General features: G+C 37.2%; 7 protein-coding genes across 10 annotated transcripts in view; 4 read left to right on the forward strand and 3 right to left on the reverse strand.

The window, feature by feature from the left end:
• Positions 1–63,400, reverse strand: part of RhoGAP19D (Rho GTPase activating protein at 19D) — a 636,771-nt gene extending 573,371 nt beyond the window's left edge. The window contains exons 1-2 of the mRNA XM_071589802.1: positions 63,242–63,400; positions 44,324–44,518 (exon numbers count right to left, since the gene is read on the reverse strand). Of these exons, the coding sequence (XP_071445903.1) occupies positions 44,324–44,404 (81 nt within the window). The 5' untranslated portion in view covers positions 44,405–44,518; positions 63,242–63,400. The remainder of the gene's footprint in view (positions 1–44,323; positions 44,519–63,241) is intronic.
• Positions 63,401–64,345: 945 nt separating this feature from the next.
• On the forward strand, positions 64,346–74,942 carry LOC139691962 (tRNA (cytosine(72)-C(5))-methyltransferase NSUN6). The gene is made up of 7 exons (XM_071589935.1): positions 64,346–64,584; positions 64,701–64,835; positions 64,907–65,111; positions 65,184–65,340; positions 67,603–67,822; positions 70,761–71,069; positions 74,539–74,942. Exons 1-7 carry the CDS (start codon positions 64,528–64,530, stop codon positions 74,839–74,841), a joined length of 1,386 nt encoding a protein of 461 aa, XP_071446036.1. The 5' UTR covers positions 64,346–64,527; the 3' UTR covers positions 74,842–74,942.
• Positions 74,943–100,257: 25,315 nt separating this feature from the next.
• On the forward strand, positions 100,258–104,756 carry LOC139692188 (nuclear pore complex protein Nup205-like). The gene is made up of 8 exons (XM_071590251.1): positions 100,258–100,440; positions 100,665–100,837; positions 101,007–101,160; positions 102,222–102,485; positions 103,411–103,591; positions 104,086–104,219; positions 104,559–104,668; positions 104,709–104,756. The coding sequence occupies exons 1-8, from the start codon at positions 100,431–100,433 to the stop codon at positions 104,754–104,756; spliced, it is 1,074 nt and encodes a 357-aa protein (XP_071446352.1). The 5' UTR covers positions 100,258–100,430.
• On the forward strand, positions 104,668–139,583 carry LOC139691912 (nuclear pore complex protein Nup205-like). Its single transcript, XM_071589851.1, has 27 exons — positions 104,668–104,768; positions 105,226–105,329; positions 106,397–106,519; positions 108,288–108,488; positions 109,946–110,223; positions 113,052–113,209; positions 114,619–114,887; positions 115,969–116,214; positions 116,482–116,694; positions 117,257–117,522; positions 117,677–117,959; positions 119,247–119,436; positions 119,791–120,141; positions 121,197–121,502; positions 121,975–122,099; positions 122,936–123,109; positions 125,121–125,303; positions 127,785–128,085; positions 130,126–130,311; positions 131,476–131,603; positions 132,075–132,215; positions 132,872–133,089; positions 134,416–134,644; positions 136,145–136,514; positions 137,370–137,572; positions 138,960–139,191; positions 139,308–139,583. The coding sequence occupies exons 1-27, from the start codon at positions 104,756–104,758 to the stop codon at positions 139,490–139,492; spliced, it is 5,676 nt and encodes a 1,891-aa protein (XP_071445952.1). The 5' UTR covers positions 104,668–104,755; the 3' UTR covers positions 139,493–139,583.
• A 7,498-nt stretch (positions 139,584–147,081) lies between these two features.
• Positions 147,082–149,079, reverse strand: PIG-C (phosphatidylinositol glycan anchor biosynthesis class C). The gene is made up of 2 exons (XM_071590020.1): positions 148,572–149,079; positions 147,082–148,501 (listed from the first exon to the last, which is right to left on the reverse strand). Exons 1-2 carry the CDS (start codon positions 148,904–148,906, stop codon positions 147,622–147,624), a joined length of 1,215 nt encoding a protein of 404 aa, XP_071446121.1. The 5' UTR covers positions 148,907–149,079; the 3' UTR covers positions 147,082–147,621.
• A 63-nt stretch (positions 149,080–149,142) lies between these two features.
• beg (malonyl-CoA-acyl carrier protein transacylase beg) lies at positions 149,143–153,033 on the forward strand. 2 transcript variants are annotated; one of them, XM_071589927.1, is made up of 4 exons: positions 149,143–150,020; positions 150,164–150,381; positions 152,124–152,542; positions 152,677–153,033. In XM_071589927.1, the coding sequence occupies exons 1-3, from the start codon at positions 149,366–149,368 to the stop codon at positions 152,514–152,516; spliced, it is 1,266 nt and encodes a 421-aa protein (XP_071446028.1). In that variant the 5' UTR covers positions 149,143–149,365; the 3' UTR covers positions 152,517–152,542; positions 152,677–153,033. The 2 variants fall into 2 exon arrangements, with proteins under 2 accessions (XP_071446028.1, XP_071446027.1); XM_071589926.1 differs by lacking the exon at positions 152,677–153,033 and having other exon boundaries at positions 152,124–152,657.
• Positions 153,034–153,294: 261 nt separating this feature from the next.
• On the reverse strand, positions 153,295–242,864 carry LOC139691956 (sodium- and chloride-dependent neutral and basic amino acid transporter B(0+)-like). 3 transcript variants are annotated; one of them, XM_071589925.1, is made up of 14 exons: positions 242,728–242,864; positions 172,224–172,341; positions 166,627–166,758; positions 166,398–166,540; positions 166,250–166,296; positions 165,229–165,321; positions 159,902–160,067; positions 157,950–158,053; positions 157,622–157,856; positions 156,905–157,030; positions 156,105–156,204; positions 155,480–155,577; positions 153,904–154,074; positions 153,295–153,820 (listed from the first exon to the last, which is right to left on the reverse strand). In XM_071589925.1, exons 1-14 carry the CDS (start codon positions 242,773–242,775, stop codon positions 153,437–153,439), a joined length of 1,965 nt encoding a protein of 654 aa, XP_071446026.1. In that variant the 5' UTR covers positions 242,776–242,864; the 3' UTR covers positions 153,295–153,436. The 3 variants fall into 3 exon arrangements, with proteins under 3 accessions (XP_071446026.1, XP_071446024.1, XP_071446025.1); XM_071589923.1 differs by having other exon boundaries at positions 166,250–166,311; XM_071589924.1 differs by lacking the exon at positions 242,728–242,864 and adding an exon at positions 172,719–172,973 and having other exon boundaries at positions 166,250–166,311.
• Between the last annotated feature and the right edge of the window lie 28,310 nt (positions 242,865–271,174).

A 271,174-nucleotide genomic window follows, 5' to 3' on the forward strand; every position in this document is an offset into this window, starting at 1 on the left:
AACAATCATGCAATTAAGGCGCGTAATTGAGCTTATAACAACTACTTTCAAGGCTAATGTAGATTAAACCGAGCACACAATGAATGTGTTAGGATAGATAGAATAATTAGGTGAATGAAAATAGAAAAAAAGTCCAGTTAAGTACTAATGTTAAAAATGATTAATTTTAAAAATTAATTTCAACTGAAAAATCCAATGTTTTTCATGAGATCAGAACATTATTTTCCAATGCCGCACTTTTGATCGAGGCATGCATTCGATCTTCCGAGATAATAAGTTTACTTATGACGTCACAAATTTGGCAGGGTAAAAAATTTATTCGCTCTGCGTGCGCAGATCAACTTTGATCTAGCAACAAAAACATTGGCCATCGCAATAAAAAATTACCGAAGACGTTTACAGTTTACGATGTGGGCGAATTTTACGCCAACTTTAATGCTTCTAGTCATCATCTCACAGTCTTGAAGATCCGATGCGCAATTTTCTGACTAAAATAACGAAAAGGGTTGGGAAGAGAGCAAAAAATAGCCCGTTCGACAGTCACGGACTGAGACCGACAACGACGACGACAGTTAGAGAAAGTTTTCAAAGAAATCCGAACGTTCGCGGGTTGAAATCGAGTAGGGAGCAAAGAAGTGGTCTGGGTTGAGTAGGAGGAGGAAGGGGAGAGAGAGAATGGGAGTTTCGCGGGAGAGAGAAGAGACGAGCCGGCCTTTTCTTGATGGAGAAGAATCACGTGCGGGTGGGGTAGAGGATGAGGGCGGGAGGAGTGGAAGCCTGGAGGAAGGGAAGCGGAAAGGAGAGAGAGTTTGCGGCAGAGAGAAGCGGCTGCCAGGGGGACGGGAGGAAAGACTTCAGCGGGGAACTTCGAGATGCAACCGACAGGAGTCAGAAGGAATGAAAATGCGTGTGTTGCGATATTTTCACCAGCTATGCAGTTTCTCCTACCGTCTATCCGAGCGACGAATGGATCACGTAGAGCGTTGTCAAGAGAAGAACCTAGAAGTGATATAATTTACAATACATTTGGAACCCGTTAACAAAAAATGTAGGGGACTATGTAATAGTATACCTCATGCGTTCTTGTTAAACAAATTTTATGACAGCATTTTCCTCGCAATATCAGTTCATCATCACCAGCATTACAATCCTAGGATTGGTTTTTTACTGCAGCCCTCCATTCTACTCTATTTAATGTCAATTCCCTCAATCCTTGATACCTTCTCTGTTTTACGCCCTTCTTAATTTGTCCTAGGTAGATGTCTCTTGGTCTTCCTAGTGGAATCTTCCCTTCTATTTTTACTTCAATTATATCCCTAATCAATCCATTGTGCTTCAATGTGTGTCCAATCCATCTATTTCTTCTTTTCCGTAGAGTTCTCCATATGGTACTATCCTCTTCTGCTCTTCTATATACTTCCTCGTTCCCCAATATCAGTTATACCAGGAATAATCTCGTGCCTAGACAAGTATTTGTGAAATTAAAATATAATTTATCAACCAGGAGGACTCACATAATTCATCCAGCATGGGATCGACAGTTTAAACAATGTCATGAAAAGTATGTCCACACTGACGTGCTGATAAAAACTCTTGACGGGTTTTTTGACGTAGGTTTCAAAATAAACTTGGCGATAGGTAACCAGTTAATCGGTATTGCTAACAAACTATTTCATCAGGTGTTTTCCTGAAAAATTGCTGGGGTCTCAACATTTTTAAATAAAAAAACGCTTTCCTATTACTCCTTGTTCCGCGTAAACCATTTCGCGCAAAACAAATAAAGATGCAACGAAAGACCTATTATCCGGAATAGAGTGTGGCTGAATTATGTACCAATGTTTGACGTGTTACGTTTCTCCTGCATTACGATTCTATTATTTAGATGAAGCAATTAATACGGGAAATAAATAGGCAGTTACGAAAATCAAAGTTTTCCAGAAAAGTGTTGCCCAAAAGAGGTTGATTTTTAGTTTTGGGAAAATTTAGCTGTTTTCTACGCAATTTTATTACTAAGCGAGAGTTCAAGTAACCCCGTTCTAACGCCATTTTCATATGAAAATACTGAATAGAAGAATTGGTTACGAGCGTTCACAATAAATCCACGTTGGAATCTACTATGATTTATGAAGTGCTTCCATTTTTATCTCTCAAAAATACGAAAGGGATCAGAGAAATAGAGATGAGCAAGGAATCAATTATACAGGGTTAAGAGAGAGACTAAGTAAAATCGAACCATTGGAGAGATTGGTCACGAAAGCTATAAACTAAAATAACTAAGAGAAATTAAGAGGAAATCACCAGTTAAATGTGGGTATTATCTTAGCAATAATCAACTCGCAAGGTTGAATTGTAGAACATTGTCTGACTTAATTACAAAGTATATCCTTCAAAAGAGGTAGTTAAACTATAATAGTTATTTTTGATACTTTGAAACGCAGCATTTAAATGGCATATATCCCGAAAATATCCGCTCATTCCCTATGCCTGAGGCGAATTCAGAAATTGCTCCGATACACGATACAAGAAAGGCCTCGCCAATTCAGGTCTTATCTATCGTTATTGCTAAGAAAATATAAATCATAAAAACGAAATTAATGTATTATTTTAATGATAGGTAGCACTCTCAACTACGACATTAATTCGTTGACTCTGAAAGAACATGGGTGATTAATTTTTTAATCTATGGCTATTCCACAGAGACAAAATAAGGTCTCGATTAAAAGGGACGGATTTAAACGATGGTCCCCTAAAAGCTTGCTTTGTTTTTAATCAATGAGTATTTTTTTCTTAGAAGGCATTATGCACTAAAAATAATCCATGATATATTTCGTTTTTCGGCCAACGTTATTCAAAATAATATTCAACAACCTACAACAGTAAATTCTAAAAAGAATATTATTTTCCCAATAATGCACTGACCTAAACAAAAGTAATAAAAAGAGAAAAGATAATTTTTGGTATTCTCAACAAAATCATGAAGGTGAATATTAAAACAAGTACGTCCATACAAACATTGCAGTGTACGAAGAGGTAATAGAAAAAAATTCGGGATTGGAAGGTTTTCTTAGTTTTGTTAAAAGAAACTACTGACTAAGATTAGCGCCAAGTAAAACATTGAACATAAAAATGATATAATAAGAAATCAAATTGCCAGCTGAAATCTAAGAAATGTACAGGATTGACATCAACATATAAATGGAATACGTAAAGCCCTAGATAGGATGAATATTGTTAACTAGAGAGGCACTCGTCCAGTAAAACGAAAATAATAACGAGGGATGATAACATGGATGGATGAAGGACGTCAAGGCCTGATGATTAGAAATTACAAGTAAAACCAGATTCAATGAGTACATGAGACGAGTGTTTGAGTACGAGGGAAAATACGAGTAGAAGGAAAAAGGGAGGAGCCCACCACAGCGGTCGGGTGTAGAAACGGGTAGGTAATAGTCGGGCATTAATGCCGAGAATAACAGAACGGAGGAGAGGAGAAGCAGGAGAGGTAGGATGGGAGACAGATAGATAGATTACGTGGGAGAGGAGTGGAAAAATGAACTTTAAAAAAACGAGAGTGAAAGAGAGAGCTACTGGTCGATAGTAATACTTCCCAAGCTTCGAGGCACGCAACCAACTTGCCTTCCCATCTCAGTCCTGTCTAGTTTCCCCCCCCTCTTATTTTCAATTCCCTCCTCACCCCACTTAATCATACGAGGGGAGACGAAATCCTTGGCGGATGAAAGAGGAGGGGAAGAGGTGGAGAAATCGCCAAGCCGTCATTTAAGTGAGGGGGACCACTGCCCGAGGCCTTTCGTCGACGCCGAAAGCTACCAAGCCGGCATAAAAAAGAATTGTGAAAATTCAAGCGACCAGCTCGGCAAAAAAACTAAAGAAATAGGTAAGAACGCCACGGAAACTAAAACGATGAGCAGCAATTATAATTGTACGAATTTCAATGCAATTCATATTCTACTTGGAATAAAATGTTGAGGAGAGGACTGTGATGTTGTTCGTTTTGTGTTTTTGCATGTGTGTGTGATGTGTGTATATGTGTGTACACATATATATATATATATATATATATATATATATATATATACACACACACACACATACATACATATACATAATTAATATCTCAAAAGTACCACCGAGAGGGCTCGGGTTCAAATACTGGAGACAAATATTTTTCGGTGGTATCCCGTACGACGTCCGTCGGATGGGACGTTAATCTGCGGACCCCTTGGCGCCTTTCGTAAAGAGTAGGCTAATGCCGACGCCGGGTTTCTTCCAACCGCCTTTTCCCACCCATCCCTAATGGTGCAAATGACCTTAGGTCGCATCCCCTAAAACTACTACTACTCAAAAGCAGAAATAGCTAAGTAGAGAGAAAAACGGAAATACAGAATCTATTCACTGTGTGAGGTTTGTCCGGTTTTCTGGCTGCACGGTATTATTTTATTGACATATAATTCGTTTAAAAAATTACCACAACCTTGAATTACCACAATCCGAATCTCGATTTGAAAGTTGAGAGTTCGCCTTGACGCGGGTGAAATATACTCATTCAGGTTGGGTTAATTGATATATATATATATCCCTGTGCCACCTGCGGCTTTCTAGCTCCTGTGCCCAGAAATTTATTTATTTTGGCTATGGGTAGTTAGCCACCCAGATTTTCACTCGTTAACCTACGGTTAGTTCCCGATAGCTTAAGTCAAGCAGGTTATCAAGCTATAATAATTCGAAAGATAGGGTTTATTTTGTGCCACGTCATATTAGCAACGTTCTCATACTGGAATGTGCACAAATTTCCTCTGTGGCGGAAATGTATTCTGATACAAAAATGAAACACTCAGTATGATTTGAGAGTCAATTACCTCCGTCAATGCATCATCATGTACCAAAGAATTTCAGAGCAGCATGAACACCTGGTTATGTGGATTCGCCGGGAAACTCGCCTCGGGCGCCAACGGCGTATTGACGCGTAGTACATTGTGCTGCACAGCTTACGGTGCGATATAGCGTCAACCATTGAGGGACCTTAAAAACTCAATTGCTACTACAAAACACATAAATCTGACTGTAAATAACCTAGAATAGATAGAGAAAATTAAATCGGTCTAAGGAAATACACGCATCTTTTTTCATTGCGTAAATCCAAAGAAAATCACCAAATAAACCAAGTCATCCAAAAAACGTTTACGTTCGTCTTTATTCAATTTAAATCTTTGTTTAAATATAACACTCCAATAATGAATACACCACACGATTCCACATGTGAACAATCACTCTTCGGATGTGATCTAATAAATTTCCTCACCTCGTATAACAACATTCCAATAAAGGACAAAATAAAGTCGCGGAGTCGTATTGACTATTATGATGAGTGCTTTGTTATCAGTGCCTTTTATTCATATTTTCTTACGGTACACCTGAATATGAGTTATAAAAGCTTAAAATCGCATTATGGGGCCATAAAACCGTGTTTGAATGCCCAAATACTACTGCCCACCAAATTTTGAATGCAGAATTAAATGTCACAGCAATCCTTTATGTAAATAGACAAGAGAGTACAACTGAAATCGAAACACTTACTCGTAGAAAGTAACACATTTTATCTTCTTCCGTGAAAATCATAACTGTTTCAGAAAGGTGAATTGGTTGAAGACCTCATTCACACTACGTTTTTTGGGACGGATTAGGCGTGGAAGAATACACTTTCCTCAATCGTTATTTCGAAGAACATGTTGAGGAGGAGAATTCATAAAATGCTGAGTATTGGACGAGGACGATACAGAGACGCAGGTCTTTGCTAGGTGATTATTAATGTTTTGAGAGGGAGTCTCCCTCAGGCAGAGCAGGGTGAGGCCATAAAATGTTTGGATGAAGAGAGAAGAAAAGAACGAGGTGGTGAGGATTGAGGAAGTGGGGAAGGAGGGAATTGAACTTTGATATTTTCACGGTCAATGTTCTATTTTAAAGTTTTATGTTAAATTAAATAATCACCGGTTTATAATACCAGGTAATTGTTCATAGCTGAGTCCAGACGCATATATTTTTCAGGTTACTAAGCACATACAGCAACATATTCAGAACATTTCGCCTGTTTTTGCAAAGTCTTTATGTGATAGTGTGTTAAGTGCATTTTTTCGGCCCATGGTGCAAAATTATGAGCAACTGCCTCCCATTTTTTTAACGCACCCGACAAGTTACAAAATGAACGATCAGTCAAAAACGTCGATTTTAAAGTGATTTTACTTGGTGATATTTAATACAAAGATTTTTTTTTCGCTCTGTTCGGTTTACATTACATATTGGATTGTTATGAAATGTGTTGTCCGCTTTTTCAAGTATTTCGCTGAAAGTCATGCTTTACTTAGTGTGTAAGGGACGATATTTTTCTTGCCAGGAATGTCGTTTGGTGACATTGCGGGCAAATTTTCACCTGATTTCGGGTTTACCTGCGGCTAGTAACTTTTGTTTAACACCGAAGAGAATTATTTTGTCTAATTTCATAAGTAAATTTGAGTTTATTTCTTCCAGTCTCTAGTGGAAACGCCAACGTTTATGAGAGCGCAAAAACTTCAGTATAAGAAAACAGCAACTTCATTTAGTTTCTTTCCTCTGTTTTTCCAGCACGTCGATAGTAAACAACTGCCGAAGGTCCTTAGATAAACGAAAGACTACAAAGCACGCGGGATCAAGAGTTCCAAGAGTAAACCAAACAAAATAATAGGGTCACCATTTCCCGCACTAGCTTCCCCTTTGATCTATGAAGCAAAGGTATGACTGCGAACATGCTTCACCGATATATTTACCAGCGACACCGAGTAAGTATTCGCCTTGATCCAAGATTGATGAAATGATGCCAATGACTAACCGTGATTACCTTTGAAAGGTACAATCCATGTGAGGGTGTACTTACACCATCCCTCTCAAGAAAGGTCAAGATTTCCGGAGAGCATGCATGAAGTAGAAACCCACACCAAGGATGAAAATTATCCAATAGAAAAACGACAGGAGTACCAATTCTTCGAACATGCCTCACGAGAAAAGGGGAATCGGGTTGGTGCGGGGGCTAGCGTACTGCCTTCCCACGCTGAGGGCCCGGGTCCAAATCCTGGAGACGGCAGATCTTTTCCAGTGGTAGCCCGATCACTACTGTACGCCGTCCGTCGGATGGGACGCTAAGCTGTGGACCCCATGGCGCCTTTCGTTATTAGTAGGCAAATTTCAACGCCGGGTTACTCTCCGCCCTTCATCCTTTCCCATCCGTCCCTAATGGCGCAAATGACCTCAGCTGTCGGTCGCCCCCCTAAATCTACCACCTCACCCGAGAAAAACCCACATATGTGATTCTGTCCGACCTTAAATTTTCCCCTCATAAGAGTGGTCCTCATAAATACCAGTGGGGTCCACTATTGAGGAGTGGAAATCACATACGTGTTTTCACTGCTATTGGAAGGAATGGTTCGTATTAGGTCCTCGATTACTGCTGGCCCGCAAAAGGCCATCGATGAAAAGTGAAAAAGTTTAAAAAACGATAAAGTTACAAACAATTTCGTTAGTCTAACGTCTCATAATATACTAGTAGTTGAGTTGGATAATTTTCGACTTTCTCAAAAGAGGAGAAACAGATTTTAAATGCTATTTTATTTTATTGATTTACATAGAATAAAGGTCTTCGTATTTTTCTCGGAAGTTATGTTAAACTCCTGATCTCGCCCTTGTCGAAACATTTTTCCGAACAGTGGCTTTTATGGTGGTTACCAATGTAGTTATTAATCCCATATGAGGAAAACTTTTATTTTTCAGGCATTCATGCCGGGGAATCTGATTCACTTGTTCCGTATAATCGAAAATGCTACCTCATCGCAAACAAATATTCTCCCATGAAGCCAATTTATATTACTGAGGAGCACAAAACATTCGTCATATTACTGCGCAAAATGAGATGTTTCTGTCATAATGGGATGACATAATTCCCATTTAGGGAATTACAAAAAAATTCAAAATTAAAGACATTCCATTTAGGTAATCTTCAGAATAAAAAAAACACATTAAATTATTATGTGAATCCTTAATGCATTCCTCCTTTTTCCATAAGTCTCTTACTCATTTACGAAACAAAGAAGTCAAACTGGCGCTTCCTAAATATTACGGTAATAGGTACAGTGGCTTTCTATACAAGTGCTAAAGAATAAACGCAAAACTAAGGAAATAATTTCAGCGTATATTCAAACATAAATCGACCAAGAATTATTTTGATATGAACACATGCCGAAATCTAAAAAGCCTAGTTTGACATTTATACAAATTGTTCAACAATTTAACATAAATTAACTAAACTGAGGATTATGTTAACATTGCTTTCAAAGGATCCTTGCCTGGAACAATAGAAACCACGCTTCAATTTTTTGAATATCAATGCAATCAAAGATAACCAACTCGGAGACGGCTACATGAAAAATACTAAATTCGGTCAACTTTACCGCATTTTCAAGCAGCTACTCACGCAATCTGTTTCACCATTTATTTAGAATTACTCAGTTCGAATAACGTTCTTCAATTTCATTAAATTTAAAAATAACTCTTCATTTCCCCAACCAGTTAAGAAATATAAACAGGTCCATTTCCCGCGCAGATTTGATGGTAAGCTAGCGACAACATTCCCAAGCCTTACGGCGGGACGGTGGCTACCACCAGTACCAAGATAACCATTTCGTTTGATCCTTCATAACGCTCAATCATTAAGGCCAGTTTCCAGCCTTTGAAATTCTCTTGAGATTCCGATTACACCGATTATGAAGTATTAAAACCCGAGAACTCAAAGAAACCATTATAAAATATTAAAACCTTCCTTTCTTTTAATCAATACAACTTATTTTTAAACGTATCTTCATCATCAGTAGCTTTTAATTCGCAGTGGTCTAACGCAGCTACCCGCTTAAATTCTGTCGGAGAGCTTCCCCAAAACTTTGTCGTTATTTGCCTACACGCCTGCAAATATATTTAAGGATTTACGGAATTATAGGGCTTCAGTAGTGCAAAATATGAATTTTCAGAACCGTAGCAGTGCTCGCACAAGTTCCATAAGTATTAGAACTAACTGAATAGTTTCGCCCTTAGAGGAATCACATTTCATATTTTGAAAATACTCGTATTATTTGGAAATTCGAATAATTCCCATTGATATACTCTACGTCTTTACATCTGCATCTCGTAATATCAATTTTGTTCCAAATTTCGCAGTCTGAAAGTTCATACATTCTATTTACCCACCCAAAACATTATAATCCGCTTCTTTTCCATTTGATTCCTTCAACTTCAAACTTTCTATTTACGTTTTAATATTTTATTTACGTGCTCACGACAATGAGTAAGTTAATTTTCACCGCTTCTCATTATTTTCTTCCCCCTAACTAGTTAACAATAAGTCTATTTAATTTAACAATAGCACCCATCTCTCACAATTTGCAAATGGTTTTGCACCACCATTCACCACTTGAACATTGGCCAAATTCTTTGACCTATCTTCTCCATCTTTTGAAGCAAGTATACTGCATTACCCCTACACGCAATGGCTTTCAGGAATTAATGCGGTATGTTTTGATGCACTCCAAACAAAAATAAAAATTTGAAGGCTAGGTTAATTTCATTAAAAATATTATAAAAAGCTACTTTTTTCAGTAGTAAGCAGTTTTAATAATTAGACATAAGGCATTAAGCTATGAACTTTTGATTCTGAAAGTTGTTTTAAAACTCACATTACCACGTCACAGGGACGGTATTTTGAATTGCAAAAAACATACTCTCGATCCACTTTCTCTAATAGATATCACTTTACATTCTAACTTATCATATCAGGTATTTGCTACCCCACCCCAGTCCAGATGTTCAATAAAAAGGTTAATGAGAACTAAAATCCTCCCACGAAGAGGCAACTAACGCTCTCACTTCACTTCTAGCGTACACAGAATAACAGGACTGACTGGAACAACTCAAAAGCGTTGCACTGATAGACTAGAATTTATTAAAATATGCAATTTTTCAACATTGCTAATCATGTACTGTAAGAAAAGCAAACGGGCTTCGACCCAAGACCAGCCAGACGACCCCGTTCGGATCTGCCTCTCACAGAATCAAAATAACTAAGGATGCTTAAGAGCGCTGCCGCACACACTTCCCCTACTCAAACACTATCTCCTACGCGGATTCATCATCAATCATGAGCCACTCTCATACCCATTACACCCAGCGGTCATCTCACAAAAGGAGATTGGAGACGGGAGAAGCCGTCATACGACGCCCACGTCAAAAGCGTTGAGACGGCTCGAAACAATCGCCTACAGTCATTCCAGGGGCGGTATTCGCGTTTAAAACTCGTGATCAATACCACGGACCAAACTTCCGCTGCTCTATCGTCACCCATGAAACTCAATCGCAATTTATAAACCTAATGATTACAATTGTATACCTTTATATTTTTTATAATTTCTTAACGAAACATTTACAAAAGAGATATTAAGTCAAATGACAATGCGGATGCTCCGAATGAAGTAACACTTTTGAAAAATATATTTACTCGCTATAATAACTTCGTACGTCAGATACGTTATTGCAAGAATTCCTTTTGAACTAATAATTCGGAAATTAATTACGAGATATTATCAGGGATTTTGATCCCACAATTTTGTTTTACTTTTTTGGAAAATAATTGTTTACTTAGATTCTTAATTCGATGGATAAAATTTTACTTGCCCACATGTGCACTCAAAGTTGACCTCATGACACCCAACTCCAATATAACAATCATATTCATGAAACCACTAGAATTATAAAAGGCATGATTAAAAGGTAGTTTCGAACTATTTAATTCACCCAATTATTTTCCCGCTGGGCGTTTAAAGATAAGACCACACAAATATGTATTATGTTGAACTGACGAGAAATTCTTCACTCCTGACGTATTTCGAGAGTCACATAAGTTCTTCCGACAATGTACCGCAACAAATCAGGCATAAAACGTCAATGGTAACACACTCGTTTAAGCCGCTCATTAGGTTCCTTTGTGGTTTATTCGCAGGCTGGATACTTCTAGCCTACAGGTCGCGGATTTTATGCCCAATTATGACATGGATTTTGTGTCACCACATGCACTAAGACTTATAGAATACCTGTTGACACACGGGAGGCTTTTGGGGAAAAAACGGGGAACCCGGATTAAGGGTGGCAGAACTAAAAAAAAGATACCGCATCAAATTATGGAGGTGAAAACGGAGATAAATTTGAAAAACTGATGGAAAATTGCAAATAACGAGATAACAGAATAAAAGGGGACGAAAAACGCCATGTATAAATACCTCAATCCAAGATCATAGCAACAAGAAAGATAGACTGCAAAGAAATATACAAGGAAAAGAGCAGGATTTCTTTCTTTCTATTCCAATGAATAACCTATTCCGTATCCATTTCACAGTTATGCTTCGAAATACCATAATGAGAATGAAATTTTTAACGAGGGAAGAAAAAGTCTCACTCGTGGGCAGGCGCTGCCAGACGAGATGCATACGCCTGTGTAATGCAGGGTGAATGAGAAGATCGTGATGCCATTGAGTGAAGAGGATGGACAGAGCAGTGATGCTGCCTATATACAGCAACCAAATTGTTTGAAGATGGAGGTGAAGATTATAAGAACATTAAACTGGAGATTTATTTGTTAAGAGAGAAAAGAGCGACAGATACTAAAACATACCAGATAATTCTCTGGACATTTGTGTTTAAATCGAAGATTGTTATGAAAGGATCACAGAACAGTAACGTGCTTCCAACTTATACGAATGAATATTCGAATTTTGAACGGGTGATATAAAAGTTCCTCCATTTAAATTGCAACAAATACAATATGAAGAAACTTAAACACACCGAGGGTCAGCCAGTTCTTTCAGTGCTCTCGCGAGAGGGAAATATCGATAAGGATTCTTCTAATCCAATCAAGGAGATAAGGTAATACGTACATTTCAAAAACCCCAAAAATAGCTCATCAGCCATATTATAATTAAATATCCAATTCCTTAAGTGGCTATTAAAGCGCTCATACCATTATTTTATGAAGCAAAATGGTCCAAGATCTTTCCAATATATCTACATTTCATCTACATCATATCCCTAGACGATGATTGGTGTTCAGCGACTCTACGCAATTCTTCACAACCCTCAATTCGGCATTACATCTTACATTTAGCACACTTACCCACAAGAAATTTTCGTAGTAGTAGTAGTTTTGAGGGGAGGCGACCGACAGCTAAGGTCATTTGCGCCATAGGGGAAGGACAGGAAAGGATGAAGGGTGGAGAGAAACCCGGCGTCGGCATTAGCCTACTCTTTACGAAAGGCGCCAAGGGGTCCGCGGCTTAACGTCCCATCCGACGGACGGCGTACTAACTCAAAGTGCCCTCCACAAAGCACCTCAAGTAGGGATCGAGATACCTCTGAAAAATATTCAACACCGCCGGGATTTGAACCCGCGCCCTCAGGGTGGGAAGCCAATACGTTAGCCCCCGCACCATCTCGATCCCCAGAAATTTTCGTATTCGGAAAAAATCGAATTATATCCAGAAACAGGCATCCGATATTATCTTTATATATAATCTTTGATTTATTAGGTTAAGCGTTAGGAAGGAAGAACGACGCGTTGCGGTGACAAACTCGTGAAAATGTGTAGATGTGATACATGAATTCAATGCGTAACCGTGGTTATTAAAAAAAGCTTAAACTTGAGTGACCTAGTTAGCACTGTAAAAGTATTATCCAGTTAAATAGCACAGGAAATATCACTGCGTAGTAAATACGACAGTCCATCAGAACACGATTACAACTCGTGCCTTATATAAACATCTCCTAAAATTAGACGAATGAAAATAGCAATTACGCCCCTGTTTCTTGAAATTATGAGAATTCTTAGGCACCAAAAGCCTCGCATAGTCCCTTTTAAAATGAAACACAACAACTTCCACAAATATTCTGCACAATTCAATGCGAGGAATCTTGGGACGACAAGTGGGACGAAACAATATAATTCGAAATCGCGGCGTGGTTATTTCAGCACTCTAGAAATTTGTTGACAGCTTCATCTAGCACAATTTCATTATGCGCTGTAACAGATCTCCCAAACGCATTAAAACTGAGCTCCTCTTTTTAGCGTAGCGTCATAAACAGATGCCAGGGAGCCGACTGCAGACCAGTTCGCGATTCCAAGCATGACCTCCGCGACCTAAAAAGAAGAGGTCACCGTCCTTGCGTAGGGAATCTCAGCCGAGCGCTATAATGATCCACGAAATCTACGTGCCTTTAAAACAATGAAATGCAGCGCGATACGAAAGAACCGAGAGGCGGTATGATAATGAGGGAGGTGAAGGGAGTAGCACATTTTGGGGAGGTTTTTTGAGGGGAGGAATGAGAGAGGAAGGGAGGAGGAGGAGGAGACTGATTGTGAGCAAGAGAGAGCTTAGCCTCTCTCCCTGGAAGACGTCAGGGCATAAATGCCGGGAGGGGAGCGAGGTTTTTAACGACCTCTTTCTATTTTTTACGCGGCCTTTTCAGACCTACCCGAGAGCCGTTGCAGCCGAGGATGCAAGAGAGAGAGGGGGGATGTGATAGAGGGAGAGGCCCTGCTGTCATGAAAGCGGTGGTCCAGAAGAAGACGGGAGATGATTTCTACGAGGCTGCCTTCTTTTTTTCCCTCCCTCCCCTTGCTCACGCTTCCTTAGCCCCCGAGCCCGGAGGGAGGGGGGGAGGTGGAGTTGGGAAAGAGTTGCGGGTGGGGACGAAGCTATTCATCCCCGACTCCACCCCCCCCCTCGCCCTCCTCCATCCATCGACCTCCCTCCCTCCTTTTATGTGTGTGTCCAATGAGGAATCCCGCCACCTTTCAGCGGTGCACAATCAACGTACATCGCCGTGATTAGGGAAGCATCTTCGCCTCGTCCTGCATTCACGATTTTATTTATCATTTTTAAGTAATAACTAACATATATGCACGTTAGAATGACATTACTTCAATGTATTTAGAGACCAATAATGTAAATTATGAGAATATAATTACACTTAGCGTGAACATCAACTTATTACGATTAATCATCAATGTTACCAAAGAGGTATTCGAGTGGGCCCGTCACGCATTTGGTTTTTTTATATGCAAAACTCGAATGCCATAGATAATGTATTGAAATTGAATAACCACTAATAAGACAGAGAAAAACATTTTTTCGCGCAATATATCAAATAAATTAAATTATTCAACAATTTAAAAAATCGATAAAAATAGTCTAAAATAATAATATATAATTATTTTTATAAAAAATTAATTTCAAAAAAGCTATAAATTATACCAAAGTCAAAGATGGTACAATCATTTCAGGAAATACAAAGAAATTCTCTTCAAGAGGAGAGACTAAAGTTTCAATCAAATCGGTGTCTTAATTTATAAATAAGATTAGTCAGACCGAGAGATACATAATCCTTATTACGGATTTTTATTTAAAAAACACAAAAATATGAATTACCGAAGCAGACAATTCACTTAACGCAATATTTAGAAGAAATGGTTACAAATTTCTCAAGTTTGACCTAGCACACAACCTTCTTCCTTGCTTCTTCCGTAGGCGAAACACTTCGTCTGAGTCGCCGACCAAGTTTCCCAATGTGCGTGGCCTTACCATAAACGCAGCCTAGCGTGAATACGAAATGTCACTCCGGTTGGTTACCATTGCCGCTTCGAATTGACTTGCAGAGCCGCATGAGATAAAAACTTTGAGACCATTATTCGAGGACGGAAAATTAGACGAATTTACACTTTAAGTACAACAAGTTAGAATAATATACTACTTTGCACCACATAACCGTTCCAAGTAGTATGGTTCATGTATATGAATGCCTAAACTCGCCGAGGGGTTAAGAGAGAGATTCCGAGGTATGTAGGCCCAAGATATGCTAGATGCCATAAAAAGAAGATGCATCACCACTATTCCAAACGTATTAATACTGCAACCGGATGAATAGGGACGCGCACATGAACTAGGGCAAGAGAATTTGATGCTGCTAGAGAGATATAGAAGATATAATTGAAAATGTTGTAACATGCTTTTTCGCATGGATTTCTTTAGGCGTGGGCAAAGTTGCCAACGGATTCTCTACAAACCTAGTCAACACAACAATGGCCGAAAGGAAGAGGAATACTCTCGCAACCTGAATCCCGCTAGGAGAAAATTCTCACAAGACGGTTTTTCTTCTTAACAAAAGTTACAAAGGAATAGAGTCATGCCAGACAGTTTTCAATTGAAGACTTTGATGGCTGAAAATCGCATAACCCGGCATTCAAGGTTTGTATAAAAAGTATGGGTAACATTTATTTTCCTGACGTGTGCGTGAAGTGCTGAATTCAGACCTTCGGTTAAATGTGCGCATGATCACAGATCGCATTGGCATTAATAAGATTACAGTGCACACCATTATCTCTGGAAATTTGGCAACACGAAAGATCTGCGCTAAACCCGTCCCGAAGGTCTTGCAGGACGACCCAAAGTAGAGTCGAGTGTCTGCTTACGAAGACCTTCTGCAACGACATCGCGACGATACCCCAACCCCCTTACAGTCCCAACTTGGCAACAGTAGACTATTTCCTATTCCCAAAAGTGAAATCCTCCTTCAAAGGACACCATCATGAGACCTAGGTACTGTCAAAGAAGCTTCCACGCGTACCCTTAAAGACCCGGTACTCGCCTACCAGGGAGCCTTCGAGTCGAGGAAAAGCCGCCGGCAAAAGTATGTCAATGCTCAAGGGATGTAAATTGACGAATTTTGAGGCATCGTAACAATATCTTAAATAAATCTACTTTTCCAAAACTTTTCCCCATACTTTTTATACAAATAATGTAAGCAGTGAGGCTGTTTCATTCGTATATGTGAAAGTGTCAATGCCGTTTTAATAGAGAAATTTGTTAATTTCAAATAAATCATTTAAGAACCACAACAAGGTTTCCTTAGCAACGTAGTTTCCATCCCGCCATGCCACCTCTCCACAGTACCTAAGGAAAACTCATACATACTAGATTTTCAAATATTCCATCTGATACAACGGAGTGTTTCATGATAGTTAAACAATTTATCCATATCGGTTAATAAAGAAGGAAAATAATTAAAACATTTTCACTGATCTTCCATAGGTAATGGGTCATTTTTCGTATGAAATTCAGTAATTTATTATTAAAAATGTTCACATACAGTTCAAGGACAAACAATATTGGAAAAAAAAGAATTTCAGACAACCTTCCGCACCTGACTTAGCTGTATAACAGGATTTCCTCATTAAAGGTGTCCAGTGAAGGGCACAAAATTTTATGCACATTTTTCTACGGTACTGAACTTAAGAAACTTCAAACCTACTGTAGATCTAAGGCCTGGGTCACCTACGGTGAGAAGCCACAACCCTTTGATTAAAACGTTTCGCCCTTCTGGTTAAAAATCATCGCCTTAAAAGGAAAGCTTCCCCTTATATAATACGTACCAACGGAACGGTCAGCCTAGAGGAAACACCGAATTGGAATATCTGGGGAGTTGAATTAATTTTACCGTAATCCTAATTTCTAAAGCAGATTTCTGAATACGAATCACTTTGGTCGATAACAGAAGCTACCAATGAGATTAATCCTAATATTGCCGCGGCGTCTATCTTATGGATGTTCCATGCTGCTTCCAGGAATTAACGTCGCGTAGGTTGTAGCACTTCGGGCCAGCTAGCGTCTCCTATATATGGCGGCCAAATTGCAACGAAGATCACTTCGACCTGAAGACGCCTCCAAGACTGGGGGCGAAACTGTTGCCCAACAAGCCAACCTACGCGACGGTAATTCCTGAAAGCATCATGGAACATCCAACTACCACCTGGCTTTGACTAATAATGAGGTAGAAAGGTCAGCGAACCCTGCCATATTTTGCGTTTAACACTTACCCCGGATAAGGCATCAAGGTCCGTGCGCAGATTAGGGCTTCAAAATAAACCGAAAAAGTGCGTGGCAGTAAAAATTTGAAGATAGAAATGGGAAGATTGACAAAAAAATTAGACTTCGATATAAATTTAATTAAGGCAAACAGTAATTATAAAACTCCATTATCTTGTACCTTCCATGGGGTGCGTCTAAAAAATTATCTGGGTCAAACCGTAAGATTCAGGATTAATAAAAAGTTAAGAAGGTAAATACAATGAAAAAGTGAAAGAGGAGAACAATTTTGTATTTGCGAAACCATTTACGCCCCCAAATACTTACAGAACATTCTTAATGTGGCTCATTATTTTTTTCAAATAGTAAATAAAAGAATTATATAAAACTCGTTTTGAGTTTTATTAGTTGATCCATCAGATTTGTGAAAATAATTGCCCAAAAACGAAGAAATATAAAGTTGCCATAAAATATCATACAGGAAGGCCCATTAATTAAGAAACGGGATAAACAGACCTAGTGACCATAGGCCAACCAGAAGCTCCCAAGACTTTTTGCAAAGATGACATTCAATTTTCCTTCTGATATCCAATTATTAACTCTATACACTCGATCGGGAGATTAACTCATACGGATAAAATGATAGAAATGTGCTGCCAACTATACTAATTCAATTACTCGACTACCCTAACTCAATCCATGAACCCAACGAAAAACCAAGTTCAACATGCCAATATTGTGTTACCTAAGCCTAGTTAATTTTGTCTTTTTCCTTTATTATGATCGATACACTCAACTCTCAAGTATTTTATTATTACATATTTTATGGCTAGAGCACTAATGCCAACTCCAGTGACTCTTATTTATCGTTCTATTATTTCTTCCTTCCTAAATCAATGCCACCCACGCATCACAGAAGCACTGGGGCTTTCCCATTCCCTTTCCAGCCGAGGGGTAAGATTGCATACTTGTCCGTCGTTTGCGCATTACATCCTCCCCTCTTTCTTCTCCGACAAGAAATGAAAATGTAATCAGGGCATTAATAAAACTCCATGACAACTCGCTAATTGAAATGAGACAGTGTCGGCTGAAGGAAGATAGGGAAGACGACCAAAGGAGGACGCGAGGGAAGTGGATGGATGAATGACGCCTCGTACACCCCCTTTTTCGTTCCAATGTTGCCATCCCACGAAAGTATCATCTAGGAATCAGAAATCACCCACTGGAAAGAGATTATTACCATGCCGAGGACCCAGGAGTAACAAATGTGGGATTTCTACTCCGATGAATATGTACAAATAATGACAGTGTAGAAGAACCTGACTTTCACTAGCCCACCCTTAAGGTCGCGAATGAATAGAAAACAATGAGATCGTCAATCACTCTTTGAATTAAAAAGCAATCCTAGATAACTGAAGGCAATAATTAAAATACGTGTATGAACTAGAAAAAATTTTGCAAAGTAAAACTCGAAATTTCAAACCTTCTGAGTCGACCTTATCGTACGTGACCTATACTCAAATTCCCAGTTAAGGATACAAAAACAGCAAAATTCGTGACTAAAAATGTAAATCCGTTCCCGATCGGTAGGATAAAATTAATATTACCATGTCGTGGTTTTTTCCGGCTGACATACCTTATGAAATTTTAAATTGAAACTTATGTTACCGTACTTGGACTTAAACAATAGAAAACAAACCAGCATATCCGAAACGCTCATAATATGACACAACTAATGAAAATCAAAACATCCAGACTTTCCCATCCAGTCCTAATTTAAGTACGAAATAAGGAACCTTGTAAAAAAACTCAGCTCACCTTTTTATCTGAGATTCTGTCTTAACATACTTTGAATGGGCAATTTTTGTCTAAATTGTATAAAAACACTAATATGGACTTTTTTTAAAAGCAGTTTAGCAGGAATTATTCTTAGAATTTTAATATCGAGTGAAATTCTAACTAGGCGAACGGTTTCCCTGTTGTCTCCTGGATGAGGGCAACAGTACGTCTTCATTACTTCAAGATCTGTGAAATATTGTCATTCCAACATTGTCTCAAACTCGATATCGCATACGCATATTTTCAATAGACGATTAGCATACACAAATGACATAATGAAGAAAGGACGTCTTAAAAAAACTTTTCTCCCACCATTAAGCAAAGAATCAAATAGAACGTGAGAAAATACACTCTAATAATTATGTTACTGCATTTGTACAAGGAATTTGACACACAAAAATTCTTGAGTGCACCATAAAGTCACTGATACATTTACGACCGTGAAAACGAATAGGTCTCTCCGTCGAAAATGTAACAGAAAACACTACTTAAAAGACGTGCTTCCCTTAAGAAAATTGCTGGAAGAAATGAAATTGCTGGTGCTTCTATGCGAGAATTGTGCGTTAAGAGAAAAGGAGCAAGGCACAGCGCAAGTGGGTTATGGAAGCAATTGCAGCTCGCATAAATTACGCTAACTTCCTTTTACGGCTTTGGGGATGCAATTATCAATCCACTCCTCTTTCCTGCATCCCTCAGACAAGTCTTTCCTTAAAAGATCAGAAGAGATGAAAATTCCAGCTCAAGAACAGCTGAAACCAACCAAGTGCCGCACTTAATCGGAGTTAATTCAAATTTCATAATCACAAAGAGAGAGAGAAAAGAAAGACGAGGAGACATTTTAAATTCTCGCTTGCCACTCATCCTCATTTTCCGTCGCGGGAATGCAAAAGACTGACTCACCCCGCTTCAGTGACCCGAATTAAATTACCCGGAATCCAGTAGTCTCTGCCACCCTGTTCAAATCCCCTCTCATCTTCCACCAAGCAGCAACATCAGGGAAAATGCCGCTCGGCGATCGAGCAAGGACGCAATACAGAGTGGAACGGCGAACTAGGGCATCCTTGAATTGGAAAAAAAGACACTTGGAGGACCCTAAATCCTCCCTTACCTCTAAATCATTGAACACACACGAATGGCAGAGCGAAATAAGAAATTCCGCTCGGAAAGAGCAAGGAGAACATAAAAAAGGAGCAGCTGACAGTTCAAAGGGTGTGAGTAGGAGAAGATTAAGGTCGATCTCAAATAAAAATCGTGCTAGCTTGGCGGTAAAAACATCGATCAACCCTACGGTCACAGAACACTTAATTACTAGCGTGAGGAACTTATTTTCACAGAACCGTGAAAAACACGGATCCTAACATTAGCAAGACTCTCGCAAGCGAAATGTTTAGGAAGTAGATCCTAACATTAGCAAGACTCTCGCAAGCGAAATGTTTAGGAAGTACTTTCTAAGGATCACAGGTTACTATGGGCTACGGGCGCGAGCAGTTAAAGCACTGTTGAGATGCTAGATCAGCACTGACAGCAAAAACCAAAATTAAGAATTAGCTACCCTGGGTGGCGAAAAAGTAATTTCCCCAGAACACGAAAATGTCTCACAAAACCCAACACGAGCGATATTCAGGTTGTTTGACCCACCAAACAACCAGAGTACCCAAATTTTTCAGCAACTCCTGAAACCTCGAGGGAATGGAGTAAAATGATCGACGGTACTTGGGTTTTGACACCTCCAGCTTAATTCGGTATCCCAGGGACAAGCAAAACTCGTGTAGCGCCCGTGGGACTTTTTGAAAAATAGACGTTAATTTATCGGGTAGAAAGAAAGAAACAAGAAAGAAGAGTAGAGAGAAGTGTGAAGGCGGGAGCGGTGAGGAATATGAAGAGGGCAAATACAATAGCCGTGGTGTGATAGAGCTCTCATTATTTTTTTCCCCTTTTACTCACTCCCCCGTGTGTAGGTAGGTATGTCTGTGTGACTGAAGTGGCCGAGTTTTGAGGACGAGACGGAGCAGAGGGAAAGAGAGAGTAGGGGGAATACAAATCCCCCTCTTCCACCGATGCACGCCCCCTCCCACCTGTTGGCTCCCAGACAGGGCCGAGTACCGAACGAGGTGGAAAGAAGAAAGGAGGAGAGCGATAGGAGAGTGATGAAGGGAGGAAAAGGCGGGAGGAGGGAGGAGCAGCTGAGCTCAATCGACCCAGAGACTCCGTCGTCGCCGTCGCTTCCCCTCAACCCGTTCATTTGCCCCCAGGGTGCATCCCCCCTCCTCCTCCGACCCCTTTCCGTCTCCCCCGCTCCTGGCAATGTCCCTATTTCCTCTTTGACTTCCTCCCTTACCCTCAACCTTTTTTCCTAGCGTCGTTCTTCTCTGCCTCTATCGCTCATCAAAACGTTAATTTCATATAATTCCAGCTAAATGAATAGTTGAACCTTTTGAGTTTTAGGTGCTCCGTCATTTGAGACTAAATTAATACATCTAACTAAAGTAACGAGTCCTGAGACGCGAACGAATTTCGCGCCCCCAGAAGGAATTTCAAGCTGCTGGTTGCCGGGACGTCACGTAAACAAAGTGATTACCGCGGTCGCACCCTAAATAAATCCAGTGCACCGCGAAGATATTCGTCGTGAAAATATAAACGGACTTGACCAGGATTCGAAATCTGGGTCTTGCAATTTCCGGTCAGGTGTGTTCATCAGTTAAACCATGAAAGTCATCGTAACTCAAGATAATTGGCATCTTTCCATTTTCAGCCAGAGTGCTACATGCCTACAACCTAAGTTCCCCAAAAACGTAGTAATTAACCTGAAGAGACTTCACTTTCCCCATTCCCCTGCAAATGGCAACCAGTTTACACAGCTCATAAATTCTTATAATCGACATAATGCGAAAGGTCACGTAGAGAGGTGGAAGAAAGTAAGCGCGGGAGATTCAAAACGTCAGATAAAAAGTACTGAGAATACATCGAGAAATACTATAACGTTATTGCTGATGTAGGTTTGTAATACTTACAAGTCTACTGTACAAAAACTTTTGCACAAGTTTTCAGAAGAAGTAAAACACCAACTTTTACAACACATTTTCTGAAGAATTCAGCTCTAGCACGAGGTGTTAATCACATTTCGCAATCATATATATTTGTGTATGTGTACGCATAAGAATTTTTTCTACACCCATACGTTCAAACATAACAACACACCACACGCCGAAACGATTCCTATACGACAAAAGGCAAGAATAGTGACGCAAAAAAGGCACATAAAAACAAAAACATGTGTGTGCCGTTAACTTTTTATTAGTTGTAATTTCTTAACCCTTCCCCTTCCATAAAATCCTAAACCAGTGAAGAAACACATCACTACTCCTCGAAAAACGCTAGACAGGGGTGACGCGAAAGGACTGAATAGAAAAATTGATTTAAATATACGATCATAGGACGTACTCATTTATCCTCTGACTCATTAAGGAAAATTATTATAAGTTATAGCACTGCAAGCAAGGGCATGCACGAAGCACGCGAATCCGCAATTCCATTCGGACAACGCTGGAGCGCACAGCTAGTGATTTTATGTAAGAGAAATCATTTCCAGTTCTCAAGGATGCAGCTACCATGTGAAATTACAAGTAGTAACGAAAACAAATGTTTCGTTACAATTGAACAAACATGCATTCTGCCCACGCCGTGAATTTCTTTTCTCCAGAACCTAGGAAAAGAAAGCATTCTACGAGGTGAAAAATCTAACAACCATTAATACAACTCTGAAAGTAAGGACATAGCCCATTGAAACATCAATATGGACCAGGCCTTTCTGTCCTAGTGAGACATAGGGGAACTGTCAGAAGTAGAACAGAATGAAAGAATGAATGAATAACAACAAAGTTGAAGATCGCACACAGTCTGTCCTAAAAATAAAAATAACTCATAGTCTTGTTCGACTCAAAAGGCGTCATCCGCAAAGAGTTCGTGCCACGGGGATAGACAGGGAACAGTAGGTTTTATGTGGAAATCCTCGAAAGGTGCGGAGAAGAGAAAAAGGCGTCAAGAAGCAGATATTTGCCAACCGCAATCTGAACCATAACAACGCGTCGCCCCGCACCGCTATCCTCATGACCGAGTGCCAGGCCAAGCACATGGTGGCAACGTCGTCCCACAGTCCCAATGTGGCACTGCTAGTGCAGGCTCCTCTTTGTTCCCAAGAATAAACAAGAACTTGAAAGGCTCCATTTTTGAACGCTGGATCACGTCAAAAGGGCCATAACGAGGTTCCAGAGAATCTCTTCCAGGAAGCGTACCGCGACTGGCAGAGGCCCTGGCATCGGTGTGTCGATGTACAAGGGTGCTATTTGGAAGAATTATACGAGTAGTAATTTGTACTTTGATCTGCAATAATTTTGTTCTCGGATTTATTCTACTTATTTTTTGGGGCAGACCATTCATTAACAGACGGGAGTTCTACCAAGGTAAGGATAAGGAGGAGCTATAAAGAAAACTGACAAAAGAGGACAATTATGTCCAACACATATGGTACACAAAGAGATGATGAAGGTTGTTGACGGAAACGCGAACGTAAAGAAATATATAGCAAGACCCCGGATAATAGGCATAAAAAACCTTGACAGAGATTAAGATGAACTGTTCAGGTCTACGTGCACTTGTATATGTAGACCTGAACAGTTAAGTCGGTAGTAGAATCGAGTGTAGAGCTAAGTCAAATCAATCTTAGGGGTGATGGACACTGTTGATAATGACGATGAAGAATTAATGAATTACCAGGCAAAAATTTTTAACTCTTATATATTTGAAAAATATACACTGCGATAGGTTAGTAGGTGTAACATTGAAAATGAAGAGTTAATCACTGATTTAAAAAAAATAGCCTTAGAAGAGCACTCACTCATCACCAATCCATTCTGCAAAGCACGAAGAGAACGAGCATTTCAAATTCCTCAAAACACCTTGGTTTTTCTAAAAAATCTCTGTGAATAGACGAAGCAAAATTTGAAGCTTGTCCGCAAAATCCTCGATCCCTATTTGCCGGTAGGAGCTCGCAACCTCATGTTCGCTCCTGTGTTTTGGGACTTGAGAAAGGAATCGCCATTCCTCAGAGCAACGACCCAGCGTTCCCAGTCGGTCGGCGTGAATTAGCAATGGGGAGGAGATGACCCCACATCCCCCTCTACTCCCCTAATCCTCGAGATAAGACGGCGAAGGTGGCCCTAGGAAGGAAGAACGACGTGAACAAGCCGCTTGGAGGGAAAGAGAGGGGGGAGTGAATCCGCCCTGTGAGAGAGCCCCGCGGGCGCGGCGGCCCGAAGTGCCATTTCGTAGTCAACCAGCCGCGCCTCGTGCCACTCCCTCCCCCATCCCCTCTTTGCCACCTCCTGAAGCATCACATCCACTTCCTTTGTCGTCTCGCTTGTTGTTGGGAGTCATACAAAGCCTCTCACTAGAAGGCGTGACCACTCTCCATCAAAGTCTGAACGATTTTCGAAGAATCTTATGGGGGAATTTCCCAGCGTATTCTATTCGTACTACAATATATCTGGTCCGCCGACCCGATGAAACTGAAATCGGTCAAAACGCAAGTCCCAGTAATACGCAAGCCCGGATAAATTCAAGTGAAAAACAGCCTTTTTCCACGGATACTGGCCGTGAAGAGTTCCAACACAAATCTCCCAAGCATGTGAAATTCCCGAAACCATAATCTCAAAAATTCCAATGTATTTCACTTAAGGTCGACATGATCATGAACTGACTTTCATCCCCCCAATCGTTTCCTGGAGGACTGCGTCCCAGCAAAATTCGTCTTCCCATTCATTTGAGTTAAAATCTTTCTGGGGTATCATTTTTTTGCTTGAGTGAATACCGAAATATTACATTAAAGAGAATTTTCCGAAGCCTACTTCAGTGAAGTTATCGGAGTAGAACATGACGAATAGTGCGAGTAGTACTGGTAATTGGGAGACATACACGTACAAGATATCGAGAAGAATTACCTACACAAGATATCGAGAAGAATTTGAGTGCTTAACTCATTTCCGCTCGGTACGCCATGACCATTGGCGGATCGAACTAACATAAGACCGCTATTACTTATAAACTATTCCGTAGTTTCTCATGCAATATTAGAATTGACAGATATTTATCGAAACAAACGACGCACATGCCTACCTGATGGTAAGGTACGGATTCCCCCTCCATCATTACTCCGACTCATATCCTCGACTAAATATTTACTACTTCGGTCATAATGATTACTATTGGCCGGCTATTTTGAAATAAAAATTAAACGAACACAAAACAATAACTTTTGGCGGGATGACTTCTGGTAATTATGTCTGGAAAGCCGATTTAGACTCGGATAAGTCGTTTAATGGAAAATGTACCGGAGCACTGCCTGCTAAGCCATGTCTGAAGTTTTGGACCGCTTATTGGAAGCTGATGTCGTCTGAAGCCTAAGAACTTTTTCCTATACGTGTTTTCAGAATGATACACTAGCTTTTCAGCCACGTTACAGCTTCCGAACTCAAAATTCACTAATTTCGGCCATCTGTGATGTGTGGGGAACTGAGAGAATATTGAATCACGAGGAACCCAGTTTATTTAGTTAAGTAATGGTGGAAATGGAATTTTTTGGCACACCAGCATCTAACCCAGCTTAAACAGGTTCGTGAAAATAGCAACTAACCTCCCAGTGCAGCAAAACGTCTTCTCTAAAAGAGACGTACTTAATGGAGTTTCTACCACAATGATAAAATGAACACATCTCGTATTTGAAGTATCATTTACAATATCTGAAGCGTAATATAATACATCTTTGGAAAAGGCTTCCAGGTTCTATATTCACCTGCGCCAAGCGAGACGTGCTAAACGGCCGTACTAGATAAAATATAACACATGATTTTACGATGAATGCTTAAAAAAAGCTTAAATATGACGTCAAATCGAATAAATCTATACACGTATCTCACATGACAAAGGAGTTGGTCAATGTTTATTCAATGCTTACAGAGTCCGTATTCCATTATACGTGAATATTCAATTCCATTTTGGAAATTTTCCACTATGTGTGTGTATGCACGTGAGTGTGTTGTGTTTTTATACATACATACATACATATATATATATATATATATACATATATATATATATATACATACACATACACACACATATATGTATGTATGTATATAATATACATATCTGCATATACATTTCTTTATAAGAAAGATCCATGAGGAACATAAACACGGAAATGAAATACAGAGGCAAGGCATGGCACGTTAGTGCTCCCTGTAAAAGACTTCCTCTTCCGCACGGCAGAAGAGCGGGGCTCACCATATCCGGCACTGAAACGGCTCACTTCCTAGAATGGTGAATAAATTGACAAAGGGCTCTCTTTCCCTCGACCAACACCTGTCCCCACCTGGACGGATTAAAGTATTAAAATTTAATCAGCGATGCGGACTTCACGCAAACAGCATTAGAAGACACGCGAGTAAAGTACAGAGGGGATCTTGGTAGGAAAATCCTCACCAAGGGAATACTGGATTTTGGAATGGCCTACTCATTAATTACTTAAGAATTTTTAGCTGCTAAATTGAGTCTTGAGGGAGCTGCTCAATATTTTTGCGTGGAATGAAATTATTAAAAGATATTTATTTCTGACGGGAATTATCATAATCCATAAAGCTCGAACACACTGAACTAGTATTGCATGTTGCGTAACTCGCCAGCTCTTACAAATAAATGACATTGTTTCGACAGCGGTTAATCGGGAAGAAAAATAGCAAATATATGACAAGGCTTATGGAACTAAACCCTCCAAGCACGGAGATGGCAGTAAAGACAAAGGCGTATGGTTTCTAATGGGCATCCAGTAACCGCTGAATGGCCCCCTCTGAAAATTACATTAGCCAAGCAATAACAATCTAGACATATTCCAACTGTTAGAAATAACTGCATACCCAAAATATTATAATTTAGAATTTTTTTATAATTTTACCCCAATTATTTGTGCCTAAAACCATATCCATTTTAAAATGCTACGGAATAGTATTTTTTTAATTAACTCGATGGCTGATTTCAATAGTGCTGTGTTCTCATTCACTGCCTTTCGAATGAATACTTCTTTAACCTTGAAATGGAGACCCAATGGTGAAATCATAATGATTGACCCTGTTTTGGATTCGTCAAGTTATAGAAATGGAAACTAGTCAGCCCAATAAATTTCGCATTTTGCAAGTGTTTAGAAGCATACCCAATTTGTATTAATGACCCCTGAGAAAAGGTAGAAATGGACGTAAGCGGGTTCGTAGGCAACTTTGAGCAAAACAAAAAAATAAAATGAAAAACTCAACCACCTGGGCATGGGGAGTTGTTAAAGATGCAAATGCCACCACTACCACCGCCACCATCCGTTTGTGTGCTGGTGCTTGAGGTCAGCCGCGGTCACCGGAAATGGGCGAGAAGGGTGTAAGGAAAGGTGGCGATGGGACGGTATGGGAGGGGAAGAGAGGGGTTGGAGGGGGAGGAATAAGTAAGGTGTTCGAGGGAGGGAGAGCTGGAGATTGGCGGCAAGGAAGACGGGAGAGTAGGGAGAGGAGTGAGAGGAGGAAGATGGTTGTGCTGGGGATGGCGTATTTAATTGAAGGGAATGAGCATGAAGGAGAGAGGAGCAGAGGCCGGGTAGTTGGACGCGAGGGCGAGCGCGCCCGCCTGGGTCGGATTCCATCTCACACACGGGGAGGAATCGCTGCGGATGGCGATGTTGGCACTGTGCGAAATTTTAACGAATTGTCGTCGGTGCGAAATGCTCATTCGGTATCGCTCTGCGATGTAGATCCGTCAAGAAATGCAATTCGTGGCAGCGCGATTAAACTTGAACGGGCGATTTACCAAGTTTTTCCTCGCCACCACACTGATCAAGCCGTAGGCTGTGATAGATGAGGGTAGAAAGAATCCCGAATTCAACCTAAAATATCTATGAAAGTCACACAATAAAATTAGGAATACCAGTTCCTTTACCTATTTTTTGCAGTTTCCCACGATGTTATAGTAGTGTATTTTAAAGGGTTTTTTCAAAGGAATCAGCTGGCATTTGAGCAAGAGATCATCCGATTAGCGAGAAATTGGGCTACCACACCTACCTCCATTTATTTCAAAATAAATGTTTTAAAAAATCAAGTTTAAAAAGATGGACTCTCGATATAAACAGATGAGGGTGTGGTAGCCCAGTGGCTGCAGTGTTCGGGAAAGAAATCGCAGGGGATTATGGTTCGCAACCGTGAATTGGAACATAAATGAAAAACAATTTTTGAACAGGAGCTTATATCTGCATCAAGCTTCACAAGCCTCATTCTTCCACTATCGCAAGTTATGAATGTTAACTATATGTGCAATTTCGAGGGAAAGATATTTTCCGATCTAGGCAACCGAACGGACTCTGGTTACTTAATATTCGAGCTTCATTAGGCACCCAAGTCCGAGGAACTTTTTTCTAACTTTACCTCACATATAAACATTTTACATGGGAAAATTGAATTCAAGATCCGGTGAAATAGACGAAGGGAGAGTATACAGGGCGAATCAAAAAGAACGAAAGACGTGAAAAAGGAAAGCTTTCATAGGGTAAGGTAATCAACATTAAATAGAGAAGAATGGAGGGATGCATTAAACCAATCCTTAAACCGATTGAATTGCTGATGATGATGGCTTCAGGCTATATTCAATTACATTTTGAGGAAAGAAATAAGAAATAAAGTTAGATCTTTAATTGCCTGAATGGGCTTCCTTCTTTCCCGGTATCATTTTGCGCGTATTATCATCTCTCATACTATCCGAAAAATATGCAATAACTATTACTGATCGATAATCATACCAACTTTCATGATCCTATTACTTGAAAATTTGATTTTAAAGGGAGAGCGATATAATTTATAATTGCTCTTCCCATGACATTTTATTTTTATTAAAAGCATAAACATTTTTAAAACTCTAATGCATTAATACCTACAGATATGGAGTGACTATGTCCACCTTGTACCTTCTTTTCTAACCCCACCACTCATTCATATAACACCGACAAAAATGTCGTCATATTTGTCCCCTTTCCTCCACTACCAGTTTCTAAGCTTTAAAATGACATCGTTGACTTGTCTATTGATTAAGGTAACACCATTGAGTACCAAAACAACTAGTTTGTGGTGACCGTCGTGTTCATCGCGAAAAAAACTATTCGATTTACAATTGACGCAACAACTATCATTTCCTCACCCACGTAACGATGGGCCACTCCAGCCTAGTTTTTTAGGTGCATAGTACTAAATACAAAGAGTCTCTATTCAGATAGCAACGCTACGCTAGTTACCGAATATTTTCAACGTTCGTGCATGAAATGACATCCCGGAAATCGTCATAGAAAACGTGACTAACATACCCCCTTTCATGCGCTGTTATTTAGTCCAATATTGCCGTTTTTCTTTGGAAAATGAACCAATTTCTCTCTTCACCTCCGAGCCTCCCCTCCCGAAGGTACCATATCACACCAAGTACAGAGTGGATGCAGGAACAATGAAATATTAATGGATCTAAAGAAGCTCGAGCTAGGCTGAATTAATTGCGCCTTTATTTGATTAGTATACCCTTCTTCAGTATTCGTAAATGAAAGTGCGGATCGCAAGACGAACAGCGCTGTGTCTCAAGATTGGCATCTGTTTCCGCTCTTTGTGATGTGATCAACGATTGACTACCCATGAGCCCCTAAATGACACTGGGTAATATGATGCAAGAGAAACGAGGGTTGCATAAGGTGACTACGTGAGATTAATTAATAGTTTTGAAAAAGTGGGTCATTAGGGGCACGTCCAACTCATCTAGCGTACATTAGCCCAACTCAACGTAGCGTCAAAAATACACAGCGATAAGAAATTTCTTTCTTGTGGTCTGCATGCGATGAGTGATAGTCATATTGCGTGAGGAAGCTTGAATAGATTAATTAAAAACATGTGATTTAATTTGCGAGCCTCGGATTACCGCGCATAAAGGCATGGCGACAGCGAAATTCTCCCTCCAATTTGCATAGAGGAACGACGCGTGAGTTAAAAACCCATAAAAATGCGTGAAACCCAAAACAGAAAAACCCCAATGAAATGAGACCGTTCATCACCGGGGGCTACAACACATTTTACACTTTTAGATGGTTGTCTTTACTCGATAAAGACTGGTGTTCAACTACCATACTTTCAAATTTCTAAATACATTCTTATATTACCTTGGCATATTAAGATGTGACGTTGAATTAACGGGTTCCTTTCACCTTGAGAGACTTGATTACATGGATAATCGTAGCACTCATAAGCTCCAAAAGTAATCATAGCCATTGCTGTATTTCTACGGTTCTGGATGAACGCATTAGTGATACTATTACCAGCTCAAACAAAAACTGGCTCCCTCAAAGTATTTTCTGGGGGAATTCTTTGCGAGGAAATTAAAGGAGGGGCCATTCCGACGCATAGCATCCAAGGAACGCCCTTATAATGAACAGAGTTTAACCTCAGAAACAGTAAAATTAAGATGGGACCGTAAAAATTTAATTCTAGTGCTTCATTATTTTCACTTGAGATAGGCCAAAATAAGTTAAATCGTAACAATCAATGTCAAAACAATCGATTTAGTTAGTTCACACTTTGATCCTCAAGCGATAAAAAATAACCAAGCAAGCCAAATTTTCATTTAAGCATTTCTTGCAAGGGAATATTTCAGGCACCCATAGGTTCGAAGCCTACGTTATGGAGAGTAAAAATAATTTCTAAGCAAAAATTAAAACATTCAAATTTGAACTTTTACATACACATCATTTTTGTGCGCACTATAAAGCCACGCGCCAAAACATTTTAAGAATAAGGTATTTCAACTTATTAACATCTCAAGAAACTGATAAGCACTTTGAAATCTTACTGATAACAGACACGAGTGAGTGCAGGCAGAGATGAAGCAGGTATCTAGACACACTGACTATACCACCCATCATCAGATAGCCATTAGCTTATGATGCCATCAAAGTAACAACGAAAATGTAAGCAAAAAATCATTTAATCAAGTTAAAAGCTTTTCCAAATATTAAATATACCTTAAAAATCACATCAACCGGTCCACTTCAATAATCGCGAACAGCTACTGGGGAAGGAACTCCAGGAAAACTTTCACGGAGGAGTTAAACTACAAATATCTCTTACTGGTTATTAATATTAATATGGCACATTTGAAATAATTTCCCGTAACCTTTAAATATATCAGAAATAAAAACTAATGTCACAATTCGATGGTTCAATGCTAATTGAACTAGGCGAATTGCTCGGACGCTATACGAGGCTATATCTTACACGGCTGTAATTATTTAGCATAAAACTGGTCTTCAAATAGCACCAAAGTCGATCATTTTGTTAATGACCATGGAATTAGCGAGAGAACTAACCATTGGGCCCACTAAAAATCCCGACAACCCCATGGCATAGCCAAAAGCAAAAAACCAAAGATCTCACCCTGACGCATTAAAATAACGATGAATTCCGTTTATATTAAATGCATAACTTTTTCCCCCACAGTGTAATAGCTCATAATATGAGACGAATAATACTACAGAATTTAAAAATTCATACAACAATGTAATGTGCCCAGTGATTTTCCTGGCCATAGCAAATAAAGACTAATTTTTACACCACCAGGAAAGAAATTGTTTTGCACCAAGAACAAAAATAGCTCTTTGTATATTGAGATGTCACAATTGTTTTTTAGCTTAATGGCAACAAAATATGACAAAGAGAAGACTAAAATCTACTCTGAGATACCTCTTGGGTTAACTCATTGTGAGAGAAGGCCTAAACAGGCTTGTGGGCGGAAATTCCCCACGACTGAAAAGTTGAATATTTTCGTGCATAATATTAAGTAAAAAATAAAAAGAATCTTAGGTAACAAGAGAGTTCCAAACTGAAAAGTTCAGACCTAAAAAATACCATTTCAGGCATTTTCAATTCTCAGTTTCGCAATGGCGTATGAATATTTCACTTCCGGCACCTCATTCAACTCTGGTAAAAGCTCACAAAGAACTTACTCTCTGAGTTAATTAAAAAGCGACGCGAGCACGAGGAGAAAGGATCAAAAAAGTTTCGGTTAGAAAAACATATGGAAACGGTTTTCCAAGATGAGGCGGAAGCAATGTTAATACGGAAATTAATTATCAAATGAGAACCAAGACCTTTTTACAAGTGAATATCTTGTAGTCAAGGAATACATTTAAGAAAATCTTCACGGTAATAATAAAGGGCCCATTCAAATCCCAAAGCAGTTTAAGTAAAAGAGGGCCAACGGACATTTTTGTCCTCTTAATGCTCCCAGCACTGTGAAGGCACGGTTTTAAAGAAAAATTAATCTTACCTGCTATTTCTTTCGTCATCCCATGAATGAATGGAACTCATTAGACAGTAGTGACGACTCGGCGCGTTTATAAGAAGATTTTACTCTCATAGTACGAGATCTATTGCTTGCTACGCTGCAATAAAAACTTTGCCCTTTTTGTTTCCAACGCTAATAGAAAGTTAATCTACAATTTCCATGTCCAATAATACCTTCTAATGATAATAGTACGGCCGTCTGTTCCACTTAATCGTTTACTTTACAAAGAGTACGATTCCTTTTCTAAAAATTATAATTTCTTTCGCGTGCATGTTGCCTCGTGATACCGTCGTAGTTCGAATAGGTGAGACGTCAAGGGATATTTAAATGGCAGTTGACCCTGAAATTGACGGATCAACTAGGTACCCTTCGAGCGACCAGGGATGTGGGAGTGGAGTGACGACAGGGTTGGAGGCAAAGAGGGAGGGGGAGAAGAAGCGGAGGCGAATTGGAGGGTCCCACCCCTTTCGACGCATGTCCTCCCGAGGGCGGATGCTGGACAATCGATGGGGCGAGGCGGCCTTTAAGCCCAATCGCCTCACTGGATTGGCAATCAAGAAGGGGGAGAGAACGGATCAGTTGGCCGGCTACGCCTAACTACTTAGATGGGCTTCGGGGCTTACAAACATGCGTTCACGGCTCTAACCGACCCATCCTGAGAATTATCACCATAATAAATTAAATACATCAAGGTATATAATAACGTTTTTACAGAAAGCCGTAAATTTACCGCATGTATGTACGTGACTTGAGTGCCATCGTTACACGATAAGAATGTGAGAAAAACGAAAAAGAAATATCAAATCCCTCTCGAAGTTGAAGAGCGACCGATAAAAAACGACGTCCAACCAGATTCGGCAGTTTTCTTACCGCTACAAGCATTGAGTAATCTTTTCCGATAGATTTACGAAATCTTTTGACTAAGATTTTTATTCCCATTTTAAGCGAGGGACCAATTAATTTGATTGCATGCAGCATACATGCTCGCCCAGGCGTAAAACGTGCGATTGGACCCATCCAAATGAAAATAATCAGATAATACCGTCGTAAAAGATTTAAAATTTAGCTTTTCCAACATGCTAGTGGACGCGAATTCGGACCAAAGTATTACGGTTAAATCAGGATCCAATGATGGCGCGTCTGCTGGAGATAGGACGAGAGCGATTGGCAAACGTGGAGGGTGGAGAAATCCGGCAGGGTCACGGAAGCTATTCCACGTGATCTTATGATCCAATAACGGCAGATGACAGGAAGGGAATTACCTAAGGGAAGTCAGTGTCCCCTCTCGCTTGTGAGACAGGATATAGTGAAATATTTTTTTTATAAGTGCCTGGGATGAGTGCATTAAGAATGCGTACTGAGATACAAAAGGAGACTGGATTAGGAGGAGGGAGAGGAAAGTTCAGAAGTCAGGGATGGTAAAATATGGGCATGTCAATTAAGGTGTGGGTGGAGAAACTGCTTTTTCGGTAATAGGCTGCTGAGGTATATTAGTCTAGAACTCCAAACGGCTTGTCCCCAGAAGATTTACTGCTGGTTTTCGTGGATGCGTGGAACTTCATACAGGCATCTTTTTCGGCTCCCCCTCCCAAAAAAGCTTTGTTTTATTTTTTTTCACTCTAGTCTAATATTATACCATTTGAATGCTAGAAGATTTGAAGGCAAAAACAAAACTGGAGAACGCACTTTTAAAAAATAGGCTTCACAGGACGTTAGCTGTCACACCAAAAGGGAATGAAAGAGCGGGATTCCTCAGTCCATCAAGCCAACATTTTCATTAATTTTGTAAATAAATAAATGCCGATGGTTAAAATGTGCCAATAAGCAAACGAATAAGAGAAACGCTAATTGTAATAGGCTTATTAGAATATTGGGAAACATTAAAAATTATGGATTAAACTCAAAATTAAACAAAAATTCGCCATATTTTTATTAGCACGACACGTTGGAGTACCCGTATTTCAATGTTTAAACGTCACTATCATATGAGTGAAAATGTCAAATAAATGTATTGTGAAATTTTACTAAGTTGTAATATCTAATTCACCATATCAAGACTTATGCAGGCAGCTATATATTCAACTTAGTGTAAATGTGTTATCTGTGCCAGAGTACTAGCTACATCAAAAGAAAAGCTCAAACTAGGCAATGCATCTATAGTGACCGCTACACTCCAACGAAGTATTTTGGTCGCATAATTCGAGACCACAGCACAAGGAGAAGGATATACCTGAAAAATAAAACATATTTCCCATTCAAATACATCTTTTTCCTCTTTTTTTAAATAAAATTCATCTCAACATCCACTTCGCTAAAACCTTTAACAGTTTATGAAAACTGTATAGATCTAGACGACATAGGATCAATCATATTTCCGATCAGTCTACCGCTTCAGCGATTCGAAATCATGGATGACGTGTTAAATTTTAGAATAAATAGTGCGAACCAAAATAGATTACTCTGAGCATATGCCCGAACATAATAAAACTCGGAGCGACAGAGCTGGATGACATCAGAAAATTCACCTACACCAAACTGGTACATTAAGCGCCAAATGCACATATTATTTAATAGATATGACCAACGGCTAAAAACTAGTGACTATTACATATTTTCTGAATGGAGAAAATTAGATTTTGGAACCAGGCTCCTAGTAACAAAACCTTACTTCTCCAAGAGGTAAAATGTGCACATTAATTTGGAGGTGTAAGAAGACCGTAAATATATTTACCCGCAACACTAAAATTAAAACGATTATCAAAGAATCACCAGCTTGAATATGCAAGTGTTGCCTTTCAATACATAATTATAATACAGTCGTACACGAAATTCTGTACTCGTGCCTTATGCCTGATAAAATAATTGTTTTAACCATAATGTTAACTTTGAAAAGAAAAGAACCGAGGGCTGCAATAAACCAATATTAGGAAGAAACAGTGAAAATGATCACATTAACATCGTGATGGGTGAGAAGGCACCAAAAAGGAAGAGTTAAAATATGCTACGAAATGGGTTATTACAAGGAGAGAGCGTGTTGCATGTTCACAATTCACAAATGAACGCCCAAAATTAAATGATTCAACTATCGCACGAAGATCACTTCCAACTATACTACGCACTGGAGAAAATTTTAAACAACATATGAATAAGATAGCATGGCGTTTAAATAGGGACTTCCATCGATTTTAGATCTGATCGATTAGATCTCAAATTCCCTCGATCTATAAAAAAATAATCAAACGAACTCATTTTTCATCGGTCGCAAACAGTAATAACGACAGACAGCATTTGCTATTGCCACATAATTATATAACGCCTCCCAGCATGGGTTGCTTTCGACGAGTTGTGCGTTATAAGGCCGTCAGAGAACGCAACTTCACCCATTGCTTTCTTTCCCCCTCCCTTCAATGCTTTTATTCGCTCCCTCTGCTCCGGCGTTTCCCACGAAGGATTGCTGCTCGCGAGGAGAAAAGTTGGCGAGACGATGAAAAGTTTTTTTCTTTCATGAGAGGAGGGAAAGATACGTTCGTGAGAGAGAGAGAGCGCAAGGGAGAGAGTGGGCGGTTTGAGGCGAGTGTCCTCACCCACACGCTCTGGACTCAACACCCCCGCAATCGGATCGCGTCCGTCCGCATATCCATCGCCGAGGAGGGCACACAAGAGGGGGTGAGGGAAGCGGCGAGAGAGGGTGATGGGCGTGTTCTCGTGCGTTGGCAAGAGAGAGGCTCGGGTGGGCTGGAGAACGAAGTAAGGGGTGAAGCAGGAGAATGAATGGGAAGAGGAGGTAGAGCGGGCAATTTGCGTGCTATACTTGTTAGCGAGATCCTCTCTCCCTCCGTCTCCACCCCATCCCCTTCTTCTCTCCTCCACCCTCCCTTTCCACCTCAGGGAAAGGACTGTTGATTCGATTAGTGCGAGGCCCCCACGGCGACGCTGCTTTTTAGAGGGTGAGGAAGGAGGGCTGGAGTGAGGCGGGAATCGATTTAAAGGGAAAGGATACCCACCTAAAGAAGATGGGAGTAAATGAAGACGGGTTGGCAAAGAGCCAATCTTCCGATATCGGTACATTTTCTTTTCCCCAACTTCCAACTCAAATCGGCATGGGGCTTAGATACATGCATTTCGGTTGTTTTGAAATTTTTTCACCTCCAATGTGTCATGCATCGTAGAGAGCGGAAACATTTGAACTCGGCTCCCGATGGTCGAGCATTTTCAAATACCGATCGATATTATGCGTTTGTCCTAAGAAATGTTTTTCCTTCGAATAAATTACCAGATAATTGTCGAGAATGATGCGCAGAATAACTGTAGGCGTTATAAATAATAATAACTGACCAATGCTACGTTTTTTCACGTGCAATTTAATGAATGGATGAATGAATTCATTTTTTCTCTTACGGTGCACTCAGTAAAACCTGAGTGGGTCCTTTCAATTTGTTTCATAACTATTCTTACAACAGAATGGAACTAGGGACACTAAACTTATTCAGCAGATTCCCCAACGCAAGCTATTGCACGATCGGCAAATTCATTTGACTGCTTCGAAAATAACGGTGAGTAACATTAGTATTAAATGAGGTACCCAAACGCATGACGACACCGTATATTCCCGTCAGTTATGGATGCCAAGGAAGAAATTCAAAATATCGACCATATATTGCGAAACTAATACTGTAACAGTAAAGTATTTGAGAACCATCAAAACAATTAAACAGTGAACAATGGTGCTGAATCCAATTGATAAACGCCGTGAAAAGGAGAAAATGGTTAAGCTCCGTGAAAGAAATCATCGTAAGACAAGCTGCCACCTCCGTAAGAGGTACCGTTAATCCCTCACCAATTTCAATCAATTCTTCTAAGATGTCTGGCACAATTCTTCCGTCTTTACCATGCCTTGACTTCGTTTCAAAATTATAGGGGGACCAGACAAAACATTGGCCATACCGTGGAGGAGGGTGAAAGTAATAGATGGACATATGTGAAAGACAAAAAGAACGAAGGAAAAAAATTACAGTTAACCGGAGGTCAGAATTAAGTCACGAATAACAATTATAACAGTTTAATGATGGAAGAAATTGGTGGCATAGTTACAGGCGTATAGCAAAGGCGTGCTCGGGATGATGTAAGCGGTGGGCGGACGGTGACGCAGGACGCGGAGAAAGGGTGTATCCTCCAGAGAGAATTTCGGCACAATTCCTAATTAATATTTTTCCACTTGTTACAAGCACGACAATCCCGGACACTAGAACATCGTATTATGATCATCCATCTAGGAGAATTCCACCCATGGCGAGGCAATGCGTACGTCAATAACAAATAATAATGACAGCAAAACCAAAATTTGGGAGAAGATGGTAATTCCTTATAGTTCGTAGAGGGCGAAAAAACTGAAGAACAACTGAAGAACTCTAATTTAAAAATACGTACAACAAAACTTCATTAGTGTTCAGACGATTTACACAAATATGGACTTAATCACATTCATTAATCAAAATTTAACCTAAATATAAGGCAGTGAGGCTACATTACCTCACATGGAAAGTGTCATCTTAAGCGTAATCTGATGTACTCCAGAATTCCTCTTTATGGCTTAAATAAACACGAACTAAAAATGCAACTCTTACCAAACAAACCTTCTGGTCCCAGGTAGCTACAACGAACGTCTACGGTACATAAGTTATGCATCAAGACATATCAATTTCATCTCTTGAGAGCAGGGAGAGCAGCCTTAACTTGACTTTCATTTGCATGAAAAATGCGAGGACTGCTCTTCTTACTTGAGAGATTTACAAGCGGACCCGTGGGAATATAACGGCAAATAACGGGTTTAGTTTTACTCCATCTTCATTCAAGAGATCTGAAAACAGACTACGAGAACAATGTTTCTTGAGTAACTGAGGCGGGAAACTGGTTTCAGGAGATAAGAAGACTAGTGGTTCTCGAAATTCGAGGCGATTTTTTTCAACAAGCAGCCCAAGGCTCCAAGCCTGGACTGTGCACGTGTGTGACAGACGAGCTTTAATCATCGAAGTTGCATGAATAAGGTATTCTTTCCGAAAAACATTTTCAATTCCCATCATTCCCGGTGATGAACTAAAAAATTCCGAAATGTTAATAAATAACCGAATCACTAGAAAGAATAGATACTGAGGAAATGCATTAACATATTAGCATTTCAGATTGCAGTCAGTACTATGCATATTTAAATACAGAAAAAAACTCAATAATAATACTAAATGTGAAAGAATTTAACACCACTTACAGTTTTGAAGATTCTTCAATACTCTATGATTTATCATTAGCCATTGATCGTTAGAACGAAACCAACATCGTAAATCGCTGGCGAAATGCTATATTCACTCGGGTTTGATGCATTATATATCAATCCCGTCAGCCGATTTCAAAATGAGTCACATCGTCTGTTGATTTGTTCGGTTTAACACATTGTTTTTAAAAATTATTTTTCTCGCGCATTTAAAAATTACCGAATAGGGATGAGAATTTCTGAGTAACATGTTTTAAGAGTCTCTCTTCGCGTTCCACAATTTCTTGCTTTGTGCTGCTGAACTTCTCCCAATGAATCTAAAATGTAGGAATTTTTTTTGCTAACCTTATACTTTATTGCTGTAAAAATCTTAAATGAGTTTCGTTAAATAAATAAATTTTTATGTTTTAAACGCTATTTGCGAAGCTACTGTTAAACTTAGTATATATATTTTCTAAGGTTCTATATGACGCACAATGACTGTCTCGGTAGTCTCGCGGCATCAAACTTCGAGGTCGTTAAAAGCCACGTATTTATTTGCTGAAAAACTGAAAATAATCATTTAAATTCTTCATCCACAGTTGTTATGTGATGGATTGTTATTTTTATTAAACTCTTCATCAAATATAATAGAATATAGAATATTCCACAGATAAAAAGCCCTTTCCATTAAAGTGACTTTTATTCATATTAAATTCAAGTCCAATATACAAAAAGTACTTAAATAACATTTTCTACATTAGCATAAATAACTTCTCTTCGTTTTAATAAGCGATTTAACTTATTTACGCCTAATTCAATTGCAAAACAAAAGAGACAACCACCCGAAAAAACCGGGAATTTTGCTTCGAGTTAAAAGTGAAAGATATCATTTTTAAAATGTTTCGTTAAAATGTAACCATGAGGTCTCTAATTAAATATGGCACGATCCATAGAAATGGTAACTATTAACTCCTAATACTAACTTGCCGGATAATATGGTTGAAACACTCAAGTCTTTCGTCACGGAGGTGGTGTAAAGGTCTCCAATCTCAGACCATCAGAGACGAACAGAATGCTCAATGAGGTCAAAGGTTAATACAGATATGTTACGTAGAGTACGATGAAATGGCTTTCGAGGCGGAATCTATATGCCTCCATCAATCACTCATAAACACATTCCAGATTACAAAAAACCTAACAGTTGATTTCACAAAAAATGTTTTCTCAGACAAATTTTACGGAAAAGTTTATCTTTTCTCAGCTTTTATTCAAATACACTTCTCGTAAAAAGTTCAGCATTACTTCGAGAAACATATTCGCTCATTCGACCACAAATGCATTTGCTACTAATTCTATTATTATCGGCATTTTCAAATGCTTAATCAAAAATTAACTCAAGACTTTATACAAAATGGTTTCAAATGGAACTATATTAAATCCAACCAAGCCAAATGGTTCGCGGAATTCTTTTTCCTCCCGGAATAGAGATAAAAATTCGCGAGGCGCGCGGTACGAAAATAAGGCAGACTGAGGATTTGGGCGAGGTGCTGTGGATGAGGGAGGGAGGGACAAGTTGAAAACAGCGGTCAAAATCCCGTCATATGCAAATCGCGAAGAATCCCTCCGCCGCCCTTCCCAAGACACGGAGGTGAAGAGCCCAGGCATAGAAGGGGAGCGACGACGCATCCACCACCACAGCGGTTTCCTCTGGTAACGGGAAACCTCGAACCCATCCTCTTCTTTTACTCCTTTACTGCCTCTCTCCGCCATTTATGTCTCTCCGTCTGTCTCTTTCCCTCCTCCCTCAGCGAACACGAGTGGGGGAAGGGGTAGAGGAAAAAATTCACCCCACTCCTATAAACCCACTCCTTCATCCCCCCCACCCCACGCCCTCCCGAGAGATTCCATTCTCTTTTTCGGAACCGCACTCGGGGCAGACGTCCCATAAATGGAAAAATGGAGGGAATCGCAGGGAAGTGGGAGGGGTAGTAGAAGAGATGGGGAGAACCGTTCGCGGTGCAAAGTTACACGCTCGCAATGTGCATTCTCGCCTCTCCCACACAGCCAAAAGCCTGGGGCTTGTCTGAACCGGGCCCAAGCACCGGAGGTTTTGAGATCATGGCGCGCCGTTTCGCCGAGAGCGAAGAAGGTCTGGGGATCGGCATTGCATGTACACACAGGGAACCATATTTTAAAAGATTGAAGAGGTTCTTGTGAAATTCAAGAGAATATCTGGGGCCGCCATCTAAATCTAGCATCAAAACACTATACCACACCTTCACAATTCGTTTCATCTGGCTGTTCTGGAATTAACCTTGGGTTCCTCCGGGCCCACTGGTCCATCTTACTACATCCAGTCGGGGCTATCAGCAAAAAAATCAAAACAGCATAAAATAACGATGGCGAATTTATATGTTATATTCTCCGTCCTATGCATTTGACGCTTTTGATGGGGTCTCGAGCAAATCCATAGCAACGAACGAATCATTCAATTTCCACTTGAAGTACGTTAAGAGTTTCACGCGATGACTTTTTCCGGTTAGGGAAACAAAAACGTCAAACGTGGCAATAGTGTGATTTTTCACTAGCGGCATTTATATTTCTCCCAACTACGGAGAAACTTTTCCTTCGAATTTTTCATAGTTCTGACCACCGACCGACATCATGTATCCGACCACCATCTGGAATTATTTCTTATGGTGATTTCCAGGTTTTGAATTGATATAGAGAGATTCAGATGAAGCACATATCACATTACACTTGAAAAAAAGACTAAAATAATCATACATAGAACGTTCCTCTTTCCGCGTTTGCACTTCATACCAATATGACTTTTGTAACTGCCAAAAGTTTCCATGTGAGAGGAGTGATTTTCAATCGCTCGGCAGTGGCAGATATTTTATTATTACTCGTATGACCAGCAAATGCATCAATATATATTTGAAAGAGCGCGTACACGTGAAACAGGATACAATGAAATGAATTATAGCCCGTAAGCAGATACATTTACATTAATGTGAAGAAATGATATTCGTAGCGGGCGTCATAATACCCCGAAAATCGACAGGAGAGGTCATTACGACATTAATTTAAAATAAAGAAGAAGAGAAAGAATCCATAGCTAAAAGTAATACATGAAAAATATAGATCCAAATAAAATTTCATTCGACAAGCAAATCATTATTTTACTAAAAAAAGCCCAACTATCAAATACTTTATACCTACATATACTCGTATGTGCATGTGTACCTCATTACAATTTCTACATAAAGCGGCAAATTCCTTGTATTCCATCTACAACCTAAACCTAACGAGCCCATCAACGCCATTTAAAGTAGTTTAGGCACTACTAAGTAAGCTGATCAATAATAAGACCAATACGTAAGCCCCAACTATTATCCTCTTCTGCTACAAAGTGCCCCGAAAAACGTTAAAACTCTGGGTGAGGTGCGTCAACTTCCTCAGAATTCATTAGTCAGTTATTGTTTCCCTTCAACTTGCAACAGTGCTCACGAAGGAAAACTTAATGCTAGAAGAGAAAAAACACGTATTGCTCACTACTTTTCCAACAGCGACAAAGAAGGTAGCGTTCGATACTAGCCATGAGGAGTAAACTAAATTTCTCGGAAATGGCGAAGCGAAGGTATATTTATTTCTCTTCCATTTTTTCCTTTTTCAGGAAAGGGGTTCGCCGCGCGAATCCTCTAAGATGGACCTAAGATGGCTTTGTGGCAATGAGAACGTCTCCATTTGCTGGGAAATTTCTCGCGGAAGAGGAGTCTTCCACGGAAGCAATTTCCTTCTCGCCGCATGGAATACCTCTTTCACCGACGCGTTACAAAATATGAGATTAAAGCTTGGCAGAGAGAAAAAATGGAGAGACTTAGCTTTGTTTCAACTCGCATAAGCATTGACCAGATATTCCGAGAACTATTAACGGACTCTACAAAACCAGAGATAGTAACTAGCACCATAGTAAGAGAATGGCGGGAGAACCACAAGGCAGGAGGTTGAAGGTGAGATCAGAAATTGAAGTGTTTCGGAAGCTAGTATGACGCAATGATAGCTCAGAAGTTTCGGAAATGTTTGGGAGATAATATTCTACACCCATGAGCGACAGAGGGCAATATTCTTCATCTAAAGAATATTTTTGTAATTATTTCATTAACTATCCTGGATAATTCACCGTAAAAAGCAAATTATTTTAGATAAGGACTTGGATGTTTGAAATAACGATAGAAAACATGGAAAAAGTTTTCGCAAAATAAATTAAATCACATTTATAGCTACCTCTAAATAAATCATTCAACTGAGTACAGGGAATGTGCATCGAAGAAAATATAGGAAAATATGCCTACATTTGTGAATGTAAATTGAGTTGTAATAAAACTTCTGATGCATATCTTTCTCGAATAAAGTCCACTTATTTATTTAACTGGTTACGAGAAGACACGAGTGGATAATACAAAATAGTTAACTCCGACATAATTAAGAATGGTCCTCCGGACATCACATTATGATTCGCGTTTCAAATACTGTAAAAAATCTGATAAATTAAATACTCTAAAGTGAAAAAATAGCAAATATTTATAAAAACATGGTCGCAATAGTAATTTATGAGCAGATATTTATATTATTTCATAAAGTACGATCACGTTGATTATCCATAGGTATTCCGAACTGGTCTAACGCGGTTTCTGGACTGTGTCTATCCCGGAATCCAAGATTCCCTTTTTCCAGCTGTTGGCATTCACATCGACGGCCATCCGCTCACTCCTGCCAAAGCAATCACGTACTCTGCTAAGAAATGAGCCAGATATGCAAAAACTCGGTTTGCGTATATTCATTACGTGAATGTATGTCACATCCTACTCTTCGGTCTAAGAAGGGTGAGGATTGTTGGAAGTAGAGTATGTAAAAGAAATAGGTACGACCGACTGGTTACCTTTGCCTACTATTATAATTAAAATGGCCTACGGCCAATGGAGCTGCTCCGTTAGGTCTAGGACATCGACAGCGGCAGGTGACTTTAATGCTATGTAATATAAAAGCATTGAAAAAAACCACATACGATGGTGAAAGCAACGAAGACATCCATCGAAGCAACGCTGGGGAAGCAAATGTGTATCTTTATGCACTTTCAAGTATCTTTACTGATATTCTACGCCAGGAAAAACTCCCGACCATTCAGACACTTTGACTTGATATATTTCCCGAACGACTTCGATGCTTCCGGTACGCCACCATTAAGAGCATCAAAAATCGTTCTGTTCGTAACTGAACTTTACTTAAATTCCCTGTCCAAAATAAATCACGGAATAATCCACTTTTCAGAAAAATGGGAATGCAGAAGAATAGCTAGCAATAGCTGACAAGAACCCTAATCAAAACATGTTTTTAAGGATATGAATACACGGATGAAAACATAACTAATCGGAAGGAGTATAACTAAGGAAAGAGTCAGTCGCAAAACTGGAAAGAGATCGTGTTAATACAGAGAATGAACGCCGAGAGTATTCATATCTATCAAGTGGAAACTGAGGGAACCATCTCCTATTCCTTCACACAAAGTATGAGGACAAAAAAGCGACTAAACAAAGAATAGATCGTACAGCGAAATATAATTTAAATGAGAGATTAGCTTAAATCCAGAAAAAAAACATTAGGTAGAACGGGAAGAGAGCACGGATTGTTTTTTCTTGGCTGCCATGGCAGCGGAGAGGCGAGAAGATATCTGGGCAGTATTTTTTGTGCGATCAATAATCTGATAAAGTGATTCTTGACTGACCTTTGACCGCGCTCCCGCGTCGTCCCGCTGCCCTTGCCTCGGCTGCGAAGGGATTTCTCCGTGCCTCCCTCGGTCCCCCATCTTCCTTTTTTTTCTCCCTCCTCCGCCCTTGAAGCCTCTCACCCCTTCCAGGCACCCCACTCGCGGCAACAGGTCATGCTGCTGTTACTCACGAGCTACAGCACGTAAGATATCCTGCAAAATAAAAACACACAATCGATATCGATCAGCGGAAAGCGTAAAAAAAAGGGTAGGGTATCGGCATTAACAGCCTAAGTGATATAAATCGATCGTTCCGGAAAGGAAGACATTGATCACGTGAGGATTACCCGCATATCACCTACAATTTTGATTAGCTAAAAATATGCCAAGGGATGAGAGTAATGAGAGTCACGGGTACATTGAAGGAGTTCAATTGGGAGCTCCTTGATTTTCAAAGAAATCAGGCCAAACTCATACTCGTAGAAACGTGCAGGACACCTGAGTTTTCTTGGGACACCCAAGGAAATACTATGGCACGAAATTATATTCGTAGATTCGGCTACCGAGATAAAATAAGAGAGACAAAGTCACCGACAGATTTAAGTACTGTTTCTTTCCTCGTACAATACATAACATAACAGTGCAACCACTCCTACTTTCTAAATTGAAAAAGAAAAATTTTTAACATGACAGGAACACACCTCCTCGTGCTAATAAATAATCTGAGATTTCCCGCCCGTAATTTCCAGACACGGTTGACTTAACGTTAACCATGAGCTAATGTTCGTATTCACTATGCCATAATTATCACAGCTATTGAAAATCGATAAGCATTATTGTTAAGACACAGATTCCTATGCTTAAAGCTAAAAGAAAAACCTATCCCATAAGTCAAATAAAGGTATGGGACTATAAAGAAACTAAATGTGAAATAATGAAATTCAGCAGTCGCACTACACACGAATTTTTTCTTCTAAGATCCGTCAAGGCCTTTCGATAAAAAAAGAGGACACGCATGGAAGTGGCCCGCGCCGTCAACGAATTCGACGAACAAACCTTGATTCGCGAATTCTGCTAGCCTTTCATTTATCAGAATTCCTATCCGTAATATGCTCGACTGACGAAAATGCGATATAGAACGTGTCGTGTTTTTCTTCGAAGAAACGCTGCGATTGCAAGGCCGTATTTACAAACAAAAGAATGAGCCTGGAAACGAGTAACGGAGAGTTAGACTGGGACGACTCACCCTTAGCTCAGCATGAATTGCCCTGATTAATTCACCGTTGTCATGGAATTAAACGACAGTTTTATCCCCTTTTTCTGGTCAACACAACGCGTTTCGGGGGATTGGAATCAAAAACAGATGATGAAGCTCATAGGGCTGATGCGGTGTGATAACGTTAGCACTGGTAAGATAGTCGGCATTAAATTCATTTGCGATCATTCTTACACATAATGAAAAGGAAGCATTTGAGCATGTAAATCTTTTAAAAGCTGTTCATCGTCAAACTCATAAATTAATTTGCTACGCGCATCCAATAAAAATAGGCCTTTAAAGAGTGGCGACATAAGACAATGCTACTGTTTCAAAACTTCATTCTTCAATAGTTTCCCTTTGCCGTAGGCGTTTGATTTTGAAGTTTTATTTTCTAAATGTACACTCCTTTAAAATCATCTAAACAGCATCCTTCTGAATGTTATCCAGCCATTAGAACAGTTAGAAATTCCATTTCCAATATCGACCCACCATACATGGAACAAATACTGATGCCGGCAATATTTATGGGATATAATTTCAATTAAACTTTATGAAATCACATTTTAAGAAACTGACTGATTACTGGAATAAAAGGAGCATCTGACTGCCTTGGTATGATCGCTGTACGCTGGCCCTATTATATATTTGGTTATGTTTAAAGATATTTATTTCAATAAGAATCCCAACCGGGCCACGCAATAATTTAACTATTTTCTCTGAACAAATAGCAAATAAATATGTAAAAAACACTATTATATGAGATGCCTTAAACAACGAGATCAACAAAGCAATGCTTAATTTTTTTCAAAATGTTCAAATTTATCATGGGCTCGCAGTGGGATTAAATTGCATTGGAATTAAATCTCAGCATTTTGATTGTAAAATATTTGTAATTAAAATTAGATTTAACAAGAGATCCGCATTAAAGTCATATTTTTCCTGACATTTCTTTTTTGAGATTACGGCTCTCTCGTCAAGTTGAAACATTTCATTATAAAAATAAATCAGATTTCTTACTTAAAATGGATTATTTGGCGTAATTTAATTGATTCCTTGATTTAATTCCATTCTATCACCTTTTGAAATATAATTCAGAGGAATTTAAATTATTTAGATGATTTTGAGGATTGCTTACAAAGTTCACATAGCATCATAATTAAATATAATATTGTTTGAAAGATGTGTGGCACGAAAAACTACTTTGCTAAGAATCTAACGGTTTAATTGTATTTAAATTACGTTATCATGCGGGTCAAACCCTGGCAAATGCGAAAATATCCCAACTGCAACCTGGGCACAGAATAGATGGGTGATTCCACTGTTTTTAAAAAGCTCCACGTAGATGGTGTAAGTATGTGGTATTACAAAGTCAATAATTTCATTTTATTATGTCATGTAGGTATATGAAAAACCCTTTTAATCCGATAGTTTCAGAACTAGTTAGATTAGCTAACGATTAATTCTTTTCTGTAATGCCTACCTCCTGCACGTGAAAATTCTGTGATACTTTTCATTCGCCTACCCATTGCTTAAGCCAGATGATACTCAGACATTTCAGAGGGCCCCCCAACCATGGAGGAGCTGGTTATAACTGTAGGAATAGTTTCAATAATGAATTTTTAAACACCAATCAAATGAGATTTTTCAGTTTAATTAAAATTTTGCCCTGTGGTGGAATTTTTTACATTGATTGATATTTAAATCCCTTAAGAGAGCTCCAAAAACAAGACCAATCAATTTGGGTGAACTTCATTAAGTGAAAGAATGAAAGTGGAAACGATGAATTCAGACTCTTACACTATTCATTCAAGAGTAGGGTTTCTCATCAGAAAGGTTTTTGAATGCCTTACAAATTTATCTCCTTGAAGCTGAAAATATTTGAACAAAAAACGTCAGTCAATTCACAAATGAAATGCACACAGATTCAATAATGAGCTAACAACAATATTGACCTTTTAATCAGAATTTCAAGAAATCCACAAAAGGTGCCGATTCCAAAGCGAAACCATTTCAATTACAATCTGCGGCACAAAACTTTGGCCAGCGTTACCCAATATTGTCAATATTTGAGCTCAACATTTCTCTTTGGATTGCATAAAAGATAATTCACCACAAGATACATCGACTTTCATTTGATTTCATTCAAATTGGATATTTGAAAAAATCTTCCCCCCGAATATTTAAAATGTGGAAAAATTGGTTGAAGAAATACTCCTAATTTAAAACATGCTATTACAGTGGGTGAGGTCTTTAGCTAAGAACTCATTCCATTAAGAGCATCCTAAAAACTGTTAACGATGGCATTGAATCCTTTGCACGCTAAACCCCTTGTATTATTAGTTTTCACGCAAAAATACAATGATAAAGACTCGTAATACAACCGGAATTAGTAGTCGAAATTTATAATAATAACCCTCATTCAAACGGAAACAGAAATAATATAATCATTAAAAAACTTGACTCGATATTAAAAACCAGAAAATGTTTCATGAAATTTCATGACTCGAAAACGTCATGTACAGAGGTCGACTGAAGTACACGTGGTGTGAGACCAAAAAGTTGCCTAGTTTGAAAAAGAGAGACTTTCATTTCTACAAATGCATAAAATTAAGAAAAATTCACAGATCGCAGTCAGATAACATCAACTCCCTTCTTGTTTCATGATGTGAGTGACCCGATTATAAATGACAAATTCAGCCAAGGCGAAAAACACTTCTATCATTCTTATACTTCTTTGAAGTTACCGTTACTCTCAAAACATAACGTTTTCATCAAAACGTGACGATTATAATGCCATGGGATTGCAAATGTTGTTAATTACTGCAAATTAATCATCCCGGGCTCTAAAGGTTTATTAAGATTGAATACTAATCAATTACACTCGGAAAGGAAATTTTGACATCTTAGCAACTTCATTCAAGGAGAAAAAATACTTTTACTACCAACAGAATGGAGTGGAGTCGCTTCAAAGCTCCAAGTAACCGACTAGAACAAATTGAATAGTTGCAGGCGTGATGTGGTGGGAATATGAGCAGAAAAAAGAAAAGATAGTAACAATTTTCCGCAATATAAGTTTAATGGTACGACTGGGTTTCGATGTATTACATCATCTTCACGACTTGAGGATGATGTAATACATCGAAACCCGGTCGCATTAAACTTATCTAGTGGAAAATTGTTACAATCTTTTCTTTTTTCTGCTCATATTCCCACCACATCCATTTTAACCAAATTTCAATTCATCATCACAGAATAGGGGATGCATGCGGTAGTCCAGGGGTAGAGCGTTGTACAACTAACCGAAGAACCCGGGTTCAATTCCCGGGCATGCCTCTGAGTAACCTCAGCCTTGCCCAAGCTGTGTGATTTTTCGAGTACCAGATCTTACTGGGAAATCATAGTCGGCACAGGGAAAGGTACTGGCCCCCTACCCTGATACGTGAATTTTACACGCCGTATAGGGCTTAGTACTGGGTGAACTCTACCGTCACCTACCAAACCGACCTTCGGGTTGATTAATATGTTTATGATTTTGTTATTAGAAAATGAATGGCATATTTTAGGACTTTGAATTGCTTATCATTTCAATAAATTTCCGAAACTTTCCAGAAAACATTCTGTAATTAATTTTCTCATTTCTCGCACCCTTCCACAGCTTCTAGGCTAATAAACATAACATGAACGCTCTGATTACCTTCAGTGCTTTCGTGTTCGTCGGGATATGGCGTTAAATATATCAATTGCAGTTTATTCATCAAAATGACACCGCTTTGAATTAATAAAGAACATGTACCAATATTTTTTATGATTAATTTCCAGCCAATTAAGATTTTAATCAGTTACGATGATATCCTGCCGATCGAATTATTCTCGCGGGAGCTGCCATTGTTGCTGCAATTGTAATCAAAACGCTGTGAAATCATTTTCTAAAATAATAAGAGCGATAAAAATATACTGAAAGAGTTGTGGGATTCGTGAAGAGCGTGGGAATGCCAATTGAGTTAGCAATACGAGGCGAGTAGAGAAATGGGGAGAGGAGGAGGAAACGCGACCGCGCGGTGGGTAGAGAATTGGAAGGGATTCCCGCCGGGAAGTGTTAGGGGGATAGGAAAAGGGGAATATGTATTTGGGATGGGGATGGGGACTTTGAGAAGGGGGCGTGGGTAAGCGGGAGACTAATCAAGTCGAGCAAGCCTGCGTTCGGGGAGAGAGTGACACCCGTTGCGGCAACTGCACGCCCATTGGCCGCATGAACATTGCAAAACATTAGCGTGCTTCCAGCATTTCCCCTATCTCTTTTCCACCCCCCTTCCTCCCTTGGTATACAGCTCCTTTCCTCTCACGACGCCATACCCTGCATCCAATCAGACTTCTTCCTTCTCCGTAAGGGCAAGGGCGATGAGGAAGGGAAGGTTCGGAAGGGAATGGGACGATAATAACATAGCTCGCGTCCAAGCTACTTTCTTTCCTCGCTCGTCCAGTTCCAAGGGCTCTCTCCCTTTCCCTCTCTCGCTTCACATTAACGGTCACGAAATGAAATGGCAGGAGGCACCTTAATCGCCTTCTTTTACTTGGATAATGAGTATCTTCTACGGACACATCATTTTTTGCTATTGTAGAAATTAAAAATTGGTTCACCCCTTTCTCTTTGTGAGACGAAATAGGAGAACAACAGGCTTTCTTCTTAGCTGCATCGTGGCGATTGAAACCGGAACGCGGAATTCTGCGAGGCTTCCATGACTTCCGAAGGGTTTTTGCGTTCCTTGCCGCAGTGCCTGTAATTCCAATTAATTTTTTATACTCCTAAGAACATTTCTGCCTATCGCCGACGACATTATCATACGGACTAGTTGGAGCCAAGAGAAAGGAATGGAAACCAAGAACAAATAAAAAATTCAAATCCTTTTACCATTGAGAATCTTTTTAGGCACAGCTATTCTTCGCTTTGTTTTTCATTAACGCACGGGTATTCATTCCATGGCTATTCATTGGCTGAATTGTTAAGAATCCCTTCCCTTATGAGCTAATAAAATAGCTTCCCTTTGAAAATGCTCATGTATCCACTATTTTCGTACTCTCTCGACATCATGTTCCGGCAATTACAGATTTCGGATTTTGAAACTGAAAGAGCAGATTAATTAATCAGTACATTAATCGGCGGGTCTTCTCCGTGCTTCAAATTGAGTCGTTCACTTTCACTACTTCCACTATACTTGGCTTTGGCCAATGGAGAGCGAAATACGTGGGCGAGCAGAGATCATTGTTCTCCTTGCAGTTGGTTTCTTCCATTATGCAACTTGACCGGTGAAATGCGCTCGGGAAACAATGAGTATCAGCGTGACTGATAACATCATACAATAAAACCGTCACAATCGACACTAACTGATATTTTCCCGAGAAAAGTATGATGACAGAGCCTTGAATGAAAGTGACGCTGAATTACGAATGAAAAACGATATCGAATGTAGGACTTCACTTACGAACAGAAGACACGTCACTAATAATGCGAGATGGACTGAAATTAACCAGGTGGAATATCCAATACTTCTCACACTATTCAAGCTCTTTAGATAATTAACAAAACTAAGGGCACTTCAAAATACTATTAATAGCCATTCCTCCACAATTAATTTGACAAAAACACATACTGAAATATTAATTTCATGTTTATTAATCCGATCTCATCCAGAATTAGATCCTTCCACAGAAAATGTCCAACGGTCGCCAAATCAATGGCGTTCACCGAAAGTAACAAAATTGTCTTGCTTGTACCGTACCTAGCACGTTTCTTAGGGTTTTGAAGAAAATGAACTTACTTAGCTTTTAAAAAACACACAAAACTGAAAATTTTGCATGAAGCCACTATAAGTTGAATCCGTGAGAGTAAATTAGCTGTCTTCGTGGCTGGCACCACTGATGATTTTATACAGGATGACGCATGTTGGAAAGAAAAAAGAATACTAGAAAAAATACAAAATGATTTGGACGAATGCGTGGAAGCATGACGCATGCATCGGAAGAATAGTTTGAACGAAATGAAATTTAGCACCATTGCAATGCAACGTGTAATGACTCCTTTCCTGAGTACTACAGACGACTACTGACCACTGGACGAATAATTTCAATAATTTAAGGCCGATTCGTGTTTGCAAGGCTCAAGGTCACAATGCAATTTCTCTTGTCACTCAATCACCCACCGACCCATCGCCAGATTTTTCACAATAACCCAAACCCCTTGAACCTGTAGGTGTAAACAGCCTCATCTACGCGCACCTCGGTCCTCCTTTCCCTGAACTCCATGACCTCGCACCCCAGGAAGCGCGAGGAAACACAGAATGAATCACGCACTGAAGCTCTTTGTCCTAAGAAAAGAACTGCACTCATCGTTGCCAAGGGCACTTAAGGAGAGAGATTGAAAGGGGGAAGAACGTGAATTGGCGGGCACTCAGATTTTCATTCGTGTGGTCCACGGCCGACTCCTCACCTACCATCTCTTTCTCCTTCATCTAATCCCCTCCACTCAGCCACATTCTCTTGGCAAGTCTTTCGTGCGGTTGCGTGACAATGGGCGCGGATTGCCCAACGTCAATCCATATCCTTCCCGTATGCCCCGAAGTGCCCAGCACATGCCTGCGTACATACTTGCAACCTTTAAAAGGATGAAGAGGTGGAAGTTCCGCCGAAGGAGAGTGAAAGGAGAGAATGGAGGATATAAGCGGCCGGGAGAGTGGCTGCAGCCGTGATGAATACAAAAGAGAAGACATTGTTCTCGGAGGCACGTGATGTAAGGTCCAATAAACTTAGCATAGGTATTAGACAGAGAACAATAGGCAAATGACCTTATTAGAGCATCCGACCCTTTATGAAGAAAGTGAGTCCCCATTCCGACTCATTCCCAGTGAGTATTAAGACATCGAGTAAAATAAATTATGCTGGATAAAACATGCTGGACAAAATTGAAAACGTATAGATATCTCAAAAACCTAGCAGCTAATCGCAAAATCCGATCCACTAGAACCGTTTTCCTCAAACTCTGTAAACCCTCGCTGAAAGATGAAGGTTTATTCGCCGTGATTTAATTCTAATGGTGACAAAATTGCCTCCTTGTTTCTTTCTTGAATGACCGGAAACATGTGAGAAAATCGATTGCGTTGACGGTATCTTTCATTTTCTTCACATTTCAAATTATGACAGTATGATGGTAAAATAATAAAAGTGCCAATGAGATAACCTTTAGTTTGTGAGAGATAGAATTGGCATTGAATAAGAACTTACAAGGGATCTTAGAAAATGAGACATGAAACAAAGCTACTGTACAACCATACTCGGCATTTGTAGATTAAATAAAAAGCACTCCGTAAGGTTCTTAAAAAAACATGACCACAGACCTGGACGTGGTAAGCACGGTTATGACATTCACGCAAGACCATTCTATTGAGACAGTCGTTAAAATCTCCAAACTATGCTATCTTCGAAACTTGAAAGGCAAGAAACGATGTTTCACGGAAAACCCTCTTTCTTGGAACATAGAGAATAGGAATTGTGCCTCCGTAACATTAATCATTCAATTTCAGAAATGAAAATCAGTACCAAAGAACCTTATATACGAGATAAAATATCCACCATCTAATTAGACGCCACTTGGAACTCAGCAACGAAGAATTTGAAAATCAACTACCTATTGTGTAATTCCAAGATATATTAGTCATCATTGGCTACTGACAATGATATCGGGCAATTCTAATCATAGCGTGTAACAGTAACTCTTCTGATTATTATGTATTGACGACACCCACATAACCGGTGAACCAACTTCACAGGACCAACAGACGTGGTTTTCTCAAGCTCGCTCTCAAACGCAGATTAATTTACATAAATTTATGGAACTTGGAACCAATAAATCAATTCTCGAAATAAATTGTCAAAATAAAGAGACTCAAAGAGCGTGATTTGTCTGAGCCAAAAAAACTAAGGGCAGCGTCGATGGAATAATTGTAATTAAACCCAGACTTGGCTGAAGAGAAAAATTAGCTTGGGATTCAGCAGTTTGAAGTAACGTGAAAATATTTCACTGCACATTTTGCAAGCGAGTATTGTTAGCTGTTTCGGCATACGCTGTCACCTTCGATTTTGCTAAAATCCCATATGCAACATGTCAAATTTAAATTTAAAATCTGAGAGAATAACGCGACATAGAAAATGCACCATACTATTAAATGTCAACATTTGCCACCGAATTCAAAAAAATACGCAGTAAGTAACAGCTAAGGGTTCCAAAATAGTGTTAGTTCACCAATGAATTTCAAACGAAAACCTCTGTTAACTCGCACTCTAGGATCATGCTGTTGTTTCCTTGATTGTTTTTATTATATTTATGGCTGTACAACTGAAGAAAACAGGTAATTAACGACAGGATAACACTATCGCCACTGCAAACTAAACGAAGACTCTTCCATCAATGAATACGTATTCCAGTGAGTGCGAAAATAACACGCACTGACATTAAAGTTCCAAAATGACTGTGTCAATACGGATGCAACCTCGAAAATATGAAGCTGCAGAAAAAAAGAAGAGGACTACACATCGAGAGATATAAGACACGTCCGAGGAGCGAACGAAATGATACGTTGAGAAGAGAGAGCGAGACAGGCAGACAGGGGTGTTGAAACCGCACGGCCTCGTCAATTGTTCCTTTCCGAATACCAGTCCAAGAGGAAAACAAATCCGCGTAGCACGAACGAATACACCACTCGGGTGCCATGACACACAGGCCTAAGTCCACGAAGGTGTTGAGACATAGCTTTCGTTTCGCAAAGGAGGCGGCCAACAACGTGAGGCATAATTATCACACGAACGGAAGCATACGTCACCCAATTGACCCCACTCATCAACGCATTATGCAGTATGTTACCACCAGGGGAGAACACTACCTTTAATAAACGTGTCCATTTAATACCGTTAAATAAATCAAAATAATTCAATACACATCCACAGCCGTCATGTATTCCTTCGAGGAATAATATCGTTGCGAAATACGCCGCATCAATGAACTTAAACGCAGAAACAAACATTTGATTGCCTTACGCCCTACATGCATGCCCTACGACACACCATATTGGGTACGACAGGGGTGGTAAGCACCAATGGAAAGAGATAGTTATAAGGACTAAGTGATTATATTGAAGAACTGCTAAATGAATTTAAGTATTGTCATCAATTACCTATTTACTGTTCGTGATACAGAGGACACATACCCATACACATATAAAAAACCACTTTAATAAACCAAAGCAAAGTTTGCTTTGATTTTCAGAGTAGAGCTCATGTACTAATAAAACCAAGGGTGAGTGAAATTCAAATATTTGGCTAGGTAGGCAAATTAATTACATTCCCCGAGCCGCCAGTGGGTTTCTTAGTAAGACCTGGTAGCCGAAAGATCACATATCTTGGATAATGCTGAGGTTGCCCAGAGGCGACACCCGAAATCGAACCCGGGCACTTCGGTCAATAGGCCAGGCCTCTACCTGCTAGATACCAACGCTACTGATAAAAGAATGAAATCACTTAAATTACACTCGACCCTGGGACATTTGTTTGTTCTGATTACCTGGAAATGAGTCAAATATTAATCACGGATGAAATCACAAAAAATAAAACAATTTTTCCGGACAAAAGTTGAATAAATGACACCGTTGAGCCCAATTTTCTTCCACTCTCAATATCAACGATTACACTATTGCATTATTGCCTCGAAAAAAGTAAATTTAAAATACGAACAAGTGTAGAGCATACCAACACATCTGTAATACAAAACGCATGGTTATAGAGATAGAAATAAACGAAAAAAATATTTAAACTCCCCCAATTGATAAAAAATAAAGTTTCCATTTAAAATAGAAAATAAGCGCCAGGTTATAGGATAATACGAGTACGATGAGATACCATAGAAACACGCACATGAATTCGACGAAATCATCAAACGAATTACACAGCACAATCTTGTATGAAGCCAAGATGACAAGCGGAGAGCTATATCGCCCTCCCCACCGGAAAGGGAAAGAGACATACTCCATTGACCCTGAAAAGGAGATGGAGACGGATGCTTTGGCACGATCGCCTGATGCACGAGGCGCGTGAGAGGCGTGATCCTTAACACATCACGGGTGCACATTCTAGTTGCGCAAGTGCTGCATGCGAAAGCGGGGAAGACGTCGAGGGGACTTCAGCAGGCAGAAATGTCACAAAGGGAAACGTTTGAAAATGCATAACAGAAAGAATACGTGATGAGTCAGACGAAATTCAGTCCCCTCCCCTCCCCCTCCAAAGGACAATTAGTCTTTCTTGTCCTTTCAAACTCTCAACCATTATCACCTCTCGTCCCCACTAATCTTCCTCCCGCCCTCAATGCATTGACCACATTCTAACAAAATTACCACACATCCGCGAAATTCACGACTCTTCCTCTTGCTTTCCATACTCTGAATCACTCACACACAAACACCACACTCTCACGAAAGTCAATGCCTTCAATACTGGCATCTACCCAATTTTATCTAGCGAAAGGGAACTGGCTGATGGAAAGACGCTCATCATCATCACAGATTTAATTCAAAATTAAACACAGATTGGTTTGACCTAACACTCCAGCCAAGTCTTTCATCGCCTAACCTCTTCATGACAAGGGGATCTTATTGAGTCGCAATTGATTATTTCCTCGGCAGGATTTTCGAGTGTACACACACAGGTGAATCAATCGCGAATCGCAATTATTCGAGTCGACGTGCATATTAATGGCCTATATTAGCGAGTGGATATAAAGTCTATGAAAGAAAAACCAAAGAAAACATCTAGATAACAAAATCATCAATAAATAAACAAAAATGCTGAAGAGAATTCTTGTCCAGCTAGTCGGGAATATATATACGGGTAATATATCATATCGCCATGTTCACCGCAGACGCCACAGGCGCAAACAAGAGGGGGTACTCGGTACTCGTTAAAAGGAATTTGATGATTTAACTATTCAATTATGCTAAAAGCAATCAGTAGTTCGCTAAACGATTAGTTTTAATAGTTATATTGTTTCTCTTCTTACAAATGCATATGAACTTTTAACAAGAGTACATTTTCAAATTACGTACTGAATTTGCCACTATATATAGGGAATTCCAACATTTTCGCTAAATGCATTTCATTTTTTTAATTAACATCGCAACAATCCGGTCTGGGGTAAATTGTATCGCGACATATTCTGATACAAAGTTTTGCCTGTTATAACAGTTTTTCCTTCCCATCACACCCACCGCTGGTAAGTGTTTTAGCATTCATTTTGTTGAAGTTATCAAAATAATACGAAATCATGTTCCATAAGATAAAGCTTGAAACAGTTCCCCCGTTAAACTAACACCACTACGCATGCCATTTAATTATTATGGACTGCCTTAAAAGATTCAAACAAAAACAATTAGCTCTGAAATTAATACAAACACAATACCTTGACTGTGATTGCGCAAGTGAATGACTACATGTTCAACTACATACCTGTATTTTACACCTATAGACGCATACATTTCAGAGATCACTTCGACATCGACATAAATACCCCGCGATCCACCAAGGTGTACGGCAGGGGGTGCAAACGCCAGGCGGGAAAGGTGAGTGATAAGAGAGGATACGAGAGAGGAAGGGAAAAGGGAAAAACATTCATCAACAAACTATCAAATAACGTGCAAATTTGTACGTACGATGGATGAAGACTTATTTCAAAACAAGGATTAATTCACCTACAAAATAAGTATTGCTTCACGAAAACAGGGAATGAAAATGAACCAAAACCATTTATACGACAGGCCTCCACCAAAACAATACAGGTCATGCAGAACTGAAAAGCAAGAAGGGGTAATTCAACCATCACATGGACATGCAACTCAGGGTCTCCGCCCCCGAAGACACAGGTAGGCAATCTCATACCTTACAGCACTTAGCGTACGCTTACATACGATCCCACAAAATTACTCCTCCGGAGAGATAATGTGGAATAACTTGCAAGGATTCACCTCTCCACTCTTCGGTCTAATGCGGAAAAAAATGAGTGTCGCATTCAAGAGTCAGCAGGCGTACTGAATTAACCAAGCATTTGAGTGAATGACATTACTATCATCACAATTATGCTATCTTCATCTACAAATTGCTCCGCAAACAAGACGCCGCAAGGGTGTGTGGCGGGTGCTGTTAGGTCACCAACCATGCACGCACAATCCCACATATGTCACCTCTGCACACAAATTAGTTTGATCATGCTATGCTTCTACGTAGAAGAATATGAAATGGCCCAGCTAAGACTAATAGTATAGAACAAAGAATTCTCTACGGCGCTTAAAAACCAAAACTCATCAAATAAATTTAGTGTTGCCCCACCTACTGAGGATCCAACTCCAGCACCTTACTGATATACAGTCAGCTGATCCTAAAAATACTGATCAAAGTCTCCGTCAATTGTTTAGCGCCGAATGGTTATCCAATCTACTCCAGCTTTACCCAACCATTTCCTTCGTAAATTGTCGATAACGACCACTTTCTGTAACGTATCGGCATATGTGAAATGCGATAGCTTGCTGAAGAAGATTGTTTGAAGGAAATGTTACGTGAATAACTACAGCGGAGTCCAGATGAGCTATGTAGAAACATAATTTCGTAAGAGTGATATAATATCAAAAGGGTAGCCAATAGATTTGTGAAGATAAAGGCATCGAACCAATTCTAGGAAGATTTTTCACGGAGGTCATTTCATTTTGACACAATCACATAATTAAAGAAACGACTTTTCCGGGTTTTTCTCCCAAAATGTGAAAATTCCATGCATATCAATGAACTTCCCAGGAAATTTTCAGGTTCAAAAAAACTTTTTTCCAGTTTTGCAAAGACCCTGCTTTGACGAACGAGTTTCGTGACAAGCACAGAAGAAAAAACAAAGAGGTGAACTTATGAAGGAGATAGGCTCCCTTCAATTCCTAAATATCCTTATATAAATGGGCATAGTCATAATTTGGGCGCTCCGCCACGTTTAACGAACATTTAAGCTTTGTTTACTGCTAAGCGAGGGAAATAGTAGGGAAGAGGAAGCAGCACGAGTTCCAGCGGAGCATACGTGCAATGCAGCGATTTAATAGTGTAAAAGGATTAACCAACTTTTCGGAACAGACGGTGAGAAAAGGAAAAACAACTCGGCAAGGTTTAAACGAGCATCTGTCATCCAAATAACACGGACACCAGAAGATATTCAAAATCAACCTCGTCAACTCCCCCACGAAACAAAATATTTTAGCACTCGAAGAAACCATACAAGTACATCAATGCATTATACAAGGAGAGATATAAAAGACATTACTTTCCCACTTTGCCCTATCTTTTCGTCACATTCATGTAGGAAGGAGCAAAGACGATTCGAGCTGCAGACATTCCATTCCCAATTAGTTAGCTGAGGAAGAAGGTTTTTAAAAGTCTACAAATTTAATATCTTCTATAGAGTGCATAAAATTAACTGGGAATACAAAGAAACAAACTCAAAGAAAACGTACTCAGCAAATATTTAATTAGTTTGAAATATTACTAGACAAGTAAATGTGCCGGAAACGGGGCGTCATAACATACAATTAAGCTAGCTAATAGACATAATAAAAATGGAAATGTGTTGCCAAAATTAATTAAATTCACAAGTACCTAAAATATTTATTAAATGAAGAATACAATGTATATTTCCACTGCTCTTTATTTTGGTGCTACTAGTTTAAACGCTTAGGCGTCATCATGAGATACGTGAAGGATCTGATGATGACACGATTAAGCGTTGAAACTAGTAGTACCAAAATAAAGACCAGTGAAAAATACATTGTGTTCTTCATTTAATGAACATGCACTTACACAAAGTTGAGCCAGAAACCATGGAATACTTAAAGTATTAAAATACTATCTTCTAACCCGTCTAGTTCGTACTCCTCGTCTCTGGGAAAAACTCATGAACATGTTCCAGGTTCTTTCTCTTTACCTCCAGTGAGCGTCAGGGTTTGGAGGAACTCTTGCGTTTTCCCATCCACGAACACATCTCATTTACTATATACATTTCGTCATTACCAAGCTTACAAAAGATTGTCTCACACAGATGTCTCTCGATTAAAACATGTTTTGTGTCTCTACAGGAAAGAAATTCTCCCGGCTACATATTAAATTTTCATTGCGCGAATACTGCAATGTAAATAGAACTAACACGTAATTAGAACAAGCTTTTACGTCGTCATTGCTTCCGCAGAGCGAGGCATTGAACGGGTTCACTGGTAGAAATGGCTAAGGGGGTATATCCCTATTACTCCCATACCAAAATCTACGGCACGCATATGTAGGTATTTTTTGTGACCTTAGGTCATATCGCAGGCGACAAGTATTGCTGACATGAAACATATATGGAAACGCGGAATATGATGACTAGCTTTACGGAACGCCGATCTGCTGCGGTCGAGAGGAGATCGAGAACCGGCCTGCAAAAACAGCGGCTTTAGCATTCACCGAAAAATTTACTTTGCGGACCAGTATTCGCGGGGGAGATTATAGAGCACCTCTAATTTTGTCTACACTCGGCAAATTTCCAACTCGCTCATTCTCAAATAACCTTCCTAACTAAGGCACTTTAAACGAATTCAACGCAAAAATGAGAAGTTATGATTCAATAATTTGGGATGGCTTTCAAATTAACAGCGGAGATGATGATTTTAGGAAGAAATATACACAGATAAATCATTTCATGCTAACGTTTCTAATACAAATCGATCCAAATTTAGTTCATTAAAAAATTATATAAATTTACTCTTGAATAGAAGGGGCCATCACTTTATTAACCATGGACAAGGTGAGCCCAGACCATTTCACTCTGAAAACCTCCAAGAAACAAAAAGATTTAACCTATCGACGGGACGAGCACAGAGATTTCCCTGAACATGCTCATAATTTACGTATGATTTTCTTTGAAAGTAAAACTGAGTAGGCATACAAATCTTCCATTGCACCAATGGATGACTAGCCTCTTGATGGAATTGAAAAAATGGATATGCCAATCCAATTTGCCACACACGCAGCACAAAACTTTATTATATGCAAAAATCCATCCTAGTCCACACTATCGTTGCTAGAGGCGCTCCTTCTACTTACTCGTATTTACAAGCCTCGTCCCATCCCCATTTCACTTTGATTTTTTAAAAATTACTTTTGTAATATTTGATGCAACTAAGAAAAAATAATCAAATGGTTGGAAATTATGGTAGATTAAAAAAAATAACTATTTAAAACCCGGAATTATTTCCAGAAACTAAGTAAGCTCAAGTACCTAAACTAAGTAACAACTGGGCCAATTACTTTCATGTGCATGACCAGGTATATTCTATATGAAACCATAAACACAGTAATCTACCCGAAGGTCGGTTTGGTGGATGTCGGTGGAGTTCAACCAATATCAGGGTAGGCGGGAATTAGTATTTTAGGGGACGAATTAAAAGTTAACATCAGATCCTTTCCATATGCCGCCTATAGTTTCCCAGAAAGTTCCGGTAACCAAATATTCACACAGCTTGGGTGAATCTGAGGGTGACCGGAGGTGTACACGGGAATCGAACCCGACCCTCCGGTCAGTAGTCCAACGCTCTACCCCAAGACTACAACGTCGCCATATTCCATTCAGAATGATTAAAAAAACTATTAAATATCGACTAGAAAAACCATTTTTTGCTAAGTACATATAGTTAGGTACTTCAGAACTCAGACAGACACAAAGATGCACACAAAAATAGAATAAAGGGAAAAAGAATAGCCTATAATGGTGTCCCGAACGTGAATTCATTCCATTTCCATGTAAACGCCCAAGGAAGTATCTCCCGCTTTAGAACATGTTCTGAAACAAATATGTCAACAGATAATGGAAAAAGTATCTTTTCTATGATATATTTTTAACGCTTCCAAAATAGGAAAAGTATCTCAATGTTTTTAACGCTTCCATATGGATACCATAGTTAGTAAGTATGGCCCAAAGGATATCTACACAGACCTCAAAATTCGATGTCAAAATCCTGCCCTGAATTCGAATTAATCGAAATTAAATGACTTCATCTAAATAAAAAATATTTTCACGATAGCCGAAAAATGTTTTCCTGCCCGCGGCATCTCTAAAATGGTAATATGCTCTTGGCCGCCTGATATCCATATCCTTAACAATTAAATGATTAATATACTCCTGAAAAAACTATCTGGCTATATCATTTTATTTGTATTATTCAAGTACATTATTTAAGATATTTAACGGCTCATCATACAAAAAATCCGTTAGCAAAAATACTTCGCCGCATCATTCTCATTGTCAGATGCGCTCGTTGTCCCTAGGGCTTAGGACTACAGATTTCCAATTTACTTCAATGCTATTGCATTCCCTATGGATGGCTGTAATAATTAGTTGCACTGAAGAACCTGAAGCGAAAGATAAGTCATGTGTTGCCCCCTTACAAAATTACTAGCCGGAGTTCCTACAAATACGCTATAAGTTTAGTTGCGAATGTAGCACATTGATAACGTTTCATTGTGACACGATACAAATAATTTCAGTGGTGATCATGACTGACTCCAGTACAAGACAGAAATATCAATCTGGCACGTCCTTTCCCTTCCGTGATCAAGCGCCTTCATTCCGTTGCAAGGATCCCCACCTGTCCAAAACAACCGAACACGGACAGCGAGGAGGAGCCGTTGCAATACTAGCGAAGTGATCCGCGTAATGTGATTATTAGGTAGGAAGCACAGGCACCACCACATTTATTACACAATAAATTTGTGAAACGACAGGAGTGAATACATACAAATGCCTCCGTTGAATACGCTCCGGTAAATCTCACTAAAACAAAACTTAGTGACGCCGATCATTCAAATGCACGAACAATCATATTCACGCTTCTAACCCGATGGTCAAAATTTGGAACAGAGAAGACGACAACTCGCAGGTTCAAATCCTGATTAAGATACAATTTTTTTATCCGTAACAACTGCCTCGCAAAAAAAGGCCTGGGCCCCAAATGATTTTAAAACTGCTATTAACAATTTTAGGTTGAGAAATCACATGTCATAATAACATGAATTAATCACTAAGAAAATGTTCTATTATTCGAATAATCTATTTAGCTATATTTCAATCCATGTTCGGAAGAAGGGAATAGGTGTCGATCGCAACAGGTTGAGAGTAACAAATATATGCCGTAAATTTTCGAAGTACAGTCGTTCAAACACCGACAAGTAAAGTAAAAATAAAAAATAAACTGTAGAGGAAGTTTAAATACATTTCCAACAGTTTTACCACTTTTAGCGCCACCTAAAACGGGTGGAAACATTTTCGGGCAGCCAGTTTTTATGCAATAAAAAAATAAAAGTTAATGCGTTCAAAAAGTAAAAGAGAAAAGTAACGGTAAGTTTGGAAAAGTATAAAAAAATCTCTGCAATTATTCCCCATAATTGACTGTTGAAAATGTTACCAATGAGAATACGTCATTTATATTGTAGCAGTTACCATAATATTTAGCATTAATGGATGTAGATAATACATGTCAAAAATTAACACCTATAATACGGGACAGCATCCACCTGCGGTGACTCACCTGTAGCCAGCAAATCAAAGCAACCTGTCAGCTGCTACTATCCACTTTCCGATCAATTATCCAACTTATCACTTCATTATGATAACTCACTCTTCCAATACACTTTGTCATTTCACAACCTCATGATAAAACCGCAGTTTACTGCGACCCGTCTTCCCCACTCACAACTAAAACTCGTAATGCCCAGCGGAACATGGCGTAATGACAAAAACGAGCTAGATGGCGAACTCACGGGGAAGCGCCACCTTGCGATAGTTAATTGAACTACTTCGAATTTGAAAAGTTATTTCGAAGTTCTCAAAGAACGTAGTTCACTTGTATCACAGGAGGAGCGCTTTTCACCATTGCAATTCGCCTTGGCGGGAGCAACACTTGAAACCCTCGAAAGAATTACAAGGAAACTTGACTCCTCAACCACAATTTCAATGCAAACAATAGGTGGTAACGCTTAATTTTATATAAACGCAACAACTCATCTCATAATAAACAAATAACTTTTAAATATAATATTACGATGTTTTTGCTCACTTTTACAGCCATCGAACCTTAAAGGTCAACTGAAGGGTAAATTACATTGTTTGCAATCAATGAAAAATATAATCACGATCATACGTCTCCCGTTATCCACTGCATATTCTGTCTTCTTTAAGTCAACTTATATTAGCATGATTCGCATTAACCTTCGAAAAAGAGATCTAAATGCCGTGGGCTACAACCAATGATTATTATTTTGAAAACACTGTTTTTCTGATTGACGATGGGATATTGAAGAGAGCGATAGAGGGTAGAATGTTAGGTAAACAAGGAAAGGCTAGCATTTATATGTTGGGCGGAATGTAGGGATGAAGTATTCGGAATAGAAGTGGGACTTATGATTACGCTGGATGGCGGGTCGTGCTTTATAAGAGAGGGAATGGAATTGTCGCTGTAAAATTTGCTAGCTTTATTCCATCCAAAAACCTACCTTAGCGTTATATTACCATTAATTTTAATAATATGAAACCTCATCACCCAAAATTTTACTTTAAACCTAATGGCGCGCGTTGTGCAGCTAACAATTGACGTCGATATATTCCAAATCCCACAGGTTCTTTGAGACTAGAGACCCCCATACGGTTAATGTTTACTTTTTATTATCTTTTAATGCCCTAATATGCGAATTTCCCTGAGTGTCAAAAAATATAGAATGCCCGTATTTTATCCATAGAAGGCTTTAGAAGTGTCGGTGGCAATAATGCTCTATTTTCATCAATTTTCTACCAAATTATCACCTTTTCTGCGAAATCATGGAATCAACATCAATGCCTTTGTTTCACTTCCAGGAAGTTTTAGAATACCTAAAGGTAATACGTTTGCACTAACGTCATCTTTGACATGTTCACACACGTTCTACTTTCAAATTCGGACATTTCATCAGATATAGCTGAAAAAAAATGTTTTTATTTATGGAATATCTCAGAGCAGTATCAGCAACGAAGTTTTGCAGGAATATCTATATTGGTTGTACCAGGCGCCAAAATATACGACATATCGCGTCAATAGTAAAATAGTTTCTGCGATCGATGCGATAAGTCAACTCCAAAACATACTAGAGGTAGGCCTTAATAATATAATTAAAATATAAACTACGAGTTTTTCTTATTATACTTTCATTAAATTTTATAGGATGCTGCGGGTAAGGATTCGATCTCGCTGCCGGATATATTTATTCACCCTTCACTACCAGATCTAATAGTACTGGGCCCTGTAAAACATTCAGCCGAACATTCTATTAACAGCGAAAAAAATGTTATAGTGGACTCAGCCTGTGGCGCAGCCGTGCTACGAGGTGCACATGTGTACGCCCCAGGAGTTTTGGGAATGCCTGCAGGTATGTAGGAGAATATTGATTTATGAATATAACGAATTTCAAGGATAGTTATAACTCTGTTTTCTATTCCAGGAGTCAAAAAAGGTGACGAAATAAACATATTAGCTGATCTTCAAGCAGGTTGCAGGAAGGGACTTAAAAAGGACTACAAAGGAAAGATAGTGTTCATTGGCAAAGGAATCGCTTTGATGACTCGAGGAGATCTATTTATGCAGAATGGGACTGTCACGTAAACTAATAATTATTTTTTATCGTAGTATCATGATCATGTTTACAATATTCGAAGAACGTTTCACACCACCAATAATCTAATTGGCATCCATCATTTACATAAAAGCTGCCATAGGGATATTCACAGAAAACAACCCTTCAGAAAGAATCGGTGAAAAAATGAGCATAAGTTTAATACAGCAGTATTTTTCAGAATTGGATCCACAGTTGAATCAGGAGACTTCAATTAATCCAGCACACTCTGAATACGGCATTTAATAAGTAGGAATAGGGTCCATTAATAATTATTGTTTGTGTGAATTTTTGTTTGATTTTCTAGTTTCGTTGAAGTATATAAGCCATAAAATGGGACAAACCGTAAGTTCTTTTGCACTTTTTTTTTCAGAGCTAGTAGACTTCTGTACTGCCTTCTCTGTTTTTTCCAATCTTGCCTAACATACCAGTACTGTCATGAATTTCACACTTGTGAGAATTTTTATCAAATCTATTATTTTTTTGAAGTCTTATCCTTCATTTTTATCTGCATAGCTTATTCATTAGCTTTTTATGATGCTTACGAATTCCCGGGATTCGAACCCTGATTCCTCGATGTCCGGCCAAGTGCTTCAGAGAATTCCTTGGTAGTTTAACTAGCTAAGTACTTGACCAGACATCGAAAAATCCAGGTTCAAATCCCGGTCAAGGTGAATAATTTTTACTCTGAAATTGTTGCATTGTAATGAATATTAGGCAGATGATTCCTTTAATAGCTATTGTCGTGGCATATCCCACTGTTTCATGGAATTTTGATAGAAATACATGAGAAATCAAATAGGTGTCTACAGTTTTTTGGGTGGATATTCTAGCTGTTCACTCATTGCGAAACTTTATAATCAATGGCCAAAGAAGCGCTTAAGGTAATGACATTGCAATGCTACACATTTCTATAACTATTGGATAACCAAGCAGAGCATTTGTGAAAATACGGTTTTTTACTTCAGATGACTTTATGTCATTTATTCAGCACCTAATTCTTCCTTATCCCTTGTACGAAGAATTCAGAGAATTACGATCACTTAAATTAAGAGACCCCTAAGTAATAACATTTTTGCAATTAATTTTCTACGTGGAAAGCACCCAAGTGTTGTACCATGTTACCTCTGAAAAAATGATTTCCCTCCCACCTTTGTTTTAATTGTATAACAGCAAAGGAAAATGTACGTACTTACTATGCCCATGCATGCTATTTTCATGTACAAATACCCACTTCTATCTATGAGGAAGGAATCTGGCCGGAAGACTTTGTGAGATCAGTTTTAGTTCCTATTCCGAAAAAGGTAAAGGCTACATCTTGTGAGGACTACAGGACAATAAGCTTGATATCCCACGCAGCTAAAGTTGTTCTCATGATGCCATTGCAGTAATGAGATTATTAATCGAGAGGAATATAGAATACAACCCGGAGGTATTTACCTGTTTCGTAGATTTCGAAAAAGCGTTTGATAGAGTGAATTGGGAAAAACTAATGAGTATATTGAAGAAAATAGGAATAGATTGGAGGGACAGGAGACTAATCCGCAACCTTTACATGTCCCAGACTGCTCAGGTGCAAGTGGGAAATGGGGAGTTCGGTTGGGCCGTTGCCCAAGGGTCAAAGTAGTCGGGACATAATGAGAAGAATTGCACTAGGGAAAGAGGCTTTTACAAGGATGAGGGAGTTGATGACAGGGACGTTGAGTAAGGATGTTAAGAAAAGACTCGTAAAAACTTTGATATGGAGCATAGCTAGGTATGGCACGGAAACGTGGTCATTGAAGCAGGAGGATAGATGTAGACTGGAGGCTTTTGAAATGTGGGTGTGGAGAAGAATGGAAAAGGTGAAATGGACAGAGAAGAAAACAAATGAGGAAGTACTTGGTATGGTGGGCGAAGAGAGGGGTTTGTTGGGAGAAATCCTATGGAGGCAGGAAAAATGGATGAGGGGCATATTGACCGGCAGTGGGATGTTGTAGACGGTAATTGAGCGGAGAATGTTGGGCAAACGAGGAAAGGGAAGGAACAGGATAGGGATGTTGGACGGGATGAAGGGAGGAAGAAAGTACTCGGAGATGAAGAGGGATCTGATGTAGAGTAGGATACTGGATTGTGAATTTTGTTAGCAGTCACAAAATGTTTACTTGGTAGCTGTATCCATCCAAAGACCTACCTTAACCGGCAGATTACCTAGTAATAATACCCACTTCATGCAGATTATAATTAATATGTAGTTTTGTATTTACAGGGGTGTTGCTATTGAGGTAAAGTCAACCACCTCTGGATGTGCCCGCTTACCTGCAAATAATCCATCTGCAAATAGCCTATCTTCTCTTTTGCTTCTCCAGAATTTACCATCTGTTGTTTGTGGGTGGGTTCTGAATCCTCAGCCTGGTCAGATTGTGCTTGATGCATGTGCAGCCCCAGGCAATAAAACCACCCACCTTTCTTCTTTAATGGATAACGAGGTAAGATTTAATTTAATATTTTCAGAAAAGTTTCAACAACAAAGCAAATGCATTGTAATCATACATACATGTGTTAGTCCAGTGGGTAGAGCACTAGGCTACTGACTGGAGGGCCCAGGTTTGATTCTGGGTGATGCCTCTGAATACCCTCAGCGTCACCCTAGATGTTTTATTAATTTGTGCTGTTAAAAATCAAACCAATCTTCAGGTTTATAACACTTTTTTTTAAGTTGTATATTTAACCTTAAGATGATATTACCCTCTGTTATCACCTGTATGGAATAAATTAAATGATTTCTTGTATAAATAAAATTTGTATTTCCTACTAATGTAAAATCACATTCTAAGTACTAATGAAATATTTTCAATTTTCAAAAAAAAGTTAATATCTTTCTTTATATAAATGAAAGAAGCATTCTTGGTAAATGTAAATTTGATGAATAATTTTTTAATATTGCCTCTTTGGAAATATATTATCACCTTTTCATATTTTGGTAATATTACCTTTTAAAAATCTTTTTTTTTTAAGTTATCATTGTAAAGTTGGTGTGACAATGTTCTCATTGAACATATTGTAATCAAGGCAATAGGTATGCTTAACTTTTATCATATCTTTCAAAATATTTTAAGAATTAAAAGGAATTGACTTATTTCAGTTACTTTCTTGAAAACTCTTAGTTCTTCAGTATTAAATATTAAGTTTGTACATTGAAATGTGCTATTTGGACCTGAAAACCAATTTCTAAAACTGGTAAAAACTCTCTGGTTATAAACTGTGATGACCCTCAGAATATGCTCAGCCATATTTTTAAATCTTTTTCAGTCCATCTGCAAACCTATTACACATCCTGTAGAGGGTATGCTCCTAATCAGGATTAACTATTTCATCTTTTTTATACAAGGGATGTCCAAAAGTAAGAGTACTGAATTTTTCTATTTTATATAAAAAAATTACAAGATATTGAATGTATTATTTATTTTTCCACGTTGTTGCCTTCCCGTTCTAAGCAGGTTTTAAGCCGCGGCACAAGTTTTTTGATCCCCTCCTCATAGAACTCTCATTTCATATCCTTCCTCCACTTACAGACCTCTTGTTTCACCTTGTCATTGTTTGAAAATGTTTTTCCACCCATGTGAGCCTTCAGAAAAGATCAAAATCTGAAGGCACCAAGTCTGGGTAGTATGCAGGGTTGTTAAAAATGTTCCCACCAAACGAATTCAAAAGCACCTTAGTGGAGTTGGTGTTGTGTGGGTGGGCGTTGTCATGCAACAAACACACTCCCTTAGTCAATATTCCTCTCCATTGGTTTTGAATCCATCTTTTGAGGTTTATTAGGGTCTCCCAGTATTGTGCTGCATTAATCGCCTCCCCCTGAGTGAGGCAAAATTTTTATCAAAATGATCCTTTTTCAGTCTCAAAACATGGATGCCATGAGGGCCCTCCATTTGGGGATGCCCCAAATTGAGGTTCTGAATTTTTTGGCTGATGGGGAACCGTTGCGCCTCCACTCTTAGGACTGTCTCTTTGTGTCAGGGGTGTAATAAGCCACCCATGTTTCATCACCAGTCATAATGGAGCTCAGAAAATCATCACCCCTTCCAATTCAAATCGCTCAAGGAACTTGCTAGCACTAGCGAATCTTCAATTTGCACTGCTCTGTCAGGTGTTTTGGGACCCATCTTGCACACAATTTTTGGAATCCCAGCGTTTCTGTATTTTCTCCTGTAAGAGAGATCTGGAGATTCATGGAAACATCGCAGAGATCTCATCCACTGTCAATCGCCGGTCTTCACGAACAGTTTCATTGATTTTTTGCACCAATCCATCGGTCAATATTGAAGGTCTTCTTCTCCTTTGTTCAGCATGAATATTCATTCTTCCTTCATTAAACTCATGAAACCACTTAAACACATTCATTAGGTTCATAATGCCTTCGCCATTATCAGTTTTGGTCAGTGCAAAAATTTCAGTCGGCATTTTTCCATCCGCAACAAGGAACCTTATGACAGTGTACACCTCACACTTGGCAGGATTTCTTTTTGACATATTTCACAGAAATGGCCATTACAAGGCAAGTTTCGGTACTAACGAAGATCGCCGGTGCCCATTGTGTTCAGAGACTATTCCCACTACCAGTCAGTATTGCGAACTCTTGAATAACAATTCCAACAGCACAAGAGCTCAACAGTACTCTTTCTTTCTGGATATGCCTGGAGTTTATCTAAGGAATTTTGTCAAAGAAACTCACTCAAAGAGACATCATTTTGAAATAGTTACTCATCTAGATCTTGGAGTGAGCCATGCAGACACATTTTTACTAGCAGTTATTGAGTTCCGTAAAACTGGAAACCTCAGATTCTGTAGAGATATTTTTCTTAAACCTGAAAGGGTTATGAAAATATTTCTACAGAAGGTCACATATCCCTTTAAACGTACCAAAGGCTGCTTGAAAAAAACAAGATTAGGCTTATCACTCAATGATGTATCCATTCCTTAATGATATGAAATAATGAATACTTACAGCAGCCATTATCCTATTGACAGACACATTTTGCCCATCCATAACACAATCGCCTCATATCCCTCTCAGTGGTGCTAAATGAGTGAAACATTTTTCATAATGGTTGAGGACTCCAGAATAAAGTCAGATGGGATTGCTGAAATGAAAAAAAACACAAAGTTTAAAGATAAGCACTCAAGAGTAGAGGCAGAATAGTAGTCCTGTCTCTAACTTGGGTGATGTTTCATAGTCAGTATGTTTACCATGCAGGACACTGGCTATGCTGATTGTTCAAGAGAAAAATGTTTTTATTTTCATTTATTACAAGACAGCATGAAGAAGTGTTTTCCTTAAAAATGAACAAGGAAAATGCTTGGTGTGAAAGGTTGCATGAAAAAAATCATGTAACTATTTATCGTGAAATTTATGTCTTCCAGGGTGTCATTGTGGCTCTGGACAAAACGTCATCCAAAGTAAACTCACTAAAACAGAACTGCGAAAAAATGGGAGCTACAAATGTCCGGGCTTTTACCTTTGATTCTACCAAAGCAGTTATCGATAGTAATGACTCTGAGAGTCCCAAAAATCCCCTGATAGACCCTCCTCCATATGCTCCAAACACCTTTGATAAAGTACTGCTGGATGCACCTTGCAGTGCCCTTGGTCAGCGTCCTCAGTTGGCAAATTGGACTAGTGTATCGCAGTTGAAATCTTATCCAGCACTCCAAAGGAATCTTTTTAAATCTGTGAGTATATTTTCATATTACATGTATGTATTTATTAATTTAAAGTCCACACAACATGAAAATTACAGGGCAGGCATTTCAAATAACCAATACCCAAGGCCTAGGTGAAGGGAAGTTCACCCAGGAGGGAATTGAACCCACAACCCCTGGAATAGCAGGTGAGGGAGTTACCCCACTGCCACAATTAAACACCACTCAGTGTTTTTAATTGGATGTTTCACCAGTGACCGTGTAGTCTTAGGCAAATGTCTAGGCTCAGTTCTTGAGACCAGGAAAAAAGGGCTGTTACACAAAATAGATACAAAGCAATTTTTCTAAACTGCAGGTTAATTTATATTTTTAAAATTAAGATTCTAATCTAAAACATTCTGAATTACATACAAGGGCTGTCAAGAAAGTAACAAATGTTTTGGTCTAGCGAGGCAGTGGGGAGGGCTGGAGCCACCCTGGTGTCTAAATATCCCTACACTCAGTATGCATCCTGCTGTGGTAGCATACAGACTGTGGTTCTTCTACTTTGCTCACTGTGAACTGTTATAATGTGCACTGCAATAGAAAATTCCACAAGTTGTCAGTGAGGGCTGTCGAGAAAGTGACTTATGTTTTAAAATAAAATATGAACCTAGTGACAAGACAAAGTTTTATTATATACATTTGAAAGGCCCATTCTTAAACTATTTTTCTAGATAGTCGCCATTCAAATTGAGGCATTTATCATAGCAATGCACTAGCTTTTCAATTCAAACTCTGAAGAAATTTTCCACCTTACATTTGAACCACTTGTTTACACCATCATGCAATTTGGCGTAACTGTCAAAGCGCTGTGTGGCAAGCCACGTCCTAGATCAAGAGATTGGTAATCATAAATCGGCTATTTTCATGAATTTTTTTGTTGCTTTTCACCATCAGTTCATCTGCCACAAGGCTAGGCCGACCACTGTGGTCCTGGTCGTGAACACTGGTGTGGCTATTTTTAAACTGAATGCACCATTGCCTCACTCCCCCTTTTCTCATTATTCTGTCTCCATACACATCTCAAAGTTGCCTATGAATTTCAAATGGCTAGTGGTTTTTTACGAATAAAAACCTCATCAGTCAGCACTTCATATCTCGGGGAATTTTCTATTGTAGTGCAAATTTTAACAGTTTGCAGTGAGCAAAGAAGAAGAACCATAGTCTGCACACTACCACAGCAGGATGCATACTGGGTGTAGAGACGTTTAGACACCAAGATGGCGGCTCTAGCCCTACCCACAGCCGTGCTTAACTGAAACAAAAGTTACTTTCTGGTCAGCCCTCATATAATGTAGATAAAATAAAGTTTTAGGATATACGCAGTGTCATTTGGATGATCTGTTAGAGGAAACTGCTAAGATTTTAGATTTCTGTACTTTTTAGAGATTGAGTCAACTTATCAAAATTGATTGCGAAATATGGCTGGAAACATATTTACTGCTGGTATTGAAATTAATGCTTTATCAGGGATGGTATTTTTCAAAAGTTCATTATGGTAGTCGGAAATCACTTTGGTGTGGTAGCTTCTCATCTGAATGGATTGGGTTCTGATCCTGGCAGTGATCGAATTTACAGTGGTATCCAAATCCCTACTTGGACTACTCTTCAAGTAGAGTACACTGTCTGTTGGATGGAATGTTAAATTGTAGGCCAGTTAAGGAGAATTGGCTAAAGCTGGTTCCAGGTTTCTCTCCATCCTTCCTCTTCTCTGTAACTATCCTCCCTCTGCCAAATTACCCACTTATTCCAAATGGTACAAATGAACCCAGCCACCTCCCTCAGTCACTTGTACTTATTGAAATTGACATTCACTGTTGCATTTAAACATTATATATTACATGGACAGATAGATTTATTTTTGGTTTTGAAGTGGTGTTTAGCTATTAGAGAATTTGGAAAATAAAAAGTGATTTATATTCTTTTAAATAAAAGATTTAAATCTATTTCCAAGTTAAAATTATTAATTATTATGAAATACATATTAAAAATGTTCTCTCTCTGCATAATAAAGTAAAGGCAAAAACGCTAACTTTTATAATGATAACAGCTGATGAGATTCCATGTTGGTCTGTTGGCAAATTTTTTTGGCATCACTAACAGCTTACTACAAGATTCAGTGATGAGGTTGCAATGATGGATGCACCCTTCACCTCTAAAGTTTTTTGTGGAGTAGAAAGAGCAGGGCCTCTCCAAATAATCATGGAGCCATACGTCTCTGTAATTAAGGAAACATCTTAAGTCGATTGGCATCATCTCTAATAGTTATAGATGTTGAAAATACATCAGTTGACATCCAATGTTGCAGTATTAAGAGGCCATCTACCCTGATAATTGTAATTCTTATTAGCAGTACCTAAATTACATTTTGATATGATGTATATTGTAATTTGGCTCTGAATATTTTATCACAAACTTCTTTCAGGGTTTAACTTAAAGAAGCAACATAGCAAAAGCATTTCTTACGATTATTCTTTAGATTTAATGGAGGAGAAGTAGCCAAACTCAAGAAAAACTGATTAATAAAAGATAAAGCTAAAATATTATGTACACATAATGGCCTACATTGTAAAATTTAAAGTAAAAAAATGGTAAAAGGCCAACTTCAGGATTTTATATTTTCATCATGATACTTAAAATTCTTAAGAGGCAATCAGAAACAAAAAATTAACAAATTGTCATTGGTTTATTTGTGAAAATGAAAAAAAGGTCTTTTCAGAAGTGAAGTGGTAAATTATATAAATGGCAAATATAATACAATTTGGCATAAATGTCTAATGACATGTACCTATTTCTAATGAAAATTGAAAAATGGTCTTTATAACCCCTCTAGAAAAACCTATTTATTTTCAAACCTCATCTTGATGAGCATAAAAATCTAATCATTCTAGGGGTCATATTTTTTCCATCAGTCACTCATTAATTTTTAAAAGTGGTTCTGACAAATAACATCCTGTCTAGATTTATCAAAAAGTGTCTTCATTTTCAAATAATATGGTATAAGTTCTACAAAAGGTAATAATAATCTTATTCTTTATGAAGTTTGTTGCCATTTAAGTACCTTATAATTTTTCCAATTATTCCTAGAACAGGTTTTTGTGCAGCAATAGATCATTCTGGCATCTTAAAACTAAGTGTGGGATGGATATAAAACAAACTAGAAAATCTGAAAGATTTTGAGTTGAATAGTTTGGTTGTTGTTTGTTGTGGTGCTTTTATATTTAGTGAAGTCTGCTGAACCATCCTGATTGAATTTTCATTTAAGTCATTATTTGAGTATGTCAATAATAATACTGTGTGAGAAATTTGCCTGGTGGAAGAAGTTAATGAGGGTGGAGTTACTACACTCCTCAGAAGGGCATATAGAAATATCACCAATGTTATACTGTAATGGAATTTAACCTATTGTATGTCAAAATGTTATGGAATTTATATGGCTTTGTTAATATTTTTGCAGGCTGTTTCTCTAGTAAAAGAGGGTGGACAGCTACTATACTGCACCTGTACCATAACCCTTGAAGAAAATGAAGAAATGGTAGCTTGGGCCCTTCAGTCATTTCCTAATTTGTCTCTAGAAGAAGTGACACCAAGAATTGGAGGCTGTGGAGGCAAAGGTTGGCCAGTCAGAGGATTGACCCCAGAACATCAAGCCAAAGTGCTTCGATTCGGGCCACCAGTCAAAGAAATCACTGATGGATGTGCTCCATGTGATATGGACACTATTGGCTTTTTCCTTGCCTTATTTCAAAAAGGAACTTAAATGCTTGTATTTAAAAAGTAATTAATAATGATGAATTATTTTTTCTTCAAAGTTGATTGTAAATACCTGCACAAAAATGGAAATGAATATTTTAAATAATTCTTAAGACAAATGTTTATCCCCAAATAAATCTCTATGGTACGATGGTTGTTTGCAGAGCAGCCAGATTTTGCTCTTACTTTGCATTTTGGAAATAATACTTGCCACTTTTTACAAACCTTTTCCAAGCCCTTCTCACAAGTTATAATTTAACATTTCATACCTCAGGAAATATGCAAGCCCTGTATTATATCTTAAGCAGAAAAATACAGTAAAACAACAGGATCTGGTCATAATGTTTTGGAATTACATGAAAGATGTATTAATCCAAAAAAATTGAAAATATTTATTTTAGCATTATATAATATTTGAATGAAAGCCAATTGAAATTATTTGATATTATTTTATAGACTGAAGGTTCCCATATAAAATGCAGTTTAGTATGTGACATTCACAATCAGTGTTTAAAATGAAGTTAGAATCCCTTGCTGATAGGCTGTGGACACCCAATATCCATTCATCACAAATTAAACAAAATAACTTTGGAATCATAGTTTCTTTCCTTAAGGAATTCTCTTTTCAAAAATTAAAGTAGAAGCCCACTGATCTTTAACACGTCTACATGCTCGTAGATACAGATCTTCACATGTGTATTCTTTTCTTGATAACTAACTATACCAATAATAGCAAATTTCCACCATATTCAATCACAGATGTTTAATACATATATACTAGCTGCCATTACAACTAGTGGTGAAAACACACTTTCATATACAATGCATTATCACTCACAACAGTGCATCAAAAAGAAGTTTCATGAGAATAATTTTAATTTAAAATGTATTGCACACTCAAAGCATTTTACATGACCAATTACAAGTGAACAATACCCAACATTAGTAGTTTCTACCATTGAAATAATACCATCTTCAAGAGTCAGTGTCTCATCACAGAGCTTTCTTAGCATGCTATTGCTACCTAGTATGTGATTTTTCTCAGTAGCTAAATTAGCAATCGTGACTCAGCTCCAGTACATTGTGATATCACCAGTTCTAGTATCTTATGTTCTGTAGCCATAATTTGATCTATTATCACAGCCTGAGCTTTACAGTATCCTAGACTTGTTACTACATGAGGAATAAATGTATTGCAGTATTTGTAATTCCAAGGTATTTGCTTACTTGTCAGTCATAATACCTTTAAAAATTCAATTTAGTACTTAGTAGGTTTGCATTTTAAAATTACAGAAAGTTTCCAAGATTTCAAAAAGATAAAGTATTCATCATGCTGTGGAGAATCTTTTCTTTCATACTACTTCAGGTAAATGACTCAAAAATTTATTTTCCTTGGCATCATAAAAGCTTTATTGTTGTAGTAGGTAGTATTGGTACAAACACAAATTTATCATATTCCTATCATTTTGCAAACACTTTTTTTGGAAAAAATGTCATTCCTTAGATGCTCAAAAAATACATGAAGGTAAATTTATTGCCAAGATTTTGTACCAATAATATGGCATAAATATATGTATTATAGTGTAAGAATTAATTTGCTTGGTGTCATAGTATAATAATTCGAGACATCTATAACTACATTGTTGAAATCATAATTGTTGAATTTCAGCATTGCACTCAATGCCTCGTTTTTTACACTTGGAGGAATTTAATTTAATATTTTCAGGTTTTACAACATAGGAGAGGTTAGGAAATTTAACATTGTAATACTTGTATGGCTTTGCTTTTTTCACATTAAGCCATTCTATGGTTTTAGAATGTCTTTCAGTGACATCAGATAGGAATTTAAAGTACTTACGAGCAATTTTATGTTTATTTTGAATCATGTGTATCAAACATTCACCATAGACCTATAAGAAAATTCAAATATTATTTACTGGTATGGTTAATAATTAAAGATACTTATCCATCATATATATCAACAAAATCATACCTGTTGAATACTAGGAAGGATTCACTATTTTTTACAAAAAGTGCATCATAATGGCTGACTATTACCTCTTAATGGTTAACGCAAAAATATTAAAGTCATCTAAGTTACCTAAACTTCACATCATTTGTTGAAGCAAAACAGCTAGGTAAACATAATATCAAAAAGGCTGGATGAAAGGCAAATGTCATGTCCTTGTCTTTATACCTTTTCCCATGCATGCATCCTTTTTTAATTTAAATGATATACTTCTAATTTTTTGAAAATTTATTTTTGAATAAGAACTAAACAAATATTCATGGTGAAACATTATAAACTGTTGAACAGCAATTGCTAATATTGCTCTAAAAATTTTGCTGCTCTTTTCCTTTTAATTTGATACAGGTACTTTTCTATGATTTTGTGTATTATATTATTCAGTTCCATCTATTCATGATAACCTTGCTATCATTCAATGGTCAAATGTGTGCAGGTAGGTCTAGTCACTCTCAGATAATAAGGGAGTTAATACTAACTTGACTGGGAGACATTTTCAAACAATTTGGAGAGGAGAGAGCAAGGGAAGCCACTTACATCCACCTGAGGTGGCAAGCTTGTTTATGTACCTGAGAAATTGACTTCCCATAATGGGTGTGAGATTTCTAAACTCATTTATATATATCAACCGGGATGACCCTGAACCAAAATCAGTCACTCTGCACAACATCAAGCTTATATGTACTCTGCAAATTAACCCTCTCCCAAGCACTTACATGCACTCATAGTTCCCCTTTTGTGTGTCATTATCAGCCTTTATCAAGTTATCACAAATTGACCATTTGTTGTATGCTATTCATCTGATAATAGATGAAAAAGGGGAACATGAAAGTCATTCTATGTATTTATAAAGACATTTATATATTTTTATGATTGCCTATGCTCAGATTATTATTTTCTTCTACTTTTGATCATAAAACTATTTCTGGAAGAAAACTCAATGAATAGGCACTAGACATTAAATAAAAAACTGCAGCTTCACATTATATTAATATAAGAAATAAAAAGAATCATTTTAAACCATACTGTATAAGGATTGGTGACCAAACGGTGTGCCAACATCTCTTCATGTGTTAATAGTATACAATTCCATGGAGACCAATCTGTTGAGTTATCGAATCGGCACAGTCGAAGATCTTTCAAGTCTCTCTTATTGCTCAATGCTGAGTGGGCATGCCAAATGGAATTAATGAGGTAAGAAATGTCCTCCACCTGAAACAATGAAGGCCATTAAAAATGAGAAGCTTCACTTTAGGCTTTGACATAGTTATCTATTACATTATCCATTAGCAGAATATAATAGATATTCATTCCTAATTATGTAATTGTACAAGTAATGTATTCATAAGCTCCCTTGCTGAGACTTTGGTGTGAGCTCCCTTCTGTTGTGCTCTGTTTTTCATCAACAACAGCAGTCAAATTGCTAACCTCTTTGGAGCCAAAGAAAAACCTTTGCTTCAACAGGTATTAAGAGAAATGATGTTACAAAGCACACTAGCATACAATTTCAAGCTCTTAGCCCTTATAAACAATATGTTCCATACATTTATCCTTTGATGTTCCACACATTTATCCTGAATTTGATCATTGCTTCTGTGTATCGCTCCCCTAATGGTGTTTTTGAACACTTCTGCAATCAACTGGAACTAGTACTATCCCTATTCTTGACTCTGAAAGCCAATATCATAATTTGTGGAGATCTCAACATTGACATAACACTAAAAACTAGTGATTGTCAGGTTCTTGAAAATCTTTTGCTTTCTTATAATTTATATTGGGCAAACAAACAGCCTACTCGACTTTCTGCCTGCCTAGATAATGTAATTACCAATTATGGTCCTGAACTGTACAGTATAAGTGTTATTGACTATCTCCTATCTGACCATCAAGGTATAAGCTTCACTTTTAATACTCAAATAACTCAAAAGATATATCCAAATAGAGGTAAAACCATAATTGTGAGGCCCATAACAATAGAAGGTTTAGAGAGTTTCCAACTGCTTCTATCTTGTATTGATTGGCATGGTTTTTGCACAGACTCTGTTGAACAAACATGTTTTTCAAGTTTTTTAGGTAATTTCCTAGGCATTTTTGAGCAATGCTTTCCTAAAAAAATTCTAAACTCTATCCCCACTAAAAATAAAAAAAATCTCTGGTATACTGGGGAGTTATTAGCTCTTAGAAATGATTTACTTAGTTACTACCACTCTTACAAAACCAGTGGAAGCCGGCATGACAAAGAGGCCTACTTGAAATACAAAAGAGATTATTATAATTTAGTTAGGTGTGCAAAAAATAATGCTTACAAGGATTTTATATTGAATGCAAAAAATAAACAAAAGGCAGCATGGAGTGTAATCAATCAAGAAGTTGGTCATGGTAATGTAAAAGAAAATCTTCCTTTCACCCCAGATGCTGTAAATAATTTTTTCTTAAAAGCTGTTGAAGACAATTTGTTCTCTCGAAAAGTTGATGCTGCCAATATTGGTAATATGCTGCAAAATCTTCCTCCGAAAAATTTAAATTTTAAATGGAATTTTGTTACTCCACTTGATATTATATCGACTGTTAAAAAATTTAAAAAATCCAACAGTAAGGATATTTATGGTCTTTCTAACTCCCTAATAAAGGACATTATTGTGCTCATTGCGGAACCATTAGCAATGTTAGTCAATTTATGTTTTGAGACAGGAGATTTTCCAACAGCTCTAAAATATTCCAAAACAGTACCTGTCTATAAGAAAGGTGATAAAGATGATTTAGCTAACTACCGCCCCATTTCCATAGTCCCCGTTTTTGGTAAAATTTTTGAAGCTATTATGAAAGATCAAATATGTAATTTTTTTGAGTTAAATAATCTCTTTTCCAAATCCCAGTACGGCTTTCAATCTGGGAAATCTACAATTTTGGCAGTAGAGTCCATAGTTAATTATGTCATTAATGCATTTGAAGAAAAGGAATCAGTCTCAGTGACACTATGTGATCTTAGTAAGGCCTTCGACTGTGTTAATCATTCAATATTACTAACAAAGCTAGAATATTATGGTATTAAGGGTGTTGCACTGAAACTAATGAAGTCATATTTGGATGATCGCCACCAATTGGTTGAACTTGATGGCTGTCGGTCTGCAGCTCTTAAAGTAAAATGTGGTGTACCACAGGGCTCTGTGCTTGGCCCAGTACTTTTCATTATCATGATTAATGATTTGCCCTGTAATATGAAACCTAGATCTGTTTTATATGCTGATGACACTACTTTTGTGCAAAAGTGTCAACATCCAGAAGATGCAAAGTTACGATCTAGCGCTACCCAAAAACAGGCTAAGGAATGGTTTGATGTTAATCATTTACAATTAAATACTAACAAAACTCAGCATATTGTGTGCAGTCTTAAATCAAAAACAACTGATATTGAAACTGCTAAAATACTAGGAATTTATATTGATACAAAACTTAATTGGGAGACTCACATCAGTCAGACCTGTAATAAACTTAGTAAAGCTGTTTATATGTTAAGAAAGCTCAACTTTATCATTTCAAATGAGTATCGTTTAACACTTTACCATGCCTTCTTTCAATGTCATTTGAATTATGGTGTTGAGTTATGGGGTCATTCCCCTCATGTTAAACAAATTTTGCTACTGCAAAAGAGAGCTATTCGCTCTCTTGCTAATATACCACCACGTGATTCCTGCAAACCTTTTTTTATTAGGTATAGAATCATGACTGTATTTTGTTTGTATATCTTTAAGGCTCTGATTCATGTGAAAGTTAATCTAGAAACTTACCAATTAAGATCCAACCTCCATAACTATTCCACAAGAGGTAAATCGAATCTAAATACTACTTATTGTAGATTGTCATCAACTTACAACACATTTCACAATATGAACATACGACTGTATAACTATCTGCCTACTCAGTTGAAATCAGATGGTATCCAGAGTTTCAAGAATAGGGTATATACCTGGTTACTTGCTCACCCACTATACTCATTGGATGAATTCTTTTGTGACAATTTTCATCACATTTAAGAAAGTATGTTTATATGTTAAATAATACTTATATTGACGACATTTAATATGCTTGTACCATTTTTAAAATGAATAAAGTATTATTATTATTATTATTTGTACAGTAAAACCCACTTCAGATATTCTGACCGACAGATAACTACACTCTTAAGCATGCGAGCACTTTTTGGGAATATATGACACACATGAGTGCCTGAAAAAATTTGGTCTCCTTCTAGAAGATCCAAGAAGCTAAAATTTATCATCAGTATAGGTTTTATGTCAAGCTTAAAGACAAATTCCAACACCCAGTGAATTAATATCTTATACAGGTGCACATTCAGCTATTAGTTGCGAGCAATTTCAATTTTAGATACATATTTTTCATCAACATTTTTAAGGTTACTTATTTTTATCATTTTAGATCGCATTTAGCTTTTTTAAATCTTCCTGGCAGAGAAGCATATATGGCTTGCCGAATTTCTTTAAAATCTCTATATCAAATCCCCTGCAGAATGCAAGGCAGTTTCACATAAGTAGTAACAAATGGGAGAAATTCTGAATTTTTTAATATTTGGAAGATGGATTCCTACTGTAAAAAAATAAAGGGCTGAATATCAACTAAAGCAAAATAAGAATATCCACATTCTCAAGGATTTGAAAACTTAACTGTATAGGATTATATATTTTTATAGGGCATAAAATGAACCTATTTTAGGATCCATATATATATATATATTTTTTTTTGAGATTATTTAGCAAGATATTCAGTCTTTTATCAGCAGAAAGAATTGTTTTGCAAATAAAGTAGGTGTATTCATTGCAAAATGAAAGACCATTAATAATCTGCACTCATAATAGAGAGAAACAGAAAGGAGTTATCTAGATTTGATTGTGGAACATAGTTGCATGGATGATTTAAAGAATTAATTAGAGAGGATAAATGTTGATTGGAGACTTTTGATGTGGGCATGGAAAAGGGTGGATAAAATAAGATAAAAGAATTAAACAGAGAGGAAAAAAATGTCTGAAAGAGTGGGGAAGAAAATTGGTGAGGCAAATTAAAAAAATGCTGGGCAAGAGTGGAAAAGACAACATATATGACTCGGATCTTCCACAGAAATTCGCTGGGAAAGCACAAGATCATACTGGATAAGAAATTATGAGATATTTTGAAGAAAGTATACACATTTGGTTTAGTTTCTTGGTAGAAAGAGAATGTCAAAATATAATAATTTGGACAGCATAAGAGACAGATAGCTTATGACAAGCTGAATAAGGTCAATTTTATTTAACAGATAAAAGGAGTTTTATTAATTCTGAAGCATCTATATCATTTTGTTTTTGGAAACCATAAAACCCAAATAAAAATGATGTAGGTAATAATACTGTAATATAATTACTATTTATAGCAATCCAAATTTTATTGCTACTGTAAAGAGGATATTTATCTATGATATAAATAAATAATGTCATATAATGTTTTATTGTCATATATGTTAATGCGTACTTAGATCATATCTCCTCTAAATACTAGTAGATTTTAAAAGTCATTAAGATAATAATGCATTTCAATTTCTTTTATAATGCAGATTGAATTCAGGTATTTACTGATTTTGAATTTGCCTAAAGACAACATAGGAGCTTGAAACTGGTAATCTCCATTGCTGAATGCTCTACCCTCCAAGCTACCATACCACTGCTAATATTATGAGACATAAACTGATTGTTCAAAACATGGGAAAAGGGGTCACCTGTATGATAAATGTCACTGGAGATGAACAACGAAGACGTGATTCTTCCTTTCTCAGAGATGTCAGAATATGCCTAAAAATGGCATAATCTTTACGTTTGCTGCTCATGTTCTCCAGCCACATACATGACTTACATTTGTTCAGCTCTATTGTTGTAGCACTGCAATCAAAGCTATTTTCTGGCTTAACTTTTTTGCATTCATGGCAGACATGTAGTCTGTTCTTGAATCTTGAAAGTTTGAATTCCTGCAGCTGATTTCCATTTGTAACAATAAAGTTTTTATTAGATTCATCATGAAGACTACCTTTTAATTGTTTTGAATGATATTCAGGTACTTACTGTTGGACGATTTTTTAAGGCATAAGATTCAAGATGATTAAATAAATGATGCTCTAGGATGCTCTGGAAAGGTTTCAGTTTTTTCATATCAACTCCAATTGCCAATAAAACCAATTCCTGCACAATCATGGCTTTAATATGTTGAACATCTCCATCATCATGAAAGTTTAACTGTAATTAGAAGCTTGTTAAGTGCTATTACACTTATTGTTTGCCATAGATTTTGCAATTGAAAGCAATTTTGAATTTTCAACTGAAGACAGAAATGAAAGTATTTAAGTCGTAAAACATATTTTGACTTGGATAATGGACAAAAATACTGTCATTTGATAAAACACTCTTCTATTTTATTCATCTTTTTTTGTATCTCACTCGAATTTCAGAAAATACCATAAAACAAATTTTTGATGACTTTCATTCAATTTCTTGAGATTGCTCTCTATCGATATCCATATCATCCACAGTGAATCAGCCTACAATTTCATTTAAATGGTGTTCTTTGAGTGGCTTAAAGTGATTGTTATTGTGGATTTTAAACTCTTCACAAGGTTTGTCATAATGTTCTAAGGGCATAGAAGGCCATTTCTAAAATCCAAGGTCTAGATCATTTCAGTGTCATAAGGCAAAACTGAAAGGTATATTGAGGTTTTCATTAGGGTGTTCCAACACCATTCCCACCCTTCTTTTGAGTATTGTACTTCTGGATGGAAAATGGAGCAAAGTAAACATGTTTGAGAGAAATAAATGTATTTTTTCACGTGCAAATAATATCTAAAATATGACTGCTTAAGTCATGGATGAAGAGGACAATGAGAATAAGATAAAGAAGTGTGGAAGGGAAGGTTGAAATTACAAAATGCAACCTGATATATAAAATGAAATTGATATGAAATAGAAAGAAATAAATAGAAATGTACATGTTTATAGGTAGCAAAATCAGTATAAAGAAATGTTTCAGAAGATGGAAAAGAGAAGGCAATTGGGAATTGAGTAACATAATAATAAAATTGAATAACAGAATAAAATGATAAATCGATTGGGAACTTGAATTAGATTTAAATATTAATAGTAATAATAGTTTATTAATTTTGAAAAATGGCACTACCATATTAAATGTCATCAATATAAATATTACTCAATATATAAACATCAGTTCTTAAATGTGATGAAGATTGTCACAAAAGAATTCATCAAGTGAGTAAAGTGGGTGAGCAAGTAACTAGGTATATACCCTATTCTTTAAACTCTGGATACAGTCAAATTTCAACAGAGTAGGCAGATAGTTATACAGTCGCATGTTCGCATTATGAAATGTGTAGCAAGTTGATGACAATCTACAATATGAGTTTCACATGAACCAGAGCCTTAAACATATATAAACTTAATGCATTCATGATTCCATACCTAATAAAAAAAGGTTTTGCAGAAATCACGAGGTGGTATATTAGCAAGAGAGCAAATAGCTCTCTTTTGTAGTAGCAAAATTTGTTTAATGTGTGAACCAATTCCAACAGCTGGGAGGATAATTGAAAACCCTTGGCATTATAATATTAAATTTTTGCATCTGCTCAATTACTTAGTCTAGGATACAATTGCCTCTTCATCATCTATTTTTACCTGCTCTAAATGGCAGTACCATATTTTTCCTTCTCTCGTAGAGATGGAATTTAATAAGGAAGGTTCTTTTCAGGCATTTCAAGGCTTAATAGCATGCAAATTTTATATTTTTAACCTAATTTTCTCACTTCCTTTATTGTACCCTACCCAAACACTTTACTGCCTTACCATTCTGTATGCATTACTCAGCAATTCTTTCTGCTGGACAGGAGACAGTCTAGCCATTGCCATATTGTTATAAATTTCCTTCCATTGAGCAAACTCTCTTTCAAGATTTGTTTCCATTGAAATTGGCTTTCCATCTCTTCTGCTAATCCATACTTGTGGACTTGAAAGCTAAAGGAGCACATAGTAGCAAAAAATAATTTATTTTGCATACAACTTAATTGCATAAATACTGAAATTATTTCAAAATTTGGAAAAGGGATGTACAAACACTTGTAATTTTGAATAAAACTTACAGCGTCGGGCTTCACTTCGTGGAACTTAAGTGTGTGCAATTTTGTGGAAAATTATGTCCTCTCTTTCATTTGATGGACTTGTAATTTTCACTAAAATTTTACAGGTGCGACGTGAGTTTCAAATCCTCGAGTCATCTTCAGGTTAAATTACAACTCATTGGCATGACACAGAGGATTTCATCGGGTGTGATTGATGGGAAATGGGACCAATGAGAGTGGTGGGTTGGTGGGATAGGAGAGGTTTGGGGGGAAGGAAGGATTAATTGGAAGGAGTGACTCCAACCCTGGCAAGGGCAGGACAGGGGATGGAATAAAGTAATGTTTTCACGAATTGTCCTTGGGTGTTGGTGAGTCAATGTTGGTGGGTCCCAGTGATAGGATGGTGGAAGGATCGAAAAAAGTGGGAATGTAAGGGAGGCACCTGCTCATTAACTAGGGTTGTTTTCCATTCTGTGTTGCACAATTTCGAGGTTCTCAAGTGCATCCAGTTTTCCACCTTCCTCTTCCACATGTAGAATGATTGGAGTGTAATTTCCTTTATGGTGATTCTCTAGCAGATGCTTTGTGAACCCAGAATGCTTTTTCCCTGCCTTGTAACATTCATTGCTTCGGATGGTGAAGTTTATTCCATCTTTGCCCATGCCATGTATTTTGCTGATCAGTCATCACATTAAAGTAAATATACACTGCTTTTCTGTAGCCTTGGAATCTTTCCCTAAGTGTTTATTTGTTTCCTTAAGGTGATTGGGGCATAGAATGCAATCCTGTGGTTATCTTTAGGACTGTCCTTCATGAACTTAATTCTGCACCACTTTCTTAGGTTATCTTCTGGATTTAGAGATGACATTTATGGTGAGACTTTCATAGCTTAAGTTAGAAGATAAACTTAGAAATTGGTGCAGAATCTACTTTGTAAGGGAAATAAATCACCAACCATCAAACAAAATTCCTAAAAATTAATAACTTTTAGCACGTATTACAACTTTTTTATTTATTCATTTTCCTAAGATGGAAAGTTTACAAAAAGTGAAGCCTGCAACTGTATGATGAATTACTTTAAATTTGTTCATCATTAATTACAGGTATTTTTTTATCAAAGAAATTGCCTATGTTTGTGCATAATTTCCTTTCCTTACCAAAATTCTTACTTCAGTTTTAGTTGATGAGCAAAATTTGTATTTATTACATTTACTGTCATATTTATTTAGAATACAAATGGATGTCAGGCAAGTGAAATAGGTTAGTAAGAGAGAAAGGTGTAAGTTGCAACATGAAATGAAGGAATAGCTTAAAATAGTTACCTCATTTAGGAGAGAATACTGTTGCTTCATCTTTTTTCCTTCTCTTAATAGCCTTTTCCTGTTATCAATCTTTTGCAATATTTTTATCTCCTGTAGTAATATATACAGATAGGCTAAATTCAGTAAGTGCCCAGTGTATGAAGATTGTGCGGCTTTGATCAACTGTTTTCTTTCACACTCAAGGACATAATAAGCATGTTCAAAATCTTCCCGAGTGATGAGGGAATCAAGTGACAGTTGCAACTTGGCTTTAAGCTTCTGCTGTTCCTCCTTTCCTTTATCCAATTCTTCTTTCCATATTTCAGCTTGTCTTTTTACCCCTTCTAAATAGTTAAGTATCCTTTTTCTTCTAAGCCAATTCCTCCACCATCTTTGTATTGCAATGACCTAGTAAAGGTAGTTTTATCACATAGGTGATTACACATTTTTGTTCTATTATTTGTAAATAAAATCACCAGGAGGAATTCATAATGCATTCACCATAAAGTATATACTTATATCATTTAATGCCTATGAGCATTCTTTTTATATAGCTAGTCAATAATAATCAGCTTTTAGTAACTACTCCATGTGCTATGAAATTTTGAATATCAGGCTCATGAATGAAGTAAGTAGAACAAGCTTTTACATAATAATAGTAGTGGATTTTACAATTTGGATATGAGTTGAGGATCAGCTTATTACATAGAAACTGAAAGGCAAATATCTTTCACCACTGGTGATACTTTACTTACAAGGTTTGAAATTTACGTTGCCCTCAACTGGGCAGAAGGAATACTTTGAGGCTTAAAAATTAAAATGAGGTGATGAATCATGGATTAAGGATGAAAAAGGGGAAGGGATAATATTTGGCAACAGCCTGTGTGCATCAAACAGTAGTGGCATGGTGTCTTTTGGCTTATATATATATATATATATATATATATATATATATATATATATATATATATATATATATATATATATATATATATATATATATATATATATATATATATACACACACACACGAGGGTCATCCGGAAAGTAGTACCCGTTCGTGAAATAAAGACACAAAAGTAAATATTAACAAACATAAAAAATTTTATTTGAAAGAGGATACTTTAAACTACTTCTCAACATAATCTCCAAGCAAATTAAGGCATTTGTCATAACGTGTGACAAGTTTCTGTATTCCTGCTGCATAGTCCTTCGCCGCCAGCTCATTGAGATACGCGAGGGACCCATCTTGCACAAATTTTTGCATAATGCAGATGGTGTTTAACAATTTCATGAACAATTGTTCGAGAAACATTGGGAAAATGCTCACAGATGTCATCAATTGTGACGCGCCGATCGTTCCTCACGAATTCGTCAACTGAGCTCACCAGTTGGTCTGTAATGACAGACGGTCTCCCCGAACGCTCATCGTCGTGTGTGTTCCCCCTCCCCATGTTGAAGTTGCGACACCACCGCCGAACAGACGACTCGTCCATTACATTGTCTCCATACACCTCCTTTAATTGGCGATGAATATCACATGGGCGAACGTTTCTTGCATTGAGGAATTTAATCACTGCCCTCACTTCACAACTGGCGGCGTTCTCAATTTTTTTAAACATTGTAAACAATCACAGAAACAACACAGGCAATGCTAGCGTCACGCAACTTGGCTCAGAGAAGGCAGACAAGCCACTGAAGCTATCTGACCTCGTCCAGCGGCTACTCGCGTCGTCAGCACTTCATGTGGCACGAACGGGTACTACTTTCCGGATGACCCTCGTATGTATGTATGTATGTATGTATATATATATATATATATATATATATATATATATATACATATACATATACATATATATATATACATATATATATACATATATATATATATATATATATACACACACATATACACACACACACACATATATATATATACATATATATATATATATATATATATATATATATATACATATATATACATATATATATACATATATATATATATATATATATATATATATATATATATATATATATATATATATATACACACATACATATATATATATATAATTTTTATCATTATTATTTTTATGATTATATCATTTTATATAAAGGGGGCTTGTGGCCTAAGACTTCTCACTCATTTGATCATCAACCTAGTGTAGGTCACTATCTAGGTCAATGCTGGAGATAATGGTTGATAAGAGAGAGGAAGGGGTACATGTAAATGGATCACCATCACAATTTCATTATTTTCTGAGACTTGGAATGGTTTAGAAAAAACATCGAATATAATGCCAGTTCTAACTTAGTGTGGGACAAAATATTTTATTCATGAACATAAATAATCAGTTTTATAGTCATAGATTATCAATTCAAGCTTGTAGCAGCTCTCCAAAAAATCTTGGCACATAATAGATGGATTCAGGCTTTATTTAGTGGAATTGTTCCATATGTTAGAAAAATATACTTCTTAGTAATTTTCCATACTTTTTACCATAGTACTACTGGTTTTGACAGTTGACCATCATCAAGGTATCTTGATGACCACAGTCTCTAACCCATGGAAAAGTATACTCCATATATGCATTTTACGGTATTGCTTTTGAACAACTATGTTTTAATTATAACACTATTTGCTGTTAACAGCTGTTTCTTCTGATAGAGAACCTTCTTCACAATTTCTATTCTGCTTTCTATATATCTCTTGCATCTGACACTGCTAGTGATCTTGCTGCCTCTGAGTAGTAGCAAAATTCTTTCACTTGTTCATGTGTCTCTCTCTAGTCTTACCTGGAGGTTATCTTTCCTACTTTAAATGCAGGTCATTACCTTAGCTAAAATCTTTTTTATCTTGAGGATGCAATCTTTGCCCCTTTCTCTATAGCGATTTGCATCCTTGTCAGTTCTTCTCTGCTGGAGTAATTATGTGATCTGCAAATCATAGCAATATCATTCTTTTTCTGTTTATTAGTATGCCACCCCTTATCTTTTCCTTGATTTCCCTCATCACTTTCTCAATGCACGCATTAAATATTAATGGCAATGAGCAACCATGTCTTACCCTTTTCTGTATTTTAGCTTCTCTTCATTCACTACATCTAATCACTGCTGTTTACGCTATATATAGAGCATGAATCAACCTCCTGTCATTGTAGTTCATTTCAATTTCTTTTAGGGTACAAAACATAATATTTCAGTCTGAATTGTCAAAAGCTGTCTCGGGATCAACAAATGCTATATGGCTTTCTGATCTTCCTGCATGTTCTCTACAGTGAGTCTGAGAGCAAGAATAGCATCTCTTGTTCCTTTACTTCTCCTAAATCCAACTTAGTTTTCATTTAAACACTCTGCTACATTTTTTTGGTTGATTATTGTTGCCGCAATCTCCATGCATAAGTCAACAGAACAACTTTTCCAAAGTTTTTTACACTTCTTTTTTGGTGAAATGATGCTTACATTCATGTTACATTCCACCAGTATTTCTTTTCCCATATTCATATAACATATTAGGTTGAATAGTTGCGAAAGAATCATATTCCCTGAAGTTTTTATTATTTCCAAGCGTATAATATTGATCCCTAATATCCTGTTCTCCATAAGTCTTTCTGGGTGACATTGAAAATTTCATTATCTTTTTAACATTGTCACCCTGAATGGCATTAATATTTGTTGGGCATCCATAGAAGTGATGTCCCTTAGCTCTTTAAGCTGCTTCAATTTTTCCCTGGACAGTTTCTTTTCACTCCACTTCACACAGAATCTTCATCCATTCTTCTTATCTTTTCACACTTTTTGGCTGATTTCCTTTTGTGACACATCTGTCCTATCTCAGTCCTTTAGTTTGTATACTTCCTTCTCTCTTCTGTTAGATCAAACACCTAATTTGTGATCAATGGCATCCTTTACACATGCTTCCTCCGGCCTATATTTTTGTTCACGGGTGTAGTTTAATAGTGTAGAAATAATACATTTCCATGCAGTGGGGGGATGTGATTCAGCATTCTAGCCAGTGATGTAAAGAGCAGAGGCATCCTAAATTGACATCTAAAAATACCATTTTGCTTTAAATTGTGAAACATTGTTTTTCTTTAATTCTAAGGGAGGAACCAAACTTTCTGTACATTTTTCAAGTATAAAGTCAAAGTGAGAAGAATGACAAGTTCATTTTGGGATGGAGATGGTAAAGCAGTACCTTTTTGGCATGGTGAATGGGATTTAACATGATTATTCAATCCCAGCATATACAAATACAGTGCTCTATTAGTATCAACAGCAGGAAAATTAATGTATGCTGATTTTATCAACAATTAAACAAAATGCTCTGGAATACAATATCTTTGGGCTGATAGTGTAATATCATCATTGGGCAAATAAAATGTATTATTATTTACTTACACATAGGTATCATATAAGATATCACACACCTTATCATCAATTGGCTGGATTTCAGTTAATTTTCCAGGTGTAATATATTTATGAAGAGGTTCTATAAGATGCAATCCTCTTACAGGTGTCTGAGTGGCAACAGCTATTGTCATATCAAGCAATTTTGAGTCTTCACCCCATGGTGTTTGCGTTGATCTCTCCAGTTTTCTGTCTCGCATAACTGAAGTCAATGCAAAATGACAAAAACTTAATTCTGTGTGCTATCAATGGGGAAACAGAGAGAGACAAAGAGTGGTATGTGGGAAAAGCAGGGGTCAAAGAAGAGTCATAACTCACTGGGCCTGCTTGGTTTTTGGCTGGTTATGAGTTGGCACAATATAGGTTATAGGACCTGAGTAAAATATCGAGTTGATTACTATACCTTGAATCACAGGTCAAATCTATACATATTAAATTTAGTCTCTATGACCACATTAGCATTATACCTTTAAGGAAATATCAAGACCTCTTCTAGTTGATTACAGACAATACCAAAGTCGCCTTTAGGTAAGAAATAAATCAAGACAGCAATTAAGTCATAACACTTTAAGGACTTTTGAAGTGCAGATCAACAGAGAAGCACTCCACCCATAAAATCTTACATTCTCAACATGTTTGTCATAACTATGCACCACCATTTTGGAGAGATTTTGATGGTATATAAAGCTAGAATTAATGCTGGAAGGTGACAGAAGTCCACTTTCTATTCATAAAGTCAGTGCTCCACTAGACAAAGGATATCACACTTCCTAAGTTTCTTATAATACTCACATGCATCATGTATTCTTATGGTAATCCATAGTGGTGTATTAGCATAAATAAAATACAATCTACTCATATACAACTACATACTTTGGCTTTGCGGCAGAAAATTTGTATTAGCTGATGCATTGTGGTATTCAGCTCCAGAAGGATGAACTATGTAACCACCAAGAAATGGCTTCCTTATTTTATCATCAACAATTCTTGTTTTCTTTGGCAATATTAAATCCATTTCACTGCCTGAAGAAAATTTGCTCATTGTCATTAATCCAATTTCCATCTATTAAATAAGAAATGTGTCCTATGCACTAACATACAGAATTGTAAATAAGTCAAAGTTTTTAAAAATTGTTGTCCACCATACACTGTGAATTGCACTTAAATTTATTGATCAATAATGAAGGATAAAACTGTTTACAAAATAAAAAGCTGCAAATAGCCACACATGTCAGTAATAAGAGCATGAAGCCCTTAAAATAATATGAGAAAGCATCTTAGTTTATTATGGGTGTCTAAATAGGTAACTCCACAAGGACTGACCATGATACATATAGGTGACTAATGCTGATGATATTCCTTATTTGTTTAGTTATTTTACCTAACTTTTTTAATAGAATAAATGTTTTAAATTAAAATCTTAAGACTTTGTCCAGATGTATTCTTTATGGCACTTTTGAAACTACATGTAATATACATGAATTGCTTCACTTGGCCATACAGGGTGGGGCAGAATGGACATACTAGTTTTAAAAAATCACTGAGGGCATGCAGATAAATTATTGAAATGGAAGTAATAGCGTTCGCTAGGGAAAACGATGCATTTTTGGCAGTCACCATGCAGAGGTCTGGTTAGTATCAAAGCTTTGTCGTAGAAACGTTCTTTAAGAACAATAATAGTGTGGTGGTGACACAGAGGGTGCTCTGGTCTAGCAATTAAGTGCATTTTCACCTCTCCAGCTTAGTGAATAGGCAAAAGTTTCATTATTATGCAACTGCCAACCCTCTCAAACTTCACCGAAGACCTCTTCATAGCCCCAAAGTGACAGTTTGTTGTGCTGTTTGTTTCCTATATAGGCCTTACTTCCTGAATCTCGAGGTTCAACTGTTACTGTGAACTCTGTGCGCTATTGTGAGATGCTGGAGGACTTTTAACCCCCAAAAATGGAAGAGTATGGTGAGGAATATGGCACAGAAGCCTTTTGGTTTCAACAGGATGGTGCCACGGCTCATACCACCCATCATTCATGCCAAATCCTGCAAGATCAATTTCCCAGCCGCCTGATCACCTTACCAGGGGATGTTCCCAGCGCCTAGATAATTTTTTTCTTTGGGGATATCTCAAAATTGAGGATTAAAAAGTTTGACCTAGGACTTAGGAAGCTCTTAAGGAGGCAATTACAGATGTCATCGCTGGAATAATGCAAGATATGCTGAGAACAGTTTTTGAAAACTTTTTTTGAATGACTGCACATGTGCATCGCTCACCATGGTCATCACCTGAATGCATTAATTTTGAAAGCCCAATGAAAAAAAATAGCATTGGGTTTAGTTTTCATAAATACAAATCTTTTCCAATTATCTTACTTGATTTTTTTACATTTAACCACTTAAATCAGGAAGTCCATTCTGACTCACTCTGTACTAGTTAATAATAAAAGTTAGGGGATGCTGAGGTCCTCTTATGAGTTTGTTCTAGTTTGCTCTTTGAATGGGACATTATGGAGGGCTGTAAAGCCTGCTAGGAACATTGGAAGGTGAGAAGCATAGAGCTTAAATACATGGGTTGTAAAAAAAGTATCTGGAAAAATTTATTTCAGATATTACTAAATGCCTCAAAATTCTTCCAAGTACATCCCTTGAGCATCAAAAGACTTTTGCTAGCGGCTTTCCCACGACTTGAAGGCTCACCGGTAGGTAGATTCTAGAAGGTCCTTAAGGGTATGCGTGCAAGCTTCTTTGATGGCACTTGGGGTACCATGGTGGTGTCCTTTGAGGGAGGATTTCACTTTTGGGAACAGGAAATAGTCTGTTGGTACCAAGTTGGGACTGTAAGGGGGTCGGGGAATCATCCCAATGCCATTGCAGAAGCTCTTAGCATGCAGAAACTTGGACTCAGCTCTTGGTTATCCATCAAGACTTTCAGGATAAGTTTAGTGCAGATCTTTTGCATAGCCAAATTTTCAGTAATACTGGAGTGCACTGTCATCTTATCAATGCCAATACTACTGGTGATCATGTGCACACTTAACCGATGGTCTGAATTCAGCCCTACACACACACGTCATGTAAAAATTGTTACCGATACTTTTTGTAATAATCTTGTAGCTTGCTTCAAGATATGCTACATTTATTGGCAGATTAGAGATTTCACAGCATAAGTCAAGGGCCCTTAGTACACAAACAAACATGAAGTATCCATACAAAAAGGCTTCTGGATATCTACTTTTAAAGAACATCCAAGCAGAATTTGTATTTCCCTGGAGAGTTACATACAATTCTACAAAGTTGGACTCTCTCATTTAAGGTAGCTCCAACATTATGACATGAATACATTTTTGAAATATTCTCCTAATTGACAACACCTTTCATGAGAGTTTTTGTTATCCAACACTCAAAGAATTGAATTGAGGAAAAGGAAACATGTGTGAAAATGTTCAACCAGAAAAGATGACAGAAACCAAAAAAGATAATGAAACTACTGGATAATAAACATTAGCAGTGTATTTCAATTTGAGGAAAATAAAGTTAGAACACATTAGACAAATGGAGAGAATCATGAACTTATGGGCTGCATATCAAAAAGACATGAGACATGTGCTTCCTTTGGGGTATAAAATTGACCAGTAGTTTCCTTTTTTTAGTACCCAGTTTAAAAAGTTGGAGCAAATACTCTAAATCCAGCCCATAATTACAACAATGATCTCAGGAGACAGTGGAGAATTCAAAGACTTCAACAAAAATAATACATTATACGATAGTCATCTCACCTAAGCAATATGAACTTACCTTCAGTACTCTCTCTGTCCTTATCAGTCATTGAAGATATTATTCCTATGTTTGTCGAATATAAGGAGTACTTATTTCTCCAAGCTCTTTATCTAGCAATATAAAAGATATGAAATGAGTTGAATAAATGAACTATTGGAAATTAAACTACAGAAAGAAAGAATTTATTATATGCCACTAATTTGGCACGGTCATACAGTCTATTCATTTAAAAAAGTTTCTTTTTCTTTTTTTTTCTCAAACAAATTAATTTTTCATAAATTCTGAAAGTTTTAAAATGGGACCGTATTTATTACTTATTTATATATTTACTCTATTTAAAACAATACAGACATGAATATAATGCATTTTTATACCTTTTCAATGCACAACAGAGTAGTTATTTAAATCTGACCTTATTTTAGGATGAAGAATTAATCAAAGATACTTAACTAACAATTATATGTGATAATACATCTGAAGCATGTTACTGTTTGAATTGTCAATGGACATATATTTTGAAAGATTGGTTAGAAGAATATTTTGAAGTATAGTTCTGAGAATGTAACATCCAAAAAGTGGTTTCTTATTAAACAAAATATTTGAATTATGGGCAAGGTAAACTTGATAAGTGAATAATGGAGCTTGACTATGAGGATGAAAGTAAGTTCTTTGATTTTCGGTTCATATGTAAATAAATTGAGAACACAACCATGCACAAAAATTCATCGTGAAAAGAAGTCACCAAAACTAATGATTTTAGTGTAGTCTAGTTCATGGCTTGTCATCATCACTTCACATTGAATCACCATGCAATGCCATTTCTGCCTCTATTGAAGATACTGAGGAGGAATATGCTAAGTGGACACTTGACCCTTATGTGGAGGAAGGAGTGCTGTTTTCAGGTGCCTTCAATATTCTTGGCAGTTAGCTTCTGCTTCTTCAAATTTATTTACCAATTTTGTGCTGCTGGATTGTGCTGTAAACAGAGTTTGCAGAACTGATGTTGGCTCTGATCCACTCATAAAATCTGGATTTCATGATTTGCTCATTTTAAACAAGGCAAAGAATTTCCTCTCTACATGATATTATCAATCCTATTGAATTAAAGTTTTTCATGGGAGGGCGAAAAAAAATACTGCTGTATGTTGTCTGACATCAGTCTTCCTCATTCAAACAAAGGTTCAAAATAGGTAGTCTGTTCTGGTACTTTGCTTCACAGTCACAGGAGGTGTATCATAAATTTGACTTTAAGTTCCACCTGGTGAAGTCCATGAGTGTTCATTGGAAAAAATAATAGCGACATTATCATGAATAAGACAATCAGAAGAGGATCGAGATGGTGTGAGGGCTAACATACTGGCTTCCCACCCAGAGGGCGCGGGTTCAAATCCTGGCAGTGTTGAATATTTTTCAGAGGTATCTCGATCCCTACTTGAAGTGCTTGGTGGAGGGCACTTTGAGTGAGCACGCCATCCGTCGGATGAGACATTAAACTGTGGACCCCTTGTCGCCTTTCGTAAAGAGTAGGCTAATGCCAATGCCAGGTTTCTCTCCACCCTTCATCCTTTCCTGTCCATCCTCTATGGCGCAAATGACCTCAGTTGTCGGTCGCCTCCCCTAAAAACTACTACAACTAGACAATCAGAAATGACAACTAAACTAGTTTACTTCAACTCACCAAATATTCCACACCTGAGCTTATCTTTCAAAATATTTTGTTCATGGGCAACTTGAAGAATCACTTAGTAGCATGCTTCAGATGGATTCTTAGGAACTCATAGTTCTTGTCTACTGGGTTAGGGGAGGTTTTTGATAGACCCTGGTATAACACACTACAGTATTCTTAAGCCCTAAATAATACAACATAAATTATCCTAATACCTCATACAAGAGCTCATTCTTTAGCTCTGAATACTTTTTCCTTCTTAAATGATACTTATAGTGTCATAAATACTTCCTTACCTAATGCAATTCATCTTTTTATCTCTCTGATACTCTTCTCATCCTCCTCCAAATCACTACCCATTTAGGTGAACTGCTCTGCTTATTCTAGTTTATGTTCCACATATGTAATGTTAAACTTAGCCTTCCCACTGATTCCACTATGTGCCAAGTAATTATTGCAATCTTTTGGCTGACTAGCTAACTAAAGCTTGATAATTCACAAATCAAACTGATTTGAAGAGTTCCCATCTTACTTTCAAAATTCCATTTTGGGATGATTACCAATATTGAAATGCTAACAGTCTTCCCATCAAAATCCTACTTCTAAATTTCCATTTTCAGCACATAAAAGCACTTCCTTCCTTGTTTTCCTAAACTCTCATCTAATGCTGCAGGGATTTTCTCTATTGCCACAAACTTCTTCCATTTAATTTCCTTTAATATCTTCCCTATTTTGCAGTCAAGTATTCCTGATCCTAAGCTTCATTCATGACATTAACTTCCTTTTCTATAGGCCAACTCCCTGACTTATTATTTTTACCATACAGTTCATTTAAATATTCTTTCCACCTTGCCAGGACCTCTTCCTCTATGATTGATAATTTACCTGCTGCAGAACGTTAAGTGTAAATGTAACTTCCTTTCTTATATCCCAACAGGACCTTCACCCTTTTTTGTAGTGTGCCCGCTTAACCATCTCTCTCACTGCTCTTTTCAATATTTTTCCTCTACTCTATTTGTTTCTCTCCTTAGTTTATTGCTCAGTTCTTTGTACTTTATCGCCCTCTACTTCTGTATTTACATTCTCTATTTCCTTCTTTATTCCACCCTCCATTTCTTCTATCATCCATATCTTTCCGACTTATTTATATTACTGATTTTATTGTTTCAGTTGTCACTTTCTCTTTCCTTCTTTGAGTTATTCCCATCTTTCTTTCGTGGTACCTATACTGTTGTCATAGCTCAATATTTTATTAACTGCCTCCTGGCACTTCTTCCTTTTTACCCCAATCAATTCTTTTACCATATATTTTCTTATACTTCTTCCATTCCACTATCTCTTAAAGTTAACATAATACTTAAAGAGCACTAAATTGCAAACCTAATTCACAGCTACTCCTGGGAAAGTATGTGAGTAAAGCAGACTATCAATAAATTTATGCCCAACCAAAATATCAATGGTATCTCCCCTCATTTCATGTGCCTATGTCTACTGTGATATTCACATCAAGTTATGGTTATTTACTTTTTCATTAGATTCTTCTGTCCGTCAGTCATTTCACATAGATACAGTAATAAGATATACAGACAATAGAATTAGAACAATAAACCAAAATTCACACTTCATGGAAATATAGCAGTTGAACTCATCTAAAAGTTTGAAAAATACATCGAAAGAGTACATACACACCGTTACATGCAACACAGCTGGCACTCAATTATTGAACCATTTTCCTAAGAAAATTCATAGTTGTCAGGTGGATTACCATACAATTAAATAGGCACATTAAATTATTATGTATTTTACCAAAATCAGAATGACCAGTCTATAAATTGCTGCATTTATTTATAACACAAATTTTAAAATATCATTAAAGTGTCAAAATATGTACATAGTATAATAACTAGAGAACAATAAAAAATTCCCAAATAAATTATAAATGACCTCACCATTCTATGCAAGCAAAACTCATGCTTCATCTATAATATTGTACCTATTCACCATCCTCCCCGAATGAAGGAAGTCATGTTTGGAATCTCAAAATATTTTCTATCGCTGGAGTAAGAACGCGATGAAAAGTAGAGTGTTGAGAGAGTCAGTTGCTATTTCTCTCTAGGGCAAGTGCCAATTTTGCACACGAAAAATAAGTTCTATTCGAAGAGAACAGGTTTACCAGTAAAAACATCAGCAGGGATATTTACCTTGGAATGACTGTATTCAAACTTACAGCAAAGATACCAGCAAAAGATTAATGAAAGGGATGATAACTGCCAACCACGAGGGTCGCTGGACACCAGATTTAAGGGACGAAGCGGCAGTTGCTAACAAAAGAATATCGAAGATTACGAATAATAAACAAAGGCACCAAGGAGTGCTAGAAGGAAGCTCCAATAAATATGTATCAGGTCGGAGTCAGAGGTGGGCCCATTTCTCCGTCTTATTCCTGGCCATTTTAGATAGGGTTTCCCAACTAAAGAAGCTCACAGACGTCCACCCTTCTAAATGAGGAGCTGGCGGGGGGAGGTAGCGTCTTCTTGGGAAAGGAACCAATATCGCTTCAAGCCGACCCTCGCTAGCTTCGAAATAAGTTGAGTTTGTTGAGATATTTTCCAGCTGAATATTCCATAAATCAGGGGGTTATTCCCTAACGATGGCGCCCTATGCTTTTTGCTTAATGATGCCTTTATGGCATAGCCTACGTGAAATGGCATCAGAAGTTATTCCGTAAACGACACCTATGTCATTTCTCGGCGCTATAAGAGTGTTGGGCAGCCGAGCCCATGTAAGAACGTCAACAAATGCTTTGATTAGTGGTAGTCATTTGTCAAAATCGTCATACAAAACACAATGTAAACATGAAATTTAAAGATAAGTCAGGGATTTAATGTGACTGATTTTTATTCATTTGCTACAGACTGCGAAAATATGAGTCTCAATAATGCTTAAGAGAAGGCAACGGGATCAATCAATCTATTTCGTCTTGTGCGACGAAAATTTTATCATTCGTTTTTGAGTTATCTATGAATATTGAAGACCGATAAAGGGGAGAACGAGGAAAGCGAAAGAAAAAGATAGGGATGTTGGAAGAAATGAAAGAAGTAAGCGTTACTGAAGAGGGGTTTATTGTAGTGTCGGATGTCAGGTTGCTTAGGTAGAAGAGGCAAGTAAATGCATCTCTGTACCATTATCGCGGCTGTATCCATCCAAAATCGTATCATTAGCGCTGGATAATCATTATCAATAACGATCATAACACTGTATACCTATATATCAATGTCGGCAACTTGACGCATACGTTAGATTTCTCCGATCCGCATCTTTAAACTGGTAAATGCGCCTAATAAAGTAAGTCCATAGAGTTGTTGGACAGACGTTCCGTGCCAGGAAGCTAGCTGTTAACTAAAAGTATGCAGATCCAAGCCAAATCCAGTCAGTTATTTATATACAATTAGACTAATCACACTTAATACGACGTCCATTTCGAGTATATACCCTTATTTAGCTGGTTTAATTTTACATTATATGCCATCCAACGACGTAATTGTGGCATAAATATAAGGCAATGACAGTGACTATGTAGCATGTAGCGAACGAACACGGTCGAGTTGCACAGCCTTCACCAGCGGAATAACCCATTTTGTTGTTATGAAAGTTACGCAGGCAGATTTGAAACGTGTTGAATGCTTCAAAGTAAGGTGAATTGTTGTCAAATACATGTCTGTAAAGGAGTTTTTAGAGGTAAAACATCAAATGTTACCATTTTTCTGTGGGTCAAAGCAATAACTGGGCACAGACAAAACCAGTAATACAAGTGCTTCATGACAAATTAAAAAGAAAAATTTAACCTTGTTCTAATTGCAAAAGAACTATCAAGACCATTGCATTTTAGCTTAAAATAGGTAGCGTAAATTAAACTACAGCTTTAGTATTCATACGATTCATACAATACCGCCTGTTTCGTTCCAACCGTATAAAGTCGATTTCAAGACAGTTCGATTCATATTGAAAACCGCAATTTCATTCGATCAGCATGGCGATTTCAAAGCGTACGAAATCATGCCGGTTGGTGTGAACTGGTGTTCAATGTGCAATTCTACTTGCTGTAATTCTGAACTGAGGAATACGTCAAGTTCAACAGGTGTACAATATACTAACATTGTTATTTAGACGTATCATATTCCTTTGTCAATGCTGAGTGGCTGAGATTGTAAATACTTGGCGGGAAACGTTCAGCTTTCAGGACATCACAATGAATGAATGTAAGTATTAAGTTGCTGTGCGAATTAAATAATTATGATTTTAATATGAAATTTAAATATTAACCGATTTTTGATTTAATGGAAGGCATTAAAATAACGCTAGTACACTAATGCTCCACCTTAGGTATGCCGTGACAATGTTTTATTTATTTTGGTGAACTCACCGTCTGGATTATAAAACGTGCGAGAAAGTACTTATAAGCCTACGATCTTGTCTCTTCCAGCTGCAACAGCATTCCCAGTAAAGGGAGAGGATGATATGTGGACTCCTTTCAAGGAATTGCAGGGAATTGTCGAGGAGTGTATTTCCAATCCAGGTCAAACAAATTCACTGAAAAGATTGGAAGGAGCGTTACGGAAGCACAAGCAAAATTTCATCACCATCTTAAAAAATCCAGTAGGTTGCAACATCGAGTGTTGTCAGTGGTGATATATGTTTAATGTGAATTCCCAATTGTCAGCCAAACCTCTTGGATCCCATGATCATATTTTCTGATATTTTCTGCCCTGCGTTGCACGTTTGCCAAAATGCAGATTAGTAATAGGTGTGATTTTGCTTTCCACAGCCAAAAAATTCTAAATGTAGGGAAGAACTAAAACATGATGGTGGTTCGTCCTTCACCGGAGCCCCTCTTGCCCATGATATTGTGGAGGAAGCCTGTGTGCTATCTGATATGTACGATCTTAATGAGTTTATGGCTCTGCAGTTGCTGATGACTGGTGAGTGTGATCCAAAAGTGTTACTATTGTGCGTATTATGCTTATAATGTTCTTCACTGATTCTTGTGCACACCTTGACACCTTTGCAATGTTGGTTGATTGTGAACTGCACTACGGTGTATGTACCTATAGTATTAAGATTCAGATTACTGGGTAAATCTCTAGATTTAATTATATTATCATGGATTTAGTGTTCTTCAAGTTTTTACTTTTAATTTGTGTTTAAACTCCTGAGGAAAACAATATTTTAAATCCTTGGAATCTATCTGAGTTATACCCATAGCCTGCTTTGGGATATCTTTAATGGTTTATAAGACATCCCAAACATAATAATTCTCTAGCTGCTCTCTGCTATTTTGAGTAGATTAAGTGTTTTATTATTGACACATTAGAAATTTATTTTACTCAAAATACTGCTAATGCTACACATTCATTAATGTTGTTAGTTCTGGATGTACTTCGTTCACTATATACATAATAAGATATTTATTACCAACAATTGTTGCCCATAAAATCGTAATTTAAATCTTGTTGCAGTGAAATTGAACTAAAGGACTACAATGGTAAATGTATTGAGGCTCATGCAGCATAGATGGTAGTATTTCATACCCGGGGCTGCTTGAATATTAAAATGATACCATTAGAATTAGATATTGTTACATGTATCTTTTCATAGCCGGTGGAAGATGAGTGAAGCAGGAGTGTAACTTAAATGAGGAAAATTTTTGCTCAAAGCGTAAGATACTTACAGAGTAAGAGTTATAATGAGCTGAACGAATAGTTACCAAATAGCAAATGAATAAGTTTTAATAATATTTTACAATAAAGTTGGCGGCCATGTAATATGAGTTTCCCCGGCTGGAAAACATAATGCTCATATCAACAAGAACATGGGGCTAATGGTTTAAAAAATATGTATTCTATAACATAATTTGTGAGGAATGGTAAATTCTGAGAGTGGAATACATGATAAAGAGTTAATTTTCCACATGCGATTCATATTTTATATCAGGTAAACCTGAAGTATTACTCATTTTCAAATCTTTATTTTGTGGTTAAAGCTGAGAGGCAAATGCCGTGTCACCCTGGTCTCCCCAGAGGCCTAGTTGCTGTCCTCCTTTACTATGATGGCCGTGCTGCTCTGGCAGGAGCTCTCTGTACACTAGTAAGAGCTCGTCGTGGAGTGACCTGGGACTTGCATCCTGACACATCGTCTAGTAATGCTATGGAGGATGGGCAAGATGGACAGAAGATTCTCCTCACTGACTATGTGACTCGTTACACTGAGGAATTGGCTGAAAGTGGTCTTTTAGAGCATCTGATTGGTATGCTAATGGTGTTGATTAATCATAAGGCATAAAATAATGAAATTGTGTTGTTATTCCCATTACATCTATAGTGTTAAATTACTAAAAACTATCAGTTTTATCCATATAACTTTAGTCAACACATTTATGTGAAATAGGACTTGTACAATATTAGAGCTAAGATTAGAATTAACCAAAAATAGAACTCTGAAAGTATTTGTGTAAATGTAACCGCTTCTTAAGCTATTAATTAGACGATGGCACTCCTCATGTAAACTTCTTTTGGGTAAGTTTAAATTATTCAATAATATTTATTAGAGGTTGAAAAAAGGTGAGGATCTTGATGGTGCAGTGGCTAACGTACTGGATTCCCTCCCTAAGGGCCCGGGTTTGAATCCCAGAGGATGCAGATATTTTTCAGTGGTATAAAGATCCCTACTCAAGGTGCCTTTTGGAGGGCACTTTGAGTGAGCACATCATCCATCAAATGGGGCGAGCTGTGGACCCCTCGGTGCTTTCATTTAGAGTATGATAATGCTGACTTCTGGTTCGCCTCCCATAAAACTACTACTACCTGGGAAAAAACCCTAGAAACCAGATAGACTATTATGAGTTTGTTTTCATTGGTTGGTTGTAACAATCAAAAGCTAATGACCACAAAACTTCTATTCAAGAAAAGGCAAACAGGTGCATTATGCTGTTGGTCTGTTTCATTTATTGGAACTTGGTGACCTTGCAAACCATCTTTTGCTTAGTCTTAATATGTAATTCCCTCAGTGCCGGAAGTAAATTAAAATGAATAGTATCTATCTTACCAATAGCCCTAGTCTGTCTTGATCTCTTTTTTTAAATTGATCTTTTCCAGGCTTAATAATGGTAATTTGGACATTAAAGAATTAATATACTGATCATAGATGAGGTAAATGCCTTTCTGTCCTTTCAGACTTGGTGGAGTGTTTAGATCTTGGTCATGAAATAGAGCGTCTTCATGGTGGCCGTGCATTGGGTGGCCCTCGGCATCGACGTGAGGTTACTCATCTTTTCCAATTACTGAAGCAAACCATTTCAGATACAATCTTTTTTTGGGCTGCCCAGACTGGCCTTTCTCAGAGGCCGTTAATAAGGTATGAATGGTGTATACAGTTTTAGTAAATACAGAAACTAAGCAGTCATTGAAATAGTTTGAAATTATGAAATTTTGGTGGTAAAAATCATCATTGTCATGAGTGGTCATCAATCCTAAGATTTGTGTGATGCACTGCTAGATTCGATTTGGTTATCATCCACCTTTTTTATCATGAAATATTCAAAAAGAGCCTCTGGTGTTATGAATCTATAATTCTTATGAGCTGAATGGTTTTACATGTTGTATTTATTATTCTAATTTATCACACACTTTTTTAGTTCAACTGTGTGACTCCTCTGCAATTATTAGTTTTATTAATATAGCAATAAGGAGTCTATATGTTCAGTAATTTTACTATAATGACTTAACTCTTGCTGAGCTCATCTTTGAAAGACTTCCAACTGCTATGTTTGTAATTTGAGGATAAAGATAATTTTTTATGCCTTTTTTATCATCTATTATATTTGTTTTTGCTTGGAAATTTTATTACAGGCTGATTGCATATATGAAGAAAGTTAAGGAAGATGTTGATAATGGAATCTTAAGCAATGTAAATTTAACATTGACAATGGCAATGCTCTATGCTATTGATTTAGGTATTCTTCATCGAAAAGATGATAGAGATGGTAAGTAGGATACCATATGAAAATGGTTTGTATTTGGTTGCCCTTTATATATTTTATCAAAATCACAGCTTTTTTTAAGCATATAGCTGAGGATTATTGACTTTGGTTAAACTATGATGATTTGAAGTATTTGAAACATTCTTTCCTCCTTACCTTGGCATTATGTCATTATTAAAGCAAACACATTCATCATATACTTATCATAACAAATTTCACAGTATGTACCTTAATAAGCAAAATGTTTAGCAGTTTTAATGCACTTTCTAGTAATCAAAATACTTGATAAATAATTGAGTGCATATTCTCTTTTTAAGTGACATAAATTCATGTATTTTGCAGTGCTTGCCAAAAAACTTCCATTGTTATCAGATAAGGGTGTTGGGCAGGAATTATTGCGGTGCATCTGCCCATCATCTGAAGAGGATGGTACATCTCTTGAAGAAAATTGGGCATGTCCAGCTCTTTTGGGCTTGTTCCAATTGTCAACAGGTCTGGCTGTGTCAACACTCCGTTCAGCAGGCACATCAGCAGAATTGATGCTTCCTGATGGTATGGCCATTTTCCCTCTATGACTAGAAAACTTGAACAAAAATGAGTGGCTTTATTCAAAAGTTAGAGAAATGTTACCTAAACATTATGTGAAGTACTGACTATTTTCCTTTATGGAGCATGTTTGAATATTTTACCTTAATGGTGAAAAATGATCAGAGACATTGTAGCACCAAAATAATACTTATATTTCTATTTTAGTGGCCCAGTAAATATTGCCTTAGTGCGGAGAATAATTAAATGCTCCTGTAATTTATTGAACTTTTGTTATGTCATATCTAGTTTTCAATACATTATTAAGATTTAAAACATTTTCTCTTACTTTTGCTATTACTTGCATGTGATCATTATATCTGCATGCTGTGTAACTTAATAAAATTATGTATGCAAATACTAGATATCAGCATGAATCTGTATTTTATACTTTATTATATATCTTATTAATTATCTTTTGCAGCTATGATGGATGATGAAGATAATCTGATGGATTCATCAGTTCGGCTCTGTGTTTTTGAATTCCTGAATCGTACTATACTTGGCAATGCAAGTATATACAAGGAGGTATGTTTTTGGTTATTTATTTTTCATTAATTAGGCACAGGTGTTGTATTAATTTATCTTTAAATAATTCTAGCACTCCTAGGAAAATATTTATTTATATTTCTCGGTGTTTATTTGTAAAAAAATTCCTGTAAAAAATAAATTTTGCTGTTTCTGAATCGATGCAATACACTTAAAAACTAATGACATAATCATAAACAAGCAATTATTAGTGAAAATTTTATAAAATATATGAATGGTGTTGAGGCAAGAGGATAAATGCAATGTTAACTCTTTTGCGATTTGAGTGTGGAGAAGAATGGAAAAAATCGATGGACTGAAATAAAAACAAACTAAAAAATCTGCGTATGGTAGGGGAAGAGAAACCTTTGTCGGAAGCAATTCAAAAGAAGCCGGAAAAATGGATATATGGCATTTTGAAAGGAATGGAATGTTGAAGACTGGGGTAGAACTGAAAATTTAGATAAGAAAAGCAGGGGGATGAAATGATTAAGATGGAATGTATGGAGGCAGAAAATATTGTATTAAAAACTGGTTTTTGGAAATTAGGATTTTATGGCATTTATTGTCATGATAGTTGAAACTTAGGAGTTTATTGGTGGTGTTAATATTTGTGGCCATTAAGAAACGGCCATAGAGAATAGACTAGCGTTATTAAGTAATGAATGGTGAACTTTGGCATAATTGGTAGGCTATCTAGTCAATCAAAATTTCCAAAATATTAGTTTTCGAAATTTGCTGCAATGGTTTTCATGTGTAAAGCTTAATCTACCATGGATGTGATTGGTGTCACAAGTGGAAGCTACATGCTCAATATGTCTGTTTGGAGAGGATTTACAAAAGTCGCATCTGATTTATCCATTCTTCAGTTCAGTTGTGGGCTTAACATGTTTCAATCGCGAAATTGAGACTTGGAAAAACTACACATATTCATGATTGCAAAGCTGTGATGTCTCATAATTCCCATTTTGCTTCTCTTATCCTACAGTGAAAAATTATTAAAGCTGTCTTGTTTTGTTTACCTGATGCTAGATTCACTTCTTATTGTTAATGTAATTTTGTTACAGGAATTTTTTCTTCGAAGGCTACATGGATTGCTTGCTGATTTTATTATTTTACATCCAACAAAAGTGCGAGAACTTCGTCGTGCAGCAGATGAAGCCGCCCGAACTATTCAAGCATACACGCAGGTATGACAGTCTTGGCTTAGTAACAATACTTTCACTTATTGCGAGTGGCTTGTTTGTATAAGAAATTAGACTGATTCTTGGAAAATCCCTGCTTTTGCTGTAGATGTGCAGTTGCTCAACAGTTGAAGTTTAATAGCTGAAACCAGCATTATTGAATGTTTTCCTAGTTCCAGATTGAATTGTTGGCATAGCTTGCGGCATGTATGTTATGTGATTATAAACAGGCACCCATCCATTTTTTGGTTTGCATAAAAAAAGAGCATTGAATTCACTGAACGTTCCAGATATTTAAGATGAATATTGTGGATAGTAGCTATCAATATCTGAGGGTTTTCACTGTTGCCTTAGAGGGAGTATGTCCCTGATTATCCCACAAATATACCAATGGTAATTTGGTTTGGCAAAATTACTGGGTAAATTTATGTATCATGGTGTGGAGTATGAAGGTGAGCCAAATGCATTTGGTTTTGACAATGAATGCAGGGAAGTTGAGACAAGAAAAATCAAGTTGGATGGATGATTTTGAAAACTGGAAAAGCTGGTTTGGTACAAAAAGTAACCTATCACTTAACACTGTTTGAAGCATGCAATGTTGCAAACTTTAATTTTAAGATTAAGTAAATTGTAAAATTGTAAGTATACCTGGCAGAATGAAAAGACAATATTTCTGTATAAAGAAAAGGAGAGTAAAATGGAATGTAAGTTTACAGCACTGCCAGTCTCTTGGGCGTGCAGAGGAAAGTGTTGTCTCGTTTTGGTGGAAAAGCGCTGAAGGTAATATTTTCTAGTTCAATTTTACCAATCACAGGAATATTTGTACCTTTTGAGATGGGCAAAAACTTTGGAAGAAAGGGATTTTAATTTGTATGACGCATGGTAAAAATGAGTTTTTCCCCTTAATTCAGCATTCTCTTGAGCTCATGGGTATGGTATTTGTTAGAGGTAAATGTATTTAGATTGACTAGGGGATAAATCAAGAGTTCATAGACATAATTACTCAAAGAAGTCAGAAATTTGACTGGTAAACTGGGTGTGGGTAATTTTAATTTGGTACAACAACTGGAAAAACTAAGGGATTAAATAAATATTGCTCAAAAGTACTTGGTTACGTAGTTACAGATTATAATTCTCACCTATAAGTCATATTACACATTTTGTCTGAATTAATAAAAGCCAGCTGAGCCATTTATTCATAAACTTCTTGTCTCTTTTATTCTCCTGAAAATTGACTTGCTTGTCAATTCGAATCAATAACCAGCACTTTGAAAAAATACTGATGATAGCTATATATTTATTAATCTCAATAAATCTGCAGGTAATAGTTCAATGGTAACTTCAGTGATAGTGATTTAGCAAATAAAATAATGCAGTAATATTAAGAGCATGAATAATTTTTTTATACTTCAAGGAAAATAACTTTACATGTGACTGCATCATCATTGTGATAGTTTTGTGGTTAGTGTTCAGCTATTGACCAGAGGGTCATCAACTCAAATTCAGGTGATGCTTCCCATGTAAAAACTTGATTTTTTATCTTTCAGTGCTTAAGCGCCAGTCTCATGTATATAAAATCCTTAGTATGTAGTATTGTATTTAGAATTAATTGAAATGCTACCTGTTAAATTTTGGCAAACGTATATGTAGACTTGTTTGTTGGTCAAGAAAATGAAGTAATGTCTGGGATATTAAGCTCTATATGAAGTGTCAGCCTTGAACACTCTTTATTTCTGGAATAATGTATTTAATAATTACTTATTTTAATTCACAGGAGGGCTTGGAGCCTCCATCAAATCTGCAGTATCACTTTGAAAGCTTTTTGCGTTCCATCGGGAGGTTGCATGAACGAGATCCTCTTGGTCTACAGCTAGCTCTAGATTACTGGCCACGATCTGCTCTGCCGGATGTAAGACATGGCACTGCTGCCCACATCCTATCGTCTGCTCACCTTTTGGGGTCATCTGATGGCAGGGTGAGTACTTGGATGTCACATTTTTCTCCTCTCTCACCCACCACTTGGTCTTTCCCAAGCATACACTGCATCCTACTTCTCATGTGCAGAAGAAAACCTTCCCTTTAAACTAACAATGCCTCAAGGTCAGTCTGAAGAATCAATATTCATTCAGTGTTACATTTCACTGTGCACAAATTCAAGTGTTTGAAAAAGTTAGCTCTAATTGATTAAGGGTAGTTTTAAAAAAATACAGAAAAAATTCGTTTTTTCAGTTTCATATCAAAATTGGTATTTTTGGAATGTAGTAAAAAATAAAATTTATGCGGCATATGTTTTGTGAAATGGATAAGTGGGATTGAAATGTTGAGATTTAATTCTATGAATTATTTGGTTAATATTAAAATAATACATGTCTAAGCTAATTGCATTAAAATATAAGACATTTATGGTTTAAAATTACTATAAAAATATGTACTATTATGGTTTGAAAAAACTATGTTCTAACATGTATAAGGTGCACCCAACTATTTTAGAAAATTTTCCTAAATAAATGTGTACTATGAGTGGCATATTATGGCTCTAGAGCATCATGGTTAACTACAATCTGCACTGGGAAAGAAACTATTCGCTAGACTAAATGTGTGAATTTCACATATTGTTGGACTTGTGGAACATCACTTGTATAATAGGTCTGTCCTCATCTATGTAACCTGCAGGATGAAGGCTGTAATTGATTGGTTCGGTTGACTGTTATAATATTTAAAAAATGGTTAAATCAAGTATGGACAATTTTAGATGGCAAAATGTTGGAAGTTGTTGAAAAGTTTGGAATTGGTTAAAAAATTAACATTTGAAAGGAAGTAGGTACTTTGATGTGGTCCATATTGTCCTATACGTTTATAGCATTTGTGAATATTGCTAATAATAGCATATGTGAGTTTTCTTGTTAGTGAAGAGCTAAGGAACATTAGATTTAAATTTTACTGTACACACTTCAGTACAAGATGGCTTCAAGGCTAATGCATCACATGTTATTAATTATTATTCATGTGAAAATTTATTTTTTATATAAGGTAGGCCAACTAAAAATTGTAAAAAAATAAAAACCCAAACTATTTTGTTTGTGTGGAGCATTTTTTAATGCTGTAAAAAATTATAGTGATTAAAAATTTTGTTGTTCTAATTATCATTACTATTGATAATTCTTGTAAAACAAATCTGGAATTTTGAGTTGGAAATATCATAATCAACTCCAAAACCACTTCCCGGATCAACTATTGTACTGATTATATATGCATGCATAAACAACTTTAAGTAGTCTCTAATGTTTAATTTTTGTGTATGTAATTCATATCACTGAATAGATAATTGTTATAAATAGCTATTTAATTTGATAATTCTGAAGTATAAAATTGATTAATATCTTTCTTTTTATCCAATTCATTGATGTTGATTTAATTACTTCACGACATAAGGGAGCCTTGTGGAGATTTGTGCGTCAGTGTGGATGGGGTGACTCACCTCACCCTCTACCTCCTGCCCTGTTTGTTCCATACCTCCAAATGCTCCGTGGGCTCTCAAGCACACCCCGCGCTGCTGCACAGTGCTTTGCTTTCCTGCGTCAACAATCTTTGCAGCCCTCTCCAGTTCTAATTCCGGAAAGTAGCAGAGGAGATACAAGTACCATTGGTGGAATGGGTCCAGTACCATCCTCTCCAATATCCTGGGATCATTTTTTCAGATCATTACATAGGTAAGTTATTGAGATGAGGTAGTTTCTACGGTTTTTTTTTGGCCTTAGGTGTTTGGAAATCATTCCTAGGTGAATTGTAACCAAAGCTTTGTAGTGTGATAATTCTTTTGTAGAATATTTTAATAGCATTAAACACTATTCAGGAGAAGATAAAATGTGAATGAGTTCATTCATTTTTTTTAGTTAATGTTATTACGTGATCCTCGTCAGAATATTTAATTGTATTCATGTATTTGCAACCTGAACCTTTTCTTTTGAAGTAAAGTTTTGTGGAAAAAGTGCATATCCTATGTTATTAGATGTATGTTGTCATTACAGCATTAAATAAGGAAGTATTCCTTCTATGTTTGGTTACATACCAGATGTGGTCGAATATATATACACCTTTTTTCATTAAATGTTAAGTCCTCTTTAGTCATATATTTTTTTTATTTAGGCATATATATTTTTTATTTAGGCATATATTTTTGGTTTGACTTGAATCCAGATTCATGTATGCATCATTTAAGAATGTTTTAAATCCATTAGTATCTTCCTCAAAGGTAAATTTGCATTTTAAGTTATTAAATTATTTAAGTGATATGGTTTCAGTTAAAAAAGTTAAATCTCAAATACAAAATACTAGTGTCCATCTTTTTGTTCTTGACTATATTTTAAGTGATATGTATGTATGATGCATGATTGTTAAGTACTCTGAAATACAATAGTCTGCTCTAGTTTTCCTAAGTTTAATCCTCTAATTCATTGAGTGCTATGCATTGCTTGAATGTTTTCTTTGAGCTCAGTGATTGCCTCTTTGTAGTAAATACCTTCTTAGCTTCAACTGATCTCTGCTTAGTGTCTGTTGATCTTCTTCCATCCCATATTCAAAGATGGTCCTACGTTCAAACTTGGTGAAAGACCATTTTTTATAATTTCTTTCCGTTAAACCAATTTTTGCTTGCTGCTTCCCTATTCTTTATGGTGATTTCTATTTTATCTTTGGAAGCACTTGACCCATGGCATTCAAGGTCATTCATAGGTCTTCTCAATGCTCTGATATATTATGTTAATTCTGTCCTAATTTGCCTTCATTCCTTTCATAGCCATTTCTGTCATTGCCCCTGTCTATCAGAGACAATTTTAATATTGCTGGCTCAGTTCAGTGGCTTCTTGATGGGTATTTTTTTGTGAGTATGTGGAGTGTTTTCTCTCATTTCTCTCTTCTTCCTTAATCGATGTTGGTTTTCTTACAGGCTGTATTCAATTTTTCCCTCTCTCATTCAGCTGGTTATTCATGTAAGTATTTTGGTTACATGTGATACCAGGCTCAAGGACCCTTACATTCCTTTGACATGAATTTGCTATTGTGATTATTATTTTGTTTTTTAAAGTCTATTGGCCATGTGCTTTTTGTAGTTTTGCTTGATTTTTCCAGAAAAATGTCATTAACTTTACCTTAGAATGCCTTAATAATTTCATCTTTCTTCCTCCATCTTTTATGGAATGTATTATTTTTTCTGTGACTAGTTGCAAAGAAAGGGGCATGGGGTGTTAAGTGCTGTATCATGAAAAATGGTGAATTAATCATCTTTTATGATGGAAAAGTTAGGCATCTAGATGTAGTTGATTGTTTTGGGCAATGCTTGCCCCATAACTGAGTGTTGAAATATAAAGGAACCAGTAAGAATGTAGATTTATTATTCATTCACCGATAACTAATTCACATATCTGCGGGAATTAAAAGGATCTCGTGACAATTGTTATGGAAAGATAAACTGAATAACGATGAATTGTTATGGTAGAATTTAAGTAAGAGTTGTATTTTGAACTCTGTGTGAGCTTCATTTGATACTGTATTTCCTGGCCCATAAGGCACCTTTTTTAACTCCAAATGTTCTCTGAAACAAGCCTTCCATCAAGCCTTCCATCTTAAGTGGTGGAGGTTTATGGACATAACTTAATTGCATAAGTTACTAGCTGATTCACTGGGAAAAATACTTTCTACTAAGCATTTTATCACTTATCAGGCATAGAAAGTTTTCATCACAAACTTTGATAATGACTCTGTTTTCAGCCAGAATTGAGAATGCGAAAGAAAGGTAATAGAATTCCACCATGAAAATAACTGCATATAAGATTTGAACAGCAGGGATGGCATACTTCTGGGATTCTATGATGAATACAAGTTTAAATAGTTGTCCATATTAAAAGAGTTAGCAATTTTCCACAGACTTAATTTCACGGTACAATGCGTTTACATGCCTGACTTGCTTGCTTTGGATTTGTTGACTTGCTTGCTTACTTCAGCATCATTGTACATCATGATGCCACAAGTCAGTGAAACACATTATACTGTGAAATAAAGTCTGTGGAAAATTACCAACTCTTAATATGGACATCAAACTATTCCACAAAATGAAGCCTAACACTGTAAAGTATGTATGTTTATATAGTTGCTAAAATTTTTATGTTCCAATTTTGATTTATTCCTATAAAGTTAAAACTTAAAACTACTTTTCGGTCTCATCCAAGAACTTTTCTTAAATTCTAACTTGTCATATACTGCATCTTTTGTTCTATGTGCACACTCCATGTATCTATGCACCTGTCTTATGGGCTGGTAAATTTGGTATGTTAAAATGTTACCTGCTTTGGCATTTTGGCCTTGGTTGAACTTAAAACCTTCTAACCTTTTTTTAAACCTGTTTTTAGCATTTTAGGGATCTCATTGTAGTTGAAATGTAACAAATGATGACAAAGCATATGTTTTAAAGAAAAAGGGTGCTATTTTGTCTAATGAAGTACCAGTACAATCATTTCTTGATGAAGTATTACATTTTTCACAGGTACTTGTGCAATCTCAGAGTAGAGCTTCCGCCAACAGACACTGTTTATAGTCAACGCAGCACTGGTGGAGCTGGTGTGCCTCTCATATCAAGGGGAATAACTCCATTGGAATTGGAGGGACTTCATTGTGTATTATCCCTTCTGACTACCATTGCAGGTTGGCTAATTTTTTCACTTTTTGAAAGATATATCTTATAAAATAAATGGGAATGATGATGAAGTTTGATATCAGGTATTTTCTACCATTTCGTAGTATGATGAGAGCACTACACCAATAACATGGTTTAATTAGGAGGTCACAAAATGGCTCAAAACAGCTATGATATACCTAGTTAAGCCAAAGTTAGTATGCCTTTTGGAAAATGTTTTTTTCTGTCTACATAGAACCCTATAAGCTACTGTTATGGCATGTGGCAGGGGGCGAATAAACGCCATGAATCATACTTCAAAAATTTGTTTTTCTTGGTTTTTAGTGAAATTGCACATGTAAAATAAAGAAGATAATGTAGATCACTGATAACTCCGGGTATATATGTACACTGTGGTACATAAATGAGGTGTACATCTCTATGCATATGAGAGGAGCTGTAAATAGTGTGGACAATAACAATAATAATGATAAATTTTTAGCATAAAAATAATTATTCATAATTAGTAATCAGTAATTTTAAATGTGCCTTAATTGCTCCTCCTGTATCATTTTCAAAGAGCCATTTTCAGGGATTACATCAATGTAAGCATCCATTATGAATGATAAATCAATTTAGCCCCTCCAAAATTGTTTCATGGTGTCAGGAGTGGACCTTCCAGTGGTTGGTAATGGCTGTACATTCCTGTTGCTACCCAGAAGTTGTGCTAAAAACTCAAATAAAAGAAGATTTAATGATCTAATTATACATATTGGGCCCAAAAAACCATAAACACAGCTATTGACATGAAGGTTGGTTTGATATATGATGATAGAGTTCATTCAATACTAAGCCCAATGGTGTATTAAATTCACACAGCAGTGTAGGGGGGTCAGATCCTTTCCTTGTGCCTCTTGTGGTTTCCCAGGAATATCTGGCTCCTGAAAAATCACACTGCTTGGGTTAAGTTGAGGGTGCCGAGAGGTATGCCCAGAAATCCCTGGGCCCTCAGATCAGTAGTCCCACATTTTTTCCCTGGTCTAATTCATCTCATTCTTCGGTCATATTCTTGAAATTTTCAATGATTCTTTTCGTGAATTATTTTAAAAGCACCATTAATTAAATTTTACTAGTTCGATTTATTGTTTACTTTCACAAACTCCTGTTTGATAGTAAGTTTACTGGTAATGTGTATAACATCTCAATATTTTGCTGTGAGTTTTAGTGATGTTGCCCTAGTTAAAACATTACTGGTAAGCAAAATTTGATGTAATTTCTCTGAGCGATATATCATTATTTTTTGCAGTTACCCAGATCACATTCAAGGGGAACAAGTTGGCAGATTTATTATATTATGTAATGCAAAATAGTATGCATGGGAAATAGAATTTGAAATTTTTCCTAACCTATCATCTGGATTTTCTTTTTTATTTGGCAGAACAAGATGAAGCTTCCCGCCTTGCTCTAGCTGAGAATCCAACATGGGGTGCTATACCCTCTCTGCTAGGACTGGTCACTTGCCCTGTCCCAATTCCCCTCAAAGCTCGCCTTGTTCATGCCTTAGCAGCATTAGCAACACCCTCTTTGTCTGCATCAGAGCGCTCAGTGGAGTCTTCGGTTACAACTCTGGTTTGGCACCACTTGGAAGCTTCCCAAATTTTGCTGACTGTTCCAACAACAAGCTGTTACCAGCCCCGTGGTGTTCAAGTTAGTATTTGACAATTTTTATTTACTTTCCCTGTTTCTTAGAAACTTTTTAAAAATATTGTACACTATGTAGCACTATGTACCATAAGATTTTAAATTGTGGAGTTGAGTTCCAAGATTGCATTCACAAATTCATGGTCAATGCCATCGATGCTGGAAGTTCATCGCCTATTCAATTGGTGTTACATACCTTTCAGCTATGGCTAATGACATCACAGTGGTGATTTTCTCACCATGGGTACTCTTGCCTATTAACGGCAACTTCTGGTAAGTTAAGCAGAGATGTAACCAGAAAAATTAGTGAATGGCGAGCATGGCATGTTGCTGGAACAAATAAAAATGATGAATTAATATTTCTTAATTGTGGCTGATATCATTTCTAATGAAATAAGAGAGTAATATTGGCCTTGGTATTAAATCTTCAGGCCTTTTAGTTTTGCAAAAAATATTCAATCACTTTAAATTAGAACTTTCATGTTATGGTTTCCTTGTTTGATATATAAAATGGCAAATGAGAGTTTGTGTACTCTTATGACTTTGGTGTGGATATATGTCAAGTGATAGATAAAAACAAATTAATGCAGTTACTAACAAATATATAGTTTTCTGATCAGAAATGGGGAAACCTGTGCATTTACAAACAGTGACAAAAACCTATTTCTTTTTATGAAAAAATAATTCAGATGCCTCTTATCATTATTTCATTTGTTTTGATACAGATTCCTTATAAGCAGTGAAAGTGTAAATATTTTCTATTCATTCATCACTCATCGTCAAAATAGCCATTACCAATTTCCCACGCATAGGAATTGGCACTCTACTGGTGAAAATACCAAAATATTTGGCTGCTGATATAGTGGCAACCATAAGAGCTGTTTTGCAAGTCGATTTTAGGCAGTACTGTGCATTTTGGAATGTACCCTAGAACAATGGTGCTATGTGTAACCTTCCTGATTCTTGAAGAAACATATTTTGGAAAAGAAAATAATAGAATTTTGCACAGTTTAACCATTGTCATATTATTTTAATTAATGTCTCCTTCAAAAGATGCCAGTTATTCATTATGTTTCTCCTATTGCAGACTGAACTTGAAGAAGTGGAATCACGCAATGAGGAATACCCTTTAACAAGAGCAATGATGCATCTTTTGGATGCCCTCACTGGCCCTGTTGGTCCATTATCTTCATCTTCTACAAAAGTTTCAACAGTACCACCTTTGCTTGGTATGGGCACAAGGGTTCCTGGACTTGATCCATATTTGAATTATGTGATCCACTCGGTTTTCCTTCCATATAGTTCGCGGTCATATCGAAGCATGGAAGAAAAGGTTAGAAGATTATCCTATGAAATTTTTTTTGAATAAAAACTATGTTTTAATGTTTAAACTTAATTTACATTTAACATTTAATCTCTTTTGATCAGTACTGGTACTGTATGCCTACAAATAATTTAAATTTTAGTTATGCATGTCATTGTTTTCTTCCAATAAATGTTCCCAATTTTTGAGTCTTTGTTTTCATCATTTTGTAAGTTCAAGTTGACCAATTTTTTATTAGTTAAGGTAGTTTTAATTTTCTATTTGAATTATTTCCAGTGGTTGGTGTGCCGCCTTTGTCTTAGACTATTCTTGAAGTTCTTACGCCAATATGAACCATCCAGCGAAGATTTCACTACTCGTGTTGTTGAGGTTCGTGAAGGAAACAGTAATGTGACAGGCAGCACAATTGTTACTACCACTACCGTTGCTCCTCCTCCTGGATTTCACCTAATGATCCAGCTGCATTCAAAATCAGAACTTTTGAGAATTGTAAGTTGAATAAATGATTGAATAATTTAATTTTATATTATCACATATTTCGATGCCATTGAGGGTTCTGCTCACAATTAGTAACTTGTTATTAAATGGAATGAGATAAGCACTTGTAGGTAAGAATTGTGATGGCTTGTCCATCAAGAGAGCAGAATGGAAAGAATTAGAAGTAGTGATTTGCATTAAAAAATAATTTTATTCAGCAATAATCTGAAAGCAGCCGTATTTGTTAGCTTTTGCATTAGATTTTTAACAAGAACATGACATTCAAGACAGTCACAAGTATTCAAGATGGAAGAAAATCCACCTAGGCTGGAATTGAACCCAGTACCACTCGGTTGGCAGGCAAGGATTTAACCCCACCACTATAGGGACTGGCCAAAGTTAACTGAACCAATCCATTTATGATAGCTTAACTTTGTTATTGTAAGGCATTTTATTGTTTATTAATGCAACAATTGCTAGTGTTCATAAGGTTGACTTAATTTTAATGTTAGCTCGCATTGCTGGAGATAATAGTTTGCTTTTGACATTCAATTTTACTATATTGTCTTTGTAGATTCTCAACATAATTGATGAAGTGGCAGGCTGTTTAGAGGAATCTGGTCCTGGAACACCTGATGGCAAAAGGGAGAGGAGGTTGATGGAGGGTTGTGCCTTGGGCTGCCTACGTGTACTCAGGCGAGCTCTTATGCTCCAGGGTCGATTCACTGCTTTACTCTCTGCTTCATCTGAAGACCCCCTTCTTCTCACTGGTCTTGACCGCCTGCTACTTGCCGCTAACCCTCGGTCTGGAAAACATGATCATTTGCTCAACATTGCCAGGTAATTTGTAATGGAATGCTTGCTTTCCTTGTCTGTTTCATTGTTAAAAGGTTGTGATGAAAAGTTTTAAGAAAAATAGATTTATTTCACTGAGTGTATTGAAAATTGATGTTTATATCTTTCCCTTACTAAGCTTCAGTTTCTCCTATTTTAGGTATGTTAGCCATGCAGGGTGGCTCCCAAAGCACGCTCCCGCTGCATTGGGAATTTTGGCTCTGGCAACAGCTTGTCCTCGATCACCATCATCTGCTGCCCAAGTTCACCTCTTGTCCCTCCTCACTTCCTCACCACAAGCAACTGCTCAAGTACGCCATGCTTTTGTGGAATGCATGGAAGCAGAAGAAGATGAAAATGCGGAATTTGAAGAAGATAAAGACATAGGTCCCGATGAAGGTGATGAAGAAGATGGCACAGTCTTTGGAGATTCTTTACTTGAGGTATTAAAGGCTGCATGTCTAAATGTAGTGGACTCTTACTAGTATGTTTTGATGGGACTTGGAATTCTGAATGTAACAACCAGTGAAACGTGCAAAGCAGGGTTGACTTTCTATGGCAAGTTGCAATAGTATTTTAGATAACAAAATTTAAGGGTAAGTAATGTATGGTGTAATGACTTCATTCCATGGTTCATTGGTTATAGCATATAGCAAAATCTTTCATTTTGGCAGTGCTATGAAATACCGTACTTTCCCATCAATAACGCACACCTTATGATTAATGCGCATCCAGAACTTTGTAGTTATCATGCATTTGTATGGATACCGTGCACCCAGGGCTTCATAGTTATCTTGAGCGTGTATAGATGCCGTGCATCTGTATATTCATATATATGTGTGTGCGTAAATATTATATATAGTGTGTGCAAAAATAGGTCTATGTTTGGATTTTTTCAATTTTCATTGCATAACGCACATCGTCCTTATTTCGATCATCTGAACTTTTTGTATCGATAATGTGCACATTATTGATGGGAAAATACGGTATACTCAATATGTGGAAATACTTCCTCCTTATTGAAATGAAATGAAATTATTGACTTTGTAATTCCACACACTTTATTTAAAAACATGACCCAGGTTTCAACGTTGAACATCTTCAGGTCATTATTTCACCTGATTATGGCGTTAAATGTCGAAACCTTGGTGATGTATTTAAATAAAGTGTGTGAAATTACAAAGTTAATAATTTCATTTCAATACAACATGTTATGCAAATTCCATAAAGTTATGCCATAGATGACAAACTTCCTCATTAGTTACATATTTGATATTTTATAAAGCAATATTTTAACAACTTGGCGACATGATCTGTGTCAATATGAATTCCATTTGTTTTCTAAATCTTGTACTATATTTAACTGTCAATGAGTCACGTTTTTGCTTACTCTACATTTGTTATGACAGAAATATTAATCTTAAACTAGTCCTTGACATGTATGCTACAACCTAAACTTAATTCTTGGAAGTTTGGTGGCCCATGAACATTTTAATTATATATGTAGAAATTAAATTGCTTGAGAAAATAAAATAATTACTGGCCAATATTTTACTATTTAACTGTTATGTATTATAGTTGTATCTTTATGCTTAGAACTGATTTCTGTTTGTGACATATGCATTTAAATTCAATTCATTCTATGTTATGACATTTGACCTTGGGTTTTTAATACTGCGTGTTTGCTAAAAGATAAAATGAAAATGTGAATGTCTTTTTTCCCTTTGTAGATATCAGAAGGGTCCTCTCCAAACTCAAGCGAACCTTTTAAAGGACTGAGTATTAGAGGAAGAGCGAAGGAAATGGTGCTTAGGCTCCTTTTGCAATGGCTTCCCCAGACACCAGCTCCCAACTTGGCTCATTTTTTCCTTGGGTTCCATCTTTCTAAAGATTTAAGAAAAACTGTCTTTCAACAACCAGGTGAGAATTGTTTCTTGTATGCTGGTCTAATATGCTGATTAGTAGCTCCCAGTTGGTTTAATTTAAATGGCAGTTTTAACTAGTTTATTTTTACTGTGACAATTCAGCAATATCATGTTAAGTGTTCTGCAAATACGTCATAGCCATGTTTGGGCTCAGAATTGGTTGTATTAGGAAGAGGAATCAGACAATTGTCCAGTATCACCTGTGCTATTCAATGTATTGTTGTTAAGGAGGTGATTAAAATGCCTACTAGTTCTTTGATTGAATTTAGTCTGTTTTTGAATGTTTCTCAAAGTTGATATTATTTATTCCATAAGTGTCCATCTCTGATACTTTGTTTCTCTATTTAAGGAATCTTGGGATTTCCTAGGACTTGCTTGCATGCACTTTTGGCCCTTTTGGACCGTGGGTTGGCCAACAATCCCCAGGCCACTTCTCCTAGTGTTACTCAGTCAGCAGTATTGGATATCACCGCACTTAGACCTCGTGCTCCACATTCTGCCCTCTTGGACCTTGGATACAGACTGCTCTATGCCCTCTGTGCTGATCCTCGCACCTCAGAACCTGTTCTTCGTTTCTTACGGTCATCATCTTCAGCAGGTGGTGTTGCTGGTGGTCACTATCTCACCAGGCACCTGCTTTCCATTCCTATTATCACTGTCCGGGAAGTCAGTGGAGGAGCTCTGCAAAAAAGATGTGAAGGTATTTGCTTAAATTGGTTTTCTGTTTAGCAAGTTGACTGCTACTTCACTATTCAATTCATAGGTTGATCTGATTCATCAATGCAATCATATGCGTAGTCATAATTTTCAAAAGAACTTCTTCTATAATTTCCTATTTAAATATAAAATTCATATATTTCTCTTTTACATATATTTCAGTGGTATATCAATTCTTGAAGGTACAAAATGGGAAAATCATGTTATAAGTTTGAAATTTGCCAGTAAAATCTTAAATTTTGGAAAACAAATGTTATTTTACCCAGGAATTGAAAGAAGTAGTCTAAGGAAAAATTAATTATATATTTCATTCATTTGAATTGATATGAATGACTAATCTGGTAATTTTTTCAACCAGCAGTTTTCAATGTGTTATGCATTCTGTGATAAGGTAAAGAATTTTGCATCACATCTGTGTACTTAGAAGTAATTTGTGGTACCTCAGTTTCGTCCTATGAAACAATTGCCTACCTAATGGTGTGCCAGAACTGAGGTTTAATCATTTGGTGTTAATAGAGGTAGAATGCCAAGGTAGATAAATACTTGATAACCGGGGTGAATTTTTTCAACACTAGGTGGCTACTTCCTATATTTTTGTATTTTCAAGTAAATATAGAATATTTTCTAATTATTAAGTAGTATTTCAAACTGTTGTGTCATTCTATTTTCAACAATTACTTTTTAAGGAAACATCAATTCCTGGCAAGGTCATGATGACTTCCTAGTCAATGACAATACATTAATAGTTATTTAATTAGTATTTGTATTTCCTAAATTTTAATAATAAAAAATGCACATCAATGTCGAGGCATGGCTAAGATTAATTTAGATGCTTAAAGAAGTCAAGCTTCAGTTGAAGACTTCAAAACTACCTACACAATAATCTCTCTACAGAGCTATCAAATTATTAAAACAATTTTTAACTTACATCAGTAATGACAATTTTTGGGCACTAATTTTTGGCTTTAAAATGGTTGATTTAATTACTTGTAGTTGTTTATTTGAGCTTTAACAAGCATGATTTGTTTAAATCCCTAGTCAATGCACTTGGTCAAACGTCATGGCTGTTGAGAACAGTTGCTGTCGAGTTGAAAGCATTGGCTGCAAACCGCCATCATCTTCAGCTAACCACACTCCTGCGAACACTGCTCTCCACACCCACTGTTCCTCGAGCCCAAGCTTTGGGGAACACAATGAGAACTGTGGGGCCTGGATGGCCAAGTAGAGCAGCTGACGTTTCAGAACTCTCTGTTGATGGGAATCGTTTAGGAGGGGAAGAAGAAGGCAAGGATGAAGAGACTACGCTCCAACTCAGCAGGTCACATTTGTTGCCAGTTGGTTCATGTAAGCATCAAAGATCCTTAGTTTTAATTTAAGTTTTTCTGAGCATCGCAATAATCCTCTGTGACCTCAATCTTTTGGTCCACATCATCCAGCTAGTATTGCATCAATAGTCAGATTGTAAGACCCTCTTGTCTCATATACTTCGTATAAATTACATGGATGTTACTTCTTCAAATTTCCTTTGTCGAACCATTGTAACCTTATTACATGTATAAAAATTGAAGATGATTAGTAATCAACTTGTGTCTGAAAGATTTGACTAGATATCTTTAATATACTGCCATTAAAAATTCATTATCAACTAAAAGAAATTTTAATAAATGATAGCACAATTTTTATGGAATAAACTAATGGTTGGTTTTCTTATTCAGATTACCCATTTTTGTGATAATATTTCCAGCCTGATAAATAGGCTACAATTAAGGTGCACTATTGGGCATAAAAATGGATTAACTTTTTTTCATTTCTTCAGTACCACCAAGTGGTGCACGGCCCCATGATCGTCTTCTCATCCGTGTCCTCGAGGCTCTCAACTTTTCTCCAGAACAAACTCCATCCCCTAATTGGGAATTTTTCGAACCTTCTCAAATACAGCAGGTCAGTATTCTTATTCCAAAGCATTCTTTTTCATTATATCTCTCTAGCTGATATGTTCATTCAAACTCAGTAGGGGATGTTATAGTGAATATGACTTGTGGTTTTATCTAGAAAATTTAAATTTGTGAACAGTTTTTTGTAAACCGTTTGCTTTTATATTGGTACTTTTTTTTTTCATCATCAAATATCAAGTGAGAATCAAGTCCATCAAATATCAAGTCCAATAATGTATTCATTCATTTCACATTATCTTATGTGTTGTAGATGCATTGGATTTTAGTATTTATATATGTATCTTCCCTCTATATCTCCAGGTCGCATTAATGGACTCTAGTTTAATATCTAATATCAGCCATTCTTTTCCATTGGTAACCTTTTCATGGCTTTTTCACGATAATAAAATTTACTTTTAATATGTACATGTCAATGAAATTTCTATGTATACACCTCTTCAACATTATTTCCAAGGGCACCAAGGGTCTTGCCTTAGTCTAATATTTATTTCTTTAATGATCCTCTTTCCCTTCTGCCCCTCCTAAATTACATCTGTTCTTTCATCCTTGGATTCATTATCTATCAATGTTTATACCTTTATCATTTACTAAGTACTTGTTGTTTTATTTGATTGTGAAACCTGGAAATGTCTTAGCCAAAAATCTTCCATTTTATGTAATCTTCTGCCCAATCTTGAGATAATCCCCTATAATTTTGTAAATATTATTTGTTGAATTTTTTTTAAAAGGTTTTTGGGAGAAATGTTGTTAGTAGGTGATATTCTATTAGGTGATATCTGGTCAATATTTATATTTTAAAATAAAACTTTAAATTCCATGCAGGTTCTTCGTCAATGTGAGGTTTCAGTTGCTCCTGGAGGTGACAGTTGGCCTCATGTTGCCCCATCATGCCCTGCCCTTCGTCTTGTTAACCTTGATTCCTTACGCCGCACACTTATGGATGAGCTTCAGTCTATACAGGTCTCACAGAGACAAGCAATTGTAACAGAAATGAAGGTATGGCTCTTGATATTTACTAGTAATTTATGTATGTATGCTATTAAAATGCTGTAGAAATCTCTGTGTGAGTGCCGTTTGTGACCCCATACTTCTCTGCCTTCTGTGCCAAGGAGCACCCCAAGAGGCCATAATGAAATTTTCCTCCTCAGCATTTTTGCTCCAGATCAAGACTATCAAGTAGTAACCAATTTTGTGGCACTTCTGGAGCAATTCATTAGGTTTCCTTACTTTCTGACTCATGGTGTCTTTCGAGAGAGTATTGTATCTTAATTCTGTGATTTGAGTACTTTCATGTTGTGGGAGTTTGGTGTTTTAACAATTTTTTTATGGTGTACTCTTGGAAACCAATCTAGTTCTTAAACTAAATTAGTATTACCTGTGTCAAAGATTAAAGGCCAATAATATTTACAAAAATATGAATTGATGATCTGCATTTACCTGAATGTTTTATCTCTAAATTGCAATTAATTTTTAAATGAGTAGAACTGGGTAATTTTACCATCCCGTGGCCCTTTTGGATAAAATTATAATATTGATATTCAATGATTTCTCTAAAAATTGTTATGTATTGCTTATTTTCAAATAAATGCATTTTATTCCATCAAAAGGTATTATTGTCAAGGCGGGAGAGTATTTTAGAAGTTGTCACTTTCTTTGGTACATGCTAAAAAATGGGTGTACATATTACATGAGTATGCATGGTGCATGACTTTACTTATAATATAAATCATATTTTAAATAAATTTAATCATAAGTTTAAATAAATTGTATAATAAATCACAAAAGTAAACTTATAAAATTGCATTATTCATTCATGTTTTTATTGTGCCCATCAATCATCCCGTGCATGGGCCTAGTTCCATACTGAATTGCCCAAGGATCTTAGGGCTCATAAGGTCCAGTGAACCTCTTGGGACCTAATTTATTAAGTACCCTAAAAAGTAATGTTCATCTCAGTTCTGGGAATAAAGATAAATGAAATGGAGATTACTCAAAATAAAACAGAATTTGAAGTTTAAAAATCAGATGAAAAATCTACATAGAAATCTTAATGTCATAGAGTGTTTTACGACTGATTTCCCATATGAACAAATCAATTTTATAGACCAGGAAGTGAGGTTAGAAAATGGAATGCAGCAGAACTAATTTCTCTTGCAGATTCCAGCTGTAGCAAAATCTTGATACTCCATTAAAACAGATCAGACTTCTGTCTGGGGGAAGAAGGGATGACAAAGTTGTGAATAATGCCTTCCAGCAATTGTTTTCTTCTATTTTCTCTGTATTCTTATATGTCTTTTATTTTCCAATATATTCACATAATTAATGCTTACCTTGCAAGTTTGCAGTATGCTATTAGTACATGATAACTTCAAATAATTAAGTAGGTTTTGTACCCTCTCGACTATTTCAATATCAATTTCCATTATGGTGATACTGGAAAATTAGTTGCTTCAATTTAGAGCAGCAAGTCTCTGAAAACGAGTCTGAAGTCATACATCTTCAAAATGCTGGTACTTCTTCATCAGTACTGGTGTTAGCCAAAGCTATGAATTACCTCCTAATTGAACACCCTATTGCAGCCCATTACACAATAAGCTTATGATGGCAAAGAGAAAAGTACATGTTTACTTATGTGATGTCATGGAAATTTAATTCTTCAGTCTATTGCATTACCCATTTATTTTATTGTAGAAAGTGGGGAAATGAAAGGGTTCATAAGCTAATTATTGCAACTAGGCCACTTGAAGATGATGGGAATGCATATTTATAAGATGTTTACATAGCAGTTTCTTGGCAGGACTCAGTCGTTAATATTTTTTAAAGGTACAATATCCTTAATTCCAATTGATCAAAGAGAATGTATTGTAATTTTTCCTGGTGTCAAAATTTTATAACTGGGCTCCATTAATAGCAATTTTGCCATAAACGACCTGATGAATGTCAATTAATGGAATGTATCAGAAAATTTCATAGTGGCCAATTTTGCAATAATGATATCATTTCCCAGGAGGTATTGAAATACTCGAAGCAGCACAACCACCGAAAGGCGAGGGCATGGGGAGTGGTACGCTGTATGGAAGGATGGTGTCAAGTGACAGAGGTCCTGTTTGCTACTACTCCATCAGAGGCTCTAGCGCCTTCTCTTCATCTTCAGCTACTATTAGATGTCCTTCAAGTTGTATTAAAGAAGGTATGTATGTGTATCTTGTTTGTGTATCTGATATGCGATGAAAATAGAATTCACTTAAATAGAATGAGTAGTTAATATATGGACCCACATTTTTAAGTAATGATAATTACAGGGAAACTACTAAAACTTACTTTTAAGAGTAATGGAAAAATGTAGAAAGTTAGTGCCAGTAGAAAGGAATGAGATTTGTGCCTTTTCCAGAATAAAGGTTGCCACGTGGTAAACAATGTATAAGTTAGGCCTTGTTTGGATCAGTATGATACTATTATGTGTAGGATCTTGTATCACATATTTTTACATTGTGGCTTGCCAATCTTGAAATCTGGGATTGAGGAAAATATAATATGCCTTAAAAAACCTGAATTTTTTGAGAATTAATGTTATTTTAATGGAAACTAGATAATAGGCAGTAGGAGGAGAAAAACTTAACTTTAATGTGAATGAGGTATCAGCAATTTTTTGAAAATTAGCTTTCAATGTGTTATTCATTCTGTGAGAAGGTAAAGAATTGTGCATTACATTTGTGTATATTGAAGGAAAATTTGTATAGTTAATCTGGAGGAGTTTTCTGCTACGTAAAAACTGCCTTCCTGCCCATGCACCACTGCTGAGTAATATTCTATTGGTCCTTATTTCTTTGAGTGAGAATACCAGGGTAGAAAGTACTCCATATTAGAAATGATTTTTTTACTAACACTAAGTGCCTATGACTCCTGTATAATCATTTTTTAACACACATGTATTTCCTGAATGTCAGCAATAAAAATTGCCGAGCATCTTATGGCAACATCAAATTTATCTAAATGCTTTTAAAAAGCTAAATACTTCAACACAGGCTCTAAAACTACAAGCAAGGTAATAACTTAATCATAAATGGATTTTTATTTAGGTGAGCCATCAAATTTGTGAAACTATATTTGTTTGTTCATTATCTACCCATGAATGCCTATGCTACAATGGAAAATGCTGCAATATTTGGACACATAACTTGATCCATGTCAGTTGTATTACTGTAGGGATACTAAGTAGTAGCAGTGGTGCTTCAAAAAATTGAAAACCTTGAAAAACAAATGTTTATCCTTAAAAATCTTGAGTTGGAAAATAAATCATTGCAGGTCATCCTGTTTTAGTAGCATAGGAACCTTGGATGCAAGTGGTACGTGCATAAGAAAAGAATTTGAAAAACTTGTAATGAATGAAAAACTTTTCTAAAAACCTGGACGGGGAAATTTTTTAATATTTCTTCATGACCATAGAAATTTCATATGGCTTGAGTACCATAAAAAATCTGTTGCTGGCTAACGTAGCCAATCAACTCTTAATCTTATCTAGAGAAGGAAGAGAAGTCAAGAAAAAGAAGCAACACTAAGTTAGACCTGTACCCACTAGCAAGGGCAGCAGTAATTATGATCTCTCAGACATGCAGAAGTGGGGAAAGTGTGTTTTGTAGTATTTTTATTTACGCAATAAAGTAATATGTTACACGATAGTATATGTGTAACCTGACTAACCTGCGGTGACAATATCTTGTATACAAGGTCGGTTTAAAAAATTATTGAGGCTTTTTTTTTTTCAAAAATTATTTATTCATGAATATCTATTTTGTCCCCTTCAAAGTAATCCCCATTAGATAGCATACACTTGTGCCAATGTTTTTTTCCAATCCTTGAAGCGCTTCAAAAAATAATTTTTTGTGATCTTGTTCAGCTCCTCCTTCAATGCAGTCTTTATTTCGGTCAAATTATTTGCTTGCATAGCACATAAGAATGAAATTGCTCTATGATGATTTTTATAAATTCCTCTAGTATGTTACAACCCAAGGACGTGCCTTCATATGCTGCGTTAATGGAAATTTGAGCAATCTTCTAATTTTCCTTCAGAATGATTGAAGGAAAGCAGTTTATCTAATGTGGAAATAATAATCATCTGGAAAGTGCTGTTAGTATGCTCATTGTGCAATCACTATGGAGTGAGTGAAGACTTGCAATTAGATAGAATGTTTTGCTCTGTGGAATGTGAGTGGATTAAGTGATGATGGAATTCCTTGACTTAAAAGGTCACCATAAAATGGACCATCCATCACTGATATTTAGGCCAGAGGATCTGCTCTCTGCTGCTGTGTTTTCCTCTGATAATCTGGTTTTGGGAGGGAGGAAGCAGTTCATGGCATATAACATAGCATGCATAAGTAATGATGATACATACCATATATATGATTGCAGCTCATGACAAAACTGAAACTAGTTCTTTGCGTTTCAGTTAATTTTGACCGTTAGTACATTTTTTACTGAGGTTTTATCTTGATATTTTTCCATTAAATCATTTTAATATTTTTTATCTAATGCCATCCTATCTAATAATTTTCCTATTCATATGAATCTCTTCAAATTTTGTTTAACTCTGCATTGGAATATTGCTGATAGTATATTCTCCCAATTTTACTCTAAAAGAAAGCTTATACCAGCAATATTGACTTTTCAGACCCTTGCCACAGATGTTACTTCTGATCTGGCTACATTATGTTCTGGTGTGATACTCCTTCTTTTGGTGAATCTTCGGAATTTGCATCTCGTGGCAGTACGTGAGGCAAGGCTGAGATGCCTTCCTCAGAAGGTAGGGGCTGGCCAAACACCTATGCCTGGATCCCAAGCTGATACGCCTGTAACCACCCATATTCCGGGGAGAAATGCTGCCTCTCATGGTGCAGAGGCTACACTTCAAGCAAATTCTGCTGCTCTCAAGGTCATTCTCTCGGGTATTTTGCAGTGGATTGTCAGCTCAGGCAAGTTATCTCAAAATATGAGTATACATAAAAGTTAACATCTGCTCTCTGATTATTTTTGTGCAGAGTATTTCATGCTTGTGGAATGGATTGTGACCCATTGATGTTGCCCTTCTGTAAGTTAATTCACAATTTATTTGAAGCAAACCCTGTCAGTCACATAAATTAAGAAAATGACAAGCAGCACATAGTTACAGCATAGATATGTAAATATTGCTAAGTATTTGGGATAGTTAAAGTTAGTTGGGAATGGAATATTTTATTTCAACCTGATAATTTCAGAAGGGTATAGAGTAAATGTAAATTTATTCAAGCTCTTGTAAAGCTTGATAAACAGAATGCTTTTTATCATGCAGTCACCAATAAGCAAATTGTATTCTAAAGGAATGGTATGTGAGATAATCTCAATGTAGTCAATAATACTCCAGGTATAGTTTATTGCCCCATGATATAAATGTAAAATAAACCTGTAATAGTGAGGCATGTACCCCAGTGTGTTATACATAATTGATCTATTTGGTATTGATATTAGGCGAACAAGTTTGGACATTGAAAGAGAATATGATGTAGATGAAAATAGCTTAGGTCCAGGCATACTTGATGGTGAGAGAGAAGGGGCAAAAAGGAAATTGAAATCAAATAAGGCCATGGGAATAGGTAATATTCCCGTAGAACTGCTTAGGGTTCTAAGTAGGTGTGGCAGGAAGAGTTTGGGTTTATTAATATCATTTATAGAGGAGGAATGTATTTGTGTCCAAATGAAAGCATTGAATAACATTGGCAACTTTTGATTTTGTAAAATTAAAACTCTTTTACGGAAGTGTAGTTATTTCAAACTTGTCTTTTTTAAAAATATAAAAATTTGAAAGCATTTAAGTATCTTTATGATTGTAATTTTATTAAAATTTCAAGGTTTTGGGAAGAAAGTGGAATGGGTAATCCACAAATACATAATCTACCCATAGATAATCAAGAGTTTACCGTGTGATTATTAAATCGATATCAGTAATGATGAGAACTCAATATAGTGAGAAATTTTGCAGGGACTGTGAGCTCTCATTACCTTGAGCTTCCACTGTGTGTATAAGCACTAATATTCACCTTTGATTTACAACACATGCCTAATGGTCATGGTTAGAAATGGTCCTTTCATTCAATAGTACTTTCATTAAAAATCTGAGCATGCATGATGTAGTGCATAGCATCAATCACCCGAAATTGCCCAGCATCATCTAAAAATAGGATTAATTCATTTGGGTCAAGTAATTTTAAACTAGGAGCTTTCAATGCTAATATAATTCACACGTTTTATGAGCCTCCCTATCCACTTGGAAAAACTTATGATTGATTTTTTTCGGTTAACTTATTTTGGAGGGCCTGGCATTTCTCAACAATAATATTTTTTTTGCTTCCTTCTTATTTTTAAAAATATGGATACAAGTGCTACCCTTCCCTGGCAGGACTCATCACGTTACCCATTTCAGTGAAACGTCATCACTGACTTTTACATTTAGATATGGTTCTTCATCACATCTGTCAATCTATACAATCAATCCAATGATCTAATTACGCTTGGATACATGCCTTATTTATTTCGTAAAATTAGCTCCCTTTGCCTCTTTGATAAAGATATCAAAATTACTTTAGTTCCTAAGCCCCTTTAAATATAAAATCTCCTCATGGTCAGTGATATAGGTGATATTTTCCCAAAATATGTTGTTCATATATTCTAGTAACTGTTGATTTTTTGTTGTAAAAACCAGCAGTGGTAGTATTATTCATGGTTTCTGAATGAATAAAATTTATTGTTTCTGCCTTGAGGAAAATTGTGTTATTTTATGATTTGAAACCAAATTAGTGCATATTTGAGTCCAATGCGTGATGTGAAAATTGGATAATTTTGGCCTCATGCCCATAGTTCTATGTACTACTGACTATAGTTCTATATACTTTCTTACTGTATGCTAAATTAGGTGAAGCTGAATGTTACCAGTAGAAGGCTGATAGTGATGTTTGGTTGTTTTCTTTTTCTCCTAATAGCCCCTCCTTCTCAGAAACTACGCATCAATTTATATGGAGCACTGTTGAATTTCCTTCATGTTACGTGCACAGAAGGAGATGAATGGAATATTGGTATTCCATCAGGAGTTAATTTCTCAAATGTCTCCCTCTCAGATTCTTTAAGAAATACGTTTCTGTCTCCAGGATATAGTTCTGCAAATAGAGGTAAATGAGTGAAAATTGTTTTAATATTATTTTTATCAAGTGATCCTTAAACCACAGCACTATTTTTTATTAATTAAAAAGAAGAGCATGTTAATTTTATTTTGATAATTATTGTTTATGTTTGTCTATCAAGATCTCAGGTTTTATTAATATTTGGTTTGTTAATTATAAATTTTTACTATTAATTCAATCATATTCCAATGTCCAAGTGTTCGAATTCTGATAATGGAGAAATAGCATAGCAGTTGTCTAAGGATTTAACGAATCTGGGAACTGTGACTAAACTGAAAAGGAACAGAAAGTTATTTGTTGCAATGTCTATAGTTTATTATATGAGGGGTGATTGAAAAGTTATGACAAAACTGCTTTTGAAAGACCAGAGTATTTGTGGCATAATTATTTACATTAGAGAACCAATCCCCAGCATAGGCTATGCAGATGAGGAATTGCAGTGCTATTAAAAGGGAGGATGATGTAAAGCAATGACATACAAAATCTTAATCATGCAAGGGTAATATAAGATATTTTGAAGGAGCATTGCAGCTGCCAGAATGAAAAGCATTCACTATACTTCTTAGACATGAGGTCCTCTGCTTTTGAATTACCACAATTTCTCAAAATACTGTGTCAAAAATGCAATGTATGAGTTATTTTATTTTGCACATTCATCCTTGAAATTCTTGCACAGAAAATTTTAAAAAATAAGTTTTATCCAAAATATGTTGGTGATTTTCGGGGGTTTGTTGGCTTAAATCCAGAGTTGGCTTTTATCTTGGCAGTTACGGTACATGGGAACAAAGACAAGGGATACTCTTTTTTGCTCTCTTCAATTTTCCACAATTTGTATTATTTTTAGTCATGTTTTTAAAAACATTCCATGTTATTTGGTTGTAGATCATTAATTAATTTCAACATTTCACAAAATCTATGTAAGAACCCCTAAATAAGCAGTTTGACTGTAATGCTAAAATCATACAGCTTTGGGATACTGATTGTTTCCTGTCAAAAATTGACCTCCTCCATGGTAGTGATGCCCTCACAATGTATGAGTTTTTCACCTTATATGCGTAATTCATAATGGACAGTTACAGTTACATTTGAAATATTTAGGTTAAAAGATACATTTAAAATAGTAACGGTAAAATTCCTCATTCAATTGTTAAGTGAAAAGTCAGCCCACTGAAGAAGAACGAAGCCAAAGACAAGCTTGTCTTGAGGTGATGGTGGGATTTGGTGAAGGATTGGTGGATGTCCTCTGCCATGACTCCACAAGTGGGCATGATGTTTGTAAGGTAATCAACATTTTTTAAATTGTATTATAATATTTTGCAAATTATTATATTTTATTTATTCTGTAATGCTGGAATGAAAAGCATAGAAAATTGAAATGGTGTGATGCTACCCTATAATTTATGAAGATCTATTAAAAATTCAAAAACTGTGTGCTTGTTGGAGGGTGAATTAAATTGTGAATAAAAATTAAGTTAAATATGAAAACATTCACAAGTTTTTGTTTTGTATAGTTATTTAATGGATGTAAAGCTGCATAATTCTAAATTAATTTCAATAGAAGTGCAAACTTCTCTACAATGATTTTTTACTGTAGTTGCTACTCTTTCCTATCTTACCTTGTCTGCTTCTCCTGTGTTGGCTCCAAAGGAGATTTTGGAAATTATTTTTGAGAATTGTAATGTTAATTGTGCATGCTTTTTGAGGAAACTTTGGAGAAGATGGTATAAAAGTATTTGTTTAATTTTCTTCAGATGCTGGCACTCTCCTGTTTAGAGACACTAGTTGTATTGGATACATCCACTGGTCCAGCCACAACCTTGTCACTTTTGTGTTCAAGAGGATTCCTCTGCCACCTTGTGGATTCCCTGCTTGCATCAGATCGGACTCTACAGGTTTGAATTTCAAAAAGAATTCCATTTATGTGATATTTCTAGGAGTAGGTTTCCTAGGAGTGGCCTGATATATACAAGCTAATCAGCTTGTATTAGCTGATTCTGTTGATAGTTCGTGGTATGTCTGATCCAGTATTATCAGGAAAATTGGCCATCTAGTTAGGCTGTCTGGGTTCAAGGATGAAGTGAAGGGTTTGCTGGTTTGTGTATCCTGAGCATCCAATTTTCAAATTACCTTGAATAGAATGATTCCTCATAATATTGAATTAATGAGAATGTTTCTCAGGAGTGGAAAGAACTGCAATGAGGGGGGAGAATGCATAGAATGATGGAAATTGGTCTCAAGGGTAAATGGTCTCCAGGGAAAATGGTCCCATTTTCCATCAAAAGCATGTTGGTGGGTTGCTTTATCATACGGAGTACCAAAGTTTTGTCATTAGTCCCTTATGATATATTTTAATGAGCTTTAACACAGTTAGTGGTAATGTGTTTCACACTCAGAATTAATGCTGGGTAGAAAATTTTTTATTCTTATGCAACATAAGATTAATAATGCATTTCAGAGTTGCGGATGCAATATAAGATAGACTTAAGTACCTTTGAAGTTTTTGTATTGCCTGTGGTGCATTTTGAAAGTGGTGTTATTTTGTTTACAGGGTGTTTTGGAAGAAGATGAAGGCTATGCAGGAGGTGGTGAATATAGTTCAGGGGGAACAGACTTGCGCCCGCTGTATGTGTATGAGTCAAAGATGGCTGCATTATGTCGAATAGCACGTTCATCACGTAATGGGGCTGAGGCTCTTCTTGAGAGGAAAGTAATGGGATGCCTTTCTGCGATGAAGGTGTTTGATGCCCGACCTGATGGTCCATTCTGGTTAGTTCTACATTCTTGGTTCATCTTGTCATTTTCAATGAATTTTTTTCTGATTGAATCTTAAGTCTTTTATTGTTGCCTGGCTTCCTATAAATAGTAACATTAACATTGTTAAGGAGATCACCAAATGAGCTACATTGCCAAATGCAATTACCAATAACATTCTCATGAGCAGCATTTTGATATTATTTCTTTGGTTGTGTGGCAGTCAATCAATATTTGCTTGAATGAAAGATTATTTATCCACATTAATAATTAGTGGCATCTTTAAATGCATGCTGTATTTATTTAATTATTTTAAAATAATAGTTTAGCCTGTTCACACAAAAAATTTCTGTGATTGAATATTTAAAAATTGGTTATATTTAGCTGTCTCACATAAATATTCTTGTATTTTACAAAGTATTTCATGTGGATAAAATCACTAAAATATTGCTGGATGTACTTCTTCTTCTGTGAAGTCCACTGAATTTAGTGAAGCTAAATTGTTCAGGTATAATATGGATCATTGTGTTCACTCTTAGAAGAAGCTTCATTATGAAGTTGATGTAATTATAAAATTTTCAGTTTGTAAAAATGGATATTATAGAAGTATGCTCAAAAATTAAAATGTTTGGACTTGATATTAGGGTCAAGTGTAGAATTGTTGTAAGTTTATGGCAAGGAAAGAATTCTCCAGAAATTCAGGTGCACATATTTGTTAGGTATTTTGTGTAAACAGTAGGGCTTCATGAAGAATGAGCATGAGCTAGAATTTATCAGCTTATATTTATCATTTATATCATTATATTTAAGTATCCTCTTTAATTCTGTCTTGTTTTGCGAAGAAACATAGTGGTAGGATTTTGGATATCCATAATTAAGAAAGTAGCTTAGTTTCTAAATTTATATTTGAGGTATGTGGCACAATATTTGTCACTACATTGTAACATATTCATGTGCAATACATGTGGAAATTACTGTTTATGTAGCCTGTGGGAGAAGGTAGATGTGGAGAAAAGAAAATTTCTCTACCCCCTTTCCCCTCCCTCCTCTCTTTGGCTATGCAAATGACAATTTCTACCATAGATATTAAATATTAATATGCTACAATTTAGTGAAACACATAGTGCCATGCACCTCCAATAGAAGTGTGGAAACTTACTGACTAAAAAAAATATTGAATGAAATAGTAATTTGATTATTAATGAAGGTCAAGGGTTAGTTAAAACCTGTCAAATTGTTAATATTTAGCACGAAGTAAATAATGTCTTCAGTTGCATAAAGCAGGCTTTTAATGAATCTAATACGTCTCTGTAATTTCTTTTTTTTTTTTAATTTACTTAGGACACATGCTGATGGCACATTAAATGGCGAGTTTGTTCCTCCAGTAGCAGGACGCTATTTGCAGATTTGGTTACCTGCTCTTCATCTATGTGATGCCCTTTTGATATCTTTAGGATCAAGAAATGAATCTTGTGCGAGTCAAGTGGCCCACTTTTTAGTCAGTCACTCTGAAGCTGTGGGAGCTGCCCTCAGGGGGGCTGGAGCTCCAAGGTCAGGAAGTACTTCACAGGTATGTAAAAATTGTCAGTTTTTGCATGGTTGGGAAATAAGAAAACAAGACATGCCAGGGAAAAGATTAGCTCTATAAAATTCAAAAAACAATGACATTTTTCAAAATTCTGGAATATTGGGGGAAAATGGAAAGGATTAATATCATGCATAAAAGTAGGCTTATTTTTAATAGAATAATGTAATGTTGTTTTTTAATTGTAACAGATTATGCCATTTCAAATTTTATATGTTGCAGCATATTTGAATGACTAAGTTGGCAATTTAATGAACTTAAGTAGTGATTGGAGGACCAAATTTCTCCTCTTTTAGATTGACCTTACTGAAATTTTTGCCTGGAAAATTTTGAATATTGATCTGGAAAACTTGGTTAAGTAGAGGAAATTTATAAATTCCAAACTGTGGTATCTTTTTTGTGATTTGCTGAATGTAACAATTGATGTTGATGATTTACCTATGCTAGTTTCGTAAAAAAGGTAATGCAGTTATTTGATTGGATGGTTATTGGTAGCTAACCCAAAGTTTTGAGTTCAAGCAGGCATGTATCTCAAAATTAGGAAAACCTCTGATTTTTCTATGTCCTTGAAAAATCTGGTGATTCTCCTTGATCCACGGAAGTAGTAGAAATTTTCCTTGAAATATCACCAATTCCTATTTCAATCAAAAATCTGATGCCAAGATGTTTTGTCTGGTTCATACCTGATTCTTTGATCTACTGGTTAGGGTGACCTCACTAGGATTATCATTGCTCTGTCAAAATATTATAGGAATCAATTAAGCATTCTATTCCTTCCTCAATGTCCATGTTGATGAATTTAAGGACTAATAAGTATATAAGGACTTATAAGAGGCAAATTGTACATTTGAAAGACTGTTGATAACAAAAAATACTGAAAAATCTCAATTATTTGTCATTAACATTGGAGTATTGGAATCGGATTTTGGAGTGAATCTGGCTGAAATCTTACAATCTATGGACAAATGAGCAAATACAAAAATGATTCGGAATGAGATAATTTTCAAAAATATTAACAGGTAGACAGCAGATAGAAATTCTCCATTATGCTTTGAAATTCTCTTAGGGGTGTAGGTTGTAGTTCAGGTCATTACTGTAATTTCTTTGGCCTTAATTGAGCATAAAAATGATGAAAGACTTATTTAGGTCCCTTACTTCTCCATGTCACGTCTCCCGCCAGGGTTGTCTTGACCAAATAATTTTCTTCTGCTGCCATTGGTAGCATCTAAATTAGCCTAAAATACTCCTTTGTCTAAAGAATGGATATATTTTCCTGTAAATGCTTACTTTTAATAAATAAAAAATTGGGTATATCAACTAAAAAAATTGATAAAGTTTTTGATTAGCTAGAGGTGTTAGCAAGGAACAAAATTGAGTTGTGGGGATTAAATTTTTATGAACAATGGATTGTGTTATTTTTCTCATTTAAATGATGTTCATATGGTTTTAACCTACTGCATATGATCAGCGATGTGATATTTTTAGGGTCACCTTCAAGAAATTGCCAGCCTAACAGGGGTTGTGGCACTGGCAGCTCGTCATCCAGGCATAATTGGACCAGATGAAGGAGCAGTCCCTGCTGACCCCCTTTGGAGAGTTAGGAAACTAATGTTCTCCCTGCTACCACGATTTCTGTTACCAGAAGATGTTCCAGGAGCCAAGACTGTTAGTATTCAGGCTGATGAAGAAACTGGTTTATGTTCTCTCCAAGTGGCGGCACACCTGCTGCTATATGTCCGCCGCCTTTCAGTTCCTGATGGTGCTGTTGGTGAGACAGGTGGTGCAGCAGATCCACGAGAATGCCGAATTGTTTTTTCACCATCCTTATCAGGGGCAGAACTTGTGCCATCAGGAGGTGGGTATTTTCAAGTGGTGGATCCCAATTTAATTAGTACGACTTAGAACAAGTATCACAAAATAGCAAATAATGCAAAGCAGAGTGTCTAGCTGCTGGAAAAATTAGGAATATGCTGGGAATATAATACAAGCTTGGAAGACCAGGGGATTTTTCATGAATTAGCCAACTAACTTGGAATTTGGGAAAACAAGTGGGCATTTATTGTGAGCAAATTAATATCTTAGGCAAAGGTTGTTAAAATCATCTTTCAGCCTCCCAAAATGCCCTACCAATATACAGTTCATTGTTGCATGGTTTATATCTGACATTGCTAATAGTGAGGCCTCTGAAGTGGTAATTCATGATTACATGTGTAAACATGTTAATTGGTTCCATATTAATGGAAAAAGCAACATTCTCTGGTCTACCATCTCCACTTGTCCATGCATTATTTCCAGATGCATCTGCTTTTCAATGTATTCACCAGATTTTTCACTTTGTTATGCAGTCTCCCTAACTCCTCCACCTTTGATGTGATTATTTTTCTTTATATCTATCTGCAAAGCCCTCCTTGAGTCCCCCTCAAGTGTTATGGTGAAGACTCTTAAGATGTTGCATATCATCCATTTACTTTCCCTTGCTGCCATCCCTTTTTTAAATGTGTGTCCTTTATTCCTACCTTGCATTACATTACTATTTTCATACATGCACCCCAATTATTTTGCAACACTGCCTTTTTTGTCTCCCTAATTCCAGTGACCTCCCCAATAGGTGAATTGATACTACCATATGTTCTCTTGCTGAAAAATATGAAGTGGAATATTGTTAAGTGATTTCATTTAATGAAACTTACCTTTTTAATAATTTTTTCAGATCCCAGAGGGACTAGGACGTCTGCTGGTCGAAATATACCAGTAAGGACTGGTGGTATTGGTACTTCAGGACCACCTCTTGGTTTATTGGTAGCTCGACTTGTTTCGGCTGTAGGTTTAGATGCTTCCCTAGCAGCTGCAGAGAGTCAGCTTTATGGCCAATTGGCATCCGTCCCTGACATGAACAGTCAAGAGCTAAGAGAGGTAAAATCATCTTCATATACTACCCTCACTAAATGAAATATTTGCCACACTGGCTCTAAAGACTTATTCTTTTGAGCAGTATATTTAATAAACTTCATAAAAATGCTTGTTTTCAATGGAGATTAAATACTAAATCAAAGCATATGGAGGCAGAAGCTAGTTTAAGTATTAATTAAGGAATAGAAAACACTGTAGAACATATCTCTTGATGCCTTTTGTTTAATTCTAGTTTGTGCTTCCATAATGTTGGATAATTATTTTTGATTATGAATTATACACTTGACAGTTGGCCTTGTGACTTCCCTTACATTTTCATGGTATTATTTAAAGCATCTTTTGCAATGCTTAAAAATCGTCATTATGTTTCAATTACACTTGTTTTTATTTCAAACAGGTTTGCTTTTTAATTTGTTCCATACATCCACAGTATTTTAACTGAAAGGTTTGTTTTGCAGGGAGGTTAGAGCTTACTCCTAATTAAACTTTAGGCATATGGAATGCACCCATTCAATATCTCTCCCTGTACAATTCAGTTTCCTATGTTTCTAGTTTCTAAAATAAATGCAATGTTTGGTGTTTTTAGACAGTTAGAAAAGTAGTTAATTGGGAAAGTGACAAACAGCAGAGATCATTCGCACCAGAGGGGATAGGTGGATAATTTGGTAGGGGTGAAATATTCGGGGAATAGAGGACGGGTGGACAGAAACCAGTTGTCAGCATTAGCCTACTTGTAATGAATGGTGCCAAGGGATCCACAATTTAATGTCCCATCTAATAAACGGCATACTAACTTAATGTGCTCTCCACTTAGCACCCCAAGTATGGATCGGGATACCAATGAAAAGTCCGGGCACCACTGGGATTCGAACCTGGACCTTCAGGGTGGGAAGCCAGTTCTTCAGCTACTTTGTCAACTTTTTATTCAAAGCCTAAATGATCTTGCATCAATATTCATTAACATGCATTTTCTGAATCCTAAAAATGCATGAAGGTGTCATGGCATGGTGACCATTTATCCTGATGCTTAAAAATATCAAATAATTGCTTGTAGGACACCAGAACTACAAGTGAGATAATCTCTCTGCCACGAGTGGTGCCTTGATTTAGATGAGATATCTAACTTTCTTAAACTATTTTTATTCATTCACTTCATACCCATGAATGTACATGCTACAAGGAGAAATTTTGAAATATTTGTGGTTGAAATTTTAGCAGTGTCTGTTGGATTACATTGTTAATATGAGGTAGTAAAAATAGTTATGCAAAACCTTGAAAAACAAACATTTATCCTTAAAAACTTGGAATCAAACCCGAAATAAATACTGGCCTTTCTGTAGTATGTCCACATTCCATTTATTTGCCTTAAATTGAATTTTTCTTTCTCAAGTTTTTACCTCAAGGTGCATTAATGACAGCAGCATCAATGGAGGCAGCAAGAGCTCAGGCTGCAAGGTATTTGGGTCGGCGTTTACAGCAAACAATTAGGCGAAGAGAACTCCTGTGGTTTCTTGCGGATCATTGTCTGCTGCTCCTTTGGGTCCATTTAGACCATTTTCTATTGAGGTCATTCATTCCTGGTGACAGAGGAAGACCTATGAGCATGAATTCTACTTCAAGAGGTTAACATTTTTATTTAGAATCAAATTATTTTCCATAATTTTGCAATGAATAATTTTGCAGTGGTTTAATGTGGTAATTTATTTTTGTTAATGCTTGACTTTTTTTTACGAACCAGATCATGCCAGTTGGAGCGTTGATGTTGAAGAAATTAGCAGACTTAAATCAGGCTTAGTGTCTGTTTTCAATGATGGTTTTTGTAAAAGACTGATTGATACCAGACAAGAAGTGAAGGATCGTGGATTTGTCGAAGCTCTTGTAAGAAGAATCAAAAGACTCATTCAGTTTGTGCCCATCAGTTAACAGACTGCAAGTTATTAGTGTTCGCATGTTGAAATTATTACAAAAGTGTAAAACCATGTTGTGCTTTGGTATGTATTTTACATTATTTTAAACTATGTAAATTTAAAAAAATGTCAATTCTTTCAATTTAAAACTACGATTTATTCAATTTTTTTATTTTTTCTGTTCAGAAATTTATTAAATATACATTTGTATAATCAATGTAGTTTATTTTCTCCAGCTGAATCCATCATAAATAGAAATTATTTTTCTTTTTGAAACTATTAGCTTTGCTAAACATGTCAAAAAGAATATTTGAAATTTATATATATTATATTATGTAATAATTAACTATGTATTACAAATAAGGGGATCACAGTAGTCCAGGGGTAGAGCGTTGGACTGCTAACTGGAGGGCCCGTGTTTGATTCCCGGGCACCCTTAGTTCCACCCAAGGTTTGTGATTTTCAGGTACCAGGTCTTCCTGGGAAACCATAGGGAAAGGAACTGGCCCTACTACCCTTATGTGTGAATTTCACATGCCGTTGGGCTTAGTCCTGGGTGAACTCTACCATCACCTACCAAACCGACCTCTGGGTTGATTACTTAGTTTATGGTTTATATATATATATATATATATATATATATGTATATATATATGTATATATATAGTACAATACACAGTAACACATAATATAGAAACACAAAAAAAGAGAACACTCACACGTATTTTCTTGATATTTCGACGGAAACAATCCGTCTTCCTCTGAAGATATAGAAGTAATGACTGCTGGAATTGTTGAGGTGAGGGGTGTGAGAGAAAGGGAAGGGGGCCAGGGGAAGGGGAGAATGGGAGGTGAAGGAGGGGTGAAAGGAATGGTTGGGGAGAGGGAAGGGGTGGAAGTAACAATTTTAGGCCACTCCCATCAGTGAACGACATTGAGGCCCGGATGCTGATAGGCCATACAGATGTAAATGAATGCCAATTCAAGGGTTTTTAATTCTATAGGGTTATCGGATGTGGGAAGGGACGCTAGGACGGAAACATTGTAACACTGGTTGAAGGGGGTATTATGATGGGAAGCATGTTTAGGGATGGGGAGACCCGCGGACGGGGAGGAGGGATTGCACGAGGCGCGGTGGTTATTAATCCTAATGTTAAGTGGTGTGGAACATTGGCCTATGTAAAAGGACGGGCAGAGTTTACAGGTAAGAAGATAAACAACATTCTTGGAAGTGCAAGAGGAATAGGGGAAGGGCGGGAGAGAGTTGAATGGTGGGGTGGAGTGGTGAAAATAGGGCAGGTTTTGCATCTTGCTCGATGACATGGAGTGGGTATGGCTCTGGGGGTGTGAGGGGATTTTGAGAGTGGCCTGGTGGATTTGAGGATATCTGCTAGGTTGACGGGATGTTTGAAAGTGACAGAGGGGCAATTGGGGAGAAGGTTGGAGGAAGTGTTGTATGTATGTGTATATATATATATATATATATATATATATATATATATATATATATATATACATACATATATATATAATATATATATATATACATATATATATAAAATATATATATATATATATAATATATATATATATATATATATATATATATATATATATATATATATATATATATATACTGAGGAAGGCAACGGGAAACCACCTCAATTATCATTCCCTAGAAAAATATGATGGACAATAGAGATATTTTGAGTCCTGGCAACCACGGGGCTCGGCCCAATCGGCCGTGTGTCGTGCCCGGCAGCGGGGGAGGTAAGGCTTTCGCGGTCGTCATCCCACGAAACCCTTGCAAGGGAAAACCAGCAGCAGCAGGACAGAAGACGCAGGAGAAGAAGACCAAATTAGTTAGAATAGGAACGTGGAATGTTAGGACAATGATGAGGACGGGGAAATTGGAGAATGTTAAGCGAGAGATGGAAAGGGGAAATATAGATATTTTAGGTCTATGCGAGGTGAGATGGAAAGATAGCGGGGATTACTGGAGTGATAAGTATAGAATAATATACAGCGGTGGGGACGAGAGCCAACGAGGGGTTGCCATAGTATTAATTGAAGAGGTAGGAAGAAGCGTAGTCAACATAGAGCAGGTAACGGATAGAATACTACTAGTGGAGATAAAAGCAGAACCGACGAACTTAGTTATTATCCAGGTATACATGCCACCGAGCAACCATAAGGAAGAAGAGGTCGATAGGATATACGATCAGTTAGAGGACATGATTGCATGTGTTCCTGCAGGGAAACATTTGATAGTGATGGGGGATTGGAATGCGACAGTAGGCGAAGGAAGAGATGGTGATGAGGTGGGGGACTACGGTTTAGGCACGAGGAATGACCGCGGGGAGAAAGCAGTTGAGTTCTGCAGGAGACAGGGCTTAGTTATCACCAACACTTGGTTCAGACACCACAAAAGACGCAGGTATACATGGAAAATGCCAGGTGACTCGGGAAGATATCAGCTAGATTATATCCTGGTTAGACACAGGTTTAGGAACAGTGTGATAAATTCCCACAGCTTCCCGGGAGCGGATGCGGACTCAGACCACAATTTAGTTGTTATGAAATGTAGCGTACGTTTTAAAAAGATAAGGCAGGGGCGGCGAGTTAGAAAATGGAATGTAGAAGCATTAAATGGGTTGAAAAGAAAGGAATACAAACAGGCGGTAGAGAAAATCATGGAGGACGGTAAAGAGCTAAGTACTATTGAAGAAAAATGGGAATGTATCAAAAAAGGGTTGTCTAAAGCGGCAAAAGACACTATTGGAACCGTTAACGCTAAAAGGACTCGTAAACCATGGATCACGGATGAGATGATTGCAAAAATGGATGAGCGGCCAAATTGGAAGAATATAAATACAGAATTAGGCAAAATGAAGTACAAAGAATTGAACAATAAATTGAGGCGGGCAACAAATAAAGCAAAGGAAGCATGGTGGAAGACGCAGTGCGAGAATATGGAAAGTGTGCAGAGGAAGGGGGAAATCGGTGCGCTTTACAGCATAGTTAAATCTTTATCGGGAAGTAAGAAAGGGAGATCAACGATAGCAGTTAGAGATAAGGCCGGTAAGGTAATAGTTGACGTAGGAAAGATCCAAGAGAGATGGAAGGAATATGTAGAAGAACTGTATAGTAAAGAGCTTAGACCAACAAAGTTAGACATTGAAAAGGAACATGACGTAGAGGAAGATAGCTTAGGTCCAGGCATACTAGACAATGAGATAGAAAGGGCATTAAGGGAGATGAAACTAAATAAGGCCGTGGGGGTAGATAACATTCCCGTGGAACTTTTGAAATGCTTGGGAAAATATGGGAGGAACAGGCTATATGGGCTGATCCGTAGTATTTATGAGGAGGGAATCTGGCCGGAAGACTTTGTGAGAGCAGTTTTAGTTCCGATTCCGAAAAAGGTAAAGGCCACGTCATGTGAGGACTATAGGACAATTAGTTTGATATCCCACGCAGCTAAAGTTGTTCTCAGGATCATAAACAAACGGATAGAGAGTAGGGCAAATGATTACTTAGGGGATGATCAGTTTGGGTTTAGAAAGGGGAGAGGTACGCGTGATGCCATTGCAGTAATGAGATTATTAATCGAGAGGAATATAGAACACAACCAGGAGGTATTTGCCTGTTTCGTAGATTTCGAAAAAGCGTTTGATAGAGTAAATTGGGAAAAACTAATGAGTATATTGCAGAAAATAGGAATAGATTGGAGGGAAAGGAGGCTAATCCGCAACCTGTACATGTCTCAGACTGCTCAGGTGCGGGTGGGAAACGGGGAGTCAGGATGGGCAGTGTTAGGAAGGGGTGTAAGGCAGGGTTGCCCATTATCACCGTTGCTGTTCAACCTGTATGCAGAGGAAATGATCAAAGAGGCATGGGAAGAACTAGAGGTAGGAATGAAAGTGGGCGGGGAATTCGTAAAATCAGTTAGGTTTGCTGATGACCAAGCTTTAGTTTGTCAGTCAGCCAAGGGGCTGCAAGCATTGCTTAGTGAATTGGAAATTCAGTGCGACAGGTATGGGATGAGAATCAATATTAATAAAACAAAGGTTATGCGATTTTCTAGAAAGAAAAAGGCCAAGCTTAACATTAAAATAGGAGGGCAAAAGCTAGAGCAGGTAGAACAGTTTACGTATCTCGGTAGTGTTTTGGACCAACACGGTCAAAGTAGTAGGGACGTAAGAAGAAGAATTGCGCTAGGCAAAGAGGCTTTCACAAGGAGGAGGGAGTTGATGACGGGGACTTTGAGTAAGGATGTTAAGAAAAGACTCGTAAAAACTTTGATATGGAGCGTAGCTATGTACGGAGTGGAAACGTGGTCATTGAAGCAGGAGGATAGACGTAGATTGGAGGCTTTTGAAATGTGGGTGTGGAGAAGAATGGAGAAGGTGAAATGGACAGAGAAGAAAACAAATGAGGAGGTACTTGTTATGGTGGGCGAAGAGAGGGGTTTTTTGGGAGCAATCCTATGGAGGCAGGAAAAGTGGATGAAGGGGGTGTTGGCCGGCAGTGGGATGTTGAAGACTGTGATAGAGGGTAGAATGTTGGGCAAAAGAGGAAAGGGAAGGAACAGGATAGGGTTGTTGGACGGGATGAAGGGAGGAAGAAAGTACTCAGAGATGAAGAGGGACCTGATATAGAGTAGGATGATTGATTTTGTGTTTTGTTAGGAGTAATAAAATATTTGTTTGGTAGTTGTGTCCGTCCAAAAACCTACCTTAACTGGTAGATTACTTTAAAAAATATATATATATACATATATATATATGTATATTATATATATCTTGATTATACGGAAACAGTACAGGGTCGCACCCAAAAGTGGTAGGACTGATTTTTTTACAAGAATTTTATTGACGATATACTTACATCGACTTAATAATTTTCAAAGTATGCTCCTTGAGCTGCTACACACTTATTATAACGTTGCTCCCATTCCCCGTACGCCCGCTGGAAATTTTCTTTGGGGATGCCGTTGATGACCCTCGGCGAAGCATCTTGAACGGCCTTTATCGAGTCAAAACGTCGTCCCTTGAGCTGTCTTTTCATCAGGCGGAAGAAGAAGAAGCCCGGTGGTGCCAGATCAGGAGAATAGGGCGGGTGCGGCAACGTGGCAACGCCGTATTTGGCCAGGAGCTGCCTGACGACGAGCGTGCCATGGCAGAATTTTTGGCACCATCTTGGCGCACACCTTGCGCATGGCCAAATCCTGTGAAATAATGCGTTGGATGCAGACAGACCCAACTGGTCTGCAATTTCTTCACTGGTTAAGCATCGGTCTGTGTGCAGCAGTGTCCTCACTCTGTCCACATTCGTGTCGGTTCTTGCCATCGACGGCCGTCCGGAGCGATGGTCGTCTTCAACGAGCTCCCTACCCTCTTTAAACAACTTTTGCCCCTCAAATATTGTGGAACGGCTTAAGGCAGTGTCCCCATAAGCCTGCTTGATCATATCGAGGGTCTCAGTTGCCGTCTTCCCAAGTTTCGCACAAAACGTCATGGAATAACGTTGCTCTAAATTCAGATTCATTTTGTTTTTCAATGCAGACAAAAAACTTGCTTCACTAAAAACGGTGTCCTCACTCAACGACAGCCCGCAGGTGACTGAGGTTGGTGTTGGTCTGTTGCTAAGAGCCCCCTCCACCTTACCCTGCCAGGTAGACCTCCCTCCACCGCTCCGTTCGCATCAGAGAAAATCAGCTCTACCACTTTTGGGTGCAACCCTGTATAACATAGCAGTAGCATTATATAGCAGCAACAGTATAATGTAGCAGCAGTATAATATTTGGACGGCACAATAGAACACAAATAAAATAGTAATACTTAAAAGGACACTCACATGGTTAATTGTTTAAGCTTATATGGAGCCTAGTTAGGTACGGCACGGAAACGTGGTCACTGAAGCAGGATGATAGAAGTAGATTGGAGGCTTTTGAGATGTGGGTGTGGAGAAGAATGGAGGTGAAATGGACCGAAAGGAAAACAAATAAGGGAGTACTAGGTATGGTGGGCAAGGAGAGTTTTATTGGGAGAAATCCTAGGGAGGCAGGAAAAATGGATGAAGGTTGTATTGATCGGCAGTGGGATGATAAAGACTGTAATAGAGGGAAGAATGTTAGGCAAACTAAGGAAAGGCAGGAAAGGATATAGATGTTGGATGGGATGAAGGGAGAAAGGAAGTACACAGAAATAAAGAGGGGCTTGTTGCAGAGTAGGATATTGGGTTGTGTTTTGTCAGGAGACACAAAATATTTATTTGGTAGTTGTGTCCATCCGAAACCTATCTTACCCAGTAGATTGCCTAATAATAATAATGTGTATTAATGAGCTGTTAGGAAGGCTGAATTCCACAGGTTATTCTTAGCACTTTCACCGTATGCTCAGAAGGTGAAAGATCATTCATTACTTTAGTAGATTTTTTCCGTTTAATAATAAAATATCTCAGTGGATTATAGGAGGATATTGCAAGTCATGGCAATGTTAAGTCTTTCACAAATTGATGATAGAATATGACAGACACTGAATTACCCATGTTAGGTGGCCTGTACATATTAGTTCCAGGCCTTGAATGGTTCCAATGGTTATCTTTAACATATCTAATTGTATTAAATGAAGTGCTAACAGGAAAGAAGAATAAAAAGAAGTGTTTGGGAAACGTGCAGCTCCACTTCTCTTGATGTTGGAAAAATTTATCTTCCTTTTCAATTATATTTCAGTGAATAGTGTATTTATCACAAAAGGCTGCATTTGAAAGCAATTGACCTGACCACTGCCACATGATAATTCAAGGCCTCACAGCGCAAGAGTTGTTGCTGAATATTTCACGAAGTTCACGACCAAGTGTGTTCCTCATACTCGTTATAGTTCAGATAAGCCCCATGTGGCTATTATGTTTTCCCCAATTACAGGAATCACTTTCTTGAGAAGCATCCTTCATCATTAGAAGCATAAGTAGGTGAACTAAATGTTTGGAGTCAAATCAACAAAAGCACTTATTAGGGGAGGCAACAGACAGCTGAGATGATTTGTGCCATTAGGTGAGTACTGATGGCTAATTTGGTAGAGTTGAGATATTTCTGGGAATAGGGGAAGAGTGGAGAGTTACCATTGGTATTAACCTATGTTTTCATGGATCTGTTTCTGGAGATGCACGAAAACATAACTTTCTGGTCATTTGTTCATTTCCCATTACAACAGAGAGCACGGGCCATCACAGTCTTCTCTTTCCGTTCGACAATGCTGCAGGCATGACAGAAGGGTGCTGTGATGAAGATCTGGTTGCATGAAAGGTTGTTTAGCTTGCTCTTAAACTAAAGTTTCAACAGTTTAATGTCCCATCCAAAGGATGACATACTCCTTTTGAAATATTCCAAAAAACTCCAAAGTAGAGTTTAGGATACCACTGAAGAATTCAGCCACCAGATTTGAACCCTGGCTGGGCAGACAGCAAACTAGGCACCGCACCCACCCAATTCCCCCCAAAACTGGTCTCGTGTATACATTACACATAAGCTGACATTATAACAAACCAATATTTTTCCACAATAAATAAAAGCAAATGAAAGATATTATGATCACTCTTTATTGGACAGCTCTCATATGTGCTTACTTTAGTGTGTTGTAATTACATACATATTTCAATTTCAAACCTATTTAAATATTGAAAGAAAGTTTTTCCAATGATTAGTGTTTGAACCAGTAGCACTTAATATTTACAATTCATAATTCTGTGCAGTAATAATTGGGGAGTTGTTTCACAATGGAGTTTTAACTGTTGCTAGCAGCCTCATGAATTTTTTCCAGCATTTAACCCTGGAAAATTATTTTACTGAATTTCATACATACATTCTCTAAGGAACCATGGAAATACTGTGTATGCCATTAACGTAACTTAATGTATTAGTAGTAAAAACCACTGGGCCTTCTTCAGCCTGATACAGTAATTTAGTGTGCTTGATTCTATGCAAATAATCCACAATATCACTGCAGGAGCAATAGAAGGGTGATAGGCATTTGCTGGAAATACACCTGTCATGCTATACATCACATTCTTACAAAACTGGAAAAATCGTTTACATGGCTAATATTTAATCAGGTTCATTGCAACATAATGCCTAATCAATCATTAGGTGTTCCCAAGTGCATCTTCATGCATTGAGCGGGGAAGCAATGGTACAGCTTCATCCCATGGCCCATATATGTTATCCTTGTAGGTCTGCCACCACACAAACATAACTGGGCAGAGCACGTTAAGAAATAACACTACGATCAGAAAAACAGCTAATGGGATGAGATCTACAATCCAATCGCTTTGCGAACTTATGCCTCCACAACATAGAAAAAGAGAGTACGATGTGATAATAACGAAAACTATGGGAGTCAAAACACGGGCAGGTGGCGATCCATGCAAGAGTTTCAGGTATGGGGGGGATAAGGCAAAAGCAAGTCCAGCAGTGGACAGTAGAGCGAATGCATGAGACGGCGAAGCTAATCTCGATGCCAAGCAGGTAGCACCAAATATAGCTGCATTCAAGGATAGAGCAGAAGAGACCCTAGAAGAGCTATAAAGATACATAGCATTGGCTATGCCATCCTTGCCTACACTTCTTCTGGCAGAGGAACCGTAAAATACTGGATGGTTATCACTATCTTTTTCGTCTATATCAACATCCTTTGATGTATTCTTTTTCACATGTGATGAAGACTTGGATGACCAATGTGATGGGGCATTAATGCGAGATTTTATAGGTGATGGACTGGTTTTGCTTGCATATGGAATACCAGGCTCACTACCAACTCCATAATCATACGAGGCAATATGAACAAGAAATGCTGTTGCAGACGCTGCTTGTATTGTGTCAGTGCAAATGGTCTCAGTCAAAGTTTTTAAAACTGGAGAGAGAATATGTCCCAAGGCTAGACACTTCACCACAGTCACTAGGTCGTTTAAAACTAGTTCTCCTGTATATTTCATTTTTGCGGAGTCTGAGCACAATGGTTGCAGCCTGTAAACAAACGAAGATTAAGAATATTTACAACTAAAATACATTTCGCAACCCATAAAAAATTTGTTACCTTGGCAAAAGATAAATGTGTGAAATATAACCCACAAGCGTTGCGAACCCACATATGTAAAGAACTGTGTTCGGTTTCGTCCAACCATAATCCATTACGGTGAAAACCAAAGAAAACAAAACAACTATACAGAATTGCTGGGTTACAAGCCCTGCTCCTATAAATGCAGTGCTATATGGCACCTCTTTTATATTAATGTTTCTTTTCAGTTCCTCAAGGAAAGAAGCATCGGTATAGTTGTCTTTATATCCCTTATTATCGTACACATTTTTTCGCCACGGTTTTAACTTGTTTTTACCGCGTCCTGCTGCCGGTAGCACTCTATCACTTTCCATATTCTCAAGAAACGTTTCCCGCAATTCCGACTGTTTTCACATTAACTAAGTTTGCAAATATGACAATAAGACTTTTAAAATATAATCATGTTGAAAAAAAATCTTCTACGTAAATAAAACCATGCAAGAAGAAACAACACAGTAAATGTTTACGCCTATTCCCCTTACACAACTCGCTCGCTCCCATTGTTCTTCGTTTATTCTGAATGAAGCGCGTTAAGCGAATGAGAGGAAGGTTAGGAATCATGGTTCAACTGGATGTAATTCAACGACGTAGAGCTATATCCACTAAGAATGGTGTGAACTGTATTACATAGTTTCTTGATCTCTGTTTACTATCCTGAATCAAATTTCATTGATTGGCGAAAAGGATTAAATTAATTTCAGTGAATGTGCCATCAATAACGGTGTGTTTGGAGGCTGTCTGGCTAGTCTTCGTGAAGAAAATAGTGAACACTTATGCTTGCTGAAAGCGTTTTCATTATGATGGGTGCTTTCCGGTTTAACTGTACGAAATGGTTGCCATTGAATCAATCGAAACTTTTACCTAGTCGTTTACTTTGTAGTAAAGTTCTCACAGAGGAAAGCCCACGAACTTCAAATGAAAGTGAATCTCAATCTAATACTAAGACAGCATCGGCCAAGGATTTGTTGGAAGAATCAGTAGTTGGTATTGAGCCGAAATCGCGATCGGCTGAGGATGTTTGGGTATCCCGCGCTTATCCTAAATCTGAGAGAAGGCTCCAGTCTCGGCACTTATTGACTCCGAAAGTGGATCCTCGAGAGACATCTATTATACTTTTCCCTGGGCAAGGAACTCAAAAAGTTGGCATGGGAAAAGAATTATTAAAATTTCCAATCGTGAATGATCTTTTTGATACTGCAAGTGAAATTCTTGGTTACAACCTGTTAGATTTATGTTTAAAAGGCCCAAAAGAAGAGCTCGATAAAACTGTGTATTGCCAACCTGCTGTTTTGGTATGTTCAATTGCTGCGTTGGAAAGACTTAAGGATGAAAAGCCGTCAGCAGTCGAAAACTGCGTTGCTACGGCGGGATTTAGTGTAGGTGAAATAACTGCCCTAGTGTTTTCCGGAGCAATTACATTCGAAAACGGTAAGTCCCAAGAAAATACGCTTGATTAATGTAGTAGTGTAATTTTTACGCACCACTGAATGCTAATACTCACTGGCTATAAAAATAATTGTTATTTCGTCTGCAGGGTGGTTTTGCCAGTTGTTTTCTATTTTTCTTTACAGCCGTAAAGCTGGTTAAAGTTCGTGCAGAAGCGATGCAATTAGCTTCGGATATGACTCCTGGAGGAATGATTACTGTAATGTATGGTCCAGAGTCCAATTTAGGGTATGCTTGTCTAAAAGCCAGGCAGTGGTGCGAAGAAAATGGATTGGAAAGAGCTGAATGTAGGATTGCTAATTATCTCTATCCACATTGCAAAGTCGTTGCTGGAAGTATTCAGGTACTTTACTTCTATATTATCAAAATAATAACGTTAAGAATGTTATAGTACATATATATCGGCATTTGTTTTCCACTGTAAGTTATTCATCAAAAATGTAAACTGAATAATTGATTATCTAATAAGTTAAAGATTTTCATACTTGTTGGGAGGAAATTTTCTTCAACTGCTGAAATGAATGTTTTAAGGGCCTCATTAATTTTTACCCTTTTACTGGAATTGAAATAACATGAAATGTACTTGAATTTACATGTAAAGTTGTCATACTGATAATTACACGCAATCTGAGAATTACAGATCCCTTTATACACTTTCCTTGCCTTCTTCATATTTATCCTAAGCTTTTTCTCTTATCCCAAACCATATGTAGTATATCTTTGTTTGTTTTCTTTGCTGGCCATTTTATGGTTTTCCATTTTTCCTCAGCCACGCTTCATAAACCTCAAATCTATGTGTACGAGTATATTCTAATCTTACTAAGTTTCATAGCCATATATTTCTATGGTTTATATCAAAGTCTCCACTATGTTTAAAATTTATTTTTTGCTATAGATACTTATTTCAAACTCATTACAAATAATAAATGCATTAAAGAAAATATAATCATTATCTCATTGATTTATTATTAAGCTTGATCATCCATAAATCTGACGTAAATCTGCTTCCATTTGATATTATTTACTACCTTCAGCCTAACTCATGTCTCTTGTACCATTTATCTGTATGCTTACACTTGGAAATCATGAAAGATAATGAACAACCCCACCTTACTCCTTCGCCTATCACTGCCATCCAGAATTCATGCCTATGAAATGTGATTCATCCACAAGTAAATAACCTGGCTACATATCACAAAAAGTGATGCATATTAACAAGCCATAGCTGGCGGACGCATGAAACCTAGCCACATATTGTCTCCCATTTATCAATGAACTCATTACTGCTGTTTCAGTAAATAATCCTTTCCCTGATCTAAGCCTTAAGTTTCCCCTGAGTTTTGATTTTTGCCACATACTTTTTCCTGTTAGTATTTAGTACATTCAAAGTTAAACTAATTGTCCTTTATTTTGTACAGTGGTCCTTTTTACATTTTTAGGATGAGAAATAACACATCTAAGTTTTTGAGCCAAATCTGTCTATCATAAAATCTGAGAAATATCCCATTAGGCCTTTCCATCCAATGCTTCTTATGTCATTTAGTAATGTTGAAGGAATGTTATCTATGCCTTCTGCGATTGTTGATATCATTTCCTATGTTTTTTTTCTTTTAATGTGTGCAAAATAATAGCTTAAAATGGAGCAAAATATTTCTTTCCTGCATGATGAGGCAATTAAAATATGGTGAAGATGTGAATAAAATTTATGATGAAGTCCTATGTATTAATAGTAAAGTTGAAATTGGGACAAATTAATATGCAGGGGTTCTTACTTGGAACTTCTATAAAATGTCATATACACTTTGCTCAGTTTTACAAAATACATCGAGCTAAATGGAAAATGAGGAGAAAATCATTAAAGGAGAGAGAATGGCCCAAACATATTCTTGAACAAAATTGGTGAATTTGGTGCATTACTTTCAATTCTTCTTTCATGATTTTTTGTAAGCTTCTGGAGAAATTGAGCCACCATATTCGAATTTGTTTGCTAATCTTGTGAATAGTGGTGGAAGTAGGGCTGCTATTCTTCACTGGGCATTTTTATCAATGAATTCAAGTTTGAATGCATGTATTTATATATTTCAGGCCCTTGAATTTCTGGAGAAAAATGCACATATATACAAGTTGAAACGTGTTAAAAGGCTTCCTGTTTCTGGTGCTTTTCATACGGAACTCATGAGGCCAGCTGCAGATCCTTTTCTTGCTGCTCTAAAGAAGGCAAATGTTAATTGCCCCATCATTTCAGTTCACTCTAATGTTGATGGGAGGAGGTATAAAAATGCAAGACATGTAATCACTCAGTTACCAAAACAAATTTTCAAACCTGTTAAATGGGAACAAACCCTTCACGTTTTATATGAAAGATCAGAAGGTGAATACTTTCCTAAAACCTATGAATGTGGTCCAGGTAGCTCTCTAAAAACAATGTTGAAGATGGTGAATGCCAAGGCATGGAATACCTGTACTTCTATCAACTGAGCTGTATCAACTCGAGTAACCACCTGGTGTGTTTTAGTTCTCCTTTTAATTGTATTTCAGTTGTCTGTATACCTTTAAGGTTAACTGTTACAATTACAATATTGAAATATAAATGAAAGGAATATTTTTACCATTGCACAATGTTTTTGATTAATTTTAGGTCTCCATGTACCTTAGTATGATAGGGTGTGTATGGATTGCTGGAAAATCCCTTGAGTTCAAATATTAACTGGTGGGCAAGAAAAAAGAAACTTTTCTGTTCTACAGAATAAAACTTCATTTGCAACTGTTTTCTATAGTGTGTCATCTTCTTGTGTCTTCTCTATCTTGAACATAATTGCAAATACATAGATTATTTTCCTAATAAAATATCTTCCAGCATTTCTCCGTAACTTTTTGTAAATAAAGTTACTTTTTTCATGCCTTGCCATGGAAGAGTTCCACATTGTGGTGCCTATTACCATTCAATGTTCATAAGTATACTTGCAATGTAGATATCTTTGTGTCACTCTGAGCATGGTGTAATGAATGGTATGGCTTCATTTAAAATTCCTGGACCTCAAATGTTAAGAATTAAATTACATTTTGAAAGAGATTTTAATTTTCCACGGGCATAAGTCTGTGGAAAATTACAAATTCTATTAATATGGACATCAAATAATTCCACGAAGTGAAGCCTGAAAGTGTAAAGTATAAATTAAATTACACTTGAAATAGATATTTTTGAGTCTTTCAAAATAATTTAAGCCAAATAAAATTTGAATAGTTTAATAACTAAGTATAAATACAAGTATATTTTGATTACATTTATAATGTGCCACATTTACATGAGTAATTCAAGAAATTATGACTAACTTCTTTATGATGAGATCATTATATATTTCAGTTCTGAATGTGGGAATTAAAAATCCCTAAAAACATCAATGTATAGCCCTCCAATATCTTCCTTTGGGCATTTGCCTTCCTCCGATAACACCATTGGCTTGTAGTGTGAAAGGGCCTCTTGAGCTGCTGTTAATCAAGTCATTTTGGACATTTATGGTGAATGGCTCATTGGAATTTTGGTCTGTGTCATGTTCACTAGAGGAAGTAGGCTGTGATGTATCAACCATATTCTGGGTGATGACTACAGGGGAGGAGTTGGCTCGCACTGAATGTGTGTAGTCTCTTGTTCCTCGACGACTTAGAGTAAAATCTCTTCTTCCTGTCAAGCTGTATTGATCACCCCATTGTTTCCATCTGTGGCGACATATTGGATCCACAGGTCCCCAATCAATTGATGGCTTCAGTGAGCTGAGGAATTTCTGATGGATGAAATAGGTAAATTAGTTAAATAGCTCAAACATTTCATTGATCAAGTAAAAAGTAATAATGTCAAATAACATACATCAGTGAAGTTGTAGTCAACTTGAGCATTGATTTGTCTTATTCCTACAATTATGACAATAAACCATGTTGTTAAGTATATTGACCATCCAATGGCATAAGTCCACTCATGGTCCTGCTTATATCCAATTCCATCTAGTGGTAATTTCACTAGTGACAGGAGCTCCATGGCCTGAAAGTAGGAGAAGTGAGGTTTTATGAAAAAATCCCACACAGTGAAACTTGAAACTCATCTGTTTGAAAGGATCAGCAAATATTCATGTAAAATTGAGCCTGGGGAAATATTGTTTTTTTATAAAATACATCTCACAGAATTATAACAAAATAAAGATGTTAAGGGCCAACAATTTATTTTATGCAATCAGATGCAATAAGTGTAAACAAAAGAAGTGTAGCACAAAATTTTGAAGTATGACTTTTCATGGAGGATCCATAGTAAACCCCAAAGGCTGGTTTGATGGGTGGGGGTAGAGGTATCCGAATACCAGCCAAATTTCTGTCATTCCTATTTCAAATAACACAAATGAACATCATGAATAAAAATCAAATACATATCATGTAACTAAGCTCAGTCAACAGTTGCAGTAATATTTTTGGTGATTTAAAATGGTTCTCAAAAAAAAACAATAATATTGGTCTGCTGTTGGATATACTTTGCCAGCAGATAAATAGTCCAAAGTAACCAAATTATTGCAAAAACTAATTTCATTGAATAAATATAGATAATGTAAAAGCTTCACAGTTATGAACCAAACCTGGAGAAAATTATGAAAAGATGATATCTTACATTAATACTTTATTTAGGAACATTAATGTGTGCTTTGGATTGCATTAATTTATATGGTTACCAGCCTGAATCATAAATTATAACATACATTTAAATTTGTGTAAATTCAAGTGTGTCAAATAATAATTTTGAAGTTTTCCGTTGCCATTTGTTTTGCAATGCATTTCAATTTTTGCCACTCAAATGGTCATGGAGTAATGCTGATCCAATGGCGGATTGCCATTAAAGAGGTTGAAGTGTATAAATATTGAAGGCTTTTCCTTCGCCAAACAATAGTGTTAAATTTCCTATTGTCTATATTGATCATGACACTTACAGATGTGTCTTCAGTAGGTTTCTTCGGCTTTTCTTTAGATATGCAAGCATATTTTTGTCTACTGCATGATAGGTAGTGGTATTCAATTTTGGTATATACATATAAAATGGGTAGTCAAAGCCTTGAGACAGGAGCTTTCAATTTTTATAGATGCTACATCGTCCCGTGTTCCCAATACAGAAAAACGAAGAATGGCTTTTAAAAGTATAGTTAAGTCAGTATGTGAATAATTGAGTAGTTTATATTTATTTACCTTCAATGTGCCTAAATGAAATTAGTTTTTGCTTTGATTGCCACAGACATTTAAAACATAAATGTGCATGTGTGGCTCAAAGTTTCACACTTTTTTTATCTTATGTACCCCAATACTCATGAATGTTTCTGAGTTTATGTCACATCTACTGCACAAATGAGCTATTTCTGTCTTTAAAATTTTAGAAGATTGATATTATTTGGAAATAACAATGCACTTACCATTAAAAAAACTGGAGTTATGACCCAAACATACTTCCATATCAAATTTAGTTTTTGGCCTAAGACAAACTCAAAATCCTTGTATAAGGTTTCGCCACCTGAAATGAAATCAAATAGCATCTATGGAAAGTGGTATAAAGGCACATCTACATATTTATTATTAGGGATCATCCCCATATATTATGGTGTTATTTAGTACTAGGCTGATTTCAAAATTTGACTGATACCAGATCTGATTTTTCAATTTTTATCCCCTTTTACTACTCAAGTAATGCTACTTATTTCAGGATAAATCTCTTGATCCTAATCCAATAAGAATACTACTTGGGAATTATAACTCTAGGAAGAAACCTTATCAAGTAATAAATGTCACATTGTAAGTTCAACATATTTTCTCAAATCTCCACCTATAACACACCAAAATGAGTGGTTTGGCTTGTTAGACATATGAACTTGTATGGGGAAATTAATTTAAATTATCTAATAAAGGCATGTCATATGTGGGACCCCTACCCTTATGTCTCCTTTCAAGTAAATGGATTTTATAATTTGTCTCGTTGCATTTTAATTTGATTAATTTTTTGAAATCACTATTATATTATATAATCATTATATGCATGCATACCATAGATCCAGCTGAATCCAATGAGTTCCAGAACTGTTGATGCTATCACCATCCTTCCAATAACATAATGGTCCAGCATATGGAGAATTTCAATGTCAGGCTGCACAGTTGATAATTGAAATATTAATGGGATTATTAATCCATGTTAATAACATTTTTGTAGATATCTCTGAGTTGCAATACTCATTAGATTGTATTAAAATATGTAGATTTTATAAATACATAGCATTATTTATAATTAAACTTCTCGTTCTCATTCTTTATAGAATTCTTACCAAAAAGTAATATTTTGACGAGAATCTTTCATGTGGATAAACCATCAGTTACAATAAAAATTGTTGCTGTAAATAAGCTCATTGTGCATAAATTTTTCTGCTATTATCATCATGACTAAAAGCAACAGAAATATGAGTTGAATTGATTCTATGTAAAAACAATATGCATTGCTTGAGGGCTTTGTAAATGGGGTATGTTTTTGTAAATATGAATTTATGTACATATACAAATACACGTGTGTGTGTATGTGTGTGTATATATATATATATATGTGTGTGTGTGTGTGTGTGTGTGTGTATGTGTATATATATATATATATATATACACACATATATATATATATACATACACACACACACACACATATATATATACACACATATATATATATATACATACACACACACACACACATATATATATATATATATATATATATATATATATATATATATATATATATAATCTGATTTTGTATGCAGAATTTAGGAGCATATAAATTAATAAGGCCTCCGGGAACTTACCTGCAAAATTAATAGAACACCTAAAGAGAATCCTACTCCACATATTGCCATTACAATGTGCCACCATTTGATTTTTCTCTCAGATTCTTGGACTAGGGCCAGTATAGAGGAATAGAGTAGAGCCACCTTAAGAAAAAAAATAATTTTTTAAACTATGATAATCAAGTATATATACATAATTGAATTCATGTTGTATGAGAATATGAAGTCTATAATATTTATTGAATCAGCTACCATGACATGAAAGAGTACCCCAGTATTTGTTGAGAATGTTACAGGTATTCATTTGTACCAGTTGCGCAAATCAAGTTGTTTCTTTATAGTTGAGCTACATGTTTCTAAGTATTTTTGGTTGCTACTTTCAAAGATGTGCAAATCGATCCATGATTTAATTTCTGATATGTAGAGAACACATTATTGAAATCTCTGCAATTGTTAGGTTTTAGTCGCAATATTGTCCAAATGCTAATGTACTTTTATGGTGTTTATGTTGAATATAGTAAATGATTTTTCCACATCTAACTGCAGCTCCTAAACTGTATTGTAAATATGTCCCATATTTTCCAATTTAAGTTGAAGCATTATTGGCAATTAAAAAAAAAAATTCACTTCCATCTGCGTTAAAGACTTGAGTAATGGTGCTTGGATATTGAGAGTAAGATGATCTTGGAAAAAATAGGGATAATATTTCTATTCTGTTTGCAAGGACTGACTCACCATGCTGATGAACCCTGCCAAGAGTAACACTAAAAAAGACAAAGATGCCCAGAGTCTATTTAGATCAATGTACTTTACTGAAGTATCATATATGAGATTGAGCACAAATATTTCTGGAATAGCAGGAGTCAATACAACAGAACTGCTTTCATAAGTTGTTCCAATCCATAAGAACACAGTTATCACAAAAATTATGCCCGTAGTTAAATTGATGATTATGTAGGAGACAGCTATCCTGTAAGATCAATTATTAATATTAATGATCAATTTCATTTAACATTATTTAATAAATATGTAGATGTTAATTTTCAATTTTTGTAGTACTTACATAAATGCATTTGTTTTTGAATACATCTTTCCTGCACAAGTTACTATATTGCCTAATCCTGCGTGTGTGGAAAAGAACATTTGTGTTGTGGCAAAATACCAGACCTGTAAGAAAACACTGGTATGAATTAATATTATCATTAACAAATTTTCACTTTAGTTCTATCATTGAGTTCATCAATTGAGGTATGGCCCAAATTATGAATTTCATATAGACTTTATTATCTCAAAGTACATTTAACTATTTTTAATTAAGAATAATATGAATTGCATTAGCACATTCCCAAAACTGGATGCATTAATCTTTTATCATAGATGGTGTTATCTAGTTGCTGGTTAATAATGCCAAAGAGTGCTTTTTTTGATATGGTGGATTTACCAGACTGATACACAACCAAACTCCCATTGCTACCCAAATACTTAACTTGAAATAAATGTAAAACTTTGTGATCTGTTAGTGATCAGGTAGCTCATCATAGAGTATGCCTTATAATGTCACTTATTTGTGATTAACCTTATTTATGTATTTTGCAACTAATTATGGGAAATTTAAGTCTTTGGTATGACCACTTAAAAAGGGACAAGAATAAAACATCGCACCTGTTCTTCATGTCCAATTTCTAGCCCTACTTGTATTCATATGAGACTAGTTTTTTCTAAATGCTATTACATTTTTGTGTGTTTGTTTCATTTATTAGTACTTAAATATACTGATCTCCCAGTGTGAATGAAGCCTCTTAGTGTGCCAAAACACAATTTTATGTGTCCATAGTTTTATTACTTCAAGATAGTGACAGCTTTATCCTTTAGGCTGTGATAAGCTGAATTTCTTGCATTGTTATATATCCAAATGAATTATGTTTTATAAGCTGTGTTGGTTAATTTTGATGCACTTTAGAAATACATATTTGAAAATGTATGTGGCATTGAAACGTGAAGCTCTATATAATGAAGTGCAGCATGGGTTTGATATAACAAGACTAATATGTGCAGGTTGTGCTTTCCGTAAGGCTCTCCTTAAATACCTTTCATCAAATCTCTTCTTACTGCTCTTTCTTTTGAATACAATGTACTATTAATTTCTTATCATTCAAGAGATGTATAGTCTGTTTCATGATCATGATAGGGCATAAAAATTGCCTGTGAAATGTATTCATAGGAGTAATTAGAATGTTTAGGACCATTTAATGAAACACAAACTATGTGGATTGAATAGGAGCAAACTCTTATTTGCATTATTCTAGGAAGGAAATAATGCCAGCTCTTGATATTGTTTTAATAACTTGGTACTTAAAGGTGACCTTTTAGGCCTTCAGATATTTCTTGGAATTGAGCAAACCTGTCTGAATTTTTTACTGTCTGTTAAAGTGATTGTGAATGTACTGGAAGGAGTTGTTGAAATGAAATGATATAAGAAACAACCTTCAGCTGAGAATAGCTATATGGAATTGAATAATTTGAATATGTATGAAATGGAAATTATTAATAACATTTCCAAGTTACACATTGCTAAAAGAATCATCTTATACATGAAACAGTTGCATAGTATGAATGCATATGATTGGTGGAACTAATCGTCGGCAAGTATGGAAATGCATTTTTTTTACCATCAATACAACTTGTTGATTTAAATTTTTACTGTAGGCTAACAAATGTTCACAGTAGTTTTAATTTTTTTACATCCTCAAGCGTAATTCTCAAGCATTCATCTTGCAACTAAAGAGTACCTTTTTTCTCACATGACCATATACATACATATGTGCAAAAATATCTAATCAGCCTATTATAAAATGTATATACATGGACTTAAAGAAAATGTTTCAGCAACTGAATGTCTTGTGATATTCCTCATACTTTTATGAGAGATATTGTATGGAATTTTTAATTATAGTTGTTTTTTACAGTATAACATTATAATGACATCTACCTCCAATATCTCCATATTTTACTTACCTCAGCATTTAGTAGCTGGTTCCAGTCAATTGTTGTCAGCATTTCTATTCCCTTTTCTGAATTATATCTGCCTGTTGCATTTACCAAAACTGCAATTAAACACGCTAGTGTTGGCAGTGTCAGAATATAAATTGATAGACGATAAGATGAGATGCTCTTAAAGAGGCTGAAATAATGAAACAATACAATTAGTTCTTATTGTATTCAATTTTTGCACAGTTGGATTAACTCATGATGTTGGAAATTAAAGTAGTAAAACACTGCCCTCATCAGAAAAAATAATGAAATTTTACACATGGTGGTGATGGAAGCAGAAAAGTTTACCATAAAAAATATAAACTTATGCACCTTGATAAATTATTTTTTTGTTCCCAACTTCTGAGATTCTGTTTCTCAATGGTAAAAATCAATTTACAAGTTATCATAATTTGCACATACAGCCTGCTGATGGCAATAAATAGTGCTGCCCTTTTCACTTGCTTAGTATGTGAACAAGAGCTTTTTCTAATACATTTAAGACTATATTTGGAAAACTAAATTGACTGGTAGTTTTGAGAAATGAGAACTGGTAGACATGGTTAATATTTTCCTATTTATACCCATTTTCCCCAGAGGAAAATTATCCGTTTAAATTGCATGGTGTATTTGATGTTGCAAAATCATTAAATCAGACATTTAATGGAATACCCAAAAGAATTATGTGAGAGTAATTATCCCCTTTCACCATAGATGAATTGAAGAACAAAGTTTTAATGATTGGTTTCATTCAGATGAAGAATGTGCATTTCCTTCCACTGACGGTTAAGAAAGCCAAACTGTTGGAAATCTTCTAATTACTGATAAGCAATGGTTTGCAGAGGTGAGCTGTGTTTGTCTAGATAGCATAGAATTATTGTTAACCATTATATATCTATTTTCTTTGATGTGTGAATTTCACTCACCATCAGGCTTAGTACTGGGTGAACTCTACCATCACCTACCAATCCGACCTTCAGGTTGATTACTGTGTTTATATATATATATATATATATGCATGTATACACACACACACACACATATATGTGTATGTATATAAGTATGTATATATATATATATATATATATATATACATATATATATATATATATATACACACACACACATACATACATACATACATATATATATATATATATATATATATATATATATATATATATATATATAAGAAAATGAATTTAATTCGTATGATCAAATTTAGCATTTTATCTTACTTGAGTTAGATTAAATTCAATCTAAATTAATTTTTTTAACTTTCTGATAATTTTTAAACAATGGTGCCTTTTTTATCTTAAAGGAAATTTTATCTATATATCTATCTATATATATATATATATTATATAAATATATATATATATATATTTTTTTTTTTAAGGTAATCTACCGGTTAAGGTAGGTTTTTCGATGGACACAACTACCAAACAAATATTTTGTGACTACTAACAAAACACAACCCTAAATTCTACTCTACACCAGGTCCCTCTTCATCTCTGAGTACTTTCTTCCGCCCTTCATCCCGTCCAACATCCCTATCCTGTTCCTTCCCTTTCCTCTTTTGCCCAACATTCTACCCTCTATCACAGTCTTCAACATCCCACTGCCGGTCAACACCCCCTTCATCCACTTTTCCTGCCTCCATAGGATTGCTCCCAACAAACCCCTCTCTTCGCCCACCATACCAAGTACTTCCTCATTTGTTTTCTTCTCTGTCCATTTCACCTTCTCCATTCTTCTCCACACCCACATTTCAAAAGCCTCCAGTCTACGTCTATCCTCCTGCTTCAATGACCACGTTTCCGCGCCGTACATAGCTACGCTCCATATCAAAGTTTTTACGAGTCTTTTCTTAACATCCTTACTCAAAGTCCCCGTCATCAACTCCCTCCTCCTCGTGAAAGCCTCTTTGCCTAGCGCAATTCTTCTCCTTACGTCCCTACTACTTTGACCGTGTTGGTCCAAAACACTACCGAGATACGTAAACTGTTCTACCTGCTCTAGTTTTTGCCCTCCTATTTTAATGTTAAGCTTGCCCTTTTTCTTTCTAGAAAATCGCATAACCTTTGTTTTATTAATGTTGATTCTCATCCCATACCTGTCGCACTGAATTTCCAGTTCACTCAGCAATGCTTGCAGCCCCTTGGCTGACTGACAAACTAAAGCTTGGTCATCAGCAAACCTAACTGATTTTACGAATTCCCCGCCCACTTTCATTCCTACCTCTAGTTCTTCCCATGCCTCTTTGATCATTTCCTCTGCATACAGGTTGAACAGCAACGGTGATAATGGGCAACCCTGCCTTACACCCCTTCCTAACACTGCCCATCCTGACTCCCCGTTTCCCACCCGCACCTGAGCAGTCTGAGACATGTACAGGTTGCGGATTAGCCTCCTTTCCCTCCAATCTATTCCTATTTTCTGCAATATACTCATTAGTTTTTCCCAATTTACTCTATCAAACGCTTTTTCGAAATCTACGAAACAGGCAAATACCTCCTGGTTGTGTTCTATATTCCTCTCGATTAATAATCTCATTACTGCAATGGCATCACGCGTACCTCTCCCCTTTCTAAACCCAAACTGATCATCCCCTAAGTAATCATTTGCCCTACTCTCTATCCGTTTGTTTATGATCCTGAGAACAACTTTAGCTGCGTGGGATATCAAACTAATTGTCCTATAGTCCTCACATGACGTGGCCTTTACCTTTTTCGGAATCGGAACTAAAACTGCTCTCACAAAGTCTTCCGGCCAGATTCCCTCCTCATAAATGCTACGGATCAGCCCATATAGCCTCTTCCTCCCACATTTTCCTAAGCATTTTAAAAGTTCCACGGGAATGTTATCTACCCCCACGGCCTTATTTAGTTTCATCTCCCTTAATGCCCTTTTTATCTCATTGTCTAGTATGCCTCGACCTAAGCTGTCTTCCTCTACGTCATTTTCTTTTTCAATGTCTAACTGTGTTGGTCTGAGTTCTTTACTATACAGTTCTTCTATATACTCCTTCCATCTCTCTTGGATCTTTCCTGCGTCAACTATTACCTCCCCGCCTTATCTCTAACTATTAGCATAGCTCTTCCTTTCTTACTTCCCGATAACGATTTAACTTTGCTGTACAGCGCACCGATTTCACCCTTCCTCTGGAGACTTTCCATATCCTCGCACTGCGTCTTCCACCATGCGTCTTTTGCCTTATTTGTTGCCCGCCTCAATTTATTGTTCAATTCTTTGTACTTCATTTTGCCTAATTCTGTATTTATATTCTTCCATTTTCGCCGCTCATCCATCTTTGTAATCATCTCATCCGTGATCCATGGTTTCCTAGTCCTTTTAGCGTTAACGGTTCCAATAGTGTCTTTTGCGGCTTTAGACAACCCTTTTTTGATCATTTCCCATTTTTCTTCGATAGTAATAAGCCCTTTACCATCCTCCATTATTTTCTCTACCGCCTGTTTGTATTCCTTCCTTTTCAACCCATTTAATGCTTCTACATTCCATTTTCTAACTCGCCGCCCCTGCCTTATCTTTTTGAAACGTACGCTACATTTCATAACAACTAAATTGTGGTCTGAGTCCGCATCCGCTCCCGGAATGCTGTGGGAATTTATCACACTATTCCTAAACCTGTGTCTAACCAGGATATAATCTAGCTGATATCTTCCTGAGTCACCTGGCATTTTCCATGTATACCTGCGTCTTTTGTGGTGTCTAAACCAGGTGTTGGTGATGACTAACCCCTGTCTCCTGCAGAACTCAACTGCTTTCTCCCCGCGGTCATTCCTCGTGCCTAAACCGTAGTCACCCACCTCATCACCATCTCTTCCTTCGCCTACCGTCGCATTCATATCCCCCATCACTATCAAATGTTTCCCTGCTGGAACACACGCGATCATGTCCTCTAACTGATCGTATATCCTATCGACCTCTTCTTCCTTATGGTTGCTCGGTGGCATGTATACCTGGATAATAACTAAGTTCGTCGGTTCTGCTTTTATCTCCACTAGTAGTATTCTATCCGTTACCTGCTCTATGTTGACTACGCTTCTTCCTACCTCTTCAATTAATACTATGGCAACCCCTCGTTGGCTCTCGTCCCCACCGCTGTATATTATTCTACACTTATCACTCCAGTAATCCCCGCTATCTTTCCATCTCACCTCGCATAGACCTAAAATATCTATATTTCCCCTTTCCATCTCTCGCTTAACATTCTCCAATTTCCCTGTCCTCATCATTGTCCTAACATTCCACGTTCCTATTCTAACTAATTTGGTTTTCTTCTCCTGCGTCTTCTGTCCTGCTGCTGCTGGTTTTCCCTTGCAAGGGTTTCGTGGGATGACGACCGCGGAAGCCTTGCCTCCCCCGCTGCCGGGCACGACACACGGCCGATTGGGCCGAGCCCCGTGGTTGCCAGGACTCAAAATATCTCTATTGTCCATCATATTTTTCTAGGGAATGATAATTGAGGTGGTTTCCCGTTGCCTTCCTCAATAGTGTTTTTAACGTGACACCATCACTTACTGGCCGCCCCACTGGGGTCAGACGCCATTGCAGCCGCCTCACTGAGGAACAGACGCTGCGTGGACTACCTTTCGTCTGGCTCCTAACCTTCGACCTATCTGGCATGGGTGACCCTACCAGGAGCAATTTTTATTACTCCCGCCAGCACAGCTCTCGGGGTCATCGGAACGCACAAGCCCTTCCACCACGTCAAGGTTGTAGTCCGGGGAGGGATATATATATATAATTATCCTATATATATATATATATATATATATATATATATATATATATATATATATATATATATATATATATATAATTATGTGTGTGTGTACAATATATACATGTATATATACATAACACATATAATAGGATATTGCATTTGTAGGAGGAAATTATCTCATCAACTCAATCACTGGTTGTTCATTAGGTAAACAGAATGCATTAATTTTTAAGGAGGCTTTTATGCACTGGCAGTATTGAATGAATGAGCAAAAATGAATGAGCAAAAATATTAAGTGGTTTCAGATAATGTTTTGTGTCATTACATGTATATCATGATTAAAATACTTATTTTTACTGACCTGTGCTATTGCTGCCCCTGTATATCTCCTAGGTTCATAAGATTAATTGAGCAAACTTTATTTACCCTCATGTTAAACGCAATTCAGTAGCATCATAGAATTGCAAGAATAAAACTAAAATGAATTCATATTTACATATTTTCTATATAGCGTAAAATGTTTCAAGCATAGATAGCGTTTTCATAAGCTAGTTTTACGTACCAAAGGCAGAAAATGCACCATATAAAAAAAATGAAAGCGATGTATACAGCAAACCATGGTCCATCAGTTTGATTAGGAGTTAGGATAGTATTTCTGAAAAAGATATGTTTGCAATTAGATAATATTTGTGCACTATACATTTTAGATATTTTGCTATATTACGAATACATATAATCAACTTCTTTCACACTCCAAATATCCAATCATTCTTTGATCTTGCATGAGAGTCATGTGATTAAAACTCCATATTATTTTACTTTTAAATCTTTGGTGTTATAATCCACAAATTACAATGAGCTGAGCTGCATAGTTGCTTACAAGTGTGCCTATAAATGTTTATTAGTCACACACTACACATTCATATGCAGATGCCATGGAATCAGCATTTTTAATTAAATCTTAAAATCTGAGAGTGTCAATTTTTAGTGTGAATGTATAACTCCCTATGTGATTGGCACCAAAGAAAACATATTTTGTAAAATTTTGAATTGCATAATTTATTTGCACAACCAGTCTTGCCCTTTACTGTATCATCAGGTACAAAATAATTATTCCTTTGCTTTGCTACTTTGTTAACAAAAGCAATGTGCCTGATAAAGCCATAAATGGTGAAACTGGTTTTAAAAATAAGTAAGAATTGTGGACTTTTACAAAGTGTTTTGATTGTTATAACTTAAAGATTCCATCAAGTAATGCAATGCATTGTCAAATTAGCCATTGTGAATTCCAGCAATTGTGATATATACTTGCAAAATGTATTATGATATTGAATATTCCTTTGATTGTTTCAACCTCATATGCATGTGTTCATGTACATTATGGGCGATATTCATTTCATTGGCACTAAGATATGATGATAAGCCTCTTCTGGTTTGGAAAAGAACATTAGTGCCTTTGAAGGCCAGGATTAAAGAATTTAGATATCACTAGGCAAATTGCATGATCATCTTTCGTTATTAGGGATGCCTCAGTCATGAGGTAACCACATTACAAATTAGGGATAGTTGGGATTTATTTTTACCTAAGGCACTCCTCTCCTTGACCTGCAGCAGTCATTAAAGTTGTAACCTGAAAAATTAAACTCTTTGAAGTGAATATAGATAGTAAGGAGTGCATGCTTATGTAATTAGCTATAAATTTATGCTACATATTTATTAAAAAATGCTAACCAATTCATTGTCATCTTTGGGGCAGTCATCAAATGGTATAGGTCCCCTGATTGACCAGATGAGGTAGAAGAGTGCAATAGTCATCAACATTGGGTAATAAATTGACATGAGGAATGATGTTACCAGCTTCACAAATCCAACCCCTGTAAAACCAAACAAAATACAAGTAAGTTTTATATTCCAAGGATACAGCATCAACTTTTCCTAATCAGATCAATGTAATATGTACCTTTAAACAATGGCACTGCATGCCACAACTTGGTTGTTCCTTGTTGGCAAAATTGACCCAGACCAATTTCCAGAAACACCAATGGAATTCCAAACAGTAGAGTAATACATATGTAGACTATCATAAACAGGCCTATTGAAAAATCATAAGAAATTAGTTACAAAATATCAATTTAAAATATTTAGCTCATACCTTTGTTTCAAACCTATTGATCCTTTCTTTGGTGCAGTGTAGTTGATTTTTAATGGGTCTTGAATACGTATTATGTCTTTACTTGAATAATTTTTCATGTGTTGGTAAGGGTGGCATGATAGTTTAGGGGTTAGAGCCCTGGGTACTGAGCAGATGGTTGAATTCCTGGGGATATATCCCTCACCTTTATCTGGGCTGTGTGATTTTTGGGTACCAGGTCTTCCTAGGACTCCACAGGTGGCATCAGAGCTGTCCCCTCATCATGACGTGTGAATTTTACATACCATTGGGCTTAGTATTAGTTGAGCTCTACCCTCACCCATCAAACCAATTGTTGGGTTGATTATTGTGGTGGTATATGCTGGTATAAAATGCTGGTTGGAAATGGATATTAGCAATAGAGGATGATGCATTGTGGCAAGGTTGCCAGCAATACTTTGAACCTTGTAATTCATCACAAATTACAAATTTCATGAGAAGTTGAGTATGTCAGCAATTTTACTACATTTGATTAAATTTGAGGTTTTGTTGAATGTAATGTTCAAATGAAAATGGACTGAAAATGAAAATACTCATATCAAAATGTGTGTGCAAAACAAATGAGGAATGAGAGATATGACTTATTTGAGAAATTAGGTTTTTCATGTCCATACCAATATCATTTTTTAAATACTACATATTAAATTTCATTTATGAGGAAGCATTGGTGTACTATGACCTTGTTTCCCTTGCTTTAGACTTCTACCATTATCATTCTCAATGTTTCACCTCCATTTGTGCAACTAATTTTTAATACATCACAAGAGTAAATTGAAGACAAAATTGTGGTTAGGGACCTCTCTTGGAGTCTGGAAACAACCAGGAGACTAGGAAATTATCAGCTCAAAGGTAAAAAAAGAATTAGACCTGGATATTTTTGACAGTGAGTATCAGAGAGATGAGATGGAAAAGTGTGGATGAAAAACTTAAGAAAACTCCATAATGAGAAGGAAATAAGAATTTGTTTTTGTATTCACTGCAATGGCCACGGGCGACAATGACAAGCTGTAACTTTTGAGAAACATATTATGGCAAATTTATCCCTGAGTACCTTCTATGTTGAGGTTAAAAGATAACAGAAACTTTAAACTTTCACACACTTTTAATGTCCTTCCATGATGCCGAACTTTCAGAATGCCCTTCGACCTCAAAAAGTGAAGAAAATCTTGCATGAGTGAAGGCTTTGTTGGACAGGGATCGCAGATTAAGTGTTTGTATGATTTCTGATGAACTTGGCATCCCTAGAAGTGATGTGTATCAACGTGTGACCTAAGACATGGGCTTGAGAAAGGTGTGTGCGAAGTTAGTGCTGGGAGTGCTCTCTGAGTAACGGACTACCTGGTCCAACACAAAGTGACAACCCTGCCTCAGTCACCTCACAGCCCTGACGTTGCCCCATCAGACTTCTTCCTCTTCCTCTGCCTCAAATCCTAGGTGAAAGGACCTCTTCATGGCTCTCGGTGGAAGCATTACAACAAACCATGAGGAGAGAGCGTAGCAGCATTCAGGGTGGCACCTTCCAGAAGGCATACGAGGTGTGGAAAACCCACTGGCAGCGATGTGTGGCACAAAAGGGTGCTACTTCACAGACTTTTGAGTGAATTATCAATTTTGGCATTAAATTTATTTTAATCAATTCAGTCCAACTACTTTCTTATTGATTACTGTAGTTACTGAGGAGTTGCAGCCTCCTAGGAATGAGTGAAACTCATAATGCACATATACTGCTTTATTTGCTTAATATTTCCAGGGTTTCATATGAATATGGAGATTTTGGTTGAGTGAAAAGTCAGTTTCCAGAGTTTTATCTTCTAAATGATCAATAATTTGTATAGTTTATATGAATATAGAATCTTTTATGCCCTTTTTATGTCTCAAGAATCACTAAGTTATCAGAAATATTGGAGAGAAATAGGGGTGTATATTAGATATTAGAGTGAGGGAGAAGAAATGAGGAAAGAATTCACCAATGGAATTGCAAATACCATCCTCCTTCCACTTGCCGTGACTGCCTGATTGATTTTTCTCCTAAGATGACATCCTTCAATGATACCCATCTATTTACTCAGATCTTCACTATATAATTTCATTTTTTCATTCAAAATGTTGCAATTATGATTTGTGTATGAAAACAGAAATATGTAACTTCTTACAGATTGGGGAAACATATTTTGGATAGCACCAATGCAGTTCTTGGACTAAGAAAATTATTTCCAAAATTTAACCCATATGTCTAATCAATACTGATATGATTTCAAAGTTCCATATTTTCCAGCGAACTTTATCATATCAGAGCCTGATTAATATTCATATTTTTTTAGCACAAAGGCTCTTCCTAAACTGTAGTTCAATAAGGAGACCATTTGTCTGCTCAAATGAATATTTAAAATGTTTATTTGAAATGAGTAAATGAAATGATACATAAAAGATGTGATGATTTCCTTCCATGCGATTCATTACAATCAAAATTACTGGTGATGATAAGCACTCAGGAATTTGGTCATCCATTACATTTTTCCTTTCGTAGTAGTAGTAGTTTTGAGGGGAGGCGACCGACAGCTGAGGTCATTTGCGCCATAGGGGATGGATAGGAAAGGATGAAGGGTGGAGAGAAACCCGGCGTCGGCATTAGCCTACTCTTTACGAAAAGCGCCAAGGGGTCCGCAGTTTAACGTCCCATCCGACGGACGGCGTACTCACTCAAAGTGCCCTCCACAAAGCACCTCAAGTAGGGATCGAGATACCTCTGAAAAATATTCAACACCGCCGGGATTTGAACCCGCGCCCTCAGGGTGGGAAGCCAGTACGTTAGCCGCCGCACCATCTCGATCCCCCTTTTCCTTTCGTATGTGATAAACGATGGATTTTGAGTGATTTGATAGTCAGGTATTAGGTACCGACAAATTGCATCATCTTCAAAATAGCCCTATTAAGGTATGATTCTTATACAGCTCATTTGCATTTAAACCCTTGCAAAATGTTACAGTTACAATATATATCACACAGCTTGGATAAAGCGGAGGTAGTAAAGAGGCATCGCCTGGAATCAAACATGAAACCTTGAGTCAGTAGCCCATTGCTCTATCCTCATCCAAATATGCCAATACAGCCGGTCTATAAGTAAGAACATGCAATATACCACTGCTGAAATAATAGCTTGGTGATAATGGTTTTTACTTTTTATTTTTTCAATGAAATAGCAATCATAATTATTTTAAGGAATTCTAGGAATTTAGCGACAGGATCAGTTCTCCATGTAGTATGTTTTTGAGCTGTTATTATAAAAAAGTTTTATTTAGAGCATTTTAAAATTATTATCATAAGTCTCAAAGATTGCAAGCAAACATGGGAAAAATTTTGCTCTTATTCATTCATGAATTTAAATGGAATCACTGAAGAGCATAAAAAATTTGTTAATATCTTTCCCCAGTCCATTAAAAAATGTATTATCCTACTTGGTGGAGATTGTATCTACCCTGCTGGGTAGACTACTATTATGGCAGTCTACTATTAAAATTCTTTCGAAATGATTGACTTTTATGAAATTGGGTCATTGGTTTATGCTTTACACTTTCTTATACTATGCATGAATGATCAATATGAAATGTGTCACAATAAATCATTCTTATACGTCCTCTTTCATCATTAGCGGATCAGACTAGCTCAGATAGCCTGATTACCCCCATGAATACTTATGTACAAAATAATTTGGTAGTTACACGGCAAACATGTATGTATATCGGAACCAGGGTGAACTATTATAACTCATTAAAAACTTATTATAACGTATTGTCCTTTTATGACTGCAAACAACTGGGATGGAGGAATGAGAGTGAACTTAAGAGAAGTAGATAGTGTAGAATACAATCGGGCTTTATGTGCAGGATATTCCATAGTAGAACACAAAAATAGTCATGCATTATATCTTTACCTTCAAAAACCCTCCACCTGAAGAATTCGGCTCCATTAAACAAAATATTATGTAAACTCGAAATACAACACCGCCGACAAAGAAAGTTTAAAAAAAATTGTAATCAGTTCCTCATTTTGGAATATCACATTGAAAGTATCGGTAAGTGATTGGAGAAATAACAACTTTGCGATTGAAAAACTGCTGGGTCAGTATATCGGTATATTTGCTGAAAAACTAGCCATTTTTGAGGGGATTTCGAAATGCGTCCTAATTATACATATCACCACAGAATAAACGGCCTCGGGCAATACACATTGGATTTTGTTTTGGGATATCGGAAATCTACGATAAAAATGACCAGGACGGAAATCTCAGAAACAATATTAAAATAAAAACCGGCAGGAAAGTGGCCATATGAAGGCCAGTACTTGACTACAAACCGGGACTCCTAGGTCAGGTGGTGGTCCTCCTAGGGCAGAGGCAACCGCGTGTTGCTTCTGCACTTACTGCCCCAGTTGAACCCAAGCTGGGTTAGTTTTCCACTGAGCAGGAAGCAAATTTATCTGTAAAATCATAAGCGTCAAAGGGAAAGAAACCGGCGCCGCAAACCTGAATGCGTAATTTTCATTTATCGTATGGCTTCTTACGAGGTGAGAGCTATCCTTAACTATAAAATCTCCGCTCAGGTTAAGCACCAGTGCTCCATTTACAATATTATTACCGTTGGTTGGGAATAGAAAGTGAAACCTTTACCGCATATCCGCAACGTTATTGCATATCCTTTTCGGGATAAGCGTTGAGCATGATAGGAATTCGCTCATGACATTATTCATATGGCACAAAGAACCAAACGAAAGCCCCTAAACAACCCTGAATTTTCCAGTTTTAAATTAAGTTTTCCATAATCGATCTTCCTTGTAAATTCAGGATTTCTAATTTCTGAATGATATATGTTACGCAACAGAAAAATTGTTAGTAAAATTGATTTTACGCAGGAACAATTTTCTATCTCATTTCGCAAATCTTGAAAATTGATAGAACTTTTCCGTATGCACATTTTTCAGAGCATAGCTTCCGAACCTCCGGGATATGCTTGGAGAATCAGAAAAAACGCAAAGTAAGACGAAATATTGTATCCGAGTTTAGTTTATGATAAGATAGCATCTCAGTCCTAGCATCCTATGCATAGAATATTACTACTAATTGAAATAAAACGGTCATTTCAGTGGTTCTCTCGTTGCAACTACATATTTGAATCATAATCATTAGATCAGAGGTCCTTTTCCAATTACTAAGATTTTCAATTAACTATTTACATTTTTGAGATAACAACGACGATCGTATCACATGGAAACACGAGTGAAAATAATGGTGGGGTAGAACTACAACTGCTAGTTGCAATAAAAAAATTATTTTATTCTAAAGGAAACTATAGATAGTGATAATACAGTACCTCCTCCATTGAGCGCCACAATTCGGGGAAGACGAAGTAGATTTCCAAGTCCAAATGCCAGGGATATGGCCACAAGGTAAGCGTCTGTGTTTTGTGTCCACGAGAAGTAGAACTGAAACTGAGAACAAGATCCGAAATGAATATATTGCTCAACATTTTCATGCAGACAGCAATTATTTTACACGTTTACAACCTATATTGCATCAGGGATAAAATAATCCATGGCCCAAAATGCGCTTCTGTCATTTTTTGACAACGACATGGTATTAGATTGCCCATTTTCTGTTATTGTTTAATTTTGATTCCATAGCCAACAAAGAGTAGACCGTAATTGAAAGTTCTAATATTTTTTGAAAATTAAGCGTCATAGTTACGATTAGGAATGGGAGCATTTGATACTTCATGTAGAATACAAAATTTGAGTCCGTGAATCAACCATTTTCCAAAATTTTTACCGTCGAACAAAAAATGTATTTCAGGGGTAGAAAGATTTACCCATTCCGTTTTCTTGATTCTGTAGAAAAGAAGCATTTCTCTCTCTCTCTCTGTTATACCAGCCACGCGGTGATTATCTCGGGATTTCTCACCGCACTCAATCGGTATCTATTATTTGCTTCAGGCAAAACCGGTCACATACTCAAAACGGAGCAGAATCGATACATCTCCAGCGTGAACGCCACTTACTTCCGACAGAATGGAAGGCAGCAAAATCGCACTTAAGAGAATGTCCTCTCGTGAGCTCTGAAGAGAATGACTGTATCTCATGAAGTGGCTGGCACACTATGCATTTCAGGGCGTCGAAATCTGTTTAACGTAATTCGCCTCCTCATTGGCTTCCATCCGTAAAAAATGTCCATATATTCTTTTTTATCCCCATTTTCTACTCCCTCTTCCTTATTTTTACGCGTGGGTTGAGGGGAAGATTATACCTTAAATACCGTGACTTTTAGGGTTTCCAGTGTTCAATTACTTCTCTCTTGCACTCTCCCATTGAATGGAGAATATTGTCCGGTTTGAATGTCACTCTGTTGTTTTATAACTGAATTTATCAAAAAAGACCTTTCGGTTGATAAGTGAGTGCAGCGCAGCGTAGATTCAAAGGTCCTAACTTCAAAGGAATGAACCCTAAACGAAACCCTTATATGGTTTCCTGGGCACAACAGCTCCCTTTCCCTTGGCAAAAGTTAATTATATACTGATGAATTTATACAAATAGCTAGTAAAGTTTTGGAGCTTACACGTGGTATGTAGGAACTACTGAATGTTCAATGAGAGGGAAGCGGAAACATTGATGGAGTTGAGAGTTGCTGCCAACCAATCTTCGGATTGATCACTTAAAAATAAAAATACTATAAAAACATGATTTCTTAAGTCACAGATTCTTCAGGGTACCAAGATTCGTAGAGATGCATCGATGGAAAAGAGGAGATTAGCCTTTCTTAATGCTGGCTTAGAAGACAGACCGCCATGAAAACAAGGCCTTTCTTGCTGAGATCTCGTATTCTTAAATACACCGTGGGTTGATGCAGCTGTGTGGCGTTGGAATGAACTCAACATTCGATGGGAACGAGAAAATCTAAATATCTACAAGGTGTGATAGAAAAAAGACTGGACTGATTTTATTCTGCGCAAACCGTTCAACGGATCGAAACGAGACAGTGCGCCATCTAGCGACACATGTGACGACTAAAACGAGAGGTGTTGCGTTTGTTTACGTCAAGTCGTTACGCAGCAGCAGCGGTACGTGTCTTAACCTGTTCGTCGCTGCGTGCAACGGCAGCAATGAAGGAGCGATAACGCGCCAGCTCACGTGATTGTGACAGAGTTTTTCGCCAGACCCGGGACTTCCGTGATCCCGCAGCCACCCTACTCTCCAGACGTGGCTCCATCAGACTTTGTTTCGTTTCCAAAGTTAAAATCAACCTTGTAAGGGCGCCGATTCGACACTATTGCGGACATAAAAACTAATTGTACGGCGGACCTGAAGAGGATCCCTAAGGCGGCTTACCAGGCAGGGTTCGAGAGCTGGAAGAAACGTTGGCAAAGGTGTGTGGTCAGCCAAGGCAAGTACTTTGTGGGCGACAAGTTCGATTAAGCTGTATCCGTCGAAATAAACAAGTTATGAAATCACTCCTGTCTTTTTTTGATCACACCTTGTACATCAAACTCAGAAGTTTTTGTCATCATGGTTCCTTTATTTCATAGTTAGAATTACTCAATATGTTTTTCAGATTAAATTGATAGCCCCGAAATGACATTATGAATGCGTTTTCGGCTTAAATAAGAGTTCCGGTTAAACTATTTTGGGGTCCGGTCCTGATTTTGGCGGATAAACTAACTGTCTTCTGATATGGGATGGTGGTTTAACCGTATTCTGAGTGCTTTCAGAAACAAATACCGAGTCGGATGGCGGCGAGACCTATGGCTCGAGTGGGATGGGAAAGAGGGTAAATTATCCCCAGATGGGCACAAGCCGGAGTCAATTGCCGCAAAATCTAGCGACGTATCCGTGTAAATATTGGTATATGTCGAAGCTAATTACTCAAACCGATCAGAATACAAGTCTATATTGTTATTATTTCGAACATCGTACTGTTATGCGTCTTAGTATATCTCCCACGGAAATGTTCTCATGGACTCCTTCCGATCCAGTTCAATTCAGTTCAGAAGACCTTTCCTTTTTATTTACTCTTGTCGCCCAAACAACAACAATAAAATCCCACCAAGGTTAGTTACACTACACCAGACGTTGAATGAGAATTTCACTGGGGCGTCTGATATCGGTTTCAGAGCGCAGGTACGCCTTCCGGGTGCCCCCGAGATGTTTCTGAACAGTATCATGTCACTGGACTCTCACGGGTGATATTTCCAAGCGTAAATTTCTCTCGATTTAAGGCATAGTATGTGGCGAGGTGAACCCTCAATCTTTCCATACAACCTCCAGGTTGATCATATTGACTTTATTTTGATTGAATAAATGTGTGAATTGTTTAAGAAGTGAAACCATTGCAGTAATCGGACTCTCGACATAACACGTTTAGGAATTATTTATCTTAGAGTCTTACTGAATAAATATATAAAATGCTATCATATTAGTGAACAACTTTATAAAGAACACTCTGGTGGTATTGGATTATATGTGTATTATTTTTTTACGCTATGAAACCATTTGAGACGACAAAATGAAGACAAATAGTAAAGAAAACAGAATGATTGTTGAATTACCTCTTTCCTTATGACATCTAACGGAATATTTTTTACTTTTTAAAGGCATCATTAAAATATCTTCGGTTTTATGGAGCCCCCCTCTATCAGCATTCATGATCATCAGCTTCTATGATGCGGAAGTTAAAGCATCACAATTTTTGTATCGTGGTATAGATTCTGACATAATTTTGTACTAGTTTTCAAGTGTTTGATTGGCGGCATGTGAAAATCATTTATTGTAAATTATTGATCACCAGTGCTTGCCTCACTAACTATTCGTCAGTCCTATAATTTGAGTGAATTTTTTCTTCTCTAAAGTGTGGCAAAAGGCTGATCGGATTTTCCCATAGCCATAACTTGGATTGAGATTTGAATCCCAAAGGTTCAAATTCTAAATACATTTTGCCTCATAATAGAAATGACCTCTCGGTTAAATATGACTGACATGTTGTCTTAATCATGCTCTTTATAGATTCAACAATATTTCGATCTTTGACGAAAATATAGGATACAACTGATTAGAGCAGTGCATGGTTTATGGCGTATTGCAGTTATATTCTTGTCCTCCGAAAGACTTCTGTGACACTTCTCTTGTCCGACATTTCCAAAGCCAGCAGCGGCTTTATAGTACGATAAGATGTTGGTAATCGTATTTTTTTACATTTTTCTTAAATAAGTTAATGATCATAAATGTCACTGAGAATTTATAAAACTTTTCATCGGTGATGAGGCTGAAAATTGGAGGAATGACATATAGTCTCTGACTTCTATTACACTCAATTCATTTCCCCTGCTACTCCATTGGAGAAACTGATATCGAAAGTTTGCGCTCGAAAGATGTGGAGCATGGGTCGGTAACCTACAGCTCATTAAGGGATTACTTAGCATTCAGGGGTATGCATTCGATAGAAACGTCCTACCGTCCCCACGCTGCAGTTGTGCTCAATATCAGGCTTCACTTCGAAGTGAACGAACGCTGACGTCTCGCCCGAGTTTCACTGAAGCCTCCCAAAATCTTTTCTATTAACAGAAGATTTAAACTTGGGGTAATCTAATCGTAGGAAGGTGTCCCTAATCCTTGGAGCGTCTTATGTCTCAGTGGCACCACGATACACGGACAAGTACTCGCCTGGCAAAAAAAGTCGAAACTCCAAAATTTGAAGAACAAGCGATTAGATGCACAGTTCAGACAATATTTAGAAAGCATGGAAGGAATTTTTGTGAATAAAATAACAAAATTGTACTGATATTACGCTATTAGAATAATTAATTATTCTAGATTAATTGGAAGGCAAGTAATGAACTTAGGGGAAGTTTGGGTTTAGAAAAGGTACGTGTGCCATGGCTGTAATGGGGTCACTGCTAGAGAGAAATATTACTGAGATGTGTTTGTCTTCTTCGTGGATTTAGAGGAGTTTGAAAGAGTTCATTACTTTCAATTAATGAGGTTATTGTAGAGGATAGGAGTAAACTGGAGGGTTAGGCGACTTGCCCGTAACCTCTACGTGTCTCAGTTGGTACAAGTGTGAATGGAGGATGAAGAGTCAGGACGGGCAGTGTTCGGAAGGGGTTTTCCAGTACAACCCGTGATTTTCAATGCTAACAAAGAGAAAATTGTAAGAGCGCATAGGAAAGACTGAATGTCGGAAAGAAAGTTGGCCAGGATCTCATCAGAGGAGTCAGAAGATTACAATCATTGTTGGCTTTATCACAGACCAACGACAATCAATGATAAGAAAACGAAGTTGAAAATATTCTCAAGAAGTAAGAAGACGAAGCTAAACATTAAAATAGAAGGACCTAAAATTTAACAGGTAGAATTCGCCTGTCAAGAAAGTTTTTAAGACTAAGATGGGCAAAGTAGTGAATGCATTAAAAGAACTGCGTTGGGCAAAGAAGCTTTACAGTATTGTTAATAAATTAATTTTGCCTTTAGGATACCCACATTGACGAATGCACCATGGTTAAAGAATAATCCAACCATTAAAAAAAAGTTAATGCGAATTATGCCCATGGAATGGCTCAACTCGAATGAATTGATTCCTAACGCTAGAAGTTTGACTTGAATAGGTGAAAAATGAGATTTTGTATTAATTTGAAAGGCTGGTATAATTAATTTCTTCGTATGGACACAGTTATTTGATCTTAAATCATTCGACTGAAACTTAAATACTTTTACATAGAAAAGTTTATAACAATGCTGCTCCTTTCCAAGCAGGGAATCGAGATGGTGCGGCGGCTAACGTACTGGCTTCCCACCTAGAGGGTCCGGGTTCAATTCCCGGCGGTGTTGAATATTTTTCAGAGGCATCTCGATCCCTACTTGAGGTGCTTTGTGGAGGGCACTTTGAGTGAGTACTCCGTCCGTCGGATGGGACGTTAAACTGCGGACCCTTTGGCGCCTTTCGTAGAGAGTGAGACTAATGCCGACGCCGGGTTTCTCTCCACCCTTCATCCTTTCCTGTCCATCCCCTATGGCGCAAATGACCTCAGCTGTCGGTTGCCTCCCCTAAAAACTACTACTACTCCGTTACAAGCGATCGAGAGAAAATCTATAAATTCGAGTTCTGAATCTAAATTCAAAATTTTCAGTCTCATTTAATGATTTAAATAAGCTAAGATAATGGCGAAAAGGGGACGTTTCCAACAAAAACCAATACATCTGGTAATCATTATTTATTGACTGCGGATTTAATTCTTACTTCGACATACTTGTGATTTCATGCTAGCCATTTTTTGATAATGAGGATTTAGATCAGAAATTAAAAGTGCTGTAAGACTTAGAAGAAGGTTAAGGTAGGTAGAAAAGAAAAACAAATACCAAGAAAAATAGCTGGGCTTGTATTAAAAAGACTTAATAATATCACAAGGAGAACTATTTGTGTGGGGTAAATTTTTCTTTAGCGAGGAGGAGTTGTTTTAATCTGCCAGTTTCTTTGTTGTTCTCACTATTGTATGATTAATCTTAAAATCATAGCTATATCTATTAAGTTGCACATTTTCGGGAACATCCAACACTGTATAACAATATTTGGCGTTTCACTCCTCTTACTGAAAGCGTCATTAGGAGGATGGAAACAATGAAAGAGGAATTTAAGATGGCTGATTTACATTTTACCAGTATGTGAAGCCCAACCATCCTTCTGGCTAAGATATACATATAGCTGACGCTTTCGTCATAGGGTGTTTTGGTAAAAACAAATTAAACTGCTACAACCACCGTAATAGCATTTATGAGGCTGTACAATGAGGTTCACCAGTGTGATCGAAGAAGATGGCGCTATTCCTTTCCAGGGTGTTTTAGTCTAGAGTTTAGCAAACAGAAACTTAGGGCATTCGATATATGGATAGAAAATACCTACATTGTAAAAATAAAAAGGATGGGTGTCTGTAATTGTTATAATTCTCCTTATGACGAAATTTGTACATAATAGCTTATGCTCAAAAATTGCTTGAAGATCTTAGTATTTTATTGGGAAGAGGATCACATAAAAAATGAAAATGCCTCCATTTACTTCGCCACGATTCAAACGAATGTTGAATGTCTATCTTTTGCAAACAATTATTACGAATACAAATAATTTCCAAAAAATTTGAAAGAATTTCATAGAAGAGATGGTGATCTAGTAAAGGTGGACCTCTATCTCACATCATATGTACTCTAGTATATAGAGTAGTTAAAATGGAAAAATACACCAGAATATGCTGTTTTTTCGTTAAGGACAGTCTTTAAAAAGTGAAAAATTACCAATAAATTGGGAAGATTTTTTATTTAAGTTTTAATAATGGTAGTATTTTAATCCTTTCACCGAAATTAAAACTACGGAAAGAATTTTGTATTGCATGTCCTCCTTCATTACCGAAAAATTTCAGGCGTTTCCTAGCATAAAAATCGTATCACCTAACCTTTTATATTGTGCTCAGTTATCACGCTTTCCACTGTAATTTCAAACTCGTTGACAGGTTTTTATAGCGAACACTTACTCTTCAGTTATGGTAGTTGAGTTCATGTATTTTTCATTAGTATTGTCCGTAGGCTGCTCTATATCCTGAATCCTATTCTTTGCCCTGGTCTTTTCCTATTAGGCCATCGATAATTTATGTCACGTATTTACTCAGCTATGGAATATTACCTGCAACAACTGAAATTGCGTGTCACCATCTTTGATACGAGAATCGTTCTGCTGCACGTACATGATGCGATGAGAGTGAATTTTTGAACAAATGAGTGCTAATGTCATCAGTGCTAGGCTTATCGGGAACTTCACAACAGCTCAAAATTCTAGCATGTGGCTTTATTTTAACCTTTGTACATTGATTTGGTTTAATGTTTATTAATTCTAGCGAAAATTGAGTTTTTCCATACGTACCACTTTAACTAAAATTTTTCTGTTGAGAATTTGAGCCATTCATTTCTGTTGGCAATCAATTCCATCCAAATAAGAGGAAATGGAGGTTTTATTTCATTTTAGCACACAGAAAGGAGCCACGACGTTTTTGAATTAACCTCTTTCGAAGTAAAACTATTTGTTGTTGTTTATCAGCTCTTCTCTTTCAATTCAACCCGTGCTCAGTCTTAATTAACCTCCAGGGAAGCCGGTCATCGTCAGTCATTGTGGTTTCAACTATTTGAAGAGCGGTCGACGCGCAATTTCGCGTTCATTAATGCGGCTTGCAAGTGCACTAGTTGTTGGGTTTTCCGCCAGTTCCCGAGGAAGTTTACCTGGAGGGCGACGGTTGACTTCTTCTCTGGGATCTTCCCCTCGCTGTCATGGACCACTTCTTTTCTAGATTCCATTCCGCTCAAAGAGATTCTATCACGAGATCGAAAGAGATCAGCTCGTTTCATAAAAGCAAGGCAAAAAATCCGCGTGTGTCGAATACGTCACGGCCTTGCGGATCTTGAGGTCTTCTTTGCCCAATGAACCGCCTTGGCGAGTCATTTCTCGCCCCAGTCATTTCGATACAGGATCGGGTTTAACCCGTCCTTAACTCTCTTTACCGCTAAATCATCGAAGTCCCCTCTTTCCTCCATAAAAACTTGCCCCAAACCACTTTCTCACTCCATTTTCGGCGCCGGAAGTTCTGAATTCACCTTGTTTTATTCAGGACGTTCATTTTCCAACCGTGGTGAATATTGTTTTCATGACCCTGATGATGTATGGAATAGTTTTCTACGCTAAGATTGGAAGTTGGAAGTGTAGTAGTCTCTAGACATTTGAAAATGTTTGATAAAGACATCGAGCAAACAAATCCAGACTTGTGACCATGGTGCTGTCAATCAGAGCTACAAATCAGCCAATAAAATATGCATATAAATACATAAAAGATAATGAGGAACAGCTGCAGTACTTACATCCTATTTCATTCAGAGAATGATCGCCAATAAATATCTTATGGGTTGTGAACTGATAAGAATTTTTTGCTAGAATCTCAAATTTTCGTAACCGTCATTTGAAAGTATTATTTCCGAAATGTCAACAGTTTTTAATAGCCCAGCTACTTCCGTATGTTTTTACCATTCTTCACCTATCCCAACTTTTGTGAACCATGGATTTTTGTCGAGAGAAATCGGCATCCGTGATGGAAAGATAAATTCATTTTCTCTGTGTTACCACAGAATTACTCATTGATCAATACTCATACTCAATTAATCATAGATTTAATCTACGAATCATTTGAATGAATAGTACTGAGTAGGTATAAACATTTTCCTAAGATATCTGGTGGATCGTTTTAAAAATATTTGTTCCATTTTTATAAATTCTGGTATATTGGAAAAATATTGTTGGAATATGTGTAAGTCTTTGATTGACTTAAGTTCGATCCGTAATAAGAGTAAAAATATTATGTTAATTCCTTGTATTTTTCAAGATGAAGTTTGAATATAAGTAGCTAATTGACACACTTATGAAGTTAAAAAAAATTAAAAGTGACTTTTGAAACCTACGTTCCCGAGTTGCCATTAAATTACTATGGACACCTAAGTTATTCTACACAGCTTATGTATCGATTAAAACAATACTCCCACTCAGTCGTGAGGTTTCAAAAATAACAGAAGGTTTTCAAGTAATCCACGGTCTAAGGAATACTATGGGGCTCTAGAAATGCTATTTTAAAATTCAAGAATCATTTCAAATGTAAGGTGTGTTTTAATGGATATATTACTCTGATGAAAATTTGCGATTTAGCTTTACGTTATTAAAAACTTTCAAATGAAGTCAGTTCAAGATCAGAGAGATAGAAATAATCGAATTGCAACAAAAAATAAGAAAATGCCTATCAAATTATTTCAGAGGGATCTGGTTCGAGTTTCAAATATTTTCTAATGCAGGGCACATAACTTGACGTGTTTAGGTGGAATGCCGCATTCGCGATTAAATTTTAACGAGGGGAAGCCTGGATACGGAGCCAAGTTAAAATGATCGTGTTTTTTTTTTAATGCGTCCTGATTACTGCTCTTGAGGCACGGCATATAGAATTGGATGGACGGTGAAAGCAGGTTTGACTGGTGATCATCAATCCCTTTGCGACGTCCAGCATCTCCTCTGGCGCATCTCCGTCGTATTACACTTTCACTGAATGCTTTCACTAAGTAAGTGCTCAGGGGGTGAGGAAGAAACCTAAAGATACCCGAGTCGTTTTTGCTGAGTAAATAAGCCCGTTTAAAATGCCTCAAAGGCTGACTCACTCATGCAATTGCGGTGTCATCGAAAGAGGATTTTTAGAAGTGCAATGTAAACGAAAAATTCTGTCAGTGATCATCCTGTTGAACCTCAGTGAATCATCAATGGCAGTCATCGTCATTTTACAACCATTTTATTTCCATGAAGGCGAGTGAATCTCAAGAAAGTTATAACTTATCCCACTGAATTCTTAGGGAATGAATTAATCTTGTCGCAAAAAATCTTTAAAGATTTTGTTACGTGTAATTCTAATTCGCGCAATGAGCAAAAGAAGACTTTATTTTTTGACTAATCCAATCTTTTGGCTCCCAGTTTTATGGAAAAAGTTGTTCATTCCAACAAAATAGTTGTGTATCTTACATTTTTCGTTTCGTTTAAAGTTCAATTTTTCGCATCTACTCTCAGTGCAATTGGTAACTAATCCTTAATCCTGTAAACTGTTCTACCTACTCTATTTTGTGCCCTCCTATTTTAATGTTTAGTTTAGCCTTTTTACTTCGGGAAAATCGCATTACCTTTGTTTTATTTATATTAATTTTCATCTCATATCTAAATGCTTGCAATCCCTTGGCTGACTGACAAACTAAAGCTTGGTCATCCGCAAACCTACCTGATTTTACGGATTCCCACCGACTTTGACCCTATCTCCAGTTCTTCCCATGCCTCTTTGATCATTTCCTCCACATATACGTTAAATCACACCTGTGAGAATGGACGACCATACCTTCAACTTCTTCCTAACAATGCCCATTCGGACATGGGAGCACATCCTCTTTCACCTCGAGGCGCCAAGACTAGCAGCTTTAGGATTTCATGTGATTTATAGTATGTACAATGGTTGGGTCTTTTTTGCCCTTAATATACTGTCTACATCTACATCAATACCCTGGGATCCACCAAAAAGGTGTGTGGCAGGGGGTGCAGCGCCAGGAGGAAAGGGTAAGGGATGAGACGGTTAGGGTTTTTCAAATGGATGGGGAAAGGTGGGGTGATAAAGGTGGGGTGATAAAGGTGGGGTGGGGGAACTTGCTAAAAAAAAATAAAATGATCGTTTAACCATGCGCAGTCCCTACCTTGTAGGTTAATACTTATTGTGTCGAGCTGACTCCTGGGGGATTTCTATTACAAGCATTCTGATCTCTTATTGTTCTTGGAAAAAATGACCATTTAAACCTGTCAGTCTTGCAGTCTATCTCTCTAATCTTATATTCGTGATCCCTCCGCCCGCAATACGTTGGATTTCGTATTATGTTCTTGATGTCATCGGAAAAGGACCCATCTTTTGATGTTTTTAATAAGTTTATTCTATATTGTAAACGCCGCTGTGTAAGGAAATTCCAGCCTAAATTTTCTAGCAAAGTAGTTACGCTACTGCGTTGGTCATATCAATTTTTGACAAATTTAGCCTCTCTCCGCTGAATTCGATCTAAATCCGAAATCAAATTTATCTCTTGAGGATCCCATATACTGTCCTTTTGATCCAAGTGACATTTTGGAAATGTTTATAGGTAATGCCTCTTTTCTTCAACCGATAATTGGCAACACACACGAAAGTAGTGTAAAATTAATCGTCCACTGGGCTCGAGTAAGATCAAGTTCATTCACACTTCTATGTTGCTAGGAGACCTTTTGACCTTTGACCGCTTCCATTTCTTCATTACGGTCCACTATTCTATTTCTTGAGTATCAAACGTAAGCGCTCATTGTTTAAATGGTCACGCCCGGTTTCTCAACTCACAGGATCCATCTAAGTGCACCAAAAGTAAATAATGACCACCTAATTTGCTAAGCGGACCAGAACATTCAACTCTCTCTGTTGTAAATTAGCCAGACGTACAATAAAAATTGGCTACCTTCCATTGAGGATTCAGAAATGCTAACGGAAGGCATTTGTAATTTTGAACTGAGCCAGGGGATGGCCTGAGTAACTAATGTTTTTTCCCGTGAGTTGCGTGTTTGGTTAAAAGCGTTCTACGTGCCATGGGAAGACTGAACTGGTCGTTGAATTTCACCTTAGCAAGTCTTATTCAGTTGTTCCAAATCAGCGGTGGTCTTAGGCTTTTCAAATGACATCTCGATTGGGTATTTTTAATTTACATATTATAGTGAGATTTTCTAAGTAATAAAAGTGTACTCGTAAAATTATTGATAAATTACTTAAATATTGAAGCAGGCTGGCCTTCATGGTTACGATCATGCCATGAACCTGAGAGATGGGTGTGCGCGTTTATTAGAGAGAGAGTGTGTGTGTGTGTGTATATATATATATATATATATATATATATATATATATATATATATATATATATATATATATATATATATATATATATATATATACGCACACACACATATACACACACCAAACCCACCAAATGGCAAACATATTCATTTACATTGATAAGGTTATAAAGAAAAGGGGTAGGAATACACATAAAAGACAAAATATAAGATTGGTTGGGTTGAAGATTGAACGAAGCAGATCACAAGCGCAAAAACGTTTCCTTGACCAGCCCCGGTCAATTTTTAATTGGCTCTATGCATTGAGAATGCTTAGAGGGAAAAGGGCATAGACGAGGGAGGGAACTTGGCTGGAAGACATTGTTAGGTCAATATAGTATATTGCTATCTGACCCATAGAGGGAAAAAGCAAGAGAATGTGAGGACTATAGAATTATGTTTGATTTTATCCGTGGAAAACTTAGGTTTTGGGTTCATCAACAAGATGATGAAAAAGAGAGTGAGTACTTAGGAATATAATAAATTTGGATTTAGAAAGGGGATAGGCACGCGTGATGCAAAAGCAAACAATGAATCAATAGTCGAAAGGAACATAAAGTATACTCTAGATGCATTTATATGTTTCCTGGATTTTGAGAAGGCGTTCGACGGAGTACGGAGTCAACTGGGAACATGGTAACGATAGTAGCAAGAGGTGATAACATGTAAAGGAAACATGCGATAGTTAAAGATGTGATCACAAAGATTAGGGAAATATGTACGTAAAAAAAATACTATTGAAAACTTTAATATGGAGCGTAGTTGTATATAGCTCAGAAACTTGGCCGTTTGGGCAGGAGGATATACAGAATTGCCTGTATGTACATGGATTTGGAGGCCTTTGGAATGTGGATGTGAAGTAGAATAGAAAAAATGAAATTAGTGGATAGGAAAACCCACGATGAAGTTTTAGGCATAGTAGGGGAAGGAAGAAGAATGCTGGGAGAAATTCGAAGGCAGATCAAGCGGATGCAGGAGATACTAAGAAAATACGCATGGAATGCTGAAGGCAGTAATAGAGGGGAGAATGCTAGAAAAGTGAGGTAGAGGAAAATAAAAAGCGTTTTGGATGAAATTTAGAGAGGCAGAAAGTATGCATAGCTAAACAATAAGTTATTTAAAACATTTAGTTTGATAAGATAGTCTCCGTACATACAAATATGAGCATATGCTCAAATGCACATCTATATACGATTCCCCGACTTATTTCCTCAATTTATGGGATGTAACGTTATGCGTTCTTATAACTAATGATTCCGCTTAAGGTTGCAGAGTTACCATACGATTTTCCTCACTTTACGGGTGTAAACTTGAGTAAGCGGAAATAAAGTGACTTTGTAATTATTTCTGCCAAACTTGAAATAAATTCAATTTCCATTGTTATGCAATCCTCGATTTACCTTAACCTTGGAAACACAATTAACTCAAACAAAGAAGAGGGTTTAATGGCGCTACTGATCTTGATGAGAACAAGAAGGTATCCTCATAATGGCTAGACCTTGATTGTGAAACTATATTTCCGGCACAGATGGATTAAGAGCGGATGAAGGCGTTGAATCGCTGAAGCTGTTCACATTGAATCAACTGCTTGTGTCGAAGGAATGTCAAATCCAATGCACACAAGTCGGTTCAACATGAATAAACGGTGATCATTTGTAGCCAAGTTCCATTTGAAAGTAAGCTATAATTTACTGCGAAACATCTAAGATATAAATTAAAATCGAGATAATCCATTAAAATAAATTATTGCTATTAAAATGCCATTAATCAAGTTAAATCAGAATTGCAGAGTTAGAACAAAAGTTTAGGGACGGCCTTCAGCACAAGCGTAGAAATATGGAGGTATTGCATTGTAACATACATCACCATACTTCTCAGTGATAGCGAAGCATGGATTATGCAATAGGAAGGAAGATGAGATGCAATGGAAATGTGTTACACCAAAATGAATACCAAATAATGACGGGCAGATCGAGTGACAAACAAAGAGGCTATGTGAAGAGTAGGAGAAGGAAAATTTTATGAAAATGTTAAAATGAGATGGTGTAACCTTTTGGAACACATTTTGAGACACGATGGCCTCAAGAAGGAAGTAATTGAGTGGTAAGAACTTATGAGGTAGAACCAGGATTGGACGAATTAAAAATATAACGAGAGGCCTGAAATTGAAAAATATGTAGACCAAAGAAAATTATCCGACGAGGAAACTGAATTAAAAATTGAAAAAAACAAATCCTAGAAGCAGAGGCAAATGCCGATGACGTCCCTGGGCACCCTAGAGCTGCGTGACTTTCCGGTAAAATTCTGATTCTGCAGGTTACACAGGGAAATGAGCTGTCTCACCTGCCGTGGTTACGTGAACTTCACTCGCCTAAAGGTAGGTAAAAATTGAGTCGTTATCTTTATTCATCAAATCACTGTTCACAATTATCCATTGACTTAATTCAGTCAAAGATCCCATTCAAGTTCAAAGAATATTTGATTCGGAGAATAGTCCCGTTCGGCTGTACGAGGGAGGGTCTGTCGTCTTTCGCTTCGCAGTGAACACATCTTGGCGAATTTTTTCTCCCACTACTTGGTTTGCCGCTTCCATTATTTACGGCTCATTTAAGAATAAGAGTGAAGGAAAACGGGGAATTTCAAGCACTCTAGCTCCATCGCGGTCTCATGCGCCCGCTACTCGTGTTTTACTTCTGACTTGAGGTGAAATGACTCGTTCCACATGTAACCTCTTGATTTCGGAGGATTTATTCAACCGTGAACTCGGTTGGCACGCTCAAAGAGCCAACCATCGTTAATGTCACAATATTATGAGGCTGTAACCGAAACATAACGTGGCCATGTGTTTCCAAAGATAGAGCAATTTCCGTTGTATCGCGAAGCAAAAGTAGGAAATTTTTCATTTCCATTTATTTCAGTCTAATATGCTGTAATAGTCCTTTCTTAATTGATTATCTGTGACTACTTACATATCTGCATCGAGTGCAATGAACGATGCTTTGGAATCTCTCAAAATTTGAACTAGAAACTAACCTATAGCATTAGACGAACTTCCCATGCATGGCCTTCATCTCAATAATACGTAAATGTGCCTTGCCCGACTCTGCGTCTTGTTGTTCAAATGTTATTTCATTAGTTTTTAACCATTAGGGATGTCTTATTAATGCAAATATATTTTTACTGAACGGTCATTGATCTTTCATGTTTAAAACTGATCGTTTAGCTCTACCGATTCGTAGTGGCTTCTTGTTTTTTTTACTAATAATATTCTCCTAAAATTAGCTTTTCTCAAAAATCAGGAATTTATTTTCATTTTCACCTATGCCTGCATTTCTGCGCGCCGATATTTTCTCTCAATGTGTGGTGTCTGGTCTGTATTTAAAGATTTGGCATTCGCGTTTAAATTTTTTACCTTATGAGCCAATTCCTGGAAGGGTTACAAAAACAACGAAGAATAACTTGCCACAAAATATAAGCGAAAAGAATAGGTAATTTCAATGCACGATACAGTTTTTATCAATAACATGAAATTTATTTTCAAGTCGAATATATTGCCCTTAAATGAGCTCTACTAGTGATTTCCTCGGGGGATGGATCGACTCGGAAAGCTCTTCACAAAACCGCAAAATGAGACATAAGTGTGGCAGTTATATGGTCGCGATCAATAGTCCTCAACGGTTGTTCAGAATTTGCCGAACAACCTCAGGAAAGTTGAATAAAAAGATTCCTGCAGACTCTTATAACTGGATTGTGCTTTTTCACATCAGATGTAGCATTCCTGACCCTCTTCTCGAGAGTTATCCGCGGCGACTTCGTAGCTGCACGCACTAGCTTCGCATGCGCCATGACAATATGCAGTTATGCCATACTGTATTTATTCGGAGTTGTGATACATTTATAGGGAACACCAGCAACCTGAACAATTGAACATAAAGTTAGCACGACACCTACGAAACTAATAGTAATACTTACGGTTCACTACCTTATGACCGTAACAAATATCTTCAGGATGAAAAAAGTTTGGATTTTATCGCAAAAATTGTCCACGTAAAGGTATGCAACTTAATTTTTGCTGAGAAGCATTAACCAGAGCATTTAAAAATATGTAATAATATTTATTGGGCCTTGTGAGTAGATATTCCCCTCCAACTAACTAGCAACTATTTTGCTCATGTTTTGCACTATTTTTTTGTCTTAATCCAGTGGCATGCTAAAAAGCCATTAAGCCCCATATTCTTGGGTCTAGACTCGCATGTGTTGAGATACAAATCAGGTAGACGTTTTACCGAAGGTCTAAATGTATACTCTTGAACCTGTAGGTCTTAGAAACTGATTACAGGTGATGACGCGAAAAAAAACAAATTCACACTAAATAACTAAAAACTTATGGTAAATATTTTCGTTTATATTTCTCTGGCTGTGAATAATAAATACTGTACTCTTACATGTTAAAGAGGTTGCTTAGAAATTATTTTTACCGTAGGATTCATAGCATTAATGCATTTTAATTTTAGGCAGTTAAATGCGTTTTGCACTCATTACTCACTTCTTCATCAACTTACTATGTGTAGGTTTTGTTATCTTTAGAATTCTTTTAAAATGCTGTTCAGCAGTTTGTTGCATTGTTCTTCTTAAACTGCCTGCATTTTCACATCTCGTTATCGTCACTCCCTCCACCACTTTGCTGCCACAGCAAATAAGGGGAGATAACTTACCTCTGAGAATTACTTTATAGTAATTGCGTGAAAACTTCCTCAGCGTCATAAGCGGCGAACGAAGTTGCGATACACAAATGTGTCCTGTCTGGCGCACGTTATCTCATTGTCAGCAAATAGATGCTTGACTAACGACCTACTCCTTGAATTTACATTGAACGAGTTTCCTTGCTACATGGAATTTTCCTGAAATCATTATTATATTTCTGTATACATGTTCGAATCTCCTCTCTTATTGGCCTACTAGTTATGTTTATTTTTTGTAGATTAGGCTGCTAGATAAACTTAAATGTCATTTTTAGTTGGTAGCCTCGAAACTGTTCCATATACAGTTAGAATGCCGTATTTTTTGATGGAGTGTGATGTAAATGGCTGAATTCTCTTTATTCTATGCACTTGTACTTGTTTCCCTAATTGGATTAGTTTATTCACGTGTTTTCCTGTCTTGCGATGGAAAATCTTCCACCGACTGGTAGTATTTTCCAGCGAAGCAGAAAATAATGGAAACCGGAATCAAGGAAATTTTTTGGACGAGCTGACTTTCAATTAAACGTAGCAACGTGTTGCCTTAACGCACTCTATAACACGTTTCTCCAGTAGTTTTTGAATCTATCCTATTCTATCCTCCTCGAAGAGGAGAAAAGAGGAACAGGACGGTTGCCCCACTTCCTTAGCCGAGCCAAAGCGAAATTCTCTGCTCTCCGGAATTACAGTGTTTCATTTATGTAATATTTTAAAGTAGTCATGCCCTTACTTTTATTTTTAGTGAAATAAGTATGCTTGAGTTTAACACACTTTCTTCCTTCAATAAAAGTTGCCGTAAAGATGAAAGATGCCAATGAAGCTGTACTTCCAAAACTGAAGTTAAACGTTTTACTTTTTTCCCCTTGGATAATATGTAACTAAAACAGCACATACTCGCTCACTTCCTGTTTTCTTATCCATTTGAGATACAGAAACCCTTATATTAAGTTACGTCCAGTTAAAGTGACTTTATAAATGAATATTTGGACATTGAAGGCCTTAGTTTTTCATTGCTAAGATTAAAGACCTAGTTATTCATCTTCAGAACTTCGGCTTCATCCTTCGAAATACATGGTCCGCCCCAAAAGTGGTAGGACTGAGTCGATTAAAAGACATTTGTTGCCAGAATTGATACATTCACTCAAAAGTCTTCGAATTAGTACCTTTGTGCGTCTACACATCACTGATAGTGGGTTTTCAACGCCTCGTACGCCTTCTGGAAGGCGCCGCCAAGAATACTGCTGAGCTCCCTCGTCACGGCATATGGTAACGCTTCCATCGAGAGTCGTGGAGACGTCCTTTCACCACGGATTGGAGGCGGGGGAAGAGGAAGAAGTCTGGTGGGGCAACCTCAGGGCTGTAGGGTGACTGAGGTAGGGTTGCCGCGTTGTGCCGGGCAAGGTAGTCCATTACTCAGAGAGCACTCGCGGCACCAACTTCGCACACACCTTTCTCATCCCATGTTTTATGTCATAAGTTGATGCACATCACTTCTAGGGATGCCAAGTTCATCAGAAAACATGCGAGCACTTAATCTGAGATCTCTGTCCAACGACGCCTTCAAGCTCTTGCAAGATTTTCTACACTTTTTGAGGTCGAAGGGCATTCTGGAAGTTCGGCGTCTTCAACATCTTCTATACCCTCCCAAAACAACTTGTGCCACTTGAAAACACGCGATCTACCGATGGCGTTATCACCATAAGCTGTCTTGAGCAAAATTAGAGTCTCTTTTCTGGTTTTTTTCTAGTTTCTTCAAATAATCAGTTAATGACAGAGCGTAGCGAAGCCACGAGGTTTCACAAACGAACGATCCGCACTCCGGAAAGGCTGGGAGCCAACGGCCAGCGGCCTCCAGCCTTTCCCCAGACTCCCCTCTCTCGAATCCAGCCAGAGAAACGGCCACCCGCCCGTCTATCCGGAAAAAAATAAGTCATACTACTTTTGGGACAGACCTCGTACGCCCAATATAGTATTTGCGTAACGAGAATGCTGAGCATCTATGGAATTTCAAACAAAAAATCAGAATAAATAATCAATTATCACCCCTTGGTTTGATACACCAAGTCATGCGGGGGGTGGAATTTACGCGTCACAGAAGAAGAGCCAGCTCCTTCACCGTACTGCCAGCCATTACCAAATTATGAAGACCAATTTTGAAATTAGGTTGAAAAGGATCAAATAAACATATTTCAAGTAAATAAAGTAGGATGAGTAATGGATTCGTAATGGATACGTACATACCATTTACGTAGCAGTATTAACATATGGAAAATTCTTTTTTTAGAAATTTTATTTAGAAAATTCTTGGACGCTTTTCCTACGGAGCAACTTTCAGAGAAATCTCGGCAAATCAGCCGTGTAGACTCAATTGCCAATAGGAATCAGGTTCATGTTAAGTAGTTCTTTCAATGCACATAACACATCTAGGGCAATAAAAGTTGTCAAATGACAGCCTAACGTGATTTGATGATGCCTAGTGGCGAGCTAATTTCACATAGAGTTAACTTGGTATCTTTCATCTACCTTTTGCATAGCAGTAAAAGGTAATCATTCTTTATTTACCACCCAACCGGTCTATAATTACGATTCGTTCTATTTAAATTTGGAAATATTGGCCGACTTGAAAAGAATGGTTTTATTTGAATGGAATGTATTTTTGGAATTAGGTTCATTGCTTTTTCCTGAGGTTTTTCTCTATAAATTTTGAATAATAACGTCGTAATGTAAAATTAATTATACTAGATTTTTATGCTGACTTCAAGGTATTGTATTAAAATCAGACTGAAGATAATTTTCAGATCTGTTTGCAGAATGAAGTAATTATTTTCTTGAAAAACAACGCCTTTCGTCTAAGACCCTGAACACGTAAGATCATTCCTGAGTCAATATTTTTATTGTTCCTGACTGAATCTCCAATTTGGTAAGTAATTGCTGAAAATAAGGGCTATCTGTCTGTTTTTATGTAGAAAATATTGAGATGCGACTTAATTTGCCCTGCTTTAAAGTATTCTCAAAGAAAATACATACTTATAAGTATGTATGTGTTTGTTAGATCATATATTAGGTGCCCGAAGTATGAGATGTCAATTTGTGAAAACCTTAGGGTATTACTTCAAGATATAGCTATCGACAACGCATGGCTTTCTCTTAAGCTCTTCAGACAATTTACGCTAATTACCCACCCTGACTAAAAGCCCCAAATTACGTCAGTAACTACGTGACTCTCACTCCTACTGCTCGATTCAATGTGCGCACCTCTTCACGCGGAAAGACGTAATACAAGAATTTTTTATTCCACCAAAGGTAATCAACTCAAGTTAGCAACTGATTAAAATGCGATCATTGCGCATGATAACAATAAAGCATTGATAATAATGTCATGGCAGCATTGGGTGAAAGACCAATTCCAAATTCACTTGATCATTGGCTGGAGTGTGATATAAAGCTAGCGAAAAGTATCCAAGGATGTTACTTAGACTGAAATGTTCAGATGAGTTATATAAATAAACTTTTTAACGATGTCAGCATTCGCAGTAATATTGCAATAATAGATTCGAATGAGATTGGCATCCGATTATCCGAGACGAAAATCTTGACCACTTGGCGTTCAGGCTTAGTCATCAGTGTCAGAGAAGTCTAAAAATGTGTTTATTAAGTATTGGACGAAGACTAGACCATGAGCAATGGTGTGCTCATGATTTGCTACGGAGAAGCAATGAATTCGGTCAACTTGTTCACACTGAAAAAATCGCTTTCATTTCAGAAAATCATATCGGTATTCTTGGAATTCGAGCAATTATTTCAATGTTCACGAAAGGGCTGGGGATCGAGATGGTGCGGGGGCTAACGTACTGGCTTCCCACCATGAGGGCGCGGGTTCAAATCCCGGCGGTGTTGAATATTTTTCAGAGGTATCTCGATCCCTACTTGAGGTGCTTTGTGGAGGGCACTTTGAGTGAGTACGCCGTCCGTCGGATGGGACGTTAAACTGCGGACCCCTTGGCGCCTTTCGTAAAGAGTAGGCTAATGCCGATGCCGGGTTTCTCTCCACCATTCATCCATTCCTGTCCACCCCCTATGGCGCAAATAACCTCAGCTGTCGGCCGCCTCCCATAAATACTACTGCTACGAAAGGGCTGCCCAGAACATGCGTTTCTTTCTTGTGATTATATGCTGCCCGGAAGGTTCCGGGTTCAAATCGGGGTGACTTCTTTGGTAGCCCATGCCTGAACTATTTTAATGTTCACATATGCTTCACCGAATCGCTCTAAGAACCCGAAGAGGACACGTAAAGACGCTGGCTCCCTTTTCTTAATGCGCTAATATCATATTACACTCTGAGACTTAGTGACAGGTGAAATCTACCATAACCTGTCAAACCTGATCTTTGGGTTGAATACTGTGGCTTGATGCACCCTATACAGCAGCCAGTGTAGAGGCTTGACATTTGCAGTTTTTAATGTGAAAAAATTGTTTTTAAGGAACGAGAAAAAATCGATTTTCAAAAATAAAACGAATCTTGATGCTCTGTCGAGATCTTAATCTTTAATGACGAGGGTATGCAGAAGTAGCACCATTTATGATGGCCGTTCATTATTCTCATCAAAAAGTCTCGCGTGAGATAAATCAACATTCACGTCAACATAGGATCCAAGTCTAAATTATCCCGATTACCCGGCGAGAAAGGAACGCATACAGTAATAATCACAGTTGACTCATTTTTACCTTAGCATAAATTCAATTTGATCCATTCGACGAGCTTAAAAATCATCTTTCTGCTTATGGCTACTTTAAATTTAGCACGAACTGAACTAATTTAAAAAATAGCAATTTCAATCGTTGCCAGTGAAGTAATTCGTCCAATGGTCTTCATATTTCGAAGCAACGAGTAGAAAAATCATGCAATCTTTAGAAAATATTCATGAAACCAACGCACTTACTGAAAAAAATGAATGATATGTGCCCCACTAAGGTTTTATACACATTAGATTCACGCTAATGTGTATTTAGCGCGTTTAATTGCATTTAATGCAGTGTACAACTCAAGATATCTTACTGTTCAACGTCGATTATAATGCATGATACCTCTCCGGATTCAGGAAACTCGAAATTAAAATTTTATTTTCATATCTCGAGAGAGAGATGTTTGATCACCAGCAATTTACAGTATCGTCATCTTTTGCCATATCGTTTGTAGCCATCCTGGTTAATGAGGCGATTCTCCAAGTGAATACCAGTGCGGAAATGAACGCACAAAATGAATCTCTTTCTGTCTGACTGAGAGGAGTCTAAATCCGTCTTATTTTCCCATTTAAGGTACGCGATGCGCGATGGACTTCTGTGTTACCGGAGAGACAAAGCGTGACCGATGGCCTTGAGGTGGCGAGAAAAACACCGTTAAGGCTTCATGGGACACTTCGCAGTGGAGCTCGAGAACGAGTCGGAGCATCTTCCGCTTCACAAGGTGACATCGCTAGGTAGTGGAGAATGCATGCATCCACTCTCATGTACAGTAAAACCTGTCAAAGATGGAATCGAATGGAATCACGTGGCATTTCCGGGATAATCAGGCTTTCTGTCTTCGAAAGATTAAAATGATAGGCGTGAATACGTTTCGCTAAAAAAATAACAAAACGCATAAGCACGATAAAATTTAACTTAATGAAATCATTTTCCTTTCAAAACAGTCCAGAAAAAGAAGTAGGTGATTTCAAAGAAAGGTGTTTTGTGGCCTGCAGGGGATGCTTAAACGGTAGGTGACTGGAAGTCCGTACAAGATTGTTTAATGATTTAATTTTGTGTGAACATTTTCTTCCGCCTTTCACAGATTCAAATGCAACACTTTCATGCAAGAAATGCACCGTCGACTACTTTCCGAACGTATCTCGCAGGTTCCATGTTTTAGAAGAACTTTAATGAGAATAACGTGACTGATATATTATTATCCATCACGTTATCATATCGTACGATATTTTAAGTTTTGAGATGTCCTTCTTTCACGGTGTCTACTGAATTGCGTCCACTTTAAGTTAACACTGAAATATTTTCTTCACTCTTATCGTTCACGAAATGTATGCATTGAGATTTGTCTTCTCCATTTCTATCATATCGGTATTTGCTTCAATGGATGCGGATTCAACCACGCTTTTCAAGTGCCATCGATGCTTCAACACTTTAAAAGTTTCAGTTTTCATACACAGTGTGTTCACACGTACAGACAGACAGTAGAAAGTTGTACGTACCTGTATTTGTCGAAAAGTATTAATTTTAAGGCTGCCCGTTATCCTTATCTAAGAAAAATATATACATTTTGACTGCCTACCTTGTTTGTGAAATCCTATTGAGGCATCCTTCAAAATCCTGTTCGTATTAAGAATTTCATAGTGTAATATTTGATTCAGATTATGTTAGGCTGGAACAACGAGCTTTTTGGAAGCTATACTGGAAGACCCTTCGTGCTTTACCGGCCTTATCGATCTTAGGCACAATTTTCTTATTGTGCTCCCACCTGAGGGCTCGCTTATGTTAAATGTTATCATCTCCTCCCAGTTTGACGTCCTCAGCGCATCTTGGATGGCACCGCCCGCTTTCATCGTTAAGTTGGCACCATGAGCAGTTGACTCTGCCCTGGTTTTAACTTTGAATTGGGCGGTCTCTGTAATATTCATAATGGGCAAACTCATCACTTTAATTCTCTCGCTCTATTTATTAAAATGATGTGGATACTACATTGATCAAAAGTTCCGGAATAACCCACCGTGTGGCGCTCCCATCGTTCCGATTTGAGTTCTGTTTTTTTTGTTAAATTGGTACATCTGTTGTTGATATTCCCTTTAAATCTTAGTGTCATAACTTGACATTTGCAAAAGTTACGTAGCCAAGAGTACATCTATCTCTGTGTGTGTTGGCGATTTTTTACAATTGCAGAAATGGATTTAAATTTGCAACAACGAACTTGTATTAAATTTTGCGTAAAAAACGATTTAGTGGCGCACGGACGTTGGAAATGTTGGAAAAGTGTTTCGGCAACGATTCTCTAAAAAAAACGGTCGTTTACCAGTGGCACGAGCGGTTCAGAAGTGGTCGTGAGTCAATCGAAGATGATGAACGCAGTGGCAGACCATCGACATCGAAAGTCGGTGAAAAAATTGATAAAGTAAAAGAAATGTTGGTCAATAACCGCAAATTAACCATCAGAGAAATAGCGGAGGACTTGAACATTGCCTATGGATCCGCCCAAGACATTGTGGTTAATGATTTGGGTTTCCGTCGTGTAGCAGCAAAGTTGTGCCAAAAGACCTCAAGTTCATGCAAAAAAGAGACCGTGTTGACGTCGCAAAAGACATGATTTGCGAGGCTGAATCCGATCCCACATTCATCAAAAGGATCATTACTGGAGACGAGACGTGGGTTTATGAGTACGACACGCAATCCAGACATCAGGCAAGTGAATGGCGTTCACCAAATGAGCCGAGACCAAAAAAACCACGTCGTTTTCAGTCAAAAAAGAAGCAATGCTGACGGTTTTCATGGATTACAACGGTGTAGTGCATCATGAATTTTTGCCAGAAGGCCAGACAGTAAACAAAGAGTATTATTTGGGCGTTATGAGACGTTTGCGTGAAGCAATTTCGCCGAAAGAGACCAGAAATGTGGGCAGAAAAACTCGTGGATTTTGCACCATGATAACGCACCGTCGCACAGTGCTATCATTATTCGTAATTTTTTTGACGAAAAATGCAACAATACCATCCAACAGCCACCGAATTCACCTGATTTGGCTCCCTGTGACTTCTTTCTGTTCAATCGAGTTAAAAAACCATTACGGGGAACGCGTTTTAGCAGCCGAGAGGAAGTAATGGAAAATCGCAGGAAGCACTGATGGACATACCGAAAACCGAATATAAAAAATGTTTCGAGGATTGGATCAAGCGCTGGCATCAGTGTGTTGCAGTCGATGGGGATTACTTTGAAGGGGACAATATAGATTTAGATGAATAACTTGTATTTTTAATTTTCTGAATAAATTCCGGGAAATTTTTGATCAAGGTAGTATATCGATAATGACATGATCCCATCTCGCAGTCTGCGTTTTTCGAAAGATTCCCATTGAGTATCTTATAAACCGGCGATATAAGATATAGAAGATTTATAATATTTTATAAAACCATTTTCTGATATACTATTAATGCTGGAAATTAGACCCTTATTCATTCCACTTCCAATATCAAAAAGGGTGTCCCTGCACTTCATGTAATCATTCATTAATGTCATCTTTTTCTGTTTACTAATGCATCTCTTTGCTTCGATTACGATTTGTTTCTTTTTTAAATAGAAATATTTATTCCTGATGCATATTGGTTTTCACAGTGAGTGATAGTGAGGGTGGTAACATATTGGTTTGATATATTCCGAGAAGGCCGAGCAGATCTCTCTGGTTTAGTAAGTAATATGTGTGTGTTTTGCTACGGCTCTCCCAAAATTCACAATGTGAAACTTATTGAACCAAACCAAATTACCATAATTTGCTGGACTGTAGAATTTCAAGTAAATTTCGTGCAGGGATTTTTTGATCAGTTACTTTTTTCTTGTAAATAACGATTGGTGTGAAAATATCTTTTTGATAATAACATTGTAGATTAACAATAGTAATGTCCGTTGTGCGTTTGCTCTTGAAACATAAATTGCCATATCTTTTACTCACATTACACATAATAATATAATTGAGTTTTATTGTTAACGTTCGATCTCGAGTTTCCAATTCAAGTTGGATAGATTAAGAATTCATTTTAGCCCAAGAATCTTTTTAGGGAGAAATTATTCATTCTGTTAGTTATGATTCGAGATTGCCCATTAAGATTTGCGGGGAGTGTTACTTACATTTTAATTAAAAAGTCAAAGAGTATGACAGTCGTTTGTCAGCCCTATTATTTGATAGTATATTGACAGTCGTGTCTCAGCCCCAGCCATTATGTGTTGGGAATGTAAGGATGGGACGACTTACAAGATTATTGAACCGAATATGTCGCTCAACTTTCACTCTTTTGTTTTGACGACGTACTGAATATTAGCGTTCCGCTTAGCGTCCGCTTCCGGCTGTAAATCCCCTCTGAAGGGCATATCAACTTGTTCCTTTCTCCAGCAGTTGCCCCACCCCCCTCCGTCCTCATCCCACCACCTTCCTTTCTCCCTCGATCGAGACAGGTCCATAAGACATTCTCTGGGAAGGGACGTTACTGCCAGGTGGATTTTTCGTGGCCCGTTCATGTGTGAAGGACCATCGATGATTCTTCGGATTCGTCAGTGCCAGTCCTGAACCTCTCTTCCCCTCCATTTATTTCCGACTCCTCGCTGTTCTTTTCCCCCGGTTTTTTTCTCGATTCTCCAAAGACACACAACTGACAGTATCTGATTAATATTTTTTTGACGAAATAAATGCCAAAAATTGTCAAGCAACAGAAAAATCACCTGAAAGTCTTCGCTGACTACGTGGTAAGTTGGTCTTTGATGCATTTTTCGGAGCTTGTTAGGACTAATGGGGTGTTTAATATCCACTTTTGTAGATTACGGAACAAGCATACACATTCACTGCTATCGCAAAACAATTTGGTATCTGAAACGCAAGTGAAAACAATAAAATTTATCACATTTTTTACTTAAAATTTAGGTGAATCCAATCTAAAATCAAAATCTAAATGTTGAGCAAGATTAACTTAAAAACTTATAGCTCTCTCACTTAGTTCATGCGCATTTTTGATTGTCTGCAATTTCAATCTGCGGTCCCAATTTTATTGCATTTCTCCCAAGATATCTGGTCTCTAAAAGATTTACCTTTCATCGTAAGCTAACTTCGAGATCGGCGACACGGGACACATCATGACGCGGAGAAAATATGAATTTTTTTCACCAAGAGCAGTGTCATTAACTTACTTTTCATGGATTACCACTCATTCACGTAGCACGATTGCTTCCACTCGAGGTTAAATAGGATTTCTCGAGGAGAACTGATACGGGAAAGGAAATAGTTACGAGTGTTGAGGTATCATGTTTTCTGCTCCTCTACGTTAGGTGTTTACTGAAAGACCTGACGTTGAGCTCTTAAATACAGACTAGCATATGGATAATTTACAAATATTTCACTACTTAATTCATACTTACCTACCTGTTGGACCTCGCTTGTTTCGAAAGAATATTGACCCCGAATTCATTAAGCATTCGATAAATTACAGGAAGTTTTTGAAGTTGTACATTTCAAGTTTGAGAAAGGCAGCAGAAAGAGGGGTCAATTTGCATACCACAACAGTTGATTAATGCGTGACGAGAAAAATATCCAGTGAATAAAAAGCCTCTGTTAATGAGTGAATTGGAATATTTCGATTGAATAATATTTATGCAAGTATAATGTGTTTCCTTGCCATCGTACTCTTTAGATAATTCAGAATCTCTGAAGATAGTTGCTCAAGTGAATTTTATGGACGATCTCAACGGAAGATTTCTAGACCGATCATCGAGTGTTATTTGCATTCGCGAGAGAGTAACCGGCACCTGAGGCCATTATTGCCATTGCAAATAGGTTAGTAAATAGATTCAGGCATATTTTAAGGGCGAGAGAAAATCAGGCATTAGAATATACCACTGGGTTTGAGGTACTCTTCACACTTTACCCTGGAAAATTCGGATATCCCTGAAAAGTATTTTTGACCCAAGCCTTCGACATGGACAGAACGCCATCGGTATTGTCCGCTGCCGTTTCGAACCAACTCCCTCAAATCTTGATCTAATAGCGGTCGGTGCCAATTCGATCAGAGGGCATTGACCCGATTCCGAGATTCTGGGATGGTTCTTCTTTGTTTCAATGCGTTGTTGACTTTTCGAGGCATCATTGATTGGATTGGGGCCGCTTCTAATATCGACTCAACTAGCACACCGGTAAGGGAAAATGAGCAGGAAATCAAATGTCAAGCCGAAAATTCTTCGCAGCACTGGTTCCCAAAGTCAGGTCGCGACCCAAATTAGGAATCTCGGAAGAGAGCTTTCTCTCAGTGCTTTGTGATGAATGTAATTTTTTCCGAAAAAACCAGTAATTTTCGCACTATTCGCGTTCTGGGCCTCTCCCTTTCTATTGTTTGTTAGATAGGCGAGATATCAACCCGAGACGTTTTCGAATCCAATGCCCCTCTCTCGCTCACGCGTTCCGAATGTTGCAGGGACATGTCGCCTAGGTTTAATCCGAACAAATGTAGTGAGCCAATTATACGTACAGAATATCGCCGAAGATGTTCCAAGACTATTTCCGAGAGTTGAATATTTTTCGTTGTTTACAAGTATGTCGGAGAGAAATAAGAAACTGTTTTGTAATGAAAAAACTCATCAGTTAAGCAATTTAGTTGGCATTAAGATTTTAGCGCAACTTATGGGATTAAACAGGGTGAATAAGGTAAATGGATGCGGAAATTGGTTCAGGCGAAGGCTTATCTCTTAAAAAAGTTCTGTAACCTGAAAAATACGTCAGTTATTCGTCTTTATCTCAATTTCGTGTTTCTTATTTTTGCTCGACTTCGCTTTTTTCCGTAAGCGTTACGCCATCTACGCCTTCTTTGAAAGAACAGCGAAAACTAAAACATTTCATTCAAGCACGACAGCCACGTTGGAGTATTTTAGTTAAAGAACATAAGGAAAAAATGCTTCGAGAGCAATTTTCGCAGATTTTTTCTTTTTATTTTATTATTTATATATTACTTCCTTCTATATAACTTTTATTTCATAATATTAACGTGAAATTTTATTGATACCTATAACTGTAGTGTCGGCTGTAGATAATATGAGCTTTATAATGTACAATCTTGTACTTAAGTCTCACGGATGTGAATAATAATTAATTTCCTTTCATTTTCCATTCACTTTTTCATTCCAGTCCTTTTCTATATATTTGTTGGCCAACGTCATTTCGCTCCATCGTTTGGATTATATATATATATACAGAGAAAGGAACTGGCCCCCCCACCCTGATGTGTGAATTTCACACGCCGTCGGGCTTAGTACTGGGTGAACTCTACCATCACCTACTAAACCGACCTTCGGGTGGATTACTGTGTTTATATATATATATATATATATATATATATACATATACACGAGGGTCATCCGGAAAGTAGTACCCGTTCGTGCCGCATGAAGTGCTGACGACGCGAGTAGCCGCTGGACGAGGTCAGATAGCTTCAGTGGCTTGTCTGCCTTCTCTGAGCCAAGTTGCGTGACGCTAGCATTGCCTGTGTTGTTTCTGTGATTGTTTACAATGTTTAAAAAAATTGAGAACGCCGCCAGTTGTGAAGTGAGGGCAGTGATTAAAATCCTCAATGCAAGAAACGTTCGCCCATGTGATATTCATCGCCAATTAAAGGAGGTGTATGGAGACAATGTAATGGACGAGTCGTCTGTTCGGCGGTGGTGTCGCAACTTCAACATGGGGAGGGGGAACACACACGACGATGAGCGTTCGGGGAGACCGTCTGTCATTACAGACCAACTGGTGAACTCAGTTGACGAATTCGTGAGGAACGATCGGCGCGTCACAATTGATGACATCTGTGAGCATTTTCCCAATGTTTCTCGAACAATTGTTCATGAAATTGTTAAACACCATCTGCATTATGCAAAAATTTGTGCAAGATGGGTCCCTCGCGTATCTCAATGAGCTGGCGGCGAAGGACTATGCAGCAGGAATACAGAAACTTGTCACACGTTATGACAAATGCCTTAATTTGCTTGGAGATTATGTTGAGAAGTAGTTAAAAGTATCCTCTTTCAAATAAAATTTTTTATGTTTGTTAATATTTACTTTTGTCTTTTTATTTCACGAACGGGTACTACTTTCCGGATGACCCTCGTATATATATATATATATATATATATATATATATATATATATATATATATATATATATATATATATATATATATAAAACAAACTTTGACAGCAACAAGCAATATAAGAACACATCATCTTGATCATTTCGACGGAATTTAGCTCCGTCTTCATCGGAAGAAATAGAAGTAATACTTCTCTTTCTTCCGATGAAGACGGAGCTGAATGCGCTGACGCCGAATGACGGTGATGAAAAGTTAATGCACGCACGTTTTATGTTAAACGGCGTGCAAGATCAGTTTGAATTATTCCGGATCAAATTTTGTCTCTCATTACCTTAGCGTCGCTGTGACATCAAACTATTATTGTGATATATCCCTATCACGGAACAGCAGTATTTTCCGTTCAGAGTCATTAACTGAGTGCTTTAAGAATCAATCTCACTGATCAAGGAGTGCAAGAAAGGCTTTCTGATACGATTTCTTGTGTTTTAATTTATGTAAAACATGTAAAGTATGTATTTTCTTTTTATTGCTTAAAATATCATTCTCTCCGAGAATAATTCTCGAGTCACAAGTTGAAAAGGGATGGGTTTTGCGTATACGTAACTCAATCTATTTTACTTTTATTACCATATTTTAACTCTTTCGGTCATTACTCGTGTTCCATTTCTCTCCGGGATCTCAAGAACCTTTTGCCTGGGCTAATTTTCCTTGACCTACCAGAGATATTAAAACCTTGTACAACTCAGTACGGATGAGATCCCATCCCTTTGCGATAATAGTCGATCGCGTTGTACTACAGAAACACTATTATGGAAGGGGACATTTGAATGAATGTCAATTAATATCTGTTTCTGATAGACTTCAATAATTGCCGTAGAATCATTTAAGGAAATTGCCATTTTATTTATGTCCATCGAAGATAAGATGTAATGAAATCATGGTTTCACCTTAATTATCCAGTTTGGTGCTATTTTAATGATCGTTTTGGGTAATTTACACCCGTTGACAAAATAATAATGGGGCGTTTGGTTTTTCATTGACCCTTTTCGAATCAACTTCCGCTTAAGGATATAATACGTAATTATGGAATTATTTGTCTTATCATTGTCCATCTCTGAATCGGCTTTCGCCTATGAACTTTCTATTTTCGGAAGTTTGTCGTTTTCTTTCACACTTTCCACCATTTCCTCGGGCTGTTACGGGAATGACCCTTTCTCACGAACTTCATTAGAATTTAAAATTGATAGCTCCAAGCATTAATGTAGCATCCCGCGTCTTTTAGTATGGGTGTCACGTGGTTACCAACGTCTTCCATACTCACATCCTTGTAGATGAACTTTTTCAAACGGCCAGGCGTAGAGGTTTAGGACCTTGGGGTTAAATGAAACTCCATTTGCTTTAAGATCTCCGAAGCCTTACAAAACAACAGGGGAGGTTAGCTTATGCGGGTCGCCGAGTACGAGTTCCGAAAAAAACCTAGGCTGCAGGGAACAATCGACTAAAGGGTAATTTAAGTACTGCCCGTATTGTTTCCAATCAGCCAGAATTTTTTTAATGAAAAATAGAACGGAATATTTATTCTGAGTGTTTCTCTCTCTCGCGGGCGTTATTAATAGCGCTCAAAGCGTTGTCTGACCCGCACGACACACATGATATACGCGATAGACACGTGCCAGCCTGAATGGCTTTGCTTGTATGCCTAATAGATTAAGGTACAAATGAAAGATACTCAACTCAAATGTAAGACGTTTTCATGCCAGAGTTAGTGCCGAATTTATGATCAGTGAATATTGACGAAGACGAACTCATAATAGAAAAAAATAGGAAGCAAATAATATAAATTCATTGAGTATTACGATTTCTAAATTCGTTGTCAGAGATTTGACGTTACGGGCATTTTTGAATCGCCTTTGTTTATATTATGTTCGATGTGAGGCGTTATGGTGGCAGGATTTTTTCAGCTACTAATTCGACCTTAAATCCACGAGCACTCCAAATAAAACTCAATTTAGAAGTTTTTTAGCACCATAGCGTTCTGAAAAGTCGCATGTGAAAAAGGAAGAGTACCAGGCTACCCTACCATTCCCCAATGTGTGAATTTCACATACAGTTGGGCTTCACGTGTCAAAACGACCTCCGGATTGAAGACTGGTTTTATTCTAATTGAGCGACCGCTTAAAAACGCCATAATTGTATTATATCTTACGAAAACCAGATGAAAATCAAGTTCCTCTTCGACTATACAGATAATCTGGTCCACGGGGAAAAGTAGTGATAATGCCTAAGGGATACCAGAAGTCTCTCTCACCCTCTGGAAAAAAACCAATTTTAGGGAAGCAATTTTGAAAACAAGTTTTCTCCTGCCGCGGAGATATTCTAAAACCTTTCTTATTTTCAATTCAAATTCTTTCGCATTCATTTCGCTTGTAGTACTTCAAAAGTCTCGACTTTTATCGGATTCCCGAGTTTAAACTCCTACAAAACGAAAACCCGAGGACCGATTTTAATATATTTTACATCATTATTTACCTTGTTTCTATATGCGTTTTACTATATCCGAGGGAAGTTAGAATACCTCTAATTTGCCCTATTTCGGCGTAGATAGGAAAAGCGTCCAGTTTTTCGTCTCACGTACCTGTATTGCGGTTTTATGCCGCTATCAAGTCTCAACAGCTCATTCAAGCTTTAGCAAATTTTAAAATCTAGACATTGGGGGTTTACGCAAGAAAAAAATGAAACATTATCTATTTGTAAAAAATGATCCAATCCAAAATAGCATGTTTTTCTTCCTTCTCTATGGTCTAGGTTTTTCACCAATATAAGGTCACACTTCGCACAAAATTTTTATTGTTTTTTTACCTTAATTCTATGCTAACATTTTCGCTGTAAACATCTGCCTTTCTTGCCGTCAGCTCTTTTTGTCCATTGATATTTTATTTCTTATTACTCTTTTGATTTAGAGTCATTGTAGACCTCCAGTATTTGAATTCCTTGATCCCCTGTGTAATTTTCCTTGTATTATTATATTCCTGTTAAAATTTTCATCAATCCTGCTTACCATTCCTTTTGCTTGTTTCGATACTATCATCATGTGATGGCCTCCTCCCATATGTCATTCATAGCTTCCATTCTATTTGGTGATTCGTCTTCACTTTCGGCTGTAATTACTGTATCATCCGTAAAATATTAGTATGTATATTTTAGTTCCCGGCATATTCACACCCTTAGTTATCCTTCGCTGTACCCTTTCAAATAGCATCTTTGTTGAAGGACGGGTAATAGGACTATCTCCTATCTCAAATCTTTTGAACCTGTGCTTCCTCTCGTTCCAGACCATATAACCGCTTTTTCTTCAACATAGACGTTACGTTTACCTATAAATCGTGTGTCTCCATATTCTACCCTCACTTTCTTCAATATATTACACAAATCTTCCCTTTTAAAATTATCAAAAGTTTGCACAATTTCCAATATTCATATGTGATTAGTCTTTTCTCTATCACCATTCTTCGGGTTGATGTAAAAAAAGGAATTAAATCATAAGCGATGCTCGAAAACATGGTGATACCTACGTTACGTTCAAATCGACGCATTCTAATACCAATTGTATCCCCTTTGAGGTGTCTACCTCCTGTAGGTCGCTAAAGTATTCGTTGAGATTACATGTGATGAAAAAGGGAAAACTAGCTATACATTAATCCTGCTCTTATTAGCATAAGTTTTCATTGGCATCGAGATACTAGGGATAGGTGCAGGAGAATTTGAAATAAACTGGTTTATGTATATCCTCGCAGGAATGTTTGCTGGGTATTTCCATAGTTTTAAATCGAAGAATGCTCTGTTTTCTTCGTAAAACCTTTAACGGAGAGTGAAATACCCACTGCTTTGTGGAGGAATAAGAGAAGAAAATAAAGATTAGCAGAAGGTTTAATATTGTGTGCAGCTATGAATAGTTCCAAAATCTGGTCTTTCAATAACGAGTACCTGTGAGTGATGGAAGATTATGAGATGGAGGCTTGGGTACGAATGGAAGAAAGGCCTTGTGAGAGAGTAAGACAAACGTAAAAGGGAGGAATAGTGAAATATTGAAGACTATAGAAAGTGAATGGAGGAGTTATTGAGGGACAACAGAATGTGAAAGGATAGTATAGAAGGGAAGGCGTTAGATGAACGAGGTTGAGATGAATGGAGAGAGACTACATGATTTAGTTCTCCAAAAGGAAATATGGAACTACATATGAGTCGTTGAAAAAGGAATTATTGTAAGGAAAAGGAGTTTGCATGGTATTCAGATGCAGACAAGAATACTTATTAGTTTTTTACTGATAATCCAAACACTCTACATGATGGATTACCTGAAGTTTTGTTTTTCCTGGAATGAAATGGGAAAGTGATTAAGGGCATGAGAATCTACTCTTCCTTCATGAATAATTGAATATGACTATGTTATTAATTTAATTTTTTGCAGAATCAAGAATAATAATGTTTCCAAGAACTCCAACTACAAACAATGCTTCGTAGACCCTTATTGCCCCTTCCTTGAGATCGGTAATGACGTACATCCATCATCAGTATTTCTACCCTAAGATTGGGCACTGTAGCCTTCCATTCTTCTCCAATAAGAGTTCATTCCATCACCTGATAGCTCTTTTGTTTTATGTCCTTCTTAATGTGTACGATATATTTGTCTGAGAGCTTCCTAAGACAATTCCTTTAATTTTTCATTCTATTGTTTCTAACTAACCCATCGTGCATCAAGGTGGATCCAATCCATCTAGTTCTTCTTTTCCGCTAAATTCTACATATGGTCCTTTTCTCTTTTGCTCTTCTGTATACTATTCATCCACATACACACTTAATATTATTTAGTTATTCCTATAGCCTGCTAAGACTCTGTTTCGTTGGGGGTTGGAGCATAATGAATTCGCTTTCATTAACTGGAATGACCTACCTAGCGCAGTATGTTAAGTGCAGGGCTTGAAAGGACCAGTGAAATTTTACCCCCGGGGCTGCGAAATTCTTGACGCGCAGCATCTGTCAGCCGCTTGATTGAATATACAATCTTGAAGCTTTACCCAGCGATTTTTGTTACCATAGAGTCAATAAAATCTGCGCTCAAGTATGGAAAGTAAGAATACAGCGCAGCATTTTATTTACTAACTGTGAAAGTTCAGTCATAAATTTGTAAACAAATTCAGGAAATAATTTTGTTAATTTTAGACGCCGGTTAGCACCTAGCTAAAGGCTTGTTTTACCTTCACACAACTTTGGAAAGCGACCTTCGAATAGAAGATTCTATTGGACCAAAATGACTAAATTAAGCACTTATTTTAAAGGCGTATAATAGATACCGTGAACGTACGAGCGATGTATTTAGCAAATTAATTTAGCAATTGTGCCTTAACAAAGCACGTTTCGTATTAAGTCAATAGTATTAAATTTTTGGTTCATTCATTCGCCAAATTTACAGGATAGGAAAAATATCTTGGAAGCCTACCCTAGATTCTTTGCAATGAGGTTTTATAGTACGGGGACACTTCAGAAGGCTAAAAATATGAGCCTCTATTTAGAAAATATCGAAACGCTTTTACAAATTTCAAGTCCATGTATCGAATTTAGAGTTGTAATAGAAAACTGTTCATCATAATTATTCCTCATTTTATCTATCGTTTGCCGAATTGGTATCATTGAAACAATACCCTTTTAATTTCAAGATTTCCTAATAAAAACAAGATAATATAAGCGAATTTCACCGGAAAAATCAATGCTCGAAAAATATAGCCGCCAGCCCTGGGCCAAATAACCCGTTCTAAGTCTTTGGGTAAAATGTCTATTAAAATTTATTAGGTTTTCTCAGATCGAGCTTCGATGTTTCATTTTCTCATCTTTGAATCATTTCGACTGAAGACTTAAATACCCGTGTTACTTTCAAACGACCGATTAAACAGAACCTGTCTCCTGTAAATTAATTTCATTCCATAAACTGTGGCCACCATCACGTGTTTCAATCGATTTCTTCACATTTAGTGTACATTTGGGCTCGGAGTTAGACTTTCTAACTCATAAAAATTTTACCTATCTTGGATAAAAGTTTAAAACCGGCTTATCTTTGGCCCTAAAATGTCGGAATTTGATAAAAATATGGACCATAGCATTATAATCAGAGCTTGTTTAACAATAATCCATTTTATTCAGCCACAAAAAATAGCATATTCATTATTTGTAATGCCAAAAGACCGTGTAACGTACAGAATGACTTTTGTCAAAAATTAAATATATTGATGGAGTGATTAGTGATAATTCCATGGTGAGTGTTTTGTTTGAGAAAGATTAATGGTGAGAAATCTAATGGAGATTAATTTTGTTCAGAGCAAAACCATTGGTTCTTGCATTAGGTAGATAATCGCAAAGTGAACGAATCAAATCGCCATTCCAGTCTGGCTACGGTGTTGCGAATTATCTAATTCAGAAGTGTTGGTTTAAAAGGACCCGTAATACCTTTATAATCCTTAAGTGAGTGATAAATTGTGTGAGTATCATTTCCCCGAAGTTGCACCCTGGCGTCTGGATTAATGCCTTCGCAAACCTATTCGTTCTCTTCCTAGTTAACACGTAAGGGAGCCCTAGAGCAGGTCTATGGCGAGGAAAAAACTTCCCCGTGAACCACTTCGGGATAACCATGTGTGACTGTGTGTGTATTTGTAATCCCCAGAATACGGTCCCTGGCAATAGGATTAATTTCCTTGAAAACCTAATGGGGAAGTACCCTCCTATGTCAACGTGAACGTCCTAATATTGTGAATGTGTGTCTGATCACTGGCGAGGGATTAACTTTCCTCTTAAATCACCACACCGATCTCAATATTCCCCTCCTTCTTACTTTTACAGCGGTGTAAAAATCCTTTACGGGTTAAGGATATATTTTTTAATGTAGTCAGTTTAAAAATGCTGTAAGAAGTTGAATTTGTCCTTTCTAATATAGTCAGTCTTAAAGCAATCCATACCCGCAAGTGGCGAATTTTATCCTTACTTTCCAGCCAAAATCACTGATTTTTGGTTCCCTTTACAATCATATTTTAGATGTTTTTGTACCCTACAAGCCACCGCTATGGTGTGTGGTAGGGGGTGAATACACACCAGACTTATTTTGACCCTAATATGACCCCTATATTAAAGCGTGCGTGTGTGGGTTGATCACCTTAGATCGAGAAAATGTAACCAAGCACTATGGACTCTAAATCATTGGTTTAACCATAAGCAGACGAGTTGTTGCAAAAAAACATAAACATGTTAAGTAAACAGGGTAACTTTAACTCACCCATTATCCGCTACGCCTAGCCAAGTATCCAGAATGAGGGAGGCTGCTTACAGGGAGGAACAGCCACGATTGGAGGGGAGCGAAGAAGCCCCCTCAGATATTTACGTGTTTATTCAACGTATAATAGCAATTGAAGCACAATGACTTGACCAAGAAATCACCCTAGATAAGCGATACCTTCCCTGTAATTATCATCTTATCTTTCTTTAAAATCCCTCCAGATTGAACTTCCCGCCGGGTCAACGGCCACCTACCTACCAGGTGGAAAAATGGCTTATCTATATAAAATGAAGAATTGTCGCCCATTTATGATTCCGCTCGGAACCAACTGCACCCTTCCGGGGAATCCGTGCCTCGTCCACTAGAGCGAGCACGCGCCGCCGGATGGGCAGGGAGTGAGGGGCGTCGTCGTGCTATTCGGCGGCGTGGTGCGGAAGGGCGTGCTTCTTTTTTTGTTCGTTCACCGTCGGCTAAAGGGAAGCGACGGAAACTTCATTCCCCTTGCTAAGGGCTGCGGAAGGCTCTCTGCGGATGACATTCGGTCCCGTGGTGCGCCACGCTCTATTGAGGCTGTTTATGACCGCGGTCGACATAATTGCACGGCGAAAATATCGCACGGTGGCGCCGCCTCCGCCGGAAGGAGGCGAGTTGCCGAGACTGCGTCTGGCGCTCTTGGCTCGGCTTTCCCACGTTTTCTCCATATTTTTAGCCCCACAGCAGGGACCCCGAACGGAATTCTCCTTCGTTCCGTCCTGTTCCAAGATGCGATCGAAAAGACGTCATTGTTTACACTTTCCGTTCCTGAACTGAAATCCTACTTCCCCTATGATGTAAGCAATTGGGGCGAAAAATAATATCGTTCACATTATTTTTATTTCATGCCCGGAAGCAAATTACAATGCATTGAACAGGTTGAACACTGATAGGCGTTTGGTACTGGGCGGAAGTCCTGTCCACACATTTTGGAAGGCAAAACGTTTACCCAATGTGATCCATTAATCGTGACCATTATTTGCAAATTTTTTGGTATATAACTTGTAAGTGATTCATTGAATCCCCGCGACTTCTAGTTTGTTTAAAGCTATCGGGTACAAATAGTAGCGATAGATACAAATTTCACGTTCACTAATTTATGTAAGATAAATGATTTCATTTCAAAATTAAAATATATATCCAAACAAGGAACAAAATTCATGCCAACGACAGGACTTTATGAATTAACAGAAGCGAAATACGATCAGTAATTTCTTTTTTATGAAAATAACAACTGACTTCTTCCCAAAATGAATCGATTAGCAGTAAGTGAACGTCAAATCCCAGTATAAAACAGATAAATACTATTTAGGCTCTTCTCTTAAATATTGTTCGCTCAGCAAAATTTATTAGGACAAAATTATAACTGCAAGATTAAAATGTCAACATTCAACAGAGAAATGGCATTATAAAGTATTTGTGGAATTCCTATCGGAATTCTGTGAGCCAATTTGACTAATGAGTTGCGTGATGGAAAGTTGTGTTTCCAAAAGACGGATAAATTGATACTTAAGTAGTTTATCGTGTAAAGGTAATTTTTGGAATATTCATGGACACTATTGCATATTTTCGTAGGTTTTTAAAGCACACCTGGCCATGGAATCCGAAATACATATTCTTCCTCTAGCTCTTCCCTGCTAACCCAATTTTCCACATTCTATCACGACAGTCAATTTCCCACTGCATTCCAATGTCTCCTCTGTCCATTATTTCTGCTTTATTTGAATTTTTCCTCTACTTTCTGCTTCTCCTCAGCCGTATCAAAGGTTTCTCCGTTTGCCTAACTACAGTTTATTTTCGCCAAACCTTTCTCTGCTCAGATATCGTATGCCTCTGATCTACTTTCATCTTCTTTCCCCGAAGACAAGTTTCTGGAGTATAGGAAAATTTTTTCTCATCGAAAACGTTATCCAATTAAAAAAATTCACGTAAGATGGGCATCTCAATCATCCAATCGGCTCTCCGGGGAAAGTTTTAATCGCACTTCAAATGAAAGGGTAAATTGTTTCATTTATTCTCCTGTATTGCTTTTTTCGGATACGTTGGGCCTGCAATTATTGTTTTGAAGTCCCACTTTGTTTCCTTCCAGAATGACATTAAACCAATAACTTTCAATTTTATTGGTCGTTTCTATGTTTATGATTCTCTACCCACCATTCATGAAAACTCGAGTTTTAAGTTTCGCTGTGCAGAACCATTCCATCCCATTAGTCCTTTCTTTGCTCTCAGTATGAAATTATAAACAAAGACGTTTGCTGCTAAAGCTTGTGCTTAGCATTTCATTTGTTGGTAAAGATATTCGAATGTTTATCATGACGAAAAAAACGAATGATTGCGTTATATAAAAAGGGTATGCTTGGAAAGTTTTAAACCTGTTTCGTTAGAAGGTCTAAATTCATAAATATTAGCATCTTAAATCTTTCTGGATTTGACCCATTGTGTTATTTTTATGTCGGAATGCGTAAATGGCCTCTTGGTAATTCATGATAATTTTCTTAATGAAAACACTGAAGAAATTTTCGCTATAAATAAATCATCGTATAAGTGAAATAATTACAACCCCCATCAGTGGATACTTGTAAAAAATGTGTAGACGTTGCAAACATTCCACTGGAATTATCTTAAGCCTTCAATTTCGCCTTCTTTCCTACGTACTTAAGAAATAGATTGAGACTATAACGGCTTTATATACTGAATTCGGGATGCTAATGATTCAATTTCTTGTGTTTATATTCTCAAGGGGACAGAATCACCGTTTACCCAAGAGTTTGGCCTTTTCTCCAACCTGTGCTTTGTAAAACCTACGACTTGCATAAAACCTAAAAACCAGAACGTTTGAGAATTGCTTCTTTTCACGCTGCCCTTTGAGATTCACTCGGGAACTAGGACGACGCACTTTTCCTAATCATCGCTCTCTTTGATGTGACAGTAAACAAAGACACATCGCCACCGTGAATCCACCGCGTCTCTTCTTAGGAGTTTCCCCATTTATGTAGGCCACAGACGTCAAAACAGGCCCGAGCGCTTATAGCGTGGAATGTTGGGATAGCCCAGTTTTTTCCTCCGCAAGGTAATTTGGATGCCTTCCAGCCAGTGAAAAAAATACGAATCCAGTTTTCATTCCTTAAATATTCAAGTATGCGCTCTTTTGAGTTAGCGTATTCTTTCGGTCAATTGAAACTCACTCTCGGAAACACAAACTACAAATAGAAAATACAAAAAGCCCTAAAAGACGTAACTGTGTCGTGAGGTGTGACAAAGAAGCAAGTAAAAATACGTAGTCAGGAAAGATTGTTAGAAAGTTAGTGTTTTTCATGAAAATCTCTGTTTTTAATAGGTTTGCTGTTCTTTAACAGTAAGGAACACGATATTTCATGCGTCGCCATATCGTATAAATACTATATGCTAGGATCATTGTCTTAGTGGCATATTTAATGACAAGTCAAGTGCCAAAAATATTGATTAATTATTATATCGTGTGAGATTCTTTTATAAGACCGTTGTGGGAAATCACCTTACCAGTGTGAGTGTACGAGTTATATTTCTATTGCCATAATTTGTACATCTACTTTAGTTTTTCAATAATTGGTATTTGCTCTGTTATTTTAATTCGACCATATTTTGAAATATCCGTATATAGAATATATGGAATGCAACTCAAGAAATGCATGAATGACGACAGGAGTCATAATAGGAGATTTTAACGCCTATGTGAAGTGTATTACATTAAAATTGATGAGTAATTGCGATCATTTTCCAAATTGTACTAATCAAAATTTTGATTAATAAATCGAAATACAGAGTGTAATGCTTTAAGGAAATCATGAAAGGTCTTCTGGAACCTTTTAAAACAGAGGAAGGACATCCTTAAAAGGGTAAAAATCTCAATGCAACAATTTCAGAGCGTAAAAATCATTCGCCTTGACTGGGACTCGAACCCAGATCCCTCAATATCCGGTCGAGTGCTTTAGCCACTTAAGCTACCGAGGCGTCCTCTTAAACTCTGAAATTTTGGGGCTTTTAAAAGAACTAGATGTTATGACGAAATACCGTATCCTTTAAAAGCCCCAAAATTTCAGAGTTTAAGAGGACGCCTCGGTAGCTTAAGTGGCTAAAGCACTCGACCGGATATTGAGGGATCTGGGTTCGAGTCCCAGTCAAGGCGAATGATTTTTACGCTCTGAAATTGTTGCATTGAAATGCACATTAGCGGATGACTCCGTTAAAAGTTACTGTTGCGGCATCTCCCGCAGTTTCTTTGGAATTTGGGTAAAAATCTATTTATAGTGACTTGAATTTTGAAAAATTAAGGTAAAGAAAAGCTCTATATGTTTTGCATACCATTTATAGGCATATATATATATGTATGTATGTCTATATATAAATAAATATATATATATATATATATATATTAAATGGGCTGTAATTTATAATGAGAAACTGTTTTTTATTTGACCATAAATTGGATTTGCACACTTCCTTGCAGCGATATAAAGCAGCGATAATGTGATTATATATGGCCATATGTTGTCCTTAGGGAAATATATTTTTAACATTTTCCGTCAGGAATGACAGCCGTTTCTAGCATTTAAGGAACTGCTATTCAATGGGCTCTAATTTTCGATGCCACTGACTAAGCAGTCTAATTTCCATAAATATAAATAACTATGATCTAAAATGATTTATTATATTTGTTCTTTAAAATTAATTTGCGGAATCTATACACAAAATTTGAATGTTCGGATTTTCAAACCAAATGACATTTAACTTTATCTTATTTAAGTGATTCCTTAACTTTAAGTGATTCCAATATCTAGTGCGATTGTTACCATTGAGTGTTTCATTGACAGTGATAGTGATAGAGGTAATCAGAGCACAGGTTCACTGATAGTTTAATGGAGGTATTTGAATGCTGAAGTGCGTTTTCCCGCCATAGAAAACATTCCCGAAGGCTTGTGTGAGACTACTATATCATGGTATATCTGGGTATGCATGCAGACAATGTGTTATCCTATTGAGAAGAGCGTTCCGCTATTTTTCGCTAAGTGTATGATTCAATCAGAGTGATGCCTTTGGATCCAATCTTCTACGAGTATCTAAACTCAGTGCTTTTCTGGGTGCCGGAAATGTTTTAGAAACCGCAGTCTTCTCAGGCAAGGGAACTTAAGAAACCACAGACGTCACAGTCAAGGGAACTGCCCTCTTACTCTGAATTTCACACGCCCTATCTCTGCTGACAATGAGCTCTAATCTCTAGCTTCCAAATTGAATACTGTGGTTGGTTAGTCTTACCATCTGCTAAAGATTATTATTATTTATGGGAAAGAAAGAAAACCTACCGTCACAAGTACAAGGTTTAGAACAAGGACTATTCGAAATTTTTATCTGAGATGCGAAATTAAAGTATAATATGGATGCCAATTTTTTTTTTACTTTTTACTATGATTAAATCACCCGAGAATTTTAAGAAAATTATTTAATGACATAGTCGTTTGACCATATTTTTATTTATGACCATTTTTCCTCGCACTATATTCACTTTACCAACATTCTGCTAGCAGATGCGGATATTTGAATGCTGTAAAGTGAATTTAAATCAGAGTGTAATCAACAGCAGCAAAACATGCAAATAAGCAACGAAAAATCAGGAATTTTTTCAATGAAACAATTGAAGACTGCTAACCCACAGTACTAGGGGATCAAATAGAGCAGATGGAATAATTATCACATTCGCGCAGTATATTGGATGATGACGAATATAGTATTAAGAAGAGCATTAGGAGATAAATTGCAATGAATTGGCATTAGTAACATTTAAAAAAAAGAAGGGAACAGGATACGTCTGATTCAAAAGGATAGAGAATATTGGGAAAATGGTCAACATATGGGCTTTTTTAAGACAAAAAGTATCATTCTACGAATGATATCTCGTGTGCCTCAAAAACATGGGTCTTAGGGGAAAGATAGTGATTATAGATGGAGAAGTTTCAATAACCGATTTGGATGACAGAACATAATACATGGATTAAAAGAAAGACAACAACAGAAGAACTAGAAATATTGGGGAAAGAAATTGCTTGATAGAGAAATGAGAAATAAATGGATTGTTAGCTATTGAGGATTAGGTTCCGAAATATCGGAGGCGATAAACGGTATACTAATACCATTTCCACTTAATAAAGATTTATTCCCGACTAGTTTCGATGCACATCAATTTGAAGTAAAGAGCTTCACTTGAAAATGATGTAGTGCATCGAAACTAGTCGGGAATAAATCTTTATTAAGTGGAAAATTGTAAGTCTTCGTCTCTTTCTATGGAACAGTTCCAACACATCACACATGGATCTGAAATTTATGGTTAACGTTAAACTTTGAAGCCTTTAGAGAAGTAGAGAAGGGGCATTTAGGAATCTGAGGAGTAGAACTGAACAAAATAATAAATAACCGAAGGAAATATTGCGGGATAAAGTTTTTTCATTTTTATCGAGTGTTAGTACGCAAAGAATGCCGCGCGTGTTTATATAAATATATATGTTTATATATATATATGTTTATATTGACCCACATATAAATATATATATATAAATAAATAAATATATATATATATATAAATATAATACATGAAAATGATAGGGTTTCTCTTGCTGTACACCTATGCGATGGACTACCATTAACAATAAAGAAACAATTCAGCATGCATTCCTGTCCTTTATTAGGGCAAGAAAGGGGGACCAATTGGAGATAAATCTAGTTCTCTCGCGTGCCTAAAACGCGATTTTCTCGACCCCTTCCTGCGTACGGTTCGTGTAGAGTGACGACCCAACGAGTCGGTCACTCGGTTCGGCGGCCACTAGAGCCATCATTCTCCTCCCCTCTCCTCCAACCTCGCTCAGCCCGACCCAGGCAAGGTTGTTGGCAGCGGCTGAAAACCTTGGCCTTGATCGACTTTCCGTAGGCAGTCGCTTCTGCTTCGCGAGTGCGGGCTGGCGGTCCTTTGTTGAGTGATTCGTGAATGGGGTGGAGGGATAGGAGTGACGGACCTTGGGAACCGCACGCGGGGGAGGAGGCAACATGGCTCGTTACGTCACAATTGCAGAGAGTCCAACAGACGCACACTTGCTGACGATCAGGGTCGCCGCCGCGAGCTGGACGAGCTACCGACTCATCCGCACATAAAAAAAAGAAAACAACGGGCGGGCGATACCCGCACGGTGCTTGTACGTGTTCGACCTCGGATGATGTGGGTGGTTGGACACGCGGCTGAAAACCAACTCGTACGTAAACGCTAGGGACGGTAACCCAGAAACCTATATGCTGTAATTGATAAAAACTTTATCATGTACTGCGGTTACGCGCTGTAGCAAACGTCCCAAAGAAAGATGATTTCTAAGTAGGACTATGGTTTTTGCTTTATCTTGTAATGTTTTATCTTGTAACGGGACTGCAAAAGCTCATTTCAAATAGGTGGTGATTTTGATTCATACACATCCAATATTTTGATAACTTAATTCGTATAAATTTTAAACTTTTTCTATACTGTCCTTTGAATTATGTATGATAAGTCATACGAAGAGTAAACGAGCGTCCACAAGGACATTACGTTCCATTGCCTCTGAGTTCTTTACAATAACAGGAAATGGCTGATCTATAATGGCATCTATGAAAAGAAAACGGCAATTGAGAAATTTATGAGCAAAAACATAATGCGAATAATCCTTCATGACCGGAAGCTTCCTCCGTATATTGGAGCAATGCTTTGGCTGTTGCGCAGTAGCAATTGCAATAATCGCTGTATTTCCGCTATTCATCATTCATAAACACTGTTTCGATACCTAAAGGGTCATAAAAATGAAATATGTATTTTAATTTAGTTTTTCATGGGTTCATTGCTTAATTTTGAATTCACAAGAAATTTTACATCTGACATTTTCTAATGTTTTAATAATCTGACATAACTTAAATTTTTGCATGAATTCTAGCAAAATAGAGACTACCGAAGTTGTCAAGGATTAAGATTTGATTTGAGATATACCAGTCTAGAGAGTCATATAGAAATAATTTACACGTAAAGACAACAAAAAAAATTTGCTGTTCTAGTATCTGCCGTTGGAAAGAATCTTTTCGATTTCAAATTTTTTGTCTCCTCCCTCTCATCCCTTAATACAACATAAAGAAACATAGTTAACCTGTGTGGGGACTGCCATGATCAAGGTTTCCTATTCGTGCCTACCCTTGAGTGGGCACATGGCTGTAGATTCCAAAGAAACTGCGGGAGATGCAGCAACAGTAACTTTTAACGGAGTCATCCGCTAATGTGAATTTCAATTCAACAATTTCAGAGTTTAAGAGGACGCCTCGATAGCTTAACTGGCTAAAGCACTCGACCGGACATTGAGGGATCCGGGTTCGAATCCCGGTCAAAGCGAATGATTTTTACACTCTGAAATTGTTGCATTGACATGATTGTAGTGTTAACTCAATGGCTGGGCTGCGCCAAATGGGAATTTGAGCAAAAACCACGTGATTTTTGTTTAAGCTAAAGAAGGCCTCATCGAAGTATGGAATACCACATATACAATCAAACCCCAATGAAAACACTTGTCTCTCTTCTGCACCTAACTATTAAAGTAAAATGGATGGCCACAGAAAACCTCACCATGGACGGGAAGTTGAACCGCAGACCTTTCGTTTTCCAGGCGAATACAATAAGAGTGGGACCAAGTGTCAAAAATGATGTCTCGAAAGAGTTTCAGAAGAAAAATTCTTCTGGCTAATTCCGTTCGCACGTCAAACATAATATGTTTACATGAACGCAAGTTACGATAAATAAGCAGATGATGTAGCTATCAAATCATTATTAAAATGCCCTGAAATGATTGGTTGCATCATCGAATGTCTTCCCCAAAGGCTGTCAGTAGTATTCGAAAAGAGAAGGGGTCTAAATAGAATGTGATACCCTGCGAACCACCACACGGGCGGGTGGTGGAGGGCTTTAAGGAACCAGTCTTTAATTGATTGATACAATAGGATTAAATCATACTTAGGCTACTCAACACAACTTCCGCTCAACTGCAACTAATTTTTTTCACGAATTGTTTGTTGTTTCTGACAATGTGTACTCTGGTTAGTTAATTGAGTTGTATCTGAAATGTGAGAATTTGGTCAAAAAAGCCAAATCCATTTCCATAAACATTGTGAAAGCCTGACTTCTCTGGAATATATATACACATTTGTATAGAAACAGAAAAAAGGAAAAAGGATAGGAACACACATAAAGGACAAACACAGGAGAAGTGGGGAAGGCGGGATCAGGCAGATCACGAGTGAAAAAATATCCCGGTGTAGGAAATATTTTTTCACTCGTGATCTGCCTGATTCCGCCTTCCCCACTTTTCCTGTGTTTGTCCTTAATGTGTGTTCCTATCCCTTTTCCTAATATCTGTTTCCATATAAATGTGCATTTGTTCGCCGTTTGGTCCGCCTTCCCCACTTTTCCTGTGTTTGTCCTTAATGTGTGTTCCTATCCCTTTTCCTAATATCTGTTTCCATATAAATGTGCATTTGTTCGCCGTTTGGCGAGATTTCGTGTTTGAATGTGTGTGTGTGTGTGTGTATATATATATATATATATATATATATATATATATATATATATATATATATATTTATTTATTTATAGACACGTGGATACATAGTTTCCGGCAGAATCTGGTCTCTTAACTCTCAAATTAAACACAGCACGTGCCATAGTTTTCCTAAAGCTTTTCTTTCAATCAATCCCCTGATATACTGATACAGTTTGACTAAAACAACATCCATAATATCTCATTCCACCACTGAGACCACATCAATTCACCTCACCCCATATCAGCTTAACGCTCACCAGATATCAGCATATCTGCTAATCAAGAGAAACATAATGCAATCCGGAGAAGCTTCGTCATAATCATCATACCATACCAGGTGGGATCTACAGAGAATTTGTAATGAAATTGTGCAGGATTTCCAATCATACTATCTGATTGATATGACAATATCAAACCACTTATCTGCACGCGCGCAGGATTTTTTCCATCGTAACATTGCTTTTAAGAGAGCTTCTTCATTATAGAGATTCGCAGCATGAGCAAAAGATATTGATGATTATCCTAATTATCCTTGGCAAGTATTCAGCTTAAGTTGCTTGCCGAAGCCGCATAAAACGATGGCTAATATAAATATATATATAAATATATATATATATATATATATATATATATATATATATATATATATATAATGACCTTGATCTTTAGAGAAATAGGTAGGATTTTATTCTTGGAGGCAGTAAGCCGCTAGATGACCTCTAACTAGCTGTCGTACAATTGGTTAATTAACTTAATATCATATTCGCCAGTGTCTGTAGTTATCTCTGGCGTCGAAACAACGGTTTGCACGCTCTAAAGACTGTTAATCTCGTCACCCGAAACAACGGGGAAGCACGAACGCTTAGTCGACCAGCTTAATGAGGATTCCAGTGCAGTAATATAGTTTCTTACCTCGACAGAATCAGTGGAACTCGACACGGGTTGTAAGTATAAATTAGCGATTCAAATCTTTTTATTACTTTAAAGAGAGAAGATGTTACGTAGACCCTTATCAACCTCAAAATATTACGAAATGTTTGAGAAATTGAAAGGAAACTAAAGAAAATATATAAAAATTAAATTATATTTCTCAATGGCATACAAAGTTAAGAGAGCATGACAAGGTTTCCTCGTCATTATAATTAATGATGAAGAATTCGATCAGACTATGATGCTTTAGGGTTCAATACAATCTGCAGAGTTCTGAGAAATTCTGTACAGTGAAAACACTATTAGTTCCCTAACTTCCACAAGTAACTTAAAAAAAACAAATGTTACCATAGCATTAAGTTAACAATACCATCGAAGTTTTCATTTAGTTTGATCGCGGCATTGATGCCGTTAGGCCCATATTACGTTGACAAAGAGTAAAATTTCCTTTGCAGGTTACCTTTTTTTCTATGAGGGGAAGAGAGAGACGGTGCATATATTTAAATCCATAGATGCTTTGGATGAAAAACTCGATTATGTCCCTTAATAATCGATAGTTTCCCTATAATTCTCTGTCGTACCCATGTCAATTGAAACGTTAAGATAAGTCCTATGGTTTTCTTTCCAAGATAGCTGAGTTTCCTTGAAACTTCCTATTTCTTTCGAACCCTTAATTTCATCACACCCCGACGATTGATTTGAATTCATTCATTGGCATTAGCGTTCATTGGGCTTAATTTTCGGAAGCGAGTTTTTCATATTTTACAGCAGATAGAGGTATCGCCCAACAGATTAAGGCGGAATCCACTGGAGATCTATGAGCAATATGCGATCATCAACAAACGATAACCAGGAGTTGTGTACATTTCAATAGCACTCTCTCACACCGGTACGATAGCGATGGAGATAACTGTTTAGAGAATCAGGAGAAAACCATCTCTTAGTGATAGTTCTCTTTCATTGCCATTGCATCGATCTCAGCGAAAGTATTGACCAAAATTATCTACAGGAGAATTAATCCGCGTCTCTAAATTATTGTGTACGACGTTCATTATATATATAAATATATATATATATATATATATATATATATATATAATATGTATATATAATATATTATATATATATATATATAATGGACTGACACAATATAACACAAATAGAATAGAATAGCAACATTTAAAAGGACACTCACACGGATAATTGTTCGAGCTTTCGGCCCTCTCAGAGGCCTTCTTCAAGAGAGACATATAGACAAGATATATATATATATATATATATATATATATATATATACACACACACAGATACATACATGAAAAGCAGGCGATTCAACATCGCGAGGTCGGTCGCATACTGCTTATCACCTTGTCGGTCTGATGTGAATCCTTCATGATGTAATATTACTCCACCCTACCTAATCGCCTTATATTTCTGGGATATCCTCGTAGTTTTCAGGCTCGCGTTTAATTAATTCGCGGAGATTCTTACTCACCGGCTCAAAAAAAAAGAACGGTTCGATGAAAGCCTCTAAACTAGTGAGTTGAAATTCTGCTGGCGACGTGGATGGACAGAGGGAGGTTGAAAGGGGAGAGGGAAATTTCCAGTAATCTTAATAACCAAGGAAATATTACCGTCATTCCCTACTTGTTATTTCAGTAAGCTGATGCAGGCTAGAGGCCTTTCACTTCGAAGAGACATCTACAGTGAATTTGCCCGACCGACACGGAAAGAAGCGGTGTGAGTTATGGAAGAGTTCCTCTTTTGATAGGTCCAAGCGAACACACATCTTCAAACGTTGGGGAAAGGTTTCAGGTGGTAACCGGGGTCATATCCAAGGAGCATGCTACGCGGAACTGTTGAGTATGTATGCACCTACCAGCTTTCAAAACGACTTTTTTCACCTTTGCTCCTGATTTTCCCCGACTCGAGTTTGCTGAGCTCGCGAAAGAGAAATTTTCACGCCGTAGGTATTTCAACGTCGGGTAGGAAGATTAAAACTTCCATATTTGCTTGACTGCGCGTGAGATGGCTTCTATCGGGGTTAGGGGGGGGACATAAAATGACCGGCAAATAATTTCAACTGAAATCAAATCATCATCATGACATCGGGTCTTTTAACTTACGGCTCGTTAGAAAATTCTAGCGGCCTCAATGGTCTCTAGGCAGCCAGGATGGGGCACTCATTCCCATTGAATGCAAAGCATCCCGACGAAGATTTTTTATCGCCACTGCAGTCGCGATGAATGTCTTAATAGAGCGAGGATAAAGCACAGGTCCTATGAAGCTTTACGGAGCGTGGTAGGGCTCCCAGTGTTTCTTTCAGTGTCGCCTGTGTTTCCTTCAGACCGATATACGCGTGGCATTTAATTGAGCATTTAGACGCATGTAAAAGTGCACATTGAAAACTACGTCGGGTGCAGCGGAAAAATGCGTAAATACATGAACGGCATCATGAAAAATAGTCGCTCCTGTAATACCACACGATTTACATATATCTCCAATCCCTGTATTATTCCGACGGCCCAGGAGCGCTAGGTTATATCAGTACAACATTTATATAATTGAGCTCCTAAGGTGACTGTCGTCTTGTGTTATAAATATTTTTTTTGAATGTAGTTGGTGTTATTTCCTGAGAAAGGATAACTTTTTTGTAGGTATTAATTAAGAGCTAAAATGAGTTTGACCCAAACCAGGTTTACATTGGTAGCTTAATTTTTCTTGAGATGGTAAGGTAAAATCCGTCATTTTCATGAAATTCCTAGACGCATATTTCTCCCACAACCTACGGCACCATAATCTTTGCCAAAAGAGATAACACTTTCCTTACCACTTTCCTTTCCTCGAGGCCACTTCCTACTCCAAATGGTTCTCCTCTTTCTACTTCTGTTTGTTTTATCTACAGTCGCGATAATTATGGACATTTCTTCTACAATGGCAATTATGACCGTTGCCTCGTCCATACACATGGTTTGCGTAATAATGATATCTAAATGCCCTAATGCTAATGATATGTAATATCAATATGCAAAAGCAACCTTGAAAATAAAATACTGCATCTGCCCGAATATAAGCCGATGTTGTTTTCCTAAATTTATAACGGCAAAAAACCTCCCGAAAATTCGAATCTCTGGAAGATTTTTCTTTTCTGAGGTAAACGCATTTTCATATGGAAAATTCGTAGTTCATATTATTTTTCATTGCAGCTAAAAGAGGTTCCTATTAATTATCATTGGGTGTTTATTATTTACAATAATAAGCCCATTCAAAACGGTGAATGCAAATTGCACGTTTTAACTAAACTGATATTTACTAACAATTCAACGTTGGATTTCTATGGTCTGCCGTTTGTAATCCGATAGCATCAACAAAAATAAACAGAGAGGCTTCATTTTCAACGAGGTGAGCGACGGCGCGAGCTGTTAGCTCTCCTTATTGTGAACAGGAACCCAAATCATGAAATGTTTAGAGTTAATGATATAAACGAGGGTTTGGAAAGTGATAACAAAACTGCTTTCGAAAGAGCATAGCTATCATGACGCATTTCCGTGCCCTACATGCGACTTTAGAATCCATAACTGCTGTAGGATGACATTTAGATGTGGAATCCCTTCCACATGGGAAGAAATGACAAAAAGCGCGACATTCATTAATATACTCAGGTAGGAGTGCCTACAATGCTTGCTTTCGGATGTTGAATAGAGCCGCTGGATTGAAATCAAGTTAGCGACGGGCAGCCGGGGAGAATCTGAAATACTCCTCAGACTTGAGCCGTCTTATTATTACCCCCATCGTGCTACTGTGGGATGGATCAAGTCAATAAAATTAGAGAAATTAAGAGTAAAACAGATAGATTTAAGATGTCATTTTTTCGACGAACGATAAGGGCTCATAAAAACATAACCGACCGCGGCAGGGTCATATTCGGGTCAAAATTAGTCTGGTGTGTATTCGCCCCATGCCACACACCATTACGGTGGCCTGCAAGGTACTAAAATATCTAAAAATCTGGCCTGCTCCCTTTAAAAAATTACAATCTTCGGGAACGGCGGTTTCTTAGGCTGGCTGAATTGTAGGGCGCCACAGGGTGACCCATCGCAATATTAACGGTAACGGATTATCTGACTGAATCTGCAGACTCGCACAGGCTTGGGCGATCACTATAAGGATTAGAAGTGGAGAGTTGAAAGACTTAAAGAAAAGGTTCCTAATGTTTATGCAGCTCAGCAGGTTTATATTACCAGTATTTTCCTCGCAAAACACAATGAACCGGAAAGTATACACTCGTGTATATATATATATATATATATATATATATATATATATATATATATATATATATATATATATATATATATATATATATATTGTAAAGTATACTGAGCATAATACCCCTTTGCCTGGCAAAAAAATCTTTAATTAGGCACTCATTTCTCACAGGAAATTCACGAAAAATTGCATTGAAAGCCGCCATCCCTCGTACTCACACCATGTTAATGCATCGTTTATTGCGCCACTAGTTGTCACCTGTAAATATGCAACTAATACTTTGTGGAAAACAGCCTTTAGAAACTTTTGATCAACAGAAAGTTATACAGAAAATCGATACAGCTTTGAGCGCTCAGAGGATCAATAATTGAACCTGGACCCATCCTAACAGAAGCTGAACATCCTTCACGGGTGATGTATCGCCCAATTAGTTTGATGTTAAATAAGAAGAAAATATGTCATCTATTGAGATAATGCACGGGGAATTTTACATTTTAAATCTCCATTTATCGCTACAAATCAACTGCATCAGAAAAAATATTACTTGCTCAGCACATTACTGCGTCTACGCTTGCAGCTTTTTAAAATTGTATTTATTAGCAGCTAATGATAGTTTTCACTATTATAATTTGCCGTTGAAATTCTCTTTAGAAAATTGCTCCTTATTATCATAATGCCCGTGAAATAAAAGGAAACTCTAGCTTAGTTTATCCAATCTTTGCTAAATGAATCTTAATTTTGTATACATATTTAAATTTTAATTATCAGTTTCTCATTTTACTTTTAATCATGTACAAGAAACATTTGTTCATAGGTTAATTATTTTAGCATAAATGTAGTTACAACGTAGCAGTTTATATGATATAGGAAGTTATAAATATTTAAATATTCATTTATTGCAGTCCTATTATCTCTAATTTGATAACGGTTTTCCGGAAGTGTTTAAAAATGAATTGAAATGTCTTTGGAATTATGGGAATTAGAAAAACGTGTCTGAAGCTAAGTCATAACTAATTTTATTTCCTCAAAAACTTTCTTCCCACAAGTATCGCTCAATTTTATTTCATAAAAAATCGAATGAATTTCGTACGTATCTCATAAAAGAACTTTTGTCTCTCACACTGAAATTTTAACCCTCAAAATTGATAACAGTAAAACGACCCAGAGTAAAATTTTCCCTTCCGATGGGCCAATAATGCCCGACGGTTAGTCCTTTCATAATAAACATGTTAAATATAAATATTTTCACTTCACTCAGTTCCTGAGTCACAAAATGCCGACTGTTTCTGAGTCATATTGTCCCATTTGCTTGTGAGTCGCACAATGCCAACACAACCAATACTCACACAACCAAAATAGTATGCGTTCAAACTTACACATAAACACAGGCATTCATGATAGGAAAAAATCGTGAAAACGTGCTCAGGGAACCTCAGAACAAACATTTCCCGTTAAATTCCGATTACCGATTTTTTTAGAATACTTTCTCCTCCGCTAAGTATAAAAACGTTATGAAATTGTAGCATTCGTTATATTATATGGTAATAAGCATTATATATTGGCATTTTACTGTAAATTTGACCTATAGTTCATAAAAAAATTTATGAAACATAAGTATTTATTCAAAGAGTAGATTTACGTCCTTTTTCGGTCCTTGCTTTCTATTATGAGGATGAACTTTGTTGTAGTGCACAGCTACTATATATTTGGTAGCGGCACTACCGTATAGTCGCACACAAATTCGTTGGCGGAATGAGACTTCATAGTTGTAAGAGATGTAGGGAGGTAGATGTGTGGGAGGAAAAGGGGTGGCACTGGAGTGTGGCTTAAAGAGACGGGGTAAAAGAGGGAGGAATAGAGGCTAAGGGAAAATCATCTACGCTGATGGCGCTTCCGACCTAACAAAGATACAAGACATTTTTTCTGAAATTTTCTGAAATTTTCCGAGGCCGGAAACTTTTCAAATCACCCTCGTATGACTTTAAGGCATTTTCATTGCTGAGGATGAAATTATTTGTCTCTTTTGTGTGCGGATATTTTTCAAGTGTTCAAGTGAATTCGTCTTCAATCCCTTCTTCACTCCTTTTACCGCATTATAGATGACATAACTATGATTTTAAACAACCATCGGGTGCTCAGAAAATTGTAATTTCAGGTCATTGTATCCGAGAAACCTTCCGTGCTCACTCTTAATTTTCAAGATACCTGCCATATACCCAATGTTCACCGTGCTACACGTTTTACTTGTAAGTCTGTTTATCCTTGATTGAGAAAGTGTATTCCGCTCGTCTTTTTCATTTATCAGGAGTTTTCAATTTTGAATTGCAGTACCTTTTTGAACGGCTGCTCCTAGGAGGCTGGGTAATGGGCTAGCAGGGTTTTGCGATACATTTTGAAAAGAAAAGCGTACGAATCAAATTATTTTTCATCTTGGAACTTTACCTGTTTCAATTAAAAAAAAAATTTTGATGGTTTCAACTTCTATAAAAAAGCATGTCCTTAAGTAAGTGAAAGGAGATTCCTATTAGTATGTTGGTAATCCGAATAAACTAAACGGAAAGGTTTTTCCTAACGTTATACCAGGCGTAAAATCTTTGGTTTTTAGCAATCCTACCTTCTCCACCAAACGTTTTGTATAGCGAAACGGTGTCATGGGTCGTGGGAACAACGTCTTCTTTGTCCCGATTGCTCTTGAAATCCTCAAATGGGGAGCTGACTTTCCAAGTTAGCCGACATTTCCTCGAGAGATTTATCTTGAGCCCTGATTTTGTACAAACTTGTGTGATTTCTGGACCATCCTCTCTTTTTCTTTATACATTCAGAGATATATATATATATATATATATATATATATATATATATATATATATATCGATGATATAGAAGCACTCACTAAAGCAATATAACGGCATAATAGAACACAAAATAAAACAGGTAACACATAACACATCGAGGACACTCACATTGTAGATTGTTAAAGCTTTCGGCCTTCTCCGAGTAAGACTAAAAGTCTATAAATCTCGTTATATATATATATATATATATATATATATATATATATATATATATATATATATATATATATATAGGAGATTTATAGACTGGGTGAACTCTGCAATCACCGACCAAACCGATCTTCGCGTTTATGGCTTACTGTGTTTATTTCGAAAAAATATATATATATTTGTATATATATATACGAGGGTCATCCGGAAAGTAGTACCCGTTCGTGCCGCATGAAGTGCTGACGACGCGAGTAGCCGCTGGACGAGGTCAGATAGCTTCAGTGGCTTGTCTGCCTTCTCTGAGCCAAGTTGCGTGACGCTAGCATTGCCTGTGTTGTTTCTGTGATTGTTTACAATGTTTAAAAAAATTGAGAACGCCGCCAGTTGTGAAGTGAGGGCAGTGATTAAATTCCTCAATGCAAGAAACGTTCGCCCATGTGATATTCATCGCCAATTAAAGGAGGTGTATGGAGACAATGTAATGGACGAGTCGTCTGTTCGGCGGTGGTGTCGCAACTTCAACATGGGGAGGGGGAACACACACGACGATGAGCGTTCGGAGAGACCGTCTGTCATTACAGACCAACTGGTGAGCTCAGTTGACGAATTCGTGAGGAACGATCGGCGCGTCACAATTGATGACATCTGTGAGCATTTTCCCAATGTTTCTCGAACAATTGTTCATGAAATTGTTAAACACCATCTGCATTATGCAAAAATTTGTGCAAGATGGGTCCCTCGCGTATCTCAATGAGCTGGCGGCGAAGGACTATGCAGCAGGAATACAGAAACTTGTCACACGTTATGACAAATGCCTTAATTTGCTTGGAGATTATGTTGAGAAGTAGTTTAAAGTATCCTCTTTCAAATAAAATTTTTTATGTTTGTTAATATTTACTTTTGTGTCTTTATTTCACGAACGGGTACTACTTTCCGGATGACCCTCGTGTATATATATATATGTCTTCGACTCTTATATAGTCTATATATATTCGAAATAAACATAGTAAGCCATAAACAGAGTAATCAACGCGAAGGTCGGTATGGTAGGTGATGGTAGAGTTCACCCAGTACTAAGCCCTGTACGGCGTGTGAAATTCACACACCAGGGTAGGGGTAGGGGTATTCACACGCCAGTTCCTTTCCCTGTGCCGGTTATGGTTTCCAAAGAAGATCTGGTACCTATTAGTCTAGCGCTCTACCCGCTGGAATACCACATCCCCTTGATGAAATAAGTTCTACCAAATGAAGCTAACAGTAAAATACTGTTGAGAGATATATTGATGCGATCGAAAACAATTATTTAAAAACCAAATATATCAACATGTAGCAAAGGGATTGGCATATTGGGCAGTAACAAAAGCCTGTAGAGGCACTTCTTGCCTAATAAAATTTAAGTTCATATAAATAAAGTTACTATAAACCAACATATTACAATGTTAACTCATGTATTTTACTAAAAACTTCTATTTTATGCAAAACATCGCTAATGGTGTTAAGATTGATTGACAAAATGCAGTCGAAGCTTATCGGAAAATGTAATTGCAACGTCTTACATGTCCTTGACGGGAAGGAATAAGCATTAGCAGTGGCACTAATTTGCATATCCCGAAAGGCAATCGACTGATAACCTACTTGTCGCATCACCATTTGTAGCAATTGCACCGGCGTATTGACTGGCTGATTTTCCTCAAAAACCAACCAGCAAATACCTGAACCTATTACGTAGGTGGCGCCCCAGTGCTGTGGTGCAATCGTATTCACCTCGTTCCCCAGGCATTCTTTCGAAATCCCTCGGCTGAGGAGCATGCGATATGCAAGATGCATGAATAGCCTCTAGAAACTACTTTTGCAAAATTAAAATCGTAGAGCAATGTAGACTTTCCTCCTACAGCCATTTGTGATTGGTAATCCAACTTTGTGTACAAGCTGCGCTGGCGTTACACTTGGCAGAAGCAAAGATGAAAGCAATTCTTTGAATGGACTTGTGCTTAATGTGGCAGTTCATAAAGCTTGCAACTGTTCGCGACGAAGCGGTACAACGTATTCGAAAGCAGTCAGAAATCATCGTCGACTCAATGAAAGCGTAGAAGATAAAAGATGAATCCACTAAAAAATCATACTTCATATTAGTGGGACAAATTTGCTCCGATTATCCTGTACATAAGGCAAAATATAATTGACCCATTTATGTTTTTTAAAATAAGATGAAGTTCCTTTTGGTAATCATCTGCTTAAATAAAGGATTATCGAGGTAGAAAAGTAATAGCTTTTACGGACGCCCCTAAATCTATCGTGAATAGGTAAATTAGTAAGGATTATAATCATCAATGACGCATCACTTAAACTCTTGGGCTATTGGCAATGGTTTTGTCTTGCTTTAAATCATGCGAACGTTTTTGCCGTAGTTACTGCTGCCATCTCGTTTATTTTAAGTCTTTCCTATGGATCACCGGAAAACCGCTGACGATTTTACGTTGATTCGAAAAACTCTTGTATCTGCGACTGTTTTTCTCATATCGTTTGCTTACGAGTAACAATTTTCAACATCAGCAAAAAAGTGAATGCAATCGCGTATAATTGGAATGATTCATGATAATTAACATTCTAATTTTCAGTGTTCATTCTCACTACATGGTTTACGTAGCTTTATGTTCGGCATCGTTAGCAGTTAATGGTTCGCAGGTTGGGTTGCTGCAGCAGGTTTCATTTATATGCTATCTCGGAATCAGTAGGTGGCGCCCGATGGCTTGTACGTTACGTTCATTCAATTAAAAACATAATTGATTCATTTTACTCCAGCGTATTTATGCTAAATAAATACAAAACATGTCTTTATGAGAGCTTTTCCCGCATGATTCATGGACTCTAATTCGTTTCCATCCTAAGGCTCATGAACTTCAGGCCATTCTAGTGTATCGAATACTCTCAATGCTAGTTTGAATCATCCTATTAGGTTTAATCATAATTGAAAGAGATCAATTTCCGGTTTCGGATGGGTAAAGACGAACCACCACTACCACTCTAATCCTCTTTTAACAAGACAACCTGGCACTCAACACTGAAATAATAATAAACCCTTTTTCAAATCCTCATACTTTCTGACTCTCTTCATTCGGTCCACTATGCCTATTTTTTCTTCCTTCTACGATACCTCAATTGCCAAACTTTCTCCCCTCTGTCATATTCTTCAGCAATCAGCTAAACATACACTTTTCTTGCCTCCTTTGAATTTCTCCCAATGGCACTCTCTTCTCTCGTAACATGCCTTGCATTTCTCCGTTTACTTTTCTTCTCGCCCATTGTCAATTATCCACCCATCTCCACACCAACATTTCAAAAACGTTTTATCAACACCTATTATTTTTTCCTCGACGATCAAGTTTCCGCACCGAGGAAAATTAAGCTCCAGATTAAGGAACTATATTATTTCTGAAGCAATATATATGTATATGTATATGTATATATATATATATATATATATATATATACACACACACACATATACGCACAAATAAAATTCTAAAAACATCAAACCTTGGGTATTTTAAGGAAATGCTGGGTTTTTTCGCGTTGCAATAGAACTTGGTGAACGCTACTTAAATCGAAAATGGCAGCCACGAATGTCTTATTTCGAAAGTTATCAAATGAATATCTACATTAAATACTTTCATCTATATTTTGGGAATAAAATTCCGAAAGGTTTCGCCTCGATCACAGCTTGAAAAAATACGGGAAATTTATAAAAATGTCCTCCTAGCAGTTTTGCATCTTCTTCCTCTTAGGGGAAATGTGTAAGTGTGGAGTCTCGTTGCAGTAGTAGTTTTAGGGGAGACGACTGACGGCTAAGGTCAGTTGTGCCATTAGGGATGAATGGGAAAGGAGGTAGGGTGGAGAGAAACCTGGCGTCGGCATTAGCCCAATCTTAACGAAATGCGCCAAGGGGTCTTAAGTTTAGCGTCACACCCAACGGACGGCGTACGCGCTTAAAATTCTCTCCACAGAGCACCTCAAGTAGGGATCAGGATACCACCGAAAAATATCTGTTGTCTCCAGGATTCAAGGTCCTCTAGGGTTGAATACAGTGCGATAGCCACCGCACCATCCCGATCCCCCTGTGGTGTCTCGTCTAAGAACCCGGGTTAGGTGGTAGAAGAGACTCCATAGTCTCAATCCCTACCCGAAATGTAGACGACTATCTATCTCTCTATATACACGAAACTCCTTAGATCGACGGCTTATTTTATTGGCTTACTATTTGGAGAGTTACTGTCAATTAGTTGCGTATATTAAAGCAGCGGACGGAAGAAGCGTGACTTTGATGCGCTATATTGTAAATTAGCATTTCCGCACCTCCTGTGTCATCTCACCAATAAAATATCCTAATACTATTCTCGAGAATGCCTACCCATTCAAGAAGCGACTCTAATTTACACGTTTTGAGAGTCTGTACAATTGATGCAATTCAGTTGAAGGATAGCGTTTCCCTCGCACGCTTGACGACTCCAGGGAAGATGGATGAACACAGACCGTACACGAGTTATGTACAAAATAGAAGTGGAAAAAAACAAGCATAAGAAATCCATGGTCATTTATAACCGGTCTTCGAAATGGCCGGGTAATTTCTAGTATAAAGTAAGCATATTGTTTACATAGGTCTCACCATATTGAGACACGAGCGTTGTTTTTTTGTGAATGAGAATTTCGCAGTCATTATTCCGAAAAGTACAAAAAAGGCGCAGTTAAGTGGAATTTAATGACTACCAGGTTTATAATAATAACCTCTATGACTCTTCTTGAGTAGACACATTAAATTTATATAATGGTACCATGGTGCAGGACAACTGGGCTGCAAATACCTCAAATAGTACAACGAGGTCAAGAATTCTTATAACATTTTATGTAAGCTTTAATAGATGAATGTATGTAGAAGCGATGTAAAATATCATTTAATTCGCTTTTCTGAGGATCGAAAAGCGACGAAGGCTGTTATCCCAGAAATCGACATTCTCCAAGGGATCATGAACACGCAGATGCGAGTGATAAAAGTGCTTGACCCGTAATTCCGATGGATGGATTTGTTTGGCTTTTCCAGTCCAACATGTCATCAACATATGCCGCCCAAAGTCGAGGTCATGCAGGCACTTGCCATTTCCTATTTCCACGGCCTAACTTAACATTTTAAATTCCATCTAGTATTTTCGTGCACTTTTAATTTGTCATCATTAATGTCTTAGCGTATACATGTTTATTTTATTTATTTATTTATATACCCTGCAAGCCACCGCCAGGGGGTATGGCAGGGGGTGAAAACATACCAAAATAATTTTACCCGCATATGATCCTACCTTGGTCAAACGGTGTTATTCTGATCCCTTATCTTTCTTGGAAGAAAATTAAAGCTTAAATTTATCTGTTCTACACTTAATCTCTCTAATTTTTTTAACAAAATGTAAAGTATTTTGAGACGCCTCCTCTTCATGATAAAAAGCACGACAAGTCTAAATAGCCACCACACACGATGCATAACCAGTTAAGCAACTCAAGTGAACAAGATTATCAGCAATTTAGAAAATCGATATTACATACGAGATTCGTCTGTATCTGAAATGTTTTCTCACGACTAATGAGGTGGAAAGAATTTTACCTCGAGGACAAATGGCTTCTTTGTAGTCCGTCCTTGATGGATCGCTGAACACAAAGCATAAAAATTAGTTCCTTCAAATACACCTTGAGCATTATGAGTAGCGAAGCGGTCTGACGATTCGCCCGGGAAGCGAGAGAAGAATTTTATTCCTGGTTCATGTTTGGCGGGATGCATTTAAATGCCAAAGAGCCTCGTAATTAACGAGGAAACATTCGCCGGAAAAGGACTTCCCATCAAAATAGGAAGCACTATTAATTAGAAGGCGGATCCATAATCCCAAAAATATGGGAAAATTCTCAAGCCCTAGTTCTTGAACCAGCTTGAACAATAAACAGCGGCTCAAACAAATCTGGCATCATGAAAAGCACCTGCTACTCCTATTGAAACTCTAAAACGAATCCGTTTCCCCGAAATCTTTCCTGAGGTAGTGGTGTTCTATTGATATTCATTTTCAAGGAGTCGAGCAAAACTTCTTTTCTTGCGTAGCTTTTGACCTAAAATGTTGAGGTTGAAGTAGATCGAGAACCATGGAACTCTGTTTAAATATCAAATATAATAATATTTTTTATCGGTAACAATGAAAGTTCACATTTTCAAAGTTAAGTCTAGAAAAAAATTGTGACTTCGATCCTAGAACTAGGATGTGATCAAGAAGGAAATTTGCCAAAAGACAAGATCCTCATGATTGACTAAATAGTCAGAGCGTTTCGTTTAAACATAAATATAGTATCTTCGTTTCAATTGGATTAATACAAAGGGTAAGTGGAAATAACCCTAGGGCGAAAAAAACACGACGTGAGAGTTGCTTAGAAGAAAACACGGACTATTCCCGTATACTTGAAGGTCAATTGAAGGAGAGGATAAGAGCCAAAATGAATTGGACGTAGAAGGTTTAAAGCATATTAAAATATGAGGATGAAAAAATGAAGTGAATGAAGAAACTATCAGAGAAAATAAGGATATCGCAGGAAATCGATTCTTATGTTTTTAAAATCCGACGAAGAAGATCATTGTGCGTACCATACCTGGAATTATGTACATTCGTTGTGCTTGTGCGTACTTATTTGTGTTCACATATTGTAATTTCAGTAAAATGATCTATTCTTGAAAAATTTCATTTTATAGTCATGTACTGTTCGTTCAAAAGGACGAGTGGCCCAAGTATTTTAGGTGATTTTATGGTCTATTTAAGCCAATGACCACGATGAAAAGGTCCTGGACTGAAAGAATGGACAGTAGATACCGGTAAAAAGCACAATGAACGGTCGGTCATGTTTCATCACCCGTTTCTCACTTAAAGGTGCCAACGGATGAAATGAGGAGGAGGAGGAAGGAAAAAATGTTCCGTATTGGAGCGTGCACTAACGTACAGGCTGCGCTGCATTTACTCTACGAGGACGGCTGAACGCACTTACCCAATAAGCCAGCAACACTATGACTTCGAAAAAAAACGAATGGGATCAAGACATCTCCACTCAAAGGCACTCGGAATATCTAAGAACGACAACAATTCACTCTTAACAATGAAAATGTTTTTAAAAAATATCGGCAAATCTTTCGGGCTTTCGTGAAGATCATTCATTTTTCGTTAATTAACATTCTTTCTGGGTTGTATTATTTGTAAAGTTGACGTTTCTCCCATGATGAAATTAAAATCGCATCGGTGACAAAAATTCATGCGTTAAAGATTTCCGGATTCCTTACGAATTTCTTGGGATTTGCAATACTTCATACATCGCATGTATTTTTGTGTATTTACATTTCGTTGAAGAGAACGGTATTGCACAGTTATGAGGCGTTTTGCACTTATTGTATACAGTAATCCCTTGCCAACGTTGGAGTTCTCAAGTGCGATTCTGATTACACACTGTGAATTAAATGCTATTCGCGATAACTTTAATGAACTGCTCAACCTAATGTTAGAGATGGCATCGGAAGGGCTTTGAACATAAATATAGCATCTTCGTTTCAACTGGATTAAAACAAAAGGTAAGTGGAAAGAACTCTAGGGCGAAAAAAAACAAGACGTGATAGTTGCTAAGAAGCAAACATGGACTATTCCCGTATACTTGAGAATAAAAGCAAAGGGCGAGATGATTAATTCAGTTAGGTTTGTAGATTGTAGTTTGAGGATTAAGCAGTTGTTATTCACACAGCCAAAGGATGGCGGTTAATTTATCACTTTACAGGAACAATGCGAGAGGTATGGGATGAAAATTAGCCTAAGAAAACGAAAGCACGAAAAATAGGAAAGCTTAATTAAACATTGAAACGTGGGACTGAAGTAGACGAGGAAAAGGGAAATAGTACAATGGGAACATTGAAAGAAGTATTTCTTTAGCGAAAAAACATTTGAAATAAGAGGAGAATCACGCGAATAAAAATTAGTAAAACCTTATATGGAACGTATCATTGTGTGGATGGGTGTAGCGAAGAATGGAGAAAATAATTTGACCTGAGAAGAATAAAAAACCCTGAAGTTTTAAACAGGATGGGCCACGAGAGGAAGTTTCAGGGGAAATCCAAAAAGGGAGGGAAAGTGGATTGAGAAAATATTGAAAGGAAGTGGGGTGTTGAAGGCCGTAACAGAAGGTAGAACACTGGGTAAGCGGGGATAGAAGAGGAAGGAGAGCAGGCTTTTTAGACAGCACGAAGGCTGGCAGAAGTTACGAAGAAATGAAGAAGGAAATATGTTGGGAAAACATGAGGAAATTCTCGTGACACGTAGTGATGTCTTTCATAGTATTCCTTCCAGTAAATACTTTTCCCAGCCACGGCATGAAGTTTCGGGTATGATCTTTATATTTTTCTCGAAATAGCTTTTAGGATCACTGAGCAACATTTTCGATAGTTATTCTAGGTATATCTCATAAAAAGTATGTTTTCTCTATGTTTTCGTACAATAATACGTGCATTTGTTGGTTTTAATATCAACAGACAATACAAAAGTTGGTACTTAGTTTAATTCACAAAAATAAAAAAAACAATTTTCGCCCAAAGCGGGGCATCTTAACCAATCAATATGAACAGTGTGTCCCGTTTCGATAGTTCAATTTGTGGTATCTATAACCTTATCAGTTATCAAATATGAGGGGTTAAAATGTTACATTGATAAGCTTGGTGGGTGAGCCAGCATACTACTTTCAGCATATTATGACATTATAATATCCAGTAATGTTGTTAATTACTTCAAAATTTAAGAATAGAAATCAATTATATTAAAGAGCTTCGTCCGAATTAAAATACTCCCAAGCCATGTGAGATAAAAGTCCCTCATGGGAAGTTTACAAAACCATTCAGCATAAACTTTCACAAGAAGGAGAGTGATGAAGTTGAATTCAACTAGATAATTATTATCATTTCCGACCCATCAAACATAGCTGAAGTTTAAATCCATTGGTGGCCCCTAATCTCAACTCGCCACAGCTGGTTTCCATCTATAGTCATTATCCTTGCTGTTTTTACATTCGTCTCGGACGGTTCCCACGCAAACATTAAAAAGATATTCATTTGACCACCGTGACCCGATTGTATAAACAGGATACTTCTCATTCCCTATAGGTCGAAAAACATCCCAGCGTCGGATTGTTACTGAGGGCAAGGAGAACTCGAGAGGAAATATGCAGCCCACATGCGAAGTTGCCAGTTTCGTTTTATAATGGTATGGTCGTTGGAGGAGGAAGGATCAGATCTTCTTTCGCCATCAATGATTTCACCTTTCGAAATGTAGCGTCATATAACTAAGCAAGCAAACCCTCTACCATCGTTGAGTATCGCAAGTCTTATAAACGGTTGTCACGGGGATCGAGGCCTTGGGCTTCCGTTATGCTCGCAGTTATCGTCTCCTTTTTGCCTGTGATGCATATCTCATTACGAGAGGTGCCGCAGAGCTCTTTTCTTTTGGTCCTGTTGTGCAGCAAAATAATCTACGCGGTGGGTGTTTCCAGACGCTTCGGTTATGGTGAGGAGGATTAAGTCATGCCGATATATGAGTCAGTGTATGAGCCTCGAGATTATAACCGTCTGATGTTATCATTTCTTTTTCCTGCCGAACAAAAATTAGCTGATGACTGAACTTAGCTAGTTAAGCATCGCCACATACGAGGGTAGGTTAATAAGGCCGTGCAAAGTCAGAAAGTGAGTCACTCGTTGAGTATCAAAGGTATTTTCAGTCAATAGTATCTCTTGGTGGAACGCACGACAATTTTAAGCAAATTCGGTCAATTATTCTGTGTTTAGCCGTCATTTCGGGAAAGAAATGCGCCGAATCAATTTATAAATTCACCATTTTTCTTTGATCACCATATTTTTCAGGGCATCTTGGTAGGGTTTTTTTTAATTTTAAACCCTTTGCTAGTGCATAATTTGGATTTTAAACTTTGAATGCGGGGTTCTCTTATGTGTGTTTAGAATCGTAATAATCATTTAAGCCTGAAGGAAACGAGCAAAGACTAATTTTAGTTCACTGCTCTTTGACGCCATGATCGTCGTTATTAAAACAAACTTAGACCGTCAACGGTGCCAGACAACAATATCGTGCTTCTCGGAAATGTTTATTTTTAAATTATATTTATCCTACGGGAGAAACTTCTCCTCTACTCGTTCAGTTTTATATCTCTCGCAAAGTTGCCAAGAATTTAATTTTATTAAACACCATGGCACAATAGAGTCACATGTACCATTGCAGTGCGATCAAAGGACACGTTACTTGAACGGTTTTTATGATTATTTTGATGTTTATTTCACTTTTCGAATCCCTTATGTGACAGGATCATGTAGTTTTGTCGTCTCTCCCAGAATTATAGCTATATTTTCCTCAGCAGTAGGCACGTTAAGAGTTGAGATAACAGATCGACTTCAGCATCCGCAAAAAATTGAATGCCCCTTCTGGAAGCCAGCGATGGAAACATTGCTCAAGTGTTCTCACTAAAATACGCTGACAATAGATCATTAAAATTAAATAATTCGACTCCCTCTTCATTAAACTCATCGCCTGAATTCAGGATCGGATCCGAGTAGCATTGTCAGGAGTGATGACAAGTTTTTCAGTGTAAAATTGCTTGTGCACGAATATTATATGAAAAACCAAGATTAACCAATGACCGAGACGGTATAATTTTTCTTGTCATATTATATTTGAACTCGGTTAATAATTACAGTGTGTCATTTAATAAGGAGGAAATTGCTCATTTGAAACCAAATCACTGGAACTTCAAAATGACATTGATGAATTATATTGAGAAACAACTTTTAACGTTATTAAAAAACACTCAGTGGTTAATTTGAAAATCCATCGAAGTGGAGAGAGGGGCAAATTTCTCTCGGAACCTTCTATGCCCGTCGATCCGTAATTCTCTGAACCAGACCACCACGTAAACCCGACGATAAGAAAATTATTACGAGAATGAGCCAATAACAACCAGACTTTCCACTCCAATTCTGTATAAATATCTGCTTCCTTCCCTTATTTTTCGCTAAATGCTTCTTCATCCTACGCCACCCTTGCCTCGCCATTTAGTATGTAAGATACGTTAGGAGAAGTGAGGCAGTCACCTCGGGAAATTCGTAGAAGGAAGTTCAGGCTGTAAGAAGGGAGAATGCCAATGAAGTAAGGGAGACGCCAGGGAGGGAGGAAAACACTAAGCATTTCAGAGGTTTACACGAGGAGGAAGAACACATGAAATACTGAAGAAAGAATCAGCTTAGGGTAAAGTTGTGCAAATATATGTTTTAGCACGAGGAAGGAATGCATAATTTTTTAAGACTAAGACCTATTTCAAATCGTTAGCCTGTACTCAATATAATAAAAAAATATTGACCCACTGTGTTTTGGCGTATGGGATTGTTCATACATCATTGTAGATTAGGCCACACAATTTTAGAGGTGTCACCCTTTGGGACCGATTTGTTAACTGTTTGGGGAATCAACGGTTGGTATTTAGAGCAAGGAGGCGTCACATTACTGTCCAGAAACCCCTACAAAGTTGTAGGACACCTTTGATCTCTCTCCGTCCGATTCCACCTTTATGATTCGTCCAAAACTGCAACGCTACCGTTAAAAGCACAGTAAAATGTGAAGGTATTCCTTTGTCGTCGAATTAAATGTTTCGAATCATCTCTTACTGTTTTACGATATAAAAAAGGATCCAGTCAGTTTTAGATTAAGTGGAGTATATCGGATGTATTTAAAACAAATAGCTCTCGAAAAATATGGCGCCATCTCTCGAAAAATATGGCGCCATCTCTCGAAAAATATGGCGCCATCTCTCGAAAAATATGGCACCATCTCTCCGGGCAACATATCTCAAGATGCAATGGTTAAGTATGAAGAAGAGATATCACAAATTGGGTCGATGTGAGTTCGCATGATAGTGTCTACGCATGGGTGATTGCATGTGTTTTCTATGTACTCATTGTCTTCCACCCGCTACAATGGCCTGTGGTTTGTAGTGGCCAGAATACTCTCAATGTCTATTCTCGAGACCCCAATGTCATTATCGAGAGTCGTTCCTTAGTGGCTGCTTGGCGTTGCTATTAAAACTGTCAAGATCACCGCAAATGGGCCTCACATTGACCCTTTCAGCGGTAGAGGATCCACATAAACTTTCCTTTCCCCCCTATCTCATTATGTGGGTGGCCCTCAATGTGGGAGAGATCACTGTTCGGGTCAGTTTAGGCGAATTGGTCAAAGGAACAAGCCGGCCGTTCGCCCACGCGAAAAGTGCTGCCCTATTTTGAGCGAAGTTATTAATTTGCGTGTAAAAATTTCAGTTTTAAAAACTGAGATTGGAAAAAATGTATTTTTTGTTCACTGCACCCCAAAATTTAAAAAATGAAATGTTGGTATTTCAAAAATGTGTATCTAATTAAATGACTCATAGCTAAGTCTACAGCCTATTCTCTATTTTTTAATGATGATGTGGCTCATGTTCCCTGAAATTAAATTTAAGCTAAACAAAGGAAAACATTTTCAAATTACCGTTGTTAACATTTGGTTTGCGTTTCCTGTGGGATTCGCCGGTGCGATAAGTTTGATTTCCAGGCACTGTGATTCATTTCGTAAATGAGTGTAGTTTCATTCAATGCATCAATTTCAATTAATTCAATTTATGGTACCTCTTATATTTTGAAATACGCAATGAAAACGCCCACGTGGCCGTTGATCAAAGCTGTCGCTCAAATTTCAATTTCTTCAAAAACATTCCTGAGCATATAAAAACACTATATATCTCGTCGCGTGAAATGCAGATTAGTAAAAAGTAATGCAGAAAATTTACTGTCAATAGAAAGTCATGCATAAACAAACTTCGTGAGCTTGGAAATTTAATTTTAGCTACGAGTATGGTTTGACGCTCGATACCAAGACACCCATATTTATTTTACGCATTTATTCGATTGCTCCATTCGCATGAATGGATTGACGTCGGGTCCTACAAATATGCAGACAAGGAAAATGAATGTAAGCGGAATTAATGAGACCGAATGCAGTTTGAAATGTTATGACGGTAAAGCAATCGATATGACTCGTGACCTAATGAGTGATGCATGACTTGGGAAGATTTATGCGTATCGACTAGGTTACACAAGATGACATTCACTGCTATAATTAAAGTTACTATATATATATATATATATATATATATATATATATATATATATATATATATATATATATAAACCGGCACAGGAAAAGGAACCCGCTCCCCTATATATATGTGTATATATATATATATATATATATATATATGTGTGTATATATATGTGTATATATATATATATGTATATATATATATATATATATAGGGGAGCGGGTTCCTTTTCCTGTGCCGGTTATGGTTTCCCAGGAAGATCTGGTACCCGAAAAATCACATAGTTGGCATAGATTGGGTTAGGTGCCCAAAGGCTTGCCCGAGAATCGAATCCGTGACCCTCTGGCCAGTAGTCCAACGTTCTACCCCGTGGACTACCGCGACCCACATATACATATATAAATACAAAGAAGTTGTGGTTAATCAATTAATTATTAATACCGTTCTGTGCCCGATAAAAGGGTATTTATTGTTAAATTTACCACCCGTATAACATCATATTCAAATTAAGAATTAGCCGTCCCTCATCATATCTGTGCAACTCCGTGAGATTTCACTTGCCGGACCCCTTCTAGCCTCTACTGCCGTTTAACTCAAGCGATTCGAAGTTTGCACGTCTCTTGAATAAATTTCGTACCGCATTCCCTCGAGTATGTAATTCTAATTCGAAACTGTCGAGTCACACTATACATTACGAGCTTTAAGCAACTCTTGGCCTTTGCCAAGGTATAGGGTTTTCTTATACCGAGAGATTATTATTAAAAAATAGTTTCTTGCCAACGTAATGGTGACGTAACTGCACATCTACAGAAATTACAGCTCTTTGTCAGTACTAAACAAGGCAGAGTTAATTCTGTAATTATAAAAGTATAGTCTATCGTTTTTCGGGGGTATAAATGACAATTAAAATCATATTCCAAGGAAGATATTTCATTGAAAAGCACGGAATGAATTGAATTCAAGAATTTCCGAATGAATTAGCGCCTAGAGCTCGAGAGTACATTTAGCGGCACAATCAAGTCGGGATACGAGGTGCGAGCTTAACGAAAAATTCAATTTTGAAAAGTAGTACAGATTGTTGGACTGTTCGTGATAGAGATTATGACGCTATTAGCATCGTTTATCTTACTCAGTTCTTGTACGTAGAGATCCTTGGTGGTAACGGGTATATAAACGTCAAACAAAATGCACTACACCTGACCTGTTGAAGGAACATTCGCTGATAAAAGAGGATTCGTCTCTTGACCTATCTCGTGTGAAACGCCAGAGGAGAGTCATTCGGGTGGGTGCGATGCTGGATCCATTCACACACACACACACCCTCACTGCCGTTTTCTTCAGCCAACCAAATCAATCATTTTATTCATTCTGCAACGCAAAGGAGAGTTTTTCTTTTGGCCAACGTTAAACCTTCATTCGAGAATACCATCACAGTTCCCATTGCCTTCTTTACAAATCCTAAATGTTGTGATGAGATTAATTCCTACATGGAGGAAATTATCTGAATTCTTACGTGGTCACAGGAAGGCTAATTGGTTCGTTTGGACGAGGTATTTTTGGCAAACTTCAAGCGGATTCAATGATGACAGAGAAAGCTCCTCACGGTGTATCACGACGAATGTTTAGCCGGACGATTGGTAGAAATAAGAGATTACCGCCATTGTGTTATTGCATCGCTATAAAGCGCGTAATTTATGCGCGCATTTATCGCCTTTCAAGATTACTTCCAAGAATTCATTTAAAAAATACTAATTTTTCAAAAAAATTTTAAAATACCCCATTTTAAAACTTGAAAATGAAAAAAATATCAAATTAAGACCTTATATGTGCACTCCGGAGCTAGTAAATTGAAACGAAAAGACCTTCTGATGGCATAAAAATCATTCTCCTAGCAAAACTTCCTGTTTCTCCTTCCTGGTTACCTTTCGTTACCCTTCAGTCAATAGTACGGTCCGATTAAAAAGCATTTGCGTAAGATGCGCATCGCGATATTTTCATCGAGTGCCTAGGACGAAAAAAATTATGCAGGGAAATGGGAAGTATTCCTTTGTCCATGTTCCTTGAACCGTCCGTAAAATCCCCGCGAAAAGGGAGAGAGAAAGAGAGAAAACTAAGGAAGTTTTCCATTTTTTGACCAAAAAAAAACATTTAATCGGCTTCCGGATGGATAGCAACAGGTGAAGCGCGTCTTTCGGATTTGGTTGCGACACCGACGGCCGAGAACACCTACTGCCGAAGAGCGAAATTTTCACCAATTCCCTACTTTAGGAAGGAGTCTAGATGATGAATAAGTGAGATTGCCTACCTTCGACTTCTTACTGGAGTTGCTGATCAGAGTCGCCGTAGAATCCATGACGGTCGCAGTGGCCCGAGCCGCCACCGCATCCCCCAAAGGTGGTCCCACAAGCGACCAATGTAAACCGGCGTCGGATGGTACACGAAGAGTCGCCGCCGAGAGAATGGAGTTGCCCGTTCCACTCCCTTCTATCCCCTCCTCCAGACTCTCCTCCCCTCCCAAGCTCTCCGTTCTCCCTTCTGACTCGTGTTCCTCGTAACCGTCCATAGCGCTGGTGTCGGGGAACTCTGGATCCGGCAGCGCCATCCCCGCGGATGATGGCAGAAACATCATTGGTCCTGAATCCGTGGAAATGGGGCGCTCCTCATGGGGGTCATTTGGACCCTCCTGGGAGGAGTCCTCGCGATTTCTCAGGCTGAAGCCCGCCAAAGGTTCTGGGGTGTTTGATGTCCTCACGGTGCCAATCTCGTACATTGCCGATATGGATTCATGATTTTCGTCGTCAGGAATGGTGAGTCCGGGGAAGGATTTCCTTCTCTGCGTGTTTTGGTTTTTGTCGAAGTTGGAGGTTCGTAACTTACTTGTGGGAAAAGTTTCCCGTAAGTTCCCTCCTTCCCATGGACCAGTTCCATATTCGGAGAAGGGTCTGAAAACTCCTGAAGCAAAGCTGTCCTTATCGACTTCGAGGTTGTGATAGTAGTCGGAGAAAATGGCTCTTCTTTTTGCCTGCGACGGAAAAGGGAAAGACAAATTTATTTATTTAGTGCTTTATTCACCATAACCTGGTTCAGCATGGTGTCACCGTAAAACAAAAAAAATGAGCATAAATTTTTGTTAGAATATATCACATGAAAAAAGGTTATTAACATTACACAAGGATATTTATCAGACAACATTTTAGACTCTTCTTTGCATGATACAAAAAAGTCATCCACTGTGTACAAAGGTTTAATTAGCACTTATGCTTTAAGATTACGCTTGAAAGTATTTGAAGGAGATACTTTCAAATCTGGAGGAGGCAGGTTAAAAAATTTGACTTCTTGGTGGTATGATCCCTCACTACTCAAATTAGACGATCTGGCCTCAATGTGTATATGTGTATGTCAAGTTTAGTACGTGTATAATGATGATGGATATTTAGGTTTCATATGCATAGTATCCTTAACAAACAAGATTAAATTGTATCCATAAAAAGCAGCCGGTGTTATAATTTTCATTGAATGAAAATGAAGTCTGCAGGAGTGTCTGAAAGGTAAGTTTAAGATAGCCTTTATGGCCTGTTTCTGCATTATAAAAGTCTTTTGGCTGTGGCTTATAATATAATATCATATACTAATATAATGTCATACTAATAGAATATAATGTCATATACTAATCTAGAATGAAAATTTGAAAGATAAATACATTTTAGGATATTTAAGCTAGTACATTAAGCTATTAAAGTGAAGAACATTGGATTATATTATTATGAATATTAATTAAGAAAGGGTGAAAAAACGGTAGGGTAAGGATTCAAGATGGCTGGAATAATTTGGTAAGGTTTGCGGACCGTTTATCTACTAGTATGCTAGTTTATGTTCTACTCGGAGTTTATTTCTAGGAGATAAGCAATCGGCTAAAGAAAATTATAAACGAAAATTCATGAACATATCGTAGCACAGAAAAATGAAAAAGATAAAATTAAATTTCGAGACCAATTTTCTGAAGAATTGCAGAGCGGAATGAATGAAGAGGGTTGTTTATGAAATATCGAAAAATAAGACTTTATGCTTAGAGTGACATCGATCCACGAAGTCATTTCGGAGCGAAGGAAGGTATTATTTATTTATTTTAAAACATTATTCACATTATACAGCGGTGGCGCCAATTTACAGTGAAAAAGATAAAAAAAGCATGAAATAGGACAAAATACAATAACAGCATAACAATAAACAACGAGAATCGAACATGGACCGGGGAAATATTTAATTTGTTGTCAGGGGGGATAAAGCTTGAGTGGTTAAATTGTTGCATGATAAATTAAAAGGGTCGACAGTGCAATGGAGTGAATTTAGAAGGTAGGAGAGGCGAAATAAAGGTGAGCGCTGGGTGAAAGATATCCTAGTAATGGGAAGATGGAGTAGGGAGTGGGTGCGGGTGGATCGAGTTGGTATCCTGAAGTTGAAGAGAGAGAGAGAGCAGTTCAGGGCAATCAATAGTCGAGTATAGGGTGTTGTGGAGGAGTTTTAAATCAGCTTTAAGTCTGCGGTTTTGGGTGCTAGAAATGGATAAAGACGGCAGCACAGCTATTAGATATCTTTGAAAGTTTCCTCGTGCCAATATTAGGAATGCGATTAGTACGTCGGTAATCCCTTGGTTTGTTTGATGACTTTTCAATTCTAATAATTCCTTAAGGTACGTAAGATTCGTTGACGATATCAATTTACTGTTTCCAAAGTTGTGTGGGAGGAACGCTATTTATTTTTGGAAGCTATTGAGCAATTTTTTCTACATATTAAAATGTAGGATATATCAGCCTAGAAGGTGAGTTAGCGCATTACCACGCGTTGTATGCTATTTTTCCACTGCTTAGGAGTACGAAAACACTAGGGACATTGAATTTTCTTTCATATTTTATTGAATTATTTAACTTCATTTTACTGAGTTTCAGCATACTTATGGGACTTGAAATGTAGTTCTTCATTTGGAAGGCAGCAATGAAAAATTACCTCGATTTTTTGAATTAATTTTGGACGTGGTAGTCCATTAGGTAGTGCGCTGGACCACTAACATGAGAGTCTAGGTTCGGGGACGCCTCAGGGAAACCTAAGCTTCAAACAAGCCTTGAGACTTCTTGAGTACCAGTACTTCTTGGGAGACCATAGAAGGCACGAGGAAAAGGACTGGCCAGCCTCACTGCCCCAATTTCACACGCCGTTGGCGAGGCCTACTCTCACCTATCAAACTAAATTTCGGGTTGATAACTATATTGGTTTTATATCCAAGGCAACATTGTTTCCCGCACGTGTTGCTTCGTCACACTTGATGTTGAATTCCATTGGCAAATGTGAAAAGTTGTAGGGAACAAAAATCATTCACCTCGTACAGAGGAATTCCGACCTGGATCCGCTGATTTCAGGCCGAATGGTTTAGCCTTTTGAGCGTGAGTTAGGCGTCCGGTGTCGGAGTTAAATTGGGATTTCTAAGAACTCTCGGTGTTTTGACTGGACGGCCTGGAAATTATGTAACCCCGGTTCGAGTCCTGGTCTGGGAACGATTTTTGCAATGTGAAATTTCTCGCTTCTATGGACACAACTGCGGGGATTACTCCGATCAAGTTATTACTGAGGCATTTTCTTTGAATCTCTGACAAAGATTCTTCTTCAAAAATTCATAATTGCTGCTGAGAGAGTATTCTAGTATAGTTAAAGCATATGTCCTGTGTAACAACTGGAAGAGGCGCCCCAAAACGCTTACCCCCTCAACTTCGCTCATGGTGTTGCCTCATAATCACGTCAAGTGATGGGTGATCGAGTGTCGCCGGAATAATATCCATAATATGTGTGAGGCAACAATTGGAAGAGGTTACTTGTAACTGATCCTTGTATTTTGGGGAATTTCGGTTAGATTATATACACAGTGTATATTAATGTAAAGAGTGCAACGTGTAATGTCATATTGGCTAGTGTGAAGATCGTCATGTAATCATCCACCAATATTTATGACATTTAATTTAGAATCTTGTTTGATAGGTGGATAAGGCTGGAGGACGACATGGATGTCAGTTCATCTTCAGAGTTAATACAGCGATATTTATGCTATAGTGTTTTTTTAAACCTAGTCGTGCATGTGATATAAAGTCAGGACATCTTAGGACTACGTGCCGAGTTTTGAAGAAATCCAGAGACGAATCGAATTTAAGTGCTACTAAGACAGATAGAAGTTGAAGTATTTTACTCTTTCCGAAATCGCGAGACAATTGGGAGTTTGATGTCTCCTCATGCAGCATTGAGATGTTATCAGTTAGTATTGAGACAAAACAATAAATCATCGATAAATTTGATAACCATATGGGTCATGTGTATACGTACGTGGACCCAGTGAACGAAATTGACATGTTTAATCTCAGGAATTTGACATTCTGAGTAAAAACTCGTTCGTTTGGCTGTGGAAAATGCGCAATTTGCTACTATCGGTCGTGCTTGCTTCCGAGACGAGTATATCTCTCTTCCAATATAAGCGGCCGATCGTAAATGAAAATAGTGACGGGCTATTGTCTTCTCCATATCTCAAGCTTATCGCGCTCCTGCGGGAGACATTCATTTGTTCTGCCGCTATCCCGGTACAGCCCAGTTGAGGAATGAGACGTTCCCACCTCAATGGCTCCCGTTTAGGCGTAAGTCGGACGAGCCGTGACGCGGATTCCTGCGGTGAACACATTTGCCGCTGAATAAAAGCATTAGTAACCTCATGTTTCACGAAGGATAATTTGCACAAAATCATACAAAACTAATGAACGCATGCAAACTATGAATTACGAAAGGCAATTTGCATACTGGACATGTATTTCTGGTTTTTTTGTAATTATATTACAAAGGTAGATTATTGAAAACACTCATTTTGGTGCTCACTTTTTCACGCAATGTACAACACCTTTCGGCGTAAGTTTGTCATCTTCGGATACTGTGATGCATGATCAAATGAAAGAGTTGGCATTGCAATAACCGTTTCATTTACTGTTGTTCAACAGCGTATAAGCCAACTTACTCATACTATCATGACTCAGGAAATAGTTTTCAACAGAGTTCATGCTCTGTGATATATTTTATCATATAATCTCTCATTCATTTTCCATTGCCATTAATCTATCAATTTACTTACCATAAATAATCTCCCCATTTGAGTACGAATCGGGAAAATAAGTGTTGCTGAGACTTGCTTGACAGAAATAGGTAAAAAAACGTTGTTTAATGACTAGAAGGCAATGACGTTCTCCATTATGTGGGAAGATGTTTAAATATATTACTCGATTGAAAAAAGTGATGCTTGCTGGACAAATGTTTTTCTTGGTTTCGCTCTATCAATATTCTGCACTATGGGTGTTTTTTCTTGCAACATCTCCCTAGAGTTAAATTATCAAGTTAAATTTGACATCGCTACCGTGCACTACCCATATCCTTTTTAAGATAGAATATGGATTCAAAATAGGCAATTTTACACAAACTCTATGAACAATTCTCATTATAATGGAGTATTTTTAAACGGGTTCAAATGAGGTTATTGAATACCCTCCGATGAATGTGGAACTGGCTATCGGAAGAACTCCCTTGCACTTACAATGAAAAAAGAAGAAAATTGGAAGAAAGAAGATTTGCACACATAAAACAAGTCTATATAAACTTGTATTGAATGGGGATTGCTTAGAATCTAATCGTGGATTGTTGCAGGTGGTCCTTTGGTAGTAGCAGTAGGCACCTGAATTTTTTTATTTAAGATTTTGTGATTTTTATAGCTGCAATCAAAAATCCGTCAGTTTCAGCTATAATTCCAAAGATTTTTATTGCATCATCCTTCCTTTATCTATTCCAAGTATATATCTCCACCCAACACATTTTCGGCTAGTTGCTCACATTCTTTCTGCTTTTAAATTTATGGCCAAATCCGATATTAAGACTCTCGGCTCCCTCAACAGTACTTTAAGAATCAGCCGGGCGTGTGTGTTTTTAAGATTTTCAAATGATAATGTCTTAAAGCATCGTAAAATAGTTGAATATGCAGCCATAACGTAATAACTGAAAACCCATTCTTGAGGCGAGAGTCGAACCTGTAATCTACCGGTTAATCGTCGAGCACGTTACCTAGCTTGCTAGCCGTTAGGATAAATTCACATAGTTTCCGAGATTAAAGCACTTTGGATCTGCAAATGACAAATGCAGTAAAACAACACCGTCAATGAAAGGCTGAAAAAATTCATATTATCAAGTATGATCCTACTAGGATTTGTGTATGTAGAGGAATGTATGCTTTAGAAAGAGCACATGATAACCAGTTCTACCTCTTCTCGGTAAACGTCGCAAAAATAGGTCAAGAGATGGTATCGGGCTCCTTTACTACCTAACTATCCACAAGTTGTTGGGAAGTTTACTATCTGAGGCTATTTTCTGCAATATTAAGCAGGTATCCAGCATCGGTCTGATTTATCACTGGGTGGCTGTATCCAGGACCTTGTCACCGGCCTAATTCCATCACTGCCCAGTGTGTTGTTCTGACCGGGGACTAAAATTTTAATTAGTAAATTTATGGGACATTGGAAATTATGTTGAATATCCTGGAATACTGGGATTTATGGCGGAATAATTTCGAGATATATTGTAACTTATTATTCTAAAGAAACTTGGGGTTAACTAAGGATTTTAATGCGCAGATCAGGTGATTGCACCAGGTCCCAGTTCTGTTTCTGTTATTAACTTGAATTAAAAACGTGCACAAATTTAATAGTGACTTGGTTGCAACTGATTGGCATAAATAAATAGCCAATGAAGAGGAGAATAATGATCAGGAGCTGTTACTAGAGTATCTTCAAAATGATACACAAGTTCGTGATAAAGATCATTGTGCACGTAGGAGTAGCCATAGTAAAAAAATCTCATCAACGGAGATATCATTTCTGTTGGAAGACGACAGCTTACCAAGAACTAATCTGATCTCACCGAAAAAATATCATGAGAAACAATTCCCCTCATCAATCATTCAAAAGGAGATGGAGGATGACTCATCGCATTCGCACCAACGCCATCAAGACTAAGTATAGGACATTCCAAGAAAACAGAAAGACGGAAAACCCAATCTGGAAGCCTTTGACTGTATGGGACTAACTGGCGAAATACCTAGCTCAGATACCACAACTTTTCCCAGGAAAAAATCAACGTTCAGAAGGAGCTCAACACATTTAAGCGAGATAACAGAAAAAACAATGTCCGTCCGTGAGTTTTGTCATGGTGTGACTTTCAGCAGGGCTACGCGTCTCGAGGCTGTAAAAAAATCGTTAAAAGCTTAACGATAACGAATTGACAAGAGATTCTCACAATAGTTGAGCTTAAAGCGTTGGTGACATGTGTGGTTCAATAGAAGAATGCTGTAATGTGCTTTCCAAAATCACTTCTCTGCGCAAGAATGTCTGCAGGGATATTCGGCGTAAAATCATTCAGTGTTTTGGAAGAAACCAATGTATTCGTCAGTAAATTCGACGGTAACTTTGCCATTATAATAACGAGCATGTTATGTGACCTGTAGAAGTTCTTTAAGCGTACGAACGATTCCACCAAGTTCACGATGTGTGTTGCAGATGACATTTAGGCGCTCCTTGTTCTAATGGTTCCGAAGGAAGCTGATGGGCGTTTGAGAATTTCACCATTTAGAAAACAACACACAAAAGACCGATATCTGCATGAGTCTTCACGCCATCATTTTCAACCAAAGTTTATCCTAATTAGGACATAGTTTCAAAAGCGTTTTCCGTGTCAGAGGTCTCATCGATCTCACTCGCATGAAAGAAAGAACATCTGATGTAGGTTTTTTGAGGAAATAAGATTTCGCTGAGAGTTACGAGTTTTCACCAATCTCCGTTCCGCACGGAAAGAAGAGGGAATTTATTAATCCCACAAAATAAAACATCCGAAAAAAATGAAAGCTCTACACAACACCACAATCTCAAACATGGCGGGCACCAATTCAAAAAAAATTCCCTGCACAAAACACTCACTGTATCTGTAGTTCCTTCATATCATAATGACTTATTTTTGCACATGGGGATTTACATGAGATAATAAATGCAGATGTGGCAAGCCTAACAGCGTGTAAACATCAAGTGCTACAGCATGCCATCTATAGTTTAACGATTGAGATCCACAAACAACCAGAGATTCTTCGCGTATAGGATCGTGAGGATCAATTAGATGAACCTATGCACGAAGTTGATTTTGAAAAAGTGTGTTACTAGGGAGCTGATGTTTGCCCATGTTGAGGAGGATGGCATATTAAATACTTAATAAGTAAAGCGATTACACGTTATCCAGTAATGAAAGTATTCTCATCAACTGGTTATTGTATTTAAAAAAACGCTATCCTGTATTTTCATTTATATTAATTAACTCTGAAGTGAAATAATGTTCAGATATATGATAAATGCACGTAATCGAATTCGTGATTCTATTCTTATTTTTAGTTTTCATGGATGGAACTGTACTTACCTATGATCATAAAAATTGCTGATGGGTGGATTATCGTGTTTTCCATATTTTATTTCCGATTGAAATTTAAATTGCATTATATAGTTTATATAAATTGTATTTTCACTATTTTTGATGATTTCGGTGGTAAATTTTAGGTTAAGGATTCAGGATCTTATTAATTTATCATTTCGCGCTTCTATCAGCATTTTTAAAACATACTGACGATATTGTCCGCTTAATATAGCAGAAGTTTCTGTTTATAATCCTAGTCAATGGCTAAATTTCAAGTATTTACGACTGCGCCATCAATTAAAATATGGTATGCGATACTAATAATATCAATATAAGGCCTCTATTCATTATTAAGATGATATCTGGTTAGCCTGATGATTTATCGCGGCTCTACTGTAGTAGTCACCATTTTTCAGCGAGCATTTGAATATTATCTGGCGTCCGCCTCCAAGTCTGTATTAGACCACAGAAATATAAATTGACTGTTGGACACTTATTGATTTTTAACAAAGATTGATTACGTCTTGTGTTTTTCTTAAGTTAGCTTTTATTTTTCTGTGAATTAGTAACATAAGTAAGTTACTGGCAGATCGCGGGTCCTGGGATTGGATAAAAGATGGAATTCGTGGAGGATTAAATATTTGATTGTATTGCAATCACATTTCTAACTGATGAAGTTAGTTTTACCTTGTTATCTGATTTTATATTTTCGGCACGATCAAATTCTTTCGATTTCTTTATGAGAAAATTCTGGAGGGCCAGTGTTCATTCGATAACGCCTAATATAATTTTCATATGTAAACTTTCTTTATCAGTTATATACTCCTTGCATGAAATGCCAAAATCTTCATCAAAATGATTTCAATCACATTTCATAAGGAATTTATATAGCCCGATGGAAGATAAAGGGAAAAATTTGTACTTTTCTCGCTTTTCGCGATACCACCTCATTCTGATGTACACATTGTGGGTTTTGAATGGATTCGTTTTATTTAGTGATCTGGATGAGTCCAAGGATTATTTTCCTTGTGTTCCTTTATATAAAATACCTGCATAGATACACTAGATATTTTCATAGTGCTGTCTCGAAAGACGAAATGTCTTTCTAAAATTGAATTACATTCTTTCCAAAATATGTCATTTAATTGTTTCCAACTTTCTTTTATTATCAGTTATCACATTCGCACTGTAGGAATTCCTTGAAAATGAATGGTCATCCAATATGCCCATTGCAATACTGAGATTTATTTCTGTATAAAAGTTGAATGAGTTCAAAAAATCCGTCAGCGGCGTCCATTTTATTTATATACAAGTGCTTCATATGAACTAATTCCACTTTTACACTAGAAGCTAGTCTTATATTTCTCAGGTTAGCCCTCATGGGTGAATTCTTAATCGTTGATAGCCCTTGTAAACTCCATAAAAAATATCGCTCGCGGGAATTGCTAATTGTGTTTACTAAAACGACAGCATTGGCGTTATCAGATTCATTTTACAAATACAGAAATCCATTAAGAAGAAAGTTATGCAGAAATGCGTTTGGTATTGTGATGTTTTATACAGTATTATTGAGTATCGCCATCGGTTATATTTAATCTTCTTATTTATTACGTTTATTACTTACCGAGCAAAACTGTTTGATTTCACAAACGGGCATTTCAATATATCCCGTTTCTTCACTGTTTTAGCATTGCATATTAGAAAATAAGTGCCAACAAAATACTAATGAAGAATTTCTCTATGGTTAATTTACGCGACTATGTCATTAGTTTTAAGTGTACACTTAATTGTTCCTCGCAGCAGTAATATAAAATTCTGGTATTGATTTTTTTGTTATTTCTTCTGGCAACTATGAACCATACCTTTCATGTTATTATTTCTATGGAAATCGCAATAAAACGCTCGTTATGAGTTTTCACAATCGTAATCGTACTGCACGGCGCAAAAAATATTTATACACTTTTCTGGATATTTTAGTTTGGACAACAGCGTAAATCTCAGCTAAACTTACTAAAAGGCGTATGTTTCTATCACGTAGCCAAGTAAAATAGCTGTATTTGACGTCATACGACCTTTGAAAATCATCGTCAGTCTTCGGACCGCCGACTCTCGTAAATCATCCGCTCTACTTTTTTGTATAAAAAATTAAGATTTGGAGAGTTTCGAAACGATCGCGGCCTTTTTTTCCCATATTGTTCTCTCATTTAAACGTATAAAAAAAGATGATGAACCTCCAGATTTTCATCAGACAAAGAATAAAAATTTTAGCACTTTTGCTGCTAAAATTTAATTTGAGCGAAATTTATGAAGCGTAATAACCCGATTTTGCGGTCCCTCTGTGGATATTTAAAACTTATGTCCAAAACGTCTTGATATGGACAGAGCATACCATAAATGTGACACACATACTACAGAGATTTACACAAGCATATATAATTTGTGGCTGGAACGTGATTGTAAGGCTAACTTACCTAGATTTTTTATTACAAAAATTTTTTAAATCCACTCCCCATTGGATACAACCTAGAGGAGGTAGGAGGTGGTTGGTCTTTCGCGTTACACTCGCTCGTAGAGCTGTCCTGACTGGGGCAATGATATTTGCTCCTGCTTCGTAGATTTGTTTCGAAGTTTGACATAGTAGAAGAGACAAAGATGATCGAAATACTTATTGCAACATATAGGAGGAAGCAAGAGGGATGGGCGACTCATTCGAAGCTTATTCATGAATCAAAAGGCACAGGTGTGAATATGAGAGGGGGATTTAGGATGAGCAGAGAAAGGCAGGATGGTGAGACAGGTTTGCCCACATCACCCGTACTTTTCAACATATAGTATTCTGAGAATATGTTAAGGGTGACATGGGAAGGACTTGTTCTTGGAATAAAAGCAGGAGACGGGTTTACTAAGCCAGTTAGGTTTACAAATGATCAAACAATAATTAGTCAGACAGACAAGGGATTGCAGTTATTTTTTAATGCTTACCATGAACAACGCGGGGGGTATGGGACGATGAATGACCACAATAAATTAAGCTAGTCAGGTTCATGAGGGGTATGAAAGCTGATTCTAAACGTAGGAGGGAATAAACTGTAGCTAGGGGATTAAGAGAAGTATTTGAGCAGTATTTTAAAGAGAAAGGGGCATATTAGTGGTGGCACAAGAGATTAAGTTTCTGAGAGGAAATCGGAGGCAGTAAAAGTGGATGGAAGAATTATTAGAAGATTGGAGATATGATGAAGGCCGTGATAAAAGGGAGAACTTTAGGTAAGCGCGGTAGCGGTAGAGAACAGGCTTTTAAGGCGGCACGGGAGCAGTTATGATTGACGAAGAAATGAAGAAAATAATAAGGTAGGAATGACATGAGTAAGCCCTCCTGGTGCACAGTTAATAGTATTTACGGAAGGACCGTCCAAAGCCTGCCTGATTTGTTATAATAACTTTAATGAATGGGTGAGAATAAAAATATCTACGCTGAAATATGGAAAATTCCATAAATTTTCTCTTATTTGTCGTGACTTGATTGCTTATCTTCTAAATAGAACCAATATACGCCATGGATTCTAGTTAATGTGCCAGGAATGGAAATTTTTAGTGGAGTCCATTGGAGGAAAATCTATTTTACAGATATTACCACTGAGATCTGAATAAAGCTTTGTAAATTACTCTTATCAAAAATTTCTTTCTCTTTTAATTGTCAAAGAGTATCACTTAAAGATTTCTTGGAAGGTATATTATTCTCTGATGAATGTTATCTCTATGGCGTCACGCTAGTTGCACAGAAGGGTATTTTTAACCGAGAAAAGAGGAAGCACCAGATAGGAACAGTGTGAATGCCATTTCGCTCGACGAAGATAGTAATGAAACAAAACGGAAATGGGTCTCAGAGCTTGATTTTAACGAACGACAAGTGGTGCAAAGGACACTTTACAGTGCATTCGCACCCATGACAGTTCCGTGTTCTTTCAGGATGAATATTCCATAACAATCCTTTTTAATGGTCGTAATCAACAAGAATTTATAATTTCAAAAAAGTATCATCCTATAAGGCCATCAAATTAGTCAAAAGAGTTCTCTTTCATTTTGAATTTTTCCATTGAGTTAAAACAATGAAGTGCGCATACTTCGATCTAAATCGAATCACCACATTTTAAATCCTAAATAATCGGCAATAAGAAATCAAAAAACAAAAAAATAAATTAGTTGACATTTTGCATCCGTAGGTGGAATTGATATTTTATAATAGTCGACGTGAGCGTCTACGTGATTCATGGGACGGATGGTTTCGACATTGCGATCTAATGTGAAATAACTTCTTAGTACCTCCACGATCGTGATTATGAAATTGGTTCGAAGCTTTAGGATCTTAAAAATCTAATTTCGTGGCTCGGCACACCCTTCATCTTTCGTGACGATTACGCAATATCTTAATGGGAAAATGAGTCATAATGAGAGACACCATTTAATAATTAAACACCCGTAATGAAATTTTATCTCGTGAACAGCCAGAAAAACTCATAAAACCTGGGGTATGAGCTAAATTAACGTTAGTTAATGAGGAATGTTTGCTGAAGAAAACTGAAAAAGTCACAGTAAGAAAACACTTCTTCGAGTCCAAAAATATCTTTAATTATCAACAAAATATATCCGAATTATATATTTGTTGAGCATTAGGGAATGTGATTTTAAAAATTTATTTGGGTGTGTGAGACCAATACCAATGGTCAGGGAAGTTACCGCAATACTGTTGTCACTCCATCAATCTCGAGTTTTTTGTGGAGCTCTTCATTATGCATTGGCATTGAATTGCAGGCCTTTATCCAAATATTTTTCCCTCCGCTGAGGTATACGCTCAAACAGTCCAACAACGGTTGAACAACAATATAAAATGTCATTTGCCCCGCCAGATAATTAATATTACTGAATAAGGACACATGTTTGTAACCTGCGAGGCTTGAATTGGCCTCATGGTCACTTGTATTGACGTCCGGGAGTCGGAAAACTGTGAAGTATTGGAAACGAGATCTAACATATCCGATAATATCTAAAGGAGGTAATTTCTTCACAGATGAATTTTTGTGATATCCAACTGCAATTGAATTAATAGTTACAATACATCATTGTCGCTCTCGTATTCTAAATATTTTAACTCGATGGGTCCCATGGAGGATTTAATATAATTTTAATTCAGCATGGAATGTCTTAATCCACTGGGAAGAAGGAAAAAATACGCGTTCTCGTAAGAATGCAAAGGAAATAGTGCGGGAAAACTTCAAAATTTCCTAACTTCTTCTCCTTTATAGATGCGAGTGTAATTGTACCTAAATATTCAAGTGCGACCTAAGAAATACTATATGTTTCATTTTACGGATATCTCATCACTTCCTCTGTCATGTTCCTGCGTTCAGCGCTTAAATTTTTCCTCTGTTCGCGACAGCTTGGGAATAACTTTTTAAATTGACAACGAATATAAATTTCTTTATGAGTACCCTCTTCACACATACTTTTAGATTACTTCAAGTAAAACCTTGGAGTCATTGAATCATAAAGTTACTGAGTGCCCTTGAGTAAAAAGCGTCGACGCCAAAATAAACAGTAAATGGATTCGTAGATAAATATGAATACTTTTCAGGTTATTCAGGTGGTTTTTTATAATGGGGCTTACAAATATTTCTAGCTGCACAGGTCTCTATGTCGGTATCATTATTTCAAGCCACTATCATCAATTTCTTATTGTGATGTTATACGGATAAAATAATTTATCTCCTGCCTTTGCGTTCCACATACGATCAGATTAGATTCCTTGCAATGTTACATTGAAGTGAGACAATTTGAAGAAAGAATTTGATACTCTCTTGCACGCAGAGTCTATTGAAACAATTAACACGAAGTAGTATGGTATTTTTCAATCATGATAGATGGATTTCCTGAATCACATCAGTTATTAGCCAGAATTTACTTCTGCAGCGTCCTTATTTTCTTGATTAGGGATTTACTGCATTTATGTTCCAAAGTCTTATTTCTTTTTCGTCTTCCCCAAGAAATTAAATAATAAATCGAAATCAATATCATAAGAAACCAGATTTGTCGAAAAAATATGTAAATACATGCACAACATGTTCTGCTTAATAACTTTGAACGCTAGCTCCCACCGCCTCCGTTCCGACGTTTTGCCCCCATTGCCAACGTCTTCGTGGATGACTCGTTCTCATTCTCACATCAGTTCATGAGATACTCTGTTTAAATAATTGGTGTACGTAATATTAATAGACCCTATCGAGGATTTTTTTATTGGACTCTCTTCAATTGCCGCATCATGATGACCTTCGAGCAACTCGAAACGTTCATATTGCTTTCGTCTTTGCGAGGAGACTTACCTAATCTAGATTGTTGGAGGAAATACGCCGGTACTGCGGGCTGATTTCTGAGGACGAAAATTTCTTTCCATTAAGTAAAGAGTAGGAGATGATACTTGCGTCGCTAAGAATTTTTCAAATGACAAATACCTATTACGTATGCTCAACGAATGATGTTTTGACCTGCGATTCTGTTGACCATCGTTAGCTACTATAATAAAACCCATGCTCTGTCAGAAGTGTAAGCATGAACAAAAATATTAGCTGGCCAATAAGTGAAACCTGGAAACTGATCCTGATAGCAGAGCAAAAACGTGGAGGCGAGACGGGAACTTCTATTGCATGGCACCCCTGCAAGCCAACGCTAGGATGTGCAGCAGGGGGTGATAAAACACAAGGCATGCGATATGAAGAATGAAAGATGGAGAGGTGTGGGAGAGGGAGAAAGAAGGGAGATGGAGGGGAGAGAGGGAGGAGAGAAAGAGGAAAAGGAGCTCTGGGGGAAAGAAAGATAATGAGAGAGTCAGTGAGAGGGGGAGAGTTTGTCCTACGTGTCACGTGACAAAAGCCACGGCTCACTTAATATAATCTTCTGTGACGTCAACAGTCACCAATCTGTTGGAAACACGAGAGGCTGCCCCAATTTGTTTAATGCTTGAAGTTCAACGGCGTTCTCATTAGCATGGAACCTGTAAATTATAGTCTCATTAGAGCCATTGCTCTTTTAAATGCTCTGCGAGTCTTCCGATGTAAAGACGTGTATTGGGTAGACTTTTACATTATTTGTACTCCAGCGAAAGCAAAGAGAATAATTTCCAGGGGCTATGCAATTTACAGCTATCGTAGATTGTAGGCTTGAGTGCAAAATCTGGCTTACACTGTCAATTTGCATTTATGCTCTTGTAAATGCTAAGCAATCTGGCAATGTATATGATTCCATTCAATGCGATGTTTCCTGTGTACTAGGGCAATAGTGAATGCTATGCTAATGGTACGAGCACATATTTTCGAAGGGTGTGCCCATCGTAATGCAATTATCTGATATTTGCCACAATTGCGCTCTTTCCAAGCGTTACGAAGCATCAAAAGGAACTCCGCGTTATCAGAAGATGATGATGTCTCGATCGAAGAGCTCTCAAATAACTTTCTCTTTGATATTGAGCATACCGAACTTTCATGTATGGTAGAAAATTAAGACTCTCGCCTTTGAAGTTTTGAGTCGTACATTATTACGTGATCAATCTTTTGAAATTCATTCTGCACGTGATAATTGAACAGAAGGTCGCATGCCTTTTGAGATAACGTTTCTCCGAATCTATTGTCGTTCCAAGTTCGGTACGCTTCACTAGTATTCCGAAGAGAATTTATTTTTGTTCCTCCTTTACGTTGAAAATGAGAAATGGAATTGCGTAATCAAATATTCAATAAATTTTATCAAACCAATTAAATTAATCAATTCGATGTTTCCATGCTGAATGATCGGGCCTCAGGAACAGCCGACCATCGATCCAATCATCCTATGAATCAAGGACAGACAAAGTTATGGAGCCAGCCTTCTGTACCTTCACGTGACCATTTCTTCTCAATTGCTCCGACCAGTACGCAGTGAACTATTACCAAAGCTTTATGAAGAAATCAGTGTAATGGTCCAATCTCTCTACGAGCAATGCGACTAGCTCGGAGTCATGCGTCTCGCGAGATGTCTATGTCTGCTTCAGCCGCAGATGTTGTTTCGCATAAATCAGAATTTAGTCACTTCCATTTGAAACATAGGTATAAGAAGTAATTCTGAAAGAAAAACCGGTCGCGTTCCGTCGGTGTCAAAACTTGCAATATCCCCATCGGTTCCAACGTGTCCGTTTCTTCATCCGAATTCCCTTTGATAATATCGGAAAATTATAGAAAATAGTTATGAACCCTTGTGAGGCCATAAATCTCGAACAATTAACGGATTCCGTACGGTTTAGAAGAGCATTATTATTTCAGAATTAAGAACATTCAAAATTCAGAAGTGCTGTAGTGCATCACGTAGGCAAAAATGTGTTATTTTCCACTTAGATTCCGTGGCATCTCTGCATGCCTTTTCCTTAATCCCTATATACAAGCATTGTTTTATATCACTCATCGGTCTGCCGATTTTCCACATCATTTGAACTACCTCTTCACTCGTATAGACATATCTAAAATTTCATGGGTACTCACTTGTTTAATCATTGACTTATCTGTTTATGCAGCCATTCCAATGAAATAGCCCTTTTCCTACTGATAGTTGAAGTTATTCTTAACTCAACTCTAATACCATACTCAAAACTTTCCGTATGAGTATACTTAATAAAACCCCCTCGAACAAATGAGGAGACGGAGTAAGTTCAGTTGTTGCATATAAATTTTAATGGAAAGCTTAAAACCAATAACTCTTAAGACTTAATTCCGATGTAGCACGTATCGTATTACTAACTTTCATGTCCACGACTCCGTTGATTTTGAACAGTTTTCATATTTAGATAATATTCACAATCGAAAAGATAATTCCTTCTCCGTCTTATAGCTAAGCATAATCCAAAAATATTAAATTTAATTAAGGTTGGGACTATTGTGCCCTAAATATTCGGCTTAGAATTAGATAAATTATTCTCATATCTAATATCATTAATGGGAAAGAAAAATTTCCATCGTTTTAGGGTCTGTTCCTGGAACATAAAAAAGGTGTGAAAAAGTGTAGAGAGTGAACTATAACTTTGCGATTTAGTTTCAGCTTCGGCAAAAATGTAAATTAGAATAATCATCAGCAGCGAGAGATTTGGAGAATTAGAAGATGACTCGGTTACATCTACATATACATACACAACACCTCGCAAGGAGCCGTAAGAGCGCTTGGAGGCGGGTTTTTGGGAGGAAAAAGAACGTGCCGCTTCTTTAAGATATGACTGCATTCATAGAAAATATTGGTCAATATTCGAATAGTTTCTCATATCCTTCTACCTTATCTTCCCACTTCACCTGCTCCCATCAACTCTTAGAGCCGCATATTTCGTTCCTATTTTTTCGAAAGAAACTGAAAACTCAATCATGATGAATTTTATTCCCTTTGCAGACCAAGAAAATCTTCTAATTAAATGGAAGTTAGTTAACTTAAGATTTTCGGATTTATGATGAAGCATTTGTCAGTATCAACCCAGTCATATTACTGAGTAATAATAGAATCAATGCCAAAAGCACATTATTACAGCATATAGAACTTGAATTTCTCTTCTCCCATCACCCTACTAGTATCGAGCTGTAAATACCAAATCTAAATGTTCTCATGGTCCAAAAATGAACCCCTTGGTTGATGCTAGACGTCTTTCTTGTATACTATATTTGTGGCTAAGAAGTTGAGTATTAAAAAATGAACGGCTCGAGATTGGCGGATACCGCTCAAGCACCTCAAAATTTTGTAAGAGTTCGTGATTGCACTCTGTGACACCCAAGTCAAGGATAGAGATATCATGGAAGGATTTTAAACCTCTTCTTGTACCATCAACCAAAACATTGTTATCTCCTTATTCTATTCATGTGCGTCACATTTATATACATAATTGATATTGTTTATAAATTTAGATGTTAAAATTTTACTAACAAAAATTAATATTAACATGAGCAAATCGGGGCTCTGGTCACCTATGACAATAGAGCAGTACATCAAGGGCATTTTACCTTTCTGATATATTTACCGCGGGCGAGTAAGTGGAGTGGGTATGACACTGAACTACAGACCAAAGGGCAGAGCTTCAATTCCGGGTAACGGCTCTGGGCACCTTCCGATTCACCCAAGATTTTTCGGGTACCAGATCTCCCCGGGCGGCCACAGGCAGCACAGGGTAAGGAATTGGTTCCCCTATCCTTTTGTGTGAATTTCACACGCCGCATAGGGTTTGGTACGAGCTGAGATCTACACTTGCCTATCAAAACAACCACAGAGCTATTTACTATGGTTGTATGTTTATGATAGCCGTTATTTATAAGAAAATGATCAATTAAGTCATATTCTTTTCTAACTTAACGTGAGGTTATTTATCATTAAGTACTCCTTGTTGTTTGCTATATAGAGTGTGTAGTTATGCCCTTTTCGGTAACCATAGAATAACAAATTTCCCTCTTCTCTCTAAACTAATTAACTTCGCGGTGGAAGACGATATGACGTAACATTAATGAGCCGTTGAAGAAGGCATTAAGAGAAGGAACCGTTCCGAAAGGAAAACATGTCAACACTCACAGACTTCTTTTAAGTCTCTTTTAGATAACAGTTTTTTTTTTGGATCAGAACCATTCAAGAAAAATGTGTTGTCACCTCCGACGTAGAAACATTATTTTATCGGATGGAGAACGTAAGTGGTTTCTAAGCTAACTGGCTCAAGGCTAATTAGTAATATCTAATGTCATGACTCATTAGATTGGTTCTAAAGAAGAGTAAATGATCAACCAAGGACAACGTTTGAGCAAATTACGGCAAGTATAAAACATAGTAAGGCTTCATGAGTGGTCGGCGCACACTAAGGAGATACTTTTATGGACGTTTTTACAATTTTAACGCTTGAAAGTGATGCTTGAAATTATTATTTTAGTCGGAACACCGTTGTTTTATTTTTGTGATACGTGCATAATTTTCTATCGTTAGTCTGACAGGGCAAAATATACATGTTTATAGGAGTGAGGCTACGCTAATAATCTGTAATTTATATGTACTCGTGATATATTTTCATATTAATGATGAGAGAATAGATTTAGGCATTGATAAAAGATGGTATTGGTGCACATTTTTGGTTGAAAACCGGCATATTTATACCGGAGAAATTGACCTGAATACAGATAATCACTGGGTATATGTGAATTTCTTTTTTGCGATGAAATTTTTAGAATATTTTTTTAGTACACTGAAATGTTAAAACGGTATTATATATTATATGCAATTAAGACAATGTAGTATTTCTCGGAACCGATCCTTCGTTTAATAAGAGCAGTTGAAATAGGACTGCAACAATCATGATAATCTAATATTCCGTGCTCTCAAGTTGTTGAGCCATCTACATCTTCCAAACACGGGCGTGAAATGACGTGAGCATCAAACCGCGAGGGTATACACTGTTTGTGGGCCTCTGGAATGTGTTCATGTTGATCGCAGTTTTGTAGAGGAGAGCCAATGCGACCTAAATATGCGGGCATCATTACACACCTATTAACCACTTTGAAGTTTTCTCCACTCAGTATACTCGACTCGGGTCATCTTTTCTCCCTAAGACTTTTGCCGCTGGGATAGTGTAAAAGTTCTCAGTATATATAGAATTCCATTGGCTGATTAATATCAAAGTAGCAATCAATGTCGGATACCGGATGCTGCGCATCTTATACCGGCAATAATTGACCCACCTGTCCTCACTTTCACAATTTCAAAAACCCGACCCAAACAGCACACCTGAACTCAGATGTTTTTGACTGGTGCGTGTATGCGATCAGTGAAAGGGAGTGGTGGAAGGTTCTTGATCGCGGTGATTGTTAAAAGATTCATCAACCAATATTAACGTCATGTATAGCCAAAATAAAGTGAGAAATATTAAATTCGCATTTTTCATTTAGTGTCATTCTGAAATCAATGACCTTACTTCAAATTCCATATAATCGGCTCTCAATGGACAGAAAATTTTGAAATATTGCACTCCTTGACTGAAATTTATAAAAAGTATAACTAAGTGTGAACTAAAAATGTATAAGCTAAGAGAATACAGTCCTGAGATCAGATAGTATTCATCCTATTTTAGAAATGCCCCTGAATTTCCTCTGTTACCATATACTTTCTCTGAGCATCAATAATTGGTGTTAGACGAAAGTCTAAACAATTTAAGGAAACTTGTATGCTAGGCGTTCGGTACATAAATATTTTAGATATTTTAGTACCGTGCAAGCCACCGCTAGGGTGTGTGGCTGAGGGTGAATACACATTAGACTAATTTTGACCCGAATATGATCCTATCGCATTCGGACAATGTTTTTCTGATCCCTTATCGTTCGTGGAAAAAATCACATCTTAAAATATTCTGTTCCCCACTTAATCTCTCTAATTTTATTGACATGATCTCTCCTACCTTGATGCGATGGGGGTAATAAAACATTTTCAGCATCACTGCTAAAGAGACGTCCTTCCAATTTATTTATGAGTCTGTAATCTAACCTTCGCTCTGTGGGTATTTCCCATTCTGGTTGCTCTAATATTTTTTGGGATACGCTACTAAGTTTTACATTATAAAGTTTTACAACTCTATCTCTTCGACGCTAATAATAATAATGCAGTTAGTGTATTGACTTGAAAAACTTTTCCATAACAATTATTCTGTAACATGAAGGGATCTTGCTTGAATATGGTATCGAAATTTCAAAGCATAAAATTTTAGCATCGGGGTTAAACGTAAACTAGGTAACATTACACGTTTGCCTGTTGAAAGATTATAAATAAATAAATACATGCAAAAGATTTTAAATAAATAAATAAATAAATACTATATATATATATATATATATACTACCTTGATCAAAAAGTTCCCGGAATAACCACCGTGTGGCGCTCCCATCGTTCCGATTTGAGTTCTGTTTTTTTTGTTAAATTGGTACATCTGTTGTTGATATTCCCTTTAAATCTTAGTGTCATAACTTGACATTTGCAAAAGTTACGTAGCCAAGAGTACATCTATCTCTGTGTGTGTTGGCGATTTTTTACAATTGCAGAAATGGATTTAAATTTGCAACAACGAACTTGTATTAAATTTTGCGTAAAAAACGGATTTAGTGGCGCACGGACAATAAAACTGCCAAAGCTGGTGTCCCACAAGGATCCATACTAGGCCCTCTTCTATTCAACATTTATACAGCCGACTTTCCAAAGCACAGAAATGACTGGCGAAGTATAACTGCCCTCTATGCTGACGATGCCGCAATCCTGGTAAAAGGGAAAAACATGACCTCAGTAAAAGAAAGAGCACAAGATGCATTGGACGAGATAATATCGTGGTATAAAAAATGGAAATTGCAGATAAATACCCAAAAAACCAAAGCAATACTTTTCGTCCACCCAGGATCACGTAAAGCATCTTGTGAATGTATCAGGATTGGACAACAACCGATTGAATGGAGTCAAAGCATCAAATATTTAGGAGTGGACTTAGATGACAGACTGACCTTTAAAATACATATCAAACAGATACGAGATAAAGCGGCCGCAATAAGGTCGCAATTGGCACCGATTATCCGACAAAACGCCACCCCTAAGGAAATAAAAATTCTAATATACTCGGCAATAATAAGACCAACATTGACCTACGCAGCCCCTGCGTGGATCCCTACTCAGTAGATCCCTAATGGACAAATTAAATAGCACAGAAAGGAAGACCCTGAGGCTGGCTTTTGGGCTCCCCCCATGGGAAGAAAATGAGAATGTATACCAAAAAACAGGCATAGAAAAACTCTCAGATCTCTTACTAACAAGGTGTAAAACATACTATGATAAGTTAAAAGAAAATCCAAATAGGGCTATGACATACACAAAAATAAATAAAATAGGCCCCTATGATAAATATAAGAGACCTAATAATGTCACACTCCAATAATAATACGGAAAATAATTAAATAAATATAAAAAGGGCAAAAACAACGATGCTGGTGGTGCTCCATAAAGAAAAAGGAATTATATACTGAGACACAGAGCATAAGCCCAACTAGGCGACCTCTGATAAACAAAGCCGCCTAAAAACGGCAAGGCAAGTCGTGTCGTGTGCGGACGTTGTAAATGTTGGAAAAGTGTTTCGGCAACGATTCTCTAAAAAAAACGGTCGTTTACCAGTGGCACGAGCGGTTCAGAAGTGGTCGTGAGTCAATCGAAGATGATGAACGCAGTGGCAGACCATCGACATCGAAAGTCGGTGAAAAAATTGATAAAGTAAAAGAAATGTTGGTCAATAACCGCAAATTAACCATCAGAGAAATAGCGGAGGACTTGAACATTGCCTATGGATCCGCCCAAGACATTGTGGTTAATGATTTGGGTTTCCGTCGTGTAGCAGCAAAGTTGGTGCCAAAAGACCTCAATTTCATGCAAAAAAGAGACCGTGTTGACGTCGCAAAAGACATGATTTGCGAGGCTGAATCCGATCCCACATTCATCAAAAGGATCATTACTGGAGACGAGACGTGGGTTTATGAGTACGACACGCAATCCAGACATCAGGCAAGTGAATGGCGTTCACCAAATGAGCCGAGACCAAAAAAACCACGTCGTTTTCAGTCAAAAAAGAAGGCAATGCTGACGGTTTTCATGGATTACAACGGTGTAGTGCATCATGAATTTTTGCCAGAAGGCCAGACAGTAAACAAAGAGTATTATTTGGGCGTTATGAGACGTTTGCGTGAAGCAATTGGCCGAAAGAGACCAGAAATGTGGGCAGAAAACTCGTGGATTTTGCACCATGATAACGCACCGTCGCACAGTGCTATCATTATTCGTAATTTTTTGACGAAAAATGCAACAAATACCATCCAACAGCCACCGAATTCACCTGATTTGGCTCCCTGTGACTTCTTTCTGTTCAATCGAGTTAAAAAACCATTACGGGGAACGCGTTTTAGCAGCCGAGAGGAAGTAATGGAAAAATCGCAGGAAGCACTGATGGACATACCGAAAACCGAATATAAAAAATGTTTCGAGGATTGGATCAAGCGCTGGCATAAGTGTGTTGCAGTCGATGGGGATTACTTTGAAGGGGACAATATAGATTTAGATGAATAAGCTTGTATTTTTAATTTTCTGAATAAATTCCTGGAAATTTTTGATCAAGGTAGTATATATATATATATATATATATATATAATTTGTGGCTCCAATTTTGGCCAAAATAATCGTCCACAAATATTTTGAAATAGGTAGTCGTTCTCCACAGTGGAATTTCTTGGATATATTGTAGTTTTAGTGTCTCGATGAATTTTCGCAGGATAATTTCGAATGTACTTTCAACTCTTCGGAGTCCATTTTGTGACAATGTTTGGAGAATCTTTGTTTTCCTATAGCGGAATGTTGAATATTAATTTTAAAAATTTCACCTTTCACTACCAGTAAGCAGTAATTAACAATGGTGCCCATCTGCAATTGATGTGCAGGTCGTGTGTGGGATCCCATCCTTGGTTTCATCATGAGGCTCTTCACGGGAGTTGTTATTCAGACAGTTGAAGCTCTCTGTGACATCAGTCATCGGATGGTATCCTTGTATGCCTCTTATGATTGCAAATTTGAGAAATTCCTGTAGTTATATCTGCTGCATATTGTATAGCTAGTTTTCCTGGCTGGGTTTTATTTCTGTTTGTTCCAATAAGTACTATGAATGGTTTAAAGACTGGTGGAGTATCGTGGGGCACCTTCCAAGATATAAAGAATGTACAAATATGGGTTGGGTGTGATTTGTACACCCATAGATTATTAATAGCATTCAAAGAGGTAGTGATAGTGTTAAATAGTAATTACTACATGTCTTCCTCCCGTGAAAATGTCGGGAACTTCACAGTTAACTTGAACTTAAGGTTCAAGGTTAGAACCAGGTCGAATTACGTTGATACCCTTCAATGTAGCTTATTAATTAGAGGGGTCTCCTCGTGATTTGATTACTTTAACCTTGAACTTGTTCAAACATAATAGCTTCAGGTTTAACTTTGTGGAATTATTTAATGATGACGGTAAAAAAAGAAACTTTGAACATCTACACTAAGATCTTTATGTGGAAGTCCAAAGTTTCCTTTTCTTGAACTTGTTCCCCTATATGTAGAGTCCTTGGTTGGAGTTCACTGTGATGCTTGTGTGCCAATGCAGTTTTGCGAATTAAGAAGTATTTGTTGTTTGTGAAGCAGATGGTGTCCTATGGTTCTAATGCTGAATGTTTTACCGATCTACACAGTATATAGCAGTCATTGCAAACAAAACTCCGCTTCGTTCCATGATGTCTATTTTGTCTTTATTGGATCTCATGTCATATTTGAATGTGTCTGTGGAATGCCACTCCGAATTTCTCCTTGGTGAGTAAGCTTTGGGTTTTAAGCGATATTTTACCAAGTAAAGGGAGTCTCCGCAACTTTGGTCCATCGTTTCCTTATTGCTTTGAGTTGTGTAGCTCCTTCAAGGTCACTTGGATCTGTTTCTAACCATAAGATGTCTCCATTGATGCTGTGGTATTATCGATGCATATTTTATTACCCGGAGTTTAGGTTTACCCCGGACATGAGGGTATTGTACAATCTGTACATCATGATGTGAAATGCAGCTATTTTGTTGAGATGTGATGCCTTGAATGACTGTGTGTCACTTGGTCTGCGTTAAATTGTTTCCTGAAGGTAGATAAGTTGAATTTTCTCGAGATGATTTCATTAGGCGTTCATAGGAAATTAAGAGTCTCTCCACTTTCCAACTCACTTGGGAACTGGATTTTGGTAATTTTTTTTTAAATAAAATTTTTAACTTGTCTTAATGTCTCTGCACACACACATAACACATGGTTCACATTTTGGCACCAATGTGTATCGAGTGAAGGAGCGTTTTAATGAGAGCAATTTATATTCGAAATCGTCCGCATAAATGTCTGCCAGGAATGGGGTCTGAGGGGAATCCATCGTGAGCCCGTCTGGTTGATGGTGGCACTTGTCATTAAACAAAAAAAACGATTGTGTTGCGCGCAGGCGTAGAAAAGGGGGCATAATTCACTGATGATAGGTGCAGTGGCTCCTGCTTTCATGAGGGTGATTTCAGCTAGAGGAAGAGCATCTCCTGTAGATGCTCGTTTAAAAAGATTGGTGACATCGAATGACGCCCTTCGGGGGTAACACTAGATTAGTTAGTACTTTGGTAAGTCCACACGAGGTCTTGTGATCCCATATTTAGCGGTGAAATTGCAAACTTTCCTGAATACTGGATTCAATTTATGAGACAATAAATTATTCGGAGAAGACACTATAGACAGTGGGCCTGATGGAAATTTTGCTTTTGTGGATTTTCGGAAGGCCGAACAATGGCGGAGGATTAGAGAATGTACATAAATTGTGGAATTGCTGGGTTTTATTTTGTCCGTAGGACGGCACAGTTCTATGAACTAACGGTTGAAGCGGTTTCATTAGGATGATATTCTATTTATACCATTCCTTCCTAATAATACTTAATAATGCTGTATTTTGTTGGGATCAATCAGAATATAGCTGGTATCATTATTTAGAGATGTGTATGTTTAATTTATTAATTGTGTTAAAGTAGTTGATGATTGATCAGATATGGAAAATATATTAGTTATCATTTTCAAGTCAGGATTTTGGTTCGCTATCTAGATTATTTTTCTTTTAATGGTGTTGGCTATATGAGTAATAATTTATTGTTACTATGAGTAATAATTTTATTAAGAATATGGAAAATAGAACTGTCCATCTTAAAGGAGTTTTTTGCAGGAAAAATAATGTTGTATTATCAATAATTTTAGCTTGGCAGCCAGTTTTATGTTTAAACTGAATCTTTCATTAGGAATATTTCATTACTTTACGATTCTAAGTAGGGCATGACGTTGAACAGAGGCCAATAGTCACTGTACGTTGTTTATAACCTATACAATAAGAGGTTGTTTTAGGAAGATCCCAGAAAACTAGGGCACAACCTGATGGACTTCAAAAATATATCTTCACGCACTCTTTTTGCGATCTCCCCGTCAAACCAATCCTCCACCCCTCCTAATCGAATGTAATCATAATGCAAGTATATTCTTTTTATTATTCTATGTCGTTATATTTTCAATTAATTCTAGAATGTACGTTAAAATCATTATCAAACGCAATTATCAGTATAATCGAATTCGAAGCTATGCTAAAAATATGAATTGTTTCTGCTTTACTGATGTAAAATGCGATAAATGATAAATATCATTATGCCACTTCACATTAACCAATACGGTTATTCTTTCCATCAAATTTTCCTTTCTCTTAAAATGCTTTCGTCAATATCAATTCTTTGCACTTCCAAAAATGTTAACGTTTTGGTTTGCTTCATGAACTCCCTATGTGTATCCCTGCCTTTTGTTCCACGTTATTCTTTCCTTCCTCGGTATCACACGCTCTACTCCCCTTCATACCGTCCAAAGTGTCTAGTCATTTCGTCTCTATCTTTCTGTCTTAACTAGAATTCCTCATTTAATCACAATTTCCTACTTTTTCATTGGATACAGTAAACTCCTCATCCTCATTAATGCTTCTTTTGGTAACGCAAAACTTTTCATTCTAACCTGCTGTTATACCAAGTTTCGATGAAAGCACTGACCGAATACTTGAGCCTATGTCACTGCTCTAATTTAGGGTCTCTTCTTCAAAGCTTAGCGCAGCCGTGGCTCATATTGAGAATCTAATTGATTTCGTTTTCTGATGAGATATTTTAAAATTCTCTGTTTTCCATTCAATCTCTCAGTTGCTCTAGATTGATTGCGGTGACGCGGCTGTTTGGTCAACACTTTATGAACTGCTAATCTTAACTGGCTAAATCAGTTCTCCATCTAAAAATTCACGGGAGATAGCGGGACAAGTTTTCACATTCCTTTACCTATCAATGGGCATTCCATTCGTCCATCCGCTATCTGTAATCGTGCTACGTAGATATTTCGAATGAAAAGCTAATGTTACTGCTTTAACATTCGGCATTAGTTTTATATACTTTATCCAGTTGAATCTGAGGAAGTTCTTCTCAAAATTTCAGTAGGAAATCTTCTTTTCATTACGATTATTCCTTCATGAGAAATACGGACACATGAAGAGATTAAGAGAAAGTAGTGACGAATAAAGACCTTCATCAAATAACGTAATTGATGGCGATAATGGGTCAATAAAATGGCCAACGCCAACGATAATGGGTCAACAACAACGGCGTCGCGTGTTCCCTATCGCCTACTAAAGCCAGTTTATTAAACGTACCATAGTTATTTTTCTCCAATCTATTGTCGATGATTCTAATTAACTTCGTCGCTTGGGACATAAAATGTATGATCTTTTAGTTCTTATACTCTGATGCTCATAATTTGGATTGGAATTGACCCGGAGAAATCTTCTGGCATAGTTTCTTCCCAAAAATTGATAGTTATTTCCATTAAAAGTCTTTTTATATTCAGCGTGCGGCGCTTAAATCCGGACAAGCGCACCTTTTGTTTATTTCTTTCTTTTCCTTCGATGATTTTTTTTCAGTTGGTACCACTTTTTCTTTTTGAGTACTTAACTAATCCTGTGGCTTTCTTAAATAATGCGTTTAGTTTATCCTGTAGAAGTCAGGGAGCTATGGAAATCGATTATGCTATTCTTAAATGGTTACAAAAACATAATATATCATAAATGGTACTATACTTATCTCCCTAAATTTTTAAATGTGCCTGTGATATTATGTGAACCTGATGCTAGTAATTATTAGATTTATTGCCTGTTAAATCTATATTATTTCTAACCACTGACATTCATCATTTTTAAAACGTGCATCTCTACCTTATTCCTCTATAAACCGTCATCTAATACTCTCTCGCAGTTCCCCCTTATGACCGTTACTTTCCAGGAAATTTTAAACATTTCCTGGTGTTGATTGGAGACCTATCCACTTGTTCCTTCCAACTGTTTCGTTATTAATACACCTGGATTAAGGTTGGACTTATAGAATCTGCTTTTATAAAAACTCATAATATTATGTCTCATAATCTATATTCAAATGTTATTCCAATTTTGTTTTAACTAGTTTGGTTGCCCCACGCTGAAAATTACCGCGTAACTATCGTTGCACTAATCCCCGCAGTATTTCCACGGCTCAGTGTTTTA

This window comes from Hetaerina americana, unplaced genomic scaffold, assembly GCF_022747635.1.
Source record: "Hetaerina americana unplaced genomic scaffold, ioHetAmer1.1.p SCAF_4, whole genome shotgun sequence".
NCBI lineage: Eukaryota > Metazoa > Arthropoda > Insecta > Odonata > Calopterygidae > Hetaerina > Hetaerina americana.

Excerpts from the sequence above, each read along its gene's own strand:
- PIG-C (XM_071590020.1), bottom strand. The coding sequence starts at position 148,906 with ATGGAAAGTGATAGAGTGCTACCGGCAGCAGGACGCGGTAAAAACAAG. Across the intron at positions 148,502-148,571 it reads CACATTTATCTTTTGCCAAG|GCTGCAACCATTGTGCTCAG; the intron begins GTAACAAATTTT and ends GTTTGTTTACAG.
- beg (XM_071589927.1), top strand. The coding sequence starts at position 149,366 with ATGCTTGCTGAAAGCGTTTTCATTATGATGGGTGCTTTCCGGTTTAAC. Across the intron at positions 150,021-150,163 it reads AGCAATTACATTCGAAAACG|CCGTAAAGCTGGTTAAAGTT; the intron begins GTAAGTCCCAAG and ends TTTTCTTTACAG. Across the intron at positions 150,382-152,123 it reads TCGTTGCTGGAAGTATTCAG|GCCCTTGAATTTCTGGAGAA; the intron begins GTACTTTACTTC and ends TATATATTTCAG.
- LOC139691912 (XM_071589851.1), top strand. Across the intron at positions 113,210-114,618 it reads CCTTCTGACTACCATTGCAG|AACAAGATGAAGCTTCCCGC; the intron begins GTTGGCTAATTT and ends TTTATTTGGCAG. Across the intron at positions 117,960-119,246 it reads TTGGAGATTCTTTACTTGAG|ATATCAGAAGGGTCCTCTCC; the intron begins GTATTAAAGGCT and ends TTCCCTTTGTAG.
- LOC139691962 (XM_071589935.1), top strand. The coding sequence starts at position 64,528 with ATGGAATCAACATCAATGCCTTTGTTTCACTTCCAGGAAGTTTTAGAA. Across the intron at positions 64,585-64,700 it reads AAGTTTTAGAATACCTAAAG|AGCAGTATCAGCAACGAAGT; the intron begins GTAATACGTTTG and ends GGAATATCTCAG. Across the intron at positions 65,341-67,602 it reads ATGCAGAATGGGACTGTCAC|GGGTGTTGCTATTGAGGTAA; the intron begins GTAAACTAATAA and ends TTGTATTTACAG.
- LOC139692188 (XM_071590251.1), top strand. Across the intron at positions 101,161-102,221 it reads TCTGCAGTTGCTGATGACTG|CTGAGAGGCAAATGCCGTGT; the intron begins GTGAGTGTGATC and ends TTGTGGTTAAAG. Across the intron at positions 103,592-104,085 it reads TCTCAGAGGCCGTTAATAAG|GCTGATTGCATATATGAAGA; the intron begins GTATGAATGGTG and ends ATTTTATTACAG.
- LOC139691956 (XM_071589923.1), bottom strand. The coding sequence starts at position 242,775 with ATGGATTCTACGGCGACTCTGATCAGCAACTCCAGTAAGAAGTCGAAG. Across the intron at positions 172,342-242,727 it reads ACTCCAGTAAGAAGTCGAAG|TTTCAGTTCTACTTCTCGTG; the intron begins GTAGGCAATCTC and ends TCTTGTTCTCAG. Across the intron at positions 165,322-166,249 it reads CAAGGAGAGGAGTGCCTTAG|AAATACTATCCTAACTCCTA; the intron begins GTAAAAATAAAT and ends TATCTTTTTCAG.